The 288,358-nt window shown below is 45.2% G+C and overlaps 1 protein-coding gene across 2 annotated transcripts; it reads left to right on the top strand.

Moving 5' to 3' along the window:
• Nucleotides 1-56,045: 56,045 nt before the first annotated feature.
• On the top strand, nt 56,046-255,724 carry MASP2 (MBL associated serine protease 2). Of its 2 annotated transcripts, none has more exons than XM_085609864.1 (11): nt 56,046-56,315; nt 103,004-103,226; nt 104,672-104,849; nt 115,935-116,066; nt 163,510-163,706; nt 165,167-165,314; nt 166,932-167,050; nt 197,909-197,987; nt 211,458-211,595; nt 217,651-217,725; nt 254,100-255,724. In XM_085609864.1, exons 1-11 carry the CDS (start codon nt 56,311-56,313, stop codon nt 254,873-254,875), a joined length of 2,070 nt encoding a protein of 689 aa, XP_085465990.1. In that variant the 5' UTR covers nt 56,046-56,310; the 3' UTR covers nt 254,876-255,724. The 2 variants fall into 2 exon arrangements, with proteins under 2 accessions (XP_085465990.1, XP_085465991.1); XM_085609865.1 differs by lacking the exon at nt 56,046-56,315 and adding an exon at nt 56,342-56,409.
• The last annotated feature ends 32,634 nt before the right edge of the window (nt 255,725-288,358 follow it).

Genomic DNA, 288,358 nt, shown 5'->3' with positions numbered 1-288,358 from the left:
TTTTCCGTCATTGGGCAATTCCACTCTATCCGGTATCTCAGCTGCGCTGCTTGTTAGTAAGGCAAGGCATTAGGCACCGTTAAGCCGCCCTCTTGCTTAGATCATTGCAGCAATTGTTTTTGTAATCTGGGCTTTGTCTTTCCCCAGATAAAGCGATCGATCTCTTTTTTGGGGATTGCATATCATTCCAGGTGGGGGAGAGAGGGGGAGTGTCTAGAAAACGAAGAGGGCCCGGGGTAGGATGTTCATTTTAACTGCGGCTATTCTGCCCAGCCACGAGAGAAGTAAGCATTGCCATTGATCTAGGTCCCTATGAATTGTGGCCAAGAGTCTGGAGTAGTTGGCTTGCGCAGTTTTAGTGAGACTCCAAGACAGTGCTAAACCCAGGTAGGGGAGATCAGCCTCCACCCACTGGAAGTCGTACTGGGAACATAGAATTTTCTCTGTGCCTGGGTTTACGGTGAAGTTTAGTATTTGTTATTTCACCGAGTTTACTTTGAAGCCCGAAACGGCTCTGAATGCGCTCAGCTGCGAGAGAATGACTGGAAGCGAGGACAGGGGTTGGGGGATAGAGAATATAATATTGTCCGCGTAGAGACTAATCAAATAATAATCGCCCACAAATGGAATGCTTAAAGCCCTGGGGTCATCTTGCAGCCTCTGTGCAAAGGGCTCCATATATAAGGTGAAGAGGAGCGGGGAGAGCAGGCAACCCTGCCTCGTGCCTCTCCTCACCGTGAATTTGCTGGAGCTCACACCATTGACTCGCACCACCGCACTAGGTAATCCACCTCTCGAATTGCTCCCCCACCTTGAAGCGCCTGATAGTTGCAAACAAATAGGGCCAGTGTACTCGATAGAACGCCTTCTCTGCGTCAGTAGCCAGTAAAAGGGCCTCTTCCTGTGAGCGCTGGACTTTATCAATGAGGTGACACACTTGTTTGTTATTATTCCCACATTGACGTGAGGGAATAAAACCAGCCTGGTCTGGGTCTACGAGGCCGGGCATCAGGGGGTTAAGGTGATGTGCCAGGATGCTAGCAAACAACTTTGCATCAACATTGGGCAAGGAAATAGGGCGGTACGAGCTGCATAGCTTAGGGTCTTTCCTGGGCTTCGGGATCACTTGAAATAGAAGCCTGCAGCATTGTATCTGTTAATGTGCCTGTGTCAGAGAAGGAATGGAAAATGCGAGACAGAAGGGGAGCCAGTTCCTTAGAAAAAGTCTTTAAAAAGATGGCACTGAGCCCATCCGGACATGGTGATTTCATTGGCTTCAGCCTTGCAATCTCCGAGATCACTTTGTCTATTCTAATAGGTTGGTCGAGTCGCTCTGATTCAGGATGTGGGACAGGTGTGATCGTTGCAGACTGTACGTAGACCTGGGGGTCCGACATTATCAAGGAGTCCCCTGTGTACAGGTTAACATAGAACCCCTGGAATTCGGCTGCGATAGCTGAGGCTTCAGACACCTCTGAGCCCGCGCACGTTTGTATAGTCTTGACTGGATTCGCGTGTTGCTTGCTGCGCAGGCAGTGTGCCTGCATCTGCCCCCTTTGTTGGTCCCTATATAGAATTTTTGTTTAAGGTGAAGCATTGAGTATTCGTCCTTGTCTAAGTTGAGGCATTGAAGTTGCACTCTCCTGTTCTAGTTTATGCCAGACTCTGGGAGACCCAGTGCACTTGTGTATGGATTCCAGTTCCAATACTTACTTTTCCAGCTCCTCCCTTTTATCTCTCCAGATCTTGTTGTCATGTGCTACTTTTGCTATGAAAGCTCCTCGGGCTACCAGTTTGAGTGCTTCTCAAACCGAGGAGAGGGAGACCTCGTCTGTGTCGAAATGGGCAGATAGTCAGTAATTGTCTGCCTGATTGATAGAAACCACTTCAGGGGAGTGCAACAGCGTTTCATGTAGGTGCCATGGCAGGGCCTGGGTGGGGGGCACGTGGGCTTTTAAGGTGAGTGTGATAGCAGCATGGTCAGATAGTGAGTGGGGCTCTATGGAAGAAGTTGTTATCCAGCCCCAGGCTGCGGGGGAGGCTAAGAAATGGTCTAGGGGAGCATAGGTTTTATGCGCAGCAGAGTAAAAAGTATACTACCGTTCATCGGGGTGTTGCAAACGCCAAACATTGTGTAACCCACAGTCAGCTAACCAGGCCAGCCCTTCCTGGGAAAAGGCCCCAGTAAGCCCAGTTCTTTGCCCAGAGCGATCCTGTATCGCATCCATTACTATGTTGAGATCTTCTACCACCAAAATTGCCTGTTCAGGTGACTGAAGGACCTTAGCTAATGCGTCAATTATAAAGTCCTCCTGTTGTTTGTTTGGATCGTTGAGTGAGGCTATCATGAAATGACATGTACCTAATTGCACCTGGATGGCCAGCAGACGACCCTTGATCTCAAAACAAGTACCTAAGACCACCCCGTTAAAGTGTTTGGAGAAAAGGATTGCCACTCCCCTCCCTCTTCCCCTTTCCCGATGACCAGGATTGTTGTGGAAATCTCCTGGTGTGCATTCTATGTGTGTCTTGAACGAGCAAATGTGTTTCTTGAAGCAGGCATATATCCCCTTGTGTGTGTTCTAAAATGGAAAATATTGCTGACCTCTTAGTGGGGTTGTTAGGGCCTTTCACATTAAGACTAAGTATTTTTGTCTCCATTATCTAGAATGAGGAGAGGGCTAAGCACATCTAAGCATACAATACCTGAGGCTGATTATAAGGTGCGCAGGTGTAGAGCACTTGAGGAAAGGTCATAATGGTCCAGAGATGTGTCAGCCCACCCAGATGCAGTCAGTCGGAAAGGGAACCCCCAAATTACGCCCCTAAACACCAACAGAAAATAAAAAACTAGAGTTAACATGTAGTCCACAGAGTCCTTCATGACTTGGGAGTCTGAATCCGTGGGGTCTGCCAGGGCGCATTGAGCAAACAAGGAACAGTAGGATTTGGCACACCCGTCCCCACTCCAAGGTTAACCTCCCTTCTATAAATGCACAGTACCTCATATGGGGGAATTGGCATCAGGTTTGTTTTCGCCGGAGAGGGAACGTAGTACCTCTGACCTTTTCTTTAGCCATGGTTGCCGGATCTGGCGCAAACCTTGTCTGGTTCCACAATTGTTCCTGCCCTGGACTTTCTCGTCGGTCAGTGGGCAATGGGAATCTTGGTCAGGAAGCTCGAGATTGAGAATCTTACAGGCCTCCGTCAGGGAGCGCAGTTGGTGGGTTTTACCATTCACTCAAAAATGAGGCAAAATGGGTGGCCCCAGGAGTAGGCGATGCCCTGGGAGGGAAGATGGCTGGTGACCGGGCAAAACTCTTTCTTTTTCTGCAGGGTGGAGGCCTCTAGGTCCTGGAATAATTGGAGTGTGTGGCCTCTGAATTGCGCTTTCTGATCGGATCTGGCAGCCCTGAAGATCGCCTCTGTTTCTGTAAAATTGTGCATACAGACCAATATGTCAGCTGACGGGCGAGGAGGTTCACGGGGGCTGACTCTATGGCATCGGTCTACCTTGGTGCTGCTCAGTGCATTGTCCCCAAGAATGCTGCTGAATAGGGCCTGGACATAGCCCTCGAGGTCCATACCTTCTGCTCCTGTGGGGACCCATGAATGCGTAAGCTATTCCTTCTTGACCTGTTTTCCAGGTCTTCAGTGTGGGTCTGGAGGTCAAGTTGCTGGTCCTGCAGTCGAATGAACTACTGTTGAAGGGCTTCAATTTCTTCATCTCTGGTCAGGGAGCTTTCTTCAAGGGCCACCACTCTCTCGCCCACCTCATCGATGTCGCAACGCACTTCCCTGAGCTCCATCGTGAGGTCCTTTTTAACAGCCTGCAGATCTTCCCACAGGGACGCGAATAGCGCCTCTAAGAATTCATGAGTGACCTAACTCTCCGAGCCACCTCCGCCCCCTATGTGCTTAGGGTCCTATATTGATGGCTTCTCCTGCTGGGCTTCTAACGTGCCTTTAAGCAGGATGTCTTTGACAGATCTGTCTTTCTTCTCTTTTGCTGTGGCCATAGCGCTCCTATTCCAAGCCCAGGGGCGGCCCAGTCAGATCGAAGCCCGAACACATTCAGGGGCAGAAACCGGGGCTCGGTCATAGAAAGTTTTGTCAGAGTGGGCTTATAGTCGCAAATCCTCTGTCATTTCTCAGCGGCCGGGGCCCACAGTGGCGTGCATGGTTTTGTGTTTGCCGTCTCTAGAGCTCTTAGCTTGGGTCGACTCCAGCGACTGAAAATGAAAGGCCACAGGAGAATGAAGGCTGGGGAACACTCAGCCACCCGTCTGTGGAGGACACAAGGTACTGAGCAGATCTCTGGTGGGCCCGAGGAAGCACAAAGTTAGGGCTGATTAGGGAAGCTGCAGCCGGCACCCGAGCGAGGATGGCAGTGTCTTCGTGCTTTCTTCTGGGGGCGGCCCGCTTGAGAAGGAGTGCTTTGGGGGCGATAGGGGACGCGGAGCTTCAGGGCACCGCCTGAATCCCAGCCCGTAATACGGGGGCCCCAGGCCTCAGCCAAATGCAGGAGGCACGGGCCAATGAGTCGCTGTGTGCCTCTTAGTATTGCTCTCAGTAGGCTGTGGCCTGAGTTGTTTGTAGGTGGCAGGCCCTACACTGGATCTGACCCAACAGGCCTCACTTCCTCTCTAGACCTCAGATGGCGGCTCCTGCCTGTCGCCAGACTCTGTGATGGGAGAGGGATCAGTACAATGGTGTCACAGCATACAGCCCCTTACGAATTAATTCAGTGGCCTATGACCCCCCTACCCGGGGCTCCAATAACGCTGCTGGCTGAGATGGGGGGTATGATATGAGGAATGCCGGGAGGAGCGGGCTGTAGCACCAAGGCCCAACACGCGTGTGGTTCACTCACTGCCGGAGGCCCCAGGTCTCCAAGTCAGGCCTCCCCCTGGATGCAGGCCCTCGTGTTTATGGCTGCACCGTAAGAGACCTCCGGAGGTCTGGGCCATAATCGCGGGAGCCTGCACACAAGTACAGATGCTGGCCTCCGCCTATTTCCCCGTCTCCTGTAAGCCTCTGGGCTGGCGCCTCTGCTCCTCTTCTGCTGAAATCCGGATGCGCCACAGCGTGCCCACAATGCAGGCCGATGTTGGCTTCGGACATTCGGGCCCTCCGTGAGACCTCCAACCGGCTCGGTCAGGCCCCCGGATTATCTCTGTTTGCCTCCGATGTTCTGCGATCTCCCCCAGCTGCAACACCAGCCAGGGGAGTGCGTTGAAATGTGCTTTAACTCAGGCAGGGATGAAGCGCCAGCAAAGCACGTCTGCTCACTCCACCATCTTGGCCACGAGCCCCTGTGCCAGTTTTTTTAGCAGTTAGTAAGCCTGTTTTATTGCCAGGTGGGATGGGTTTTACTGTTAGGTTCCTTGATATTACTACACACGTTGCCTGCAGCAAACACTAATGCATCAAATTCCCCATACTTTGCAAAATACCCATTACACTGTGTCCTTTACAAGTTAAAAACTGTCCTGATTTGTGAATATGGGCCACTTTTAAGGTCTCACCTACGCAGCGAATGTGCCGCATGCGCTGTCTGAAGAGACATGCAGTATCTAGATATGGACTGCAAAAAACGCCCATCTTTTTAATTGGTTCCTCTTGCTGTCTTTCAGAAATGCTGGCTTTTCATTGGTAAATACACTTAGTAGTCCCTGCTTTTGTTCCGCTCTAGAGACTGCCCGTGCTCATGAATCCTTTCACTATGGGCCATATGCTTTCCTTCAGTGCACTACTTTGTCTTTTGCTCTGTCTTTGCTGCTTCTCCCAGTTCAGTTACTATCCTGTGCCGTTCTCAGAACAACACCTCCCGCCCCTTGCAGCTTGTTTGTATTCTGAACAGCTGCTCTTCGATCCCTCTCATCTGCTGCAGCTGCCTCTTCCTCCTCTCTAAACCCTCCCCCCGTTAATAACGTGAGGAGGAAGCTGGAATTTATTTTAATCTTTCTTTCTTTCTTTAATCTTTATTTCGGCAATATTACAGCCATAAAAGATACAGGTTAAAACAGCATTACAAGTACAAAGTTTAAAAATAGTTCATTTACATACAAACTTAAATGCAAGAGATGAAAACAAAAAAGAAAAGCAGAGGAGAAGCGGAGTGTACATAGGCTCCTAACTGCTATTCGCAATTAAAAAACATCTTTTGGACTACATGGCAAGCAAGAACTTTGAAAGTGCAAAAACAATATACCCTACACTATCTGATTTAAAAATTCTTAATGCAACTGAGCATTTTTAGAAGCCCAAATTCTTACATACAGGTACTATCCAGTATTTTCGGGCTCTACTATAGGCAGGACAGAAAAATAAAATATGACATTCGTTCTCCGTCCCTGCTTCACAACCTGGGCAATGTGTGTCCCTAGAGGAAGTCCATCTGCTTGTGAAGCTCCTTAATGGGAGTGTGCCATACCTCCATTGTGTATACAACTTTCTAGCTGAGACAGGATAAATGACATTCAGGAAGTCTTCAAAGGCATAAGCAGATTTATTTTCTATAAATGTTCTTACCAGAGTGCCGCTTTGCGAATCATGCAACCATACATTGCTTCTCCGTATCCTGTAGCACTCCGTGAGGGATTTGCCCGAGACTTCCCTACACGCCATATCTGGGTTAAGCCATAAAGTTGGAAGACCCATTGCCATTAATTCCTGTTTAACGAAAATGAGCCATGGTATGTTCGTTAACTTGCTTGAACTCAAAACTTCCTGCAATTCAAGTCTGTACGTTAAGAGTTCAGGTGTTACCCACAACCCTCTCCAGAACCTAAGGGGTTTTATAGATAGCTCCTCCTGAATAGGATATAATCCTAGATCTAACCTTAATGGTAAAAGGGGTGTGCTTTGGGGTAACGCCAACAACTGCCGCAAAAATCTGTTCTCGGCTTTAGAGATATTGGACTTGGAGGCGTGCCCCCAAAGTTCCCCCCCCCCCCATAAAGTGCAGCTGCCCTCACCCTTGTTTTGTATATTTCAAGCACAGGGCTGAGAGGCTTGAATGTTGATGCGTTTGACATTTTAAGAATACCCCCCCCGCTAGTTGGGATAGTTTAAGTTGAGAGCTAGCCTGTTGGGGGCCCCAGCAGAGATTCTCACTTAGTGTGACCCCTAGGTATTGGAAAGTCTGGACCCTCTCCAGTCTAACCAACCCTAGTGTTGGTGCAGGACGGGTGGATGTTGGAGGATTAAAAATCATGTATTTGGTTTTATCTACATTGATTTCCAGTCCACGACGATGACAAAAATCATTAAACCCGTCCAATATTTGTTGTATCCCCATAGGGGACTTGGAAAGCAGGAGGGTGTCATCGGCAAACATTATTGCCGGCACCCTCCTGCCTGCCAATCTTGGTGCATCATTATTGGGCACAGCATCCAAGTGTGAAATCATTCCATTCACATACAAGCAAAACAGGGTTGGCGCCAAAACGCACCCTTGCCTGACCCCCCTGTTGACCGGAAACCTGGGAGACAGTACCCCACCTTTCCCACATCTCACCTGTGCAAAATTATGGGTGTGCAACCTCATTAAGACCCCCAGCAGTACTTGCGGAATTCCCATATCCGATAACACAGCCCAAAGTTTCCCCCTAGGTACAGTATCAAAAGCGGACCGGAGGTCCACAAACCCCATATAGAGGCTGCCACCCTCTATTGTGACCGTCTTCCAATACAGCATGACTAAGAGGAAGACCTGGTCCATGGTGGATGTGTTCCTCCTAAATACAGCCTGTAATGGGCTGAGAATTTCAGACTCATCAATCCACTCCTGCAAATGGTCTAAGATGAGACGTGGAAAAAAAATTTGGGGGACATCAATGAGGCTGATGGACCTATAATTGACTGGGAGCAGAGGCGAACCCTTTTTATAAATTGGTACAATCTCTTCTCCCAGCCAAGTGCCTGGCATCTCCATGCCACCTAAGAGGGAGTTGAATAAGGCACAGACATATGGCGCCCAGATCTTTGGTTGGTCTCTGAACAGGTCACCAGGGAGTTTATCTAGACCGGGTGCTTTACCCACTGCCAGTTTCCCTATAGCACTTAGGACTTCTTCAGGTGTAAATTCCAAGTCGCCACCCATCACCGATGGAGATGCATGCAGAGGCATGGTGTCTAGGTCGGTGGTTGCTGCGTATAAAGTTTTAAAGTGGAGTTCCCACACCCCCGCATCTATGTTTGTTTAAATCGCAGTGCGGGGTTCATCTGACCCTGTATTCACTATAGCCCAAAATCTCCGTGCATCCTTTTTGTCAAGCGAGGAGGCAAGATTCTGCCATCTTTCCCAATCCCACTCTTCCTTAGCGAACTTCATTGTTTCTTTGTACAATGTCCTGAGAGAACGGAGTTTCGGTTTGTCGTTGCCATCTTTTATGGCCCTCATCAAATCCGTTTTTACCCTCCTACAGGATACATTGTACCATGAGGAGGTGGGCACCCTACTCCTGCTGAGAGGAACAATCGGATTAAGGAAACCCGCTAAACAGTCAACCAGTTCCTGGTGGACAGAAAGCAGGTCCCCTTGAGTGGCTTGGGTCATGGGTTGAGCGATGATATCGCTTGCCTTCGTAAGAAAGGGAAGAGTGGCTTTATATAAGTTTTGGAGTAACTCGCTCTTGGCCTGCAATTTTCCCCACTTGACCCGCCGTCTGTTGTTGGTGATAACCAGCCGAGAGTCCATAGTTACCTCGCTGCCATTTTCCAAAATATATGGGGAGTCCAATTTCAAAATCAGGGCGTTATGATCGCTTTCCAACCTATCCCGTACCTCAAAATCTACTACCTTTGACCACAGACGAGTCTCAACCATAACATAATCCAAGCGCGATTCATGAGTTCTTTTATTATAAGTGCACTTGGAGGGAATGTCTGAGGGCAATCGTCCATTTACTGCCCTAATAGATTTATGCAATGTTAGGGTCATGATCTGCAAGGCCAATGGGGACCATGCCTTAGCGAAAGGGGAGTTACAGGGTGGAATTCCCCAATACTCATCCTCTTCCATTAACGCCCCCTCCTTCAACCCTCTTAGGGGCTCATAGTGGCAATTAAAGTCACCTGCTACCATATAATAAATGTCAGGGCTTAGGGAGTCAAGAAAAGTTGACAACTCCCCAATGGTACGTGACTCTTTAGCCAGGGCAGTCGGGCGAGAATATACATTCACCACTGCCAGTTTATATGATGTGGGCCAGGTCATTAGGATACATTGTATGTCATCCGAATTAGTAGGGATGGATTCGGCTTTACAACCTAGATGTAGACCTACCCACGTTGTTAGGCCTCCAGAAGGTCGACCTTTCCCTCCCCATCGGGCTTTGATATTAAAGGTCGCATACCCTGCTCTAGCATGCTCCTCCCTAGCCCATGTCTCCTGGAACAGGGAAATATCAGTACTGTCCACAAAAGAGCCCCAGTCCGGGCAGGCCAACTTACTTTGGAGGCCCACAACATTCCATGACATAATGGTCAAGTACCTAGAGTTGCCAGGGGTATGACATGTGGTAACCTGTGGAGTGGTATTATACCCCAACTGGATTGCCTCATGCCCCCGATGGTTAACATTGTTACTGTTTTCCCGGGGTGGTAAAGGGGTCTGTTCCCGGGGGGTGCTGCCTATTTCGAAGTTGTCACCATTCATACAGGTCCCTTTTGATTGGGGAGAAATCCCAGATGTACCGGATGATAGGTGGCTGTCCCTAACTACCCTAGTGAGCTCGAGATTAACGAGCTCACCAGGAGTTTTGGCCCAGGGGTCCAAGTTATTCGAGGCCAGTCAATCAACCTGATCCAGGCCACTGAACCTGGTATAACATGGAATGTGATATAGGACCGGGGCGGGAGCATCATACCTAAATTTCCCACCACCACCCCCTCGCATATGGCTTACGTGGGACCACCCTTCTTCCTGGTATCTCAAATGACCGTCAGGATAAAAAAACGTAAGGGGACGAACTGCAATTTTTGTTCCTGGACAGGGTAAATTCCAATTATAGATATACTCTGCAGTCCGTGGGTCCCTAAAGTTAACCAGTACACAATCGCCGGTTAAAGATTTGGGTGTTCGTCCCACCCATCCCACCCTTCTGACCATTATGATCTCACTTGTAATGTGAGGGGGAAGTGGCCTGTAAATATTGAGCCACTGTATAATTTTGTTTTTCAGGGAGCTGAAAGTATCTCTATTTGGTGCACTGATTTCAGGTACCCCCGTTAGTACAACTAGGTAGGGGCTTACTTGAGGTGGCAAATCAGCACTGGTGGTAATTCTTGGTTCCTCTCTGATGTCTTCCACCCTCTCTGCCCTTCCGACGTAACTATCGGTTTTTGTATGGGCCATACCTACACTATCAGTAACTGAGTGCTGGTTATCCCTAGGGCTCGCTCCTTGTTGGGTGTATAATGGGTTTAAAGTTTTGACAGTTGCTTCCTGAGGTGTATTCTGATTGTTAGTAATTGGATGTAACTCACGGCAAATAGCAGTGTCAAGTACCCCAGCCCCCCCAATTATGCTCTTGTGATTACCATTGCCCTGGGCCGATATTTTGGTAGAGATACTACTTAAAGTGCCCACAGTTGTTTGTTTGAGCTTGATAAGTTGTGTCTCAATGCTGCTAAGTCTCTCCTCCAAAGGATGGAGGAGGGAGCGCAATAGTGCATCTAATTTCAAAAGGGTAGGCTCTCCATCTGTTGGAGGTACAGATAATGAATCAACCTGTTCCTGACCTGTGCCCTCCACTGGGGTGGTTCGATGGGAGGAAACAGGGGTGGGACACAATCCCCTGGGCCCTCACCCTCGAGCTCCTTGGAGACTTTATTTTTTCTGCATTTGGGTATTTTTACTCCCCTAGTTTTAACTGTCGAAGCGCCTATAGTAGGTAGCTTATTTTTTGGAATCGTCCCTATTTCTTTTCCCTTGGTTTTTTGTAAATTCGGTCTTTCCATAGGCGCCGCCAGTGTTGAATCATCCAAGGTCACAAGAGAATCTTGATAACTCAGGACGCCGCTGGGAGGGGAATCATCCAGAAACTGACTGAGAGGCTGGTTAAATGCATGTGTTGTGACAATGTCGGTTTTGTTGTGCGCACCCCTCTGAGCCTTGGGTGTGCGGGCATTTGCAAAGTGGCCCATCGAAGACCTTTTAGCCATGGCAAGATCCTGTGAAACTCTACGTTCCATCATAACGATGCCCTGGTCAATCACAGAACTAGCTCTCACTATAAAATTATCCAGTGTACCAGTTAGGTTACCACTGGGAAGCAAGTTCCTGGCCTCCTTCGACGCCATGATAAGGCTTGCGTACCTAAAAAAGGAACTTCCAAGCTTAGAGAAAAAATAAAGAGAAAATTAAAAATCTTAAACTCAAGCTATTCAGGCCAACATGCACACTTGGAAGTGAAATATCACAGAGGGGCGTCCAGAATTGAGACACGGAGGGGCTGTATGGGCTCAGGACTAAAGAGAAGGGGCCCGGTCCGTTCTCCTCCGGTCTCAAACGGGCTACAACGGGCCCGCCCTTGGCCCGGGCTTTGCCCGCGCGCGACCCGCGTCGCGGTAGGATCAAATCAGTTATAACCAAGCAACCAAGGGGCGGGAACACAGAGGAAGAGGCAGCAGGTGTGTCCAATGACTGCTGGTCCTCGCAGTCCTCCGGTTAGGCACTCCCTCGAACAACCAAGCAGCTGACTCTGGCAATGTATTTTAATCAAATACTGACTTGTAGTGGGTGTTACAGTAGTTCATGTTTGCTGGGAGATTATTTCAGTTTTTTGTGTCATATCGAAACCATAAGCATTACAGAGGCTTCAGTTTAATTTAAGAGATGCTTTTGTTTCCTGAGACTCGGACCCCAGAATCCAGCTACCAACTTCCAAGACGGATGCTAGAAGTTACTTTCCTGGTAGCTTGCATAAAAATCAGATGGTTTCTGTTGACTGTGCGTTCCTTTGTAATGTAAGGGGCTTAACTTGCCCTAGAATTGTTTCTGTTGGCATTTTCAGTGATGCACAAAATACTAAAGGGCAACTGATGGGGGTGGGGGACTTATAATACCTCTTCCCCCTCGTTAGCCTCTGTGGGTTGAACTAGGATGCAAGTATCGTAGCCTGTATGGCACCGCTCTCCTCTAAGACCGTCTGCAGTTAATCAAGCCTTCACTGTGAAAGTGGCATTGGTTGGTTTTCCTTGTCGCGTGTTGAATTTGAAACAGAAACACGCTACTAAATCCTGCCCTCGGCATCCCTGTATGTGTGGTTTTGGTAGCCTCGTTTGCAAGAAAACAAACTAACTGAATACTCCAGATTTAAAGTATAATATATTTTGTTACATTCTGTTTAGTTAACGTATTTATGCTGCTTAGCATTTTTATTTTTGAGGAAGAGTTAGTATGTGTTTGAAGTTTTAATGATAATATACTTTTCAAAGAGATGTTTATTGCAACATACGTACAAAATGTAACCAGACGCTTTATTACCAATTAAAAAGGGTACTTTAGACAGACAAAATATACGTGGATTGTGATCTAAATATGAAACATTTGAAGCTCATCTGATCATTAATGCATCCTTAAAAAGCATTCGTTGCTCTTTTATAGCAGCTTCCCAATAGTCAGTTTGTAGCAGCAGAGTGCGCGGAGCCAAGAACTTTGAAAGCTTTTTTCCTACTTCAAAGCTATGATGCTTATCTTTGGTATGTATTTAGTTACGCCGGAAAGGGACTGTGAATCTTGTTGCTTTGAGCATTGCACAAAGTGCTCATGTTTACTTTCATACTCTCACTGTCTTCTATTGCCTCTACCCCCTCCCAATCAATCCCAACAAGATCTCACTCATATCCAAACATGCTTAATTTAATCACTCTACAGAGAGCATCTTTTCGCTTCCCACCTAAAAAAACCTGCATGCACTTCTCCTTTCATTCCTTTTTATTTTTTGTATTTTTATACAGCGCAAATAAAGGTATCAAATCGCTTTAACCAATTGGCTTGGCACTTTCAAGTTTCGTCACCAATGTTGGAGCAGCACTCCTTCTTCGTTGAAGGAACTGCTTATAATATGTACACTGCAAAATGTATTGTTCCAAAAATAGAGCAATGAAGCACTCTGTTTATGACTACCTCGAATTCTCCGAATAACCAGTAGGTTTTGTTTGGATCGTTTACTTGTAAAGGACACAGTGGGTCTCGCGCATGACGCATTTTGCTTTAATATCAAATGTAAAGGTGCTTAATTAACAAACAAAAACTAAAAACTAAAACAAATAAATAAAAGTGCTGCATGCCTAAATACTTCTAGCTTATGTGTAGACTTATAGCTTCTTCTCTGGTCTCATCGGTAATTCCTCACTCCAAGTCCTTCAGGCAGTGCTGCAGCTGCATCGTTGGCCCTGTCAGTAATTACTCATTCTAAGTCCTCTAGACATTGCTGCAAGCTGCTTCTCTGGCCCTGTCGGTAATACCTCATTCTACGTCCTCTACACAGTGCTGCTACCTGCTTCGCTGGTCTTGTCTGTAATTCCTCATTCTGAGTCCTGCAGCCAGTGCTGTAGCTGCTTCTCTGGTCCCAGTGGTAATTCCTCATTCTAAGTCCTCTAGGCAGTCCTGCAGCTGTGTCTCTGTTCATTCATCTACCACACTCCAAACCAAAACACATGGGTTAAAAGACAATGTCCTTTACAACACCAATAGCTCTAACTCAAAAAAATGTGAGACCTATTGCATTGCAAATGCTTGTTTACCTATCTGTTTCGCTCATAAGGGCCACTTTTATTTTGCTTAGGTTCTGTGGTGACAGCTTTCATTTGTGAGATCAGCCGAGACTCTGCAGTCAGAGGTCTGTATGTGTGGTCTTCTTTGTAGACAGTATTAGGTACTGTAGTATTGTATTGTAGCCTTTCTATAGTGCTTTCCTACCGAAGCCTCAGTGTGCTTTTCGCACCAAACGCATGTATTTAAATTTCTGAGGTTGGTTTGATGGAATAGGGTTTTTGGGTGAAGTGGTATCTGTTAGTGTTGAGTTTTGTTGTTGTGTGTGTGTGTCATGGCTCAAACCTGCAGAGGCTCTTCGGTCACCTGTACTGCTGCTGCATTGTTACAGCTCGTTTCTGCGGTCACCTTACCTGCTCTTGAGTCACAGCATCGCCCCTCTGCTCACGGCTGACCGTGGTCATAGCTTTGTACTTGTGGCAACAGGCTCTGAGAGAGCCACCACCTTACCCCTTTTCGCGCCCACGCTAGAACCGTAGTTTTGCCAAAAGTGGTGGAAGCATTTACAACAAAGAGGCGCCCTATTCTCTTCGTCTGCTTTCGAAATTAACAACAAATACACATTTCAAAGAGAAAATTGAAAACCTGCGCACCTCATCGGTGTCCCATTATTGCGACGGACAGGACATCTATTATGATTAGGGGACGCCCCAGCTGTCGAGGTTCTGACTGGCCCAGGCCGGGCGGGGAGGACACCGCGGCGCGTGGAAACCCCTAATGGTCAATGAGAGGCAGCACGTCTCCTAATTGGGAGAGTGATGACCCAGCGAGTCCGGGGACTGCAGCCAGACAGGCTCTCGGCTTCAACCCATCAGCGCCAATTTACTGCTGATCACGAGGCGGCCTCGCGCGCTGACGGGCAGGTGAGGGTGATTAAACCACAGCAGGTGCGGAGGTTTACAATGACTACCGCGTCCCCGGAAGCCCGACCGGCACGAGATCAGGCGTTGCTGCTCTTCACAAGGGCGCCTCGCGAGCCAGCGGGCGGGTTAGGAAGATTAAACTGGCTTCAGCATGTCTGCGCATCCTCTCCAAGATGCGCACGGGCGCAGGAATCGCGCATTAGCATCTCCAGAACACCATAAGCAGGGCTCTAAGTTGGAGTTAAAATCCGGGGAGGGGGTGTCGCTCAAAGGGCCGTGGCTGTTGTAATTAAGGGCGTGGCTTAAAACACATATGCTACAAATCTGTGCATAGCATAGTGTCCCGCCCGACTGGTATTTTGCTACTTCTGTCATTGCATCCAGAATCCAGATATATAATACAAAAAGTAACATTACGCCTATAACATGCCAGGACTATTGGCTTTGTCAGTGGTTATTAGTTGCATAAGATAAATAAGCAACAACTATGGCTTCCTTGTATATAATATTGAAAATACTTCTGTTCTGAAATAATGAGACTTTGAAAGAACTAAAGCAGGTCTCTTTGAAGTTATAGCAAAAGCTTTGAGCAGTGGTACTGCTGCAGAGTTAAGATGTTTTTTTCACCCTTAGGGTGAGGACAAAAATGGAGAGCTTGACAGGGACCCGTCTCAGCACCTGCTTTTTAGAACTGACGGTACTGAGCACTGGCATGACCCGGCACACTTAAAGCCCTGACCACAAGTATAACCTGTATAAAGCCTATATTCTTTTATTTACTGATATACCACCACATAGCTGCAGGTGTCTCTATCATGTTTGGCACCCGCAGCCAGGTCTGGCTCGACACCTCCAAATACGGATTCCGCTGCAAGCAAAGCACCGAAACTGCCCTCCTAGCCACCACAGACGACATCTGCACTCTCCTCGACCATGTTCACACGGCGGCTCTCATCCTACTAGGCCTCTCAGCAGCCTTAGACACGGTCTCCCACCGCACACTTACCGCCAGACTCCACGACGCCGGCATACAAGGAACCACCCTAAACTTGATCTGCTCCTTCCTCATCGGCCGAAACCAGAGAATCAGACTACAGCCCTTCCTCTCCGAACCCACGGAGATCTGCTGCGGAGTACCCCAAGGATCCTCGCTCAGCCCCACTCTCTTCAATATCTACATGGCCCCCCTAGCCACCATCATCAGTAAACACAGACTCAGCATAGTATCCTACACTGACGACACCCAGCTCATCCTCTCCCTCACCAAGGAACCCGACATTATCAGACACAGCTTCCAGGAAGGAATGAAAGACTCACATCCTGGATGAGCAGCAGCTGCCTGAAGCCCAACTCAGAGAAAACGGAAGTCCTTGTCCTCAGATCCACCCCCTTGCATGGGACAATACCTGGTGGCTCACCGCCCTCAGCATCCCTCCCACACCTATGGACCATGCCCGCACCCTCAGCATCATACTCGACTCCTCCCTCACCATGAACCGACAAATCAACGCTGTTTCATCCACGTGCTTCAATACCCTCCGCATCCTCCGCATGACATTCAAATGGATCCCCCCTCAATCCAGAAAGGCTGTCACTCACGCACTCATAACCGGCAGATTGGACTACGGGAACGTCCTCTATGCCGGGATCAACAAATCTCTACTCCACAAACTCCAGACCATACAGAACAATGCAGTCAGACTCGTCCTCTGCATCCCACAACAAGACCACATCACACAACACATGCGTGACCTCCAATGGCTCCCCGTTGAAAAGAGAGTGACCTTCAAGCTGCTCACTCACACCTACAAATCCCTCCACAACACTGGATCCCAATACCTCAACAAAACAATCTCCTTCTACGCACCCAAGAGAAACCTATGCTCTGCCGACCTTGCCCTGGCTGAAATCCCACGCATCCGCAGAGCCACAACAGGAGGGAGAGCCTTATCCTACATCGCGGCCAAGACCTGGAACGAACACCCTTTCAGCATCAGACGATTCCCCACTCTGCAAGCATTCAGGAAGAGCCTCAAGACCTGGCTCTTTGGATGAAACGGAGCTGCACAAACCCCCTCCTCAGTGCCTTGACACCTTCACGGGTGAGTAGCACACTTCACAAATCCCTGATTGAATCATTCGTTAACAAAGTATTGCATTCTGGTCCTACTTTCGCTGTGAGAATAAAGCGCACAAGAAAGCGAAGGACTGCTCGCGTTAATCTCAGCCACTGGTGATTGCTCACTACTCCATTCCAGTCCATCTTTTTTCAGTCACTGAGCCACTCTTACCTAGCAAAATGCAACTTATTCTGGGTTATTTTCAGGCCCACTGGAATTATGCGATTGTGCAGACGTGGTGCTTTTCGCATGATTATGGATCTGCCATTTGCCACCTAATCCATCATCTGCTGCTTAATCTGCAGATATGAGCAAAAATGGTTTAAAAGTTATAAAACACGCAGCGACACATCTGGTCGCACTGCGTAAGGCCCTTTGCAAATGTAAACTGGTCACCTTTCTGTAGCTTATTGCAATGTTTGGGTATTAAACTGGTACTAATTATGTGGAACCTATACCCAAATAGTGTAAACAAGTGTAAAAATGACAAAATAATGGAGTAATTCTGTCAGAAAATGTGCCGCATTATGCTGAATAATTTGGCCTTTCTTGCCGCATAATTTAGTTAATCCTGCTGCATAATTTCAGTGCCCTGGATATGTTCTCATAACAGAACTGTCAGGCTAGGTATCCTCTCCACAGGACTATAAGAAACCCCATACTGTTTTCGCATACCCACCGCATTTAGGGTGAGAAGAAACACAAGCAGCCGCAGTTGGTTTTTGTCAAACAAATGGCCCTCACATCATGGGAGTTTTTTTCCAGGGTTCTGGGGTTGTTATTCTTTGTTCTTTTCAGTATCACCAGGTTTTTCCTGGAAGTCCAGAAGATGATAAAAAAAGCATAAATCAGACCATCTGCCCTAAATACTGCAGAGGGCAGACTGTCTGATGTACTTACATCGACTGCCTCATGTCTATCTTGCCATTGGTGTAATCTTACCACAAGCAGAGTCAGGACCCTTGAATCATAGAATTTCTGCCATCACTACCTTTATTATTACACATATTAATGACTGTCATGTCATTTTCTTGGTACAAACACTCAGGGCCAGATGTACGACGGTTTTTGCATGCGCAAACGGGTTTGCGAACCCGTTTGCGTGTGGAAAAACAGCATGGGGTATGTACAAACTCTATTTTGCGAGTTGCAATTTTTTGCGACTCGTAAAATAGGGTTTTACGACTTGCTATTAGGAAGGGGCGTTCCCTTCCTAATAGCGAGTCACAAAACCCAGCAGGCCACCATACCTGGGAGGGCCTGCAATTCCCAATGGGGTCACAAATTGCGAGAGGCTTATTAATTTTCATGAGTCTCTCTATTTGCGACTCCATTGGTAATCGTTAACAGTGTGTTACACACTGTTGTACATCCTAAATAGCGCCTCGCAAATTGCGAGTCGCAAAAGACTCGCAATTTGCAAGGCGCTATTTTGGCCGTCCTACATTTGGTCCTAAAAGTCTTACCAAATTTCAGTACATTCAGAATGCAGCTACTAGGGCAATTTTTGATTTGCGCAAATTTGAACATGTTTTAGCAAACCTTTGTTCTGTTGTTTGGCTTACCGTAAAGAAGGGGATTACTGTTAAAGACCTCTGCTTGGTCCACAGAGTTATAAATCTTGGTCTTCTTGGCTTCTTACCCCTAAACTTCATCATCTACAGGCTCATTCACTCACTTTGCTCCACCTCCCAAAGAGGCCTAACTGTCCCTAGGTTTAACTACACTTCTTACTCAGGTAAGACTTTTACAGTGATAGGTACTTCTCTGCCCTTTAATCTACCCCAGGGGCTCACAGATGACAAGAATTGAAGATTTATGAAGTTGCTGAAAATCTGATTCTTTGACCCCGCCATCAACAGTCTGATTACAAATGGACTTTTCCTGGTGAAACTGATAGAAAGAGCAGCATTCACCCAGATGTCACAATTAATTGAAGATAACTCCATTCTTTTTGACATCCAAACAGGATTTCACCTAGTAAGATGCACAGAATCTGCCCTCACCGCCATCTGAGATAGCCTTAAAAACATAGTAGACTGGAACAGGATTGTTGCACTACTCCTCTTGGGCCTCTTAGCTGCCTTTGACACAGTTGACCATGACACCCTAATACAAAGACTCTACAAAGCAGGCATAGAGGAGACTGCTCTCGAGTGGATCACATCCTACCTTCAAAACTGAACAAATGTCATCCATTCTTCCCCTTTCTCAGCCAAACTGTACTACACAAAAGCAAGGGTCCCTCAAGGCTCTAGCATCCTACCCATGCGTTTTTTCAAACATCTACATGAAGTAATTACCGGCATTGATCAATGAATTTCAGCTCACATTGTATAACTATACGGATGACATGCAAATACTCCTTAAACTGAAAAGCCCCAGCAACATTGGAAACTCACATATATTCAGTTGCCTCAGAGCCATTGATTAGTGGATGACATGGAGCCTTCAAATTGAATGCTTCCAAAACATAAATACTCACATGGAAAAATTATAACCCAATTGTCGCCTAGCCTGACGATCTGGAACAACCTCCATAAGTATATAAGGAATTAAGAAACCTTGGACTTACCATGGACTTCAAGCTATCAATAAATGCCTAAGCAGACTAACTAGCAAGATCAAGCTTTATTATTATAAAAACTCTGCGATGCATCTTCCCCCACCTGGAATTTCCACACAAGGTCCAGGCTACCATCTCTCTTGTACTGTCTAAACTTGATTAAGCCAATGGCCTCTAATACAGATCATCTTTATCAAAACTATGGAAAGACTACAATGGATTCAGAACTCTGCTGCCAGACTACTGCTACGTGGAAAGCCACAAGCCCACATCTCCCGTTTTGTGGGCCCTACATTGGTTACCGGTTGTCAGAAGATACACATTCAAGCTGCTTTGTATCACCCACAAAGTAATTTATGGAACAGGCCTGCTTTTCATCATGAATAAAATCACCAAATACATTCAAGAAAGGAACCTCTGCTCCAGATTGGCACCTCGCCTAAAAATCCCACCATAGAAATAAAAAAACATAGGTGGCACATCCTTCTCCGTTCAAGCAACCAAACTATGTAAAGCATTACCCCCAAACATAAGAGCCACATGTAACTATCTTATCTTCAGAAGACTACTTAAGAGTTGTCTTTTCCCTACATAACCACCATCCTCAAACACAAATGTACAGCATACCCCTGTGTATATAAGCATTTAATTTGATTATATATATGTATCTGGATAGGTGTATTTCTTTGTATAAATATGCATAATAATTATGTTTATGTATATATACATATTCTTTAGTCTGCTTAACAAATGTACATTTACTTATGGTTACATTTTTCAATCCTTAGCATGTATATAGGTCACTGCGTAGTTTTCATATAAGATATTTGATTAGATGCTTATGGTTCTCAGTTTATCTATCTATCACAATATGTACATTTTATCATAACTGTTTACTAACAATTGCTTCACTATTGAATTATTGAAAAGAAAAAAAACCACAAATTAGCTTAAAGTACAGCAACACTTGAAAGTCTGAGTTTATTAAATACATCTTAACTCTTGATATATTACCTTCCTTATACATGTATACCTTCGATGTAGTTAAATATCTAAATATTTATTACTTTACTCCTACTGTACAAAAAAAAAACCTTTGTGTCTCTCTAATGCGCTAACCCATGTTTCAGCCTATACCTTTCTCAATATATCCTCTACCTCCACTCTTGGACTCATCCCAAACCTTATTCTACTACTATGATCGCCAATTAGCCCTTTCTAGACTCTTCCTTCCTCTAGTCCTCCTTGCACCACCCCACACCTCATTTTAATACAAACAACCCTTTTTAACCTCTTTAGTGCCCATGACGAGATAGTCTCGTCATGGAGCACGGTCGCGCTGTGCCCATGACGAGACTATCTCGTCATGAACCCCACCCACTAATGTAACGCCCGGCACAGGAGGGGGAAAGGGCGTGGCACAGAAGGGGTTAAATTCTTCCCTCATGTATCCCTCCTTAAACTCATCTGAGACCTCTTTTTACTACTATGATCTCCCCAATCCATTTGTAGAGACTCGTCCCTCCTCCATCTCTCCTTTACTCATCCCAAACCTCCTCCTACTACTATGATCTCCTAATAAACACTTTCAAGACCCTTCCCACTTCTATCCCTCCGTTATCCGTTTCAAACAAACCAACAGACTCACATGTCCACCACTCAAATTAATTCATATATCTCTATACTAATTCACCACTAATCCTTTTTGGGTTCCAGAGTAGCGTGCTACTTGCTGAAAAGCACTACGACGCCTCGCCAGGGGTAGTAAGCACTATATAAATACATTTACAATCATAATCTGGCCTAGTTCTTAGTCTTTCTATCATGCTGTTGGTTCCACCGGCCCACTTGTGGCCTTTATGCCTCCTGCACACTTGATGAATATGGTAGCAGAATCCCCTTCCCAAACGTCTGTCCTGTGCCTGGAAACATTCCTCGTTTTTGACTCTGCAGTAGGGTTATGTTTTTTGTGCACTTCTCTCACCCCCATTATGGTAGATGTTGCCTCAGGGTGTTTCTCTTTCATGAAAATACACCTCATTGCATTGGCTATCTTGGGTGTGACTTTGCATAAAAGGCAATTCCACACCCTAGGTCTCTGCCATTTCTTGAGTTTCTTGGAGGGAAAGATCTTCGTGCTCATCCTGCTTGTACTCAGCCTGAACGTGCTTTAATGTTGGTTCCATACTTACCTTTGGCAGCTCCAGTTGCTGATGGGCTTTCTCTTCTTTACAGATCATCAACAGAGCTCCTCCTTACAGAAGATCATTGCCACCACTCCTACTCGCTGTAGCTCACAGACTAGGACCAGGTCCAGATTCCAGAACTAGAAAAGGCAAAGAACAACAGGCAACTCTTGCATTTGTGCCTTTCTTGCATTCTTCTGGAACCCAAGGTAGTGCACTCAGATGGGAAGGAGCTCCAGGAGCCCTTCTATTCCAATGAGTGTCTATGAAGTCTTGCAAAGAAAAGGAAGGGGTCAAGACTAAACCAAACCCCCAAAAAACAGTTCTCAAAAGCAAGAATGGATTTGGGTCAACGGTGCATTTTGAAGATGTTTTTAAGTGGAGAACTTAAGAAATGTTTGAATAATTGGAGATCTGGTTAATGAGAGACAAGTTAATGTTAGAAACCTCAGTACTGTTCAACAGTGTTCTTCTACAGATAAACCCAGAGATTCCAGTGCAGAAGCCCGCTAATCTCCTTATTCACAATAAAAAGATTAAAAAAAACAATGACTATCTCATTATGTTTACTTACATTGAGTTAATCTTTTTCCAATAATACTTTGTTACCATCCATGTCCATAAGGCTCTTAAATCAAATCAGTAGGCTCCCCGATAACAAAGGTATTCAACTGCATCATATAAGGTATTTAGAAATGTTTGATTAGTAAAAGTGCAGCAAACTTTCCAGAGTCAAGTTAATCAAGGAATTAATGATTGTTTTTTTTTTTTCTTTGAAACTCTACCGTATTATCTCTCGAAATCAGTGAAGAAATAGTAAGCAAAGCAGTCCCAGAGAGACCAGGTCTGTAGCAATTGAAGATACGTCATCAGTGATCTGTCTTTTTCTCTTAGTCCCCACCCCTTTTTTTCTGGTTGACTGTTTGAACCTCTGTACAAGTTCTAGAGTGTCCATGGGTGAGCCGAGGCAAGGGAAGATGTGCGTTGCGCCCGCCAAGACCAGAAAGCATGAAGGTTAGAGCATGTGTGTTTGTCCTCACAGAAAAACTGGCACAGATTTCCATCTGGCTTGAGCGATGGACTCCGCAACACTTTCCGACTTGCCTAAGATGCTAGTAACCCTGCAGACGGATAACCAAGCACAGATTTCATAGTGGTACATGGGTGGACAGTGATCCTATCTCAAAAGATAGAAAGACTTATTGCAAGGTTATCATCAGTAGTGTCACCTGAACCAGGTCACCCAACGCAATTTTGTCAGACTGCTACCCCTAAATCTTGATCCTTACCACCTCACATTGAGGCTAGACCAACAATGATTCTGCAATCAGGGCCATGCTATGCACCCCCAGTCTTTTATATGGCCTAGAGTAGACTATGAACTTTCATACCTTCACCAGTACAGTTAGTAGAAACACACTTGGCGGTTCCAACACTCTGAATGTTACTGAGCCTGCTCCCCTGCCCCCAGCTCCTCCTGAAATGTTCAGTGGCAATCTTAATAAATACGAAGGGCCTGACTTAGATCTTGGAGAACAGGTTACTCCTTCACAACGGTGACGGATATCATTTGTGCTGAAATATAAATCTATAGGATATAATGGGATTTCTATTTCGGTGGACGGGATATCCATCAACTTTGTGACAGAGTAACCCGTCCGCCATGATCTAAATTAGGCCTTTAGTTTTCATGAATGAATGTAAATATCGTGTCATCATACAGCTATTCTTGGAGAATAGTCTAAAGTAGTATTTTTTATGTCAAACTTGGGAGGAATTGCTGTAGTTGGGTTTATTCCGTTAGTGGAAATTGGATGACCCTATATTACATCACTTTCCAGCTTTCTATGAAGAAGTGAGGAAATTGTTTGCATAACACTCTTTCATCTAGTCATTACTAAATTTACGGCTAGGAACTCAGGGCCTAATTTAGTGTTTGTAGGAAGGGCTACTCTATCTCAAACGTGGCGGATATATATCCTGTCTGCTTCATTACAAGTGTATTATATCCTTTGGCATGTGTAATAAAGTGCACAGGATATCTGCAAGTTTGTGGTGGACTAACCCATTAGGCTAACTCTAAATCAGGCCCATAGTTTCTTCTATAAAGTTAATGACATAGTGGAATAGCCTGAAGACATAAGAGTGTACCTGTTCTACCGTGAGCTATGTGACGAGTCGAAAGACCTGTCAGCCCAAATAGTAGATCCACCAAAGCAATATTCTGGTTTGATCGATATGGTTATCAAGTTAGATCATTAAATTAATGAAAGATAAGGTGAAAAAGGCAAAGAAGACTAAAGTAATTGTTATCAAGGAAAAGAGAGGGGATCAGGCGAAACCTTCGGAGTCCAGCAGTGAACCAATGCAAATCAGAGGCATTTAGGGGCCTTTATCGAAATATGAAAAAGAAAAGAGATTAAAACAGAAGGTATGTTTGGACTGCGATAAAACAGGGCATTTTGTGACTGTGTGATCTGTAAAGCCAATAACTAAGTCTCCTAACAAACCTCTAATCCAAGGACAAGCTGAGGAAGAAGCAGCAAACCCACAGGCTTGAAGACGAAGAAGATCACACCTTCAAGCATCGTCGAATTCAATTCAGTCATTGTAGAAATCATTCTCCTTCCTCACTGATTTATCCTGCCAAGCCTTAAAATGACAGTCATAAAAGATTTGAGGACATTTGGTTGCCCTTCAACATGAATGTTGCATGTACAAAGAGCAGAACAAGAGATCTCTTTATCTCCACCCATTCCTGTTTAAAAAGTAGCTATGGTTTTAAATGTAATCTTCTAGGATTTCCAAATTTAATTAGAATCTCTGTATACCCAGTCTAAAAAAAAATCTAAAAAGCTTCTTGTCACAGAGCACTTTGTGAAAATACCATTTCCCCAGTACTGCCCAGTCTCCACTCTAGGAGTTCTCAGACTCCTCTTAACAGCAGGAGTTTTCAATACGTTTTTTTCTTTAAATTTGTCAATTGGAATCTCAGAAAGAAACAACATCAACAAGGTAAAGTCCACATGAAGGGGATGGGGAGGGACTGTTCACATACGTTACACATCAAATCGTATTTTCTCTTATGGGAGAAGAGGGCGAAGGTGCACCATGCAGGATGGGTCAGCCTAATTAAACAGTAATGCAGAGGTCAGGGTCATACAGCACATAGATCCGGCGGATAAATATAGGGGGGCAATCAATCGTTCAGGCAGGGCCCATCATTGGACGGAGGGGTAGTCTGTGTGGACGATGAAGGGTGCTACAGTGGATAAAGCTCTAGTCATGTCTCTCTGTCCCATATGGATCACCAGGGGCCCCCATATGTCTTACGGACGGGGTTGTATCAGCATGGGCTCCCAGTAGTTGGAGAGCTGCTCCTGGCAGTCTGTAGCATCTCGTAGCAAGTCCATCTCTTCAGGCCGTCTGCCTCAAAGCATGGCGACCTGTCTTTTAGCCAGAAGCAGGTGCATTGCATGAGGCGTCGCACTCTGGGGGGGGGGGGGCATCTTTGTGTAGTCCCAAAGACCTACCAGTGGGGTCTGCGGTGACGAATGACCAATAATGTGGGCAAGTTCCCTGTAAATGTTAGTCCAATCGCCAGCCTTTGGGCAGTTCCATGCAAGATGGAGGAGCATAGCCTGAGGGGCAGCGCACCTCAAGCAGCGCGCCTCCTCAGCCAGGCCCATGCGGTGCAGTCTCACAGGTGTGCGATATAACCGATGTATGAACTTAAATTGGATAAGCCGGATTCTGTAATTGGGCGACAGGGCAGCGGATTTACCATAGCACTATGTCCATTGCACCTCAGAAGTGGGAGAAGTTGCGCCAAGTTCCCATGCCGTGCGGGCTGCAGGGGTGCACACCGGCGCCTTCTCCTGCATTGTGAGATGCATCAACTCCAGTTGCGGCCTGACCGCCCACCTCTGCCGGCCCACTTCCCCCAGGGCTGGGTAGGCCTGACGATCCAACACATCAAGAAGAGGGGCGGGAGACCCTCTCTTATCTGACCAAGCAAGAATGGGAGGACATGCTAGCTGTCTACTCGCTAGATCGCCAATATTCGGCACTCCCCGCCAAGGTACCCCAGGTTAGCACAGCTGGTCTCTGTCATGCCCCTAGGGAAGGGACCAAGAAGGTGTCCAAGGGGGACACAAGCACAAAAGAAGAAGCTGGCAGTGCATGTGCCTCCCTCCTAAATATCATGCAATTGTCTGTGGAATCGCTCCAATACCAGTCCGATAAGATGGGCATCCAGCTGTTCCTATTGAATACCCCGGCACTGTTTATTGCGGGTACCAATGAGAAATTGGGGGATCTCAACTGTTTAATAAAGAGAGCCCAATCTGAGGTGCGACTCAGCTGCGGCTGCAGCCATATTGTGGACAAACTATCCACTTCCCCCTTAATGCTAAACACTGTGCTCAAGGACCTGAGGAATGTATCAACAGCCTCCACATGTATGCCCCCCACAGGCATGAATACGGAATCTGGACCAGAGCGAAGAAGGCACGTCAACTCAAATAACCTAGGACTGCTCCAAAATCATCAGCTTAAGAGTTCAGGTGCCCAAAAAAGCAATGGGCCCATAGAAACCTCTAAAGAATCACTGTGAGAAGTTGGCCTGGTATATGCTGTCCACTAGTTATAGTGGCCACCTTGCACCAGTCCAAACAACCCTTATTGATGATTAGGTTAAAGACAACCTTTATTGAAAGCTATCCTAGTGGTAGCTATGGAGAGCAGCCTCCAGGCTAAGTCTCAAAGGAATGTAGAGCAGCTTGGTTTACCAGATTATAACCTCCTGAATGATCAAATGAAAGAAGAACCACACTGGGGGCCCGATTCACAAAACTAACTTAGGACAAAATCCTAAACTTACTACCATTTTGGTATTCACAGAAGGCACTTACTCATTTCGGTATTCACAGAAGTTAGGAGTCCTAACTTTGAAACTCCTAAATGCCTTCTGTGAATACCAAAAGTCTTAAAGTTAGGATTTTTCTCAGTTTAGGAGTAGTAAAGTTAGGAGTCCTAACTTTACTACTCCTAAACTGAGAAAAACCCTAACTTTAAGACTCGGTATTCACAGAAGGCATTTAGGAGTCCTAAAGTTAGGAGTCCTAACTTTACTACTCCTAAAATGAGAAAAATCTTAACTTTAAGACTTTCGGTATTCACAGAAGGCATTTAGGAGTCCTAAAGTTAGGACTCCTAACTTCTGTGAATACCGGAATGTGGAAATGCATTCTGTGAATACCAAAATGAGTAAGTGCCTTCTGTGAATACCAAAATGGTAGTAAGTTTAGGATTCTGTCTTAAGTTAGTTCTGTGAATCGGGCCCAAGGTATATATAAAATATATGTATTTATTTCTAAACACTCTCTACTAACCTCTTTATGAGATTAGAGAACATGATACACAATATTAAAGCACTAGAACAACAGTAAATAGCACAATATACAAGGGGCCCCAGGGGGAGACCAAACCATATATTAAGAAAGTGGTATAAGAATCACAACTTGACTAGACACAGTGTCTAGAGCACGTAGAATCGCTGGGACCCCAAGGAACCACCCAAGGTAGTGACACAGGGGACCCACGGGGGACGCATGCAGTGTGAGAACATAGCAGCGAGCTCCGTACAATCCTATGGGAAAGTCACAGTTGGAATTTTAAAGATTAAGGACACTCAGGAGAGGACTTTGAGCAAAAACTTTCAAATGTAGAAGGTTCTAAGGCCAACACCCATGTGAGCACTGGAGTACTTGTGTTACCTAACCCAGGGAAGCCGGGTGCAAAGGTGTTAAACGGTGTCGGGAATCTTTGTCGTTTTCTATGGCGAGATGCTTCAAAGTGCTGCTGCCGTGAAGAGGACGGTAGACCCATGCTCACCAATGTTGGGTGTTTCAGGTGCGAAGAGGTAAAGCTTGACTCCACTGCCACGGGCACCAAGAGATGCCAACAATGACCAAAGTCCGCGTGTGAACTGTCCCATGAAGGATGTCGAGTGCTGGGGGGTAGGTGTCCAGATTGGAGATCAACAAGCCTTGGCAACGGCACCCCACGCGGTGAGAGTAAGAAGGCTTCGGTGTGGACTAGCAAGGTTCTGTGGACACCCCAAGCAATGGAGAGTCAGGGCACATCTGGAGCAACCAGGTAAGCCCACTGAAAGTTAAAGTACCCTTCTCAGGGACCCACAAGTCGATGGACAAGGAATCGCGAAGGGACTTCGAGAGGAATCACTAAATACCAACCCACGGAACACTAGTGGAGTGTAGCCCAGTAATCTTCAGTGGAATCACTGCTCGGGGTCTGGACTACAAGGAACCCAAAGCACAGCCTCAGGGATCGCCAAAAAGCATATGCTACTGAAAATGTGCATGGTGTCCAGGGGTTCGGGTTGCACGGTCCCCATGAGGGCTTTGGATCTCAGGTTTGTTGAGAGCATGGATCAGCCTCGGGGAAGCTTGGAAACCCACCTCCTGTGTTGCAAAATCTTCAGAGTCCTTCAGGAGCTGCGTAGTTGCAAACCAGACAAATGCGCCTTTGGTGTCTGCCTTGCAGGGGAGTAACTCCTTTACTCCAAGGGAGATTCTTCAATCATCCAACTTTGTTTCGATAGTTAAAGTTCTGTGATTCTGTAGCAGAGTTTGGTCCAGGTAAATCTAAAGTCCTGTAGCCAGGGGTTCCTACTTTATACCCAAGGAAGGGGTGGGACAAACTCTGGGGACCCATCTATGGGAGGGTCAGGACAGAGGGGTGGCTACACCCATGTCCTTTGTCCAGTTTCACGCCAGAGCAGGGGCTGATAGCCCCTGCAACCGATTTGAGCTGGACTATGCACAGGGACACCAAATGTGCCCCCAGTGCAGACATCAAAGCACTCTCAGAGTGCACCCACCCAGCCCCAATACACTAAAGCCTGTCTGGGAGGTGGTCACACCTCCCTGTGACAGGAAACCTATTATCCAGCTGTCCCCTGCCGGAGTTTCGTCCAGCAGCAGGAGGGCAGACTTGTGTCTGTGGCTGGCAGCATCCATTTTGTGATGCCAGGGCTTGCAAAGTTGGTACCGGGTGTACCGGTGCTGTCATATTTCTCCCTCAAGTAGGGTGGAATCATACCTCCCACACCAGTTACTGGTGTGGAGGTATGATTCCAAGGTGTTTGACACCAAACACAACATGTTTCCATGCAGCCGTTTTAAAGTTAGCATTTACCTCGAGGTTATAATGCACTTAAGAGTATATGGTATGGCTGCATCACGATCGACCATGGAATAGAGGTTCCGAAGGCTGCAGAGGGGCTCTGCTCATGCAGGTGCACCCTTTCACATAAAACCCAGCACCCTGCCTTCAGGATTCATAAGGCCTGCCATAGGGGTGACTGATAGGTTTATATGTGCAGTGATATGGATAGATATAGTGAACCTGTATCTAAGTAAGGGGTGCATATACCACCGTACCCAGGCTGCTGTAGCAGACTTGTTGTGTCATTTTGAATGGTCTCCCAGGGGTGGCATAATAAATGCTACAGCCCCTGAGAGGCCTCTGGGGTACCTATGCCCTGGGTATATAGTATACCATATACTAGGGACTTATAAGGGTACCCCAGAATCCAATCTGAAGTGTACCTAAAGTACATGCAATAAATTTAGAGAGAAAGCAGCTAGTCTGGGGTCCTGGATAACAGGATCCCAGCCAGACTAAGTCGAAAACAGTGAAACATCAGCAAAAAGTGGGGGTAACTATAAGAAGCAGATCCTACTCTCCTACAATCTCCTGTTGCGGTTCAAGCTGGAACACCCCAAAGCTCAATGCTTAGCAATGCTGTCAGCAGAAAAGGAAAGGCCGAAACCAGAAATCCTTCCCAAATTAGGCAGCCTTTTTCCCAATTTTCTGCCAACTATCAGCCAAAACAGATACCACGCCCCATGATTTAAGCAATCAAAAAAGCGATTTGCAATAATCTGATAACCAAACCAGCCCAGGAGGCCCATTTTCCCCATAATACGTCAGACGGTCATTCAGCCACGAAAACAGGGCCACGTCATCACACAAAATCTTCTTTTTACAGAAATAGACGTTATTCAGGTCAAGGTCCATAACACCCCAGGGTCCCCCAACATACCTACCTTCCGAGCTCGGCCTCGCCCAGCCTTAGTAAGGGAGGAGTACCAAACAGGATCAGTGTCAGTAGTCACTAGTGGCCCTGAGACAGCTAAGGATACAAGTAATGGGTCTGGACAAGAACATGCAGTCAATAGAGATCAGCCAAGCAAGAGTGCAAGGCACACTGCTCAGAACTGGGCCTCACCCAATATCGCAGGGCACAGCCGGAACACTCAGCCCATGCACAACTGTACATTCCGCACTCTCCCAAGCAGCCATTGACAGGGCTACTACAATCAATATAAAGGCTGAGAACCTAAGACATAGAGCCCCAAGAGAGTGGGAGCAACTCCAACTCAAGGAGGAAACCCATCTCAACTGCCAACGCATAACTGCGCAGCCCTACAGAGAGCTACCTCAGTCAACACAATCCCCCAGTATCATGCAGCCTGCCATAAACTCCATACTGTTCAAGCCTGAGTACACCTCCTAAAATGGAACCATGACATCGTGTACAGGGGGAATATCGGGTTATTACGGGCTACCCCAAACCTTGTGGATCAAAACTCAACTGATTTACTCTCAATAGAGTTCATCCGTCCTGCAAATCCCTTGATCCCTGAGGCCACCAGAGCTACGTGGAAAATGACTACAATCGCCCAGAAAGTACTAACTGAGCACCGCACCTTTAAAGCCTGGGGAATAAACATTGCCCCTCATCAAAATCCAGGATATCCATCGCCTCTGCCAGCTCCCAGTCCGAGATCTGTAGCAACCAACCCTCCCAGGCGCATCAACTCAGTGTTCAGAGGGGCCTTGGGGCAATCATCTCAACGGAGGGCAACCTCGATGGTAAACCAACAAGTCAGCCCCTGGGCAGCATCTGCCCCTCGAAGCAGGCACCTAGACCTTGGGACGATCACTAGAACTATAGCCACCCTTCCGTACAACCACTGACAATAGATGCACACAGAATCAAGCAGGCACTAGGGATAAGAAATCCGTACTTCGCCTCTGAACATGGAACGTTAATGGGCTGGCAACAAAAATCTCGGACCAGGAATTCCTGCAGTGTCTCAATTTGTTTTACATAATTCTTCTGCAGGAAACATGGCTCACAGACCCATTCCATCTACAAGGTTTCATGTGCTTTGCAACACCGTCCGTAAAGGGTGGGAAATTTGGACACTTCTCAGTTGGACTGGCAACATATGTATCCATGTCCTGCATAATGTCAGCAGTGACGGTCGGCCCTGCCTCATTGGCCACTACAGCAGTCAAGCTCACCCTTTTTCTTTTAGGAACACAAGATGAGGCAGTGATAGTCAATGCATACATCCACCCAAAACATAAAGCAAAAGACTTGGAACACCTATTCAGCCAAGTTACATAAGCAAGACAGAAACCTCACCATGTATCCTCTCAGCGGACTTGAACCAGTACCTCCCAGGCATGTCGGGGGGGGGGGGGGTATGAAGTGCACTTCCAATCCCTACTCTGTAACATACAAACTCAATGTGGCTCCTCCAGGAATAATAATAATAAAAACAGATGCCTCATAGAGGATCTAGAACATCGGAATTTCAGGGCTCTAAATGGAAGATTCCCTGGAGACTCTCCACCTGTGGCTACCCACTACTCTCCTTCAACATGCTCAATATTAGATTACATGTTTGTCAGTCTCTGGCTGTTTCCCTGCATGCTCGGGTTCAGAATGGGGGACAAGAGGTACAGTGACCACAGACCACAAGAAACCCTCCTACCAGCAACTGCGCCTCCTTGTATCCACCCAGAAGCGGCCTTGGACTCCATTTACACAACAAACTACAAGAGAATCAAATTTGTGCAAATATTGAGTCCCTGTCAGTAACAGCAATCAAACTCCTAAATTCACAATCAATAGCAATAAAGAGCTATATAACCAACTGGGAATGCTTTACCGCTACATTATCAGAACTTCAAGCCTCGTCACACAAAAAGAAACTCTGCCAGGACCCCAGACAGGGAAGTAGGATCACAAAAATGCTAAGGGATCAAATAAAGGACTACAAAAAATCAACAAACGGCACCTTAAGATCTTTGTGACACCATCCAGGGAATCCAAGTCTCCGTATTCTCCTGCGACAACAAAGAACCTCGCTCAAAAAGTTGAAACGGTAAGCTGACAAAGATCATGAAGAGGAGACCTGGGCAAAGCTCCTCCATGACATAAATCATAATGACAGTGATCGCGTTTGGAAGACGGTGAACACAATAATGCGCCTGCAGCACAGTGGAATTGCTTCCCATATCTCAGAGGAAACCTGGGCAAGCTTTCTAAGCGAGCACTTTAACCATCAATCTGTGGGAGAACGAATAACTCAGACAACCAGGCTGACAACAGGGGAATGCACCACAGGAGCAGTATCAAAGGAGGTGATCACACCAAAAAAACTGGATACAGATTACGCTCCTGTCCAGCACCTCAAGGACACTCTTAATAAGGCAACAGATCGCAAAAGGGAGAAGGGAAGGGGCCTTCGGCCCGAATGACATTCCACTGGCACTGTTCAGAGGGCAGTGGAATGGGCAAGCGCCCTGCAACCCCTATTTCTGGAAGTCAGATCACTTGGTAGAAGTCCAGAATCATGGAAAGGCTCTATGAATACACCGATCCTCAAAAGTGGAGATAAGGCCTTACCGGGAAATTACCATCTGGTGGCACTGATCAACAATGAGGCAAAATATTTTGCGGGCACCGTGCTAGAGGAACTTACAGCTTGGGCAAACCCAAATGAGATAATACCCTTAAACCAGATGGGATATCGCAAAATGTCAGGCACAACAACAAACATCCTGGCAATTTCTCCATTCATTGATGCAGCAAAGACCGTGAACCTTCCATTGCACCTCTGCTTTATTGATTTCAGCACTGCTTTCAACAATGCTGACAGGGCAAGACTGTGGGGGGAAGCTGGCCTGATGGGGTATTCCACAAGCTCTTCTAAACATGTTGACACTTCTCCATACAGACACTTGGGTGCAGGTGAAATTGGGAGCGGGGACTCATCTCTCCAAACAAGTACTAACAACCAAAGGCCTGATGCAGGGTTGCATGCTCGTGCAGACCCTGTTTAATCTATTCTTGGAAACTTGCCGCAAGAACTTAACACCTGTAACTCCCATGCGCCCAGGTTGGGAGGCAAAACAATACCAGTCTCCTGTATGCTAACGATGTAGTCCTACTTAGTCACACCCAAATTGGCCTGCAACATCTCCTCAACAAAATGCAGAACATATGCTACAGAGAATAACCTAAAAATCAACTTCAGGAAAACAAGGACAATGACTATCAACAACAAGAGGAAAAGGCGGTGGCTCTGGCTCTTGGACGGCACACAAATAGAACCAGCAGTGGACTACAAGTATCTAGGTGTCAGCATAGACAAAGAAGGAAAGAAGAAATTAGAAGGAAAGTGCTGGCATTAGCAATAACTTTGAAAAACCTCACATCAAAAATGACTGGGCCCACACTAGACCCTCTCCTGAAGAGAGCAGAGGCCAAAATTTTCCCTACAATAACCTACGGCAGCGAATCAATGTGCGGCAGAGACACCAAACTATTGGACAGCATCTTCGTTAAAGCGTACAAAATCATGTTCAGTCTCCCAAACTATACCTCACCAGCTCAAATAAGGCTGGAGTTCGGCCTAATAAAACAATCCTTGGCCAGGCATGGCATCTACATCATCTGCTGGAACAAGATCAGATCCTCCACACCCAAACACCTTAAACCAACTCTTATGTCAAGAACTCCAACAGAGGGACATATCTCCTGCTAGAAGCTATCTTCAGGAATTTTTGGCAACCACCGGGCTCTCTGATCTCTGGAACACACAGACCCACCATTCAACCTTTAAGAAATTGGTTTGGAAATCTCTAAAACACCTCTCAGTGCTGGACGACAAAGCTGCCTTCTCAGTCAAAGCTCACGCCTCGATGACTCTGAATAATTATACAGCGCTTGCACCCCAAAAATACTTCAATCAGGGCTACCCCGAATCAGTAAAACCAAAATTCTTGAGGCATCGTCTGGGTCTACTCCTGAGCGCCCAGAACCTTTCACCCTGGTTGAGGGCGCCAATCCAAACTTTTTTCACCTACTCTGCACCTGCAAGGAGCTGCAGCAGGAAAGGAGACAGTTGCTAAAGGCCCCCTATAATCAGAGGGGAATTCGATCCCAGAGGCATGCGGCGCTGGCCTGCTTTGGTTCAGGGGACCCACAACTGAACTGCAGACTGGTAAGATTTCTTATGCTAGCTAAACAAAAATGCCACTAGCCTACAACTGGTGATGAAGCCAGGTCACTGGTTGAAGACACACTTGGAATCTATTGCTGGAACATTAGAAATTGAACCTACTCAAGCAATTGATCTAAGGCCCAATAGCAGCCACACATACTTGAGAACTTAGCATCCACTACCCAATAAATAAGAAGATGCCACAACCGTCATTTCAACCATATACATTTTCAGCCTTTGTAACCTCTGATACTTTTAAAGTGCTGGCTCTTATTCCGCTGGGTTCATTAATAATGTAACAAACCTAACTCACTAAACTTACATACTGGGCAAATGACACTTCAGGGGGTGGCAGCCACAATCATCTTACCCCGCCTCGACTAACATCAACAAGGCATAGTTGGGAAGGTACCCTGAGTTTAGCACTTTAAATACTCATGAAGCACTTTTTGCAGTGTGTACCTTGCAACCAACCTGGCTCTAGCCCCATCGTGAAGTCTCTGGCTATTAACTTTTCTTTTCAATTATATTTAAGCAGCTATTAAATGTTTTTAACGATGATTTCTGCAAGGTGCTACTACTAGATACACACGTGTAGCACTGTATTTTATTGTGTGTTCTTAGGGTTTTATAGGATGTTTTATTGTATTGCAATGGTTTTCAGTAACTATGCAAATGAAAATAAACTTAAACTTAAACAGTCCATAGGTGAGAGGCAGCCACCAGAGTTAAATGCGCTTCTTGTGGGGATCATATGTCCATATGATGTCTATTGGTGTAGGCATGTTCTAGACTGGTTTTCCACTAATCATTGAGCCCGCAAATATTCCAAGTTAAGCACTGTATGGCGGTCATCCCATGTTTAGGGAAAACATATGGATTGCGGCAGGTGTAAGCGGGTTGTTGAGCATGCACCTGGAATCACAGAGATGTGTGGAATGTGAGGTAAAGGCAGGGAAAAACAAACAGTCCAACAAATCGACCCCCCCACCCACTTCAACTCCCGCAATGGTTGAGAGTCCCTACCCCTCCCCCACCCAAAAACATATCCTAACAATAGCATAGCACGGTGGGAATCATCCTGTGAGGTGGCAGGGAGCCAGGAGAACTGCCAAGTCGAAGTGCAACTGGATGGTCGAAGACAAAGTAAAGGACCCCAGCAGGGGTCAATGTGGGCTCATCAAAGGAAAATTCAGGGACTTGGTCAATGTGGGTTGTGTTGTGAGAGCTGAGTGTCAGACATAACAGATCGGTAAACTCAGTGTTGTGGTATTTGGCGGTATAGTGGGCAGATACTGGAGCACAGCCTGGTGATCATCTTCTTCCAGGCATTATCGCTGAGTTGGTCTTCTTCATTTGATGTGGGTCCCGCTCAAGCGGCAGTCTTGGAGCTCCACAGCTGGCGGGTAAATATCATCCTTGCTTTAGAGTCAATAAAATAATGTGGTCTTCCATCGTGCTGGATCCGTAGCTTTGCCGGGTGCAAGAAGGTGTAGGTGATCTCTGCTTTTTGGAGCAAACACTTAACAATTAAGAATTCCCAGCGGGCAGCCTATACCGCAATAGAGTAAAGTCTGGGTAAAAGGAAATGTCATTAACTTGATAATGGATAGTGCAGCATTCTCTTGCAAGTCGTAGGACCGTGTTGCGGTCTCCATAATTGAGGAGTCGAGTGACTATAGTTCGTGCAGGCGAACCGGGGGGAGGATATAGGCCCAGTTGCAGTGAGGTCACTCCACAGGAAGATCAGAGGGAGTGTCTTCAAACAGTGATCGCAGCATGCGCTCAACAGAGTCTTCCATTTTATCGATGGCCATAGATTCGGGTACTCCGATGATGCTGAAGTTAATGTGCCTGAAGCGCGCTTTTAAGTCTTTGTTTTTCAGCTTGATATCCTCCAAAGTCTTATCCATGTGAAGAAGATGTTCTCATAAGGCAGCTTGCGTGTCCTCCACATCAGCAGTGCGACTCTCTAGGTGACCCAAGCAGCCGTCATGTTTATCCACACTTTCCTGCATGTGGTCTGTGCGGCTAGTTAGGAGATCAATTTTGGTGTAGATAGTGTGGAGGCTGTTCTTAACGTCAACCAACATTTCCTTTATGTCCAGGTCTTATACGTTGGCGTTCTGGGCCGGCTCGGGTCTGCACCCTTGGTGTGGTCTGCATGGCTGAGACTGTTGGGCCTCCAATTTCCCCATGTTGTTTTGATGGAAGAGGGAATAGCCTGCTGGGTCCCTTCACACCTCTCACCCCACACACTTGGGATCTGGGGTGCACGAGCAGATGCAGTCACAAGGGCCCACTCAGAGGGTAGTCAGTAATTGGGGCAGAGAGAGCCCCCAGAGCATTGTACAGGTTTCCCGCAGGCAAACGCAGCTTTCAAGTCTGATATGCTGGAGGCGGGGGGAAGCTCCACAGATGTCCAATGCTCTTGAGGTACGCTTCACCTCAAGCACCACAGGATTAAGTTGGGGTGAGGTTTCAACAAGGCACCACACAGGGACCCCAACACTAAACAGGACTTGAGTAGGGCCCCGGCGTCCACTGAGCTAGGCGCAGTGTAATCATGCCTCACTCACCATCACCGGCAGCTCCCGACTGCCACCACTCACTTAGCTCCCATCAGATGGTTGTAGTTTGGCCTCCATCTGGAGTCAGAGCCACAGGACTGCTTCAGGGCCCCATCTCCTCATGCCCCCTAGGTCCAGTGGGCTGCAGAGGCCGGAGGGCAGCCACAGTGATGATCACGGGCCCCCAAGCGGTCCTCAAGCACTGGGCGGGCCTTGGCACACCAGGTGCGGGTGGTTCTCTGAGGACAAACTAGCCAGATGCAGCGAGCGCAGGCCGTTGTCGGTGCCACTGGCGGTTTCTTCTGCTGCTACCTTCCTTGTCCTGGCGGAGAGTCACAGGAGATGCCCCTGTCGGGCTCCGGGGCTGCAAGGTCCCGCCAAAGCCCTCACACATCTTTCCTTAGTGCCAGGGGAGCTGGCAGCCCTGTGAGCCAAGCATTCCGCGAGCCATGTCACCCGGGGAATCAGGCCATGGAGCAGCCTCTGAGTGGCCTCTGAGTACGGTGCAAGCCTCAGTGGGCCAAAAAGCGATCTGGTGCCCCCAGGCCACCAAACCATCAAAATAATGGCTCCAATCATGGCACCGCTGGTTAGGGCGTAGCCACAAGCCTGTTTAGTGGTGATTAATGCCACCATGGATTGTTGGCGGATAAATTATTCGGCCAGCAGAGTCTCGCTATGCGGCAGCCATCTTGCTACTGTGCTCTCTAGCGGCCCAGAATTTTTAATACTTGATAGGCTGTTTTCACCTCTTGTAACCTCATACAGAGCAAGACATGGAAGGATCAAGCTTCTTAAGAAATCTTGCCAGAAAATAAAGGGGTCCAGTGCCGAAAAGAGAAAGATATTTTTGGGGAAGACATGCTACATATGCATGCCACCTTCCCAGCTTTAGTTATTGTATTCCTTGTGATGCCATATGGATGCAAAAGTTGGACATTGAAGAAACAGGAAGAGCATTCATGCCTTTGAATTGTGGTGTTGGAGGAGATTTATAATCATACCACGAACAGTTCTGAAAAGAAAAGGAATTATCCTTGATCAAATTAAGCCAGAACATCCCCTCAAAGCATCGATGACCAGACTGATGCTTGTATGTTTTGGGCATATACTGCAAAGACCTAGTTCTCTGGCTAAGACTGTGAAACTTGGAAAAGTCAGGAGAAAAAGAGGAAGACGGTGGCTAGTAGCAACACCGATGGGCTCAACCATGACGAACGCTCTATTGGGATCTCTGAAAACCCAAATGAACAACCGACATTCTGGAAACACTCTGTTAATATGGTCTCTTGGGTAGGAGAGGACCTTTTCATCACAAAGTAAGTGCTGCACCCAGTCTCTCTTGCATGCAGCCCAAAAAAATGGGAATTAGTTCATAGTCTTGATTGATGCTCCAACTCAGAAACTTATATCATTGCCTTCATGGTCTCATGACTTTCATAAAAACAACCTTTAGTCAATTTTTCTTCAGGGCTACATAATGTTTATTAAAAAAAACAATGCTTTTTGTTCCTCCTCACCAAACTTCTTCAGGGCTTAATAAAACCAAAGTGTATGCTACAATGAATACAAAATAAAAACGTGTTCATTCTGATATGAACTTACTTGTTCCAATAGAATAGCAAAGAAATGAGCGCCATCACTGTATTTTACGGTCTACCATAAATTATTATCAGAAACACACTACCTACAAATTGAGATGATACTACTTATCTGTAATGTGAAAATAATGGAGGAAATAATTTATAATCTGCATTAAAGTTTATTGGAGAACTGAATTTTACATCTAATTAAAGCTCATATTACAAATCTATCCAGAGGGTCGCCTGCAAAAAACATTATTGGACTTGGCTTTGGCAAAGATTTGGACTAACCCATTTGCTTACATATGTCAGTGAACTCACTAGGCCCTCCATGTTAATGTATTAATTTTATCAAGTGCGATAATCAAGAGAAAGGAGATGCCTACCTAAATAGAACACTTTTTCCTCTGCTAACAACAGCAATGTAAACATTGTGACTGTAACCGGGGAACAGATTTGATCGCCTGTAAAAAAAAAATCTTTTCCTGCTCGCTGCCTGTTAGACCTGACACCATTGAGTGGAAGCAGTGCTTAATTTGAGCTGGTGGTTTCCAATGCTCGGCACCGGCACTTAATTGTCAACACTGGTGCTTGTGACAGTCTGCCACAAAGTGGCGCTGTCTGGCTGATTTAGAGATAACCACAACAACAGTTAATTATTAATTTCATTTACATTAAAAATTACTATTAACTGCCGACCCAAGACATTCTTATAGCTTTAGGAGCTTGGAATAGTCTGAGTTGTCACACTTGTAGGAGTGTGATAGTTAGTAGTTGTGCTGTTACTATAATTGACAGCATGGCAGCGGCAATATGTGGTGCAAGCTGCGGTGATCTCCTGACGAGAGCCCTGGCACTTATACAAATTAGCCACTGAATTGTGTCCCCCAAACATTTTGCCTTCACCTTGCCTGTTTAGCTAAATTTGTTTTTGTTGATTTTAGGACTCTGTGCCCTCTACCACTGCTAATCAGTGCTAAGGTGCCTGTGCTCTCTCCTTTAAACATGATAAAATTGGCTTACGCCCAACTCACACATTTAATATTCTTATAAGTCCTTACTAAAGTGGTACTACATGTACTCTCAGCCTGTAAATTAAATCAAACTAGGGGGCCTGCAGCATTCATTGTGCACCCACAAAAGAAGCCTTATAAAACAGGTCTCAGGCCTGCCACTGCTTTTTGGAGTGCAGTTTTAAGCAGCCATTTTGACCTGGTAAAATAAACCTTCTGCCAGCCTTAGACATTCCTTTTTAATAACATTAACTCACATATAAAGTAGACCGTAAAGGCTCATAGGGCAGGGTGCACTGTGTTTAGAAAGCAGAACATGTGGGTTTAAGTTTTACATGTCCTGGTAGGGAAAACCTCCTAAAGTCGTTTTTCACTATTGCAAGGCCTATCTCTCCCATTGGATAACATTGGGTTGCATTATTACATTTAATAAGTGTTAGGTTTTAATGGGGAGAGCGTAGGAATGTCATGTTTACACTCATATGAATTATCGTTTAAACCCTTCTTAATGATAAAGTCAGATTTTAAATCACAATTGTGTAAATGCCACAATTACAGAGTTGCCATTTTCTTGTAACCATTTGGTGCATGCAGCTTGCATCCATGGTCACAGCAGCTGGACATTGTGCATTCCTCCCAGATACTACGAAAAGGAGGATTAGGTGTTGGCAGGATAGGATGGACGGAGCTAACCATGTCCCAATTACATTTCATAGGGGCTACCTCCACACACACACACACACACACACACACACACACACACACACACACACACACACACACACACACACACACACACACACACACACACACACACGCGCACACACGCACACACACACACATGCACACACGACACACACACACACAAAAAATGATAACAGCTTATCCCAGACCACTTGGGGCCTGGGCAGGGAAAGGAAGGAAGGAAAGTTCCAAAACCAGATGAGGGTGTTGTCATAGAGTGAAGGCACCAGGTATAAATATTGGACCTCTTGAACCACTCATCAGATCACGTTTGGACTTGTGGAAGACTCAGAAGAAGGAATGCCTGCTCCCCAGTTCCTAGAAGGGCTGCCCTGCTGCCTGAGGAAGGAAGCCTTGACCTACTCCTTGAACTCAGGACTACCAGAGATACTTCAAGGTCTAGCTGACTGGCCTCCTGTTCTGAGCTACAGGGACACAACAAGCTCCAGATGCCTCCCTGCTACTGCTCACCTGACCTTCTGCAACTGGACTTGTCTGGACCTGCAACTGAACCGGCCTGAGCCCTGCTGGCCTCTGCTAGAGCGAGTCCCTGATCCCCAAGAGCTGCCCTCCACCCCAGGTCCTGGAACCTTGGTTGGCATCAGAGTGCACTTCTCTGCCAAAAAATGGACAAATCCTTAAGTTTTGGGCTGTTCGTGACCACGAATGGGCCTGTTTGGACCAAGACTCTGCCACCTGTGACGACTAAAAACACAAAGCTCAGATGAACCTGACTCTTCGCACTACAGCAATTGCCTGCGATGAACGATGACGTGAGATCTGCACTTTACGCTTCAGCAACCGTAGACCACAGTGACTGCCATACTTATCTAAAATTTGTAAATTGCATATCTCCGGTTCTACTGATTTGAGTTTTGTTGTTCTGGTGTAATTTAATCTATTAAAAGTACTCTATTTTCCTGAATTGGTGTGGGATTTTTCTTGTGTGGGGTTTTCACTTTATTACTGTTTGTGTGCTGCATAAATTCTGTTAGAATTAAAAATGTTATTGTCCTCTTGCTCATCATTAGGGCTCCCGGTTTTATAGTATTTATTTTTTTGGCATCTCCGTCTGTATTTATCCATATTTATTTTTTGCAAATTGTATCTGTATTTATGCCTGGCAGACAGTATTTAGAATTACTCAAAAAGCAACCTAATTTCCGTTTATATCCACATTTAAAAATAAAAACAGACAAGAAAATAAATGTTTTCTGTCTGAAATTAATCTGTAAAAATCAGTAAAAACGGAAAACAGGGAGCCTTACTCATCATTTATTCTATGTTAAGGTAGCATTCATGGCACCATTTTATTAGTACCCGCCACTATTTTCATGATCGAAGCTAAGCTCCTGCCTAGTGTTGCTTGCCTCAGCAGAAAACTGTCTCCATGCCCCTTTGCCCGTGTTTCTCCAAGGCCGATTTCAGCTGCACTAATGAATGTATTCTCTATTGTTGCATACCTTAGCTTTTAGATAGACTCGATCCCACCTTCACTCTAATGGTGAGCATGAGTGAGGTGGCCTTGGAGTGAAGATAATATGTACCCAGTCCCAGGACTGTAGCTCATCCTTCTGTGCCCCTTTTGTTTGCCAGTGCCTGGACTGGAATTTTCCAGTTTGGGCGTGTTCTCAGAAGATTTGGAAATGTATAATACCTTATGTCATGTTGGGGGGAGTCAGTCCCTCGGAAGCAGTGGTCGAAGTGGGCGGGATCGGCAGGGCACGGCGTGCCCCTACTTCTTTAATTCTATAGATTCCGTTCCCCTACCTTTTTATTTTGAACATGCATCCCTGGACCTCAGAAATATCCAAGGCTTGCAGAAAGGGCTCGGCATTAGTGGCTGTTCGGGGACGGGCAGGGAGCAGAGAACGAAAAGGTCTCTGTCTCTTGCTTCCTGCCCAGAGGAGACAAGAAAGGTGTCCGCTTCTGCTCTGCCGTTGGCAGCTGCCCCCCCCCCCCTTTCTTACTCTTATTCCCTCTCTGTCTGTCTAACTCCTCCACACTTACCGAAAACCGTGAATCAAGAAATGGTTCTCACCCTCTCTTTCTTCCTGTCTTTCATTTGTTCCCCTGTGAAATGGATGCAAAAAACAAAAACACTTTTGCTGGAAATGACCTTTTGACATTTTTCTATTCCAAAGTGCAGCCACGGAAATAAAAGGTTCAACATATGAAAAATCAATAACTAAAGAAAGCAAGATAGTGTTCTTAAAGTGGCCAGATCGGTTATATTCCAACCCCAAAAACATTTGCGTCACTTTACCGAGTTTGCCAGTGAAGCGCTGTTTTCCCCCGGTGGAGAAGTGCGCCAAACCTGGAGGTACTGCAATACCTGGTTGATGAGTAGATTGGAAAACAAAGGGGCTCATTTATGAGCCCCAGCGTCACTTTTGCGCCACTGATGCGTCAATTTTTGTGACGCACCAGTGGCGTAAAACATGCGCCATGTCGCGCCATATTTACGAAGTGACGCATCTAGGTAGATGAGTCACTTCGTAAACCACTGCGCTACATTATACCTGCGCCAGGTGTAATGTATGCAGGGTGGGCGTACCCCCGCAAGAAAGGGTCGTAGGAGTGGCGCAGTGAAATCTATGAGATTTCGCTGTGCCACTACTAGGACGCCAATACGTCAAAACCTTAAGCCTGCCTCATGGCAGGCGTAAGGGTGACGCCGGCCCTTTCACATGGGGCTTGCCCCATGTGAAAGGAACATTGCTGCAGTTGCGTCAGGCTTCCGACACAACTCCAACAATGCACCACTTTTTGCGCCGACAGATACGTCAGTTATACTGACGCATCTGTCCTTCCTTGCGACATGATGCGTCATATTATAAATATGACGCATCATTGGTGTCGCAAGGAGGGCGCACTGAGAAGTGACGCATCGCTGCTTTCACGCAGTGATGCGTCACTTCTCATAAATGAGGCCCAAAATGTGTACTGCGGCTTTGTGTTCATGAATGTGGTCTTTTTAAACCATACCGCTTACGTTTTGTAAGCATATAAGCAGTGGACATTGAAATGGGCCCTTTCTGGGCCCTGTAGTTTTCAGGCAGAAGCACTCCCTGATTTCTGAATAGTGAGTGTAAAAGCGTTAAGTTCACCATGTTGTTCCTGCTTACATTTCAAACGCTTTATTTAATCTCGCATTCCCTGTGAGTGTTTGCTTTTTCCAGGATGTTGTTACTTTTTCCTTTAGGCAGCATATTGCTCTTGCCGAGTGCGTAATTTGAATTGAGTCGCATCCAGTTGTTTATAGCAGGTCAAATTGGATTGTAGTTGAAGGCAGTGTGAATTTCCCTCAGTGGGGCCGTATGGTGTTCAGTGAGGGAGCGGATGTAGCACTGGGGGCAGAGCTGCCGAATTTAGAACTGGGGAACCAGGCTCAGCCTTCATGACCAGTCCCCCAGACCACTCTCCTAAGGGAGCACATTCCCATGCTAGACCTTAGAAGGCCCCACAAAACCGTTAAAGCCCTGGTGTCTTAGCACCAGCAGGTGGACCCTAGCAGTGGCAAGTGTGGGTTCACCTTGAAGGCTTGCCCACCACAATCCATACTGAAGTTCACCTCCAGTCTTTCGGGCAGGCCTACGAAGTAGCAGACCCTAGATCAACAATGACTCTGTCCCTGAGGTCACAGGACCCCTGAGAAGAGCTGGCTCTAGGGTGGTGCGACAGATGTGACCGCAACGGGTGCTGACTTTGAGTGGGGGCCTTATATATTATGGTTTTAAAAGCACTTGCTGCCTCCTTCCTGGCCTACAGTAATTTTCGGCAATAATAAAAATGTCATGATAACTCCGGTGAAAAAACTTCTTCCTAGAGCGAGATCTGAGTTTTGTCTAGTGGAAGTTTTGACTCATGGAAAGATAGCGCAGAGGGTTAATGTGCCTGCTGCAAAGAAAATGTACCATGCCCATCACCAAGTGCACATATTGTAAATAGGTCAATGGGTTACTGCTTTTGTCAGTAAGATCCTTTTGCTACTTGCAGTTTATAAGTTAAAATCCTAACAAAGAACAGTGAGCTATTAACTTTCATCTTAGAGCTGCATACAAACTGCAAGGTATAAACTAGAGCTTTATGTTTTTTTTCCCCTAAGCCTTTAATTATCCTAATTTTGCAAAAAGTGTTCATTTGGATAGAAATCAATAATGATTATTAAAGTGAACCCCCAATCATGGTATTAAGTTTTAAATTCTGAGTTTGTGTTTCTCTCAATCACTACTAAACTATACTTTTTTGGGTTTTGGCTTGTAATTTCCGTTCATAGAGCCTGCTTAGCTGAAAACTCTGCTGCTATTCTTTTTTAATTGTGGTGCTGTGTCCTTTTATCTTCTACTCGGTTTTTAAAATTGCCCATTTGGAATTTTGCTACTATCTTTTTGTCGTGTTGTGTTTCTTTTATTTCAATAAGAAAATGGAGCTCACTCACCCGCATGCTTTTTTGCATCTGACAAACTAAGTCTATTTATTTTTAAAAACTCACTGCTGCCAACGGAGCTCACCTCTCCCCTTGCTTGTCTTCCTGCTTTGCGGCCATTGGCTGTCACGATCACTCGACAGCCAATCGGCGCGCAAGGGGGTGGTGCTAAGGCTGCCACCTGCTATTTTATGCCGGCGCAGCGCGGGAGCGCAGCAGACGTGCGCTGGTGGCGCGCCGATGGCGCGCCAAAGTCACGCCCATCTGCGTCCGTCCAGGACCTGGGACCTGCCATCATGCTCAGGAAATTGACTATACGGTCAGTGAGTTAATAGCATTTCATGCAGTGTCTATTAAACTTAATCTTAATCCCCTTGTATTCTCTTGTGTAAAAGAACTCGGAATCTTGACAGTTAGAACTACTTTCCCCGAAATTGGTAGTGTGCATGCCACTGGTCCATCTTTGACCCAACATAGCTCTGGACATAACACACGTAAGCTCTCTGTTGCATACTTGAACACTCGCTCATTGGTCAAACATCAGACAGATATTTTTTTGTTGCTCAAATTTGAGCAGCCTGATCTCCTCCTGCTCACTAAAACCTGGTTATCCCATGAATCATCTCCTGATATCCTTGCGGCACTGCCCCCCGATTACCACATCATCCAGGCCAACCGCCCCCAGGGGAAAGTGGGCGGAGGAGTAGCAGTTATCATACGCCACAACTATAACTATACAGCATTGACGTCGCTAAATCTACCGTCGGTGGACAATCTGATGATCAAATTCGATTTCTTTTTTTTTTTTTTTTTTTTTTTTTAAAAAACCTTTATTCGTATAAATCAGATACACAGCTATTCAGCCGACATCCCGGAGGTTCGGCAGCTAATCAGTCAACACATGAAGTTCTCCATAGCTCTAATGCAGGATAAAGACAAAGGTTTCATTTTTGAAAACTACCTACAATAAACACAACAAGCAAGGCAGTATACACCACAAATTCGTGCCAGTTCCCAGCGGGGGCGCGGCCCCATTTCCAACATCAAATCAAAGCCACCGATCGGGAGGATGAGGGAGAAGCAGAGGCGCTAACATTCTAACGGAGGTGCATCAGAAAGACCCAAGTCGGAAGTGAGGCTAGGGGGAAAGTTGCTCCTCTGGAGGTTCAATGGCAGGAGGCAGACATATGCCTCCCCTATATTGGTTCCAACTTCCCCATACCTTATGCCATTTCTTAGGCCTCCCCCGTGCACTATACACCGTTTTCTCCCGAAACATGCTCCAGTCCATGTTGTCCTTCCATGCATCCAGGGTGGGCGGGCTATGAGAGCCCCACAGTCGTGCTATATCTCGCTTAGCCACCATATTGCCTAGGGTCGCCCATTGAGTCTGCGCTGCGTCATAATCTGTAGGACCCCACACATTCAAAAGACAGCGCCGCGCCTCTGGGTGCAGTACAATACCCGTGACCTCCTGCATCACAACGTGAATCCGCTTCCAAAAGTCCGCAATCACACCACACTCCCATATGATATGTAGAAAGGTGCCCACCATCCCGCAGCTCCTCTTACATAGCCCATCCTCGGAAAAACCCATATGGACCAGCCGGGGTCCAGTGACATAAACTCTGTGCAGTATCTTAAGCTGGACCAGCCGTAGTCTGGCGGGGATCGCGACCTCCTTAGGAGAGGAGACGGCGTATTGCCAATCCTCATCGTCCAGCTCAAGGCCGTCCCTAGTCCACTGATCCCGCACCCCCAGGAGGAGGTCGGTCCGGACGTTCACAAGCTTTTTGTAGATTAGGGAGATTGTGCTCTCCGGCATATGGCCGTCCAGGATCCGGTCCTCCAAGGGAGAGGACTCAGGCACCTTTTCCCCCTCAACGAGTACCGACCGCAGCGCATGGCGCACCTGCGCATATCAAATTCGATTTTGAACCAGATGCTGCTCCCTTGGTATGTGTTCTGCTCTACAGGCCTCCCTTTAGGGTGCCTCTCTTTACCCATTCTTTAGGTGAACAGATAGCTCACCTGGTGACCAACTATGGGAAGGTTTTGCTGATTGGGGACTTCAATTACTGGGCCAATGATATTCTTGGTGGCCCCCATTCGGCTGAACTGACCGAGTTACTTCTAGGTTTAAATCTTACTCAACAGGTATCCACGGCCACACACACTAAGGGACATATCCTTGACCAGGTTTGTACCACTAATATCACCATGTCGTCTGTTTCAGTTTTACCTTGCACATGGTCTGACCATCACATGCTTACATTCAAGATAATTTTGCAAATAAAATCCCCAGTCGTACTGGTTGCCTCCGCCGGAGTTGGAATAAGATCTTTTAATTGACCAGGCGGATATACAGTTAACAAGTTGGTTGCTAGCCGCTAGCAACAAGTTTGCTCCTCTTAGGACCATCCTTGTCCCTCGCCGCCACGAGGCTCAGAAATGGTTTTCAATTGAACTGAAACAACAAAAATTAGCTCTAAGACAACTGGAAAGGAAATGGCGAAGTAACTACAAACCTGAAGATAAAGTGTCTTATCTGAACTCTCTGAAAATCTATAAGAAATTCGTGTCTACTGCTAAAGTGGCGCATTTCTCATCCAAAATCCTATCGGCAACTAATCGTTCGAAGGAGATCTTTTATATTGTCAACGAGTTATCCAATCCCGATAGAATACTTCGCAAATCATCCCCATCACAAGCATTTTGTAATGCTTTGAACTTCTTTTTTATTGATAAAATTAACAAAATTAAGTCCAGTATTCCAGTTTGCCAAAATTTGGATTTTAGTTCTCATTCCATTTTAAATCATAGTTCTTTCACACACGTTCCTCCTATAAGTGAGCATATTTTTATTAACCTTCTTTCAAAAGTCAAATCGGGCTCTCCTAATCATTGTTGCCCTCCCAATATCTTGAAGGAAATCTTCACCATTCTCCCTAGTCCTGCTCTTAACCTCTTAAATGAGTCTTTGTCTCAAGGAACTGTACCCGCTACCTTTAAAGAGGCAATTGTTGTCCCCCTTTTAAGAAAGGTGTGATCAGCTCCATCTATCCTGACTAACTACCGCCCTATCTCCCTTCTTCCCTATCTAGCTAAGATTCTGGAAACCCATGTTACAGGGTGTCTGTTGGACCTGCGCCCTAGAGGTAACTTGGCTCTAGTAGAAAGGCTTTATTCGGAAACACACTTTGTGCTTGCACCACACCCAATTCACACCTTGCGCTCACCACTTCAAAAAGGAGATAAAAGAGACACTACACCGATCGATGTTAGAAGTTACCAGAAGTCTTTATCTCTTCTTCGCAAACTCGGTTTTCTCAATTTCACACTTCAAAAAGAACATTTCATTACATTTCAGGATAAACGTCTCCCTTCATTTCGGGATAAAACATGTTATTACAATTCAGGATTAACTTTTCATCACATTACAGAATAAACACTTCGTTACATCTCGGGATGAACATTTCGCTACATGTCAGAATAACATTTCCTTGCATTTACTTGGACAGTAACAGACCTTGGATGTTAACTCTAGCCCAGCAGATATCTAAACACCCTATGTGGTTTCCACCCGGCGCCTTGACTCTGGAGGGAATCCTCACATACTGCGCTCTGAAGAACACTCCCGATTCCACAATTCAGGGTAACCCTTAGTCTAATTAGGGTTCTCCTGACAGCTGGTTTCTCTAGGCACTATGTTTCCTGGTCCTTAGACTGTTATTAACAATCCGCTCTTTACATATAAAAATTAGCAGGACAACGGAAGTACTGTTGGCGGTCACTTAGCTACTTCCAGACAGTTTCCTGGTAGAACACTTGAACACTGGGGCTCATCCATCCCCATTACGCTGCACATCTAGGCGCTCTCTGGTGCTGGAGCTCAACCCGCTACCTCCAACACCAGGCGTGTACCTGCTATTTAATTATCCCTGGTCACATGCACAGTTGTGCCACGATGCCGGTAGATACAACGGCTCTAATGGGTTCCCCCTCCCCACGCTGCGTTACCCAGCTTACTGTTTACCAGTGGTGTCCTCCTCCTGGATAGTTCACGTTGCGGGGAGACGCTTTCCCTCACACGAGGAACGGAGCTTGTGGGGTAGCCAAACAAGGGAGTCCTCACACGGGGGGAAAATAGCTCCCACCCTCTGGGCCACCTCACCGAGGCTAAACCTTTGCCACACTGCAGACTCGACTAGCAGGCACCGTCGTAGGCAGTCTCTCTGCTTCCGCTGCCGTTTCCCGGAACAGCGCGTCCTGCGTGGGCCTGGCCTCCGCCTTCGTCTGGCAACAAGGGGGCGGCGCTCAGGCCCCTCTCAGGTGACTAGGACAGCGGCTTCACTGCCTCACGTCCCACACTTCCTTACTCTCGATCTCCTCAATCCAACGGACGCGTCGCCCTCTCGCCCGCCACACACCTGGGCCAATCCCTCCTCTCAGGCCTCTCGGCAACAGCGGACTCCTCTTAAGGACACAAGGTACCCTCTCGACCTCGGGGAGGGTGGCAGCCAGGGTTCCAATACGGGTCTCGTGGAGGGGGGGGCTGAAGTAAAGGGAGGCGGCTTTCACACTGGAACAGTTGCGGAGGCCAACTAGACTCTTAGGGCTTGGGCACGAACACCTCTCCTCTTTATCAGAGATGGTGGCAACCACCAGGCCAGTCCGGGAATCCCAGGCAACTGCGAAATTGAGAGTAGATAGCCCAGGCAATGGCTCTCTCCCAGGTCTAGTAGGTCAGGGGTTCAAATTACCTGGAGACCCCCCAAGGTACGAGGATATCACAAGTCACTGGCTGCGCTCAGGGACCGGTCAGAAGGTTGAGGGTGATGTCACAGAAGAGGGGAGTCGTGCAGACCCTGAGACCTGTCCCTTCCCTGTCCAGCGCAGCCACCTCCCCACTCAAGTGCCTTACTCCTGACTAAACTGCAGCTCAACTTAATCCTAAAATGGCCGCCGTCCTGTCACCTCTATTTGTCACCTGGGGCCTGACTGGCCAGAAGGGCCCAGAAGGTTCCGGAACCTCTCATGGCAGTCATGGCCCAGGTGCTGAGGTGACAGTTGGAACCACCATTTTGTGAATTTAACCTCCCTCATCCTGTGTCTCCAGTGAAGCGCCTTGCGCCCCTCCCTCAGGTAGTGAGGATGAGGCGCCCAGAGCCTCTACATCAACACCCAAAAAGTTGCCAGGGGACAGAAAAAAATGAGAAGGGAAAGGGAAAAAAAGAATGATATGAGGAGGGAACTGCCAAAGGGCTGACAGGTCTAACAGTGTCTTACTGAATTTTTGGAGGAATCCGAATTTTTGGATTCCCATCAAGCTGGCTTTCGTCCTGCGCATTCCACCGAGGCAGTTATTCTCACAGTTCTAGACACCCTACGGGGCAAGGTTGTTAGTGGCTCCTCGCAGGCTCTCGTCCTGCTTGATCTCTCCGCTGCTTTTGACACGGTCGACCATTCTCTTTTGGTCAACCGCGTGAGGGATGCAGGAATTGAGGGCCCTGCCCTTAGCTAGATTAGTTCTTTTTGGAAAATCGCTCCCAGGCAGTTTGCACAGCCCAATTTACCGCTCCTAGAGTCAAAATCTCCTGTGGAGTCCCTCAGGGCTCATCTCTTTCTCCCCTGCTGTTCAATCTCTATATTCTCCCTCTTGTCCGAGCTCTGAAGGAGCGTAAAGTCTGCACTTTCAACTATGCAGATGATTTTCAGCTTCTTTTTTCCACCAGTAACTCCTCAGAGTCGGTTCATGCTTTTCAATCGACCATGCTGTTCATCAGTCAATGGATGAACAAGAACCACTTAAAACTCAATCCGGACAAGACGGAGCTGGTTTTAACAGGTGGCATTCTTAAAAATCCATGGGGACCCCATTTTTGGCCTACAGAGTTGGGCCAGCCCCCTGTTCCTTCTAGCTCGGCAAAAAGCTTGGGGGTGATCATCAGTCAGTATCTTACTCTGAAGCCTCAAATTAGCTCAGTGATCTCTGTTTGTTTTTTCAACTCCGTAGAATAAAAAAGATTTGCAGATACCTTACTCATGATGCCTGGATTCAGGTGATCCTCGCTTTGGTCATGTCCGATGTGGATTATGCCAACTCATTATATTTTGGCACTCCCCTTTATCTTTCCAGACGTTTACAGATTGTTCAAAATCAGGCCGCTCGTCTGATTGTCCATCACCCTAGGCATCATCATATCTCTCCCTTTTTGAAGCAATTACATTGGCTTCCGGTTGTTCAGCGCTGCGCATTTAAGACAGGATGTCTTATCTTTATATCACTCTATGGAAAGAGCCCTAAATTTGTTGATAACATGATTAACAAATATGCTCCTACACGAAATCTTCGCTCAGCTCATAAAAATGAATTACTCATTCTAGATTAAAGCGCACTGGTGGTGCCAGGTTTTCTACCATGGCCCCTATATTCTGGAATTCTCTTCCCCTCGATATTCGCTCCTGTACCAATCTTCTTGGTTTCAGGAGTCTTTTAAAGACTTGGCTCTTCCAACAGGCTTTCTAAACTCTTTTTTATGATCTGGATTTCAACCAAAACAGCACCATGAAACCTCCCTGGTGTACGCGCGCTCTATAAATTCATTTTAACATAACATAACATACTGCCCACTAATATGGTTGTCATGTGACTCCTACACCTTGTAGTCCTTTGTCTTACGTAACATTTCCTATACAGTGATTTACACATGTAAAATTGATTGTCTCTGTGTGTATTGCTGACGACAGAAAATCCATGGCTCGGAAACAAATGGCTTGTGCTCCCACTTTTTTTTTTTTTTTTTTTTTTTTTTTATTTTTTATTTTTTTCCTCATATGACCTCCATAGCAGTAGCAACCTCTCGACCTGATCCGCCTCAGTTACTAATAGCTTGGTGGATTACAGTCTCAGCCGGTATTTACTTTTTCGGGGGTCACCCGAAATACTCAACCTGAGCTGACCCAGAGGTTTAATCATTGGAATCATTGAAATCAAACGAGATCCTTAATAACTCCTATCTAAGCAGAGAATACGGTGTCTAACAGATTCCAGAATAACCCAATATCCGATCTTTCTCTGTGTGTATTTACTCTCTGGTCTAAAGCTCGAAAGTATTTAACAGCGTTCCACCAAGCATTCCATAAAGGAGGAGTCTCCTGGCGCCACAACTTACATATCTCTCTCCTAGCCAAGAGTATCAAGTAAAATAATAACTTCTGTTGTGCCCCCTTTAGGGAATATAGGCCCTCAACTTTGGGTGCTATCCCGAATAGTATTAAAGTTGGACTTACCTCCACATCCGGACCCAGCACCCTGGTGATGGTCTTACCCACTCTTCCCCAAAATTCATGGAGCCTGGGGCAGGAAGCAAATATGTGGATGTCATCCGTATTCACAGTGCCACATCTAGGACATCTTGCTTCTCCACCGCCTTTTATTCTTGAGATCTTAAGAGGGGACCAGTATAACCTGTGGGTTGTAAAAAAGTGGTTCTTCCTGAGTGCAGCAGATTTTACTAGTGGGTAAAGAGTGTCTATAGATACTTGCCATATTTCATCCAACTCCTCGCTCGGCAAGTAATTATCCCAGACGTGATTTGGCTTCTTCATTTTAACATCTGCTGCAGAGAGGAAATAATTGTACCATAGAGCCACTTCTTTTTTCCTCGGTGTGGGGATTTGTAAGTCATTTTCTATTGAGTGTTCAACCGGAGAGGGCCAACTTTGTGCCTTACTCCACGAGGAGATCTGATAAAATTTCAACCTTGAAAGGGCACCTCCGGTGGTGGCATTCCAGTATTCCCAGGGGTGACATTCATCAGCCTGCATAATGTCTTTCCAATGCGTGACTCCCGCGTCGATCAAAGGACGAGCTAGGACATCTAATAGACAAACAGGAGTACCAGGGGAATCCCACACCGGGGCCCAGTCACTATAGTAAGAAAGTCCAAAACATCCTCGACAAGACGACCAGAGCTTGGCCGCCGCACGCAGAGTCTTCAGACGTACTTTCTTAAAGAATTTGAAGGACCCAAATTTGTACATAAATCCAGTTTCCACTATACCTACTAGCATAGCTTTAAACATACTCCCGATCAATGTGTCATCTGGCGTTTGCAAGAGCATCCTACAGTTTTTTAGTTGGTAAGCCCATGTGTATAATTGTAAATCCGGCAATCCCATACCTCCTCTTTGAAGTTTTCGTCTAAGTTTTTTCCAAGAGAGGCGAATTCCCTTACTTGCCCAATTGAAGGAAGAGATCTTACCCTGAATTTTGAGCAGGTCTGCCCTTGCAACTTCCAGCGGTATGTTATTAAATAAGTAGGTATATTTAGGGAGAATGCACATTTTAACAAGATTGACTCTACCAAAGTGGGAGAGAGGAATACTCTGCCATCTCTTTAATAAGACATCCACCTCTTTAGAAACCCTGTCTAGGTTCACTTTTGGAATATTATCAGGATTTTGAGTAATTATGACTCCGAGATATCTGAGCTGTTTTGCAAAGATGTTCCTGTGATCGGGGATATTCGAAGCCATAATCTCGGTTTTTTTCAGCATTAATCTCATATCCTGAGAGATTCCCAAAAAGCTGGGCCTCGACCAGAAGCTCTGAGTAAGTGACCTCAACATTTGAAGAAAATAAGACCAGGTCGTCTGCATAAAGAGCTACCTTCCTTTCGAACCCGTTTGATACAAAAGGGGCTATCTTTATATTCTGCCGAAGACTTTGTGCAAAGGGTTTAATATATAAATCAAAAAGAATAGGAGATAGTGGGCAGCCCTGCCTAGTTCCTCGACCAATTCTGACCGTGGAAGATAAACTGCCATTCACCAAAATCTGAGCAGTAGATGACTTGTATATATTTTTAAGAACTACTCTGAACCCTGGATCAAACCCAAAAACCTTCAGAGCTCTATCTAGAAAGACCCAGCTCACACGGTCGAAGGCTTAAATCTGGAGGAGAGTCGGCCAAAAGTTGGGATCAGTTGGACACTACAGATAGCCTAGGGAATGACTCTTCCTATTACTTTATGGAGGCAGAAAAATCGCTCACAGGGCAACAATGTGATCAGCCTAGGAGACTAAAAGGGCAGTTAAGGGGAACCATACATAAGGGGTCTCTGTTAGGTATAGACACTACTGATTTGTCTCTAGAAGGGCCTACCATTGTGCCCGCACAAGGTAGAAGGTACAAACTGAGAGCTAGAACCCTTCTGGGGAAAGAGCTCCCTTTACACCCTTCTGCGCAGTTTACTCAGTTCGCACAGACCCCCCAGATTGCAGAGCCCGTAGTAAATCTCTATAAAAAACTAAATAAATCAGGGAAAATAACCCCAGTGAAAAGCAGGAAAAGGGACAAAAATCAATCCCTCCCAAAGATAACACCCTCACTGAGGTCTTATTTTTTTCGGTAAAATCCCAGATAAATAGTGACCTAGACAAACAGGCTATGCCACAGGGTGATAAATTGTCGACCTCAAGACCTGCTGTCCCGCTCTCAATAGATTTTCCATACTAGGTAAAAAGACTTCCAATACCTGCGGGATGGAGGGGGGAGAGAGGCCGCAGGGGAGCAATCAAATCGAGGGGGGAGAGACGAGGGGTGCCTTTCTAGATGGAGGGATGCCCAACCCTGAGGATGTAGAGCAGGGTGCAGAGCAGAGCCCCGCTACGATTCAAGGAATGTTAAAACACCTTTCGGCAGAGATTAGCGCCCGCTTTTCTACCTCAGAGCTTAACCAGAGGAAGATACAAGAGACCTGCTCTAACTTAGAGGAAAATTTGACAGCTCTAACAAACCGGATGGAAATGTTGGAAAAAAAAGTGGAAGAAATGGACCTGGTGGTTAAGGATACCTCTCAGGAAGTGGTGAGGCTCAGGGAGAGGGAGCGGGACCTCTCCGATAGGTTGGAAAGATTGGAAAATACTTCGAGAAGAAACAATATAAGGATTTTGGATCTGAAAGAAGGCCTGGAAGGTGATAATCTCAAAGCCTACGTAATAGACATTCTGATGAAAGCATTCCCACAGATTGCTTCAGTACCAGTCTGGGAAACTGAAATTCAGCGGGTTCACAGAGAGCCTTTTAAGTTGAACCCAGCACGAAAGAAACCAAGAAAGATCCTAGTCTTTATTCAGTCCTATCTTCTGAAAGAGCAACTTCTAGGGGCTGCCCTTAAACTTAAAACCATACAAGCTGGAGATGCCTCTTTCAGGATTCGGTCCGATATATCAAAGGTAACAGAGGACAGAAGATGGGAATTAGGGAAGCGGATGGAGGCTCTTAGAGAGCAGGGCGCACAGGTGCAGTTGAGGTTCCCTGCTTTCTTGAAAGTCCTCTGGGCTAACAAAATGTATAATTTTAGGTTTCCAGAGGAAGTGGATGGCTTTTTGACGCAAACTAAAAATACTTGCAGCTCCTAGGCGCGGATATAGGCTTAAGAAAACTTGGCTTTGATGGTATAGATTTTTTTTTTTTTCTTTATTTCTTTAGGACGGGAGAACTCCGACTCATAAGGCAACAGATGTTGCCAATGTGCTCCCACTTTTAAGCATATTTGTGACATTCTGTGATTAGAAACGTATCCCACTTTGTGAATTTATTTAAATGTCAATAACTCATATTAATCGTTAAATAATCATGTGTATCCATTGGTTGTATTACATAACATAATAAGCTGTAACTGGTCAGTGAAATGCCAAACAAATACTAAAGATTGGGATGTTTTGTCAATCCTGGCCACACCTCTGACTCCACCCACTGATCCAATCCTCAGGTTATTCCCACCCTCTGATTCTCCGCCCACAGTTCCCCTACTTTTTTTCCCCTACTTCGACCACTGCTCGGAAGTCATCTCAGAAACTGGTCAGACTGGTCTCCGCTGCAGCGCAATACTAATAAATAACTTGGTTTGCAGTCTCTACTGTCTAATCGACTCTTCATTATCTGGAAGGCCGAGAGGTGGTCGTGAGTGACCCGGGTGGCCCTAATCGGGTCACTTCCTTCAATACTCTACAAATTTCCTCCAAGTTTACCCTGATTGCTTTTGTTCCAAGCTACCAGAGTTGAACACGGGCTAATTAAGAGACTTTTGTGGTTCACCCTGACAGGGATTGTGGTTGTTGCTTGAGAAGGGTCTTTACCCACCTCAACCAAAAACCCAATTTCCTACACTATCATTGTACTGTATTGGGCACATGAAAGAGATGACATTATCCCTTACTTAAATTTATGCAAGTGCAAAAGTCTGAGAAGCCCAATTGCAGTCTATACTATCTCTCCATTACAGTGCATTGTCCTTTACGGTACACAAGGTTTTACATGTAGAGACTCTGCTAAAGTAATACAGAAAAAAACAGGTAGGGGAGAAGCGACCCTAAAGTCAATAAAAATCATACAATCAGTCAGTCAGTCAGTCAACTAAAACTTAACCGCACTAGACACTGGACAAGGGTTATTATGGAATTTACCCTGTAGGTAGGATATTGTACACAATTTCTGATAAGTTGCATAAATTATACCTCATTTTCACTCATTATTTAAGTTTCTATTTTGTAGGATTTTATTGCTATCGGTTTTTTTTCTCTGCTGATTAAAAAGGCGGCTTGAATTATACAGCTGAAATGTCTGTGTTCCTGCCTTTTCCCCTTTGCTCGTCAGCTCGCCAGTAAGCAGGCGTTTCATAAGTCAACACCCACGGATGCCATAAAGAAGTGAAAGCGCATATTTTGAGTTGTAGCCTAATATTTGTGGGTGGGTGAGTTTAACCCCTCCCCTGAGATGTTCTGACCACGCCCACACACTGTTGCTGGCCTAGCACTGCCTGGCCAGGACACCACTCGGTGTGTCAGATTTTACAAATTCCCAGGTATTCCATCTCCCCCCACGCCCCCCCACCAGCCATATCAGCGGGTGGAGGGGTGGCTGGGATGTGTTCGTCATTTCCCAATATACCGGCCCTGCCTTCTGAGCTCAGGGCAGGGGGCCAAGCTCCAGGCTCTGGATAAATCAACAGAGCAAAGGTGAAAGCACAGCAAAGAGACGGGAGCAGCATGGGGTGAGTGGGGGTACAGCCGGGGTGGTGGGAAAACGTGTGGCTGGGGGGCAAGAGCAAAGGTGTAAACAGAGCAAAGAGACGGGAGCAGCATGGGGTGAGTTGGGGTACAACCGGGGTGGTGGACAAAGGTATGGCTGGGGTGACACAAGGGCACGCCGGGGTTAAACCAAGATCACATTGGAGAAGTGTGGGGCACTGGAGGCATACAGGTTAAAATTTGAAGCGCTTCATACAATTTCACGTGATTATTTTATAAGCGCTTTGAAGAGGCCTCCGGATTGTCTATTAAAACAGTCAATGCCATCACGCATAGAAACGTGAAACAAGATTTTTGTATTTTACTTTTTGTAAACCACTTTTTTATATTTAAAAAAACCGTATTAAAAAAACCCGGATAATTTATTGTAAAAGCTACTCAGTGACAGCGTGTTTAAACAAATTCTGTGGCGATGGTGCGTTTACTATGCCTTGAGAATGCTTTTTATGGAGTTATTAGTTTGGTGTGAATATGTTTGTTTCTACTGATGGTCTTTACCTTGCGTCAAAAAAACATAAAGTGCCAAGAATGCCCTCATAGAGACAGTGGAATGCTGTCCCTGCCCTGGGTGTATCACGGCAGATGGCGCTGGCAGCACACTGGGGCAGATTTACAAGCCCCTTGCGACACTTTTACACAGCTGTTGCGTCACTTTTGTGACATCGGCAGCGTAAACAATGCGCCACTATGCGCAATATTTACAACGTGACGCATCTAGTGAGATGTGTCACGTTGTAAAGCCCTGCGCTACATTATACCTGCATCAGGTATAATGTATGCAGGGTGGGCGTTCCGTCGCACGGAAGCCCCGTAAAAGTGACACAGTGAAATCTACAAGATTTCACTGAATCACTTTTATGTCCCAGCTGTGTCAAATCCTTATGCCTGCTTGAAGCAGGCATAAGGAGTGACGCAGCATATAAGATATAGGGCACCCCTGAGCAGTGCTGGAGTTGCGTTGCGCTTGCGACACAACTCCAGAACTGCATCTCCCTTATGGCAACAGATGCATCACGCATCTGTCTATCCTTGCACCACGGTGCGCCGCATTGTAAATGCGGCGCATCCATGGTGGCGCAAGGGTTTTTTTGAGTCACGAAAAATAACTGGTGCATCCCTGCTAATATGCAGGGATGCACCATTTATTGTAAATCTGCCCCTCTGTGTTTAGTGATTTATAGTTTGACTAGAATTTTTTTCCCTGTGAGAGTGTGATCTATGAACCCTTTCTGAGTAAACTTCTGCCGATATGTGAATCCCGAAATCTTCTGCTGACATCCCATGTGAATGTTGAGTGTGTGTGTACAGTGAGCGTGTGATATTAGTATAACAGTAGGACTCCATGGGGCAGATTTACAAGCCCCTTGCGCCACTTTTGCGTCACTTTCCCCATGTTAGAAATGGCACAAAAGTGGTGCAAGGGCCTTGTAAATAAGCCCCTATGTGTGGGTGTGTTTGAGTCTCAGTACGGAATACATCTTGGATGCCCCTTGTTTGGTATTGCACCAAATGGAGGATGAAGACAGCTTTCCCAGACATTGGTAGTGTTTACCTGCGTCCCTGTGGCTGTAAGGTGGAGATCCAGACACTAAAGTGAGGAAGACCGAGATGGGAATACTTTCAGAAATTCCATGATGACTTTGTTAGAAAGATCCTGTTGATTAGTGCTTCCTGAGCAATACCATTTGGGTGATGGTAGGGGTGAGGGGTGGGACTGCAGTTTCTGTTGTTCAAGGTGAGGAAGTTTCTAAAGTAGGAATCTCTGTCCCTGATTACTTATTCAGGAAGGCTGATGACAGCCCATCGCAGAGCGCTCATTGTACCCATGTTTTTGGTACTCTTTGCTTGGAGCCTGCTCTGATGCCACCTGATTTGAGAAGCATCACTTTACACGAGGGCACAATGACATTTGAAAGGGAACCAACCCGAACTGCCCAAACTGCAGGGGCAGCTCCTCCGTTATGGCAGAGAAGCGTCGCCCCACTGCTGAAACCAGCAGACACATGTAAAATAAAATGATAAAGCAGTTATAAAATTGCTTTATTATTATTTTATTTTACTCCCGCAGCCGAGTCTAGAGGGCGGGGCCATCAGGAGCAGGAGAAGTGGTGGGCTCAGAGCACTGCCAGTGCGCATTTCAGTTTGACCGGCTGTCCACGGCCGGCCAAACTCACATGCACACATGGATATCTCCAGGCTATTGCTAGGAGATATCAGCAGGGCTCAGGAGCACGGGCTCACAGTCCCTGCCGGAGCATGGAGCAAGTCTGCTCCACCCAGTCCCTATGTGTTGCAAAGTCATCCTGTGCCCTGGGTACCCCCCAACTTTTTGCTGGCTGGTACTGGTGGTAACTCACTCTGACTGACCCTGGGCTCTGCCTAACCAGGCCCAGGGCCAGTGCCAAGCTGAAAGGAACACATTAGAATACAGTTAAAACACCTAACATACACTAGGGTACACTAAGGTACGGTGGGGTACCCCTGTAATTGGCATGACCTACCCCATAGGCCCCTAGTATATAATAGGGCAGGGGATTGAAACTACCTAGAAGTCCCCAGTACCCTGGGGCAGGCAGTTTAGAGGCCAGCAGCCTTTTTCTGCACTTGCATGTGTGCACTGCTGAAGCCTGAGGTCAGTTTAAAAGCAGCACTGGGCGCCAGGACTGCTTTTAAAAAGTAAATTGTGCCCAAACTCGACTTTGGTGGTAGGGGCACTTACAAATGGATAACCTACAATGTTTTGGCATATTAGGGACCCTTAGGTATCCCAGGGGTGGGGGGGGGGAGGTCAGGTATTTATAAGGTGCTCCCTTATAAAATTAGTTTTTATATGCCTGGGTTAAGTGAACTTTCACAGGTCACTCCGCACATTGTGTTAAAGTGCTGCTCAAATTCGACTTTGATGCTAGGAGCCCTGTGGAAGGAGGATCTGCAATATGTCTGCAGATTCAGAACCCCTAAAGTTTCCCCTAGTTTCACAGGGTGTGGGGGTCCTGTAGAAATTAGGGAAATACTTATAAAGTATGTTTTTATAAGCCCTGGTGCTAGAAAACTGGCCCACATCATTTTCCCCATTGCAAATCCCATGCCCTATAGGTTAACATTGCAGGAAGTTCTTATATAATAACTCCTGATAGAAAGGAGATAGATTTACCGTTCAAAGATTTCTCAGAATAGTGTTGCTAAATCCAACAATATCATATTGTTGAATTTCCCCTAAAGTCTACATACAAGAAGTTATAAGACTTTCTCGTTTGTAAGTCCAAATTCAGCTTTCCAGTGGTCTGCCCTGATTGGTCAGAGTTAAGTGGATTAGCCGGGCTGCCTTGAAGAGGTGATAAAGAGACCCTGGGGTTAACTAGCTCTGCTGGGAGGGCAGTGTGCTGTTCCATAGGAATGCCAGGCCAGGGGGAGGAGTCGTAACCATGGTCTTCAAAGGCAGAGGGATGGCCACAATGTCAGTTTTCACTTTACACTTTTGACCCTCACCAGACCTAGGATTAGGGAAGGTATGTGCAGAGGGTAGGGGGAGAGTCTATGGAAATAAGCCATCCTAGAGGGTGTGTTAAGCCAGCTCTTACCTGCTTGCTGGAAAATCAGACATTATGGATTTGGAAGATTTGATGCACTCTGGGAAAAAAATAATGCCACACTCTACAGGATGTGGTCATAACTATGAGGAGTTACCCTGCTCCCATTAGTCAGGAGTGACCGGCTGCTTCACCCAGAGAATTTTGAAAAAGTATCTGAGAGGGGCAGAGCCCTCCAGATCTGCTGCTTGAAACTGAAGAGAATCAAAAGGGTCTGTCTGCGCTGGAGATTTTGAAGTGCATTTCCAAAGGCCAGGACTCTGAGTTTGCGCCTTTTTGCACCATTGGAAACTACAGCCCTGTGGATCAAACCTGCTTCAAATGGACTAAAGAGTGAACTCCATGCAAGCTACAGGTTAACAGAGCTCACCTGGACATTCCCACAAAGAATTCCCAGCCTGGAGTACCAGTGGATTTGTAAGGGTTTTGTTCAAGTGGATTGCGGAATTGAAGATTCACACTTTCAAGGACCCTCTTGGAGATTCCAGAACCTTGGACTGTGTGTTGGATACTTTGGGACTCGCAAGCAGAACTTCAGGAAGGATTTCGAACTGAATCCCGCCTGCTGGAGAAGGCGGCACAGCACGGTGGTGAGATTCTCCAGAACAATTTCTAAAGGGTTCCCTGTCAGAGAAAACAAAATGACTAAAAGGGACTCTGTTGGTTTCTAATCACTAGAAAGTGACTAATCCTTAAAAAGTCATATCTATGGTTCCCTACAGTGGATTGTTTTTTGTTTTGGTGTCATTAAAAAGATAGAAATATTACCTATTTTTATAAATTGGTGTTGGATTTTTATTTTGTGTTGTGTCTTATTTACTGAAATGGTGTTTTTAAATGCTTCACATACCTGTCTTTGAAGTTAAGCCTGTCTGCTCGCAGCTAAGCTACCAAGGGTTGAGCATAGGAATAATTTTCTAAGACCTATGCTGAGTCCTACCATGTGTTAGTGGCCTTATTGCTAGTGGTAGACCTACATTTGCCCCTACCAATAATCCACTTTCCAACATTTGGTGCTCAGCGGTGTGGATGAGGACTTGCATTTAAAGCGTACACCTTTCAATAAAGTGAATTAAGATTGTAAAAATCCTCTAAATTGCCTTAGAACAAAACGTTTGAGTTTGATTTTTGGAATTTGGACTAAACTGTTTTTACTCCATTATTCAGATTTTTCCAAATTGTTCTAAGTCTGTTGTGCCTAGTTATTGTGACCCAAAACTAGGGAACCATGGAGCTGGACCTGGCTAAACTGTCCCAGTTCGCAGTGGGTGATCTTTGGGTACAGTGTAGGCTTAGGGGGCTGCCTGCTTCCAACAAGATTAAGAAGACAGCGTTGCTCCACATTCACTCCACAAAACAACATGGTTCCTGTGGAGATTCTCACATTTGAAAAAGCTGTGTTGAAAGAACTAGATTCACCCCACAGGGAGGCCCCTTACCATAATCTGACTGGGCACGAAACCCTGCTCTTGAAAAACCTCTCTGAGGATTCCACTATTACTGTCAAGCAGGCGGACAAGGGCGGGGCGATCGTAATCCAGTCCACAACAGATTACGAGATTGAATGCAGACGTCAACTCACAAATGAGAGATATTATACTCCCATAGCGTCTGACCCGACTCCCCGTCTTAAGACCACCATCTGCACCATGGTCTATGAAGCAGAAGCCAATGGCTGGATTACCCACAAAGAGGCAGAGTTCCTGATAACTCGGGAACCGAGGATCCCCTTTTTCTATACCCTCCCGAAAATCCATAAGGGCACGACTCCGGTCCCAGGACGACCGATTGTATCCGGCATTGGTTCGCTCCTCGAACCTCTGTCCAAATTTTGTGATCACTTTTTGCAACCCCTGGTACGTGACATACCCTCATTCATCAAGGACACCACTGATGTCCTCAAAATCATTGATGACTTTCCAGACACCAGTGCCATTAACTATCTTTTGACCTTGGATGTGGAGGCCCTCTACACCAACATCCCTCAGAGGGCCTCGTTGGCAGTCATTGAGTCAACACTACGGGCACTAGACTGGTCGTCACCCACACCAGTCACCTTTATCATTGAGTGTGCTGCCTTGGCTCTCACTGAAAACTTATTTGAATTTAACAAACAACTGTACCATCAGAGCCAAGGTACATCTATGGGTAGTACCTTCGCTCCCAGTGTAGCGTGCCTCTATATGGCTGATTTCGAGAAGAACGTGATCTCTTGTACATCTAACCCTTTCCATGACAACATCTCCCTTTGGAAACGATTTATAGACGATATACTCGTCTTTTGGCATGGCACACATACTGAGTGTATGAATTTCATACAGTGGATTAATGAGCAGAACGAGTTCCTGAAGTTCTCTCATACTATATCAGAACATTCGGTACCATTCCTGGACCTGAACATCACTCTTTTTGAAGGCACCCTCACTACAACATTGTACAAAAAACCCACTGACCGCAATAGTCTTCTGCGTTACGATAGCCACCACCCTAAAACATTGAGGGACAACCTGCCCTTTGGGCAATTCCTACGCATTAGACGTAATTGCACTCAGTTAACAGACTACAACTCAGAAGCTAAGTTACTATCATCCAACCTGAGGGCCAGGGGTTACCCACCTAGGTGTATCGGAAACTCTATGAAAAGGGCCAGGAATAACCCACGGGAGGCACTACTGGTAACACACACCAAACCCGAAACCGATATTTTGACCTGTGTCACGTCATTTACATCTGATTCAAGTAGGATCAGAAAGATCATTTTGAACAACTGGGGTATTCTAGACAAGGGGAATCTTAACATACCCAAACCCAGATTTGCCTACAGACGCACACAAAACATCAAAGACCTACTTGTCCACACTAGACCTAGACTGCGCACCCTTGGTCCACAAAGGACGATATGGGAGCTACCACCAGTTAAGGGCCATTTTCCATGCGGTTCGTGTGTAGTGTGTAAACTGACTAACACCTACAAGGACATAACTTTTAAGAACAACTTCCACTGGACACTAAACAGACACACGAATTGCAACACTAAGAACTGCATATATATGATTAGGTGTCCGTGTGAGTTGGTATACATAGGCATGACAACGCGCATGGTGAAGACCAGGATAATGGAACACAAGAGTAACATACGATGTCAGAGAGTGACCACCAAACTCTACACCCATTTTAAAACGATGCAACACCAGACAGACTCCATCAACTGGGTGGTCCTAGAGTCACACCCTCAGATGTCTCAAAATGCATTGTTTAAACTTGAGCAAAGATGGGTCCTTAGAATATCTTCACATCTAACTGGTCTGAACGACGACATCCCATGGTCCACACTCATTGGGTAAGCATGCTCCTGGGTAGGACCTGTGACCCTTCCTGAACACACTACGTGTGCCTGTTACTCCCACGACCACCTAGGCCAACCCTGTTAACTTTCATGCGGACCTTACCACCTTAGCAGTGACATTAACTGAGAATACACCTTTAATAGATCATAAACCTTTTTCACTGCATCAAAATAGATACACAATATTGGTATCTTATTTTTTCGTTTTCGTTTTATGTGCCTCCCCCTGTGTGGTTTTTTATGTGTCTGTCCCCTTTGCGGATAGTTGCCGCCGTGTTTTTAGACCCCTATTCACGGGTTACACCCCCGTATATATTTTTTGTAGGACATTGATACTTCATCATGGCCCCCCCGACCACCACCACTACCCCGATTTTTTATATTTTGTCCTCGGTATTGAGTCTGGTCACTCACCCTTTACCTTGCTTTAATCCATATCGCTATGGCAACCTATTCTGTGAGTACATCTAGCCACGAAGAATCACTTCCTGACTCATACCTGATATCGATAGTTATTCACTCTACCTGTTCCAATATGGCCGCCTCTCAATCCCCAACCAATGGGATTGATACAACCGCTATGGCAACCTATTGCGTGAGTACACCTACCCACGAAGAATTACTTCCTGACTCACACCGGATATCGTTAGTTTTTCACTCAACCTGTTCCAATATGGCCGCACCTCAATCTATTCCCCGACCAATGGGATTGAGACATCCGTGGTCATGTGACGTAATTGGCGTCTCCCGATATCCTTATCTGGCGAAGACCGGCACTAGACGGAACCCATCCCAGGTCCGGCGGTAGGGGTAGGTCTTTCATCCCACGCGTCGCACGACGCAGGTGAGTGCATCGGGTTCCACTGCGCCGTTTTCCATAAGGTGAGTTTGGATACTTTTAGGGGGCTTCTTGGCGCCTCCTTGACTTCAATGGCACCTCGAGCGAGAACGTCCTGCTCTGACCCATCCGCTACCAGGGGCTATGGCGATCGCCCCCTATTTTGCTCTTGAGCCTTCCGTAACAACCCAGTTACTGACTTCACTGACCATTCCTGGGCGGCGGCACACCTTGGCCCCTGAGCATGAGGGTTATCACGGCTGCACACCTAATCGCTCATGTTAGTACCTTTTGAAATTCAAGGCTGTCATCACCCTCCAACACTCTACTCACCACTTGGATTGCCGGGACGATCATGCCACTGTAGATTTTGTCCATACTTGGTGTTCATATTCGCTCTTCCCGTTTTTTTACCGCAGGACCCACGTTGGGAGTCCTTTTACCCGCCGGAGACTGCTGCAAGATTGCCTTGCTTACGCAAGAGGTGAGTTCTCCACCTCCTCTCTGTCCCCGCACCTAGTCCTGTCTCTTGATTTGTCCCGTCCTTGGAGACCTTCCAGTACCCGCCCTGGGAGCTTCTCCCTATGAGACTCTCGATGATTTCAGCTCATTATGTTATGTGTGTATTGTTTATCCTTACAGTATTTTGTCATGTGTTTTCTGTCTCCAATCTTTCCATAGGTTACTTCTGAGCACCTCTCGGGTATGTAACACACACATACCTTGTTGTAGATAGTTTATGTTTTTTTGATCCTGACGAATTGCCGTGACCACTTACTGGCTTTATAGGCAAGAAACATGTTGATTCTTTTGAGAGTAGGGCATACACAACTAGCATCATAACCACTAGTAGCTATCCCCACCTCACGTTTTCCATTTCTTTTAATTAGGCTGTTTACCACTCTATTAAATACATTTTTTGTGGAATAACAGTACCTATTTTATCCTTACACCACATCTACACATTCTAGGGCCCCTTACCCCCACAGCACCCTTCGGCAGGAACAGAAGATCCCCGCCAAAGAGCCCCATTATTGGGAGCCCGTCAGGAATTGCAGCGCCGACCTGATGAGGGGCAGGCTCAAATGATGAAGCATGACACCTAGCTTGCTGGGTGTGTGAGGGCCCTAGTTCCAACTAAAGGGTTTCCCCCTATCCATGACATACGACATTTTTTGCTGAAATCACAACTTTCTCTTCACTGACCTGAGGAACTTTGTACCCTTTTTGTCTCATCAGTCGTTTGGGTATGTACACTGGACCTCGTTAAACTTACCCACCTATCCCTCCCTTTGTTGACATTTATAAGGTGCTCCCTTATAAAATTAGTTTTTATATGCCTGCTAAATCCAACAATATCATATTGTTGAATTTCCCCTAAAGTCTACATACAAGAAGTTATAAGACTTTCTCGTTTGTAAGTCCAAATTCAGCTTTCCAGTGGTCTGCCCTGATTGGTCAGAGTTAAGTGGATTAGCCGGGCTGCCTTGAAGAGGTGATAAAGAGACCCTGGGGTTAACTAGCTCTGCTGGGAGGGCAGTGTGCTGTTCCATAGGAATGCCAGGCCAGGGGGAGGAGTCGTAACCATGGTCTTCAAAGGCAGAGGGATGGCCACAATGTCAGTTTTCACTTTACACTTTTGACCCTCACCAGACCTAGGATTAGGGAAGGTATGTGCAGAGGGTAGGGGGAGAGTCTATGGAAATAAGCCATCCTAGAGGGTGTGTTAAGCCAGCTCTTACCTGCTTGCTGGAAAATCAGACATTATGGATTTGGAAGATTTGATGCACTCTGGGAAAAAAATAATGCCACACTCTACAGGATGTGGTCATAACTATGAGGAGTTACCCTGCTCCCATTAGTCAGGAGTGACCGGCTGCTTCACCCAGAGAATTTTGAAAAAGTATCTGAGAGGGGCAGAGCCCTCCAGATCTGCTGCTTGAAACTGAAGAGAATCAGAAGGGTCTGTCTGCGCTGGAGATTTTGAAGTGCATTTCCAAAGGCCAGGACTCTGAGTTTGCGCCTTTTTGCACCATTGGAAACTACAGCCCTGTGGATCAAACCTGCTTCAAATGGACTAAAGAGTGAACTCCATGCAAGCTACAGGTTAACAGAGCTCACCTGGACATTCCCACAAAGAATTCCCAGCCTGGAGTACCAGTGGATTTGTAAGGGATTTGTTCAAGTGGATTGCGGAATTGAAGATTCACACTTTCAAGGACCCTCTTGGAGATTCCAGAACCTTGGACTGTGTGTTGGATACTTTGGGACTCGCAAGCAGAACTTCAGGAAGGATTTCGAACTGAATCCCGCCTGCTGGAGAAGGCGGCACAGCACGGTGGTGAGATTCTCCAGAACAATTTCTAAAGGGTTCCCTGTCAGAGAAAACGAAATGACTAAAAGGGACTCTGTTGGTTTCTAATCACTAGAAAGTGACTAATCCTTAAAAAGTCATATCTATGGTTCCCTACAGTGGATTGTTTTTTGTTTTGGTGTCATTAAAAAGATAGAAATATTACCTATTTTTATAAATTGGTGTTGGATTTTTATTTTGTGTTGTGTCTTATTTACTGAAATGGTGTTTTTAAATGCTTCACATACCTGTCTTTGAAGTTAAGCCTGTCTGCTCGCAGCTAAGCTACCAAGGGTTGAGCATAGGAATAATTTTCTAAGACCTATGCTGAGTCCTACCATGTGTTAGTGGCCTTATTGCTAGTGGCAGACCTACATTTGCCCCTACCAATAATCCACTTTCCAACATTTGGTGCTCAGCGGTGTGGATGAGGACTTGCATTTAAAGCGTACACCTTTCAATAAAGTGAATTAAGATTGTAAAAATCCTCTAAATTGCCTTAGAACAAAACGTTTGAGTTTGATTTTTGGAATTTGGACTAAACTGTTTTTACTCCATTATTCAGATTTTTCCAAATTGTTCTAAGTCTGTTGTGCCTAGTTATTGTGACCCAAAACTAGGGAACCATGGAGCTGGACCTGGCTAAACTGTCCCAGTTCGCAGTGGGTGATCTTTGGGTACAGTGTAGGCTTAGGGGGCTGCCTGCTTCCAACAAGATTAAGAAGACAGCGTTGCTTAAGTCCCTAATGGCCTGGGCTGGGGTAGCTGAAGAGACTCAAGGGGGGATGGAGGGTGAGCCCTCCAACCTCACCCCAGAGGGAGGTGAGGATGATGCCTCTTCCATTGTTTCTAGTGTTAGCCATAATATTCCATGTGGTGGGAGGGGGGAAGAGTCCCTTACTCAGGAAGCACCACTGTCCCTTGCCGAGAGACAGCTTAAGGCTCAATTAGCTTTGAAAGCTTTGGAGCAGACGAAACTGGAATTGGCTGAGAAGAGATGGGAGAGGGAGGAGGCGTTCAAAAGACATGGTGGCAGTGAAAATGATGAAGATTTTGAAATGTCCAGGGGTGGTGCATTTGATCCTAAACTTTCCAAGGGTAAAGTGCCCAAGTACACTGAGGGGGATGACATTGACAAGTGGCTAGCAGCTTTTGAGAGGGCCTTTAAAATGAGTAGGTATTGGGGTGCTCTCCTGTGGCAGTTGGTTCCAGTAGCTGGGAGGGATAGGCTCCTGACCCTGAAGGGAGAGGATACAGAATCATACCAGCAGATGAAGGTATGCTTAGTCAAGAGATTTGGTCTGACTCCAGAGCAGTACAGGGTGAAGTTTAGAGGCACCCAGAAACTGAGTTCAAAGTCTTGGGAAGACTTTGTTACATTTCAGTGAAGGCACTAGAAGGCTGGATTGTTGGTAACACAGTTGACTCATATGAGGGGATTGTATAGTTTGTTTTTGAAATAGCATATTTTGACTCATTGTGCAGAAGAGAAGTTACACCAGTATCTAGTGGACTCTAAGCTGACAGACCCCAGAGAGCTGGGAGAAGCAGCTGATGAGTGGGTAAGAACCCGGGTTTCCATTCAGCACCAGGGGGGTGACCAGAAGAAAGAGGACAGGTCCTTCCCCAGGGGAAAGCCCAGGGAAAGGAAGGTCAAAACCAGGAGTCCTCCAAAGGCCCACAAAAACCTGCACAAGGAGGGGGGGGGGGGCGAGCCAACCCAAATTCAAAGGGATGGGGTATCAGGGAAAGAATGGTTGGTTCTTTGATCCCTCAAAGGTGGGTATGTGCTTTGACTGTAACCAGCCAGGGCACAAACAGGGAGATGCTGTCTGCGCCAAGAAGCTCCCCCCCTAAGGGGCCATCCACAGGGATTGCCAGTGTAAGTGAAGGGGTGGAGAGTGCTGTCCCCAAGATGGGTAGTCAGGTGGCGGAAGCAACCGTAGTGTCCCTGGGTGGGTTGAATATTGCAACCCTTGCTGCCTTACCTCCAAACATGGACAAGTACAGGCAGAGGCCTAAAGTGAATGGGACTCAGGTTGAGGTGACAGGTTGAGGCGATCAGAGATACAGGGGCTAGTGTAACTATGGTCCTGGATGAGCTGGTGCCTCCAGGGAGGTTGCTACCTGGTGAGTTTCACCAGGTGACTTATGCAGACAGCACTACCAGACTCCCTCCTATGGCTGTGGTGGATTTGCAATGGGGAGGTGTGACAGGCCCTATGAAGGTAGCTGTGTCAAAGGTGCTCCCAGTCAAGTGTTTACTGGGCAATAATCTTAAAGCCTCTGTGTGGTCGGAGGTGGAGAGAGGACTCCATACGAAAATATTGGAGCTCCCTGAGTGGGTATATGCTGTGACTACGTCACAGACTAGCCAGAAGGGAGGAGCTTGACACTTGGACCCTGGAACAAAGGGCCAAGCATCCAAGGACAAGGGCACTGGGTCTGGTGAGCCAGCCCAGGGAACTCCAGAGATGCAGGAATAATCTAACCCTGATGGGGAGGATCTGGCCTTTGAGGGAGGGACTCCATCCCTGCCAGAGCTGTCAGATTTGGCAGAACTGACAGGAGCAGGTGGACCCTCCAGAGAGGAGTTCAGTAAGGGACAGCATGACTGTCCCACCCTTGAGGGCTTGAGGCGGATTGCTTCTAAGCAAGAGGAGGGGGATGACAATGGGTTTCACAAACTCTACTGGGAAGATGGACTGCTTTATACTGAGGCCAGAAACCTAAGGAGGGGGCCACCAGAAGGTTGGTGGTGCCCCAGAAGTACAAAGAGTTCATCCTGACTTTGGGTCATGATATCCCCTTGGCAGGACATTTGGGACAGACAAAGACATAGAACAGATTGGTGAACCATTTCTACTGGCCCCATATGTCTGAAAAGGTAAAGGACTTGTGTAGCTCCTGTGCCACCTGTCAGGCCAGTGGAAAGGCAGGGGGCAAGTCAAAGGCTCCCTTAATACCACTGCCAGTGGTTGGGGTTCCTTTTGAAAGGGTGGGGATGGACATTGTTGGTCCCCTGGACCCACCTACTGCATCAGGGAATATGTCTATCTTAGTGGTAGTTGACCATGCCACTAGATACCCTGAAGCCATAACCCTTAGAACAATCGGTGCTCCTGCAGTGGCTAGAGCACTACTTGGTGTGTTCACCGGAGTGGGTTTTCCAAAAGAGGTGGTGTCAGATAGGGGCACGAACTTCCTGTCCAGTTATCTGACTGCTATGTGGGATTAGTGTGGTGTCAACTACAAGTTCACCACCCCCCATCACCCACAAGCAAATGGTCTTGTTGAGAGATTCAACAAAACGCTGAAGGGCATGATAAATGGGTTGTCAGAGACACTCAGGAGGAGATGGGATGTTTTCCTGCCATGCTTACTGATTGCCTACAGGTAGGTGCCACAGAAAAGGGTTGGTTTCAGTCTCTTTGAGTTGTTGTTTGGACACCCTGTGAGGGGGCCATTGAGCCTGTTGAGAGAGTCTTTAGAGAAGCCTCTTAAAGAAGCTAAGAACAATGTGCTTGACTATGTGCTAGGCCTGAGACCTAGAATGGTAGAGTACATGTACAAGGCAAACAGGAAACTGGAGGCCAGCCAGGAGCTCATGAAGCACTGGTATGATCAAAATGCTACTATGCTACACTAGTACTAGGGTACTCTCCAGGACAATTGGTGTGGGTGTTGGAGCCTGTGGCTCCCAGGGCCCTCCATGACAAGTGGAGTGGGCCCTATCCAATCTTAGAAAAGAAGGGTGAGGTCACCTATTTGGTTGACCTTGGCACCCCCAGGAACCCTCATAGCATCCTGCGTGTGAATAGATTGACAGGGAAGACATGACCATGTTACTGATCACTGATGAGGGTGTGGAGGAGGAAACAGCCTGTGCCCGACCTCCTCTCCGCTAATGTGCAAGATAGGTCAGTGGAGGGAGTTGTGCTCTCTCCCAAGTTGACAGACCAGCAGCACAGAGACTATAAGCAAGTGCTGGAGCAGTTTGCTGGCCTGTTGTCTTTGACCCCGGCATTACTGAGTGGTGTGTGCACCACATTGACACTGGTGACAGCCTACCTGTCAAAAATAAACTGTACAGGTTGTCTGACCATGTCAGAGCCAGCATTAAAGCTGAGGTTGCTAAGATGCTGGAACTGGGGGTAATTGAACCGTGTGAGAGTCCATGGGCCAGTTCAATGGTACTGGTACTTAAACATAATCCTCAGGGGTGACCCAAGGAGTTAAGGTTCTGTGTGGACTACAGAGGATTGAATGCAGTCACAAAGACTGACACTCACCCTATACCTAGAGCGGATGAGCTCATTGTTGGGTTAGGGGCTGCTAAGTACCTGAGTACATTTGATTTGACTTCAGGTTACTGGCAGATTGCCCTCACTGATGGAGCAGTCAGCATTCTCCACCCCAGAGAGACATTATCAGTTCAAGGTAATGCCCTTTGGATTAAAGAATGCACCTGCCACCTTCCAAAGGTTGGTGAACAGGGTCTTGTCTGGGTTGGAACAGTTCAGTGCAGATTACCTGGATGATATAGCTGTATACAGTTCTACCTGGGGGGATCACTTAAGCCACCTAAGGGAAGTGCTTCAGGCCATACAGCAAGCAGGCCTGATTATTAAGGCAAGCAAGTGCCAAATAGGGCAGAGTTCTGTGGTGTACCTGGGCCACCTGGTAGGTGGGGGCCATGTACAGCTTCTCCAAGCTAAAATCCAAACTATGTTCGATTGGACAGCTCCTGTTACCCAGACTCAGGTCAGGGCATTCCTTGAATGACAGGGTACTATAGAAGGTTTTTTCAAAATTATGGGACCATTATGGGGCCCCTAACAGAACTCACTTCTAAAAAGAGGCCCAAAAAGGTGATTTGGACCCCAGAGTGTCAGAAGGCTTTTGACACTCTGAAAGCTGCTATGTGTTCAGCACCAGTGTTACTGGCCCCTGACTACACAAAAGTAGTTCAGACAGATGCTTCAGATCAAGGGATTGGGCAGTGTTGTCACAGCTAAATGAAGGGGCCTTGATCAGCCAGTTGCCTTTATTAGTAGGAGGCTTTTTCCCAGAGAGCAGAGATGAAGTGCCATTGAGAGAGAAGCTTTTGCTGTGGTGTGGTCACAGAAAAAGTTGAGACCATATTTGTTTGGGACTCACTTTCGTGTTCAAACTGTCCACAGACCTCTCAGATGGCTCATGCAGATGAGAGGGGAGAATCTTAAGCTGTTAAGGTGGTCCATTTCCCTACAGGGGATGAACTTTACAGTGGAACCCAGACCTGGGGTTGCCCATGCCAATGCAGATGGACTTTCCAGGTTTTTCCACTTAGCTGATGAGGACTACCAGGGTGTAGGTTAGTAACCCATCACCTTTCGTTTGGGCGGGGGGCTATGTTGCAAAGTCATCCTGTGCCCTGGGCACCCCCCAGCTTTTTGCTGGCTGGTACTGGTGGTAACTGACTCTGACTGACCCTGGGCTCTGCCTAACCAGGCCCAAGGCCAGTGCCAAGCTGAAAGGAACACATTAGAATACAGTTAAAACACCTAACATACACTAGGGTACACTATGGTACGGTGTGGTACCCCTGTAATTGGCATGACCTACCCCATAAGCCCCTAGTATATAAAAGGGCAGGGGATTGAAACTACCTAGATGTCCCCAGTACCCTGGGGCAGGGCAGTTTAGAGGCCAGCAGCCTTTCTCCGTACTTGCATGTGTGCACTGCTGAAGCCTGAGGTCAGTTTAAAAGCAGCACTGGGTGCCAGGACTGCTTTTAAAAAATAAATTGTGCCCAAACTCGACGTTGGTGGTAGAGGCACTTAAAAATGGATGACATACAATGTTTTGGCATATTAGGGACCCCCAGGGTCTCTCCTAGGTATCCCAGGGGTGGGGGGGGGGGGGGGGGGGGGGGTGTCAGGTATTTATAAGGTGCACCCTTATAAAATTAGTTTTTATATGCCTAGTTTAAGTGAACCTTCACAGTTCACTCCTCACATTGTGTTAAAGTGCTGCTGAAATTCGACTTTGATGCTAGGAGCCCTATGGAAGGAGGATCTGTAATATTTCTGCGAATCCAGAACCCCTAAAGTCTCCCCTAGTTGCACAGGGGGTGGGGGTCCTGTAGAAATTAGGGAAATACTTATAAAATATGTTTTTAAAATCCCTCGTGCTAGAAAACTGGCCCAAGTTATTTTCCCCATTGCAAATCCCATGCCCTATAGGTTAACATTGCAGGACGTTATTAAATAATAACTCCTGATAGGAAGGAGATAGAGCTACCGTTCAAAGACTTCTCAGTATAGTATTGCTAAATCCAACAATACCATATTGTTGAATTTCTCCTAAAATGTACATACAAGAAGTTATAAGACTTTCTCGTTTGTAAGTCCAAATTCAGCCTTCCAGTGGTCAGCCCTGATTGGTCAGAGTTAAGTGGATTAGCCATTTGCCGTGAAGAGGTGATAAAGAGCCCCTGGGGTTAACTAGCTCTCCTGGGAGGGCAGTGTGCTGTTCCATAGGAATGCCAGGCCATGGGGAGGAGCTGTAAACCATGGTCTTCAAAGGCAGAGGGATGGCCACAGTGTCAGTTTCGACTTTACACTTTTGACCCTCACCAGACCTAGGATTAGGGAAGGTATGTGCAGATGGTAGGGGAAGAGTCTATGGAAATAAGCCATCCTAGGGGTGTGTTTAGTCAGCTCTTACCTCCTTGCTGGAAAATCAGCCATTAAGGATTTGGAAGATTTGATGCACTCTGGGAGAAAATAATGTGACACTCTTCGGGATGTGGTCATAACTATGAGGAGTTACCCTGCTACCATTGGTCAGGAGTGACCTACTGCTTCACCCAGAGAATTTTGAATAAGTATCTGAGAGGGGCAGAGCCCTCCAGATCTGCTGCTTGAAACTGAAGAGAATCAGAAGGGTCTGTCTGTGCTGGAGATTTTAAAGTGTTTTGCACCATTGGAAACTACAGCCCTGTGGATCAAACTTGCTTCAAAAGGACTAAAGAGTGGACTCCCTGCAAGCTACAGGTTAACGGAGCTCACCTGGACATACCCACAAAGAATTCCCAGCCTGGAGTACCAGTGGATTTGTAAGGGTTTTGTTCAAGTGGATTGCGGAATTGAAGTTTCACACTTTCAAGTACCCTCTTGGAGATTCCAGAACCTTGGACTGTGTGTTGGATACTTTGGGACCCGCAAGCAGAACTTCAGGAAGGAGTTCTAACTGGACCCCACCTGCTGGAGAAGGCGTCACAACACAGTGGTGATATTCTCCAGAACAATTTCTAAAGGTGTCCCTTTCAGAGAAAACAAAATGACTAAAAGGGACACTGTTGGTTTGTAAGCACTAGAAAGGGACTAATCTTTAAAAATTCATATCACTGCTTCCCTAAAGTGGATTCTTTTCGTTTTGGTGTCATTTAAAAGAGAATAATATTACCTATTGTTATAAATTGGTGTTGGATTTTTATCTTGTGTTGTGTCCTAATTATTTATTGAAATGGTGTTTTTAAATGCTTTACATACCTGCCTTTGAAGTTAAGCCTGTCTGCTCGCAGCCAAGCTACCAAGGGTTGAGCATAGGAATAATTTTCTAAGACCTATGCTGATTCCTAGCATGTGTTAGTGGCCTTATTGCCAGTGGCAGACCTACATTTGCCCCTACCAATAATCCACTTTCCAACATCATGCTGGGTAATATCAGCATGAGAGTAGTGTCTGGATCGATGCAGGGGAATCTGGGAGCCTGTGTGAGAATCGGAGCTGAAGAGGCGACGAGGTGGCGAATGTCAGGCTGCAGGTAAGGTTTGTTTAAATGTTTATTCCGCCCCGACGCTGCCCCACTGATTTTCCCTGCCTGCGGCCGCAGCTGCCAAATTGGGTCTGAAGCATTGGACAGTGGATCTATATCCCATTTCTAGAAATTGTGTTTAATGTTGGGATCAACCACTCCACTTTGTTCTAGTTCCAAGCACTTCATGTGACCAAAGAAGGGCATGCTCCACAGAGTATTAAAAAAACAGCTGTGTGACCAGAGCTGGTGTCTGCCTCATAGCCAGTTTCCAAGAGATGAAGGGACAGCTCTAGAAGACTGTTCTTTTTGCTGGTGGAGCTGAGGTCCTGCCTAGTGCCGGAGGCTTGCCTGCCTGCTGAGAGAGGGAAGGAGAGACTATTAATAAGAAGAAGCCCAGTGTACTGCTCACATGAGGAACACCCATAGAAAGCAGATTACCTGAAAGAAGAGAGCCAGGAGTAACCCAGCGAGGAGCAACCCATGCTGTGAATAGGTCTGCTCGTATCTATCCACAGTTTCTGCTGAGAACTGCCTACAAAAGACTTCACAACTTTAATAACCATTTGTCTGCCTGGTAGCCATTGCGGGCTGCCATGAAGGAAGACACTGTATAACCGTTGAGTGTGAGCCACATCTGCCTTGAGACAGGACCTGCCTGTATTTAGCCAGATAAGGGGTGAAATTGCCAAAGATTCTGTGGCCGCTGCAACAGCCGCTGCAGAACCAACATGCAAGTAATGTGGACTTTAAATAATTGTATCTCTTGATTGGCTGTTGAGTTATTAGCTTCCAACACTATTTTCCAGAGAAATTTGTGACAGCTTACCCTCACTACTTAAGACTCAAGTGCAGAAAGAGTTATATGTGGCCCAGTTTGCAGAGCCATAACAGGGGAGACACCAGTGGCAAACACCCCCCTACCTCCATAATTTGGGCCCTAGTGCCTCTGTATGCCCTATGGCCCCAAACAGGATCTGACAAGGGGTCAAAATGCCAGTGTATGAGATGGCATATAAAGTTAGCGCACAGGAGCGGTCGCATTGGTGGGGGCACAACCTTGTTTGGCATTGGATTTAGGATTATAAGGACAGATGTACTAAGCATTACAACAGTTGCAAATGGTCTAATTCGGCATGTGTGACAATTAAGATGTTTTTTCTTATGTACTAATAGCATTTTATGAGATGGAAAACTCTTCAGTCTCCTAAAATGGGATTCCCAATGGATAACAATTCGGTATCTGGTGCGGGCGCCAGCAGGCATCCCTCCCAAATACTGAATTGGCACCCTATGCATCAGTTACCAACCCCTAGAAGGAGATGGTAAAATTTTCGCAAAAGAGAAGGGACCCTTCCCCATTGTGACTGTAAAAAAAAAGGTTTATTGAAGAGTAGGCATTGATACAGGGGACCACTGCCAGTCCTTAAACAAACATAGAACAGTAAATGTTTGTTTTTAAACACAGTCTAGTTTCCTTTTATGAACAAGCATTGGCAATGTCAATAGGTCTTGCCTTTGGGACTCAGTAGCCTTGTCAGTGTGTTTTTGCCATGCTATGCAGCATACCCGAGGCTCTACAGTGTGGCTAAATAAAAAGAAGCCTATTGTGTCAAACTCTGATCGGCAAAAAAAAAATGTGTGTGAAAGGGTTTTTGTGGGGGTTAGGGGAAGTAACAAGGGCAGGAGGTTTAGTAGCATGAGGGGCAAAGCAAGTGGAGTGGTGAAGGAGTGTAGGATGCGGGGGTGGAAGCAACACAGGGCTATGGAACCAACATGGAGGGTGAGGGAAGGGGGAAGCAACATGGAGGGTGTGTAGGGGGACAAACAGGCGAGGAGAAGAGCAATGTGTAGCGTGGGTGGAGGGAAAGGAAAGCACATGGATGAGAGAGAGAGCAATATGGAGCTGGGAAGATGAGAAGCAGACAGGCAAGAAAGTAATGTGGATGTGGCAGCAAAGGATGGTGAGCGCATCATGGAGGAAACGGGGAAAGCACATGAGCGAGAGAGAACAGTTAATAGAGAGGGGAATAGAAGCACACGAGGGAGACAGCTGGAAAAAACAGGCATTCTCATAGAGTGATTAAAAAAAGAAAAAAAACTAGTGTCTGAAAATGCCAGCAGTGGAAGGGCACAGTAATGCCTATATGCTCCAGGGGAGGGATAAACGCAACAAGAGTAAGGAAATTCCATGCATGCTAATGAACAAAAAACAAGCAAATGAGAGTGACAATGAAGTCAACCAATTGTAAATAATCGGCAGACTCCTAAGCTGACTTTAAACTAACAATACACCTTGCAACAGACAGCCCCTTTACTGTGTAGTAGGCAAGACAAGAAAATAGCTGCATTAAAAAAAGTTTTCTTTATTATAGACATTCACAAACATTGGTTGACCACTGCAGGCTAAAATCCCTGTGATGGCCTCCAATTGTAGTGATTAGCAATTTGAGATTCATTTCATTAACATTCATGAGGTAGGTCAAATTCTGACCCACTATGATTCATAATTGTAAGTACTGACCTGTTAGTACATATGTAGGTTCTTAAAATTATTTAGTGGTCTCAAATTGTGAACAGTATTTTGCAACTAGTAAAGAGTACATCTGATGCTTAGTTCCCTCTCTAAAAATATTGGGAATATTCCTTTCACTCAAGTCCACCATTGAATTTTGTATGCCCGGTTTTAGAGCAAAATATAACATCAGAAGCATGGAGATACACCCAGGCTGGGGGGAATCACTGCACTTGAAGGTCATCATGGTATACCATGGGTATGAGTAAAGTCTAGCTACATGCAGAGTGGAGTTGGTGGCTGTTGGGTCGGAAATGTCCCCTGCATAGTAAAGGATGTATGCCACTGCCCTGAGTGCCCCAGCTGCAACGATAGCTGGATGCTTGGTACTGAATGTTGGTCAAGGGTGAACATGGATCATGGTATGTACCATGACCTAGGCCTGTCTCAGAGTAGTGCAGTCTGTTTAGACTGGGAGGTGTGCACCAAATACTACCCTCTGAAAGGTATTTGGCTAATGCTCTTTCCAAGATTTTTCTGAAACGTTATTAGTGTTTGAAAGAAAAAAAAACCATAAAAAGCAGTTACATGTAGAAAATAAAATTGGCATCATCATGATTCAAACAAATGCAATGTGGTAATTCAGTTACATATCTGGGGAAGTTTCCAAGGTAAAGCATTTTACACATGATTTATGTGATTGTAGGTCAGCTTATTTGTGGTTCAGAACCCACCAAGAAAGGGGGATTTAGTTATTCGCATCAATACAGGTTTTGAGTCTTATCGAATTCCCATTAGAATCAGTTGCAAAACCATTAGAAGTTTGTTTGCTGAGGTACATTTGTAGTGGGGCCCAGATATCTTTTGGCTTGCACCTTGTGAGAAATCGGGATTCTGGTTGATGAAGGTAAAACCCTACCCAAGCAGCAACCACAATTCTTGTCAGCGTGAAATATAAGCAAACCCCAAATTAACCTGCGTTTAATCCTCTGGCAGCTTGGCACGAAAGCAGTAAGGCTTAACTTGGACAAAAAGATCAATTGATTGACGTAATGCTGAACAATGTTAGGCATTCCCCTCCAGTACAGAGATCTGGGCCTAAATCCATAGTTGTTTTGATCAACATGTCATTCCAGTTTGAAATCATAAGAAAAACAATTCAGTCTTGACCCTGCTCCCCAATGGGACAGTCAAGCCCGAACTGCCAGGCCAGGTCCTCCCTGGACCAGAAACAAGCATCCTGGGACCAGTTTTGGTGTATCACCCTTTATCAGCCAGGCTAGCTTGACTCCAGTAGCATAGCGAGCACGGGACTCAAGTATGGGCATACCCTTTCCACTTGTTGTGACAAATGCAAAAATAATAATGGATGGACCGAATGATAAACAATGTCAAACATTCACCCCAGTGCAGGGATCTGGACCTAAATCCATCATTTCCTTGTCCACCACACCATTCCAGTTTGGACCTAGACATATGCAACTCAGTCTTGACTCTGCTCTCTATGGGAACAGTCCAGCCCGAACTGCCAGGCCAGGTGCTCTCTGGACCAGAAAAAGAACAATTGATCCTCCATGGATTTAGAACAAAATCTCTGTACTGGGGGCGAATGTTTGACTTTGTTCAGCATTTTGTCTCTAAATTGTTTTTTTTTTGCATTTGTTACCCCAAGTGGGGCGGCTATGCCGAGATGTGGGTCCCGTGCTCACCATGCCACTGGAGTCAAGCTAGCCTGGCTGATGAGGGATAATACCCCAAAACCGGTCCCAGGATGCTTGTTTGAAGGTCCAGGGAAGACCTGGCCTGACTGTTTGGGCTGAACTGTTCCCATGTTTTAGAGGGTCAAGACTGATTTGCATATGGATGGGTCCAAATTGGAACGGTGTGGAGAGCAAAAAAACAATGGATTTAGGCCCAGATCTCTGCACTGGTGGGAATGTTTGATATTGTTCAGCATTCTATCCATCAATTGTTCTTTAGGCTGAACTTAGAGGCAATGTGTAAAGTATTTATGCAGCACACAAACAGTAATAAAGTAAAAATACAACGCAAGAAAAATCCCAAACCAGTTTGGAAAAACAGAGTCAATTGTAATAAATTATTTGACACCAAAAAGGCAAAATCCAATCAGCAGAACCGGAGATATGTAATTTGAAATGTTTTGAAGAAATAAAGAGCTAAGAAGCAAAAAGTGCCAACCGTGGTTATCTGCTCGAGGTGCACTGGGTCCAAGTCAAAAAATCAGGGTGACAGCGATGGAGCGCGGACCGGATATGGGACTGAGTTTAGTCTGCTAACAAAGTAGCTTGCGGCCTTGGCAAAGTCCTTGTGTCAAGATGTGCGGGCCAACATTGAGGAGTCTCACAAGGAGCTGTGATGCGAGGTCTGACGTTGAAATGCATCATACAGCAGCGGAATTGATGAAGCTGTCGACTGGCTCTGTGCTGGTCAGCGCTAAGGACAAGATATGCTGCGCTGGGCTGAGGCTGGCGTCCAGCTGCATTATCATCAAAGAAGCTGCCTGGACTTGCGGAGCCTTGAGCTTTGATGTGTCAGCTCTGAGGACAAGAAACGTTCCACTGGGCCATTCGTGAGCTGTGTCAAGATGCAAGTTATTACGTCTGGCTTTAAACAAGGAGCCACCTAACTGACCCTTGGATATTTCCTGGTGTTCTGGGACCACACAAGCAGGCTGGATTTAGCCAGCCAACTGACCCTTGGAGATGTCCTGGAATTCTGGGTCCACACAGGGAGGTTGGATTCAGCAGGGCAGCTCACAGCAGCAGAAGAGTCCTGTTGCAGCTACAGCAGGCCTTGGGCAGCAAAGTAGACTTTGAGCAGCAGGGCAAACTTTACAGCTCGGCAGTCCTTCCTGGCTACAGGCCTGGGAGTGGTCTGAAGAGTTGTGTCTGAGGGCCCACTATATATACCTGGTGCCCACTTTGAAGTGGGAGATGCTACTAGAGTCCTTCCCATACAGAGGTGGATGACATTTCCTGCCTCCCTGCTGTTGCCCCAGCTTGTCTGGGGGCACAAAACACTCATGTGAAACCCATCAAAATAATAACAATATATTACGAAACCTATAATGACCAAAATCCCACTTAATCCTACCATTGTTGCCATTGTAAACGAGTTCTCATCTAACATAAAATCTGACTGAAATATATGTGTTACCATAGAAAATAATTTTTGGGAACGTGGATACCCCAAGGAGGTAATTGAAAGCGCAGTATGTTGGGCGCTGGATATATCCAGACCTGATCTTTTAAAGATCAAAGAAAAGAGCACTAAAAAAAGAGAGGTTTTTGTGTCTACATTTTCAACGTAGTGACCAGCCATTAAAAAAGTGATTCCTAATCGTTGGGAGCTCCTTCAGTCAGAACCAGATTTGAAGAACCTATTTCAAGATCCCCCAATCTTTGCGTAAAAGATGTCTTGCAACTTAAAGGAGATTCTGAAAAATAGTCATTCCGAGCCCAAAAAACAACACAAGGGTATGCAGAAATGTTACAACTGCTCACATTGCAATGATGTTCTAGCAGGCACACATATTTCTCACCCATGGACAGGACAGCCAATTCTTTCATACCATACAGCTAACTGCAATGAGCAGAGTGTAATTTACGCACTTAAATGCCCTTGTGGTTTGTACTACGTGGGCAAAACAGTGAGAACATTATGTACCAGAATTACAGAACACAAGAGTAGGATTAGAACCCACACTAAAAGTTCCTCTTTAGCATGTCACTGGGTGGAGAAGCACCACACAATTGCTCAATTGAGGTTTACCATACTAGAAGTGGTTAGAAGTAGGTGTGACAGAGATATGTCCAAGTTTTAATCTAATTTGAAAGTTTTTGGATTCGATTTTTGGACACCATTATGCCCAAAGGGTTAAATGACAAGCTGGAATTGGCATGTTTTCTGTAATTTATTACAATAGCCGCGATAGAGATATGCTCTAGTTTTTAATCCTATATGAGAAGTTCCTTGGATCCCGTTCTCAAATACCATGTTACCCTAGCGGTTCAATGATATGTCGGAATGGGCATTTATTCAACAGGATATTTATACCTCTAACATATCTGCAATGTCACCCATCCTTGTGTTTTCTATGGTAACACCTATATTTCAGTCAGATTTTATGTTAGATGAGAACTCATTTACAATGGCAACAATGGTAGGATCAAGTGGGATTTTGGTCATTATAGGTTTGGTGAAATATATACACTTTGAAATGTTATTATTTTTATGTTATCCACACATTATATATTTTTTTTAAAACACAGGATCAAGTCACATGGTTTTAATCACGTATGCTTTTTAATATATGTTTTCTTCATGCTGTTTCGATGTTTATCTCAATATTATTGGAGTTGATTAATGTTGATATTGGACATTATATTTCATCTTACTACACATTGCTGTGAAGAATAACTATAAGTTTAATATTGAGCATGTTCAGGTCAATGAACATCACTACAAGGCATTGATCAGTCGGGATTGATACAGTGACATTATAAGAAGCTAGCAATCAGATCTTGACAGGATGAATAATTTCAATTAAGCGATACAGTTTAATCCATATTGTGAGTTTTCGCGTATGTCAGTTTTTCATATTTTGGCAATTTAAACATGATTATGTCATTGATTTAATTTCTATGATGTTGATTTTTAAAGATGTGTTCATATGTCAAGCTAATTGCTCACATAATAACAATATTGACGATTTCGAAGTATGCATAGTAGACACACACGGGCATGAGCATGGCAGACATTTTGTCAATCCTCTTAAATCAAGACAATCTTCTAGTCCTTTTTCCATTACTCTCTTTCTAACTGGTGATGGGAGACATCACGCGTCGTTAGCGAAGCGTCAGTTTAAAATATGGTGGATTGCTTTTCACGGGGCTAGCACTCTGACGAGCGGGACAACATTGACAGAGTACTTCAAGGATTCACGACTAGTGAGTTGAAATTACTGGGCTAGAGTTTGGGTTGGCCCATTCTCTGTAATGGATTAGGCAACAGGGACATATTCTTTGTTTTATAGTTTACAGCGGGATTCTCTTTACAAGGAAGATTTTTACCGGCATCGTTTTGCAACAAAAGAGCGAGCGCAAATTCATTTTTAAAAGTAAGTGGCTAACGGGCTGGTATATGGCTTTTTACACTCAAACACGAGAATTATGATTTCAGTTGGGTTGTTTTTTAATTTTGTTGTAGCTTACGATACACTCGGGACGCTCTGGATTCCATTTACTGATTTCCTAAGAACAGCTGCGTATGTAATTTTTGGAACTTCGGTGAGTTTACACGCAGTCAGTTGTTGACAGTCAACATACAGCACATCATCGTTGCTTATGATTCTTCATTTTACTTTTGGTACTACTTAGGCAACAGAAGTCGGGAATTTGAACCTTTGCATACATCAGCTTGTTGACCTTTTCACAGTTCGTGGGTACATCGTGTCATGGTTTCAAACCAGAGTGACTCTATAATTTCAAAGTAGTTGACGCATAAAAGAGTGGGCGTAGAGGTATGATTTATTTACAGTATTGCATGATGTTTTCACCATCTATCAGCATGGGTATTGCACCATTTCAGTTATGAGCACTTTTGTCACATAAGATTTTGTTTGCTGTTGTGATCATTAGGTGAGATGTACTGCAGGTTTATGTTGAGGGGCACATGGTCAGGAGCATGCGGAACATTCTCCATTGAGCACATCTAAGATCTATTCCTTTTTCATCAATCTCTTTGAACAACTTGTCTCTCCTTCATCTCATGTGTCATGAACAGATATTGCATTTCTTGGTTGTTTAACACATACCTCATGTTGAAACAGGCCGCTGTTATTACATATGTTTTTGTCTTTTCGTGAGATTATACGTATTGATTCGCTTATGGATTCCCCTGAGGAAGGGTACACTCAGCACCCAAAATGCATTGGGATTGAGTGATGTATGCCCATTATTCGTGATCTTCCTCTGTATGGAATTTTGTCACAAAAGAGAGAAAATTCAAGTGAATTAATCAAGATTCATGAAGCAATGAATTGATGAAACTTTGAACTATCGGATAATTTTTTTCACATGTATCATGTAAATGATGTTAGATAATGTGTAATTGGATTAAATACAACTAAAACAGAGGTTAATTTTGTTGTGACGCTTTACGAAGCGCAAGAGTTGTGCACACTCTGTCTAAGATTCTCAGTCCTTGTAGTTTCTTTGATTTAATACTGGCGGAGGGGTAGTACCGTCTCAGAGAGTGCACACCAAAAATCTTTTTCATTATTTGTTTCTTTAGTTTACTTGTTAATTGCTAAAAACACGAGTGCAACAACAGCTGGTTTCTGTTCCCAACTTTCTAAAAGTGGCATTTTCAGAATTGCGACTTCTAATTCTTTAGAGACCAAACTCAAGTTTCCTACCTGCTCCAAATTCATGGTTATCACTTATTAAATGTAATAAGGTAGCCCAGTGTTATCCTATGGGAGAGGCAGGCCATGCAGTAGTGAAAAACAAATGTAAGAGTGTTTCACAGTCAAGACATGTCCAGCATGTTAAATAAACTGCACCCTGCCCTATTGGCTGTTTATTTCGTATCATTAGGGTGACTTACATGGACATTTTAGACCTAGCAAAAGGTTTATTTTGCCAAGTCCAAGTGTCAGTTTACAACTGCACCCAGAGGCTGCAATGGCAGCCCTGAGATGTGTGTAAAGGGTTACTTAAGTGGGTGACACAGCAAGTGCTGCAGGCTCACTAGTAGCAGTTAATTTGCAGGTCCTGGGTACATGCAGTGTCCCATTCTTAGGGATGTACAAGTAAATTAAATGTGTAAATTGGGTGTAAGCCAATGTTACCATGTTTAAAGGAGAGAGCACAAACACTTTAGCACTAGTTAGCAGTGGTATGGTACGCAGAGTCCTAAGGCCAACAAAAACGTATTCAGCAAAAACAGGAGGAGTAAGGCAAAAGGTTTGGGGGAAGACCACCCTAAGGTATGACAGGTCTAATAGACCTCCTAAGCATTAACATAGTAACATTTTCTGTCATAGTATTGCAATATATTAAATCTTATATCCACCCGTAGTTGATAAAAGGGACTCCATTCCATTGCGTTGCAGCTTTCTTCTTTTTTAATAGTAATATTAGTGCTGTAAATTTGCCGTTGGTGCAGGTATATTCTTAACACAATCCAGAAAAGCTAGGAGTGCATCCAGATCTAGAGTGACATGTATAATTTTCCCGGAGTTCAGTGAATACAGCACACCAATACCTATTCAGGGCAGGATAGTTCTATGATGAATGTAAAAAGTCAGCTATTTCTTCTCCACATCTCGAGCAACAAGTACCTTCCCTGAGGCCCAACTTGTTTAGATTTTCCAGGCTATGATAGAATCTTTGTACATACTTGTACTTTATCAATCTATTTCTACTATTTAATGATTGGTGGCTAAGGGGTTCTTTATTGCATTGCTGAATTGTGCCCTGCCGGTGGGACCACGATCCTTTATTAGGGGGTCCCTATCTCTTTACACTTACTATTTAATTAGACCTTGTTTGTGGCTACATGGCAGTATAGCCATTACTCATCAGTCATTTTGCAAACAATATCTGTTTGCCATCGCAAGTTGGATTTCGGGAGGGATCCTGGGGCAGATCTTCATTTCAAATCATGCAAACATTACATTTCATGTGTGGGACTAGTGGAGTTAATTAGGTTTGTTAGTGGTGTAAATGATGTAGGTTCTGTGTAAAAGTCTGCAAGCAAGTAGCGGTGGGCATGTCGGATCCTATAATAAAGCAATATATCTAATGGTTTTAGAATTTGGCCCTGATCTTGGATTTGTTCGAGTGATTTGAATTCCTTTCCAGAAAATAAACTGTCAATCTTTGGGACCTGTAGTCTCTTTAATTGAGCATCTGTCCCTCATTCTAGACATATTGGCAGCCATGAAGAGCTGCTGATCTGAAGTTCAGAGCCAACAGTAGGCTTCAGTATCCAGTGCCAAGAGTAGGTAGTCGTCCCTACCGGGTCTATACAGCTACATTTTCTTTCGGAGTAGCTGAACAATTTCTCTACCAGAGTAGAACGGTGTGCCGCATCCTTCTCCAGCCCTGAATACAGGAGGCTGAGTGAAATTATGAATCCAATGGTAAGCAAACCAGGACTATTCCACATGATAGTCTAGCTCAAAGTCAGGGGCTGACAGGCCCCTCTGAATATAGGAAAGAATCAGCATGGTCAATCCAATTCTCAGCTGTTTACCTGCCCATGCCAGTTTTATCATAAGCTTCTGTAAATGTTGGAAGAATTCTCGGGTTAGGGCTCCTGGGATATTCAGAAAAAAGTTCATCTGTTTTGGGAGTATCACCACTTTCATATTAGAGATTCGGCATGCTAAAGACAGTGGCAATTTTATCAATCCGTCCAAACGTCTATTTTCTCAAATATTTTGTGCAGGTTTGTGCCATAGCTACTGCTGAATAGAATCATGGGGTCTCTATGAACTTTAACTCCCAAGTATCAGACCGGATTGGTTGTCCATTTTATGGAGAGGTCTTACTGGCAGGCGTGTGTAGCCACGGTTAGTGGAAAGAGTACAGTCTTATCCCAGTTGATTTTTAGGCCAGATAGGTTCCCAAATTGTAGGAATTGTAGAACAGGACAAAGGTTAATGGCAGGCATGGACGTCAGTTAGACGTTGCCAGGGGTCGCAGCTGTGAGCCCTGGCTTGCCCCTTGCTACCTCTGGCACTGCCTTTGCAACCACTGGCCTCAGAGGTGGCAAAACAATTTCCGTGAACACAGTGGCAGCTCGTCCTTATGGACGTCAGTTGGGGCTGCACTCTCTTGTCATTCTGGCAATTATTCTATTATACTAATAGTGGATAATATATATATATATATATATATATATAAAATATTTTTTACTATTAGTGTTATAAAAATAGAGTTCAATTAGCTGACATATGACCCTCCCTGGCAGCTGAGGTAAGTAAAATATGCTTTTAAATGTATGTTGTGTGCATGCTTGCGGGTGATCGTGTATGTATGTGGGAGTGTGTGTGTGTACACATGAATGTGTGTGAGAGTGAAAGTGAAGGTCAAAGGGCGTGTGATGTCACTTCTGCTACCCCTGGCATTTTGGTAAATTGACGTGCATAATGGCAGGGTCCCTGATTTAAAGTTAATGGTCATCAGCATAGGTGATACTATCAGTCGGTATCCTGAGAATCTAAGGACCAGATGTACATAGGGTTGGCATTGCGATTCTCAAATAGTGAATTTCTGAGATTCGCTGTTTGGTAATCACAAACACCCATGTACTAATGTGTCTTTGACACATTTTGCGATTCTCAGTGGGTCGCAAATAGACCTACCTCATTAATATTCATGAGGTAAGTCTCAGTTTGCGACCTAATGGGAATAGCTCAAATCACAGGATGATGGCCTGCTAGGGTCCACAGACCACCATGTCTGTGATTGGTTTTCAATAAAGCAATACTTTTTTAAATACCACCCGTTTTCTTGAAAGGAAAACGGGATGCGTTTTAAAACTGAAAATGAAAAATGTTCTTTTCATTTTTCAAGAGTATGCAGTGGTACACGGGACCACTGCCTGCTCTTAAAACATGTTTTCACCAACATTCACAAGGGGAAAAGGGTTCCTGGGGGACCCCTTCCCATTTGTGAAGGAATTACAGCCAACTCGGAGTTGGTGGTAAAATGCAAATGTTTTGCAACTGCATTTCAGTTGCAAAACATTCACACATACTACTGTGAGTCGGTATTAGGAAGGGATGCCCTAAACACGCCCTGTCCTAATACCGAATCACAAACCCTATTTGCGATTCGGTAATAGGTTGCTGAATCGCAAATAGGACTTGGTACATGTAAAAAAGCCTTTTTTGTTCGCAAACGGCCAGATTCTGTGAATTGGGACGTTTGCGACTGAAAATTAGCTTTGGACATCTGTCCCTTAGTCCTTTGTCTGTATTCCATTCTCTAATTGCACAAGCCAGCAGTTCAGCCACTAGTACAGTCAGCAGAGGGGCAGTGTGCCACTGAATACTCTGGGGGCGAGGGGGAGAAAAAAATAAAATTCCACTTACCTGCTAGCCGCCGCCTCTTCTTCGTCCTTCTTCTGTCCACAACACATGGAAACAGTAAGCACACAAGCTCCCAGACTCCCCAAGCCAATCACAATGCTGCTGTCACCAGCATGATGTTGTGATTGGTCTGAGTGGCCTGGTTCGCCATTCAGACAGGGACTGGGAGCCTGGGACAGTTCCCCACTCGGCTGTACAATACAGCCAGGTGGAAAAATGCTAAGTGCGCATGACGGTTTGGCCAACCCAAGATAGCCAGTCAAATCGGTCGTCATGCGCACTTATGGTGCATCAACCACTCCTCCACGTGACAAAGCCCAGCCCCGCCCAGTACTAAAAAACAAACTGGTGCGGTACGTAAAAACAAAATGATAATAACATTGCAGTATTATCGTTTTATTTTTCCCTTTTTGCAAGTGGAGCTACGCTTCTCCGGGTTTGCGGAGGAGCCGCCGTTGCAGGGGGCAGCAGACAATCTTGCTTGGTCCCCCTGTTGACAGCAATGCGTTCAGTGCTTTGGTTATTAACACCGATACGGGCTGTGGGCTCTGTGTACAAAAGTTTAACCAGACTCAAGAACACCCTGCCCACTCCGAGCCTCTCCAGAGCAGTACATTTGAAATCCCATTCAACTGAGTTAAAAGCCTTCTTGGCCTCAAGAAAAACTGCTGTAGCACAAGTGTCAGGATCAATTCGGGAAACTTTTCCAAAGAACGCCCTCAGACTAATGGCTGTAGTTAAGGTATGAAGCCTGACGAGTTAGGTAGGATGAGTCTGGTTACAAGGGGGGTAAGGCGAGTAGCGAAGATTTTGGCTAAGATTTTTGTGTCTGTGTTCAATAATTAAAGGGGTCTGTTTCGAGAAGCATAAGTCTGGTAGCTTGTCTGGCTCGAAGAGAGTAATTAATCATGCCTTGTGCATTATGGGAGTAAGGCGTCCTTTCTCTACCACAGTCTCAAAAATAGTCAAGATATGTGGAGCCAGCTGTTCTACAAACTCTTTATAAAAATTAGCCGTCGGGCCATCAGAGCCCAAAGCATGGCCACTCGTCATGCCTTTTATAAGAGCTCTAATTTCATCCAGAATTAGCAGACTGGAGATGCTCCCTATGTTTGGCTTCCAACCATGCCATAGTCATTTCATTGATGTATTCAGTAACCTCAGACAGCTTAGATTTAGCTTGTGAGGTATAAAGTTCAGTACAATACTGTTTAAATTCCCCAGCTGTTAAGGATGAATCATAAAGTGGTGTGATTGCGGATGGCTGTACACAGGTAATTATGTTGTCGGACCACTTAGGTTTAATAATTGTACTAATGTTCTCCCCAGCCGTTCTCCTTCTCCGTAAATCACTGCAGCAGAATATGTGCCGATGTGATGGACTTAACGATCTGCAAATTCTTGGAATTCATGGTGCTTGGCTTATATTGTGTACAATATGATTAAGTCATGTGCTTATGCACGCGTTTTTGTTTTTTTAGGGAACCTATTTATTTTCTAATTTCATCAGGCTAGTGCGTAGAGACCACAATACTCCAGCATATTTGGCTATACCAATGTCCCTAACATATGCCTTAAAGGACTCCCAGTTTCTTAATTCTCAACAGTGCCCAGGTTAAGATCAAAATATTCCTTTATGGCTGAGGCTAATTGATCTAAATACTATGGGGCAGATTTACAAGAAAGTGACGCATCTGTAAAGATGCGTCACTTTCCCTGTGCCACCCTGAGAAACCCTTGCGCCACCATGGATGTGCCGTATTTACAATACGGTGCACCATTGCGCAAGGATTGACAAATGCGTCAGAAATTCTGATGCATCTGTTAGGGAAAAAGTCACACATTGCTAGAATCGTGTCGCAAGCCTGACGCAACTCCAGCAATGCATTTTGAGGCCTATTCCCACAACACTGCATCACTCCTTGTGCCTGCTTCAAGCAGGCATAAGGTTTTGATGCAGTGGCGTCCTAAAAGTGACGCTGTGAAATCTTGTAGATTTCACTGCGTCATCTTTTATGAGGCTTTCCTGTGTGGGAACGCCCACCCTGCATACATTATACCTGATGCAGGTACAATGTGACGCAGGGTTTAACAACATGACGCATCTCTCTAGATGTGTCACATTGTAAATTGGCCGCGTTTTTTACGACGCCGCTGCGTCACAAACGTGACGCAACAGCGGCTCAAAAGTTTCACAAGGGGCTTGTAAATCTGCCCCTATTTCTCCAGTCAAAGCACCTAAGGTGTCTATCTAGTATGCTCAACTTTGTCAAAATGCGAGAATGGTAGAAGTATGTGCGAGGCAGGTGAGTGCATTACTGTCCATGAGGCTACATCTCTGGACATCAGGTTACAATCTATGAAGGTGCATGTTTTGTACTGCAGAGTACGTACATACTTTAAGAGTTGGATTTCTGTGTCTCCAAATATTGAATACCTAGTCCTAGACATTATATGACCTTCAAAGACTCCCGTTTTTCAAACAAGTGCTGTTTCTAAAGCACGCCAAACATTATGTGCACTCATAAACGTTGTTACTGGCCCTGATGACACCCATTGGCCTCATTTCGCTGATTACCAGCCCTTGTAATTTCTTCGTCATAATGTCCGTGCTGAAAACGGGCGGCTCAGTACTCCATTGCACAATGGCGGCATTCGCTTTTCCACCGCTGTACGCTAACATTTCTTATTGACGGGCAAAGTCACGTGTTCACAATTTAAACAAGTTCCATTTTACCCTACATTCTGCCGCAAATTGCGTGAATGCCTGTAAGTGCTGGTTGTAATTACCGGTACTCCTCCTGTAGTCCTAATCTGACACTTGTCAGCAGGCACACCATTCTTGCTTTACTTGCGGCGGTTGGACAGTAATTCAATAACATGAACAAATGCAATACCATGGATGCCACTCTTCCTGCCGAACTTCCATAAGGATGGGGGCTCTTAAATGTGCAAGTGGCAACATGTATAAATCCACACAGCGGATCCTTCACACCGGAACCAACCAAGAGCACAACTGCGGGTTTGTGGATATTCGTATTTAATTGCAACGGCATGATGTGTTTCGGCTTGAAATGCCTTTATCAAATGCTCGTGACCAAGTCAGATTCCTCGATGTCGATGTTTAAAAAGCTCTTGCCTCCTTTCTATTGGAGGATGCATTTAAGCCAGCGAGAAAAGAATCCCATTTTTAGGTCTCGCGCCTAGCGTTGTAGTGCGCAGCACAGCTCGTGCAGTGCGAGACCTCTTGGAGGGGGTTCGGAAACTGACCTAGGAATCGCACACGCTTATGCGTGTGTTTTTCCTTTTGGGCCACGCTATTGGCCTTTGCGTGCGTCTTTTTTACAAAGACAGCACGCAATTGGCCAAAGGTGGGCGCATTGCTCCGCCCATGGCCTATTGGTGCCGTTTACCCACACTGCCAACATGTGGTTTCAATTATCATGGCCAGACACGGGGCGCGATAATTGAAACCACATGTCTCGCTGTGGCGCGCGCGTACCACTCGTTATTTTCTTGGAGTGGGCAAGGGTTGAAGGTGAGTTCGATCAAGGAAGAGGGGGACCTCTAAAAATAATAATATTGCGAGCTGCCATAATGCATTAAGTTACAATAATTCTTCTGAACTAGCTCACCATCACCATTGCAAGCGTCTAAGCGCTATTATTGTCCTGCGGACTCGACACGGCTATCGTTGGACCCAGAAAGTTAAGCTCGTTGTACTGGGATAAGAATTTGTATCCCGTGAGAGTTTAAGCCTCTAAGCTGTGTTAAGTCGCTTCAAAGTTTTGTGTAACTTTTTTATGTACCTCAGACAGTTTTCACTGCTGTTGTGTATCTGCTGCCAGTTTGTTGTGACTGAGGTGTTTTCTGTGTGGTGAAGTTTGCACTGATGCTGTTGCCCATGCTTTATAGACGCCTCAGCGCATAGTGAGGGTTGAGTAGTGCTATATAAATGGAACGAGGAAATTTGCATTGCAGCTGTACATGCTGTACCCCTTCTGTGTCCGAGAAGGAAGATTGCACTGCTGCCGGCCTTGCTGTACATGGTGTGTGCTATGGAAGCGTGAACTGCTGCTGTGTGCATTTTCTGCATATGGACATCATGCACTGCTGCTGGCTATGCTTCTGCAGCTATGTATACGATGGGAGCTAGTTCTGCTGTTGGCTGTGCTTCTGCAGTTCTCTGTGTGATTAAAGCTTGCACTGCTGCTGGCTGTGCTTTAGCTTTTCTGTGCATGAGAGAACCTTGTTTTAAATATATTGGATGGATGTTTCTGAATTCCTTTTCTCGTATTAGGTTTATAAACCTTTCATCGTCTTGTTTGGAAACATCGCAATTGCAATGTGAAGCAAGATTTGTACCGAACCATATGTCAGGTTTTTACCATACCTGAATGTAATATTACTGTGTAGGAGGGAAGCTTGTTCTGCTGCTGCCTGTGCTGGACTGGTCAGCGTGCGAGAAGCTTGCATTGCTGCGGACTATATATATGCGAGTGGTTTGCACTGCTGCTGCGCCATCTGTACATCATCTCGCTGTGCAAGGTTCTTACACTGCGCCTGTTTGTGGGTGAGGCGAAGCTTACATGGCTTTTGCTTGTATTTTATCTGTGAGTGAGTGAGGGAAGCCAGTGCTGCGCGCGTCACTGTCTTTACTCTGCTTCTTCAGTGTGACCAATGTGCACTCACCCTTCTGCTTCCTGTGCTGCGCATGTTGTGTGTATTTGGGGAGTCTACAGTGCTACCGCCGGTCCTCTACCCCCATCTTTCAATGACTGTGATGGACGCTTTCACTCCTGGTGTCTGTGCCCTACACCTCTTCTACGCATGGGCGAAGTTAACACTTTTGCTGCACGTGTTATGCCTCGTCTGTTTGCTGTGCTCTCCCTCTGCGAGTGGTGGGATTTCGCAATCCTGATGCCTGTGCTGTATGTATTGTGTGTGTGAGGGGAAGCTTGCAATGTGGCTGTGTGTGCCGTAAGTATCTCTGTGCGAGGTAAACCTGCCCTGCTGCTGCTGCTGCCTGTTTTCTAGCTGTTCTGTGTGAGAAATGCTTGCACTGTCACTTTCTGTGCCGCGCCTCAAGTGCGTACTTTGAAAAGAATAAGTGTCAGTGCCCCAAAATTTCTTCTGGCACATGTGATTCACCTCTGAGTGCATATGGTGCACCACTGTGTGGGAGGGCTGCTCACTTCCGGTGCTGTACCTCTGCGTATGAGGGTTCACTGCTGGTGCATATGCTGTACCTCTGTGTGATGACTGCTCACTGCTGGTGCATATGCTGTACCTCTGTGTGAGGACTGCTCACTGCTGGTGCATATGCTGCACCTCTGTGTGAGGACTGCTTACTGCTGGTGCTTGTGCTGCACCGGTGTGTGAGGACTACTCACTTCTGGTGCCTGTGTTGCACCTGTGTATGACAGTTGTTCACTTCAGATGCCTGTGCTGCACCTCTGTGTCATTGTGTGTGAGGACTGGTCTCTTCCGGTGCCGGTGCTAGCCCGGTGTGTGAGGACTACTCTCTTCCGGTGCCTGTGCTGCACCTGTGTATGAGAGTTGTTTACTTCTGGTGCCTTTGCTGCACCTATCTGTGTGTGAGGGCTGCTCACTTCTGGTGCCTGTGCAGTACCCCTCCTATGTATGAAAAACGTTTGAACTGTGACTGCGCGTGCTGTAACCCATGTGCTGCAACGGCTCAATAGGATCTGCCATGGCGGGGGGGCTCAGAATGTCTGCTGTCTGGCTAACCTCAGGGGTACCAACTGCCGAGGCCCAGCCCCCGCTCCAGTCCCCGTCACAAGAAGCAAAGTGCTATGGCCGGGGCCTTCCTTCTGCTATAACGCACTCTCCATTCCTGGACTGCTATCGTTGTCCTCTCTCCTCACAACCTTTTAAGCAGACAGGGCTTGCTCCCACCCTAGCCAGGATCCAAATTCTCAGTTTGGATTTGGCGCTTTGGATTATAACACCAATAATAAATGTTTTATATAGCGCTTCAAATAAAGCCTCTTTTGTTTCTAAGCACTTAACACTGCAAATAAATTGTGTTGCTATAAGACATTCCAGTAGTTCCCCATTTACTGACCTCGGTAGGGTGGAACCCCGACTTGCCTTAATTTGAACTAAATAAATGTCACCTTCTAGTTTTCAGCCCGCTGAGCCACCAAATGCTCTGTAACCCTGTGATTGGGCCAAGGGATTATTAATTGTTTGAATACAGTATTAATACCCATTTTTCACCAAACAAGGTGAATTTGACAACATTGTGTTCTAGGAGGACTGAGCATAAGAGTCCTCATTGACGGGGGGTCGCGCCTCGTGCCTGGTCTTCGCAACGCTCAGCATTATTATGTCCAAGACACCATCAGGTAAGAAATGACCATGACACCGGAAGTACTCTGTTCAACATCCTGGCTGCACCAGGCATCTTTTATTCAGTGACTAACTCCACCCCCAATCATTACGTGCATAACACCTGTGTTTAAATAACGAGGGCGGTCCACCACCACCACCCCTCCGGGTTACGGCGATGGCCGTGACCACATCACACTCCTCCACAACCTGCAAATAAAACACACAATAATAAAACAAAACAAGCATTTGCAATGCAATAGGTCTCGCATTTGCGAGATTTTGAGCTATTGCCATTGTAAATGACAATGCCTTTTATTTATGTTTTAAAAACCTGCAATAATAAAGATATTGTCATTTACAATACCAATAGGTCAAAGTTTTGAAAATGCGAGACCTATTGCATTGTAAATGCTTGTTCAAACAAGTGCTGTATCTGTGTGTACACACAAACACACGCACTTACTCACTCACTCACTCACTCACTCCTAGTACCATTAAAGAGTGTGGTGTGTACAGAGAGAAGGACTACCAGTGATTTTTTTGTTTATATCTATTTATTACTTTTTGTATTATTACAATCTGAGCTATGTCAGAAACTCAGGATACAGTAGTGATGCCAGTTAACAAGTATACATTATATCTTGACAAAAACAACATTAACAGGACAGGTTGTATTGCTAGCTATTTAGAGTAGGAACTGAAAGCGTCACGCTTAGCGCCTGTAGAGTCAGTTGGCAGCAAACAGACAGTAGGCATATATATGATTCCTGAGAAAGCCCTGCAATACAGTTGCATAATTACAGCATATGAGGGCATGCACTGTTCTCAATAAGCAATAATACGCAATGTCAGGAATCAACAGTTAAGGATCTCAACCAGAAACAATGGAAGCGCATGAAAAAGAAGAACCTTAGTAGTAATTGTCATTCTAGCCCTAATTCTGTGACTCACCCCACCAACAAACAACACCGCCCATTTAATTGCTAGTTGGATTGCTTGTGTCTGTCACCATAGATCATGTTGGTGGTCCCGGAACCAGCCTGAGGCACGTGCCCACTGCAGTAGGTCTGGCAGTGGAAGTGACAACAGGGGGCAGCGCATCCCGCATCTCACCTCCTGTTTCGCCATCGAAAGGCAGCTGGGCACTGATGGGGGAGCATCAGGTATGTTATTGTGCAGGTCAGCAATGACAGCATCCCAGCTATTGGCTATTGAGTGTTTACGAAGCCCCATGGCATCCTCTCTATGTAGGGCAACGCTCTCTGCCTGCAGTCAGTTGGTGAGCGGCAGCATCCAGGCCGTGAGGTGTGGGGGATAGGGCGATTTCCATCTGCGTATGATCAGCCTTTTGGCTGCTATTAGGCCCAGATATATGAAGCGGGACGTGACTTTGTGCTGGACGATACAGTCCAATTAGCTTGCGAGTCCCCGCCAATAGCACTGTAAGTGTGGGCAAGCCCAGAGCATATGTATGATATCCACGTTTACTAATCCGCATCGGGGGCATGCGGCATTGGTGCAGTGAAAGTATCTATTGATGTTGGCAGGAGTGAGGTAGGCCCTGTTCCCAGTATGTGGCTGAATCAGACAAAAACTGGTATTACGAGGAATATGAGTGGGACCTTCCAACAGAGTGGACCATTCCTTATCCACAAGGACTACCCGTGATTATGTATAATGCACATGTGCTTCAAAACTCATGAGAAGATGAGAGGTCAAAGTCAACATCAGCCGAGGAAGCCTATAACTCAGCACAAAGGAGGGTCATTGGCACAATTAATCAATGTTTTGGCATGCTCAAATCCAGGGTTAGATGGTAAATCCTTTCTGGTGGTAGACACTTTTGCAGCCTAAAGATTGTATATGACATGATTGTAGTATCTGTATACCTTCAAACTAAATTCAAGTAATACAGACTAAACAGAACACTGAACTCCAGGCTTGCACCACTTATTATCATACCACCTTACAAGAAGAATTCCGTAGGAGGCACTGCTTTCTCAGTACAGGCCGCCAAGCTGTAGAACTCACTACCAGCCAACATTAGAAGCACCCAGGGACATGTACTGTTCTGCAGACAGAATGTATTTTTCATAGATAGCTGCATCGCCCACACTCTGGCAGCAGAGCCCAGAAAACCGTCACACCCTTAAGGCAATCCTCAGCTTGTTACCTGCGCATTGCAAACAACTCAACCAGCAAACTGCTTTTGATATGAAGGCAAGCTAAGAAAGCCTGAACTATGGTTTACTGTGGCATTATATAGTTATGTTCTTGCAAATACAACAGTTATGGCCCACAATAATACAAAAACCATAATACGTAGTGGTCAAAATTATAATCAATATCTTTACAATTTACATAACACAGATCTGCTATGAGGTTTGTCCATCATCAGACCTGTACAGCTAAAAAAACAGCCGTGACCAAATGGACAGGCATGGAATAACTGAAGAGACCTGTCACGCATTGCTGGACAATTTGGAAGACTTTAATATTGTTCACCTCTGCGGGTCCCAAAAACTATGCAATCTGACCATTTCTTTATATCTCACAAAAACACTCAGATATTGGATGATAATAATAAATGCCCATCCTGACAGATCTCTCCACTTCTTTCTTCCTCCAAACATGCCAGCTCAGGACCCCAACTATACACAAAATCTCAGATTGGACAACCCAGGAACGTTACCAGCTCAGCAGACTAGATCATATGAAATACCATAAAGGGACCCGCAGAGCTGTTTAAAGCTACCAGCATACTGAAAACAAAAAAACTGCTTGTCTGTGTCTCACACTGCTATGCTTTGCATCTCATAACACAATAACCGCACCTCAGTGGTTGTCACACACGATATAGAAACACTTCCCATACAGGATCAAAACAAAAACAACATCCTTCCAGCCACACACTCTACACATGGTGTAGTGTCTAACCCAGGTAGGCATGTGCTTCATCACCCCAAATAGAGGTAATAAGCGCTATATAAATGCTGCAATACAACACAATACAATGTAATACAATACAATGTATTCTTTACAGCCAGTTCCAAAGGCAGGAATGACAGTACGCGATCATGCACCCAAGGGGCTAATTGCATGGAATCTGCATTGTCAAATTCACTGTTGTGTTGCTCTACATGATTGCATCTTGTTGATTTGTGATAGGGCTGTTGTAGGAGAGTAGGGTCTGCTTCCTATGGTAACCCCCACTTTTTGCTTTTTGCTTTACTGGTTTACGACTTAGATGTGGCTGTGGGCCTGCTAATCAGACCCACAGCCCAGCTGTTCTCTCTCTAAATTCATACTATATGCTTTAGGTGCCTAACCCAATTGGTAAGGATCACCTTATTGGACCCTGTACAGTGTACCTTAGGTACCCAAGGCATAGGTGTACCCTAGGCCTACCAGGGGCTGCAGCATGTATTATGCCACCCCTGGCTGGCCTTCCATCGTGACACAACTGGCTGATCACTGAGCTGGGGCAAGGTTGTGTAAGCACCCCTTGTTTAGGTGTAGTATCCCTATACCTACCTTATATATAGACACATGGGTAACCTGTTAGCCACTCCTATAGCAGGCCTTAACAATCCTGGAGGCAGAGTGCTTGGTAACATGTGAGATGGTGCTCTAGCATGAGCTGAGCCTGTCTGCAGCTTTCGGAACCATGTCCTTATAGCTGTTCTATGATATCGCCTACCATATACTCTTAAAGTGCCTTATAATCCTCGCGGTTATGGTAACTATTGTTTGGCTTTATCAAAACATGTCGTGTAAGGTGTCTAACACTTTGGAATACTACCCCCACACCATTTCTGGCGGTGAGGATAGTATTCCCCCCTTCTAGAGGGGGAAGACATGTTGAAATCCTACTACCCGGTTAAAGTTAACCAGAACCCCAGCGTCACAAAATGGACGCTGCTGCCACAGATACAAGTCTGAACTCCTGCTGCTGGGAGTCCTTCTAGCGAGGGAGGCTTGGACAATAGGTTTCCTGCCTTGGGAGGTGCTAGCACCACACCAGACAAGACTTAGTGTATTGGGGCAGGGAGGGATGAAAGAAACGAGACACTGCCTGGGGCACACAAGGTGTCCCATGCATAGCCCGGTTCAAACCGGTGCTGGGGCACTCCAGCCCCAGTCCTGGCACGAATCTGGACAAAGGGAAGGGGGTGTAACCACCCCCCTCCCTGGTCCCACCCATAGGAGGGACCTAGCAGGTAACCCAGCTCCCCAGATTAGTATAAGAGTGGGGGCTGAGTCCCTAGGACTTTGGATTATCCTGAATTGAAACAAGACACGAAACTCTGGACCTTCGACATTCGACGACAAGAAGAAGACTGAAGAATCTCCCTTGTGGCCAAGGAGTGGCCACCCTGTGCAAACAGGCACCATCAAGCAACCTGCAGTTTGCTTTGCCCAACGTTCTACAAGGAACCGACTGCAGAGCCCGACCAGCGTCTTGACTTCCAGACTTCTCTGACCCTGATCCACATCCACAGCCGAGCTGAGATCCGTGGAGGTGACGAGAGACGTGGGACCGGGTACCTGGGAAAATTGGCTAGTAGCTTCCAGCACAGCTTCTGAGGCATCCTCGAAGTTGTACTCTGGGGATTGAGAAGCCCCAACCCCGAGCACCATCTGCACTGAAGATTAGCCCTCCACAGTCCACGAGTTCTGCGTGGGGCCCTTCTGCATTTTCCTGCTTGACGCATCTGTCCGGTTGTTGGCCCGTTGGCTAGTAGCCTCTGTGACGACGAACCTTTGACTTTCCACTGCTGGTTTGGTTTCCCCACACTGGCCCTCGCTTCCCTGTGAAAGAGAAGCACCCCAGACCTTCCTGGTCTGCACCTGAAGCGAATTTCCCTTTCCGTGTGGGTTGCCTTTGCCAAGGCTTGTTGACTCCAATCGGGACGTCAACTCCGCCATCAGCAAGATCCTTTGTGGGACAGCTCGTATCCTGGTTCTGGTTGTCCTCGACACCTCCTGGTCCACGCAGCTGCAGAGACAAGCTTCATGACATCACCTGTGTTCTGCACGACATCGCCTGGTTCCTTCCTGGTTCCACACAGTCACTGGCTAGTGACCCAGACTTTGTCCCCTCTGCTTGCAGGTGTTCCTCCTTCAAGATCCACCCTTGGATCCACCGGACATCTTCCTTCTGGCCGCCTGCCAACATCTGTTCTTCAGGCATCCATAGGATCCAGCGACGACACCCGACACATCTTCACACCTATGCACCCGTCTCCTGTGGGTGAGGTAACGCGAGTACTCCGGTGCTCCAGTGGATATTGACTATCCAAGTGTCTAAGTTTTGAGTTGCTTCCTCCTAGCTCCTTCGGAAGTGTCCTTATTCTCCCTATTTCTATCTGTTACATTCCCATTGACTTTAATGTAACCCGCATGTGTGTTTCCACACTGCACACGCTTCCCGTGGGTCTCCCACTTCCTAACTTTTGGTAGGGTAGTGTAGCCCCAGCGATTCCCTAGGCCCTAGGCCTACTCCCTGTTCGTGACGTGGTACTTATACCACTTTCTTAGTATATGGTTTGCGTGGCCCCTGGGCCTAACTGTATTTTCCTGTGTAACTTAACGTATGCTACTTAAGAAATTGTTTGTACTTAGACCTCTGACCTCATAAAGAGTGCTGAGGGTATATGCTAGAATAAATACATTCTAACTTTATATATACTTGGCGTGGTGTCCTTTCATTTGGTATTCAAGGGGCTATAATGGTATAACAGCTTGCTTCACATGCCATACAGAGTTTAGCCTAAGACTGCTCTTGTCCATGCTACCACTAGGATAGCTGGTCTATAAGGTTGACTTTACAACCAATCACCATAAGGGTTGTTTGGACTGATACAAGGTGTACACTAGAACTAGTGACATCATATATCAGGCCAACTTCTCACAGCTGTTAATTATTCATAGCACAAAAGTGTCTTCATGCACAGAGAGGAATGTTGCTGCTTGGTACCATACACTGACATGTGCAGGAATTGCATTTGTGTCAGACATAAGGGTTCTTCACAAGCGCAACCAGATAGTCTGCACCTTGACATCTCTTCCAGGCTATACAATAGCATTTTGCACCATCATGTGACGTGTTACTTACTGTTAACATGATGGAAATGCTGATATATATTTAGTATCTGTTTGATTGTTTTAGTCATCACTGCATGACAGGTAGTTTTTTCAACTTTGCGCACCATAGTGTTGCTGATTTCTAGATTTAAAATGTGCCCTTTTTTGTAAAGCATACAATATCACTAAGTCAATCCAACCTACCTAACCTGGGGTTGTCGAATACATCTACCACATGCTGTTACAGTATCTCCTGCCTCTGCTAGGGAGTGTTTCTTCAACCTATCATGTCTGCCAGAAACTGTTAGACCACTGTTAGGAAAAGTCCAGTGTATCCACCTTTTCTGCTTAGGGCTGCTCAGTTAATTGATTACTTTTGTTGGTTCCTCCACATAGACACATCACCTGTTTTTGCGCTGTGTGCTCCACTTCAACAGAGATCTAGAAACTGAGCTAGGGACTGTTCCAAAGATTCATCTCCTCTGCTTATTGATCACCGCTACTGGGGAAGGTACATGCATCAACACCTCTGCTAGGGGGTGTAACCTGTACCCCTCAACTGGCTAGGACAGTTATTTGGACCACGTCCTGTATTGGGAGAAGATTATCTATTATCATCTCTGTTGGAGGTTTCTTCCATGCAGTATCCAAGCTCTGTTTAAAGTTGCTCCCTAGTTCATTCACATTTTAAAGGTTTTACTCTTTACTCTTGAACTCTAGAGCTACTGACTGATATTTCCAGGACACCTTCACCATTCTTCTACATGGAATTTAGATTTAGGTCTTTCCGGATCCATCTATAATGCAGCCCCTGAACAACTTCATTCATCCGTCTCTTGTGTTTCATGTGCACTGGAGATATGCTCATCACATCAAGAAACAGCACTCTGGGGGAGATCTCAAGAAAACAAGAGTGCAGCATCTTCTCAGTTTGCCTTTTCTTGTCACCTTGAGGTTTTCAGATATCATCACAGAGACACGTATTTACTGTGTGGTGATGTAAGTACTTTATCAACTTGGTCATGTACATATGTTATTACAACCCATACACATGATGATGAGCTTCATCTTTTAGCCCCTCTTTAGTCCATTTACACAGTTTTCTCGCCCGATTGTCCACTCCTTCAGGAGGATTAGCAGATTTTGGTGTCTTCTGCCAACAGATTGCCTCTTTGTCTCCCCCAGGCAATTTCTATCAAGAAACAGGGTAGCAGTGTTGAATTAAGAGCTAAAAGCAGACCTGTAAAATGTTTTAGTATCAGGCCAACAATGTGGAGAGTGAGTACAACCTGCAATCTTAACCATCTCTGGGAATTAATTCTGAGTGGTGAAGGAGGGCTTAAGGAGCTTTGTGTGAGGGCATTGTTTGTTTTCATTTGTTCTTCAATTGAGGTCAAACTGTTTATTTTTGTTATTATTTTCCAAAGCAAATTCATGAAATATTGCAAAATTTCATGGTCTAGAACCAGAATATTATTTATTCACAACAGAAAATGAATTATATGCTTAAACAAAATAGCGTGTTGCTTCTACAAGCCTGCTTTTTAATGCGTTGATGGGCTAAGGATGACCCCTCTCATACATCACTTAAAGTCTGCTTGAAGTCTCTCTGTCCTGCAGCTCAACTGAGAACTTCCTGTGTACTAATAGCAGGTGCAGCCCGACATGGTTGCACTACTGAATATCGACCACTAGAATATTGGGGTCAAATATATCGAGGACAGAATATCAAGGTGCACATTTTTGAAAAGTAAGTGCAAATAGAGAAGTATAAGTTTTCTCTTCTTAACTCCACATCTACATACCTTGAAGATATATACATCGGCAAGGTACATCTGGAGTTAGGTATGGATAATCTAGACTTACTTACCTGTACATTTAATTTATTATTATTTTGTCCTCAATATTGTATCCTATTGATATTCTGGTGTCGATATTCAGGATGTTCACCCCCGATAGTAAATAAAGTGAGTTGTAATATTGATTGTCATGAGACTTTCTGTTTGCAGACCCTTTGACCAAAGAACTATCTTGGCATTGGTGAAAGCAGCTTAAGTACAACACATTTCTTTTCATGATCCACATCAAAAGGATCACCTCAGCCTGTAGGTACAACAGTTAACAAACTGCTAATACCCCACCAAAACATTGTTCCATCCATGCTTCTCACCGACAATGCACAAGACCCTTCCACAGCCAATTTCAAGTTCACTGCTTAACTCCCACATAGCGAAAAGATCTTTTTTTAATTCCTTTCTAAGAAATAGTGAATCACTCATTGATGAGGACTGCCCACTTTCTAGTCCATAAGGCCTATAATAAAGAACATTGGGGCATATCAGCAACAACCAGCGATAATTATCGCCAAGCGCACCTAGCGTAGGATAATTATCGCCGGCTAACGTGGATTTTTATTGCTGAGATAGCGTGCCATTAGCAACGCTTATCTCAAAAGCGATAAAAATCCTAGCGCTAACTGCCTAACGTGAGATTATCGCTGGAAACCCAGTGATAATCTAACGAAATGTGGCGTTAGCTTGTTGATAGGGCCTCACAAACTTAGCCATGATATCCACCTTCCATAGGATATCATGGCTAAGTCAGTCCTGAAGCAGGCGTAAGGAAAGTAGCGATAACAGGGGTTTTCGCTACTTTTCTTGCCGCTATGCTTCATAGCGTGGGGCTTGATGATAGGAGAAATGTCGCTTAGCAACATTTCTCCTGTCATGTTAGGTCAGGAACGCCCACTTTGCATCTCATTAGAGATGCAAAGCTGGGCGTTAAGATTTCCTGCACTAAAGCAAGGTTTCACGTGTTAGCGTGACCTTGCTAATTAGGTGATAAAATTATCGCCGCTTTTCGGCCGAAAACGGCCACAAAAGCGGCGATAATTTTCTATCGCCGCCTTGTAGATATGCCCCTATTTCCTTTTTTTTCTGGGCAATGTGAAGAGTGGATAGCTAACCCGAGGAACTCTCCTAGTGCACCGTATCTATTTTCTGCATCTTTGCTCTTGGACGTGCTCACAATCAGCCCCTCAGTTCCCTCTCTCTATATATTATGTCACACTGGTGTTTTGTGGTTACCACTGAATCATGCTTTCAATGCCCTCTATTTGTGCTAGTTTCTGGTGGAAACTCCATGCAAACTTTATATCTTGGCTCCCTTTCCCACGCTGTCTGCCCTTGATCATGCCTTTGTCCCCTCTATGTTACAGTGTCCTCTCTTCCTTCTTTCTGGTGTAGGCTCTGCTGTGTTTCTTTCATCGTGTCATGTTTCATGTTCCCTTTCTGCCTCAGGACCATATCTGTCTCCTGCCCTTCAATTCATGACTTCATTTCCTCAACTACAGCTGCAGAACCAACAGTGCCTCATATTGACCAGCGAACACTGCCTCCCATTCCTTTCTCTATGCCATATCTCCACCACTGCTTTCTCTTTGTGACTGCATTATGTGCGGCTTTCTCTCCATCTCTAAATTAGACTCCCCGGTGTCTCTTGCCATCATATCTTGTTTCAAATCCCCCTCACTGTCCTAGCTCTGCCTCCCGTATCTTCAGCAATAGATAATGTCTCTTATTGTGCTTCCTCTTGGCTTTACATTAATGTCTCCTTTTTTCTCCCTCTATGCACTAGGCCGCAGCTGAGACTGCTCGCGGCTATCATATGTTCTGCAGGAGCCTTGGTTGCTCCGAATGTGATGTTCGGTAGGATTGCCTCACCAGGCTTCCCCGACACCTATCCTAACCATGTGCAGAGGAACTGGACCCTCACTGTGCCTCAAGGTTACATCATCCAGCTCTACTTCACACACTTCGACCTGGAGCTATCCTACTTGTGTGAATATGATTACGTCAAGGTGAGTTGAGTGGTACCTAGAACATGGAAAGCTGCAGAACATGAAGGGAGGCAGGTGGAGAAGATAAAATTGAAGGGTGAAGGACACACGGGAGGTTGAGGTTTCTGGAGACAAGGGGATGGAAAGGTACTAATACTAAGAGATGACAGACTGGAAACTGCTGATGAAAGGATAGAATGAGTCCCCTTAAATCAGGCTGTTTTCCTGATACCTATATGTGGCTGGTGGAGCAGAGGAATAACTAGATTACACATTTTAAAGTTCAACAGCACAAAAGGCACTCACAGTGGTAACTTACGAATGTGAAAGAAGAAGTTGGTTTCCAGCTTCTCCTCGGCGGTTCCTTTTTGTTTCAACTCTCAATGGCCACCATTAACTGTTTCCACAGGGTCTTTTGCATTTGTCTAGTCTCCAGGTGTCCATTGGCTTGGTGCAGTCCTACTGTGCTGGTTCTTCTGTACTTGTTTCGGGATCCTAGCTCCATGGTGTGTGATACTCCTTCCCTTCCTGCTCATGGAACTCCCGTCACCTTTCCTGAATCTGACAGTTTATTCTTCCTATCAGCCTCTTTCCTCAGTTATGGTTGATTCTTCTCCTTGGAGTACAGGGATCCACCGAGCCTCACACTTGTCTCCTTTCTCTTTTGAGTCACTTCCCTCTAAAGACGCAGGTCCTCTAAAATCTGCAAGAGGCCCCCCAGCTGTTACTGTTTGCTCCACAAGTGCTTCCAGACAGTTTGTCAGCTCTTACTGCTAGTTCCTCCTGCAAGCTCTCAAACTCCCACTGGCAGCTTCTGAGCACCACTGTGAAACTCTTTTTTGTTAACTCTTCTCCCACATTGAGCTTCTCAGCTCTTCTTGCTCCCCTTTCTGCTCCAGAGACTTGAACTCTATAATATAGTCATTTCCCTCCAATAAGCTTCTTTCTTGCAATCCACTGCTGTGCTACATCCGGTTTCTCCTTTGTACTCTGTTATTGCTTCCCATGGCTCCCTGACGACTTCCAGCTTTTTTCTATGTGCTGCTTTTCAGCATAATGAAGTGAGTAACTTGCTGATTGTTGTAAGCTTTGGGGATGGAAAGGCCTCCTGCTAAACTCTGGATCAAGTGTTGTTATTTTCTTTTTTCCGGAGTGCTCTACAGTTTGAGAGCAATGTAAAATGGACAGTCACATTGCAATTGGAAGCTTCTGGACCTTGGCAAGATGGAGTTGTAGGCCCCTGGAACTTGTGGTGAGGCAGGCCGCAGCTATCTCAACATCAGGGAACGAGAGGATGCTGGCATCTGGAAAGAAAGGATGAATGGCGACTGATGATTTGAGAATCGGTGATGGAGGCTACTTGGTGCAGGGATAGGGGACATGTCTTTGGCAAATGTGACTGTGCCCAAGTCAGTGTTTAGACTGTGTGCCAGTCTAGCTCATCATTTGTATCTTCTGCTTTATAGATCATTTCCAGTGGAAAAGAGGTGGCGTGGCTTTGCGGCAGTGAGAGTACAGACACAGAGGAAGCTCCTGGCAACAAGCGGTATTACTCCATTGACAACTCGATGGCCATCACCTTCCGATCTGATTATTCCAATGAGAAGAGAGTCACTGGGTTTGAAGCCTTCTACGCAGCGCAAGGTATGAGCGGCATGGCCTTCCCTTGAGTAGATCAACATCAAGCAGAGCAGCCACCACCACGGCAGCGATGTTCCTTTGGCGTATTAGTGGCTTTTGACGACACAAATTCCCTTTGAACATTAAGGGTTGCTTATTTTTATTATTTTTTATTTTTTCAAGTCATAGTTAGTCACAAATGAGGTTTGCATTCTGACAGAATGTTTAGCTATTAAAAAAAGCAATCTTCTGTAAGTCGTTTTGCCTACTCTACAGGTCAGCACCTTCTAACTGTGTGCTAAGAGGAAGAGCAAATAAACGGCGAAGTATGAGAAAGGGCCAGGCAGAGTCTACATGGTCCCAGTTTTGTGACTAACAAGGGCCAGTTCTTCCGAAAACCATATATCCACACACGTCTATTGTTATTTCTCCACTATATGAGAATTGTTCCAAGCACTGAAGCAAGTTTGCAGCTGATCATGGCTGCAAGAGTCAGAATAGAAACGATGGGACTGAGAACCTCCCTACGTGTTATATGATGTCAAAAGTTAGGCTATTCCACTGTGTGATTGCATTGTTGGCAAACGGTTTACCACTGCTCTAGCTCCCTTGAAATGTGTCATTCGGATGAAGACTACTCATACTGTCATAGTTCCTGTGACAGAACATATGGTAAAGGGCTAACCTAAGCTATAGGAGGGGCGACGGTGGTTAGAGATAGTACCTTCACAGAGTGCACCTTCACGTTTGACATTGAAAGGCTATGAATACAGGAAATGTGTGGTACCAGCTGGAAGAATCCTATATAAAGAGTGTGGAATCGGGTTGCACTGCACACCTGTCATCTCGAGTGTAATTTAGACCAAAAGAGTAAAGCCGTGCTTGGTCTAGGTCACTGCAATATGAACGGCATCGGAAGCACAACCAGAAATTCAACAGTTTGTGAATGGATGGGTCCAGAAAAAGGGCTGCTAGAGTATTGTGCTGTCACTTATTTTCTGCATAGGTGAACTTTACAGCTTGTTCACTTAACATCCATCTGACACTTGTTTCACCCTTTTGATATTCCAATTTTTCCAAGGCTTATTTTTGGAAAGGGCGAAAAGATGTCAAAAGAATGTCGTGAACAGTGCACTGCTTAGTTTGTACGCAGCATTTAGTAGTCTAATTTTCAATCCTTAACAGTAAGCGATGTTACATACCTATCCCTCACAGTGCTTAAGGATGATGCAAACCACTTCTTATAGAGTAGTAGTCCCAAGGACAGGTGCTCTGGTATGCAATGAGACTTGTTTGGTAACAGGGCCGGACTGGGAACAAAACCGGCACTGGCAAAGTGCTCGGCCGCCCCGCCCCCTTCCGTGGGGAGTTGGGGGTGCCGCCGATTTTCGGCAGGTTTTGTTACAGGGCCGATTTTGCAGCTATTCTGCAAAAACGGCGCTGTAACAAAAACGGCCCCCAGGGGCCCAAAACCGGCCCCCAACCGTGCGGCGCACTGGGGGATTGCCTGGTGCCCGCTACGGCCAGTCCGGCCCTGTTCGGTAACCGCTTTGCATGCAGAGCGATTTTTTCAATAACAACAGTCAACCTCTGTTCCCATGACAGTTTATTTGAGAGCAAGGTCAGGTTTTGTGGTCAGTGAATATAAGATACATTTAGCTGTAGTAAGTATATACATCTGCTGCTAGCCTACTGTTGCGTAGAAAAAGAGGAATGAAAGATTAATTCCAGTGTTGTAAACTTAGGAATGTGGAGAACATAAATATCTGAGCAAAGGCGCTGAGATTTAAAATCTTGGTTCGTGATCACATTCGTGCTCGCAGCTAAGGGACAGGAGCACCGTTTTGTGACTACACTTGACTTCTAAATGTTACTAAAGGTGTTATTGTGAATCAGTAAGTTTCACAACCAGATCCCCATTGACTGGTTAAGCACAGAATGTAAACTTTAGCCAATGGAGCTCATGCAGTGGTTGGTCATAAGCATCAAATAAACGTGGCGGGGCACACGGTCTTTGAGTAACACCACCTATAACTATTAACCCCTTCCCTGCTCATGACGGAACCACTCCGTCATGAGCCACGGTTGCGCTGTGCTCATGACGGAGTGGTTCCGTCATGCTGCGGCTGTTGGCCGCCGCTCCGCCCACGCGGCGCTAATTCCCCGCCTGTGCGGGCGATTAGCGCAGTGGGCGGAGACGTGACGGAACCACTCCGTCATGAGCACAGCTCAACCGTGGCTCGTGACGGAGCGGTTCCGTCACGAGCACAGCGCCACCGCGCTGCCCCCAAACCCCCCCCCAGCGCCGCGGCGGAATTCCTGCCGCGGCGAAGGGGTTAATGGGGTCAGAAATTACCAAACAGACAGAAGACAAGATTCCTCAACTCTTTGGGCACCACCACCTTGATGAGACGAAAAAGGATGATTGCAGAGCATCCATAATTAAAACTTTTGCGCCGCCGGAACATCACTTTTTCGACGTTCTGGTGGCGCAATGTACCACAGCATATTTACAAGGCCAGGTAAAGCCACTTTATGTTGCTGTTTATGGCCTTTCAACTATGTGCCCCTTTCACTGCTTGAAAGGGGCGTTCCATGGGTGTTGCTGTGGGTGTTCCCAGGCAACACCCATGAAATTTGAAGCATTCCCAGATTTACGAGAAATTGTAAACTGGGAATACATCAGAATCTTGGAGGTGACTATATCTAATAAATCAGTCACAGGGTGCTCAAGGCCTAGCAAGATCTTCAGAAGTTCCTTGTGTAGGCGTTTGCTGATGAGATTTAAGACACGTGGATAAGTGTTGTTTTTTTATTTTTATTATCCGGATATGTTATAGCTTCCAATGCATTTTAGGTGTAAGTTCAGTCTCCGAGATGTCCTGGTTGGCCCAGGACTTTTTGTAGGAATTCAAGTCGGTGTTTTTCATACCTTCGATTTTTCTTTAGTTCTGAAAGTAGGGAAAGAAAGCAACGGTATCTTGTGGGTCGCCTTTCGAAGGGATGTGTGAACAATCTTCCCAACAAGAAGGAAGCAAATTTGAGAGGACCTATGGGTTGCAGAAGGACAGAGGAATAGTATTTATATCCCCCTAGATAAAAGAATCATAAAGCGCTTTCATCATGTGGTGCTTACTTCTCACTGCCTTTTGACAGATTATTGAACAGGAGGGTCAAAACATCTCAACCATGATGTTAAATGTAATGAAAAAAACAAATAACCTATAAATCATCATCATCATCATCAAATCTTTATTTCGGTCACTAAGGGCCATAAAAGATACAGAGAAAAAAATGCAGTATCAATTTAACAGTAAAACAAGACAATAGTAAAATCATGAACCGGTCTTAAAACATTTTAAAAATATGTTATTATCTAGACATAAAACGGTTACGAATAAACCATGCTGCAGTTAGAAATTTGGCTACTGCACATACGGTGGAGGCAGACAGATCAGATTTTAAAACTCTAAATGCAGAACGGTGTTCCCTAAAGCCTAGGTTCCTAAGAAGTGGGACAAGCCAATATTTACGTGGAGTGTTATATGCAGGGCAGAAAAAAATCATATGTAAATCATCTTCTCGCTTGAGAGGGCATACTTGGCAATTTGGAGTGGTCACCGTTTTAAGCCAATGCTCCGTATGAGCCCTCAAAGGGAGTGTTCCATAGCGCCACTGCAGATACAATTTCCGTGTTAGTGGTGGACTAACATCATCAAGAACCAGTTCCAGATGGTAAAGATCCTTGATAGCAAGGAAGTGACTGGACAGCGAATCTTGGCAGGGGGATTCGATTGCTGCCTGTAGCTTATACTCGCGGTATGCCTCCGCCAGCGATCTACGAGAGATCCTGGGACAAGCACTCCGCGGGTCGTGCCACAGCTCCGGTTTCCCCATCCTTTCAAAAGTGTTCTTGATGTACTTAAACCAGGATATTTGCAGCACCTTTGGGAGGCGCAAGATTTCTTCTAAATCTGCTCTATAGCTAGATAGCTCTACAGAACTCCATATTCTACGCCAGTAGGTCAGGGGCTTGAGTCCCAGCTCTTCAGTGATTGGTCTTAGGCCGAGGTCCAGTCTCAGCGGGAGCAGCGGGGTGCTTGATGGTAAAGCGGTCAATTGCCTGATAAAGTTGTTCTCGGTTATCTGCAACTTCTGACACGCAGCATGTCCCCATATCTCACCCCCGTAGGTTACTGCACCTCTAGCCTGGGTTTTATAAATATGAAGAGGTGGGCCAAGTGGCTTGTAGGAGGACCTAGATAACATCCTAGATATGCCACCTGTAAGTTGGGCGAGTTTCAAGTTTGCTCTCATAATGTGAGTGTCCCAGGTCAAAGATTGGTTCAGGGTGACACCTAGGTATTCAAATGTGGAAACCCGGTCTAGTCTTTCATGTCCTATCGTAGGGTTTGGGCGGGTTGAAGAGGATGGGTTAAAGGTCATGAACTTGGTTTTAGTCGCGTTCACTTCCAAACCACGAAGCTCACAAAAATTCATAAATCCGTCCAAAATTCTCTGAAGGCCCATCGGGGATTTTGAAAGCAGGAGGGTATCATCCGCAAACATAATTGCGGGTACCCTCCTGCCATTCAACACTGGGGCATCAATATTGCCTATCCCTGTTAGGAAGTCTATGACACCGTTCACGAAGAGGCAGAACAGGGTCGGTGCCAACACACAACCCTGTCTTACCCCTCTGTCCACAGGAAAACCCTCTGTAAGAGCACCTCCCCTGCCACACCTCACTATGGCATAATTGCCCCGATGAAGCCTCGTCAGCATAGATAGGATCTCGCCCGGTACATCTAGATCTTTAAGTACTGCCCATAGTTTGGCGCGGGGCACCAAGTCGAATGCTGCTCGCAGGTCGACAAAGACCGTATACAGCGTTCCTCTGCCCATAGTCACAGTTTTCCAATATAAATTGTTGAATCGGAAAATCTGGTCTATTGTAGAGACACCCTCTCTGAACCCAGCTTGATATGGGCTCAGTATGTCCTTCTCTGCAATCCATACTTGAAAACGGTTCAGTTGCAGTCTCCCAAACAGCTGTTGTGGGACATCTATTAAGCTTATTGGTCTATAATTGGAAGGGAGCAGAGGAGATCCCTTTTTGAATATTGGGACGATCTCTGCTCCCAACCAAGTTTTTGGAACCTCCATACCACCCACAATGGAGTTAAATAGGCACAGCAAGTATGGAGCCCAGACGGCTGGCTCATCTTTAAATAGATCACCAGGCAGGCCATCTAGGCCAGGTGCCTTGCCAGGAGCTAGACTATCTATCACCTCGTGTACTTCCTTTAGAGTGAAGGGATGCCCTTTAATTTCGTCAATTTTTTTAAAGTTGGTTAACTTCGATGAACCAGGTGTACTATATAGAGATTTGAAGTGGTTTTGCCATGCAGTGGCTGAGATATTTGGTTCAATAGCATCAGGTTGTGTTTCCGTCCCTGTGTTTACAAGGCACCAAAATAAGCGGGAGTCTGCACGTGCTAATGTGGTTTTGAGTTTCTCCCACTTGTTGTGCTCCCATTCCTTTTGAGCATGGCCAATCATACATTTATAGGCTGAACGCCTAGCCCTAATAACCTCGATCGCTAAGCCCTCTTTAATTGCCGCCAGGAGGTTCGATTTGGCCTTCCGGCATGCACAATTGTACCAGGTGGGACCGGGTGGACGTTTGGTAGGTCCTTGCGGTGTTGTAAAGAGGATGTCAGACAGAACCAGAATTAAGTCTGTATGGAGTGTTCCCCACTCCGTCCGGTTGTCAGGGCAATCATCTAGATCAGTTAATTCCAGAGCTTTTGTCAGTATGGGAATTACCCGGGCATAAAGACTGGGAAGATTTTCTGGGTTTGAAAGTAGTCTTTCCCATCTCACTCTCCGTCTATTATTAGCTAGTGTTAGACCCGTCTGAAGGGACGAGGTCTGAACCCTCATGGCCTCACTAACGGGAAGGATATATTCTGCTTCTAGGGCGTGATGGTCACTATCCACACCTGGCAAGACCCTAAAGTCTTTGATAGAAGGCCAGGCTGCCAGGGGAACGAGAATATAGTCCAATTTTGATTCCCTCCCACCCCGGCTATATGTGTATTTTGGTGGGATATCTGATTTTTTCCGGCCATTGCAGGCCCGCAAACCAAATTTTAAGGTTAGTGTTGTAATTTGGACCGCAAGAGGTGTCCATGCTCTAGGGCCGGGAGCCTCCAGTGGGGGTATAGACCAAAGCGCATCCTCCTCGTCAGCCAGTCCGTCTAGTGGGCCATAGAGGGGCTCATAATGACAATTAAGATCACCCCCAATTAAGTAGGGAGTATCAACGGGAATTTCGCTTAGGACTGAGGCGAGATCATCTATAGTAGGTGATTCGAGCCCATTAGTTACTGGTCGAGAATAGACATTTACCAACATAAGTCTATTAAAGTTTGGCCATTCCAGTAATACCAGAAGAATATCTTCCGTGGAAAGTGGATGTAAAACAGCGCTGCATCCCAAGTCTACTGCTAACCATGTTGCTAGTCCGCCCGAGGGACGTCCTTTCCCTCCCCATTTCGCCTGCATGGAAAATGACACGTATCCTGGATACGTCACCTCGTCACAGGCCCAGGTTTCCTGGAACATACAAATGTCTTTACTCCTGACAAATGTGTTCCATTCTGGGGAATGCAGCTTGTTAGCGAGGCCCGCCACATTCCATGAGAGCACTTTTAGAACAGGGGAGTTAATACTACCAGTGAATTCTTCTACAACTGGGGTACAGCACAGCTCGTGCATTGGGGATATACTCGTAGCAGGAATAGGGGGTACGGGAAGCACCGCCTCAGATGGCGGGATATCGAGATGTACAGGGTAATTAGCTGTCAAGTTCTTGATCTCAATCTTCGCGGAGTTAGATTCCTTTATTAGGGAAAGTGGGACGCATTCCTCTTTACTGCTTGTCCAGGGCAGTCAGTCCTCCCAAGCTAAACTCCCAAATCTATTCTGCGTGGGGAAATAATCAAGGTGTGATAGATCATACATATAGTGAGTACCCCTTTTCTCCTGGCTCGCCTGCAGCCAAGATCCCAATCACCCTCACCCTGCACTTGTAGTACGGATGGATAGAAGAAAGATAGTGGTAGGGCTTGGATTGTAGTTCCCCTGTCACAATGGGGCCAGTTGGTTATGTGGGAGACTGTCCTAGGGTCCCTGAAATTGACCAAGACACAATCTCCCTGGATGGATTTCTTTGCACCGCCCAGCCAGGGAGCTCTTCTTACCATCAGAACCTGGCTGCATATACCATCGGGAAGGGGTCTGTTGATTGTGAGCCAATTGATAACCTTATTTTTGAGCGATTCAACTGACTCTTGCGTTGATTCTTTTAAGGCAGGGACACCTGCTAGAATTACTGTGAATGGGCTAGCCTCAGGTGGTAAATTAATAATCGTTTGCTTCCCAATATTGCTGTTGATCGAGCCCTTGATGCCGGGCGCAGACGGGTTCTCTTTTGAACTTCTATTTAGTGTCTGGTCTGTGACTTGTAATTTAGATTGGGGAGGGGAAATGTGGGGTTTTGAGGAAATAGTAGGGGGATTCAAGTTTATAGCTGGAAGGGATATTTTATTCGTCACACCACTCAAGTTAATATCTGGTGCTGTGGCATCTTTTGCACAAGGAGATGTTGTGTGTGCCAACTCCTTTGCAATGCAATTTAGGGTGGTTTCAATTTTCCCCAGGCGTGCTTCCAGTGGTTTAAGCAACAGCCTCATCATTTTGTGAATATCAGATAATGTGATATCCTCCTCCCCAGAAGTTGGTCCTGTATTATCAGATTTCTGAGATGATACCTTCGGTGGCAAGAACCCTTTAAATTGTAGTGGGGTTCGACGTTTGTTGGTTGTCTCAGGTTTCTGGCTCTGTGGTGCAGATAGTAATTTGGTGTTTTTACATTTTTTCCCCCGGGGCGTCTGGGGCTTCTTACTATTTTTGGGGATAGCTCCTTCTCTCACTCCTGCCCTGTTAAGATCTAACGACTTAGCCCCTGCACTGTTTTCCTCCCTACCATGTACAATAGTGTTGGGGCTGGGATTAGGATGAGGGGGCTTAGGTGAGGGAAGGGATAATATGCTAAAATCTACCTGGGATGGAATGGAACAATCAATATTAGAGGCGCCTACTGTAGTGGGACAAGATAATTTGGCTGTTTCAGACATTTCAATTGAGCCCTCTCCCCCCGCCATTGGTTGACTGCCCTCAAGTCTCTGGGCCGGAGACCTTGCGGAGGCTAGGGGGCCCAACGATGATCTCCTTACCCATTCAATCTCTTGGGAGATGCGTCGTTCGAGTGAAGTAATGTCCTCAATTAATAAAGAACCTGCTTTGGCGAAATAGCTGTCCAGAGTACATTGGGGCTTCCCAGCGGCCATCAGAGTCTTACTCCGAGTCTCCCTCAAGGCCATTTTCTCAGGGCTGCCTTAAAACAGGGATCAGGGGGCACGAGAGGGCAAAGTGGCAGGGGGGCTGACCGAGACCGATCTCGACCGTCCTGGAACGGCCTCAAACGGCCCGCTCTTTGCCCGGTCTTCGCCCCGGTCTGCGTCCCTGGCGCGTTCCGCTGGCGCGTATGGGCGTGGTCCCCAAACAATAGGAGGGGTCCAAAAGGGGGGCGTGGCCGGGAAGAGTAACCAGGTGTGCCGGCTAAGTTAGTCCCCAAGCACCCTGGGACTCGCAGTCCCGGATTCAGCAGCCTCCGTAGCGGGCCCTCCACATTCAGCGCGGCGTCCCCTCAGGCTGGGCAGGACAGCAGGACAGAAACCAGCTTCACCAGTTCTTGGTGGGTAAAAGGTGTAGCGAGCGGCTCCCGCGAAGCGGGGGCCGCGAGAGGTGATAACAGCGATGGGGGCGTGGCCGGGAAGAGTAACCAGGTGTGCCGGCTAAGTTAGTCCCCAAGCACCCTGGGACTCGCAGTCCCGGATTCAGCAGCCTCCGTAGCGGGCCCTCCACATTCAGCGCGGCGTCCCCTCAGGCTGGGCAGGACAGCAGGACAGAAACCAGCTTCACCAGTTCTCGGTGGGTAAAAGGTGTAGCGAGCGGCTCCCGCGAAGCGGGGGCCGCGAGAGGTGATAACAGCGATGGGGGCGTGGCCGGGAAGAGTAACCAGGTGTGCCGGCTAAGTTAGTCCCCAAGCACCCTGGGACTCGCAGTCCCGGATTCAGCAGCCTCCGTAGCGGGCCCTCCACATTCAGCGCGGCGTCCCCTCAGGCTGGGCAGGACAGAAACCAGCTTCACCAGTTCTCGGTGGGTAAAAGGTGTAGCGAGCGGCTCCCGCGAAGCGGGGGCGGCGAGAGGTGATAACAGCGATGGGGGCGTGGCCGGGAAGAGTAACCAGGTGTGCCGGCTAAGTTAGTCCCCAAGCACCCTGGGACTCGCAGTCCCGGATTCAGCAGCCTCCGTAGCGGGCCCTCCACATTCAGCGCGGCGTCCCCTCAGGCTGGGCAGGACAGCAGGACAGAAACCAGCTTCACCAGTTCTCGGTGGGTAAAAGGTGTAGCGAGCGGCTCCCGCGAAGCGGGGGCCGCGAGAGGTGATAACAGCGATGGGGGCGTGGCCGGGAAGAGTAACCAGGTGTGCCGGCTAAGTTAGTCCCCAAGCACCCTGGGACTCGCAGTCCCGGATTCAGCAGCCTCCGTAGCGGGCCCTCCACATTCAGCGCGGCGTCCCCTCAGGCTGGGCAGGACAGCAGGACAGAAACCAGCTTCACCAGTTCTCGGTGGGTAAAAGGTGTAGCGAGCGGCACTATCAATAGGTTTCACTAGAAGTCTTCTGCTACCAGCTGTATTTGGCAGTAGTCACTCAATGTTTACCCTTTTATGATAGTAGTACCCAGAATATGAAATTGTAGAGTAAGAAGGTACTCACTATGGCTGTAGATTCGAGTGTCACTGTGAACACTGTGCTGCAGTGTGAGGTCCCTGAGAATACTGATTTTGTTTGATTCTGGGAAATAAAACAAAACCACTTTGGAAGTAGCTGGTTTTGACTTGGGTGGTTGAAATATAATTGTGAACGAGACTGTGACTGACAGGCTAGGGATATGTTTCGTGCCAAGACCTGAAATGTGGGGTTGGCAATTAATTTTCTGGTAGGACTTCTAGATTTTAAACAAATAGCTTTCCCGCACAACTGTGGGAATTTTGATTTCAAGGTGACGGAATTTGGAGGCAATGCAAGTGATTCACTGAGCAAAGACTGTCATGTGGCTGTAACAGTGATGGTGGCTATGTGAAGGTGGGACATAATCTGGCATTGATGAGGGCCATTCCCAAGTATGGGCCTATGTTTGCTGATGACATGAAGACTGTTAGTGATGTGCAGCAAGATAGCGAGCCTCTGTAGGACCATTACAAGGGTAGAGTCGCTTTTTGACCCTTTTCTCCTGCTATAGGATTTACTTGTAGTGTAGGCCTGGTCTGTTCAATCATGATGAGGCACCATGGCATCTGCCGCACTAAGTGGTGCCAAAGGTAAGAGCTGTGGCTCTGCATAAAGTTTTTGAAGTTGTTCTCCACAACATCTTCTGACAGGCCTGGGTCCATGGCACGAGACAGTATGGTCCCAACGTTGAGGAGAGTAAAAAGATTGCTCTTGTTCAATCCACTGCATGAGGGGGTATGAGCCCAGCAGGAGTTTCTCGAAAAGGCATCAAGGTGGTGTATCCAATCCCTACTCTCCTAATCTGAGTAACAAATTCAAGGGGGGTATAGTGACCTGGTTGGGATTATTTACAACTGAAAATAATAGGAGCCAGGATAGGAGCATGAGTTTTCTTCTCCTGTCATCTTTCCTTCTGTCCTTCCGGTCGGCCTTACTTCCTTCTCTCTGACCCTTTAATCTTATTTCCTTTCCTTCCTAGTTTCATTTCTCCTCTCTCTCCTCTCTCCCCCATCTTCCTTTTCATTTTTCCTTTTGAGTTCCCTTCTCACCTTTTCCATCCTCTTTAATTCCGTCCTCTTTCTTGCACTACGTTCCTTATTGCTCTCCCTTTCCCCTTCTTCTTGCCTAGTACCACTTTCCTCTACTTCTAGCTCAGGACATTGATATCAGTTTTTAATCCTTCAGATGTTAACGAGTGTGACCATCAGTTGAACGATGAGCCCATCTGTGATCACCGCTGTCACAATCACCTGGGGGGCTTCTACTGCAGCTGCAGGCCAGGCTTCTCACTCCACAGCAATAAGAGGACGTGCACAGGTGAGTGACCGTAGGGCAGACACTACAAGATGAACGCTTTGTCACAGTCACCCAAGGGCACACACGTAAACCACCAACGCTGAACAAGGTCCTCTTACACAGGACTAAAAACAAAAAATCCACTTTAGAACCTAACACAGTAAACAAGATAAATCCAGCCCGATCTACAACAAGCACTCAACAAGGCCTGTTAGTAGCACTCAATAAGACTCCCAGGATCACTCAACACAGCAGACCAGAAGCAACCAACAAGACACCCCATCAGCACTCAACAGGGCTCGCCAAGAAAACTGAACTCTTTCTCACCACACTCTCTAAACAACCCTTAATAAATGCAGAGTACAATAGGTCACCCCATGCTATGTACTCTCACTCATGTGCCCTCCTCAACCCCACAAATAACACTGCGTGAGCCAGACAGTACGGGCTGGGGCTCCGTATTCAACACTGGAAGAGGAGGCATCAGACAACCCTAAACAGACAGGACATTGTAGACAATCACAGCTGAGCATGTACATCTATTTAGATTCTAAGGTGAACAATGGCTTGGGAGAGATGGGGAAGATATTACCAGCTGGGATAGGGGTGTTACGAGCTCGGAATGGTAGGAGTTTATTACTAATGGGGGAAATAGTGGGGATTGCCAGTGAGGAACGTTGGTACAACATCACTGGACATTCGAGTAGGTATTCAAGTGGGGGATGTGGGGGTATTAAAAGCTAGAGGGCAAGGATGTGAAGAAAAACATTATGCTAAAAAAGAGATTGCTGTTTTTAAAATACAGAACACAAAGCCTATTTCTAGAGCAGCAGCATGTTCTAGCTCGTGCCTGGACTATTGTATTGTCAGCCTCTCTATTCAAGTCCATGTGCTGGTTGTGGTGACTTGCACCCACTCTCTGTGCAGAGTTGTTTAATATCTCTATGTGCCTGAAGGGTTGTGATAAGAGCCTCAGGTGCCGGGTTTCATATTTAAGAAAATGAAATAGTGCTGTAAGATAGTCTTTCTGGATATGGCTCAGACCAATTAAAGAAAATCTCACACACTTGAAAAATCAGTTAAGACGGGATGAACGATGACATACTGGGTCTCAGAGCTACAAAAACAGAATACAAAAGACCAGGGCCTTCCAGAATGGCCTACACTCCAGGATCTTCATGTTCTAAATCTTTTCCGTTCATCCCAAGATCTTCCAAGCCGAGAGTTGATAAAGCCTTGGATTAAACCCTTTTCCTACAACTGTAATTTTATACACAATATTGATTCCGAATTCTCAACTTCTAACTTCACATTGAAATGCGTCTGCATTAGGAGACATTCTCTCTAAATCTGATATCGGCTTCATCACATAGAATGCTAGTCACCCTCAAATCAGGCTGTTGCAACACCCGTGTAGCAGCATGTAGCATCCCACACATCAAGAAGTTTCAAGTCTCTTAAAACATCACAGCAGGGCATTTCTCAAACTTCTGCCATGAAACCGCGAGGTCTGGTAGTTCACTGAACTAATGTATCACTTCGGAGATCTGTGTTCGACCACATGGTAGCAGGTTTGATTCCCATTGGTTCCACTCTTTCCGAGGATGATAAAAATGAGTTCCATTGAGTTGAGTAGCAGTAAACACCTGTTATGCAGTGCCAAGATGCCCATGGTCAGACATGTGCTTTACAAGCAAACGTTGTGGTTAGATCATATAAACACCTCAATCAAAGAGAGATTCCCACTCTAATCCAGAAAGTCCAGCATTAGTTGTTCTCCAGTTTCTTTGCTGGCCTGACTGCTCCCTATTCAACTCTCAGACTTCTTTGCTCTGCCAACAAAACTGTGATCCACGGTCCTACTTTCAAGGCTTATTCCATAAATGGACATAGATTTGCAGGATAGGACACCCGTTCTGCAACTCTTTCCCAAATACTTCTGGACATCCATGAATTGTTTGTATCTTTAAGTAAGCAACTAAAATCATGGCCAGCAAAAGGACCCGGAGAGTGGAAGCAATGCTTCTGCTTGATATTGATTGCCTTTAAGGATTGCAATGTCAGGTACTTCTTCAAAGTAGTCTCTGGTGCTTAACATGCAATTCTGACGGACCAGCCATAGAGGTCAGACACTGTTAAAACAAGGTCACCAAGAACATTCCACCCATGGAAAACATTTAATAGAGATTGTGACATCAGGGTTTTGGAGTCGGAGTAGATGGGATCTGTAGAAAAGAGGCTAAGACACACATGCACAATCCGCTGGCCTCAATTTCCTATGATCAGGTTTGCCATTCTGTTTATCCCTACAAGTAGTGCAAACCATGCAAGCTAAGAATATGAGCGAGCAGGACAAAAGAGAACCGAGGAGCACATAAAATAGTATAAACAAAACCAAACTGCAGCAATTACATGCGTTCTATGAAGCTATATTACCAGAATATCGCTGCCTAAATACTGTCTGAAAAAATTCTCTTTTTCTAAATATCATTTAAAAGACCTCTCCCGTTGGAGTTAGTAATGAAAGATATACACTCAATGGAATTATATTTTCTAAAGGATACTGAGGTCATGATATCTAGGTTAGACAATATGTATGACCTACATCCATGAGAGGGGGAAGCAGTGAAAAAGGGCAGACGCATCTCTATTTATAATAATTAAGTCACTGGACGGAGATTAGCAACATTTGAGTGAGTCAAGGGATGGAGAGGTCCTTAAATCAATGGGTTGAAAAGGGCAGCAGATGCAAGCTTAACCCCAGTTTATACCCTTTGGTTTGCACACCATTCACTGGCGTGAATAGATTTACTAAATGGGCACCTGAATATGAATGGGGTGAAAAAATTGTAATTGCTCTGATCACTTATCCTAGTTCTGGGTAGTCTTTCACAGGTTTCTCACCAACAAGTTATCTTCTGCTGCAACCAGCGGCACAAATGCTGAAGTTTGTTCTCACTCTAATTGAGTTCCCTTTGAGGGGTGACTGCTACCAAAGGATAGAACAGTCCCGGAAATTTGCCACATGATCACTTTTGACAACAACAGGCGAGAAACATGTAGACCAATTAAACAAAACCCATTAAGCTATCTAGGACTATTACACCCTTTGGTAGCGATCACCATTTTAACTAGGCAAGTGAACTCATTCATTAAAATGTATTGTTTCTGAGCATCACAACCTATATTAACACACTTGTTTGGCTCTTACATTTATCTTACCAATCCACACTAACAGCCTACACACCCTCACTTCATCAAACTGATGTTCTATAAAAAAAGATCTCAGGCATAGTGCCCCCTTGCGTGTGCCCGTCGGGCATTGCAGCACCGGCCGGGCGAGGAGCCAGCACAATGATGACACATGACACCCATCTGAGTGTGTGAGGGCCCTTGCTCCTATTGAAGCGTATCCCCCTTCTGAAAAACCTTCCCTGACACTCCATTCCCTCCACTTCCACAAGGAACTGCATATGCCTATTTCATCTCTAGATGTTATAAGAAATTCATATGCTGGACCTAAAACACTCCTGGTCCCCCTCTCTTTTGTTATAGTCACCAGCTGTGAGTGACTGGCCCAGAGGCATACATAAACAGGGCGATCTACCAAAAAACTGGAACATCTCGCCCCTAGGCACCCACACTCACTGGTGTTCCCTCTCCTCTTCTTTTCCAGTGCAAGTTTAACACATCAGTCCGCTATGATGAAAAGGAGTCAGTTGGACTAGGAAGATTTTCAACCTCCTCGCCCTGTAGGCCGAGCTATGTATCAGGCCTCAAGCCTGCTCGAAGTTGTGCCGTGTGACTCACTCTAGTGCCTGACTTGGGCCAGATCTGCTTCTTGCTGCTACACTGCATGAACAATGATTCTGTCAACAATAAAGACCTTTGTAAACCAACTTTATTAGTTGTTCTCATAGAAATAAAAACAATTGATTAAATTAAACTGTATAGAGCAAAATAAAAATGTAAAAAGTCCAATTTGATCTTAGGGTCTGTTGACCTACTGAATCAAATACATAAGACGGGAGACCAGATGCTGGAGGAATAAACCGAATACCAATCACTGAATCCAGTGTTAGGTTATAAACGTACATTTGCAGGGGTGATTGCAAGCTGGTTTACCCTGGATAGCTATCAATTCTTTTATTTCACGTTTCTTGGTTCAATACATTTTGGTGTATTTCCCTCATGAGAGATATTACTATATATTATATACATATAAAAATATGATACACATGAACTGATAAAATATCTACATAGTCATCGACAAATGAAATGATCAGAAACTATTTTCTCGTGGATTAAAGAAGTTTATTGTTCTTTATATATTTCAAAATTAGAATGGTCCTCAGACAGTCTGATTGGACCGATGATACGTTTATGATTTTCTGGCCGAAGAATCCAGTCCAGCCACCACAAGATATTTTTTTCTGTGGGGGCTTTTTTTTATTTAAAAAGTAGTAGACCAGTCTATGTGGGGACAATGCGGTGCATGGGAATGTCGACCTGGTCCCGAAAACTGTGACGTATGGGCCTAAGAGGCAATATATCTAATCTGGTACAATTAAATCCTTTTTTTTAAATTATCTCGGGAGTATGGCAAGATCACCAGCTGGCACAGCACAAAGCATGACATGTTTGGTGAAACACAGCAGAGAGCTGTCATGGTCAAAGGCAAGGATACAGGCACTTGGAGGGGTAGCTGGATTCCAGGAGCATAAGTGAACTATTGCTGCCTCGTGATGCAGTGCTCTTAAAGGTCTTTCCCAAATGTCATCTCTTTTCTAAATTGGAGTTGGTTTGGGGTTGTCCTCCAGATGGACAGATGCAGTGATTGTGTTCCAGATACTGAGTGCATACATTGAGAAGGCCTGGCATTGGAACAGTCTGCAATGTCTAGCTGCCTTTTGAGGACAGAGAAACTCTTGGAGCTAACTTCCCGAGTTTCAAACAGGACCGTCCATGCCTAAGGGAATCTCGATCTACGCGGCTTGTTGTACCTCAGCAGCGAACAGAAGCAATTCATCATAAGATGCACTCGGGTGAAGCTGCTAGGGCACTTGATAGGAGCGAGCAAAAAGGACCCGAGCTGGGTCATTTTTTCCACTTTGGAGTGATTATAGTTTGATTTGTTCATGATGGAATCAATAGTACTCTCTTGAAAGTGCATTAACTTCAGGCAGAGGTCAGGCGCCAGGGTTCTCTTCCGTGCCAGGCGCTGCAGCGATGGCATCTGTCTCCTTTGAACAGAGTGTAAATGTAGGCGAGATTAAAAGCAGTCATAGTCTGAACAGAGGAAACTTGTGTGAGTGAGGAGAGCACATAAATAGTGCAAACCAGCTCACCTCTGTGCATTGTGAAGGTTGGGGAGAAAACATGAGGCCTCACATAAGTGGAAAGAAGGGCAGTGGAGGGATTTTTCGCCTGGTTGCTAAAAGTGGAGTGTGTTGATGCATCAGTAAGGAGGGTGAAAGAGGTTTGGGTTCTTTAAAGTTGCCGTGTTTTGAGTTGCACTCTCTCCAAGCGCCATTCCGAGGCAATGGCGGGAGAACTTCTGGTGAAAATGCATGCCACGTGGGGTGGCGTGTAATGGCGTCAGCTGGGCATTTGTTCTTATTTTTCAGAAGCAAACTACCCGAAGCAGTATAGTTTCTCTATGAAGTAGAGACATTTGTTCTTATTTTTCTTCTCGGGTCTGGTGGGAATTGGCAATAAAAAAACAGCATCAAAACCAGTGAGGACCTTCTGACACTCATACTCATGTGGCTCTTTGATGGATGGGTTACTGCTGGGCACCGGCCTCTAATGGTGGACGCATCTGATACTCTGCCATCAGAATCCTAGAGGGTCCACCATGTCTAAATGAGGCAAGCGCACCTTTCACACACGTGCCACCCTTAGGTGGCTCGGTCGTTGGTCATAGGCCTCCAACAGGAGGACCTGCTGATACTCTGCCATCAGAAAACTAGCGGGTCTGACACGTCTACATGATGCGAGGGCACCGTTCACACTCCCACAGGCCTCTGGTGAATTGATGGCTGGTCATGGGCCACCAACAGTGGAACCAGCAGATACTATGCCATCAGAAAGGTCTTGCATGTCTAAATGATGCGAGGGCACTGTTCACACTCACGCAGGCCTCTGGTGGATTGATGGCAGGTCATAGGCCTCCAACGGTGGAAGCAGCAGATACTATGCTGCCAGAAAGGTCCCGCACGTCTAAATGATGCGAGGGCACTGTTCACACTCACGCAGGCCTCTGGTGGATTGATGGCTGGTTATAGTCCTTCAACTGTGGAACCAGATAATACTATACCATCAGAAACCTAGCAGGTCCTCTACATCTATATGAGACGAGGAACCTGTTCACACACTTGCTGCCGTTGGTGGATAGACGGCTCCTCATAGGCCTCCAACAGTGGAACCAGATGATGCTCTGTATAAGAAACCTGGCAAGTCCCTCACTTCTAAATGAGGCGAGGGAATTGTGGGTTTGGAGGAGTGGAAACTCCACCGATTTAATTCAGTTCTCCTTCTCTGTTCTGCCAAACCCTAAGTGACCAAAATGCAACCCTCTAATGGTTGCGCAGTGTGCTACCTCGCCTAGGGATGTACACACGTTATCCATTGGTGAAGTTTTGGGCCTACATAAAAGATCACGCTTTGAAGGTCACATGGCCCTTTACGGTGAGACAGCATAGCTTGCGCACAACTGATGAGATGGATTCCAATTGCTCTCTCATAGATCCCAGGCACAGCTGCTGCACTTTGAGCGGCCTGTAGATGTAATGGCTGAGATTTGTCAAACCCAAGTTAGAGGGAACATAGCCCAACAAGAATCAACAGTGACACAACTGGTGGGCATCTTTTACAAGGATTAAGGGAAAGAGTCTTTGTAGAAGTCCTGGTTGATAGTAGAAGATGTTCCTGTGCATAGATGTGCTGCGAGGGTCCGATGGTATGCAGGACTTGTCTGAGGATGTACAGATGTCAGGCTGATAGACTTCAGAATTTGTGTGTTGCTGAATGAATATGCGTGCGTGTGTCTGGCAGTGTGCATGCACCTTGAGAGTAGAAGGCGAGCCGCTGTAGGTGTGCACAGTTTAGGTGAAGGCATGTCTGCAGTCTCACGGCTCTATTGTGGGCTTCCGACTGTAGTAACGGATTTCTGTAACAATCGGGCCAGGAGAGCTTTGTCTTCCAGCCACAGTCGCTTCCATTTAGGGCTTGCAGAAGGCACAGGCGCATCAGGTGCTGCATGAGGCAGCATGATTTTGGGAGTAGTAAATTCTGTACCAAGCTACAAGAGGTCTGTGTGCTTTGCTTCAGTCAACTTTTATAGCTTGCCTGTTCAGCCTACTTCTGTGGCGCCCCAGTGGCTCTGAGGAGGAGGTTGCCTCAGTATTTCCTGGCCTACCCTTTCTGTTTAATTCTGTTATGTTGTATGTATTTGTAAAGCGCACTGTCACCCGTGAGTGTATCCTGGCGCTGAGAAGGTGTGTGCGCCTTACCCTGCCAAGGGGAGGTTAGTTAATTGAAAAGTCAGGTCTTCAGCTTCTTGTAGAATTCAAGAAAAGAGGCAGAGGCTCTGATGTGGAGTGGGAGGCCGTTGCAAGCTTACGAGCGATGTAAGAAAACACCCATCCTCCTGATCTGGTCTACAGATCTACATGTAAGGAAGCAGCATGGGTGTAATTTAGGGGTATCAGCTGCGACCCCTGGATTGCCCCTTGCCACCGCAGGCACTGCTTTTGCGACCCCTGGCCTCAAAGGTGGCAACATCAGTGCCTGGAACACGGGGGCAGCTCTTCCTAATGGACGCTGGTTGGAGTGCCACTTGCCTGGTTTCTGTCAATGTTTAAACTATGTAAATAGAGGATAATATTATTCACTGTTAGTGTAATAAAGAATGGAGTACATTAGCTGGAATATGACCCTATCTGAAAGCTAAGGTAAGTAAAAAATGCTGTTAAATGCATGCTGTACGCATTCTTGCGGGTGAGAGTGTGCTTATGTGTGTGAGAGTGCGTGAATGTGTTAGAATGTGTAAGCATGTGTGTGTGTGAGTCAAAGTAAAGGTCAAAAGACGTGCCAAATTGATGTCCATGGGAGGTGGGCGACGGCTTTCGGGCACGTCTGTTGGGCACAATATTGCACTACTTTGACCTTCCATGACATAGAGCAGGGAGCAGTCTGTAGTGAGTTTATCTGCCACAAATAGACAGGAATAACGAAATCGGATGAGAATTTACCAAGTGCGGTAGAGGTGGGGGTGGGGGAGGAAGTGATAAATTAATGCCAGTAATGACCTCTGATATCACTGATGATTTGACCTTCTTGTATAAATCGTGAGCATACCTTATGGCAGGGCTACTCAATGAATGCTACAGTTGAGGAGAAAATTATGTGGCAAGGTGGGCTAAATTATGTGACAAGAAACGGCAAAATATGTGGTGTGATGCGGCCTATTGCGAAGCAGTGTTAGTTCACAATTTCTCAATTTTACTCATATTAACACTGTTAAAGCAAAGATTTCAACTAATTAATATTAGATTAACACCTAAACACAGCACTCCCCAACTGAAAGATGATACGTCACTGCGTGATAAAAAGGCCTGCCACTGCACAGAAACACGTGTGGTAGCATTTCAGAAACTTTAGATTTGTCTGAGCTAATAACACATTTTGCTCAAATCTGCAAATCATGAAGATTATGAATTATTAGGCAAGTGCAGCAAATCCATAGTTATGCGGAAAGCTCCATGGCTGTAGAATCACGTGGTTCCAGTGGCCGTGCTCTAGGGAAGGGGCTCTAATGAGTGTAACTCTTGTGAAAGCGTTTAGATTGTTGTTTTGTGTTGGGCCACCATGTTTCATATATTCTGAACTTCAAATATAAACAGAATTTTTCTGATGAACAAATGGACTTTTTATGTAGAGAGGAAAAATGAATCTGGGTTCTATGGGAAATAGTGAAGTATTGGCAAAGTATGCCATGTACTCGTGGAGGGGAACCAGAGTGGAATGAATGAATGAATAAATGAATGATTGGGCATGCTTTTAAGGCAGGTCTACCTGAAGGTTTCTTGGTACTAGGACTGCACTGTCTCACAGTAATCTGTAGTGTCTTGTGAAAGGCATTATACCTCCCAACAGACGAGAGTGGGAGATTTAGGTGATTTGACAACTGAGGGGCCAAAATGGAGAAAGTCTTCTCTCCTGAGTGAGCTCTCCAGTGGTGAAGAACTGCAAAGACAAGTGGAGCTCCTGCGTGTAAGGAGCAAGCAAGAACGTTAGAGGAGATCTTTGGGCCTCTGGACATCATGAGAGCAGGATGAAGACCCCATCCGCTCTGTCTATAAGGCAGGGTCCCACGGACAGTCCTGATCAGATCAGAAATATGGTTTTGCTGGCACTGAGATTCAGCAGATTGTTGCTTATCCAGACCTCCAAAGCAAGACCAGAGGCGATGCTGGAGTCCCAAGCCTAGGATTAACTGTGTATCATCTGCATATGAGACCAAATCCAGGCTGAAAGATCTAATAATACCCGAGAAGGAAGTCATAAACGCTTTGAACTACAAGGGAGACAGCAAAAATCCCTGGGGACTCGGCAGGCCACTATGACATGAAGTAGAAGGGCTAAAGGATCAAGGATTACCTCCAACCTCTTAGGACTGATGAAAACCAGGACACAGGAACGCTCCAAAGGCAATCCGCCGCCAGACGGTAGATTAGCTATATTTGTCCGCCATATTAATGGCTGCAGAAAAACATAATAAAGCGCACCAACAGGAAGAACTACATCAATACCCATTCACATCATGCAAGACCAATACCAAAGCATTTTTAATGTTTCCATCTGGTTCAAAACCCACCTGCGCAAAGTCAAACAGGTGGTATGCCTCAAGATGGTCCTCAAGAGAGCAGCCGAAATAGGTTTCACCCATCTTGGCAACGGTTGTAAGGCAGTGCTTAATTTGAGCCTGTGTCTTTAGGCGGGACCCACCAACACTCATTTTTGGGGACTGACACTTATTTTTCCTCAAAAGGCTTTGATCCAGAGCAAGAGAAAGAAAAACACAAAAAGGGGAAAGAAGGAGGAAGACAAAGACAGGAAAACAGTAGCAAAGGTATTAGGCAGGAACTTGTAGGAGTAAGAGAAAGGGGCCGCGAGGGTCTAGTGGTGGATTCAAGATGCATGAGGTGGAGGGAAAAATATCCAGCCTTGGTCTTCAGAGCAACGATCTTCAAAAGCGCCGCCTTGGGCTTCTGAGAAAAACGTTCTGCCCTGGTACTAATTCTTTTACAAATTAAGCACTGGAAAAAGGCCTATAACTGGAATCAGATTTGTGATCCAACCTTAGATTTTAGTAACTGCTTCATGACTATTTTTCCAGCCACTATGTCTAAAGTGAGAGAGGACAGAAGGGAGAGTGCAGGCATATAATGCACCAATGGTGCAGGGCTTTTTTGTTTTTTTAATAAACAGGTTCCGGAATTCTCAGGAAAAAAAATTAACCCTTAGTTCCATGAGGTGTGCACCCTCAGAAGACCTAACAAAAACGGAATCAGTGTAGCTCACAAATAAGTCTGGAATCCGTCAACAAAATCTGGCAAGCTGCCAAACACCATGGGGCCAATTTAGAAAAGCAAGTATGTACGGTAGTACTACTGTAGTACGACTTCAAATACTCATTTATGTAATTCACAACGGTATGGGTGGAGATGTCTGCCTGCGCCATCTTTCATGTGCGGAACTCTTTACAATGAGACCGAAAATCTCCACACACGTAATCCTAGGTTGGAGGGATAAATGTTGGAGGGGCATGCGGGAGTGGCTATAGTGGGAGGTGGAGAGGGAAAATTAGGGATTGGCACAGGGAGAGACATGCAAATGCAACAACATACGTACAGATGGTTAAGTCAGTTACAGTTTAGTTAAGTCACACCCACATCTATTCCAGTGGCACTACAGCATAAACAGGCTCAAATCTATTGCAGCCAAGCCTTGGAAAAAAGATCACACCGCACTGGCCACGCACAGGTTCTGCATAGGACCCAATCCATAATTTTTTTTTTTTAAAGTAGGAAAAGTAAGGGCAAGCTCTCCGCCTCTTTCTCAGCTTTCTTTTCCTTCTTTTTCATATCCACCAACATACCCAGGATTATGCCTGGAAAGGTACGCATGCACAAGTTTCCAGGTGTATTCCTGGGAAAGTCAGGTGACTCTTCTGGTAAGATACTTTTCTTTGTTCATGGGAAGAATATTTTTTCCCCTGGAGAAAGCTCTACACCTTTCCATGTCCCCTCCCCAAATCTTGGGAAGATCCAGTCCTTGTCCCACCCTTGAAGAGGAGTTACCCCAGCCCTGTGCTGGAGTAAATGTTGTATCATCCCGCTACAAAGGAAGTGGAAGGTAGGGGATTTTGGGAATGAACACAAACCCACATTTATGGTTGCTCCAAAGCTTTCACGGCAAACCACGCTTTAGAATGCCCACTTCTTACCCCACAAGTGGGGTTTCTGGCTGCAGAAATGTCCGCAGTTGTGGTGGAGATCTCCACCTCCCCCTAAATGTGTTTATACACGCAAGGAATATCTTTATAAATTCCTAGCGGGTGCAAAAAAAGGTACATTTGGTTGTAAATGTATGCTCGGGAAAGTCCCCATAGAAATCAGTGGAGGCAGAGAATAACACTACCAGCACAAAGCCCAACAACTAAAAAAAAAAAAATTAATAAACAAAAATAATTAAATGACTTTAAACATTGGAGACCCCCATACAAATGACTTTTATAAATGTTAAATGTAAATATAAATAAAAAATAATGTTAAAATATAGGTCTGTAAATTGTTAATGTATGATAAGGAACACGACTCATATCACAACTCACGCTACACTACACACACTAAAAGACACATCATTACACATTGCATGTCCCAAAGAAACAGACCCACATATGTCTGGCTGATATCTGGCTTCTCAATATCTCATTGCACAAGGGGCTGAGGGCAGAACTCAGCGTGTGGGCTATGTATAGGCTCCCTATAGTAATGCTTATCAGGCGTGCATTATTTTTCTCTGGTGATGCCTGTTTCTCGCTTCTTTACAGTTTGAAGTAGTGTAGGCAGTGCTCTCTGTCTACATTATGTATGTCCCGCAGCGTCCAGTGAACACCGTAAGAGCGCCTGGACGGGGTTGCCTTCACCGGGGTGAGCGCATCTGTACAGGGCTGCGAGCAGCAGGGGACTCCATTGCCCAGGAGTCCCTGCGAGCCCCATTGCCTACACCTGGGCTGCTCTCCCTGCACGACACGCCCCCCTCACCTACCTAATTTCCAAACTTAAGCAGCCACTCATCCGCAGCGCGGGAGCGCGCGGGAGCGCGCGGGAGCGCGCGGGAGCGCCCGGGGCTAAGCCCGGGCAAAGGGCGGGCCGTCTAAGGCCGTCCAAGGACGTACAGGGACGGGCCGGGCCCTTTCTCTTACTCTCGGGATTCGAGGACTCAAAGTATGTTTTAGTTATCAATGTGATAAGATGTTGAATGTAGTTATAATGTGTAATTGAAGTTTTAAACTTTTATCTAATTTATATTTTAAATTGTACACATTATTCCTTATTTTTAGTCTTATGATGTCCTCATCACTAAGAAAGGGTAGGCGGGTTACAGTAAAGTCAAGTAGTGTTAAAGCCACTGGAACCTTAGATGATTTTATCACCCGTGCCACGGGGATATTAGATAAGGAAATTGCTCTTACTGAAAAGCGTTTGTCTCTGGACTTAGTTACGGGGAAGCGTTCATCTTTGGGTCGGTTTGCATCTGTGGTCACTCCTGAAAAGAGCATAATAAACGACTTGGAAGCCAGCCCAGACTTAGCCGTTACTTCAGAAAATCAAGAAATATCTATGGGCGATGTAGTGAACGGTCCAATAGAAGATTGTTCTGTATTGAGCAATATTGAGGATGGGATCCAACACCCTAATTTGACCCTGTCGGGCCCCATTTCCCTACAATCCAAAGCTTCGGCCTCTGTTCCAGAAGTCACAAAAACTAGTAAACGTAAAAGAGGGGGAGGTCACTTGAAGGGAAGGGTCATACGTATGGGAGACCCTGGTGATCTGACTCATTGCTGCCAAAACAACAACAACAAAGCTTTGTTAACACATATTGAGAAGCTGGTAAAAAATCTCTTGTTACCCCTTATTGAGAGAACACAAATAGTTAACCTAAAATTGGACCAATTAGAGCACTTAATATCAGTTAACACACATTCGCTGGAAATTTTGGCTAACAACAGCAAATTTCCACAGGCCCAGGGGAATTGTATTGAAATAAAGAAGGGGGCTCATAAAACCTCTATTCAAAAACCAAGTAATCCGCCCCAGCCTATTGCATCTGTTGATTCCCAGCGAACCCCTGTACGATCAGTCCCAACTAGACCTGCACTGGTGGCTGATGGGGACTCTCAGTCAATACCGATTATGGCTATAGCAGCAGCACCGAGCTCAATTACATCTAAGCCAGTAGCCTCATCTCAAGTTAAACAAACTCCACTGAGCGGCCCATTAGTTCTGGATGAAATGGCACCTCCAAGTAAACCAATATGTGTGAATATACCCCCCGAATCTGCACCTTTTATGGCCATCCTGACAGGTGTCCCGGTGGTCGCACCAAATAAACATGAATCAAATCAGGACCTATCAAATAAAGTCATATTCTGGCTCAACAACAATAGACCACTCCCCCCAGCCTCTAGTACAAAAATATTAAACGTACGAAGGGTCCCTTGGGTTGGCCCAAGCAAGAAGGATTTAGAGGGGGATTGTATCCTAATTAATTTTAGGGACAGGTGGGTCAAGGACTTAATCTGTAACAAAGCAAGGTTTGCTAGAATGGGGGATATTCAATGTATAGGTCTTGAATATTTTTATCCCAACTTGCATCATCTTCCCCCTAACCCTCGCTTTCCTGGGTCGAGAGTGCAGGGTAATAATTACTCTGGATGGACTCAGATTAATACTATATCTCGACCCCCTCAAAATCATCCTGGTTTGTGGTTCCAGGGTGATGGATCTTTCATGGGGCCAACAAGTTTCAAAAATTTTGGGCAAACCCCCTATGACCAATCAAGAAGGAGATTCCAGGGGGAGGAATACCTAGGGTGGATGCCAAATAACAATATTCCATTAAGAAACCGATTTGACCCACTGGTGGGAATGGAGGGTTTAGATTGACCATTAGACAAGAAAAAGGAAAGCATTTTATCTACCACAGATTTGGTCATGGGGGAAAACGGGGGGATAAGGCAGGAGGATAACCAGGTGGTGGACGCTTTCGACCACAATGCTCAACCTAATATGCGTTCGGATAGTCAAACTGTTAGCAACTTAGCCTGTGAGCTAAACCCACCAATTACTGGGCCTGACCTGGAAACTCCAATAAAGTTTGTGGACAATAGCCTAGGGGAACCTGGGCTGTGTCTAATCTCATGGAATATTGCAGGTCTTGCGGGTAGAATGGAGGATGAAGCTTGGCTGGAGCATGTGGGTGGTCAGGATATCCTGTGCTTTCAGGAGACATGGAGCAGAGTGGGTGGGGAAATTGATGGTTTTCAATCTTTTAATGTTTTGGCGGTCCCATCACTAGCTGGGAGGGCAAGGGGTGGGTTAATGACAGCTCTATCCATCAAACTAAAGAACCTGATAACCTCAAAAATAGTGGATACTCCTTGGTACCAGTTGCTCTTGTTGGAAAATTTGTTCCCAGAGCCCGTGTTGTTAATTAATTGGTACCATAATGTCTTTGATAGAAATGATGTATCTACAATCCAGAGTTTGGAGGAAGCAATATGTAAGGCTCGTAGTGATCGAGCTTTATTAGTAGTTATTTGGGTTGGTGATTTTAATTGTACACTGTGCAAATTTGGTGGCTGCAATGTCTGTGGTATCAATGATCTAAATGAACAGCCCTTGATGCATTTTAAACACACGCCCCAGGGGGACGCTTTAAATAATATCATTATTCTAAATGACTTATGTATGGTAGAGCCCTGGGCTGCCCCAAATATATCGCCAATACCAACCTTTCAGGGAACAAGAGGTGCAATGAGTACTATTGATTTTGTATTTGTGTCTAGTAACTTTCTTCATTATGTTAATAGGCTTGAGGTAATCGCAAGTGCCGTAAGCGATCATAATCCTTTAATGCTATCCTTGAGTGCCCCTGCTAGTAGAAAACATTTGGTTTGGGAGCAACCCATAACATATAATAAAAATCAGGGAGTTACCATGAAGTGGGGGAAAATAAATGCTGAAGGCCTTGAGGTAGAGATTCTGAATGTTTGTAAAACTGAGATCGAATCATGCCTGTCTCTGACGTCTGATCCAGACAAGGTCATTGGGAGTTTTGAAAAATTATGTGGGCACGTGGCTGAGCACCTTAGAAAACCAGTGGGGAAAAAGAATTTAAGGTGTTTTAAATGGTTTGACTCCGCATGCTCTGCCTCACATAAATCCTTAAAAGCTGCCCTTACACAAAAACCAAGAAATAAGGAACTGATAAGATCGACCAGAAGGGCTTATAAAGAGGCCATCACAAAGAGGAAGCAGGAATTGAAAAATCGAGCCTGGGACGATCTAGAGAAGGCCTCTGAGCTAAAAGATAGTAGGCTCTTCTGGGAAGTAGTAAATCGTCCCTTGTTTAAAAATGACACCAAAGAAAGTATACTGACGCAGATTACTGGTGAATCTTGGGAAGTTCACTTTGGTAAAATCTTTAATCCCAAAGCATTATTACTTTCGGATTTGTTGGATGATGTAGGGGATTTGGTGGTACCATCTTCAGCTTTGCTTCTTAGCTCTTCACTTACACTGGAAGAGGTTGAAGTAGCTTTGAGGAAGGGCATATCATTAAAAGCCCCGGGCCCTGATGCCGTCCCTTTAGACTTTTTTAAACATAATATTGAAGCTTGGGCACCTTTATTACTGAATGTTTTTAGGGCTGTTGTTCTTGGTCGCATCCCTGTATCGTGGAAGGTGGCAGTGGTGGTGCCGATTTTCAAGAAGGGCGATAGGTGTGATCCCCGATGCTATCGCCCTATATCCTTGATCGATGCATCATGTAAACTATTGGGGAGGGTTATTTTGGCCAGATTAGAAACATGGGCTGACTCTGTTGGTCTAATTGTGAACTCCCAGTATGGATTCAGAAGTGGGAAGGGGACAGTTGAGCAGTGCCTGAATTTGGCGCTAATTATTGGCAAGTACATGAAGGCAAGGAGTTCTGCAATTTACCTTGCCTTCATGGACCTGTCAAGCGCCTTTGACACTGTTTGTAGAAGCAGGCTGTGGCAGATGATGGACGATATGGGCTTCGAAGAACCCCTGGTGACACTTCTCCGCAGACTACACGCAGCAACGTCCGTGGCTATAAGATTTGGACCTGGGGGGGAAACAACTAAACCTATTCCCTCAACTGAGGGGGTGCGTCAAGGTTGCATTTTGGCGCCTTTCTTGTTCCTAGTATACACAAATGGACTAGAAAAGTACTTGTTGGACCACTGTTGTGATTTTCCTAAGGTAAACGGTAGGAGTATTCCTATACTCTCATATGCAGACGATACTGTTTTAATGACCCTCACTGGAAACAGTTTGCAGTTGTGCCTAGATGCCTTTAACACCTTCATGCTGGATCTTGACCTGAAGGTAAATTTTGGAAAATCTTTTGCAATGGTCTGTGGTCCTAAAGGAACAAAACCTAGAAAATTTGTGGTGAATCACTCTACTATTGAAAGGGTGGAGAATTTTAATTACCTTGGAAATCTTTTCAATAGCAAACTAAGTTGGGCTCCTTTAATGAAGGCTCGAGCCCAGAGTGCTACCCGCTCCATAGAAGGTCTTTTTCGCTTCTGTGGTAAGTTGGGTCAAAAACCTGTTGCGCACCTTAAAACTCTTTATATATCTAAATGTTTATCTGTGGCTACCTACGGGGCAGGAGTATGGGGGACCGAAAACCCCTCAGTGGTACAAGTGATGGAAAATAAATTCCTAAAACGGGTATTACTGATTCCATCGGGTTCATCGAATAGCTTCTGTCATAATGAAATGGGAATGACCAAAGTGACTGACATCATTCGTCTGTCACCCCTATTATTATGGGGCAAAATATGGTTATCTGACGATTTGCAGCTCTCGAGAGAAATTCTCTCAGACTGCTTGAGCCTGGATAATGCAAACAAGATCCCCTGGTTGTCATACGTCAGGGACATGTTGAATAAGATTGGTTTGGGTCATGTTTATGAAAATCCTGCAAACATCCAGGGAAACATAAAAACCCAAATTAAGTCAAATTACTGGAAGTTTTTAGGCTCACGGTGTCTGGGAGGCCCTATTGGCTATGTACCTAAGTTACAGCATCAATTTTATTTAACTTTTACAACTAATGTCCAATGGCGGTTTTATCTCACGAGGTTTAGGCTAAATACCCTCCATTTTCTTTTCGCCTTTCCTAAACAAGGGGGTTGGTGTGAGCAGCTACCCCCTTGTCCCTGTAATGACAGAGTTAGCCAAAGTACTATACATGTTGTCCTGTTTTGCTCCTTATATCAAGATCCTAGGATTAGATTTATTAAACCTGTCCTGAAGGGGCGGCAACCATGCACTTATAAAGAAGGCTATGATTATTTGCTGTCATTATCTTCTGTTGATACTTGCTGTGCCATGTTAAATTTTATAAGAGTTTCACTTCAGATTAGGAAACGCTATGGATAAATTAGCTGTAGAACTGTGCTTTGCCATTGGATTTGTATTTATGCTGTATGATGGATTTTTTTGAATTGTAATTTTTATTTTATGGATGGATCACCTTATTTGTGTATTATGTTTTTTAACTTTGTGCTTTTATGATTCATTGTATGAATCGAATAAAGATTTTTGAACCGAACCGTATAACTACACTAGGAAGATTTACGCCTAAAACATGCTCATAAAATGCCTAGTTGTAGGAACTTTGCTGTGTATTTTGATTTTGAGTTGTTGCACTCCTACAGATGTGCATAAATCTCCAGTTGTGTTACTAAATAGCATCTAGATAGAGTTTACACCCACGCATAGGTATAAATTTACATGTGCAGAAATCCCCGCCGTTAGTTTTACCTTTCTGAATTGAGCCCCATAGGTTCAGCTCAAGGAAAGCTTTCTTCTCTGAACACATTCTGCATCTTTCCTCAAAATCCTATGAGCAATTGTTATCTGTACTCAACCACTATAAGTCTGTTACAACCTGAACAATGCAATGAAACCTTCGACACATGAGATACCAATGCACAACACTTCTAGGTAAGTGTTAGGATGTGTGCTGTTCTTTTCCCAGGTCCTCAGGCCCAGATAGGTACCTCTGCACACCTCACTCCCAGAGACCGTGTGTTTCTATCTTCATTCTCTCATGAAGTTGAGGAAAACAGAAAAGAAATCAGAGCCTTAAGTTGTGCAAATGATCCCCAACTGTGGAGAAGTGTGGCTCACTGGTTAGAGGCGGCAGACCCGTAAGCAGAGGACGGCCCGGGACCAGGGTTCAATTCCCGACGCGGCAGGGTCGTGGACCAGGGTCAGCGGACTCGATAATTCTCGCTTCGGTGCCTACTCTAGTCAGGGACCACACTCGGCAACTCTGGGCATTAGCTTGCCTCATCTTCACAACGGCCCCCCCAGACCGCCGGGGATGCTTGGTCGCACCTTGGAGATACCCATTAGGGACCATCTCTCAGGGTGAGCCAGGACGGGTTCCCCAGCGGTCGAAGCGCAGAGATACTCCTCCGGGAGTCGATTCTAGCGCTATATAAACCCACAATTAAATTAAATTAAATTAACTCTGTCGGCTGTGATGGCCAAAGCCGAGATGTTCTGGAAAGTGTTGCCTGATCTCTAAAGCCCAATTGCCCCTTTCAGCTGGGGTGGACTCCTTGACTATGCATGGGCGGGGAGGTGTGCACTCCGAACGCCAGCGTACCGGCGGAACACAACACTGAGGGTAAAATATCAAAGACACCTAAGGAAGTCTAGATGTTCTATACCTAACTCCACATATATATATTGGTGATACCATGGCATGAGAATATCGAGGTCAGAATATCGGGGGACAAATAATCTAAAGGTAAGTGCATATAGGGGGATATGTATGTCTTCAAGGTACATAGATGTGGAGTTAGGACTATTGAATCTATACTCCTCTATATGCACTTACCTTTCCATATTTTGTCCCCCGATATTCTGACCTTGATATTCTCGCAGCATGATATTCTGGGGATCAATATTCAGTAGTACAGTCATTACAGCATTGGAGGTCTGAAATTAAAAATAGTCCAGGTTTGATTTTGTATCCCAACATGGACGACATGCTAACTATACCTTCCAGCATAAAACTGAAAGTGACCCTTGTAAATACCCTTTGGAACGATTGGGACACGTTTCAACAACTCAGCATAGACCCTGCTCATGAGTTTACAAATATTGGCATGAATAGATTACTGGAGCGCTGAAAGAGGCAGGCATATTCTGCATAAGGATGACCCTGTTTCCAATGTCAAATATAGATTTATTTTCTGTGCAAATACATTGCTCTAGGTGGGGGAGGATTCAACACCTATAGCAATTGCACAATAAGTTCAACATAGTTATTCCAATAGCACATCCTTAATGTGGGTGGATTTTACGTTGGAACCAGATAGTACTAAAATGCATTAAACCTGCTGCAGCACACTCGTCTTCAGAATTTAACAATCAGAATAAATATCCCACATAAAACTGCCTCCATTAACAGCAAGACAGAACACAATGGCAAGATAAAATGTGATTGCTACATCAATTTGATGGATTATGGTACGGTGCGGGTCAATTATAAAATCGATTTTATTCTCGCCCAAGTGTGTGTGTCTATAATATATCCCAGCAGCCAATTAACTTCACAGCAGGGCTCATTGGTAATTCCCTCCGTGATTCCAGCCCGTGGTTTTCCGCGCGAGAGAGACGCTGCAACATGTAAAGTGTGTATGTTGAATCCTCTTCTTTCACTGGGCGGCCATCGCCTGGGCTCCACAGGCAAAGTGTCCATGGAGTTCACACTCCGTCTGCATAGACTTTGGCATGTCAGGGTCCTTCCTTAGAGTCTGCATGTCTGGTAAGTGCAGTGAGTAGCCCGACGGGGCAAATGTCATTATTAGTGGGTGAATGGGCACTCTGCCTGCAGGCATACCCCGTTCCTTTAGGTGACGCTGCTTACAGTCGAGTAGGGGTGGGACAATTGTTACTTTCTCCCTGCAGCAGGAGGGCTGGTTGACGGGGGGCTGCACACGCAGGTCCTCACTCACAGGTGTGTGATTGGCCAGGTGAGTGGATGGGCGTGCCTGAAGTGTGCTTGGGCAGAAAGTTCTGGAAGGATGAGCGAGGTGGCCAACGTTGGTCTGAAGAGAGATCACTGAGAGGAGGGGGGGGGGGGAGCCTCCTAATGCGACTCTGCCACACACCTATGTGGATGCCCCCTACTGAAGGTGGTGCCTGTCAGGGTCCATTAGGGACGGGGATAGGGATAACTTGAGAGTAGGACTTTTGGGCATAGGGTCAACCTGAGCGGTTGCAGGGTATTCCTATGTGTTTTCCAGGTCTCTCAATCACTGAGAGACTAAGCAGCCGTGGACCTGATACAGTCCTCTCGGCTCTGAGAAAAGTGGGCAATTATGCTTGGTCACCACACAGGAGTATTAAACCTATGGCTGAGCCGGAGAAATGAGCAATGCAATAGTGTGGGAGGCGAGTGCCCGGCAGGACAGCTTAGGAACATAAGTGTTCACTGCTTAGATATGCTGTGATCTGCAGGTCATGGGTGAAATCCCTTCAAAGCCAATACAGCCTTCTATCTTTCTGAGGTTGGTACATTCAGTATGATTGAATCAGGTGTCAGGAATACCTGATATTTGAGCATAAACGTAGAATCAGCAGAAGTGCAGAATGGGCTACTTCATTGGACACAAGTTCAGTGTATGTCTTGGCTATTTGCGGGCCCTTCTCCTGGAGGCCTCACAGGTGACACTTTGGTTTAGGATGCCATTTTAGGAATCCTTATAGCCCAATCCTGTGTCTTTTCCCTGTGGAAAGGAGTCTGAGCATCACCCCTCACCGCAGACCCACAGGCCTCACACTGCCCACCCACAGCAATGACCTTCATTTCTCTATGTAGTGAATGAGCTCCTGGTGCAGGGAAGCAACATTAACCAGGAATGGATAGGATGGAGAGCCCAGTGTGAATACAAGTACAGAATCAACGTGGCATCCTGATGGCATTACTTTATGCCCTCAATACAACCCTCTGGAATGTAGGTGTCCTTGTGGCCCCACTACAGTATCTCCTGAGTATGAACAGGTGTTAACCGTATCCCGCTACTCTCTCCCCTATGTATAAACATCAGGGATCCATTCCTTGAGTGTAAACCTACGAGGTGAAGTGTGACCCTGATGTGTTCAAATAGGGGATCAATCCCCTGCATGTAAACACATGAATCGAGGTGTCAATTTAATCCGACTGCTCTCTCCCCTGAATATAACATAGGGGTTCCATGGACTCCGTGCAAACAAACGAATCAAGGTGCTATCTTAATCTTACTACTCTACAGTGAATACAAACATAGGGGATCCGTGCCCTCAGTGCAAACAAACGAATCAAGGTGCTATCTTAATCTTACTACTCTACAGTGAATACAAACATAGGGGATCCGTGACTTGAGTGTAAACATAAGAATCGAGGATTCATCTCATCTGACTGCTCTCTCCCCAGAGTATAAAAATAAGGGATCCACGCCCTGAGCGTGAACAAACGAATCGACGGGCTATCTTAATCTGACTACTCTACATGAATACATACATAGGAGATCCATGCCCTAAATATAAACATAAGAATCGAGGTGTCATCTCGATCGCACTACTCTGTCCATTGTGCATCAACATGGAGAATCCAGGTCTGCGCCAGCCTGTTCGATCTTCTCTCTCGCTTCCGCATAAACCTAGGGTAACCATCCCACTTTTGCCCCTGAGTAAAAACATAGGGAATCCAAGTGTGTGTGTGTGTCACCCTTATCCAATTACTTTCTCCTGTGAGTACATTGGACATTGAAGCGTCATTTGGATCCCCATGCTCTATCCCTTGTGTGTATAAACTTAGGGGATCCAGGTGTTATCCTGACTCATCTACTCTTCAGAATGATCATAGCCAATCCAGTAGTTTTCCTGTTCCCACTACTTTATCCTCTGAGTATAAGCACAGATGATCCACTCGCTGAATGTAAACATATGGAATCCAGGTGTCATCCAGATCCCACTGCTCTATTCCCTGAGCGTAAACATAGCTCTATACGTCCTGATATTTTACGTCTGTGGACGGAACATGTTTTTGTCACATGGAAAAATGTATTCCTTGTGAATAAATGCAATAGCACATCTGTGCTGCCCCATAACTGTGGGCTTTCCACTGTTTCGCAGATCCACACTTGTACAATTATAGCTTCCAGATACTTGGCCATGAGGGGGGTTTGGATTCTTCTGTTTGCTTGTTTGTTTCGCAGGCTGCTTTTATGTTTAGGGTGCGAATTTAGAGCATTGAGATCCCCTCCAGTTCGAGATAAATGGGACATGCACCTGGATAGATTGGTCTGGATATTGGGTCATTCGCCCCCAATGCGTTGTAAGGGGTGCATAGTAAGGACAGTGACTTAACTGGACATATACTTGTGCTGCAATGTTTGCAACTACATGCTTAGCTCAGACATGGGCACAAGAATGAAACAACATTGGAGCGGCATGTAAGTCAAGGGGACGATGCCATTCTATACCTTTTCTATTATGTTGCAAGAAAAAACAATTAAAAAAAATTAGACAAAAACAGGATGCACAGATACAAAGCTGAAAAAGGTATAGCTTCCACTGACGAACTGTAGTCAGATTTGCAAATCCCCAAAAATGACTTAAGTAATATAAGCTGTAAATGCACTTATTTTATCGATCTTGGAAGCATTAAAGGTTGTCCAGGTTTTGAATCTCCATGTTTCCCACAACATCGTTGCTGCAGTGGACACACTAGTCTCTTGGACTGGTTAACTTCTGAATGATTTCTGGGTTGGACTCAGCTCGAGCAACGGGTCTCAGGCACCATGCATTTGGCTGGCCATGTACTAGACCCTGTTTTTACAAATATACCCTCTCATGTGGTTCAACCTCCTTTTCCGATGGATTGGTCTGATCACTATCTAGTTCCCATGGTGATTCACGATATTCCGCCAGTGCGCAATTTAGTAAACACCTTGGGCCTCAAGTAGGAAGCCAAATACCGGTCGGTAACGGCCGAAATTCGGTAAATATCCCGTTACCGACCGGTATTTAGGCATTTGCGATGTAGGGGGCTGATTTCTGGATTCGGTATTTACCGAATCGGAAATTAAGAAATCGGTAAAATACCGATTCGGTAAATACCGAATCCTGAAATCAGATGTAGGGAGCACTCTAAAGAGTGAAAATTAGTATTAGAAATTCGTTATTTACCACCAAATACAGGTTGGTGATAAATAACGAATACCTTGCAAAAAGTAATATTTTGCAGATTTAAGAGTGCCATGTGGCAGACATACATGCCCTTAGGGCATGTATGTGCGCCACATGTGCACACATGCAAGATTCAGGGGTGCAACAGGGTGTCAATGTGACACCCTGCCACCCTTGAATATGCTCCCCCTATTACCGAATCGGTATTTACCGAATCGGTAATGAGGCATACCTTTCCATTGATTCCTATGGGCCTCCAGGCCCATAGGAATCAATGGGAAGGTATGCCTCATTACCGAATCGGTAAATACCGATTCATAATTACCGAATTTTTCCGATTCGGTAAAATTTACCGAATGATTACCTACATCACATTTACCGATTCATAAATACCGAATCGGTAAAATTCGGTATTTATGAATCGGTAAATGTGTTGCTCTCTACATATGGCCCCTTGTCTTTTAAGCGCCTCTGGCATAAATTGAATTAGGAGCATTTTCAAGGCCATCTCGCTGCCACTTCCCCGGTTGTTCCGGCTGACCCTAACGAGGCCCATTTGATTTTTTCCAATTGGATCACTCAGCCTTTGGACGGCCTCATTCCTGTTAAGCTGTCCATGAAGCGGCATACTAAATCTAACTCTTGGTATAACGCTAAACTAGCTGTCTTACGTAAGACTTGTAAGACGCTGGAGAGAACTTGTCGACGGGACTTTGATCCTACATCCAAGGATCTCTACCGCGCTGCCGTTAAGCGATACCACAGGGCCCTCCATGTTGAGCGTGCCGCATTCTACGCCGAGCAAATTAGCAAGAGTTCCAATCCGGCTAAGAGTATTTTTTCTATGGTCACGGAGCTTAAAACACAGAAGCACGCTGCAGGTTCGGTGATTACCTCCAACTTGCAATGTGATGAACTGGCAAATTTCTTTGTCAAGAAGGTTGAGGATATTTATAAAAGCTTTCCTATGGTTCCTATAGGCCCCCTTGAGACACCCTGCGACCCCATTGATGGTATCCTTGAGGTTTTTTCCCCCATCACTCAAGAGGCTTTACTGACACTTTGTTCCAAGGTGAAGTCGGGCTCTCCTGCTGACCCTTTGAAGCCTGAACAATTCCAAACAATCCTACCTACTGTGTAGCCATTCTCAAGTTATTGCGATGACGCGATTCACTTATAATGCGGTTAAGAGTATATGGTATGGCTACACTACAAACAACCCAGTAACGATTTTACGAAGGTTGCAGAGAGGCCCTACTCAGGTAGGGGTCCCCCCTCACACATACCTCAGCACCCAGCCCTGTAGGATTGCCAGGGCCTGCCATAGGGGTGACCTATGAGAGTATATGTGTTGTAATGGTGTGGGATTTAGGGTACCTACATCCCTGTAAGGGGTGTTAGCACCACCTTACCCAGACTACAGTAGTGGTCTGGTGGTGTCAGTTTGTATGGCTGTCCCTGGGTGGCACAATAAGTGCTGCAGCCCTGGTAGGCCTACTGAGGGACCCATGCCCTGGGTACCTAGGGTACCATCTACAAGGGACTGGCAGGGCACCCTCAGCATCCAATTGGTTGGTACCTAGGGTACTCACATTGTTTAACAGAGGAAGCAGATAGGCTGGGGTCCTGGATAGCAGGGCCACAGCCTGGCTAAAGTCATAAAAACAGTCTAAACATCAGCAAAAAGTTGGGGGCAACTATGCACCATGGCTTCCTTGGTTGTTTAGCTTTATTAGCTGGGGATTTGTCAGATGCAGATTTTTGGGGGCCTGTTGAAGACTGCTGGTCTTTTCCCTTTTCCCCACCCTTCTCAGAGTTCTTGGCATCTTCCTTTTTAGTTGCACCCCCCAAGGGCTGGACCTTTTGCTTGATCCTGGTTCTGACCCATTTGTCTGCCTTCTTCCCCAATTCTTGGGGAGAGGTCAGATCAGAGTCCACCAGGTGCTGATGTAAGAGCTGGTTCTGACAATTATTAAGAATCTGCTCCCTCATTATGAGATTATACAATCCTTGATAATCATTTACCTTGCTGCCAGTTAACCAACCTTCCAGTGCCTTGGTTGCACAATCAACAAAATCTACCCAGTCTTGATTCTGTGCTTTTTGGGTATCTCTGAACTTAAGTCTGTACTGGTCAGTGGTTAAGCCAAACCCATCTATTAAAGCATCTCTCAAGATATAGTAATCATCAGCATCCTCTTCTCTTACAGAGAGGAGCTTGTCTCTGCCTTTGTCTGCAAAGGAGAGCCACAGGATTGCTGCCCACTGCTCTACTGGGACCCTCTGTACTTTACAGGCCCTCTCAAGAGCAGAGATCCATTTGTGGATATCATCCCCTGTCTTATAGGGGGGCACAATCTTGTGGAGGTTCCTATTGTCAGGGACTTTCTCTCTAACTCTAGGGGTTTCATTACTGCCACCAGGGGTCTCTAGACCCCACTTTCTTGAAGCTTTCTGAAGCTCCAGGGATTCCCTGTCCAATGCTAACTGTTCTCTCTTAAGCTGTAGCTTAGCCTGCTCAAATTTGATCAGTCTGCATTTCCTCTCATGGGAGGATTCTCTTCTCTGAGAAGAGGCAGAGGTCCCTTTGGATCTCCCAGAATGGTTGGATCCCACTGAGGGGGATCTGTTCCTTCTTGGATCCACCACTCTCCCTTTAGGGATGGAGAGAGTGCCTCTTGGGCCATCACCTCCATGATGTGAGTGGTTTGTTTCTTCCAGGTCAGGACTTTCATCCTCTTCCTGGTCCTCATCAGAGTCCTCTACTGGAGGGTCCTCTTCTGATGGATGCCCACCCAACCTGTCTACCCCACCAGACCCTAAAGTCTGCATAAAGTCTGCTATGAGCAGGATTTCCCTGAGAAGTTGGGTATTGGCACCTTTGTTTGTCTTGAGTTTCCTAAGGGTGCACATCTCCCTGAGCTCAGCAAAGGAGAGATGATCATACTTGTCTATTGGGACCCTTTGGGGTCCTTCCAGAGCCTTATGGGCACCTGAACCTTCAGACATTTTCTAGTGTAGTGATAGTGGTGTATCTACCTACACTAAGTGTGGCCTACTGAACCCTCTCTTGAGTTGTAGTCAAGGTGTGCTAAACCCTCTACACACAACTCTAAGTTCAGTAGAACTTATTGTATTCTAGCTTGAATTTATATGTACCTTTGGTACCAAGTGGCTTTCACTTTAGAAATTCAATTTGTTATCTGGTAAAACAATTGCAAGCTTGAATCCAACCGCTGCACACCAATGTGAGAAGTTGGCCTGGCATTTGCTGTTCCTAGTTATAGGGACACCTTGCACCAGTCCAATTCGACTCTTATTGATGATAGGTTTAAGACAACCTTTAAAGAAAGCTATCCTAGTGGTAGCTGTGGAGAGCAGCCTTCAGGCTAAGTCTTGAAGGAGTGTTAAGCTTATTGTTCTACCATAATAACCTCTTGAATAACCAAATGAAAGAGTAGCCCACACAGGTATATATATAAAATATATGTATTTATTCTAGTCAGAATCCCACAGTCACTTTATGTGACTAGTGGCAAAGTTACACTTCAAACAAGCATTTATAAACACAATAAATAGCACAGAAATTACTGGGCCCCAGGGGGGGACCAAACCATATACTAAAATAGTGGTATGAGAACCACGACAATTCTACAGACAATGCCTAGGGCATTCAGGATCGCTTGCCCCTTCAGAATCCACCCACTGTTAAGAGGAAGGGGACCCACGGGAGACGCGTGCAGCACAAGAAGTTGCTATCGGGATCGCAATGTTAGTCTATGGAGAATGTCGCGGTTGAATATTTAAGGATAAAAGACACTTCTAGCAGGAGTACAAAGTTAAGGCTTGAGACTTAAGGCTTTGGAGAGCCCACCACCACGGGAGTACCGAAGTACCACTGTTACCTGCCCCAGGGAAGCCGGGTGCATAGGTCGATTCTGGTGTCGGGTCGCGGGCTGATTTTCAATGGAAAAGTAATCCAAACTGCTGCTAGCCACAAGCGTCGATGATGTCGTGAAGATCTAAGATGTAGAAAATGTAGAGAATAACCTGAAAGCAGAGGGGACAGAGCCTGGGTCACGGCACAGTGACCAGGGAGCTCACAGGAAGGAGCTCGTGGATGTCGGGTGCTTCAGGTAGAGATAGGTGCAGCTTGGCTCTGCAGTCACGGGCTCCGGGAGGCTTCAAGGAAGGCCAGCTTCTGGAGGGTGACTGTCCCACGTTGGATGAGGGTCGCTGAGGTGTTAGTGTCCCGATTGGATCCACTAAGCCTTGGCAACCGCAACCCACGCAAGATGAACAAAGCAGCTGCTGGTGCAGACCCACGAGATCTGAGGGTGCTCTCCTTTGGAGAGAGCGTAGAGCAGGCCTGGAGCAACCAGGGGAACTCTTGTATTCAAAGATAGACCTCTGCTAGGGCCCACAAGTTGAGAGACAAGGGACCGCAGGAGGCGGCAATTTGGAGTGCGTAAAAGGGCACCCACGGGCCACCGGAGGGGGCTAGGGCGCTGGTCTTTGGCACAATTGCTGCAAAGTGGTTGGCTCGTAAACGGGCCAAAGCACAACTTCCCCACTGGTCAGGGTCACGTGCTATGCAAGTGGAGGCCGGGGTCTCGGGGTATTGGAGATCTCGGCACCCACGCGGTCCACGGTGCCCAAACTCGTTGAGCACACTCACTGGCCTCTGGGATGCACTGGAAACCCACCTCAAGGTTTCTGGAGGACGTCAAAGTTCGTGAGAGCAGCAAAGTTCCAACCGGGTCACTTGCAGTGTTTCAGGTGCCTGCCAAGCAGGGGGATAACTCCTTTATCCCAAGGGAGATCTCTTCATTCAGCTGGGCAGCAGCTCGTCGAAGGTTGGTTCTGTGAAGTTCCAAAGTAATCTGAGGCTCTGGGGCCACGATATTCACATATATCCCCAAGATTAGGGGAGTGTCCAGAGTAGTGTCCACCAATGGCTGGTGAGGCGGGAAAGGGTGGCTACACCCTCTCCCCTTTGTGTGTTTCCCGCCTGGGCAAGGGGCAGGATGCCCCTGAACCGGTTCCAAGCGGTGTATGCAGAATTAGGTCTCTGCAGCTGCCTACGTGCAACTCTGAAAGGACATTTGGTGCACCCACCCTGTTCCAATCCACATTATCCTGTCTGGGGAGATGCTAGCACCTCCCTGCCACAGGAGCCCTATTGTCCAGCTGGCGAGGCTGGGGTTTTCCCCAGCAACAGCCAGCCAGGGTCGTGTAGGTGGCGGGCAGTAGCCATTTTGTGTAACTTGTGCACTTTTAAATTGGTGTCTAAATTCTACCGCTTTTCCCATATCGCCCTTCTAGCAAGGGGGAATTGTACCCTCATGCCCATGGCTGGACTGGGGGTATGATTCCTACATGTTTGACACCAAACACGATATGGTTCTGTGTAGCCATTCTCAAGTTATTGCGATGACGCGATTCACTTATAATGCGGTTAAGAGTATATGGTATGGCTACACTACAAACAACCCAGTAACGATTTTACGAAGGTTGCAGAGAGGCCCTACTCAGGTAGGGGTCCCCCCTCACACATACCTCAGCACTCAGCCCTGTAGGATTGCCAGGGCCTGCCATAGGGGTGACCTATGAGAGTATATGTGTTGTAATGGTGTGGGATGTAGGGTACCTACATCCCTGTAAGGGGTGTTAGCACCACCTTACCCAGACTACAGTAGTGGTCTGGTGGTGTCAGTTTGTATGGCTGTCCCAGGGTGGCACAATAAGTGCTGCAGCCCTGGTAGGCCTACTGAGGGACCCATGCCCTGGGTACCTAGGGTACCATCTACAAGGGACTGGCAGGGCACCCTCAGCATCCAATTGGTTGGTACCTAGGGTACTCACATTGTTTAACAGAGGAAGCAGATAGGCTGGGGTCCTGGATAGCAGGGCCACAGCCTGGCTAAAGTCATAAAAACAGTCTAAACATCAGCAAAAAGTTGGGGGCAACTATGCAGTCGATGCCACTCTCCTACACCATCATACACCCTCTGGAACTGGTGATTAATGGGTCCTTGAGCGCAGCAGTTGTGCCCAGGGCTTGGAAGCAGGCCAGGGTAATACCGCTGCTCAAGAAACCTTCATTAGACCCCCAAAAACCTGAAAGTTTTCGACCCATTTCCCTGTTACTTTGGACTGTGAAGATCACAGAGGCCTACATCAATTCTCTTCTCACAGAATATCTTACTGTAAATCATAGGCTCGACCCCTCTCAAAACGGGTTCCGGCCCGGCCACAAGCACCGAGTCAGCACTTCTGGCTGTGACTGCACATCTGTGGAAGGCTTTAGACGCGGGCAGATGTCGGCACTGATCCTTTTGGATCTCAGTGCCGCGTTTGACATGGTGTCTCATGTCATTTTGCTGAATCGTCTGTCAGAGGCTGGAGTCACTGGCCCAGCACTTAAGTGGCTGTCTACCTTCCTCGCTGACAGGACGTTTCAGGTGGTTGCCCCCCCTTTTGCTTCTGGTACTTTTCCTATAGGCCAAGGGGTCCCACAAGGCTCGTCCCTGAGCCCTCTGCTCTTCAATCTTTATGTTCAACTTCTGGCGGGTGTAGCAAGGAGCAGAGGGCTGACCATTGTCTCTTATGCCGACGATACTCAGTTGGTGGTGGCTCTCTCGAGTGACCCTGAGCAGGAAGCCAGGAAACTTCAGGGCGACCTCTCGGCGGTTGCCGAGTGGATGACCGCCAACTGTCTCCAACTGAATACGAACAAGTCAGAAGTGCTGTTGGTGGGAGGGAACCATGATTGTTGGAGCGAGCTGTGGTGGCCCAAGAGTTTAGGTACGGCTCCCGTCCCTAAGCCTGTAGTGAAGAACCTGGGGGTCTGGATGGACACCTCACTCAATTTTCAGATTCAGACAAAAAAGGTGGCGGGAACATGTTTTGGTTTGTTGTGTGGGCTCAAACCCATCCTGGCCTTCTTCGATGCTATGACTAGGCAGATCATTATTCAGGCCTTGATCTTGTCTAGGCTCGATTATGCTTGCTTGTTGTATCTGGGAGCTAATAAATCTGAAATACAGAGGCTACAGAGAGTCCAGAACGCGGCCGCAAGATCTCTTTTGGGCCTGCGCAGAACCTGCGCAGTGACTAGTGCCATCCGTCGCCTTCACTGGCTGCCAGTGGCCAGGCGAATTGAGTTTAAGGCATTGTGTATAGCCTATAAAATTTTGAAACTGGCATCCCCACAAATTCTGACTGATCTTCTTTTACCTTACACTCCTACACGATCACTTCGATCCATGGGACAATGTCTGGTAGTGATCCCCCGGGTGAGAAGAGTCCGCGCTGGCGGGCGCTCTTTTCGTAATAGAGCAGCCATTCTGTGAAACTCTTTGCCAGCCCACGTTCGTGGGCTTACTAATTATCTTCACTTTAGGAAAGCCATCAAAACATTTCTGTTTCCTCCCTTGTAGGCCTCCTGTGCTTCTGTGTGTGCTATTTTCTTGCTGCTTAGTGCCGGGACGCCTCTTAACTGGGGCAGCTGTTGCGCTTTATAAAATGTTTAACATAACATAACATAACATGAAAGCAGCAGCCAGATGAGTAATGCTTCTTTTCTGCTGCAAGTTACATTGGTGTTTTCCCAAACTTTTTTTTACTCACCCTAACATTGTTTAGTAATTAAAATATGTGTTTGTGGGGTTGTTTTAGAAGAGGCCCTTCTGGGGTTCTTTCTACCTCCTGCGGTCCCACTCCCCGCATCTGTTGTTCCCATTACCGTCCAGCAATATGTGCTTGACCTATTTCAAGCCGTTATTACTCTGGGATCATGAATATGCTGAAACTACCTTTAACAATTAATAAGGAGGAGATGTGAATTAGTCTTCCGTGGCCTCCGTGTTCTTTCAGCTTCACCTACAAAGCAAGTGCAATCTGGAAAAAGTACAAGACCTGATCCCAGAGAGGAGAAAAGAAGACCATCCCCTCACAGAAACCCTCCGATTCCAAATAAAAGGCTGTCCTTAAATCCTATAATATTGAGTTTTTAGACCTCATTCCTTGCCTCTCTAAGATGCTTAACCTACTATTTTCACTGGTGAGTTTAACAATTGAACCAACACTTCCACTTTCCTCAAAGAGATCTATGGGGAAAGATTCTCTTGTCAAAGATGCGAGCCAAATTGCTGGTCACACTCCTGACCTGTCTCATATTTCTGATCTTCCTGTTTTGACACCAACAATCCACCTCCTCATCTCGTTACACAATTTCATTACAGCTTTGTTTTCATTCTTCCCAAAGAACACAACCCTTGCTATTACCTCCTATATACAAACTAATTTATCTTAAAGCAAATCTCTCCCCTTGGACTTAACAAGGCAGTAACCAACATACATGAAGAAATCATCTGAACAAAGAAAATCCTCATATATAAATACCCTGACAGTAGTTGCTGACTCTCCAACAATGTTCTCCTTCAGAAATGTCTGCAAAAGAAACAGAGGGGCTCAAAAGCAACAGGAGATAACCATGCTCTCTGGTTTAAGCAGAAAATCTACATCTCAAACATTAATGAAGCACAACTATCTTGTATCTTTTCTATGTAGGTGCTTCATTGAACAAATCCATAGACTCCTATGGTGATGTTACCAAGCTCGGTCACTTTTTACAGGCACCACCACGGGTTGCAGTATTCGAATCCAAGCCTACCTACCTTTCAAAATTTAGAGACCTAGTGCTTGTAACATTATATTTCCTTTTCCCCTTGCACATAAAACATGAAACACACTTGGGTTAAAGAAAAAATCCAGTTGCGGCGTGCCTACATGCAGACACGTTTGAACAATGAGAAATTTTTCTTATTCGACAAAGAGGATCTCTTCTACACAGGACCTACTACAACATGATCCGTCATCAGAATTGCGGTGGCATTAATGTGCAGCAAACCTTTGTTCTTATTCTCGGCTCTTTCTTATTCTAGACCCTAGGTTAAACTAACATTGAACCTTGAGCCTTGACTTGTACTTTAATTCACACAAACCGCCATAAAGGGATGTCTTTCACACTAATTCAATACACTACACTAGTTATCAATAACGTCACTTTACACTATAGCCCAAAGATGCATATCTGTAATTGCACTTCTGATGTCACGGTATTCGTATCTTTCTCCTTTTCAGGATATTTGCTGTAGTTGCTGAATTATGTACTTTTGTATTTTTGTACTGTACCTTACTTATTTTACTTTCTTTTTTACTTCCTTTATCTTACTTTACTTTATTGCACAACAAAGGCGAACCTATGGTGGCTCCTGTAGCCCTACAATTAAGATTTCATAGCATGCAACTTGTAACACGATCTACAATGTATAAATTGTCATTTTGCCACCTGGAAGTGTATTACGTCTTTACTGTATGTTTCATATATGTGTATTGCTTTCTAGAAACAACCAAAGAAAACTTTTGAAATCAAAAAAACTAACATTGAACAAAGTCACTTTGGATTGAAAAAGCCACCATGCCACCATTGCACTTTATAGATAAAAATTCTGGAATATGTGCTATTTTTTCAGACACAGCATGTCGTAGACAGCTTTCAGTTGACACAATGGACTTAGTGAGAATGCGAGTGACCCGTTAAAACTGTGACAAGAGGAAACAGTCGTTTGCAAAGGGATCGCAGTTATAAGTAGTGTGATCTTTATGGCGCACTGAAAATTACTGGGTGTGATAAATATTGCGCACTCCCTTAAATTCCCTCATGTCAAACCTGCTGGAATTTAACAGTGGAAGAAAATTTACTGGGACATGCAGATTTTGATGCCATAAGCATTAAAATCCCCATGATGTTTTCCAGAGTCAGAATAACAGGTAATGATCACATCTAATAAATTATGAACAGAGACGTTTTAAGGCATGGGTAAAGTGGGCTCTGGCCTAGGGCCCCAGCCTTTTAGGGGGGCCCCTGATAGAGCTAGCTCTGTTCTGCAGAGAGTCTTGCCCTAATGACTTTAAATAATTCTTAAACATATTGTTTTAAATATCGTTTTCCCTGAATCTAATTTTAATGTGGGTGAAGTGCCTCTATTACAGACATTTTGCAGATAAATATTTTTTTATGATTCATGCAACATCCATAAAAAAGTTCTTTTAGATCAAAGCAGGACCTCACATATGAGAAACGGGAGGGTGTCACAGAGAATATTTGCAGTAATATAAGTGAGCTGCTGATGTGTTACAAAATTGAAAACACATGTGGTCCCTGAATATTAGATGTAAACACATTTTGAATTTGGACAAGTGTTCCTGTACACTGTCAGTGACCTGGCCAAAGAGGGCACGAAAGAGCTGAAACTTGATTATAAATTGAATGCTGTTCTGAAAAGGGCCCCCCAAAATTCGTTTGGCCCTGGGTCCCCAAAATCCTTAAAGATGTCCTTGATTATGAACACCTTTTTTTTCAAACACACTTTATTAGTTTTTCTGTTGCATCCGGTACAAAGGGTCACAATTGAGCGACACTTACATTATTTCCCATTTTGTTTGATTTTTTTTGCAAAATCATTTTTATTTGCATTTCTTACTTTCACATCGTATATACATGGCAATTACGTCAGAAAGAAACATCTTGTGAAGCATACATTATAACAATGGATAAAACTGAATTGCAGCGTAAGATACATATTTTATTTCATAATTACTGACTACGTGGGGAAGTATACAAGTGCGAATCATGGGGCAGATTTATGTTCCCTGGCGCATCCCTGCAAATCAGCATGGATGCGCCAGGGAAGATGCGTCACACAAGTTTGCCCTTGCGCCACCGCAGATGCGCCGCATTTACAATGCGGCGTATCGTGGCTCAAGGACAAGCAGATATGTGACGCCTCTGCCGGCGTAAGGTTGGCGCAGTGCTGAAGTTGCGTCGCAAGCGCGACGCAACTCCAGCACTGTTCCAGCCTACCCTATCATGGTGCGTCAAGCCTTACGCCTGCTTCAAGCAGGCGCAGGGTTTTGACGCATCAGCGTTGGGAAAGTGACTCAGTGAAATCTTATAGATTTCACTGAGTCACTTTTCAGGGGCGTTCCTGCGACGGAACGCCCCCCCTGAGTAGCAACGCCCACATGAAACCTGGCGCAGGTTTCATGTGGCACAGGGCTTTACATCGTGACGCATCTCCATAGATGCGTCACGATGTAAATGGGGCGCAACATGGCGCAGGGTTTACGCCGCCGCTGCGTAACAAAAGTGCCGCAACGGCGGCGTAAAAGGGGCGCAAGTCCCTCATAAATCTGCTCCCATGTGTCTACGGATGATCGACTATCGCATGCACTGTGTGTTCAGCGCCAGCCAGCGGGGCTAGCACCGTGGTTAACATCTTGCTGTGGTTGTGGTAACAATCTAAACTCTTCAACCGGGGTGACATAACCGGGGTACACTGCACCTATGGCTATATCGTTCAATAGGGACATACAGACTGATGCGTAATTGCTCGATGATGGATTGTGTGAATGTTGGAGGGAGAGGGCGGGGGTGCCAAACCAAGGGTAAGAAACATGGTGCGTGGCTGCCGCCGTCCACCCCACGCATGCTGTGTACCTACTCCGTGGGGGCCCCAGGTCGGATCGCCCCAAGTTGAGTGCCTGCCGTGGGGGATCGGGCAGATTGTGACAAGGGCATCGGGATTGCTTCTTGCTTGAAAGAATACAGTAGGATGGCCCATTGCATGGAGATGGGATGTTTGCGTAAACTCTTGACTTCTTTCGATCGAAGTGTCTCCTTTTCCGCAGTGCCCCATTTATTAACCGCTCCCACCCAGGCCGCTAGCGGTGGTCCCTCAGGTGCCCATAAGTGCATTGCTATACAGCATTTCGCCAAAAGGAGCGCCAGGGACGCAAATCGTGTCTCCTCTTTTTGGTGCTTACGGCTTTTGGAAATGCCCTTCCTATCTTGTTTGATGGTGTACAATTTCTTGTCTACAGTGTACCATAAACATTTATTTAGTCTGTGCAAGTTGCAGTTGGTATACATTTACATAGGATTACGCAAGTGATACGGATATTTAAAATATAAGCAAACTCCTAACTAGTGCAAACTAACTAAACTGATTATGAACACCTTGATGTTGGGCTTTACGAGGTGTGATAATTCTTTCATCTAAAAAGGGGCACTCATAACAAGGCCTATAAATTCAATGGTCTCTGTCATTAAGAGTTCAGGCCAACTTGTTGACTCATATGACACCTACACTAAGTGTGGCCTACTGAACCCTCTCTTGAGTTGTAGTCAAGGTGTGCTATACCCTCTACACACAACTCTAAGTTCAGTAGAACTTATTGTATTCTAGCTTGAATTTATATGTACCTTTGGTACCAAGTGGCTTTCACTTTAGAAATTCAATTTGTTATCTGGTAAAACAATTGCAAGCTTGAATCCAACCGCTGCACACCAATGTGAGAAGTTGGCCTGGCATATGCTGTTCCTAGTTATAGGGACACCTTGCACCAGTCCAATTCGACTCTTATTGATGATAGGTTTAAGACAACCTTTAAAGAAAGCTATCCTAGTGGTAGCTGTGGAGAGCAGCCTTCAGGCTAAGTCTTGAAGGAGTGTTAAGCTTATTGTTCTACCATAATAACCTCTTGAATAACCAAATGAAAGAGTAGCCCACACAGGTATATATATAAAATATATGTATTTATTCTAGTCAGAATCCCACAGTCACTTTATGTGACTAGTGGCAAAGTTACACTTCAAACAAGCATTTATAAACACAATAAATAGCACAGAAATTACTGGGCCCCAGGGGGGGACCAAACCATATACTAAAATAGTGGTATAAGAACCACGACAATTCTACAGACAATGCCTAGGGCATTCAGGATCGCTTGCCCCTTCAGAATCCACCCACTGTTAAGAGGAAGGGGACCCACGGGAGACGCGTGCAGCACAAGAAGTTGCTATCGGGATCGCAATGTTAGTCTATGGAGAATGTCGCGGTTGAATATTTAAGGATAAAAGACACTTCTAGCAGGAGTACAAAGTTAAGGCTTGAGACTTAAGGCTTTGGAGAGCCCACCACCACGGGAGTACCGAAGTACCACTGTTACCTGCCCCAGGGAAGCCGGGTGCATAGGTCGATTCTGGTGTCGGGTCGCGGGCTGATTTTCAATGGAAAAGTAATCCAAACTGCTGCTAGCCACAAGCGTCGATGATGTCGTGAAGATCTAAGATGTAGAAAATGTAGAGAATAACCTGAAAGCAGAGGGGACAGAGTCTGGGTCACGGCACAGTGACCAGGGAGCTCACAGGAAGGAGCTCGTGGATGTCGGGTGCTTCAGGTAGAGATAGGTGCAGCTTGGCTCTGCAGTCACGGGCTCCGGGAGGCTTCAAGGAAGGCCAGCTTCTGGAGGGTGACTGTCCCACGTTGGATGAGGGTCGCTGAGGTGTTAGTGTCCCGATTGGATCCACTAAGCCTTGGCAACCGCAAACCCACGCAAGATGAACAAAGCAGCTGCTGGTGCAGACCCACGAGATCTGAGGGTGCTCTCCTTTGGAGAGAGCGTAGAGCAGGCCTGGAGCAACCAGGGGAACTCTTGTATTCAAAGATAGACCTCTGCTAGGGCCCACAAGTCGAGAGACAAGGGACCACGGGAGGCAGCAATTTGGAGTGCGTAAAAGGGCACCCACGGGCCACCGGAGGGGGCTAGGGCGCTGGTCTTTGGCACAATTGCTGCAAAGTGGTTGGCTCGTAAACGGGCCAAAGCACAACTTCCCCACTGGTCAGGGTCGCGTGCTATGCAAGTGGAGGCCGGGGTCTCGGGGTATTGGAGATCTCGGCACCCACGCGGTCCACGGTGCCCAAACTCGTTGAGCACACTCACTGGCCTCTGGGATGCACTGGAAACCCACCTCAAGGTTTCTGGAGGACGTCAAAGTTCGTGAGAGCAGCAAAGTTCCAACCGGGTCACTTGCAGTGTTTCAGGTGCCTGCCAAGCAGGGGGATAACTCCTTTATCCCAAGGGAGATCTCTTCATTCAGCTGGGCAGCAGCTCGTCGAAGGTTGGTTCTGTGAAGTTCCAAAGTAATCTGAGGCTCTGGGGCCACGATATTCACATATATCCCCAAGATTAGGGGAGTGTCCAGAGTAGTGTCCACCAATGGCTGGTGAGGCGGGAAAGGGTGGCTACACCCTCTCCCCTTTGTGTGTTTCCCGCCTGGGCAAGGGGCAGGATGCCCCTGAACCGGTTCCAAGCGGTGTATGCAGAATTAGGTCTCTGCAGCTGCCTACGTGCAACTCTGAAAGGACATTTGGTGCACCCACCCTGTTCCAATCCACATTATCCTGTCTGGGGAGATGCTAGCACCTCCCTGCCACAGGAGCCCTATTGTCCAGCTGGCGAGGCTGGGGTTTTCCCCAGCAACAGCCAGCCAGGGTCGTGTAGGTGGCGGGCAGTAGCCATTTTGTGTAACTTGTGCACTTTTAAATTGGTGTCTAAATTCTACCGCTTTTCCCATATCGCCCTTCTAGCAAGGGGGAATCGTACCCTCATGCCCATGGCTGGACTGGGGGTATGATTCCTACATGTTTGACACCAAACACGATATGGTTCTGTGTAGCCATTCTCAAGTTATTGCGATGACGCGATTCACTTATAATGCGGTTAAGAGTATATGGTATGGCTACACTACAAACAACCCAGTAACGATTTTACGAAGGTTGCAGAGAGGCCCTACTCAGGTAGGGGTCCCCCCTCACACATACCTCAGCACCCAGCCCTGTAGGATTGCCAGGGCCTGCCATAGGGGTGACCTATGAGAGTATATGTGTTGTAATGGTGTGGGATGTAGGGTACCTACATCCCTGTAAGGGGTGTTAGCACCACCTTACCCAGACTACAGTAGTGGTCTGGTGGTGTCAGTTTGTATGGCTGTCCCAGGGTGGCACAATAAGTGCTGCAGCCCTGGTAGGCCTACTGAGGGACCCATGCCCTGGGTACCTAGGGTACCATCTACAAGGGACTGGCAGGGCACCCTCAGCATCCAATTGGTTGGTACCTAGGGTACTCACATCGTTTAACAGAGGAGGCAGATAGGCTGGGGTCCTGGATAGCAGGGCCACAGCCTGGCTAAAGTCATAAAAACAGTCTAAACATCAGCAAAAAGTTGGGGGCAACTATGCAGTCGATGCCACTCTCCTACACCATCATACACCCTCTGGAACTGGTGATTAATGGGTCCTTGAGCGCAGCAGTTGTGCCCAGGGCTTGGAAGCAGGCCAGGGTAATACCGCTGCTCAAGAAACCTTCATTAGACCCCCAAAAACCTGAAAGTTTTCGACCCATTTCCCTGTTACTTTGGACTGTGAAGATCACAGAGGCCTACATCAATTCTCTTCTCACAGAATATCTTACTGTAAATCATAGGCTCGACCCCTCTCAAAACGGGTTCCGGCCCGGCCACAAGCACCGAGTCAGCACTTCTGGCTGTGACTGCACATCTGTGGAAGGCTTTAGACGCGGGCAGATGTCGGCACTGATCCTTTTGGATCTCAGTGCCGCGTTTGACATGGTGTCTCATGTCATTTTGCTGAATCGTCTGTCAGAGGCTGGAGTCACTGGCCCAGCACTTAAGTGGCTGTCTACCTTCCTCGCTGACAGGACGTTTCAGGTGGTTGCCCCCCCTTTTGCTTCTGGTACTTTTCCTATAGGCCAAGGGGTCCCACAAGGCTCGTCCCTGAGCCCTCTGCTCTTCAATCTTTATGTTCAACTTCTGGCGGGTGTAGCAAGGAGCAGAGGGCTGACCATTGTCTCTTATGCCGACGATACTCAGTTGGTGGTGGCTCTCTCGAGTGACCCTGAGCAGGAAGCCAGGAAACTTCAGGGCGACCTCTCGGCTGTTGCCGAGTGGATGACCGCCAACTGTCTCCAACTGAATACGAACAAGTCAGAAGTGCTGTTGGTGGGAGGGAACCATGATTGTTGGAGCGAGCTGTGGTGGCCCAAGAGTTTAGGTACGGCTCCCGTCCCTAAGCCTGTAGTGAAGAACCTGGGGGTCTGGATGGACACCTCACTCAATTTTCAGATTCAGACAAAAAAGGTGGCGGGAACATGTTTTGGTTTGTTGCGTGGGCTCAAACCCATCCTGGCCTTCTTCGATGCTATGACTAGGCAGATCATTATTCAGGCCTTGATCTTGTCTAGGCTCGATTATGCTTGCTTGTTGTATCTGGGAGCTAATAAATCTGAAATACAGAGGCTACAGAGAGTCCAGAACGCGGCCGCAAGATCTCTTTTGGGCCTGCGCAGAACCTGCGCAGTGACTAGTGCCATCCGTCGCCTTCACTGGCTGCCAGTGGCCAGGCGAATTGAGTTTAAGGCATTGTGTATAGCCTATAAAATTTTGAAACTGGCATCCCCACAAATTCTGACTGATCTTCTTTTACCTTACACTCCTACACGATCACTTCGATCCATGGGACAATGTCTGGTAGTGATCCCCCGGGTGAGAAGAGTCCGCGCTGGCGGGCGCTCTTTTCGTAATAGAGCAGCCATTCTGTGAAACTCTTTGCCAGCCCACGTTCGTGGGCTTACTAATTATCTTCACTTTAGGAAAGCCATCAAAACATTTCTGTTTCCTCCCTTGTAGGCCTCCTGTGCTTCTGTGTGTGCTATTTTCTTGCTGCTTAGTGCCGGGACGCCTCTTAACTGGGGCAGCTGTTGCGCTTTATAAAATGTTTAACATAACATAACATAACATGAAAGCAGCAGCCAGATGAGTAATGCTTCTTTTCTGCTGCAAGTTACATTGGTGTTTTCCCAAACTTTTTTTTACTCACCCTAACATTGTTTAGTAATTAAAATATGTGTTTGTGGGGTTGTTTTAGAAGAGGCCCTTCTGGGGTTCTTTCTACCTCCTGCGGTCCCACTCCCCGCATCTGTTGTTCCCATTACCGTCCAGCAATATGTGCTTGACCTATTTCAAGCCGTTATTACTCTGGGATCATGAATATGCTGAAACTACCTTTAACAATTAATAAGGAGGAGATGTGAATTAGTCTTCCGTGGCCTCCGTGTTCTTTCAGCTTCACCTACAAAGCAAGTGCAATCTGGAAAAAGTACAAGACCTGATCCCAGAGAGGAGAAAAGAAGACCATCCCCTCACAGAAACCCACCGATTCCAAATAAAAGGCTGTCCTTAAATCCTATAATATTGAGTTTTTAGACCTCATTCCTTGCCTCTCTAAGATGCTTAACCTACTATTTTCACTGGTGAGTTTAACAATTGAACCAACACTTCCACTTTCCTCAAAGAGATCTATGGGGAAAGATTCTCTTGTCAAAGATGCGAGCCAAATTGCTGGTCACACTCCTGACCTGTCTCATATTTCTGATCTCCCTGTTTTGACACCAACAATCCACCTCCTCATCTCGTTACACAATTTCATTACAGCTTTGTTTTCATTCTTCCCAAAGAACACAACCCTTGCTATTACCTCCTATATACAAACTAATTTATCTTAAAGCAAATCTCTCCCCTTGGACTTAACAAGGCAGTAACCAACATACATGAAGAAATCATCTGAACAAAGAAAATCCTCATATATAAATACCCTGACAGTAGTTGCTGACTCTCCAACAATGTTCTCCTTCAGAAATGTCTGCAAAAGAAACAGAGGGGCTCAAAAGCAACAGGAGATAACCATGCTCTCTGGTTTAAGCAGAAAATCTACATCTCAAACATTAATGAAGCACAACTATCTTGTATCTTTTCTATGTAGGTGCTTCATTGAACAAATCCATAGACTCCTATGGTGATGTTACCAAGCTCGGTCACTTTTTACAGGCACCACCACGGGTTGCAGTATTCGAATCCAAGCCTACCTACCTTTCAAAATTTAGAGACCTAGTGCTTGTAACATTATATTTCCTTTTCCCCTTGCACATAAAACATGAAACACACTTGGGTTAAAGAAAAAATCCAGTTGCGGCGTGCCTACATGCAGACACGTTTGAACAATGAGAAATTTTTCTTATTCGACAAAGAGGATCTCTTCTACACAGGACCTACTACAACATGATCCGTCATCAGAATTGCCGTGGCATTAATGTGCAGCAAACCTTTGTTCTTATTCTCGGCTCTTTCTTATTCTAGACCCTAGGTTAAACTAACATTGAACCTTGAGCCTTGACTTGTACTTTAATTCACACAAACCGCCATAAAGGGATGTCTTTCACACTAATTCAATACACTACACTAGTTATCAATAACGTCACTTTACACTATAGCCCAAAGATGCATATCTGTAATTGCACTTCTGATGTCACGGTATTCGTATCTTTCTCCTTTTCAGGATATTTGCTGTAGTTGCTGAATTATGTACTTTTGTATTTTTGTACTGTACCTTACTTATTTTACTTTCTTTTTTACTTCCTTTATCTTACTTTACTTTATTGCACAACAAAGGCGAACCTATGGTGGCTCCTGTAGCCCTACAATTAAGATTTCATAGCATGCAACTTGTAACACGATCTACAATGTATAAATTGTCATTTTGCCACCTGGAAGTGTATTACGTCTTTACTGTATGTTTCATATATGTGTATTGCTTTCTAGAAACAACCAAAGAAAACTTTTGAAATCAAAAAAACTAACATTGAACAAAGTCACTTTGGATTGAAAAAGCCACCATGCCACCATTGCACTTTATAGATAAAAATTCTGGAATATGTGCTATTTTTTCAGACACAGCATGTCGTAGACAGCTTTCAGTTGACACAATGGACTTAGTGAGATTGCGAGTGACCCGTTAAAACTGTGACAAGAGGAAACAGTCGTTTGCAAAGGGATCGCAGTTATAAGTAGTGTGATCTTTATGGCGCACTGAAAATTACTGGGTGTGATAAATATTGCGCACTCCCTTAAATTCCCTCACGTCAAACCTGCTGGAATTTAACAGTGGAAGAAAATTTACTGGGACATGCAGATTTTGATGCCATAAGCATTAAAATCCCCATGATGTTTTCCAGAGTCAGAATAACAGGTAATGATCACATCTAATAAATTATGAACAGAGACGTTTTAAGGCATGGGTAAAGTGGGCTCTGGCCTAGGGCCCCAGCCTTTTAGGGGGGCCCCTGATAGAGCTAGCTCTGTTCTGCAGAGAGTCTTGCCCTAATGACTTTAAATAATTCTTAAACATATTGTTTTAAATATCGTTTTCCCTGAATCTAATTTTAATGTGGGTGAAGTGCCTCTATTACAGACATTTTGCAGATAAATATTTTTTTTTGATTCATGCAACATCCATAAAAAAGTTCTTTTAGATCAAAGCAGGACCTCACATATGAGAAACGGGAGGGTGTCACAGAGAATATTTGCAGTAATATAAGTGAGCTGCTGATGTGTTACAAAATTGAAAACACATGTGGTCCCTGAATATTAGATGTAAACACATTTTGAATTTGGACAAGTGTTCCTGTACACTGTCAGTGACCTGGCCAAAGAGGGCACGAAAGAGCTGAAACTTGATTATAAATTGAATGCTGTTCTGAAAAGGGCCCCCCAAAATTCGTTTGGCCCTGGGTCCCCAAAATCCTTAAAGATGTCCTTGATTATGAACACCTTTTTTTTCAAACACACTTTATTAGTTTTTCTGTTGCATCCGGTACAAAGGGTCACAATTGAGCGACACTTACATTATTTCCCATTTTGTTTGATTTTTTTTGCAAAATCATTTTTATTTGCATTTCTTACTTTCACATCGTATATACATGGCAATTACGTCAGAAAGAAACATCTTGTGAAGCATACATTATAACAATGGATAAAACTGAATTGCAGCGTAAGATACATATTTTATTTCATAATTACTGACTACGTGGGGAAGTATACACGTGCGAATCATGGGGCAGATTTATGTTCCCTGGCGCATCCCTGCAAATCAGCATGGATGCGCCAGGGAAGATGCGTCACACAAGTTTGCCCTTGCGCCACCGCAGATGCGCCGCATTTACAATGCGGCGTATCGTGGCTCAAGGACAAGCAGATATGTGACGCCTCTGCCGGCGTAAGGTTGGCGCAGTGCTGAAGTTGCGTCGCAAGCGCGACGCAACTCCAGCACTGTTCCAGCCTACCCTATCATGGTGCGTCAAGCCTTACGCCTGCTTCAAGCAGGCGCAGGGTTTTGACGCATCAGCGTTGGGAAAGTGACTCAGTGAAATCTTATAGATTTCACTGAGTCACTTTTCAGGGGCGTTCCTGCGACGGAACGCCCCCCCTGAGTAGCAACGCCCACATGAAACCTGGCGCAGGTTTCATGTGGCACAGGGCTTTACATCGTGACGCATCTCCATAGATGCGTCACGATGTAAATGGGGCGCAACATGGCGCAGGGTTTACGCCGCCGCTGCGTAACAAAAGTGCCGCAACGGCGGCGTAAAAGGGGCGCAAGTCCCTCATAAATCTGCTCCCATGTGTCTACGGATGATCGACTATCGCATGCACTGTGTGTTCAGCGCCAGCCAGCGGGGCTAGCACCGTGGTTAACATCTTGCTGTGGTTGTGGTAACAATCTAAACTCTTCAACCGGGGTGACATAACCGGGGTACACTGCACCTATGGCTATATCGTTCAATAGGGACATACAGACTGATGCGTAATTGCTCGATGATGGATTGTGTGAATGTTGGAGGGAGAGGGCGGGGGTGCCAAACCAAGGGTAGGAAACATGGTGCGTGGCTGCCGCCGTCCACCCCACGCATGCTGTGTACCTACTCCGTGGGGGCCCCAGGTCGGATCGCCCCAAGTTGAGGGCCTGCCGTGGGGGATCGGGCAGATTGTGACAAGGGCATCGGGATTGCTTCTTGCTTGAAAGAATACAGTAGGATGGCCCATTGCATGGAGATGGGATGTTTGCGTAAACTCTTGACTTCTTTCGATCGAAGTGTCTCCTTTTCCGCAGTGCCCCATTTATTAACCGCTCCCACCCAGGCCGCTAGCGGTGGTCCCTCAGGTGCCCATAAGTGCATTGCTATACAGCATTTCGCCAAAAGGAGCGCCAGGGACGCAAATCGTGTCTCCTCTTTTTGGTGCTTACGGCTTTTGGAAATGCCCTTCCTATCTTGTTTGATGGTGTACAATTTCTTGTCTACAGTGTACCATAAACATTTATTTAGTCTGTGCAAGTTGCAGTTGGTATACATTTACATAGGATTACGCAAGTGATACGGATATTTAAAATATAAGCAAACTCCTAACTAGTGCAAACTAACTAAACTGATTATGAACACCTTGATGTTGGGCTTTACGAGGTGTGATAATTCTTTCATCTAAAAAGGGGCACTCATAACAAGGCCTATAAATTCAATGGTCTCTGTCATTAAGAGTTCAGGCCAACTTGTTGACTCATATGATGTGCCCTACTTATATTATTGGACTTTTTTGCAACTTTTGATACATTAGATCGTAAAGCACTTCTGCAATGCCTTCTCTGCCTTTCCTGGTCCTGTAGAGTCTTCCAAGAATCTATCTTATTACTGGATCTCACACCATCAGCCTGCAATCCATTAGTGATGTACTCCAAACCTCACCCTGACCGATCACATCAATGTAGACAAGAAATAGCTTTGAGAAGCTAAGAGATGCCTCCTGAATGTATGGGAGCCCACTGACTTAAACAACACACGGATGACCTGGGTTACATTGGGGCTGACGATAGCGAAACGTAACATAGCCCAGCAATGGGGGGCGTTGTGGGCTCCAGCGGTGAGTGCCTGGAAGAAAGACATGGACTGGTGCATGTTCCGGGAAAAATATGTTTATGTAGCCTGGGGATGTCCTAAGAAGTGGCTCCGCATTTGGAACGAGTGGAATGAATATAGAGGGACTATATGCACTCCACCACTGTTACCAGCTCAAGAGGAACCATTATAGTAAATGCGCGAATCACCTGTAACCAACTGATCAGGCTTTGTACCAATATGTGTATCATGTTCAACCAAGACATCTGACCGCATTATATTCTTGCCTTGTAACTCTGATTCCTACTGTTAATAAAAAAGAATTATAAAAAAAAAAAATAGCTTTGAATGTGACTGTCGGGTAATGGCTGTAACCAACTCTCACTGCTTTCCGAGACCCAAAACTCAATTCACAGCTCGTTGGGCACAACATCAGTCATGTCTGAGTGCCCTGAAGGAAGAGTTCCTCACAGCTTGCTTCCAAAGGTCATTTAAAAGCGAACAACAATTGCATCAATCCCACTGTCCTCTACAAGACGCACCTACGAAACTCTGTCTGCACTGAGCACTCTGCCCCTACTCTTGCATTCTTCTTACACTCTGCACCGAACCCTCTTGTCCCCACTAAGATCCTTATTTACCCTCACTAAAGCCATGTGATCCTTCAATCAGCCCTCCAGCTGTCGTTGCTGAGCTTATCCATGATTGAGAGCCACACTGCTCTCTTCACTGGGGGCTAGAATTACTAAGGGTTTGTGTTGCCCTTGTGTGCCGCAAGGCAACGCAAACCCGTAACTAAGAGTTACTATGGCACGCAAAGCCACCTTGCATGTCTCAGCCCTGTTTGTAAATCCAAGGTAACGCAAGGCAGCACATTTGATTGCGTTGCATTACCTTGAGGCAGGGAGGCATTCCATGGGTGGAGTGTGGGCGTTTCCAAGCATTTACCCATGGATTTTGGCGCATTCCCATATTTACAGAGATTTAACCCTCGGAATGCATCACAATGGAGAGAAATAAATTTCTTCTTCATACATCCTTTTTCCAGGTGTGATGCATTCCGCATCACACATAGAAAAAGGAAAATTACTTTAAGGTTTGTTTTTATGAAGGAAGGTGTTCCTTCCTGCACAAATCAAAACTGTTCATAATGCAGATACCCTTGCACCCTGCATTGGTGCTAGGCAGCACACAGTACGCCAGTGCATGGAGACAGCAGAAATGAGCCATATCTTTGTGAATATGGCACATTCTGATGTCTCCTTTTCACGCAACGCTGCGCAGTGCAGTGCAGCACAGCAGGTTTCCTTGATGTGCTGCATTGCTTGAAATTTTAGTAAATCTGCCAATAAGCATGTCTGCCACATCACGGAGCTTCAGCCCAACATCAATAATCACAAGAGGCCATATTTACAGAGAAAATTGGAAATGCATTCTGGTAGACTTACTCCTACATTTGGATGACATTTCTAAAGTTCTTGAACTCAAATTCACAAATAAGCCCAGGAGCACACCTGACAAGTGGCAATATCTAGGCCTGGGTGCAAAATTTCACTCACTTGCAGTTTGTGGACTTTTTCCAACTCCACGCTCTGCATATAGTTCGGAGTTCAGAAAAACTTGGAGCAGAGTTTTTCCTCTTGGGCGAGTAAAATCTAATGCTAGACCACCTCCCAGCGAGATTTCTCAAGGCGGGAGGTCACGGCAGGTCGCTACCGCTCGTGTTGAGAAACCTACCGCTCACGTAGAGAAAGGTGCTGCTCGAATAGAACATCTACTCAAGCAGTAGGAAGTAGCTGCTGTGCGTGGTGCCGTTTGTGTTGATTTTACAGCATGGGACTAACACCAGGCACAAAACATCGGGGCAAGCGGTGTAACGCAGTCTCTTGCGGAAGTGGTTGTTTTTTTATGAAAAACTAATAAAAGTTTAAATGTTTGAGAAGTAGCTGCCCACCAAACTTTTTTTTGTACCTTGAAGGAAACCACCATGATGGTGTTTCGTTTCAAGGTGCAGAGGTTTCCCTGGGCCTGTGGTCATCTCTAAATTTGACTGACGTTCTCTGCCTTCCCGACGGACACTAGTCTAAATCCAGCCCTAAGTCCAGTCGCATAATTTAAAAGGTGGCTCACTTAGAAGTCTAAAATGTGATCTGTGGTTATTTGTCTTTCAGCTAACTGCAAAGATAAGCTGTTTACTGAAAGGAGCGGGGTGATCACAAGCCCTGACTACCCCAGGAGTTACGCCAAACTCTCCAGCTGCACCTACAAAATCCAGGTGGAGGAAGGCTTTATCATCAGCCTGCAATTCGTGGAGACCTTCGACGTGGAGTCCCACCCCGATGTGGCCTGCCCATACGACAGACTCAAGGTAAGTATCAACAGCTCCCTAGGTGTGGCAAGAACAGCATGGACGTTCAAGCAAGGACAACTTCAATCCTAACAATAAAAAAAAACACGGATTGCTGGTCAGGTTTTAAAATTACTCAAGCCATTTTTTAAAAATTTAAACTGTTAATGTAAAAGTGAAAATTAGTTGTTATAACCTTTGTAAAATATGTGTAGTTACGAATTGCTTAAGAGTTGAAAGTATTAATTAAAACGTTAATAATGAAGGGTTATGAACAAGTAGGAAATGTTAACTAAAATATTACATAAAGTTAGAGGGAATGTTGGTGGAAAAGTTAAGATTTTTAAGTGCTTTAAAAATGTCGACGGTGTAGGCAAATAAGGCATTTATTCGGGAGTTTTACTACGATGGCATTTTTGAGTAAAGGCTTTATATGTGATAAGAGTTTTAAAAATAGTGAGGAGTGCATTTTGAAATTCTGAATAAAGGACAAGGTGAAATCTGTCCTCATTGGTTCATATAGAGACCCAGACCTCTCCCTCTTACATGCTTGCTGACAATACTCCGGGATTGAAGCCCTGAGGGGGCCTGCTTTGCAAAATCGTTACTTGATGGACAACAATTACCAATGCCTTAACATCAAAGCATTGTTGATGATGTTCAAGAGTTAATCCTTGATTTGACCGACCCACTTGTCCTTGATTGGCCCATGCACAGTTGAGCAAAGACAATTTCTTGTTGGCTATTCTTCCTCGTAAGATAAAAGGTCACCAAGGCCGATGAGGGAAATGGGAGTGATGGTGAACGTGTCTGTGGAGTTGGACCAGGTGGTTTGGGGGAAATGCTATATTAAGGCGTTATGCAGACTGAAGATGAGAAGATTGTGATCTTGCACTAGCGAGGTGGGTTGCAGTCCAGGGGTAGGGTGGGTCGTTATTGAAATGAAGCATTTATTGATAGAGGCAAACTTGGGGATGGCAGTGGGCTATTTCGGGGGGGGGGTGGGGGCTTGTATTTGAAAGTGGCATGGTCATCATGTTATAAAATGACAGTTGCTAAAGGTGGCTTTTCGTGCACCCCATACCAGTGTCTTGATGTCTGTGGAGAGTGAAGCTCTCCACACTACTGTGATCCTGAATATGTGCTCAGCCTGATCCTTCCATCTTGTGTAGCCTGGTCATTCTCCTACCTTTGATATGCAGTATGGTCCCTTCCTTTGGCCACTTGACATTACTGACTCTTCTGTACCGGCCCCACCGGCGTTTCAGAGGACTTGGCCTGATGGAACCTAACCATATTTTCCAAAATAATCATCATGATCGCATTAATTTACCTCAGGATCTTAAGAAACTCTACAAAATTCATGAGAAAATTGAAGTTAAATTGAAGTTGATGTTCAATTGACATTTTCACGAGAATTTGCCAAGTCACAAACTGTGCCCGCAACTGCAACAGATAAATCTCTTTTTCTCACATTTCAGATTAAAACTAGCAAGAAAGAATATGGCCCTTTCTGTGGGAATATTTTACCTCCGAAAATTGAGACTGGAAGCAACAAAGTGGACATAGCCTTCGACACTGACTTGTCCGGAACTCACACGGGCTGGAAGATCCAATACACTACAGTAGGTAGGACACGGGAACATCTGCGGCAGAGGTCTGTGGGGGCCATTCACAAGTGGGCAGTAGGTGAATGAGGGCTGCTCAGAACTCGGGGTAAGCAGGATGTTTGGGCAACTAAGAGGCCAGGGAGGGGTCTGTCTGAAACTACGTGGTAGTGTTGGACAGGGCACAGATGTGCACTACGGCTATCCCTAGTAACGAGGTGTACAGTATGTCATGGACAGGGAGCACTCGTCCAATATGCATATGGAGAGGGAGTAAATGTGTGGTGCACTTTTGAAATGCAGCAGGTGTACAGTCGGCTATGCACAGGTGCATTCCAGGTGTGCAGTACAGTTAGCAATAGGCATCAGGTGTCTCGTATTGCTAAGGATTATGGACAGGGATAAGGTATTCAGTACTGCAATGTATAGAGACCAGGTGTCCACTATTATGTGTGATAAGGAACAAGTGTGTTGTGAGTCTTTGGACTTGGATCAGGTTCACCGTACACTTAAGAAGATAAAGTAGGTGTTCAGTAGGGAGATGGACAAGGAACATATGTACAACACGGTGAGGGCCGACTGAGGGTGAGCTGTGCGGGTATAATCAGGGAGCAGTTCAGATCCGTACAAGAGAAAGGCATGCAGAAGAGTTATGAACAAGGACCACATGTGCACGAAAGTCATGGACATGAAGCAGGCACAGAACATTTATGGACAAGGAGTTCGTACAGGGACTCTTATGGAGAACAAATATTTGGAACAGTTATGGACAGGGAGTAGCCATGCAGTACAGTTTTGGACAGGAATCAGGTGTTCAGCACACATATCGACAGGGATTGGGTGTGTGTGTGGTACAGTTATCGAAAGCGAGCAGGTTTCTGGACAGGGAGCTGATGTGAAGAACAGTTATGGACAATGTCTTGTGGGTGAGAAATGTATAACAAATGATAGAATGCTAAACTGCATGTTTTTAATTTCAGAATAATTTCCTCCGCTACACCACTTCCGCAGCCCTCTTGCACCCGGTTTGGTGCCTTCACATACTGTCCCAAAGGCTACTTTAAATCCTTATGTTGCGTTTTGGCAGCAGACACTGGAGAACCTAGAGATCATGTCTCTACTCTACCTCTATGTCCATCTAGCATTCACCAAACTCTCCATCTCGCACGCTTGCACAGGTCGGCTATGACTCATCTGTAGGTTTGTCCAGCATTCACGAGCTCTCCAGCTCTCACTCTTGCGCAGGGTGCCCATCACTCACTCGTAGGTCTATCTCCTGCACTCACTAGCTCTCCAACTCTCACGCTTGTGCAAGGTGCCCACCACTCACCTGTAGATCTATCTCCTGCATTTACTAGCTCTCCATTTCTCATGCTTGTGCAGGCCATCACTCACCTGTAGGTCTGTCTCCAGTATTCACCAGCTGTCCATCTATCATGCTTGTTCAAGATGGCCATGACTCACCTGTAGGTTTGTCCAGCATTCACCAGCTCTCCATCTCTCCCGCTTGTGCAAGGTAGCCATGACTCACCTGTAGGTCTGTCTCCAGCATTCACCAGCTCTCCATCTCTTACGCTTGTGCAAGGTGGCCATGACTCACCTACATACACCAGGCTCTCCATCTCTCATATTTGCACAGGTCGACCATGTCCTGATCCAGTGGTGCCAACCAGAGGACGTATAAACCCAGTTCAGCAAAAATTTGTGGTGAAGGACAAATTCACCCTCTCCTGCCAAACAGGATACATGCTAATGCAGGTAAGACATGAATATGTGATTGTAGAGGTAAGCAGAGGCAATACAATGATTATTGTGTGCTAGGAAAAGTGACATTTAAGCACCATCACTCCATAAGGATATTAACATTTATTGCTTGGAGGGTTCATCTGATATCGTCTAACTTTACCTTCCCATACAGACCATCACATCACCTCCTAATATATAAATATTTTATTATTTACTACAGTTTTATATAGCGCAAACATGACCCAAAAGGGTATCAGAGCACTCTACATATATGCAGGTGAGCGAACCGGTAAATCAGACCATAATAAACTGTACAAAAATCACAATAAAAGTACAGGAGGCCGTGGGAAGTAGGCGGGGATGGAGAGCTACCAGGAGTCCATCCAAACATTATAAACAAAGAAAAAGGTGAGGGAGAGAGGTAAGGCCGGTCATAATAAACAAAGATTTCAATCACAACGATAGTACCAAATGAGGCTGTGCCCAGGCAGGTTGAAGAAATCCCTCTAGTACACTAGAGAGATAAACAGAGTAGGCATAGCGTCAGGAAATAGATTTCCAGTGCGTCCAGAGTGACTTATCGGTGTGGGAGAGTCAAGGTAATGGAAGGTAGCGCAAGAATGTGTTCATCAATAGCATTTTTACTTGATTTTTGAACGATGCAGATGACTGGTTAATTCAGGTTTTCGATGGCAGGGAATGATAAATTCTTGGCACAATACCAGAGTAGGCACGATTGTATGTTTTTTTTGTTCTTTCATTTCTGTGGTTTCAGCAGTAACAATGAGGCGCTTCTAGAGGTTCTAGAGCCACTGACAACTCCAATTTTTGTGCAATGTATTTCGGGGAGTTGGCGTGAATGGCTTTGTGTGTTAAGCAGGCAATTTGTAGATGGATTCTTGCCTCGTAGAGGAGCCAGTTTAGAGATTTCAAATCGGGTGTGATGTGGGTATTGCGTTAGATCCCATAATGAGCCTTGCAGCTGCGTTAAGTGAGGCTCTAAAGGGTGCCAACTTAGTTCTGGGTAGGCCACTCAGAGTTGCATTTCCATAGTCCAGTCTGGAAATCACTAGGGCTTGGACGACTGTTTTGAAGTCATCCGCAGGAAAGAAGGGTTTGATTTTCCTTAGGATGCTCAGTTGAAAATGAGCTCCTTTGGTGGCTGAGCTGATGTGATCCTACATGTTCCGGTTCTTCCCAGAGATTTTGCGGAATCGATGACATGTGGAACGCAATTGAGGGCTGTTAAATGTTTCAACCAGACATCGATGCCTAGAGATTGTTTGGGGGTGAAATTAAAAGGAATTCGGTTTTGAGAGTGTTTAGTTTGAGATAGTAGCAGGTCAGCCAATTTTGAGTTTTTCGTAAGGTTGTGTTAAGGGATCTAATATCCTCCAAGGAGAATTTCAGGTAAAGTTGGGTGTAGTCGGCTTACATGTGATAATTGATTGTTTGCAGCTTTCAGGATTTCGGTTAACGGTTCTATGAACAGGTTAAAGAGAGTGGGTGGAGAGAGGAACACTGTGGAACCCCTAATGAGACCTGTGTGGAGTTCGACAGGGAGTGGTTTAGCTTTGTTCTTTGGTCTCTATTGCGGAGGACAGAGGCGAACCAGCCTAGGACGGGACCGAAGAGCCCCATCCTGTTTACAAGTAAATTCAGGCGGCTGACCATATCAAATGCTGAGGAGAGGTTGAGAAGGATTAGCAGACAGGATTAATTTGGATCAAGCATTTGTAAAGTGTCAACAACTATGGGCATGAGGGCCGAATCAGTGCTGTGTCTGTGACGAAATCCAGATTGATATTGCTCCAGGAGTTGGAATTTCTCAATGTGATTGCATAGCTGGATATGGACACATTTCTCAATGAGCTTAGAAAGAATGGGAAAGTTGGAGATAGGGTGGAAGTTATTTGAATCCTTGTGGTCTGCAGTCTGTTTTTTAGGGAGTAACTTGTCCTGACTTGAGGCATTCTGATATGGTGTCTTGACGTAGCGAAGCTTTTACTATTATAACCCAGAAAAAAGGTGGAAAGCTCTTCACAGATAGGCTGCAGATTAGACCCAAGGAGAGGGCTGGGTTGTCGGTTGGATTGCGATTTGATGTTTTCAAACAGTTTTTGGTCAGTTTCTGGCATCATCTAGCTGTTTCCTAAAGAAGTCTGCTTTGGAGCTACGTATGCGTTAGTTGTAAATGCTTCGGAGAGATCTCAGGTGTTTGAGGCGATTTAGAGAGGGGGAGAGTCTCCATGACCTTTTGAGCCAATCATAGATTGGCATTTTGGCTATGGTTTGGAGCCTTTGGTGGACATTCTTTTCAGTTGGAGGGGTACCATAGCATCAAGAATGGTTGTCATTGAGTTATTGTATTGATCAGTAAGGACCTGGACATCTGACACGTCCTCGGGGGGGGGGGGGGGGAGGATACAACTGCTGATAGATTACAGGTCATTCAGGTTAATGTTACAAGTGCCCCTTATCCAATATCTTTTTTTTTATTTGAATCTTTTTTGCAGGCAGCAATTCTATGATGAGGAAAGCGGTGGTCCGTCCAGTCACATGGAACGATAGATTCAAGCTTAGTGTAGTTGGCCTCAGGGATGACTAGATCCAAGGTCGCTCTAAGGTTGTAGGTAGGGCTGTCGCAGATTTGCTTGAGATCAGCAAGGAAAGTTTTAAGGCTGATCACCGCTTGGTCATTTGGGTCGTTCCAGTGGAGGTTGAAGTCACCAAGAAAGATCTGGGGGCAGTGTAGATCGGAGTTAGTTGTGATGATTTCCATATAATGTTCCTCAAAGAATGGGATGTTATCTCCTGGAGGGTGATAAAAAGCATGTAGTTTGCAACTAGGTCTATCTTTAGTCCAAATTTCGATGCCTAGATATTCGCACAATTTGAGAGAGACAATTGGTGCTTGCTGCACCACAAGAGTGTTGCGGTGAATACAAGCTATACCACCATCAAGTCTGGTTGGTCTGTCTAATCTAATGATGTTGTAGCAAGGCGGTACTAGCATGTCAAGAGTAGGGGGTGGAGGAGTCATTTAACCAAGTTTCTGTCAGGAGGTGAGGTCACAATTGTGAGAAAAGATGAGGTCAGCAATATCCACTGTGTGTTTGGATGCCGATCTGCAATTGAGTAGCATTCATTTCAGGTGAGGGGTATTGGCAACGGAGGGGGTCTGGGTGATGGGAATGTGCTTGAGGTTGTAAACTGGTCTTGGATTGGGCCTGGGTTCTCTGTGTGGAATCATCTGAATTATTTGGAATTGGCCCAGGTTGTCGGGGGTCTTGTAGTGTATAGGATTGTATGAGAGCAGGAGAGAGTGGATATCAATGCCCGATAGTGAGGGGCCGGCAGGCGGCATTAGTTTAGGACAGTGTTTCCCAAACTGTGGTCCGCGGACCCCCAGGGGTCCGTGACACATTCCCAGGGGGTCCACAAGCAACAGTTTTAAAAGCACTTCAAAGATCCTTGAATAATCTGTAGTTTTCGGGCAACTATAAAAGTGTCAAGATAACTTCCAGTGATTAATGTACCTGCTGGAGAGAGATGCGTGTTTTGATCAGTAGCAGGTTTGACTCATCTAAGGTAGCGCAGAGGATTAATTTGCCTGCTGCAAAGAATGTGTATCATGCATTTAAAAGAAAACAAAACAGTAATTTATGTGCATAGCTCAGTGGGTTACTGCTTTTGTCACAGAGATTCTTTTGTTATTGTGCAGTTTATGAATTACAATCATAATCTAGCACCTTAAGCTATGACCTGCCATCAAACAGCTGCATGCAAACTGCATGGTACAAGTTAGTATGCTAGCTTTTTTCCCAGTGTTTCATAATCCTCATTTTGCCAAAAAGGTTTGTTTGGGTAGAATTAAACTGTTATAACTAAAGTCAAAGCTAACCCCTATGTTACATTCTGTGTCAAGATGTTTTGCTTCTCCAGACCTAGCACTCTTAAAAAATGCTCACCAGTATGGATGACATGTGAATCCTACACCTTGAAGTCCCCTTTGCCTTATATAACATAACATTTTCTATACACCGATTTACACACATATGATTCATTGTCTCTGCATGTGTGTGATGTAAAATGCTCTGACACCCTACACTTGTATGAGAGATGCTATAAAGCAAATGAAATACATGTGACAGAGGGGCTATTGAGAGTAGAGAGGCACTGTTGGAGAGTGATAGTGAGGGATTCATAAAAGAGCCCCAAAAAGATTGTTGTATTGGTGCATAGTAAGGTCATCATTTACTATGCTTTAAAAGCAAATTCAATTCAATATATAATGACAAATGTGTTGCAGAATGCACCATTTGTCCCCAAGTTTCCTTGGTGGGAGAGCCCCCCAAAGTGTGCTTTGCAGTGGCTAGACTCACTCACTGCACTTAGTACTGGGACTGGTCTGACAACATTTGCCAGGGTGGCATTGGGTTTCCAGTCTGGCCCTGGCAGGAGCCTCATACTGTGAAATAGAACAAAATATTGAAAAGTTAGTTGCCGAGATGCAGCACTAACCATCCCATTAAAAGGTTTCGATTTTGCTCATTCTTTCTACATAAAATACTAAAATCTTTAGTGATTCGAGTATTTGTTTGGTGTGCAAAAGTGTGTGTTTACTTTTTTCAAACTACTGTTTTAATGTTTGAAATTTAAATTATACAAATTGTATGGGGGTCCTTGGATTCCAATAGTGACTCAATAGGGGTCCTCAGGAGTCAAAAGTTTGGGAACCACTGGTTTAGGGAATAGTTCTCCAGGTAAACTGGGGCGATGGTTCAGTGGCTAATACTCCATTGGAAGTGGTGTATCAAATCTGTCTCGCCTGCTTATTGTTGGTGTGTGAAAGTGAATGTCCATTCTTAACTGGCAATTTAGAGGGATGGCAAGAATTCATTAGCTTGGTAGTAATGTAAATAATGCTTTGTATGTCTGCCTTAAGGGAGGGGGGAATGGAGATGGAACTCTGATTGAGGTGTGGGGGTGTGAGGCTCAAGAACTCGTTGACGGGATTTGGTAAGGAGAGAGGGGCCATGTTATGGGACACATAAGGGGGTTCAGAGTTTGAGAGAGTCCTGGGTTGATCATAGATGAGTGCCCCAGGTGTGTAGGTGGTGCTAGCAGGTGAATATTCAGCAGTCAGGGGCCAAGATGAGTTGGTGGTATTGGTGATCAGGCCAAGTGTTAAAAAGGTGGCTGTTCTAGATGTGTGAAGGTGGCTTGGATTATTCTGAAAGTGGGTGACTGGGGAAGATAGATTCATGCAACCATTCAAGGCAGTTAATCATTATATTATGGGTACTCCAACTGAGTGGAACTCTAAAGTTCCAGAAGAGAGGGGACCGAAAGCGTATATAGGTAGGAAGAGATGAACAGTATATCAGATTGGACTAGCCTATGAAAATGTATGGGAGGAATACGAATGGGAGGGGGCAAGGTGAGAGGGGTGAGCCATGTACTTAAGTGAAGGACTGAGAGGAGATTAGAGAGAGGATAGGAAAATCAGAGCTTGTATGTGAGATTGAGCAGGAACATTGTCAAACACCATTCTGACATGGCTGCCACCTAGTAACCAGTTGGGAGGTATAGAGGGTACTAGTCCTTCTTTAGTATCCATGACAGAGAGCAAGCAGTGTCCTCTGTCCGTATCAAGATTCTTGGAGGTGCCATCATTTTGATTGTGCCTGGCTCATCCGATAGAGGATGGGAATGAACCAAGATGGAGGGCCCAAACAGACCCCCACAAACAAATCAGATATGTAAGGTAATCAGGGAGGAACTGCCACACACAACATGGAGGGAAAAGCTTCCAAAGACAGAGAACGTTCAATCAAAGCAGAGGCAATGAACGAGCCCCCGGACAGACATCGGGCTCGAGACTCCATTGCCCAGTAAAGTGACCAGAGCTCGGAGAGAGCAGTCCTGGGTGTGGCCATAACTCGACTTTAGCAGGAACACCAGATCATCAAGCGCGAGTCCAGCCTGAAGCTGCATACCTCTTAGGGGTTAGGGTAGAGGCAACTGTCTGTGGCGATGCGCTGAGGGGTCGTTACAGGTGAGGATGCGGTAGAGACAAGCAGCTTGTCTGTGTAGTGGTCGGTAAAACCTCGCGGGGAGGGGCGGTCCCCCCCGATAGGCCCCGAGAGTTCCAGTACAGGTCTGACCACCGGATCTGAAGTAAGCTGCCCTGCAGCTGGGATCGTTAGCAAGCAAATCCTCGCAATTGCCATAGATCTTACTTTACCACTTTCAACACCTCTCATAGCAACACCTTCCTCAAAACATTCCTCAGTAATAACTTAGCAAATAACTCCCACAGAACCATCTTCAAATATCTTTCAGTAAGATGTCCAAATGCCATTTGAAGTCACAAACGCTATGCTACTCTATAGTTCTCATCCCACTTCACTCACCATGATAGCAGCTTAAGATTTAATCTTTGCTTGAGACACGCAGTCCTTGTAAATATGGGGTCGCAAAATGCGCCGCCAGTGCCTCACAAAAAGTGACACACCGGCGGGGCAAGGGGCTTGTAAATAAGCCCCTTTGTTTGGGCCAGAAGGCTTTGTACTGGCATGCAGCCACTAGGAAAAATAAATTAGTTGGATCTTTCATGTCGCCTGAAGTTGTGGGTAGAATAAGCTGAGACAGATCATTGTTTCTGTATCGTCCGCATACAGGCTATGGCAAAATCATATGAAGAACTTATGCCACCTACGGCATCGTCTACTAAAGTTGCTTTTGGTTGCAAAGCCTGTGAATTATGCTTTGTTATGGGACAACACATTCCACTATGTACAAAACCCCTTTTTTGTTTCACTGTGAACAAAACAGCTTTTATGAGCCAGAAAAGTCTGTCCAACTCTGTGAGAAATTGGAAGTTGAAGTTGAAGTTGTTGGTTAAGGGGAAGTGTGAGCCCTTCTCTAGCAACAGCCACAATCTTTGTCAGGGGGAACCACAAAAAAATTCATTAAATTGTCCTGTGCTTAACTCTGTGGTAGCTTTGGACAAAAGCAGTCAGGTGTAACTTAGAGGCAATGTCTAAAGTATTTATGCAGCACTTCAATAGCTATAAAGTGAAGGCTCAACAGAAGAAAAATCCTGCACCAGATTAAAAAAATAAAGTAAAATGTAATACATTATTTGAAACCAAAACGACAAAAATACAATCAGTAGAACAGGAGGTATGAATTTAAAAACAATTTACGTGAAAAATAGTGCCTTAAAGATCAAAGCACCAACTGTGGACATCAAGTCGCACAAGACTGGGGCAATGCCGAAAGTTATGGCTGACCTCAATGGAGCGTGGTTCGGATACACAAAGTGGATTGGGCCTGGTCTCCACTTACGTTCAGACTTAGAAGGAATTCCAAAGAAAAATGCCTGAGAAGGTAAACTTCAGCGGAGCAAGGCAGCCGGCGGAGTCTAAGGAAGAAGTTGTCATCGTTAGGGAGCTGCTGGATGAAGTTGCAGTGAAGATTTCTGTGGTGTGACTTAGGGTCTAATTATGAGTTTGGCGATCCTGGACCGCCAAACCCACGGGGGCAGTGCAGGCACAGCTGCACTGGTGGTCCGACCTCCCTACAACGAGTTTGGTGGTCAGACCGCCATAGGACTACTGCTAACGCCGGGGATCCATGATCCTTTGGCAGTCTTGCAGTGGTCGGAGACTGCAATATGCCGGCTGTGGCACCACCAAGCATATTACGAGTTTTTTCACCGCCACAGTTTTCATGACGGTAAGCCCACTATGAAAAGTGTGGCAGTGAGGAAACTAATGAGGCCAGGGCCAAAGGATGCATGCAGGGGGGCACATGGTGTGCCCCTCCCTGTCTGCATGCACACCCAGTTCCTGCACGGCATGGACACAGTCCATGATGTGCAAGAATGTGCTTTGGTGCTCCCATTGCAGTGCTTTTCTAAAGCTCAGATATTAGCCTTTGAAAGACACAGATGTGGGACACCAAAGCACTGCCCACCAGACCACGAATGAACTCGTAATCTAGCGGGCGGTGTGCGTATGAGTTTGGGGATGTGGCAGCGGGCGCTGGCATGGCGGCTCGCTGCCACACCACCAAACTGGTAATCAGGCCCTCCCCTTAGTCTCTTTTTTGAAAGTCAAAAATCTCCAGCGGACGAAGCTGCAGGCTGTATGCAAAGAGGGCGTCAGGAGGCTGGACACCCTTCCAGAGAAGTGCCTCTGAATAGTTTTGCAACAGCAGACAAAAATTTAGTGGGAAATACAGCAAAGTCAGGCTGACTTGGGCAGATTGGCAAGCAGGTGGGTCTAGGTCTTCTCTTAGTTCTCAGGGAACTTCTTGACAGAAATAGTTTTAAGTCCCAATTTTTGGATTTGGGCTATCAGCACTCCTTTAGCACCACTATCAAGGGTCCAGGACTGGATGGACACCAATAGGAGGGTCAAGACTCACTTAGGCTGGGTCCGGGTGCAGGTTCAATATGGTTGGAGCCTTTCCTGTCCTTGAGGCTCTGATCAGGAGGCCAGCCAACTAGTCTTTGGAGTCACTCTGGTAATCCTCGGTTCAAGCAGGTCTCAAGCAGAAGGGCGGTCCTCTGAGGGCAATGGGGAGACTTTAGGCCGTGGGGCAGTCCTCTTGGAGCAGCAGGGCAGTCCTCTGAAGCACAGAGCAGGCCACAGGTAGCAGGGCAGCCCTCTGAGAGTCCTCCGCAGATCTAGAAGTTGACTGAAGAGTGTGTTTGAGGGTCCTTGTTTTATAGCAGGAGCCAGCTTTGAAGTGGAAGAAGCTTCTGGTGTTTTCCCCAGAGATGGATTTAGAATTTCCTTCCTCTGTACCCTCGTCTCAGGATATCTAGCGGCAAAAAAGACTAGCATGATGTTCTCTGTGTGTGGGCAGGGCAGCTTCTTTGAAGTGCAAGTGGGGCTCTGCACAGCTCTGCCCCTCCCATCCGGTCAGAATGGCCCATCCTGCCAACACCCAGTCACCCTATTGTGTGGCTGTCTGGCAGGAATACACAAAGCCAGGATTGAGGAAGCAGGCTACAGACACCAAGGGGCAGATTTACAAGCCCCTTGCGCCACTTTTGCGTCACTTTTAACATGGGAAAAGTGACGCAAAAGTGGCGCAAGGGGCTTGTAAATCAGCCCCTAAATGTCTAGGACAAGGAAATGCAAACTTTCTAAAACTGTCATTTTTTGAACTGTGACTTAAAATCTGACTTGATCATTAAAATGGTTTTTAAATCACAATTCTCTAGACAACAAACATTACATTTCTACCTGGTCCCAAACAAAAGTTATCACTTATTCATTGTAATAAGATACCTCAATGTTATCCTATGAGAGAGGTAGGCCTCATAACAGTGAAAAACAAATTTCTGGATTTTACACTACCAGGACATGTAAAACGTAACAGTACATGTCCACCTTTTTAAATACAGTGCATCCTGCCTCATGGGCTGCTTAGGGCCTACCCTAGGGGTGACATATGTATTAAACAGGGTGCTTTAAGCGTGGTGCAAAAGGTTCATTTTGCCAAGTAGAATTGCCAGTTTAAAACTGCGCATGGGTTGCTATGGCTGGCTGGAGACATTTTTTGAATGGCTACTTAAGTGGGTGGCACAGTAAGTGCGGCAGGGCCACTACTGCCCCTGGGTCTACTCCTTTACTAGGGACATATAAGTAAATCAAATATACCAATCATGTTAAGCCAATTTTATCATGTTTTAAGGAGTGATTACAAGCACTTTAGCACTGATTAGCAGTGGTTAAGTGCACAGAGTCCTATGGATATCTCCAGTTTATGGCCTTTGTTGTGATCACAAATCATGAAAGATTTCCACCTCTCAATTTTGGGAAGTAACTGGTTTACAAAAAAGAAGATGCACCTGGAAGATGGCTTTCTCTTTGGGAATTGTGTGGCACCGCCCCCTCTGATGTGTTCCAAGACAGGAAGCATTTGATTTTAAAAGAAGCACCTATATCTTTAATGGAAGTGTCCTGCTCTTACTTAAATGTTTCCCATTTGGGTCTGCTGCCCCTTGCAGGCCACCATCTCTGCATTTCCAGCCATTCACATGGGGTCCAAAAAGGAATGCTGCCGAATGAACATTCATTTGGCAGGTCATTTTGCCACCTCTTGAAAATGCTAAAATTGCGATTCAAGCTAATATTACAGAGGTCGCATCTCAAATTACTTCCCTGTTTACAAACCAATCAGTGTGCGGTTTGCAGATGCGTGGTATATTAATGAGGATGGTACGTCTGGCCCTGGTGAGGAAGTATAGAAGGAGACGATGACTGACTGAGCCGTGGGATCACCAAGAGAAAGCAGAGGTGGTGGGGAGTGGGAATCACACCAGGAAACAAAGAAAGAGTTTTGAAATCATCTGATTCTGTGTCATTCCTGAGATTTTCGGGGGGGGGGGGGGCAATTGTATCAAGTAGTGTAGGGTGGCTGACATTGCTAAATTCTGCTGGAAGGTTGAGCAGAAGTAAATCGTAGCTAGGTGCTCATAATATGCCTTTGGGCAGTGTTGTTAGGTTGTGAGTTTGGATGCTCTCTTCACCTGTCATTACCCGCTATTTTTATCCTTTATGGACAAATTTGACATTTTGGAAGAGAGTGGTGCCTCCTCCCTAGTAACCCTCAAGGACGTCACAATTGTCCCCTTCCCCTTGTCTGGTGTAAATGTACTGTTTGTCATGTGTTTGAATGTGTAGTGAAACACCTGTCTGCATTTGCTGCTTTGTAGTTTTGGAGACCTTTAATATGTGTTGCTGCCCTAATTTTAGTAATGAAGCTTGGCATGATGGAGGAAGGAGAAAGTATGTCACATTCATTCTATCTAAATTAGAAATCGCGTGCAAGCACTCTGTCTCTTGAGGATGATATACTTGTCATAACAGTGATGCGAAGAAAGTCAAAGAGCTTGCCAGCCCTTTGTCATTCTCTAGCTTGCAAACCTCTTGAGGCCACGTGAATGCAACAGCCTCATGGGGTCGCTTACGGATTGGTGGGTGGTCCTGCACTCTGCCAGGTTATAGCTTCTGCTCTCCTGGTAGAGGATTGCCCGTCATATATCAATTTTGACCGCTTCACTCACATCAATATAGGCTCAGAAATTGTGTCTTGTCTGCAGGGCTTAAGTTTAAAATTAAAGTAGCTCACCGACAGAGGCAATTAAAAAAAACGCTTAGGCTTTTATTTAAGGAACACACATTGGACATTGCCAACTCTCTTAATGTGCATCATGTAGCTCCCTGGTGTCACAGGTGAGATAGGAAGCTCATAAAAATAATTCCTTTTGTGCCATAGAAGTATTTATAAGAGTGACAGTCAAGTCTGAGACTTCCTTTGCAGACACCCAAAGACAGAACAACACATTTCAGTCATTCCCTTCAGTTTTACAGTGAACTAAAATAACAAGCATACGATTTGCAAGTCAGAAGTGGCGTCAAAGCCTTTCCTTCCTGCAGTGCTGTCCACTCCATAATGGTCAGGAGGCAGGACCTGTGCTTTGATTTCTCCTGCTGACGATCAGACAGTTTGACTGCTAGCCAAGACTCATTGAACTTGGGACTTAGACACTAACCTTGTCTAGTCAGGGATGGTGTACTGAAACGCCCTCGCTTACCTTATGCACTGAAACTGAAACACCCTTATTTACTTTGCCTCAACTCGGCTACTCTGATTTACATTGCACACACGTATGGGTAAAAATAGATTTAAACTGGAAGATCTTAACTCATGATTTGGGAAGTAGGGACATTCAACACCTTTCAATAGCAGGCCATATGATGGACAGTGGGATCGAGTTATTTAACATTTATGATAGAGGGACCCTGGGAGATAAAATGTCTTGCACTTTTATGCTCTTAGAACAAGCATTAGGTAATTGCCCCATAACCTCTAAAATCCTTGTGGGTGGGGACTTCAATTGTACATTTGAACCCCTAAGTAGGGATGATGTCTTGGGCACAGAGGAGGAGGACTCTAGTTGGTCTATTCCCGCTTTGTTATTACCTCCTATCAAAAAATGGTTAGCTAAGGCATTGCAGATCAATGCTCTTACTGTTGATTTTAAACTAAGAGCATTGAATGGCAGATCACCCTCTGATCGGGATGGAGCCATGACGTTTAACAGACTTAGTGGCCCGTCCCGAATTGACTATATCTTACTGGATGTCACTATGTGGCGGGACCTAGTAGACATGGAGGTGGTCCCTACGCAGGACAGTGATCACAACCCCTTATGCTTGAAGTTAGGGTGGAGTAACTTAAAAAGAGGCCCGAAGCTAGCCCCATCGAGGTTAACAAATGAGGTGGTCCCATACAACGGCAATCGAAGGCTGAAATGGGACAAGATTATTGCCCACCCAGATAAATTGGCAAAGATCAAGGTGCACATTGAAGAACTGACTAGTGAGCTGGCGGGATTAGCCCCAGGAATAGGGGTTGCCCAGGAGTCGCTTTTTCCTCAGATATATAAAAACGCCATTGAGGAAGTTGGCAAACACTTTTTAATTCAGAGCTCAAAAACAAAACCCCCTAAATCTGGTAATCCCTGGTACTCTGCAAAGTGCCGGGCTAAAAGACGGGAACTAACTGCTGCCCTGCGTAAAAAGAATCAACTCTTAGTCAGAGTAGCTAGGAAGGAGTACGCGAAAGAACAAGTGCGGGCTAAAAAAGAGTGGGAGGAACAGCACTGGCAGGATCTTAAAAGTGCATCCAAAAGGAAAAACGCCTCGCTGTTCTGAGAATTGATTAACAAGGCCAGACAGTATAACAGGCCTCTATTAGTTAATCATATTACCAGCCAACAATGGCATTCCCATTTCTCAACCATATATGGCGGTTTGGATGCAGCTAATTCTATCTCTTCTGATCTAGCCAGACGGGCCCCTCCTTTTTCGACGCTGGAGGAGCCATTTTTGACTTCTGAAGTAGTACTGGCTATAAGACATCTAACCCCGAAGAAGGCTGCTGGTCAAGACGGTATCCCGGGGGATCTTCTCTTGGAAGAACCCACAGCCTGGGCTGCACTCATTGCATTAATAATGAACCTAATCTCTAAGGGTCACCCTATCCCAGACTCGTGGAAGGGTGCGGAGGTGATTACTGTTTATAAAAAGGGTGCTAGAGATGACCCTGCTAACTACAGACTGATCAGTCTGATTGACGTGATCCAGAAAGTGGTTGGCAGGGTCATCATCTTGCAGGTTGGTGCATGGATGGAGGAGGAGCAGGTTCTCTCCCATTTCCAGGCCGGTTTTCGGAAAAAAGTGGGCACGATGGACCAGGTCTTCCGCTTTTTTGCGATCTATTGGAAGTCGGTGACAATTAATCACGGTAGTCTTTACCTGGCTTTCATAGATCTCAGGATGGCGTTTGACCTGGTCCCCCGAGCAAGTTTGTGGGATATTCTGGAGAAGATGGGCTTCCCAGGTCCATTGTTGGATTTCATTGTGAAACTCCACGAGGGAAACTATGAGAGGATCAGATGGGGCACCCAGGGACAACTGACTGAGAGGGTGCCCGTGAGGAGGGGAGTTCGCCAGGGATGTGTTATGGCGCCGACCCTATTCTCCCTATTTATGAATGGTGTGGTGGACTACCTGAGGGAAGAACCGGCGGATGCGCCATCCCTGGCAGGGGAAAAAACTCCAACCCTACTCTTCGCGGACGATACCATTCTGATCTCGAAAACTCCAGCAGGCCTCCAAAAGCTTCTGCACCGCTTTAGCGAGTTTTGTAATGACAGGGGACTCACAATTAACACCTCTAAAACTAAGCTTATGTCCCTTTCACCTTCCAAAAGATTTAAGAACAACCTCATGCTAAATGACGAGTCTTTGGAGATGGTGGATTCTTTTGACTATCTGGGTGTTAGGGTGAACAGTCGGATGAGCTGGAATGACCATCTGGCCAAAATGTTATTAAACTTCAAAAGAGTTGCAGGGGCGGTCTTGCGAGAGCATAGGGCGTCTACGAGTAAACCCGTGGCACCTACTCTCGCAATTTATGAAGGCCAAGTACTACCAACTGCCCTATATGGCTCTGAACTCTGGGGGTTCGAGAACATCCCGGAGCTAATCACTTTAGAAAATAAGTTCTTGAGGGATTTGGTTGCCTTACCAGTTTCCACCCCATTAATCCCATTACGTTTAGATATGGGCAGGCGCCCTCTCAAAGAAATAGTGCGCCTTCGCCCTTTACTCTTCTGGGTTCGATTGAGAAGGACTGAAGAGCTCAAAAACTATGCAGCTGCCTTAGATGAACTTATCTTGCTTGATAGAGGTAATAGGATTAAGTGGCTGTGTAATCTGAGGCAGCTGGTTGGACACATAGGCTTGAGTGACCCCTGGAAGAGTCAATCCCCGCCACCTAAGCTAGTTATTAAGAAGTTGTATTGGGATTGGGTCCAGCGGGAGGCCTTAAGCAGAGGTGCAGGGGGTTCTCTCACTGAGCGATTCTTAGAGTTTAAATGGTTCAGGTTATTCGAACCACTTCTTGATTTTATTGAGAAACCCTTGGACAGATCACTGTACTTAAAAGTTAGGTTTGGGATTCTCCCTGTAAATGATTTTACTTTTGGGTGGAATAATCAAAGTGGTTTATCCAAGGCTTGTCCATGTTGTGCAGCCCCTGTGGAGTCTGTGGCGTACCTCATGTTTGCTTGCCCAGCCTATAGGGTGGCTAGGAGGATATGGTTAAAACCTCTATGTAAGGGATTGGGCCTTAGATGCCATGTAATGGCCCTGCGGGTCCTTTGTACCGATACGTCCTCTTCCTCGATGGTGTGTGGCGTAGCCAAATTTATTGGAAGTGCTTGGAAGATACGTATGAGGAGACTCAAGCCCCAACTTACCGTATAGGACAGAGGGCCCTCAAGAAGGAAGTTCTTATGGTTATGTTTGTTGTTATAGGTATATAGAACAGTTGGGGAAGTGTGTAGTTTATGATGTATATTGTATATTAAGTCTGATGAGTTTTAACTGCATTTCCTTGCATTGTGATATTTTTATATGTCATGATTATTGTTTACTTTTATGATGAAAAATTTTTTATCGAATAAAGTTATACTACTACTACTACATTGCATTAGCCAGAACCTGTGCACCAAAACATACATACCAAAACATACTCATATTTTGTCCTCAGCCGGCTTTGTGCTCTGAAACACCCTTTACCTTGTGCCAGTCTTGCATTGCACACTCACTAGAGGGACACAATTCTTCCTCCAGCAGGGGGACCAATCCTACGTTGCTGTCCCCTCTGCTGTCACCCTGTGGGTGATGTGGCCAGCTGCATATGCCAGCCAAGACCCTTGCAGTGAAGCATTCCTACTTGCCTGGTGCATTGCAACACCCCAGATCCTTGCAGTGAAGCATTCCTACTTGCCCGGTGTATTGAAACACCCAAGATCCTTGCAGTGAGCATTCCTACTTGCCTGGTGCATTGAAACACCCAAGATTCTTGCAGTGAAGCATTCCTACTTGCCCGGTGCATTGAAACACCCAAGATCCTTGCAGTGAAGCATTCCTACTGGCCCGGTGCATTGAAACACCCAAGATCCTTGCAGTGAGTATTCCTACTTGCCCAGTACATTGAAACACCCAAGATCCTTGCAGTGAAGCATTCCACCATGCCCAGTGCATTGAAACACCCAAGATCCTTGCAGTGAAGCATTCCTACTTGCCTGGTGGATTGAAACACCCAAGATCCTTGCACTGAAGCATTCCTACTTGCCCCGTGCATTGAAATACCCAAGATCCTTGCAGTGAAGCATTCCTATTTGCCCCGTGCATTGAAACTCCCAAGATCCTTGCAGTGAGCATTCCTACTTGCCCAGTGGATTGAAACACCCAAGATCCTACACCCAAGGTCCTTGCAGTGAGCATTCCTACTGGCCCGGTGCATTGAAACACCCAAGATCCTTGCAGTGAAGCATTCCACCATGCCCAGTGCATTGAATCACCCAAGATCCTTGCAGTGAAGCATTCCTACTTGCCTGGTGGATTGAAACACCCAAGATCCTTGCACTGAAGCATTCCTACTTGCCCGGTGGATTGAAACACCCAAGATCCATGCAGTGAAGCAGTACTACTTGCCCGGTGGATTGAAACACCCAAGATCCTTGTAGTGAAGCATTCCTACTGGCCTAATGCATTGGAACACCCAAGATCCTTGCTGTGAAGCATTCCTACTTGCCCGGTCGATTGAAACCTCCCCAAGATCTTACACCCAAGATTCTTGCAGTTAGCATTCCTACTGGCCCGGTGCATTGAAACACCCAAGATCCTTGCAGTGACCATTCCTACTTGCCCGGTGCATTGAAACACCCAAGATCCTTGCAGTGAAGCATTCCTACTTGCCCGGTCGATTGAAACACCCAAGATCTTACACCCAAGATCCTTGCAGTGACCATTCCTACTTGCCCGGTGCATTGAAACACCCAAGATCCTTGCAGAGACCATTCCTACTTGCCCGGTGCATTGAAACACCCTCAACTCTCTAGAGCCATCCGTTGAAGGTAATGAATTACCTTTAGCCCTTTGATTCTGCAATGCCTGCTGAGCTTAACATTTCCCTTTAACATCAAGCTTCCCTTCCATTCTGACTATTGGAAAAATCTGTATCTGTAAATAGATTTTCTACATGAGCATGCACAGTCTTTATCGTTACAATACCACAGGTTTGTACATCGAAGTCGACCCTGCCCCACATGTTCTTGTGCACAACGTGCTTTCTTACACTAAGGGCCCAAGTACCAGTGCCCCCAGTAACATCGATGGGGTCGGTACAGGGAGTTTCTGGTCTCATCTGCATAACCAGATGTGACGTTTCACCCTTCAACTTTGACTGCTCAAAGCAACCGAACTCTCCATGTAAGATGCTGTATAAAGTTTGTAGGAAACAATGCGCAAACGCTGATTCATGCATGTTATTACCCAAACTCTCATAATAGGGAGTATTTCTGCCCCCTGGAGGTACTGATACTCCTAATATTGGTAACTCCATGGGAGAAAAAAATTGGCCTATTTGTGGCCTACTCGAAATCCCAGCCTTTATATTTCCATGAGTGTGCAAGAAATACCCCCACACCTGCTAAATAAATTAGAGGTAGCCATTTAAGACAATAATATGTCTCATTCGAACCTACCTACATCTGTTCTCAATGCTTTGCCTCCCAAGGAGCACTTTTTCCCAATTATACCTCTATGCTGCTATCTAATAAGCTTGCGGAGTCAATGTCTCTGCTCCTCTTTGAATTTCCAGCTAAGCCCATCAGTCCTGTATTCAGTGCTGACGATTTTGCCCCTGATTTCACTTTAAAAAATCAGAGATAATCAGGTTTTCATCCAGGCTACTCCATTGAGTCTGCTCCTCGATTTGTCTCCAGTTACCTTCGGTGGGCACACCACAACAAACTCTCTTCTACTCTAGTCGTTTTTAGCCCTTTCAGAAGCCTTTTGATGTGGTGAATCATCATACTGTTCTAAAGTCTTTCTTCCCTGTGTATTAGTGTTGCTATACAAGACTGGTTTCAGTTTCATCTGATTGCTCATCTTCTGTATCTTGGACGGACTCTTTGTCTGCTCCTCATCGTTTTCACTTTGGTGCTTTCCAAGGATCTGCCTTTATGGTCCTCTTCGCTTCTCCTGCTCTGTACTTTCCCGCCATCCATTGATATATCCTATTGAGGGTTGGAGTGCCTTTTTACGATGACAACTCAAAAACTGTATTTTCTTTTCTCCCCTTTTCTACTTGTCCTCAAGTTCATATTTGTGGTTGCCTCCCTGCAGTTGAGACTGTTGCAGGTAAGATGCAGCCTTTGTGCGTGGCCTACACCGTGGTACGCCCCTGCTAGGATATCTGACACAAACAACACTAACACGTTTTCCCGTCACTCCGGCCAGTCAGCATGATTTTCGTTGATGCCCAATTCGGAGGGTTAGGACAAGGTTACCACCTTCTTGAACCATAAGATGTTTCTGGCTACTACGTCTCAATCTTTACTAGCCGTCACCATAGTTCAGTCGCTTTTGACGACGCTCCAGATCCCAGGCTCATACAGTGTTCTGAACTTCCACCCAGGTTTGCAGACAGAATCGCTGGGTAGAAGCGGTCTTGTCTTTGCCCGTCAACTGGCTAGGATGTTGCGCTGTTCACAGTGTGTGTTGGGTCTTGCAGATGTTATGAGGTGGGGGCATCCACCCTGGGCAGGTGGGGATAAAGTCTCTCTGAGGTCCGTTGAACATCTAGGTCCACGGGGCTTGTTTTGTGCAGTGAGGAGTGCTCCTATATTCTCTATGAAATTACTGCAGGTGGCATTTGAGGTCATTCTGTTCGGTCATGGTGATGCAAATTCTTTGATTCAGCGTGCGCATGAACCTCTCGACCTCGCGGTTAGTTTGTGGCTAACACCTTGTCAAGGACGGGAGCCACATGGATGAATGATGTGGAGTCGATTAGTTCTACAACGGGATATTTCGAGTACGCATCTACCAGGACGAGGGAGGTTCTTCTGTCGGGGAAACTCCCAAAATACAGGTTTAGTTTGGACTGTGGTTCTATGCATGGCTCTTCAGTAATCACCGGTGCCGGCCTTTCTTGTGGACTAATTAACTGGCATGCTGGGCACTTCGTACAAAGGCATCGCCTATTTCTTCTAGCCCAGGAAACCACACTTTCTCTCGTATTCATGACTTTTTTTTGTCATCTAATTTTCTTAAACTTAACCCTAAAAAGATTGGAATCCTTTTTTTGTCTCCTTCCTTATTTACTCCTCCAACAATTTCCTTCCCTCTTATACAACTGACGTTCTCCACTTCTGCATGCACGTTTAACTTTGTATTGAAGCTGTCACTTACTTTCCCTTCTTAAATATAATGTTTCTAAAATCTCTTGTCCCAGTCTATATAACATACCAAAAATCGGATTTCTTCAGCCTTTCTACTCTTTGAAACTGCTTCTTCAACCTTTGGTTCTTTCTTGTCTATTTCTTCATTCCTTTATGTTGGCCTTCCTAACTATAACAGTGCTTCACTTCAGAATTTTCAAAACACTTATACTCGTTTTCTCTTCTCTCTTCCATATCATATACCCCTAGCCCTTTATCTCAGTTAGATTTGCCTTTAATCTAACAATTTCTGTTTAATTGTTTCTGGGTTCACTCTTTACCCCTTCATCTCTCTATACGTTCCTTATTGTGCCCCGCTCTGGTCACCTTCTTTGACTGTTTTGCCTATTCCATAACCTCCACAGCTACCTGCCTCTTTGGTTAATTTGTTCTTCTCTTGGTATCCACTAAGCAACCTAATTCAAAGTTTTTTTTACAACTTTATTTATGAATTTATCATGGAACAAAAGCCATACAAAACAGCAGCAGTATATGGTCCATGATAATCAGTACAAATTGCATTCATAAAATATAAATCACATGTGAACAGCCATGAGAACAGGAACCCCATGCCATGAGGTGTCATCAGTTCCACCTTGTTGACTCTCCAAGGCATCCTCTCCCCCACCCGTCCATTTAGCCAGCAATACAGACCAGTCATACAAATTGTCAGGCACTTTCTCATCTGTTCTAACCATTTTAGGGTGAGTCTCTTCTTCACTCGGCCATTCCTGGGCACCTCTCTTCCAGTTTGTCAACTTAGGGGGCTGTGGGTGGATCCTATGGATAGCAATGCTGCCCTGAGCTAACACCAGTCCTAGAGAAGCAAATTTGTATCGCATCCTAGTAATCCGGAGATTCGAAATACGATTCACAAGGCAGTACTGTGTTTTTTGCTCAGCCAGAAGCCGCACAGTGAGTTGTAACTTGTCAACCACCCCTTGCTAATATTCAGACAAGCAGTTGCAACTCCCAGTCATGTGCAGAAAATCTGCACCCCAAGATATCTGTAGTGATCCAATGTGCATTGCTGATCAATATAAGGCAACCTGTTCGGGTCAATCCCAACCAGAGTGCCCAGCACAAACACCCCCGTCTTGTCTCTCTTCACCTACAAATCTGCAGTGTCCTTAAACTTGTCCAATACCCTCAACAACATGGGTAAGTTTGCCCTATAGCAGCCAGTATCTATGCACCCATGGCATCCGGGATTGCCATGTTGGGCTCGTTTTTCCCCCGAAGGCATGTTTGCCTTGTGCGTACCGCATATACTAACCAATTCTGGTCACTGTGTAGCTTTTGATTTACCCATGGTCACAGTTTGCCCTACAGGTAAGTAGGAAAAATGGGGGAGAGCTTCCACAAGCACTGAAGGATCTCCCTGTGACCCTCAATCACTGCTCCCAGTCAGGACACAGCCCTTCGTCTGGTCTCCCCAGGCGACCACGCTCTGTGCTCCGTAAGTAAGGCCACCCCTTCTTTCTCACAGCATTTCAAGAGCGCATCCTGCCAACCTAGCTCTATTAGCTGCTTGTTCCCCCCACCATCACCGCACTAGTCACAGCTTTTCAGCCATGAATGTATAGACCAAGCACTATGTGGCAGCTCACTCCTGTCATTCACCACCACTTCCAGGCCTCTATGGCCTGAGTCCCATTTGCCAAAGATCTATGCCGCAGCAGGGCCTGGGCTTGGCCATCAATGTGGGACTCACAGCTTTGTGGTTTCTGTGGGTGTATTGGACCTCCGGGTGCCCAGGACAGCGGTCCCCTCGCCAGTGTCTCGGGTCCGCAAGACTCCTGAGAAGCAGGAGCTAGATGCCCACCGTCATCATTGGGCCGATCAATGTCCGCTGCTCCACGCCTTGGGCTCTCAGTCACTATCTGGTGCAAGCTCTCTCCGGTCAGTTGGGGTAGCGCATGTCTGCTCAGTGACCGGCTGGCCATGTTGTGAATCAGGCTGTGCCCGGCCTTTGCTCTGCTGCTTTACTTGGCCGGAGTCGCACAAGATTTCACACCTGCCATCTTGGGAAGACCGCCCATCACTAGCGCAAGCCCCGGAGTGCTCGCCTGCAGCCCTGAGCAGCAATGACGCGGTGGGCAGGTGGGGTGCGCTGTCATTGGTGTAATCATCTGTATAATCTAGGGGTTAGTCGGTGTCTTTCGATGCCTCCTTGTAACCGGGATATTGCAGGATTATGGCCCAGGCATGCATGTTGTCAGCCATTTTTTACTACCACGCCCACCACCATCTAAGCACCCTTGATTATATAATAATAAGCTGTGTTTATCATACTTTTGATGATTTTTGCAATCCAGATCCATTACCTTGTCAAGCGCTTTGGATAAAAGATCTATAATAAATACAATAAATACGATAAAATATATAAAAAATAAATCTCAATATCACTGAACTAAGGATAATGGAAAACATTTCTTATTCGACCGCACCACCGAACTCCACTGGACAGACCACCGCTGCATCCCCTTCACCTTCCAGACACCCACCACACACCACCGCACCCAGCAGATGCCTCGCCGCTGCTGGGGCAAGATCACAGAGGACCAGCTAACCACTGCCCTCGCCCAGAGCTCACCCGCATACCCGACCGACCCCGACGCCGCAGCCCACAGCCTCAGACCATGGATCAACGACTGCGCCAACACCCTCACCCCGCTCAAGAAGCCCCCCAACACCCACACCAGCAGGAGAGCCAGCTGGTTCACCGAAGAACTCCAGGCCTCCAAGCATACCTGCCGAAAACTAGGAAAAAACTGGACCCGCGAAAAAACACCGGAAAGCTACACAGCCCACAGAAACGCCACCCGCCGACACCACCAACTCATCAGATCCGCCAAAAGGACCGCCTTCAGAGACCGCATAGACAACAACGCACACAACAGCAAAGAGCTCTTCAGCTTCGTGAAGGAACTCTCCAACCCCAGCTCCAACACCAACGACATCCCAGCGTCACAAGACATGTGCGACACGCTGGCCACCTTCTTCCATCGCATGATTGAAGACATCCATGACAGCTTCGATGCCATCACCACCCCAGCAACCACCAACACCCCCGCTTACACGACCATCACCCGCACCAACCGCCTGCTCGCCTGGACCAACATCAACAACGACGACACCATCAATATCATGAACACTGTCCACTCCGGATCCCCGGAAGACCCCCGCCCACACCACATCTTCAACAAAGCCAGCAGCACCATCGCACCCCACCTCCGAAAAACCATCAACATCTCCTTCGAGACAGCGACCTTCCCGGAGAGCTGGAAGCACGCAGAGATCAACGCCTTACTGAAGAAACCCAAGGCGGACCCCAAGAACTTCCGACCCATCTCCCTGCTCCCGTTCCAGATGAAGGTCATCGAAAAGGCCCTCAACAAACAACTGACCAGCTTTCTCGAAGAGAACAACATCCTGGACCCATCCCAGTCCAGGTTCCGCAGCAACCATAGCACCGAAACTGCTCTCATCACCGCCACCAATGACATCAGGATCCTGCTTGACAACGGAGAAACCCCGGCCCTCATCCTCCTGGACCTGTCAGCCGCTTTCGACACAGTCTGCCAGCGCACACTAAGAGCACGCCTCCACAACGTCGGAATCCAAGAGAAGGCCCTGGACTGGACCACCTCCTTCCTCTCTGGGAGAACCCAGAGCATCCGCCTCCCCCCCTTCCGCTCCGAAGCCACCAAGATCATCTGCGGCGTACCCCAAGGCTCAACCCTCAGCCCAACGTTGTCCAACGTCTACATGGCACCGCTCGCCCACGTCTCCCGACGGCACGACCTAAACATCATCTCCTATGCCGACGACACCCAGCTGACCCTCTCGCTCACCAAGGACCCCCACACCGCCAAAACCAACCTCCACGAAGGAATGAAGGCCGTCGCCGACTGGATGAGGAACATCCGACTGAAGCTGTACTCAGATAAGACGGAGGTCCTCATCCTCGGCTCCACCCCCTCAGCCTGGGACGACACATGGTGGCCGTCGGCACTAGGAGCACCCCCTCCACCCACAGACCATGCACAAAACCTAGGAGTCATCCTCGACTCCACACTCACCATGATGAAGCAGGTCAACGCCGTCTCCTCCTCCTGCTTCAACACCCTCCGCATGCTTCGCAGGATCTTCAAGTGGATCCCCACCGAAACTAGGACGGTCACCCAGGCCCTCGTCAGCAGTAGACTGGACTACAGCAACGCACTCTAAGTAGGAGCCCCAGCCAAACTCCTGAAACAGCTCCAATGCATCCAGAACGCCTCCGCACGCCTGATCCTCGACATCCCCCGCCGCAACCACATCACACCCCACCTGAGACCAGCACTGGCTCCCCATCAACAAGAGGATAACCTTCAAGCTCCTCACCCACGCACACAAGGCACTCCACGACACTGGACCAGCGTACCTCAACTGCTGACTCAGCCTCTACACCCCCGCCCGCCAGCTCCGCTCCACAGACCGCACCCTCCCCACCGTCCCCCGCATCCGAAGAGTGACCACCGGTGGCAGATCATTCTCCCACCTCGCTGCCAAGGCGTGGAACACCCTCCCCATCCACCTACGGCAGACCGAAGACCTCCTAACCTTCAGGAGACTCCTCAAGACCTGGCTCTTCGAACAGTAGCAGCGTCTCCCCCCCCCCCCTAGCGCCTTGAGACCCTCACGGGTATGTAGTGCGCTTTACAAATGCTATGATTGATTGATTATTATAGAACACATCATCCACAACTCACAGACACACACACACACACACACATTAAATGAGATGCTTACTGATTTCACCCACCTATATAGCCTAAAGATATGAGGCTGCTAACTTGAATGTAAGAAGTGAGATTGTAAAATAAAGTCGTGATGGCATTGGGAAGGAGGCGAACCGTCCAAACATGAACAACGATGGTGCTAAAAGTACTTGGTGCATTATATTCCAACAATAAAAAGTGCACTTACTCTTTGGTCAAGTACGAGATTAAAATCCTGAACAGTTTCTGCCATTGGAACCCCCCCCCCCCCCCCAACAGGCTGCACGTTTATTACCACCCACTTATCACACCTCTCCCTTCACACTTCGTTCTGTTGTGCCTTCACCGGTCACAATAAACAAAATAATATATTCTACTTTGTTCAGAACAGTGGGCGCCAGGGGGAGTTTACATCTTGCGAGGTAAAAACAGTATATTTGTAGAATGGCAAAATGCTGATCATAAAATGTATTTGTATTGACTTTTTCTTCGTTTCAGAGGGTATTGTGCTAGAAATGCTATACACAGAAGGAAAAGGCGCTGTATTGATGATGCTAACAGCAGACATGTTGAATATTTTAAGGGCGTGGATAGAACAAAACGTTAACATTCTGATGGGGTCAAAAAGACACTTAAGATGATAAAAGGTGCAAATACATATCAGCGGAAATAACATAATTTGATGGTATCAAATTATTTTGGCACTGATTAACCTTAATGATAAATAACAGCAAAAACGTCGGCGAATGCTTTTACATCCTCTTTGGACATTGTATTATCCTCAGCACTCTGTTTTGGAAAAGTAAGCACAGGCCCTAACAGAAGCAAGTGCTATAATGGGCGGAAATGCTCATCACACTCATTTTTAGGTCTCGCCTGACCCAGCGCATGCGCTGGTCTGGCGAGACTTATTGAGAGGGCTCCAAAAAATGCTACCAGGCCAGCCTAGAGCTACAGTGCATGTACGCGGGCACGCGCACCGCGCATGAACACGATTACTTTCACTTTCCCTGCCGCTTTGATGTTTGATCGCGATCACTATCACTTTCACGGCCGCAATGCTTCTTTGCATAGCCAATAGGTCTCGCTTTTGGGACCTTATAAGTATTTAGTTATGCAACTGTTGCATGGCTAAACACTTATAAGGTCCCAAAGGCGAGACCTATTGGCTATGCCAATGCTTGTTATAACTTGTTGACCAGTCTAAATTTCAGCATAAGCTTATCGGTCCAGAGGGTATTGTGATGCCGAATCTGTGTTAGGTATTGAGGGCCCAATTCACAAAGGTAAAGTTAGACGAAAGTCTAACTTTACGACTTTCGCTATTCACGAAGGGCATTTACTACTCGTAAATACCCTTTGAGAATACCGAAAGTCGAACTTTACGACTTTTAGTATTTACAAAGGGCATTTATAAGTAGTAAATGCCCTTTGTGAATACCGAAAGCCGTAAAGTTAGACTTTAGTCTAACTTTACCTTTGTAAATAGGGCCCTGAGTATGTTAAACATCTTGTATAGGGTCCTAGACCTAGCACTCAAATGTGATTTTTTTTCCTGTCTATTCCTTTATACTACTCCAATACCCCACCTACAATTCCAAATACAACAGTGTCATCCCACTCCAAACGCCTCTTGATTTGGGTCATTCTCATCCCTGGATCCTATCCACTGGAACTTCTACATTTCATCGTGGCAGTTTCAATACCTACGCATGGGATTATAACTGCCACGAACAATCACTCCCTCCTGCTACACGAGCAAAACTGTTGGACTTTGGAGGAGTCTGATTTACTATTCCAACTCCAACCTGAGCAACAGTAGGGAAATGTTAGAGTTTAGAGGGGTCAGATTTAATATTCCCACGCCAACCTAAACAACGCAAGGGAACGTTCTGGACTTTGGAGGGGTCATATTTGCTATTCTGAATCCAACCTGAACAGCAGCAGGGAAATGTCAGACTTGAGACGGCTCAGATTTATTATTACCACGCCAACCTAAGCAACAGCAGGGAATGTGTTGGAATTTGTAAGGGGTCAAGTATATTATTCCCACTCCAACCTAGGCAACAGTAGGGAAAGTTTTGGATTTGGCAGAGTCAGACTTACTATTGCCACTCAACCTGAGCAAAAGTAGGGAAAGTGTTGGAAAATGTATAAAAATTATTTAAAAATATTAAAAAATGGAATTACATCATAAAAAACTTATATTAGAAATTATTAATTAAAATGCTCAAAAACTAGAGACAACAAGTACAAAGCAATACAAAACATGAAATTTAAAAATACCACATTCTAAATTATAAATATATACAAATACATTGCAAATTATAATTAAATGAACCAAAACATATAGACTAAATATAAAATATTAAAACACATAATATACAAAATTAATAATGGGCCCGATTCACAGAACTAACTTAAGACAAAATCCTAAACTTACTACCATTTTGGTATTCACAGAAGGCACTTACTCATTTTGGTATTCACAGAAGGCACTTACTCATTTCTGTATTCACAGAAGTTAGGAGTCCTAAATTTAGGACTCCTAAATGCCTTCTGTGAATACTGAAAGTCTTAAAGTTAGGATTTTTCTCAGTTTAGGAGTCCTAAAGTTAGGAGTCCTAACTTTACTACTCCTAAACTGAGAAAAATCTTAACTTTAAGACTTTCGGTATTCACAGAAGGCATTTAGGAGTCCTAAAGTTAGGAGTCCTAACTTTACTACTCCTAAACTGAGAAAAATCTTAACTTTAAGACTTTCGGTATTCACAGAAGACATTTAGGAGTTCTAAAGTTAGGACTCCTAACTTCTGTGAATACCGAAATGAGTAAGTGCCTTCTGTGAATACCAAAATGGTAGTAAGATTAGGATTTTGTCTTAAATTAGTTCTGTGAATCGGGCCCAATATATTTAACTAATTAACCAATAATTAACAAAACAAATCTTCCATCCTAAAAACCCAACAACACAAAAACTCACCAAAAATTAAAACAGTTATTGAAATCTAAAAAAACAAACACAACATAATTACAAATATTAAATAAAAATATTTTTGAAATAAATGATTGCATTTTGTTTTGCAAACAACAAAATATAAAGGTACTTAAACAATTAATTTAAAAAAGACTCATTAATAAAACAATATAAATAATTACAAGTATTTACCCCCTACTATCCAATCAACCTCCAAAAACCAACTAAAAATAATACTAAAAATAAGTAAATCACAGTGTATAAGAAACATTACAACAAAAATAATGAATATTTTAAAAGACAAAAATAGAATACATTAAAATGAACTTAATCACTTAATTCAAACAATTAAATAATTTACATAATTAATAATCTAACTATTCATTTAAAATGTAAAATAAAATATTAAGTAATTATTTTATCAGGTAAATAATTTAAATAATGAATAATCCAATTAACCAATGAAAGTTTGAACAAATACAAATAATGAACAAGAAAATATTAATAATCTATGACCCACAAACTAATAAAGCATTACAAAAAAATAAAAAAATCGAATTATATACAACAGTATTAAATAAAACAATATATAAAACTTTAAAAAGCTGTTCCTACTTGCGATAGTCTGTCCTACACTATTCTTTTCATCACAATATGTTTTAGACAATATTTGTGTGCAACAATATTTTTGCACAGATATTAACATCATATACCACTGCTCTGGTCAGAAGAGGATATTCCAGTGCAAAAAACACTCCTTCTGCAAACCTCTATAGTCACCCACCCAACATGTTCCTTAAAACAACCCACCTAAACCCTTAGAACTGCCCAGGTTCACAACCACCTTCCAAACCTCCAAATCTCTCCACCCAATATGCTCATCTTCAACCTTATTACACATTTAGGGGCCTATTAGGATGGCGGGCGGACTTTCGTCAGCCCGCCACCCTAGCGGTGCTGGCACCGCCCGCCAGTGGTGCGGCGGTCCCGCACCGGCAATTAGGATGCCACCGCCACCGTGGTGGTGGCATCCTCAATTCCCAGCATTATTGCAGGCGGTGCTCACAGCACCGCCCACCACAATGCTGGGAATGCACGTTGTGCATGGTCATGCACAAGGTGACAGGCACCATGCGGTGCCTGCCACCTTGTCCGTGACAATGTAGGGGGGTATCATAGGTACCCCCCATGTGCATTCCCCACCCCCCCAATACCCTGGAGGCACGCAAAGGGCCCCCCAAAAAAAAATCCGCATGGCTTTCCATGGCGGGGTCTCCGCCATGGAAAGCCCTGCACCGCTGCCCATGCTAATATGGACGGCGGTGTCTTGCAGACACCGCCACCATATCCAGCCCCTTTTCCGCCTGGTCGACTGGTCGACCAGCGGAAAACTGGCAGACGATCTTTCCATCCGCCGGGGTCCCCCCCGACATACTAATATGGTGGAGGTAAATTGGTGGTGGGGGGTATGATGTAGGGCGGATTGCCACCGCTATGCGGGCGGTGGCGATCCACCCTACATCATAATAGACCCCTTAGTTGTTACCCAAATTGTGACTAAGGGCCTGATTTAGATTTTAGCGGATCAGTTACTCTGTCAAAACGGTAAAGGGTATCCAATCCGCCGAAATATAAATCCCATAATATCCTATGGGATTTATATTTCAGCGGACAGGATATACGTCACCATTGTGATGGAGTAACTCGTCCGCATAAATCTAAATCAGGCCCTCAGTTATTACTGCTAAACCATGTGATTCAGGTTACCCTTGAATCTTATATAGATACTAGTAGTCACATTTTGAATTTCTTAATTATTATTAGTTTTTTGAAATTACTGTATATATTTCATCACTGTTTGAGAACGTTGGGGCTCATTACCATGGCGGGCAGACATGAGTCTGCCAGCCATCGCTGCGGTGGTTGGGACAGCCCGCCAGTAATGCGGCAGTCCCACCACACATAGTACGATGTGCCCGTCAGTATGGTGGGCGCATCCCGGGCCCTTAACATTGCACACGATGCTGCTGGCTGAAGCACCGTGCGTAATGTTAAAATGGCATGCCCTGCATTTCCATGCACTGCTTGGCAGGCACCACGCGGTGCCTGCCACACAGTGCAGTGAAATGCAGGGGGGTACCCTGGGTATCCCCCCAGTGCAGCAACACCTTCCCCCATAACAAAGGGGGCCCGCAACCGTCCCCCAAACCCTATCCCCACCAGCCGTTCCATGGCGGCATCGCCGCCATGGAAAGGCCTTTTCTCCACAACATCCTAATTTGGTGGACGGTGCCTGCTAGGCACAGTCACCATTTTAGGCACGAATCACCGTCTGCCAGGAAATCGGTACGATTGCCTTTAGCGGTGTAGTGGCGGACGCACTTTGCATCTGCCGCGGTACCCACCGCCATCCTAATTGGGCGGTGGGTAAATCGCTTAGTGATGGCGGAAGGACCGCCACCGCCGGCCCGGCGGTGGGGGGCCTTCCGCCATACTAATCGGCACCATTGTTATTTGTAATTTCCTGTTTACTAAATTATTTTAAAAAAGGTTAGAAGCAAGCATGCATATTAAGTGTGGAGCCATTACTCTCTCCACCACATCCTCCTTAGACTCAATCCCACTTCCATTTCTGCTCCACCTCTCCTCCTTTGTCACCATAGACGATGCATGAATTTGAAGTGCCTATATAAGACCAAGACAAAAACCAGGCCCACTCCCTCTTCTGCCTCCAACCCACTTCACTCCATACCCTCCATTCCTCTTCAAATGATCCCTGGATCTAAAGCTTCCATATAAAATAGGAAGGAAAACCAACCTCCCAGCCCTTCTGCCTGTCCCACTGCCTACCCGCTCCCCACTGCTGTCCTCTCTTATCCCAAGTATACAAAAGTTTACTAATCACATATACATAGTGTAAAGATATGAGACATAACTATATAGGGGCTCATTACGATGTCGGGCGGAAAGCCTCTGCCCGACACTGTCTTGGATTCGGGACCGACCGAATGGGAGCTGGTGTTACGCCCGAGAACCAGCCATAGCACAGGCTCCTATGGGGAAATGGGGTGTGTGTGTGTAAAACCCTGCACCCATGGTGCCTGCCACACAGTGCAGTACCTTAGGATCCCCCTCAGGCACCAACCGTATGCTGTGGGGGCCAGGTAGCCCTGCCAGGGTCCCCAAAGTCACTTTCTGACAGCCTTTCAGTGTCGGACAGGCTGATGCTGAAAGGCAGTTGGAAAGCGACATTGTAATCCCAACGGCGGAAATGAGGGGGTTACGGTGCGGTTATGACCGACAGAAATACTCCTTGAGTCGGTGGGAACCGATTCGGAATGACCGGCCGGTTTACGTTCCGACCGCGAACATTGTAATCGGGCAGTCGGACTGTAAACCAACCGAGTCGGTTGGAAGGGCTCCAACGCGGTCGCAAAGATTCCGACTATCAGGCGGTGGCTTTCCGCCCAACATCGTAATGAGCCTTCTAGTCTGCTCTACTACATTGCTTATACCTCAGCACATCCTGGATTTTGAACTGCAGTGTTAGCAATAAAGTACTGTGCTATTTAAATATGTACACTTGAAAGTAAACTAAAACCAAAAACTTGTAACAATACTCATCAATGAAGTTCCAGGCTCATATAATAAGAACAAATCCTTTTCATATGTATGTGCACAAACAAAAGCTTTCCATATCCCTCAGATTAAATTAAAGGTGCCACTGGTTTTATAGGGGATTTAAAAATATTTATGATATCACACATGACTCTAATCCTACCAAAACATGAGGATGGGTTTGTGCCTTTAGACATACTGCCAAATGACGTACAAGCACAACTGAAGATAGTGATTGGCCAACCAGGCCACCAATTCAGAAAAGCACTGAATAGACCCCTAGGACGCCATTTTTGGGCCTTTTAAATTCAATCACTGATTTATAGTCTTTTATGTCAAATATCATGAGATCAAAAAAGGACCATCTATTTCTGAACACTCTAGTAGTTGATGACCAATAAATGTTGATGAATAATACGTGGGAGGTATTTATTATCCTTGTGATGTTTTCCTTGTTGATGTGATTATTTTATTTATGAATAGTAGGTCAAATTAGATATCTATAGCTATATATCTTTTTATAGATATAATCTCTATATATTTATATAGATATATTCATGCTGAAAAAGTAAGAAATAAAAAATACTTTAGCTTTGATTTATATTTCGCTTATACAGGGGGACAATATCCTGACGTCATTCACAGCGGAGTGCCAAAAGGACGGTTCTTGGAATAAGCCCATGCCACAATGCAACAGTAAGTTTGAAAGCATGAGCAGGAACATTTTCCCTAACAGACCCTAATAGGATAGGTGAGACAGACTCATTGCTAAATGAATAGACGTCTAAGGATAAGTTACTTACCTGGAACATCCCCATTCATCAAAGGCACCCTTCCAGAATTTGTATGCTTACAATATTTTCTAGTCTTCAAAATTGTATCGCAACAGCAGAAAAGTATTCAAACTAACTGGCTGTTATGATGATCTGATGTTGGAAAAATCACATGTAGTGGCTATTTTCTTCCTTTTACAGTAACTCTAACTTCTATAAAATAAGTCAATATTCCTCTGTAACAAATTCCATTACAATTGGTAAGATTAGGAGTGGACAGGGATGTAAAACGGAATCCTGTTCTCCCAGGATGTGGAGAAAAAGAGATAAGTGGACCATGTAAATGCCAAGCCATGATCAAATGAGGTTCATCTTTAGGAAGCAGGCCTCTTCAGCACCCTCCCTGAGAGTGGTGTTGGTGCCCTTGATTATCCCCCATAACAGTGGGTTTCTGCGTACACCCACGTGTACACCACACAGACTTAAAGCATCAAAGTGCTGGCCTGTATTAACCATTCTGATGCTTGATCCGTAATGCATTAATCGTGCAATGTGTTAAAACGCCTCGTTTTTCAATCCTATGTCAGCACTACTGAGTATGTAGACAGCTTGGAAGATTGAGAACTAACATGTCATTATTATTACTTTCCCTGCTTGCCTCCATTACAGCAAGGATTGCATAAAATGGACTTTCAACAAATATTCAAAGACTGACATTCACATGCTAAATTATCCTGTCCTTGATTAGTTTGGACTAGTTCTGTGTCTCTCTTATGGATTGGAAAGAAAGCATGGAAATACTTCTATTACTGGGATACACAGACATTAAAGGAAGCCTAGACTTCATGCAAATGTGGCCTCTGCCAATCACAGCTGCCCCAGCAAATTGAATGCAACCTTCCACCTTGGGTATAGTGCTGGGTGTAAACATCCATACTATATGTAAAGAGGACCTTAATGTTTAAGGAGGGAGTTCCTAGGGACAGTGCCATCTTAAGTACCCTGGGCAAGATATATATTGAGACATCATGTTTGGAACATCTTTAAATAGATTGCCAATTTTCAGGTACGTTAAGTCCTTGTGATTATTCAAACAAACTATAAGAAATGGTTGCATGTAAAAACAGCCAATAGCTAAAGCTGCCCGGCATCCGCCAGTGAAATCTTGCTAAAAGAAAGCTTGCAATGGAATTGATGAAGCAATTTCATTTTCAACTGCAGTTTAGATTATATTTTACTTTGTCACAAGTTGCAAGAGTGACTTGGTGGATTCTCAGTGGAGTTATTTCACCATGAAAAAATCTGGTAATTGGCTACAGAAACAACAAATAGAATTCGTGAAGTGTGAAAAATGCAAAGGATGCAGAATTGGCAGAAATATGAAAGAGCTCCAAGATCTAAGAAGCAAAACATTTACCATCCATGAAAGAAAAACTTGTGATTCAGTATATGTAGTATATATGATTGAGTGCTTCTGTGGAAAGAGATATATCGGGAGCATGACTTGTTCACTGAAGAAATGAATTCTAAAACATATAAGAGCTGTAAAAAATAAGGATATGAACTATGCGATTGCTAAACACATGGCAACACATGATGGTAAAAACTTGTTAAACATGAACTACTTTGGAATTACCACAGTCCTGGGAGCTGAGAGAGGAGGTAATAGAACTCTAAAACTGAGACGTTTGGAGTCAGGACTCATTATTAGATTCAAAATAAAGAGCTCTCTGGGCCTGAATAGGGATGAAGAAATGTACATTCATTTGTAGACTCCTTTCTTAGAAAAACTGAGGCTGATTCGATGAGGTAGAATTTATTGCTCAAATATGGTAAATACAGGGAGACAGACATATTAGGCCAGTCAGTGGTAAACACAAGATTATAAACCAGCTCACTCAATGACAATCAAAAATATGAAATTGTAAGGTAAACTGGGTTGGGATGCCCCATATCATATATTAAGTTTCTAGCATTTATGGTAAGGAGTAATAAAATAGATAGGTGGGGACGTCACACATAAGACACTTAGCCAGAGATAAAAAGAGTGAAAGTCCCTACCATAAAGGGTTTAGGGATATACATAAAGACTATACCATAGAGTAATAGAACATCACACATCAAGGGAGTAGCATATATGACAGGAAATACAACAAATTAAGGTAGTTGATGGGGCCAACAATGTATGGGCATTTAGCGAGATATTCGATGTAGACATTAAAGACAGATGTCCCCACTGAGAATAATTATCTAGATGTGTGATAAGAGTCCAGTAATGCCCTCACTGTATGGACAACAAATATAGAATAAAAATACAAAATGAAATGAGATATGGTATGTACTCCAATGTCCTCATTCGGCAGAGGTAACACTAAGTTATGCCATCTTGACTGACAACAGAAAAATAGTGTGAGTCACACATAAAGGAGCAACAACCAACAGTAAATATGTAGAAACACACTCACTGGTGACTAAACAATCTCAGTATGCAAAATCAAGTAATTAACAATGAATACCATAATCAGAGTTTAACTAAGAAGTACCATGCATAACACTTGACAGAAGCTGATATGAGGAACTGCAGAATGTTTAGTTATTAAATTGTTTGTGTGAAAACTACTATTCCCACTATGCCCCTCAATGGATACTGTGGGAGAGAGGTATTAAAGGTAGAAAGTAATGATGGACATATTTATACACCGTGAGCAAGACCAGTTTGGTTGAAACACATTGGTGAGAGTCCAATGGCATGAGTTGTGATAACTCAATAAACTGAATTGGAATAATTACCTTGAGAGTGCGGCATTATTCTCTTTTGTTGGATGATTGACTTTGGGGGAAGTTCACCCCAGACGCCTGCACCAGCTATGCAAAGTGCACAATGACTGATTTGGTGGATCATTTCTAAATTGTATATTATTTTGTTTTGTAATACCAGTAATATATGTTTTAATTAATGTGAAAATAAAATGTATTAAAAATATTAATATAACAAAATACATGTAAAACATCTAAATTATTAATTTGCATATCTTAAAAATTATAAAATTAATATTTAATTTAAAATATATTTTTTATACATCTCCCCACCCTTATTCCCTAAAAACCTAAATTCCCCCTACTGAAAAAAGTATTAAACAATTATGTAGCAAGGTTAATACAACTAAAAATACAACAATTTCATAACTAAAAAAATATCTTACTAAAAATGCAAATAAAAAATAAACATATACAAACATATCACAATACATTACATACTAATTAACACTTACAAAATATATTACATATAACAATATTTTCCACATTGATATTTTTTACAACAATATTCAAAACAACACTAAAAGCATTTTTTTTTAACCTTCGATGTTCCTGTCGCAAATATTTTTCATTTCTCAATATTCTTGACATGATATTTCCGTCTCACAATAATTTCTTCTGCTATTCTGTCCAAACACCTCTTTCTCTGGAGGTCTTTAAACTTGTTATACACTGCCGTGCCTCCTTAGTCTGTGTTGAACTTTGAACGGTGTTGTCTAGATTCACTCTCATGGTCAAACACATGGTCAAACACATCAAAGCCCATTTTGAAAGGACAAATTTAAGATCAAATACAACAAAACAAACCAGAATAAAATCCCAAAGTAAATATGTAATTATAAAGACAGCTACAAATGGAATACACAGGAAAACAATGAAATATATCAAATGTGCCCCTCACACCCTAGTAATCATTTTTGTTTTAAATCTAGAAACAGAGAGGTTAGTCCAGTAGTGGCATTACTGTTATCCCTATCTAGGTCAGAATATTTTTGGATGGAAATAGAAAGCACTTGCTGGATTATTTTAGGGTGTCCTTTCTGGAACAGAAGACAGTGAGTGTAAATAACTTTCCCCTTCCATTGCTGGAGTTCCTGTCCCCAGGCAACCTTTCAGCCAGTTCGAAATCATACATTGCATGGCTCCTCTGTTAAGGTGCCAATGATTAATGGAATAACTGACCAGAATGGATTGTAACTGGATGGCCTAATCCAGTTTGTCTTATTTCAGAACCGTAGATGAGCGTCAGGTGAGAAAAAATGGTGTTCATCTGACAGCGTTGCTAATACTGAGATCGTATATTACCTGCAGTCAGCATAACGTCAATGTATCCCTTTGAATTGTTAGGGAATGGGCGTGTCAGAGGACACCATGTGGACTTCACGGAGATGCTTCTCAGAGACAAAATGTCGCATTAGTGGTCTGTGTAGATTGCATGCTTCCAATCAATCAGTAGACATATAGTTGATGGGTGGTAAGGACATATCTCTTGAATGGTTCATTAGCCTGTTCTCTGCTTGGTAGGTGGTATTTGAGTTTCCTTGGAAGGAGGTCTATCATCCTCTAATGAATTCCTACATTTCCCTATGGGAGCATGCATTACGAACATAAACCGGCTGTAATACATGCTCCCATAGGAAAATGGGAGGTGCTGTTCATCCCTGCACATCGTGGCAGGCACCTCAAGGTGCCTGCCATGAGATGTAGGGACCAACAGGGGCGGCCACCAATCAGAGGCTGCACATACAAGGGAGCCCTGCTGGGGTCCCCCAAACACGCTTTCCAACATAGTTTCCATGTCAAACAGGCCGGGATGGAAACCATGCTAAAAACTGTGCATCGTAATCCTATGGGCGGAAAGGCCTGTCCTTTTGGGATTACGAGTCGGTTTCGACTGGGCAACGGGCTCTTTGAGCCTGACGGAATCCAGCCAGAATGACCGGCCAGTTTCAATTCAGGCCAGCTGATACATAATCAGCTGGTCGGAATTGAAACAGATGATGGGGGTCAGAAAGCCTCCGAACCAAAGGTCGGGGGCTTTCTGACCTCTATCGTAATCAGCCCCCATGTTTTTAATGCTCAATTTAGCCCTTTTCCATAGACTGTAACTTTGTGCCCGATATGGGAAATGAACCACAAAGAAACTACGTCATTTGCCTGAGGTCTCGAGTTTGGGCCAAACAGGTAGATCGGAGCTAAACTTTAGGTCAATGGATTACACAGTCCACAGCATTTCCTTACATCACCTGACTGTCATTTGAGCAGAGATATGAAACCTGTGAGATGCAAGAAGTGCTCTGGCCCCAGCCTGGATTGTCATCAAGGGTTCAAAGGTGTATTCATGATTCTAGATGGCACCTTCATGGCACTACTGCAGATCTCAAAGTCCAGGGTGTAGTTTGGCATTGCCTTCACTTTCTATCAAAGAAATACAATCTTTATCCTTTGTGTTAGACCTGGCATCTTCGGGCGTGGTTCCCCCCTTCTTTTTGCTCGGAGTTGACTGTGTGCAGAATTTCATTTTTTCTGAATTTCAGACTCTGAGCGCTTTACCACTGTGACCAATGGTAAAATGAAAGTGCTGAGTGTCTAGAACCTGATGATAATTGTTTTCTCCATGATTGGCGTATTTAATTTACTAGCAAGTGCCTAGCACAGTGCACCATGGGTGTCCAAGTCCTGTAACTCAAAAGTTACTACTGGGCCTGCAGCACTGATTGTAACAACCACAGGAGTAGCCTCGCAAATCTGTCTCACACCTGCCACTGCAGCGCCTGTGTGTACAGTTTTAAACTGCCATTTTGACCTGGCAAAAGACACCCACTTGCCAGGCCCAAACCTTCCCTTTTATTACACGTAAGGCAGCACATAGGTAGGCCCTCGGTACCCCCATGAGCAGGGTGCCATGTATTTAAGAGTTAGAACATGAACTTGTGAGTTTTACCTGTCCTGTTAGAGAAAGACTGCTAAATTCAGTTTTCACTACAACAAGATCTATCATCCCCATAGGTTAGCACTGGAGCTGCCTGGTAACATCATACCAGTGTATCTTCCAATCGGGAGTAAATCAAAAATTGGAGTTTGGAGTCTATGGACTCCTAATTTAAAAACACATCTTTTAGTAAAGGTGGTTTTTAGATTGCAGGTCTGAAAATGTTCTTTTTTAGAAAGTGAGCATTTTCTTACTTTCTGTTGCCTCTGCCTGTCCCTAGAATACACTTCTGGGTTGGAGGACAGTTGGGCTTTGTGAATTGACTCTAGACAGTCGCACACAAACAGAGCTGAGAGGAACCTTGCATGTCCTGATCGCCCATCAACAGGCTGATGAGTCTCCCTGAGCTAGAGTGGTGGGCGGAGCTACACTTGCCCCTGAATCGGGATGTGCCTAGCACCACACAAGTCTCCACTCTCTGTAGTGTGTCTGGAGCCAGGGCCAAGAAGGGCAGGGTCTGGTGCACTACAAAGACCTTTATTGAAGTCTCCCTACTTCAAAGGCCAAAATGGGTATAAGTACTGCACCTCTGACACCATACACTTGAAACACTTCTGGACTGAAGACTATCTGCCAGGAAGAACAGCTGTTGGGTGGCCAGGAGGCACTGCCATTTTGCTGTTTGTCTTTGCCTTGTTGGCCTGCTGCCTGCTGCTTCTTGCTTAAAAGTGAGAGTACTGGGCTTTGCTCCCTGCACCCGGCTTTCTAAAATGTCACCAAGGGCTTAAGTTGAGCTTGCCTCCTGTTGGAAGTCCCAGGGCCATCAAAGACTTTACCTGTAGCACCTGGGCTCATCTGCTGAGAGCCCTACTTGCCAAGTGGTGCCAACTCCAGTTCCTGGGCCCTTGGAAGCGAGTTTCAATGCTACAAGACGAAACAGATACCGAGCGACTACAGAACCGGTGCCTGTCTGCAACTTTGATGTTGTGCTGCTGCCTGCACCGCTGGAATCAAGCTAGACTGGCTGATGAGGGGTGAAACTCCAAAACCTATCACAGGATGCTTGTTTCCAGTCCAAGGAGGACCTGGCCTGGCAGTTCGGGCTGGACTGTTCCAATAGGGATCAGAGTCAAGACTGATTTGCATATGGCTGGGTTCAATGGCATGGGGAGCAATAAACGATGGATTTAGGCCCAGATCTCTGTACTGGGGTGAATGTATGACATTGTTCTGCATTCTGTCCATCAACTGTTCTTTTTGCAGCTGCCTGCACCATAGTCATGGTCCGCGCTCGACGCAACAACTGCGACTACCAAAGCAGGCTCCGGCAATGCCGCAACGTCTCCAAAGAACTGCCACTGTGGGGGTCCAGAGAACCGCACCACCAGTGTCTGTGATATACATCTCTGACTCCGGGGCCACAGCTGCGGCCCAGTGGTTCGACCTAGACGCTGCAAAACCAAGGCCTTGCAGCTCGACTGCCGGCTTGGTCATCGATACCACACAGCAGTATGGTATCGCACCTGCAAACGACGCATCACCTTCCCTGTCCTCGCATCATACCCGGGCCGTAGTTGCTCAACCACCCTGCACCGCCTCCAGGAATCAATGCCTCACTTGCTACAGTGACACCTCACCTCCTTTGCATAACGCACCATCCCTAAGCACCAACGACCTTGCCCAGTAGTAAGGAATCAAAGCATAACCCAGTTTTACTACGCCTCATCTCCCCTGTGCCTCACATCATCATTGATTTTTGACGCAGCCAAGGTACTGTACTGGGGTCTGCGTGACTCCTATATCTGGCGGGCATTCACTCACGGTCGTACTGAACTTGTGGATCTGTCCCGGTCAAGCACAACCCAAAAAGCCCAGTCAGAGCTTTTGTTTTCTAAGAACTATAACTTTATTTAATATTGAAAAAATCATAACTTGATTTTTGTATGTTGGATTTTTTAAATTTTGGTCTTGTTTTACTCAGATATAAATTGGCTATTTATGTAAGCTAGTGTGAAGAACGCTTGTGGTGTTTTCACTGTGCTACTGTGTGTTTGTGTGCAAATACTTTACACATTGCCTCTAGGGATAAGCCTGTCTGTTCTTGCCAAGCTCCCAAATGGGTGAGCATGGTTTATTCTTAGTGTGTAACTTACTTACCCTGACGTTTCTAGCACTCGGAGAGGAGTCATTGTCTCCAAATTAAAGAATGGGGAATTGTCTGTAGCCCCATTATCCCACTTGAGTGACCTTCAGCAGGAGAGGACAGGGCCATTAACACAAAGAATCATTGTTGCCAATTGAGTTAATTCCAGTAAATTTTGCTGAAGAACTGGTGGAGGAAATAGACTGAGATCTGTGCAGAGGTTTTTCCCACTGTGTGCTCTCTGGGTAAAGACAAGTTCCAAAGTGCCAAAGGCCTACTATCAAGAGTGTGGCCTACAGTCCATATATATATAGAGATAGTAGAGACATGGAGGAACACCAGCTGACTCTGTGGTTGGCAGATCTGCAGCACTGTTTTCAGTGAATAGTACCAAGGAGTCAATAGTCCAAAGCATCTAGTAGAAGTGGCCTCCTGTGATGAAAGGAAAAGACTATGATGCAGAGAGGCTGCAAGAGGAGGGTCATCCGTGCTGATGGAACACCATCCACTTCCTCGAATTTGGTGTGTCACATTTTTAGGTCACCTAGACAGATTATAAATAACAGTACAAGTGGACCTGGAAACATGCCAGGTTCTGCCAGTATACTAGCTGAACTGGAGGGTCTATGAACATCTTTGGATTCTCCTTTCTTATAAAGGGCGATCTGTGAACCTAACAGGTAGACGGTTACAGTGATAAACACAGCATATGTAAGCAATACAAGTTTCAGTCTCTAAGTACAAATAGTCAGCAGTGCCTGAGGCCAGGCCGTGCACTGTTCACACTCAAGAGCAACCTTTGAAGGCTGAGAAAATTATACCTCAGTATTAATGCTAGACTTAGCTTCCACATGAGTACACCTGAGGAATATTGTTTGTAATTCTGAATTCACGGGTCACTGAAATGGCCAGAAGACATTTCTTGATATAAAAATGCTTCTACGTATGCCATGACTGAACAATATACAAACTTGGAAAACAATTCCAATATCAGAATGGACCACGATTTAGGGTCGATAAATGGATGAAATATAACAGTGGAATAAGTCACAAAATGTTCATATTGCTGCAAATATATATTGGCAGTACCATATGCCTGTTGAAAACAGAATCAAAGAACACTCTAGGAATATATATCAAGAAGACTCCAGGACAACACTCAGTGAACATTATCATGATCATAATAGAGCTTTACCTTTTTGCAATTGAGCAAATAGCAATATCTTCCCGAGTAGCAGCCTTGAATTAAAACTACCTAAGAGGGAAAGTTGATGGAATTTACACATGGACTCAGTATGCCAGGGACTCAACAAAGATTCTGAAATGCAGAATTGCCTATATTAACTAGCTCTGCAAATTATGTGCCAAAAACAAACATGTCTTCTCTTTCCTCCCAACTCCCCTCCTTACACTTTAAAAATCAGTTTTATTTCCCATGACATTTCCCATGACCTTCATCTCTTGTAAACAGATAGGCTGAAGTACAGACTTTGCCTTCTCTTTTCATATTCCACCCCTTCCTAATTCTAATGATCGATTTCTTGTCAATAACTAAGACTTGTTCTGTAAAGACACTGACGTCTCTGTGTTATTCACTACATAACCATAGTTTACTGGTCGGAGCCGTTTCTAACGCATCGTAATCAGTTGGATGGATTCCTTTCCGACTGACCTATTTTGATGGTGTCGGTCAGTAAGGAATCCGACCGGTCATTCCGACTGCCATCCAACGGGCTCGGAGAGCCCATCCGCCAGTTGGAATGACTTCACTAATCCCAAGGGCGGCTCCTTCTGCCTGAGGGATTACAATGTCCGATGCTGACAGCCTTTCTGTACCGGCCTGTCAGACACAGAAAGGCTGTTGGAAGTTGACTTTGGGGGCCCCCAGCAGGGCCCCCATCGGTGCACGGCCTCTATTTGGTGGCCGAGGGAGCACCTATGGTGCCCCCTGTTGATCCCTGCACCTGTGGCAGGCACTTTGAGATTTGATGAGGAATTTGACTGGTACATACACTATTCTACAGATATCTTCAGTTATGACATGCTCTAAAGCCGAATATGCTCACTCATAGAGACATACCTGAGTTTCGCCCTCTAGAAGCTAATTTAACAATGTGCTCCGTTCCCCTAACTGGAAAAGTATCATGTAAGTATAGAACATTAATCAATAAATCCCCTAACACAATGTATAAGCTACAAGAGAAATGCGTTGAAGATATTGGCTCACTGGAGGATGAGGAATGAATGTTTGCCCTATTGGCTTTGAGAGAGACGATAATCACTATTATACTATGCCTTATTATACAGCTTAAATATTTGCACAGAATTTACCTGACTCCTTCAAGTCTAGAAGGATCCAGGGCATGAGTGCCTATGATGTGGAGAGGAGGTAGATGAGTATTTTCATGATACATGGTTATGCCCGACTCTGAGACCCTTTAGGTAGGAAATATTTCAGATATTTAACTCCATACTTTTGAGACCGCTGCCTTTTACCCTCAGGACACATTTCTGACTATATTTGAATATGAGGTCTATATGAATACTGAAAAGGCACTCCTAAGACTAAGATTTACACTGGGGAAACGAGATATAGCACAAAATTGGAGGAAAAAGACTCTTAAAGTGGATATTGGAGACGAGGCATGGATAGATGCTGACTGCTGGAGGAGCCAATTTGAGAGGCCCATGTTTGTCCCCGTAAATACGGTACAATCTGGGGCGGCTGACAATTGTTTTTTGATGAACATATGGACAGTGACAGCTAAGATTATTAGTGTTTGAGTTCATATTAGAGGGGATCCGTATATAAAGATAGGTGTATATTGAATACATAGGCTGACTCCATACAATATCTGAAAATAACACAATAGTTCTGTGGATGTTTTCTGATTTTCTGATCATCGGATTCATTATGACTGTGTTCTCATGGCTTTGAAATGTGTTTTTCTTTTCTGATTGCACATGTATTGTAATATATTCTCAGCCTTGAAAAAGCTCCAGGCCTGCAAGCCTCAAAGGATGAAAAACATGTTGGCTGTTCCTGTAAAAAATACAAAATCTTTTCATCTACAAAAAACAAATCCTTCATAAAGAAAAGAACAACAATATAAAAAGTTCAGTTATGGTGTTGGGTTACTGAAAAATCCTTTTTTGCTACAGTTTTGAATATTTAAAGATGGGACAGTGGGCCTTACCCAATGCTCTCGGAGTATATAAGGCACCATGAATAATGTATTTTTGTCAGTTTAAGCTAATTAAGTATAGAAGCTATGAGCTTGGGTCTCTGTATACCCTTTCTTTAAGACTTGGATTCCTGTCTGACCAATCCATAGTCCATCTGCAGCAGCAAGGAAGGGGAGTGTTAGATTTGGGGGTCTCTAGTTGGCAGAGGTAGGTACCTTTGCGTCTAGTCAGGGTAAGGGGGTACACTCCTAAAATAACCCCTGCTCACTTTCATGTAGCTATAGGAATTATGGACTTCAGAAGGCATGTCTAACAGTGTGTCCTGCCCCTCGCTAAGGAACTGCCCCCACAACCCCGCTCCCCAATCCTTCTCAGGGACCCGGTGGGAAGACATGGCTACCTCATAGGCCTTGAACCACTGCCCAATATCATCATTTTTATTAAACTCTTTCACCACATCCTCAGGAATATACACTCTAGCTTCCACAGGCATTGATGGTGTGCTGCCACCAGAGGGAGTAATCTCTAAGCTCCTGGCTTTCAATTCCGACTCCCTCAAATTTTTATCATGATCCAACTGCATTCTCTTTTCTTCTAGGGTCAATTTCCTATTCTCTAACATCAGTTTGAGCTTGTCCAGCTCCATTCCATGCATCCTACATCTCTCCCTGTCCTCCAACTCCTCTGGGGACAGGCCTTTGGCAGAAACACTGTTACATACTGGGGAATTGCTCTCCTCCCCCCTGGACCAAATGGCCCACCCAGCTGCTCCTCTGCATTCTCAACCCCTTCCTCATTCTCAGGGGTACTCCTTGCTGTGACCCAGGCCCTCAGCGCCTTTTGGAACTTATCCTTCTTGGAGAGCCCGGTCACTGCAACCTTACATTTCTTGCAGAAGTGCTTCAGCTGCCTCACATTGTATCATTCCAGTTTCTCCTCTTCCCAATCAAACAGATGCTATGGATGCTGCTTTCTCCATGGTGGTTAAACTTTGCAGTTCGTTGCAAAAAATAGAAAATCCCAGAAATAACAATCTACCAAAAGTATGTGGTCGCGTTTTGGTTTGCACTCACTAGTAGTGTTCACCAATCACTGTATATGAGTCACAATGCAAGTCCAGAATCCTCACCGCTGACCACCAATGTTAGATTTGGGGGTCTCTAGTTGGCAGAGGTAGGTACCTTTGACAAATAGGGACCCTTGCGTTTAGTCAAGGTAAGGGGGTACACTCCTAAAATAACCCCTGCTCACACTCTTGGTAGCTTGGCACGAGCAGACAGGCTTATCTCAGAGGCAGGCTTGGATGGTTAGGCAAGAAAATACCTACTTTCTAAAAGTGGTATTTTCAAACACAGAATGTTAAAAACAACTTCACTAAAAGATGTATTTTATCATTCTGAGTTCAGGCATACTAAACTCGAATTTCTACCTGGTTCCCTGAGTCAGTAAGGATTATAAGATGTAATACTCAAACTGCCCATTCTGGCCTATGGGGAACAGGTAGCCTTGCAATAGTGAAAAACGAAAATGGCTGTAATTCACTATTAGGACATGCCACACACACCAGAGCATGTCCTACCTTATACTTACAATGCACCCTGCCCTTGGGCCTACCATAGGGGTGACTAATATGAAGAAAAGGGAAGGGTTGGGGACTGGCCAGTGAGTGCACTTGCCCAGTCAGCATGGCAGTACCAGACTGCACACAGGCTCTGCAATGGCAGACCTGAGACACACTTTTACAGGCTGCTTCTGTGGGTGGCACAACCAGTGCTACAAGCCCACTAGCAGCATTTGGATTACTAGCCCTGGGCACTCCTGGTGCACTGTACTAGGGTCTGACAAGTAAACCAAATCAGCCAATCATGGAATCACGAATCCATACATCAATTTAGAATAGGGAGCACTTGCACTGTGCACTGGCACTGGATAGCAGTGGCACAGTGCCCAAAGCATCTAACACCTTCAAAAATACCTGAGGCAACATCAAAAAATGGAAGGTAGACCCACTGCAAGTTGCCAGTTCTAAAATGGAGCCAGGGTCAAGAAGACGGTGGACAATTGGGTAGAAAGCGCAACATCTGAATTGTAAAGCTAAACGTAGATTCAATACGGTCTTCACGGGAGACCGGGTCAATTAATTTTGAGGAGAGGAAAGGCCAGTTAACAACTGTAAATGGCACACAAAAAAGAGACCTAATTAGAAGACGCACACAGTCAAGGAAAACCAACCTACACCATCCATTCTCAGGTACACTGACCACAGAAACCACTGTAATATGTTGTACTGAACATCTGATGTTTCCTGCTTTTAGTTATCGACTGTGGCCAGCCAGAAGACATAGAGAATGGAAAGGTGGCCTACGTGACAAAAGCTGGTGTCACTCAGTATAATGCAGAAATTCAGTATACTTGCAACGGAACTTACTACAGCATGAGAAAGAACAATAATGGTAAGGCAACATCTCAGCGTGTCTGATAATTTGTGGTAAGGATTTGAGAAGATCTTGAAAAACATGAGCCAACTCTAATTTTCCTATTGGTATTTCTTTTAAGAATTGTACATTTTCTGTAAGGGTGCTGCATGAGACTTATTGGGGAGGCAATAATAATTTTAGGGTATATTTTAATGCAAAATTAGTAGAATACACTAGTTTTTCATTAGTAGACCTGTCTTGTGCTCCTTAATAATTGTAAGCATAGAGTCTTGGCTCATTGAGTTAGGTATGAACATGTTTAATTGTTGTTTTGCTGAATACAAACCTGCCTCGTTTAACAGTTAGTAGAGAAAGAAGCTCACATTGTCCAGAATAGGCCTAGGCCTCTGTGCCAACCTTAGATTAGTGAGCGCCAGGGCCAAAGTTGATTGTAGGTGTGAGGTGTGGGACTGCTGCTACCATTATTGAAGGTGGGGAGGTATCTAGGTCAGGCCTGCCCTTTTTCTCTCCCCGATTACTGCTCAGGGAGATGGTTGACAGCCAGGTGCAGAAACCTCACACTTCATTGTACCCATGTCAGCACCAGTATTATCTGCTGTGAGAAACATCACTTTACACAGAGGCTGTGTCTGGAGAGCAGCCTGAAAATGCAATGTGAGAAGGTACCAACTGAAACCAACTCGGAAGCATGAGACAGATGGATCCACATCCCCTCTCTAGAAAATGAGTAGTTAAGTAGGTTCCAGACCACCCCACTATCTTCCAGCTCCACGTTGACCAATGAAGGGAGTGCTTCAAAGAATGTTTAAAGGATTGCTATATAACTAAGGCTGGGTTTGTCTAACAGCCAGTCACACAGAGGTGATGGGATATCACCTGAAGTCTGCACTTTCTGTTGGAGGAACAGTGGGTTTGCCTAGTGCTTAGAAGCCTGCCTGTTGGCAGAGGGAATGAGTCTACCTGGCCTGGCAGGAGGAGATACGGTCTTGAAAGAGAAACCCAGAGTGTTCCTAGCGAAGGGGATCCCCAGAGAAAGCAGACTGCTTGAGGGTGTGACCATGGAGGGCAAACTATGTTGCAAATGGGTCCCTGGGACTCCCTCCGTGATTTCATTGAAATGCACCTGAAAGATTGCCCAAAATGAACCATCTGTGTGTCCATTGATGATCGATGTGGTTCCCAATTTAGCACTGCTGCTGTTGACAGCACGAGAAGCCACAATGCTGCTGAGGCAGAGCAGAGCGACTTACATGGGCTGTAACTGCCCGACGCACACATTGACCCAAAAGAGGTCCAGTGACTCCAAAGAGGCTTGCAACTTCCTTGACGTGGTTTGTCTCCAGTGACTCCAAAGAGGCTTGCAACTTCCTTGACGTGGTTTGTCTCCAGTGACTCCAAAGAGGCTTGCAACTTCCTTGACGTGGTTTGTCTCCAGTGACTCCAAAGAGGCTTGCAACTTCCTTGACATGTGGTTTGTCTCCAGTGACTCCAAAGAGGCTTGCAACTTCCTTGACATGTGGTTTGTCTCCAGTGACTCCAAAGAGGCTTGCAACTTCCTTGACATGTGGTTTGTCTCCAGTGACTCCAAAGAGGCTTGCAACTTCCTTGACGTGGTTTGTCTCCAGTGACTCCAAAGAGGCTTGCAACTTCCTTGACGTGGTTTGTCTCCAGTGACTCCAAAGAGGCTTGCAACTTCCTTGACGTGGTTTGTCTCCAGTGACTCCAAAGAGGCTTGCAACTTCCTTGACATGTGGTTTGTCTCCAGTGACTCCAAAGAGGCTTGCAACTTCCTTGACATGTGGTTTGTCTCCAGTGACTCCAAAGAGGCTTGCAACTTCCTTGACGTGGTTTGTCTCCAGTGACTCCAAAGAGGCTTGCAACTTCCTTGACGTGGTTTGTCTCCAGTGACTCCAAAGAGGCTTGCAACTTCCTTGACATGTGGTTTGTCTCCAGTGACTCCAAAGAGGCTTGCAACTTCCTTGACGTGGTTTGTCTCCAGTGACTCCAAAGAGGCTTGCAACTTCCTTGACGTGGTTTGTCTCCAGTGACTCCAAAGAGGCTTGCAACTTCCTTGACATGTGGTTTGTCTCTAGTGACTCCAAAGAGGCTTGCAACTTCCTTGACATGTGGTTTGTCTCCAGTGACTCCAAAGAGGCTTGCAACTTCCTTGACATGTGGTTTGTCTCCAGTGACTCCAAAGAGGCTTGCAACTTCCTTGACGTGGTTTGTCTCCAGTGACTCCAAAGAGGCTTGCAACTTCCTTGACGTGGTTTGTCTCCAGTGACTCCAAAGAGGCTTGCAACTTCCTTGACATGTGGTTTGTCTCCAGTGACTCCAAAGAGGCTTGCAACTTCCTTGACGTGTGGTTTGTCTCCAGTGACTCCAAAGAGGCTTGCAACTTCCTTGACGTGTGGTTTGTCTCCAGTGACTCCAAAGAGTGTTGCAACTACCTTGACGTGGGATTCATATGCACAGCCCCCGAAGGGGTTTGCAACGGCCTTGCTGATGAATCCCGGAGGAGGGCAGCAAGTACTGAAGGCGCCAAGACCTCTAAGCTAGTGCCTGCTAAGCTGCATTTCCTTTTCCCATGGGGAGGCTGCGCATCTCGAGGACGCGGGTAGCGGTCATCCTCTCTGGCAGAGTTTAATATATTCACCTTGGGAGGCCGCACTGCAAACATTTGTATGAGTCACACACGCAGTAATAGCTTACCTTGATCTCAGTGGAAGCCAGTGTACAAACGTGGGTCTTTGCAGCTTAAAAGAACACTCTTTAAGAATGTGTAAATGATAATAGCGACCTGCCCAAATTCTGCACGGGAGAATCCAATCTCAGCCTATACAAACTCAGAGCAGCGATACAATGTGCAATCTATGTGAAAAGCTGGCATACTCCCTCCTACCTCTTAGCAACAAAAGAATATTTAATTTTAGTCATCATAGTTTTTATTTCAGTAAAGAAATATGCAGCCCAGAGAACGTTCTTTTAAAGTTTGATTTTCAAACTGGCAATACTAGGTGTAGAGAAAGAGTTTCAATACGGATACAGCAGACCACATTTGGAAAAACTCGTGGTGCTTTGTAATATTAACCAACTTTTTCTCCTGGAAATATTCAATACCGAAGATTTTAAAATACTTGTGCCCAATGTACAAAGATACTGATGCGCACCAACCTTTTGAGATAGGTCTCTGATTTTGAAACGCAGCTTATGTACTAATAAGTCGCACTGCACAATCTCCGGTCTCAGTGGGTCGCAGAGCATGTTGCTATTAGCAACCCCCGGTGATTAGCTATAAACACCGGGATGGGGACCTGCAATGAAGCGCGGACCACCTTCCCTGGGTTTGTGCGGCCGAATGAGAAGCGGCCAGTGTTCCACAAGAGAGCCAGTACTGCTTTTCTTTTTTTTAAAGATTCATTTTTCGGAAAAGATGGGGGTGAGCATGCTCTTGTCCAAAGCTGCTAAAAATTCACAAAGTTACAAAGGGGAAGATGTTGCAATGTGAGGCTCCCTTCTTTGAGAATCGCCTACCTTTTCCTTCAAGGTGTTTGTAACCGCAATTGCAATTTCACTCCCTCCCCCTAGTTGCCATTAGGAATGGATTTAGTACATTGAAAAATCCCCTTTGCGGTCCCAAACACTGCGATATTGCAAACTTCGGGGTTTGGAACTACAAAAGGACTTTGTACACCTGGCACCCAAGGTATTACATAAAGTGAGCACACAACCTGTTAATTTAAGGCATGGTCCTTGCTACAGTTTTTGGGCTTAGTTGTATCTTAAATAGTTGAAGAAGTGGAGTAGAGGCCTTTTACCACCTTATTCAGTGGTAAATGGTTATGTGTGTCTGGAACTTTAAAGGAAAGTACTGCTTTTGCCAGATGTCTTTGACATCTCCAGACCCGCCAATTCACACGCCATGTGACACATGCTTTAGCACCTTATCACACAGAGACCTGGTGAAGAGGTACTATCACACAGTGAGCTGGAATCCTTCTCATAGAATAGGTTTCAAGCTCAGGTGAGAATGCTTTGCAAGGCGAGGCTCCATTCAAAACCTTCCCAGGACATGGGCGGTGGCTCCAGATGGGAGACATTGTTTACATCGAATGCGCTACAATGCATTCCGCTACAATGCATTCCATTACAATGCAGTTGTTACAACGACTGTGTTGCTACAACGCAAACCATGACATCGCAAGTCATTACAACGACTTGCTGTAGGGGGCAGAAGGTGTTGGATCTACAACCCAACACCTTCCCTGTTGTTGCACAAACTGGAGTAGGAATAGTAAATCATACTATTCCTAAGCCCAGCGCACCCCCTACAGCAAGTCGTTGTAATGAGTTTGATGTAATGGTTTGCGTTGTAATGGAATGCATTGTAGCGCATTCGATGTAAACACATATATTCCTCCAGATAAGTAATACTTAATGTAAGGGACAGGAGGGTTGTGTTTAGGCAGAGCAGGATGTCCAAAGCCCCATTTACTGAGCCCCCACCCCCCTTGCCAAGGTCCTGCCTCCTTCTCTGTACAATCGTACTGTGAATATTAAAGTTGGAAGGTCTGCGTTTCTGAGAGTAGAACAGAACGCAATAACATAACACAAAATGGAGCACAGAAAACAACCACAGTGAACCACAATATGCAATTTAATTATTCAACACAAACACATAGCAGCACAAAAACAACACATCACCAGCACAGTAAAATAAAACACAGCAAATATGCACAAATATACTTGTTATGCATGGCTCTGGTAGAGAGCCTCTAGTGTGAATAACTGGATTCTAAATCTAGTAATTCACTGGTATGAAGTAACAATAGCTGTTAACCAGCTGCGGCCTGTGCAGGTAAGAGCGGTGGGGCAGTGGGGCCGGGTGGGGGGGGGGAGGTGGGGGGGGGTATTTTTGACAAACGGCGACAAGGGAAAATTAATTATTTATAGAATTTCCCCTCATCATCGTCTGTCAATATCCCCACCCCCACCTGGCCATATCGCCCCACCGCTCTTGCCTGTATGGGCTGCAGCTGCTGTAAACAAAGCTGTTACCCACTGTTGCTACATCATGAAGGAATTCTAGGTTGCTCTTGTTGTGCTCTCTGAGAGCCCGTCAGAACCGAAAAGCAAGGAGCACAGGTTCTTGAGCAGAGGGAAGGGACAGCACGGAGAGTGGTGGGCCTGGGTGGCAGGAGGCTAGGCATTGCTTATTTTGTATTTGGTACAGGGAGTAGAGGCAATGTTATGTATAGCTTCCTCATTACTCCTTTGTCTTTGTGCAGCAGGAGTTCAAAGCATGGGCAGATGATTTTGGTGGGCAATGCTAACATAATTATAGCTGGTAAAAAGTGAATAATGTGGATGTTTTTAACCTCAAGGTTCAGTGTCTATTTGATGTCACTCAGAACTCCGTGGTGTAAAACATCCTCGTAACACACTGGTACCCATCTATATAATTCTTGTTAGCACACACTACCACCTCACAATTCTGCGTTCATAATACGTTGGATGATGTTTGCACCAAGCAGTTCTTTACTCAACACCCAGAACATGTAATAGCGCCAACCAAAAATCTTTTATGATCTGGCACTGGAAGCTTACTGAGTCTGCTCACACATGCAGGGAGCTCCAAATAATCATTTATAAAGGTTCAGGAGTTAATTAAACTCAAATTTATAGATTCAAAATTGGTTTATAATGACTTGTTTTATGCACTTAAGCCATTTCTAAGCGCTGTACATAACAAATGTAACTGTTATCCAATGTGGGATACTTATTAGTTCCATCACATCTAGAAACATTGTATTACTTTTGGTGACCTTGCCACCCCAGCATGTCTGTCTACTAGTCCTCTAATGTATACTATGATACTTCAATGACTTGAACACCCTCTGCATGCCACCATGACCTTCTGGTTTACCAGGGCATACACCACGGTCCCCTTCTTCAACCTACAGCTCGTCTAATGTCACCTGTCCCTAAATGCATGGTGTCTCAACCTTCTGTGTGTGAGTCATCCCATCCATATGTTAATCATTCATGTTTCTGCCTTACCTATTTCCAGGCATTTACCGTTGTGGAACAGCAGGTGTATGGGAGAGCACCACAGGAGAAAGGACGCTCCCCGTCTGTGACCCTGGTAATGTATCCATTTGAAGATATATATATATATATATATATATCTATATATATATAGATATATATATATATATATACACACACACACACAATTCGTTCATTCAATGTGGGGTGAATAAAACATAGACACTAACAATGCTCTGATGTTAAAGACCATGTTTGCATTGTGGTTTTGAACACTACTGACATCTTTTTGATTCCAGAAGAGCTAGGAAGCAGTTTTCATCTTCCATAGGGTTCAAAAGTATTTTCAGGAGAATACCTTGTTTGTTATTATGATGACTTCTAAAGTCTTATTTCTCTCACGAAGTAGAAGAGTCCAACATAGCCAAACCTGCATTTTAGCTAGTGTCCTTGACAGCATATTATAACACAATAATGGCCTGTTGTCCTTGTGTTGGGAGTGTCTAGGGGGAAATAACAGAAGCAATCCAGATGATTCTGTTTATAAAAAAGGAGGATTTTGTGTCTCCTGCTAAAGATAGCAAATCCAAGAATTGGATGAGGTGGGCTCACTCATGTAATATGACATGCTCCATCATAGGCCTCCTCGTCCCACCCTGGTAAGGTGATACTACCAGGGCGGACTCGACCTCAGGTTGGGCTATCCAGAGGGAGTTCTTACATAATTTTTTTTCTGGATAGCATTGGTCCAGTTGCTAACTAAAAGTACTTCAGGGTATACCACAAAAGTATTCCTTTATTTTGTGGTATCCTAGGTGTGATTACAAAATACTGTTGGGTAATGGCGGGATATAGGTGTGGATACTATGATTATTGTATACTTCTGGGTTCAACCAACATGTTTCTGCCCTTTTCTAAAAGCCTAAAAGGTCTTGGGCTTTCATTGGAGTTAATACCTACCTCCCTAGCCCTAACAGGAAGTAAAGGTAAGAAGTTTGTTAATAAAAGCAGAAAGGACCTACCTACATCTGTATTTGATACCTAGTTACTGGTGGCATTTTGCCTCATGGTCTGTTAAGGAGGGGACCTCCTATAGTCACATATTCGTCAAGGAGAAATGCCCGCATGGATCCTATCCATCCCCTACCAACAGCTGTCTGGCAGCATATTCTCTTTAGCAAATTAGGTTAACTGCAGGTTTAAAACTTATTTTAAAAAACAATAAGGGTGCAAAATACATAGGAGTCTATTTTAGGGTTTGATGGGAGCGGGGCCTTTTCCAAGAGCTCCGTGGCAAGTCAGGGGTTCCTTGGCTCAGATTCTGTCAATCTGAGCAATTTCCTACTGATGTCCATTGACTTAACCATGCTGTTGGACCCCAAACTGAGCACCAAGTTCACCCCATTGACATTTCACCCTCTGAGTAGCAAAGTCAAGTAGCCGAGGGCTTACTCAAGTAAGTGGTTGAGAGACTCATTGTGTAACTGTCATCAGGTGACAAATAATTCCTCACTATCCAGCCAGTACTTTGTTTGTAATTTTACAAAAAGAAAAGTACTTTAATACTCTTACACAGAATAAATCACTGTACATAGTATAACAGAAGGTGATTATTCGGGTACAAATGGGAGCAGTACCTTGATATGCTCTATGTCAATTTTGTATTGTAAGATGTGTTTACCCTTGGCCCTGTGCATGGGGGTATCAAAGTGCCTTAATGAGGTAGGGCCTGTTGCTTTGGTCACTCATGGTCACAATTGGATAATAATTGGTGCCACGGGCTAGTGCATGTTTTCCCTCACTTTGAGGAGCAATGTCACAGTACTGTTCTGGTGGTGAAAGTCCTGTGGCGCACTGCTGTCAGTGGAGGCCACACCCCTTTAGTGGTATGCATCCGGCACAGACCAACAAGTGGAGATGCTGCGAAAATGACCTCAGCCGACAGAGTCTGTGCTTCACATGAGCACACTACCCACGACCTCAGGTGAGTCACAGCAGCAATAGTGCCGTAGGAGGTGCATGGGTGATTGCAGAGCTCACAGTCATAGGGACCTTGCTGTTTAGGTCTTCCTCTTGTCCATTCTCAAACCCCTCTCACAAACAAGCAGGTGTTCCTGATGGGCCCTAAGACATCCTTGGACTCCTTTCAGCACTATGAGTCTTCTTAAAAATTCAGTGCTTCTGTACTATTGACACAAGACCGCTAATGGGAATTGTTGGACTTGGCCCTTCTGGCAGGTTCACCCCTAAACTTTTTGTGATTATCTTAGCTTTTTCCCTATGGAGTGTTAGTGGTTTTAGACCCCTAGGCACTTTAACACTGTGTCCCAGTGTAAAGTGCGTGAGCTCTGTGTCCCATTGAATGAGACTGACCTGCCCTCCCATAGGAATGCATGGGGAATGTGTGTGTCCATGGTAGTTCCTGGTGCGTGGGGAGTGCAGGGTCGAGTTTGGTATGTGCGAACTCGTGAGATTGAATGCTGCGCGATGATGTGTGCGGCGTTACTGTGTCTAGTGTGGAAGTGCCACTTCTAGACGCTGGCCTAAATGTGAAGTGACTGTCTGGCTTGTGATTGGCTGGTGTGCCTGGCTCCAGGGGTCAGGATGGGTCTGCCCCAGTGGTGAGTGGAGAGATCTGCATGTTGATGAGTGGGAGGAGTACACCTGGGACCTGAATAGGGCTGGGCTTTCCCCCACACAATGCTGGCTCTGCCCCCTGTGGTGCGACTGATTACCCTGGCCTGTTCTGTGAATAGGGAGAGGGGCTGAGCAAAACAAAGTGCTCCAGAACCAGTTGCATCTGGTTCGCCCCTTCCCTGCACCTTGAGACAAAGGAAACCTGTGTATAAAAAGGGGCTGTGACCCCATGTAAAGTGTTCTCTCTGGTTCCTAATTTGAGGGCGGCCTGCTGCTGCTGGGCGCCAGGAGGAACGGCCACTGGGGACTGCCTCCCTGCTGGAGGGCCCTGTGAGATGGCCCCTGGGCCCAGCCTTTACCCCCCCTTCATCCTAAAAAAAGGACTTTCCCTGGACCTTGCCTTTATTGGAAAGAGCGCTCTCCCTCTATTGCTGGGGAGAGCTTTTCATGTTTTCCTGGAACTGTGTACTGCAGCGCCTGGGGAGCGCTATATCTTTATTTGCGGAAGATCGCTCTATTTTTTTTGTGCAAAGAGGAGAGGGTTACCGGCAACCCGCTGCCGCAGAAGCGACTTTTGAGGGAATCCCGAGCGTAGGGATCCCTCCCCCCCCAGCGCTGCTGATCGAGCGGGAGCCCACCCCGCATTGCAGTGCACGTTGGCGGGTGCCCACCCCGCATTTGTGTTTATCTTAAAACGGGAGCCTACTCCGTATTGACCTCACCGCCGCCAACCAGGAAGCCAGGCAACCCACGCCGAGACGTGGGCGGGGCTTGGCCCGGCGAGAAGGAAGTTCCGGCCATCGGGCCGGGAAACGGAAGAAGCCAGCCGAGTACAGTGGAGCTCCCCTGTGGGAAGGAGAGCCCTGCGCTGCCCAACGAGACAAGCAGGAGGCAGATGGGAGCCCACCCCGCGCTCCTGTGACCGCCGACCAGGTGAGGAAGGGGCCCGGGGGTGGGAGAGAGCCGAGGCACGTTTCCAGTGCCTGACCCCCACTCACGGGGACCCAGAGAAAGCTGTTGGTGCGCTCCCAGTAAGAAAGGGGGGGGCTGAATGCACTACAGTGGTGGTGCCGCTCGGGGCACCTCTTCGGTGCCGGTGACATTTTCTAAGCTGCGCCGCAGAAGCGGGCAGCTGCAACGTGTTGGGGCAGTTCTTTGTTGAAGTCCCGGAGTGGGACTCGGGGGGCATTCCTTCGTGAGGCACAGTGGTGCCAGGTCCCATTCCAGCTGTACCACGAGAGAAAGCGGGACACTAACTGGGGGGGCATTTACTTCGGAGGACCGTGGCACCGTGAATGCCCATACCCACCTTGGTTTCCACAGCTGCCCAGCAATTAGTGGGCAGCTGCCTCTTTTAGGCTTGAGTGGTTGGCGCACCTTTGCTTGGCTGGTTTTGTTAGTCAGCCCAGACATTCTGGACAAAGGGCGTTTGAGCCCCTGAAAGGCCAAGTTGGCCTGGGGACAGTTTTCCGGTATTGTGCCCTCATCTAGGGTACATGGTTATTTTTACATGTGTACTTGTGCGCCATGTGTATTGCCTTTATGCTTATTTCTATTTCTAAAGGTGTCTATGCGTAGGAGATTGTTTCCCTAGTATAGGTTATGCTAGTGAGTTCAGGGTCCCCTGCGTGATATATGCCTAAGGTGTTTAGGATTGCGTAGGGTGTACTTACCTTTTACCAGTGGTTACTGGTTGTGCGCTACATTTATTATTTGTTCTACATTTCTACATTTACAATCTGGTGATTTGTGCTGATTCTGACAGTGGTCCTTGTGGCCCTGTCTTGTGTAAATAGTCCCCTGTAAATTCCGCCCAGTGCCAGTTGGCACAGTGTAAATTGTGTGAAAATTATCTAATGTGTTTATTATAATAGAAAGGCTATTTGTATATATATCCTTGTGTGGAGTTTCTTTTGTGGTGGGCCTTGGGTGTTGTTGCTGGGTGCGCGCGCAAACGCTTTACACATTGCCTCCGGGATAAGCCTGACTGCTTGTGCCAAGCTACCAAGGGGGTGAGCAGGGGTTATCTTTGGCATGTAACTCCCCAGCCCTGACTTAGAGTGGTGGTTTCTGCCTGGCTTTGGCACAAGCCCTAGCCAACCAGAAATCCCATTTCTAACAGGAATTCTCTATGGTATTAATTTCAGGACGCCCTCAGCCAGTGTCGATGCCACCTCTACAAGGAGACACATCCAGGCCTCGTGACCTCACTTGCATCCAGCACTTAGCCAGACATTGAAGAGGTATAGGAAAGATTACCCAAAGGTCATTCAGATGCCCCCCTGCATCCAACAGTCCAAACAATGTGGCGGTAGGGGGACAATTATCTGAAAGGTACTCTGCCCTCTACTACCTTCCAGTATTTAGGCAGACTCAGCACCAAATGAATCAATGTAGAGATGAATGACGAGCAGCTGCTAGGCTCTGTGCCACCCTCACTTCCCAACCCCCCCAGTAGCTTGCCTACAGAAAGGAGATACTAGGCGAGAAAGTTCTGTTCCAAAGAGGAAGATACAAAATAGAGGTTTTGGCACAGAAAGAGCATAGATGTTTCTCTGGCCCGCGATCCAATGGCTCAAGTATTCCTTCTAAAAATCAGAGTGTTGAAGCTTACAGAAGGCATAAGGACCAGCTGACCTTCATACTTCTCCCAATTAAGGTCTCTTTGTGCCCAAAGTTCTGTAGCGATTCAAATAAGGTGGCCAAACCAGAATTCATCCTGAGTCTGACTCGTTTTTAGTTCAAATCCTCCTAGATATATTGTGGCTCGTCAACAACATACAGTGACTTGGAGTCTGCCCATTGCTTATCACTCATTTGCTTCCTTCTTTTTTTTTATGGAGGCGAAATACATTTTAGAATAAAAAATAAAAAAATCAAGCAGACTAACCAGTCTTTTTCCATCATTAAAGACATAAATAATAAAAGCTTCATCTGAAAAATCATTTATCGCTAAAAATTAATTAACCAGCGATTGTCCATACATGATAATTGATTTGTTACCCCACAGGGTTATCCCTCCATTTAAATTCCACCAAAGCCTACTATACCCAACAAGAAAGAAAAAAAACGGCTGTGAGGAAAGCTATACTATTGCCCTGAAGTTATTAAAAGGGTTCGCACCTTGATATTAAATACTTATCCACCATAACGATCCTGAACATAAGACCATACTGCCACTGCAACAAAAATTGGGTATATTTTACACCCATCATCACTATGCTGCACATAAACTCTTAGTAGCATTAGCTGAGGCGTGATGTAGACCTGAGTGTTTAGAATCATGCTCAAAAACTTTCATATTTTATTCCTGATCTGTACTAGTTTTACACAAGTATAAAACATGTGTACTATATCAGCCTTGCTGTCACCACATCACAGACAATTTTAATCTATTATTTTTCCCCAGCTGCACAGCTTCTGAGGGGTATAATATAGGTTGTACAATGTCTTTAAAATTTCAACTTCTTAACCTAGCACACAACAGTATCTTTTGCCCAATGTTCAGAGATTGCCTGAAAAATATGGTATCGGAAGCAGTATCTAGTCTTCTACCCCATTTCTCTTGTTAAATATTTAAATCATTTAGGTAAAGATCAATAAGCAGCTTGTATATTGTTTTAGTGCCACCCCAGGGGTTTAAAGGACTGGTCAACCACTTTCTGCTCTACTGACGTTCTATCCGCATCCAATTTATGGAAGAAGTCTCTTATTTGCAAGTATTTTAAAAAGCTTTGCTTGGGCAATCCGTACTTCAACTGCAAATCCGCCAAACAGCAGATATGACCCTCAGAAAAGATGTACCCTACTTTCAATATGCCCGCCTTCTCCCAAGCCAGACAGCATTTGCATTAGTGAACGCTAAAGCTGAGTGCAAGAATGATACCAGACTATGCCCAGTTTACCACTCAGGCTTATCCAAATTTTATAAACAGTCGCAATTGTTTTAAACCTAACTTTTATTATAATAACAAGGTTCCAAACTTCTTAGGAGGCACCCTCTAGCTTCCTTGCCCATGGCAAATTTGTAGATACTCGGTATGCTCTCTGGCACACAATAAATACCACGAGAACTAGTGATCAACAACTCCAAATATTTAGGCATTGTTGCCCAATAATAGTCGTTAAAGTGAGGAATGGCTTAGCCACCCCTTTCCAGAGGCAAGACTAGGTATTTCATGACACTTCTTGCCCTTTTATACTCTGAGATAAAGTTACTATAGAGGCCATCCAGCATCTTAAACCAATCATACCCTATCCCCAGCAGAAATTGCTCTAAATAGGTAAAGAACATTTAGGAGCACCTACATTTTAATGAGATTACATCACCCGATTATTGTTAGATGGAGTATATTTGTGTGTGCCTGGTCTTAATCTAGTACAGAATAGGATCATAGTTAGATGAAAAAACATTATCCACCCTGGAGGTTATGTTAACTCCCAGATAGACTACACTATCAGTCTTCCAACAATCATTAAAGTGAGTATCATCATTACAACAATTTGGGTCTTACCGTTATTTAAGAAAAACCCTGAAATCTGTCCAAAACTAGCAGCTCCGCTTCCACCTCTCAGATGGCTCCATGATGGTCTGTGGTGACAATGGCCACATTGTCCATATATGCCATCATCTTAGTCGCAAAACCATTGATCACCACGGGGATTATAGCTGACTTATTAATAAATTACAGAATTTGTTTTATTATATAGTGCAAATAAAATAGGAGATCACCGCCTTGTCCGCTTGCTAATCTTAATACTGTCAGTCTCCATTCCGACCAATTGTATTTTAGCCGTCATATTGGGATTCATGATCAGTATAGCTGCCCGATAACGAGGCCTCACTCCTAACCTCTCAAGTACCTCCCAAACATCTGCCCGGGTGACCTGTTCAAATGCTTTTTCTGTGTCAAGCAGGATCATTGCCATACTGGTCCTCCTGGTTTCTGTTAGATGAAAAAACATTATCCACCCTGGATCTTATGTTAACTCTCACATAAACCACACTATCAGTCTGCCGAAAATCATTAAATCAAGTATCATTATTACATACAATTTGGGTCTTTCCCTTAAACAAGAAATACTCTAAAATACGTCCAAAATAAGCACCTCCCAGAATGCTCCATCAGGGTCTGCATATGCCAGCATTTTGGACACAAAGCCATTCATCACCACAGCTGAAATATTAATAGGTTTTACCAAAAATTATATTGAGCAAATAAAAGATGAAAGCATGGGCACCCCTGCCTTGCCCCTCTGTTAATTTTAATACTGTCAATCTCCATACCCAACAATTGTATTATAGCAATCAGATTGCGATACGTGACCCGTAGAGCTGCTTGATAACCAGGTCCCACTCTTGCCCTCTCAAGTACCTCCCAAAGCTGGGCCCAGGTGACCTGGTCAAATGCTTTTTCCAAGTCAACATGATAATTGCCATACTGGTCCTGGTAGTTTTTGTTATATCAAATAGCATTATTCCCAGTCTAATATGATCTGTCATGCTACAACTTGGGACATACCCATGTTGTCATCGAGAGACTAAATTGACAATGATCCTGCTTAGCCAGACTGCTAACACCTTTGAATAAATCTTAGCATCTCTGTTGATGAGCAAAATTGGCCTAGAAGATCCAGGATTCATACGTGGTTCCCTCTTTTTTAAGAACACCACAATGTTAGTAATTGCTCATGACTCAGGAACGGACTATTCCCCCTGGGCCTCCAAAAAAGTGGCAACCATAACAGATAAAAGGACTGAGAACACAGTATGATAAACAGTCCTCACAGCTTTCCTGCGTGCCAGAGAGCCCAGTGCCTCTTTCAACTCCTCTAGAGTAAGCAGAGACTCAAGTTCCACCCTACCTTCTTCTCCTAAATCCACAGTACCTGCTTGATCCAAATATTGCTTAGTAGCATCCGATGAGGGGGCCAAGTCCTACTGATGAAGGGTATAAGAACTCGACGATTACCCAAATGATACCCTCTAGGCTATTAACTACCTGACCTTGATCATCATGAATGGAAATAATGCAGCTCTATACCTCTTTATTTTCAAAGTCTGTTTATTGATTATATAACAATACAACAATGATCAGATAAGCTGAGGACCCATGTCCCCTATAAAAAGAATCACCAAGCCGGGCCGTTATCCACATTACATAGTATGATATTGTGACAAAAGCATAAACAATAGAATCAATCCCATCCCATACTTCACTGAATTGGTCTCATAGAGCTTTCGTAAGGTAGAAAGGGGCAGATTGTAGTATCCCCCCTATCCCAAGTTATCTTGGGAGCGTGCACATTCCAGCAAGGAGCTAAAACACTGTAAATAGGCTATACCTCTTTATGTCTTACTTTGAGGGCCAGTTGCTTCCCTTAACTGTTGCTACATTCATAGCTCTCTTCATTATGTAGTTGGTACTTCTCCACAGCCCTTTTAGCAGGCATGCGGTTGGTGCTCACTTTGCAAGTTGTTATTTCCTGGAGAATCTCTCCGCTTGCCCCTCCATATTCAGGTTTCAGGTTTTAAGGTCTTTATTTCGATAATAAAATCATAAAAGACAGCAAAATCAGCACATACAGTTTGGACCATACTTTACAATCACAATAGACTGTCCAGTTTACAAGTATTTTTTACACACAATAAAATCAGTACATTAAAGCCCTTGTTAAGCATCCCATTAATACAAAGACAACCCGTCTAAATATTTTTAAAAGTATAAAAACAGTAAGTAAAACAGTCTTAATACACTATACAATATCCATCATTAGATAAAATGTTTTAAATGCAATTCAGAGGAGGAATCCTTTCTACCTGTTTTTTATCTCTAATGATCCAAACCCAGCCAAGAAATTTCGCTGTGCTCACCACAAACAACTCTGAGGTATTGGTCTTTAATACCCGGATGGCCTCCGCAGACCTACTGCAGGTAAGGCGTTGGAACAGAGGTTTCATCCATTTTCTACGTGGGTCTTGATACATGGGACAGGCAAATAAAAGATGACCCTCAGTCTCCTTATGGCCTGGACACCATTGACAAAATTCGGTTACTCCAGAAGCCCAATTTTTAGTGAATGAATTCAAAGGCAGAGATCCCACCCGAAACTGATGATAGAGTTTCTTGTCGAGAGGCCTGGTAATAATATCCCAGTAATTCTCGCGAGAAAGATCCAGCTTATTAGCCAGGAACCTTCCTGTTAGACTGGTAGAGCTAGAAGCAGTCACTAGGGTTTGTCGAACTGAGGCCCAATACAGTGCTTTAAATTCTTGTTTGGTGGGAAACACATTGGTTCCTGGAGACACCCACAGCTGTTCCATTCCCATTTCAACCAGAATGGTTTTTACCGTGCGTAGCCATGGAATTCTCCCGGAGCCCTCAATGGAGCTAACTTCAGCTAGTTCGTTAGCAAATAGGGCAAGGTCGGGAGAAGTCCAAATCCGCCTCCAAAGGGCTACCAATCTGAACCTTGCCATCTCATTTATTGGGTTACATCCTAAGTCCAAACAAAGGGGTATAGATGGAGTGGATTGCGGTAGCCCCACTAAACTCCGCAAGAACTTACACTGTGCTTTAAACAGGCTAGAAAGATCCATATACGCCCAGAGATCCGCACCATATAAAATAGCAGCATTAATCTTTGTGTCATAAATTTTTAGCGCTGGGTGCACACGTTTGGTGATGGATCTCTTTTGCTCCCTAAGAAGGCAGCCAGTTAAGCGGGCCAGTTTTAGCTGCTGTTCGACCACCTGCTCCTTCCATCGCAAGCGAAAGTCTAGGGTCACCCCTAGGTAGGTCATATGCTCAACTTGTTCCAAATTAGCCCCACCCATGCTTACCGAACTCCGCACCGAGAGATTCTTAGTAAAAACCATAAACTTAGTTTTGCCCACGTTTACCTTCAGATCGTTGATGACACAGAACTCCTCAAAGCGGTTCAGGGCCCGCTGTAAACCACTTCTGGTCTTAGAGAGGAGCAGGGTGTCATCAGCGAAGATAAGCATGGGGAACCTCTTCCCGGCCAGGGAAGGAGCATCAGTGGGGAAAGCCTTAAAAAAATGTACTACCTGGTCAATAAATAGCAGGAAGAGTGTGGGCGCCAAGACACACCCCTGACGAACCCCGCGTGTTACCGGCAAGCTGTTCGTCACTTGTCCTTGGCCTCCCCACCGAACCCTTGCAAAGTTGTCCTCATGCAGTTTAACAATTAAATCAAGTAGTTCCATGGGCAAGCCTAAGTCTCTCAAGACACGCCACAGTTTAGCCCTCGGCACCATGTCAAAAGCCGCTTTCAGATCGATAAACGCGGTGAAGATTGTTCCCCCGCCCAACAGCACCACCTTCCAGTAAATTAGACAAAATCTAAACACCTGGTCGATGGTGCTGGTACCAGATCTGAAACCTGCTTGCATGGGAGACAAGATGCCCTCAGAAACCATCCAACCCTGAACTCTACCTAAGACCATCCGTGCAATGACCTTTTGAAGAGAATCAATAAGGCTAATCGGGCGATAATTGCCCGGATTAGACCGATCTCCTTTTTTGTGAATTGGAAGGATCTCAGCCCCCTTCCATGACTTGGGGATTCTAGCTCCTTTAGCAATTACGTTGGCTAACCTGGTAATATACGGTACCCAAAGTTCATGGTTGGCTTTAAACAGGTCAGCAGGGATTAGGTCCATCCCCGGTGCTTTCCCCCGCTGAGTCAGACCCAAGGCTAATTCAGTTTCATGTTCTGTGAAGATCAGGACCCCACCTTGATCAGACAATGTATACACATTACTTAACATTGTGGAGGATTCCGAGTTCTCAGACCTAAATTGGGCAGCATAAAAATCCACCCAGGTTTCGGGGGAAACATGATTTGTAGGCGTTTGCGAATCTGGGTCTCTGCCCCACTTTACAAGTTCCCAGAATTTAGTCTGGTTATTGGATGTAGATGCATCCAAAAGGTCGGACCAGTGCCTATCTTCCCACTCTCTTTTAGCATCCCACTGGGTTTTTTTATACTGTACCCTTGCTAGCTTGACATCGCTCATAACCCGAGACTTGACCGCTTTAACTAGTTGGCTATAGGCCTCCCTGCATTTCCCATTATACCACTTCTGACGGGAAGCAAGTTTTTTTAACGGGCCTTCTGAACATGGAATGGATAAAAGAGATTTAAGCTGCTCAAAACAACCTTCGTGAGACTCGATAACATAATCAAGGCCGACCCCCTCAAACACAATGGGCATGGGTTCGTTCATCGTATTGGTGACCAAATTTTTAATACTTTCAAGGAGAGTGACGTCGCCCACTAACCTAGACCATTTCAGCCTTCTTCGGTCATTGGTCAAGGTGACATCTCCTGTCCTAAGAGTATCTGGATTCCTCAATCTATTTATACCCGGAAACCTTAGTCTAAGTGACAACGGATTGTGGTTGCTTTCTGGGCGGGATACCACTTCCATGTCTATCATGTATTGCCAGAATTCCAACTTTAGCAAAATATAATCTATGCGGCTTTTCCTTAAACCATTATCATAAGTATCACAGGCGCATTGATCTGATGTGGAGCGACCATTAACTGCCCTTAAGCCCCTATTCAAACATAAAGCCATCCAGTTCAAAGCAGCCTCGGTCCCTTTAGCAATTTTATCAATTGATAAGTCCGGAATGTTCCAGACAGCATCCTCTGCAGACCCCCAACTGTCCCCAACTGCCTGAAGCGGCTCAAAGGTGCAGTTCAAATCATCCGCTAAAACAAGAAAATTATCGCTTCCCAGCCCATCGAGGTACCTGTCCACTACATCAACGATACCAGGGCAGCGGCCTCCAGGTAGGCCTCGTGCACATATGTTAATTATAATCAGGTCCCGATGGACAGCCTTACTCAATTTAATACCCAAAAGGTCTTGATGTTCTACAAGTATTTCAGACAGATGGAATCCCAAGGCCTGCTTCACCCAAATCAGTAGCCCCCCTGAAGCACGCCCTTTGATACCACTAATTGCAGGTTTGAAAAAATTAATAAACCCAACCCTGTGGATTGGGACCGTTGCCCAAGTTTCTTGGAGTAATATGATGTCAAAAGTATCTATGAATTCCAACCACTCCTCAGAGTGTAGCCGACCCTTGATCCCAGCCACATTCCAGGAGGCTACCTTTAGTGTATCGTGTGGAGTTGTTACGTTACTTTTGGAAAATTGAACCATTGGCACAGTAGTAGCTGGGTTCTCCACTGCCTTCGCAAGTTCTGCCCTTGTCTCCAAACTGGGAATCATACGTACACTATCCACCCCCACGATTGCCTCTAAATTATGCTCAACGGACGCTTCAACCGTCCCCCCTGTAAAATTTAACATTAAACCCCCCTCTTCAGCATTCCCAGGAAAAGATTCCACCCTTTCGGGCCTAGTTACCACATTCCTACAACACTCAGCAGTACTGTTCACCCTAGTTGGAGGATGCAGTCAATCGATGGCCTCTAGATCAGAAAGGGGGCCATAGCGATTGAAAAGTAGAGGGTGTTGGGGGCGGTAAGGTGTTCTGACAGTTGGACGCCTCCTATCTAGTAATCTCATAGGTGGGGGACCTGGTGGGAATTTAAAATGTCTTTCGGGATAGAAGTAAGCAAGGCCCAGAGTTTGTACATCCCCCAGTCTTGCAAACCTTGCTTCCCTTCGAATGGACTCTACCACCCAAGGGTCCTTAAAGGATACCAAAATACAATCACCCTCCAAATCTTTGGTCCCATGACCCACCCAATCTACTCTCCTCACTAATAGAATTTCAGTTGAAGTTGATGGCGGGAGGGGGCGATTTTTGTTAAGCCAGAATACTACTTTATTGCGTAGGTCCCTGTCAGTCTCTTTAATACCCTCCTTTACAGGTGCTGCCCCAATTAACACAATGGTATATTGATTTGCTTCGGGGGGTAAATCAGTACGAAGGTGAGCATTCTTAGTAATGTTCCCCCCAGTATGGGTAGTGGGATTACGAGTAATGGCTGGCTTTCCTAAAGAAGGCTGGAATGAGGTGCTAGGGGCGACGTTTGCACTGTCGTCCGACCAGCCTGCTTGCGCTCGTTGCACAATTAACATGGAGGTGGCCTTACTGGATTCCTGCGCCGAGGTGCCTACACCTGCAGCGCTAGCTTTATCCCCAGAACCCCCCAGTGCTGTAGACTTGGTTGCTACAACCCCCGTTACTTTACCAGAGCTATCATTGTTTATACACTTAATTGTATTTGCCTGAGAAGTGGAAGCCCCCGCTACTATGGAGGGGACGGATAACTTCTGAAGTAAGCGCATATTCATGTTCGCTACAGACTCCAAAGCATCAATTTTAATGGTCATCAACCTGGTTCGCTCCAGAACGGGAAGCAAGAGTTTTTTAATCATGGCCTCCATTTTTACCAACAGGATTTCATCGCTATTAAGACAGGTAGGGCATGAATCTGATGAACCAAGGGGAGTTAGAGTGGGGCATAATACGTTGGGAAGTACCGGGGGGGAGTTGCGGAGCAGTGGGCAGCTGCGAACCAGCTGCACAAGTACTATTAGAAACATTTAACTTAAGCAGCTTCTGAACTCTTCCCCCCTGATGGCTCTGAATCTTTTTCCTTTTACGGGCTGTTTGTCTCAAAGGATCAACCACTTCCGGTAGATTCGACTCAGAATTATTAACTGTGTCCACACTATCTGAGCCCCTATCTTTGGCCCCGCTATTCTGAGTATCATCCGAGCTCGAATCAGTATTGTCTATAGAATGTAGAGAACCCACCCCTTCTCCTTCAACATGCATTAATGCCTCCGTCGTTACTGAGTGTGAGCGATTAGACAAGACTTGGGCCACAGGGCTAGAAATTGTAGCAAGGGCACCTAAAGAGGAACGCTTACCACTGACTAAATCTAGGGAAAGCCTTTTCTCGGCCATTGCTATTTCTTTTTCTAATAACCCAGTCGCTCGAGTTATGAAAGCATCAAGCGGTCCAGAAACTATCCCCTTAGAAGCTTGCAGTTGAACTGTACGATCTTTACCGGACCTTAGAGTCATATTAAAGTATATTAAGGTATATTGAGGCAAGCAATACCTAGAACAAACCACAATCTGTATTAATAGGTGGATGCCCTCTGCGATAGGAACCACAATAAGATAGGATGGAAAACCAATAATTGTAGACCAGCCCAACCTCGTCCAATCACGGACGGCCACAGACTTGTCCCGGGCTGCTCCCGTGTACTCAACGTGTGACTACTGATCCTGATATGGGAGGGAGGTGCTCGGGAGGCGGGGCAAGCAGGGAGAGCGCCCAGGTGCAGATGATATCAGCGCAGGGACTCCTGGGAAATCGAGTCCCTGTCCCAGAGAGAAGTTATAGTGAGTACTAACCAACACTATCAACCCACATTAGCAGTCTAAAGCACAAATAACAATGCACCTTGATAAGCCCCCTACTAGAAGTTTGAATACCTGTGTCTGGGGCACGAAATGCCAAACGGTGGGTGACCCTCAAGCCCCCTCCCTCGACTTGTCTCTACGATCCTCTTGAATATACAAAGCTGCAACTGACAATCATGTATCGGAAACCAAGAAAATCGGCCCAGCCCGGCCTCCCGCGGCCCCGGACGGCCACAGACGGCCCGCCCTTTGCCCGGGCTTAGCCCGGCGCCGCCCGCGCGCGTCCCGCGACGCGGGGGGAGCTACGAGTTTTTGAGCGCCTCCGGGCGCGTTGTCTGCGTCAGCGGGCGCAAAGGTTCCTGGGGGCTGTAGTCTCCCCTGCTCTCGTCCGCGGTGGGCAGTGGCGGCGGCGGGGGAGACACACAGCGGATGAAGGCGAGGGGCTGTGGCAGCAATGGGAGATCGTTGGCCAGCAAGATTTCTCCCCTCAGGTAGGCAAACTGCTCCGCAGGAAAGTGACCCGCTCCCCCGAGGGAGCTACGAGTTTTTGAGCGCCTCCGGGCGCGTTGTCTGCGTCAGCGGGCGCAAAGGTTCCTGGGGGCTGTAGTCTCCCCTGCTCTCGTCCGCGGTGGGCAGTGGCGGCGGCGGGGGAGACACACAGCGGATGAAGGCGAGGGGCTGTGGCAGCAATGGGAGATCGTTGGCCAGCAAGATTTCTCCCCTCAGGTAGGCAAACTGCTCCGCAGGAAAGTGACCCCCTCCATATTCATCCTCTAATGGAGCACCTCTAACTTGGATAATAAATCATGTTGTTCCTTGATCTTATTAGTTTTGCCTCTCTAATTATTAAGACTCAAGTTGAGTGTTTTACCTCTGATCCCAGCTTTCAGCGTAACCCATACCACACCTGTTGGAACATTGCTTCCATTTCAGTAAAATAAATCCACCAACCACACATTCATATGTCTGTATAATCATTATTCAGAAGTAATGCCATATCAAATGACCATGAGCATTGAGGTCTAGTCCCTACATGATTGCCTAATTCCAAAATCATAGGATTATGTTCAGAAAAGACTCTTGGATACTATGACACACCTGACTGACTCAAAAGGGAGGATGAAACCAGAAAATAGTTCAAACATAAATACCTCTTACGGAGAAAAAAGTAAAAAGTAAACCCTGGATCCGGACTATTTAGTGCAGTCCAGACATCTACGAGCCCATGCAATTCCAGAAGATGTTTTTATGACTCAATACACCTTCATCTTCCTCCCACAATACCCCTGTGTGGATGACTGTACCGTGTCCATATGGCAATTAAGATTTCCTCAGAGTACCATAGGTGTCGGCTAAAATTCCAATTCTATTGCCAAATATTCTTTAACTGACGCCTCATCAAGGTTGGAGCCATAAGCTGAGCAGATAGTGAATTTAAATCCCACTTTTTGACATTCCAATAAAACCCATCTGTTCAACTTATTTGAAACACACCTGTTGCTGACACAGAAACCCTGCATTAGCTTATATCGCAACCACCATCACAGTGCTCCCTGTGTAGTGTGACCAAACATGCACAATCCTAGGGTCTTCAGAAGGTGTTTCTTAGCGGCAAGATATATGTGTGTTTCCTGAAGGCCGAAAATGTCTTCCCTTGGTATCATCAGACATTCAGCAACAGTGACCCGTAGAGATCTGTTATTCAGACCTTGCACACTTGCTGACACAATACACAGCGCATCCATATGCTATTCTAGGTGAGGAACAAACAAGAGAGTCCACCTGTAAATGTATAGAATGACATAATATAATCAATCAATCAAACATTTGTAAAGCGCACTACTCACCCGTGAGGGTCTCAAGGCGCTGGGGGGTGGGGGGGGGTGGTGCTGCTACTGCTCGAACAGCCAGGTCTTGAGAAGTCTCATGAAGGTCAGCAGGTCCTGGGTCTGCCGCAGGTGGATGGGGAAGGTGTTCCATGTCTTGGCGGCGAGGTGGGAGAATGATCTGCCGCCGGCGGTCGTTCTGCTGATGCGTGGGACGGTGGCGAGGGTGAGGTCAGTGGAGCGAAGCTGGTGGTTTGGGGTGTAGAAGGTGAGTCGTTCGTTGAGGTTTGCTGGTCCGGTGTTGTGGAGTGCCTTGTGAGCGTGAGTGAGGATACAATCATAAGGGCTTTTTCTATGCCACACAATATAGCCCAGTATACGACTTCAAAAGCAAATTTTAAATAAACCGCAGCCTCTCCATTTTCCCATCCCACAACTCCCCCAATCCTCCACCCCGCAGTCTACCCACGCAGGGCTTTAAGTGCGCCGGGTCCTACCGGTCTATGGCGGTTCTAAAAAGCAGGTGCTCAGGCGGGTCTCTGTCGGGCTCTCCATTTTTGCCCTCACCCTCAGGATGAATTTATTTTTTAATTCTGCACTAGTACCACCTTACACTGCCTTTGATGCAACTTCAAAGAGACTCGATATATTTTTTCAGTGTCATCATTTCAGAACTGAAGCATTTTGTATTCTATAGAAGGAGGCCATAGCTGCCTGCTTATTTATATTATGCAACTAGCAACCATTGGCAAAGCCAATTTTTCTGGCTTGTTGTAGGTGTAATGTTACTTGTTGTATTATATATCTGGATACAATGACAGAAGCTACAAAATACCAGACGGGCGGCACACTATACTCAGCACCGATTTTTAGCTTACATGTTCTTAAACCACGCCCTTAATTACATCGGCTATGCTCCTTTGAGAAACCCACCCAGTTTTTTCATCCCACTTAAAGCCCTATACCCATGCCCCTACCTTTTTGTGACGCAATCCGATTCTCCATGGACGGTCTTGGTGATGGAGCATTTGCTTGCTTCTTATTCATGATCCATCTTGTCCTTGTTCCTGCCACGGACCATTGCCTCTTTACATCTCTTTTGATTTGTTGCCTTTGCCGCTTTCACCGCCTGCTTTGCAAAAACGTTTTTTAGGTTGAGCCTAGCACAGCGCGCATGCGATGCTCTAGGAGATGACCTTTTAGAATCGGTCTGCACTTTTCTAACACTCTTACGTGTGGCAGCATCCACCTTGCGGGAACGAGCAGCGGCGCACAGGGGCCATCTGTTTCTAATTAGCGTGGCCGCGCACGCTCGTTTACGTTTCTCTAATCTCCCTCCCCTGCCTGTCTCACCCTCGACCTCCCTCTCAGGCGCCCTGTTTCCAAATGGTCATTAGTTTGATTCGATTTGCATCAAATAAACTGTGCACTATATAAAAACGTTTTACATCTCAATTTGTATTTATGCTTTTATTTATTTTTTGTTATCCTTTTGTCGAAGGCTCTTGTGTCACGCACCTCAATCTGCATCCGTAAGAGTTGCTCCTCGGGTCTCCCCTGTGCTTAGCCCTAATGATCAACATCGAAGGTGCATCCACAGGAGTCCGTCGCCTCCTCCGAGGCGCTGCAGCTTCTTAGACATCTCCTAACTACGTTCACCTCTGGGCCCAACTGCGCCCTCTGTCTGCAGTTTCATATGGGTCTTTCATTCAGCACGCAACGCGTTGAGTGAGCATCACGCAAGTCCTCTTGGAGCAGAATAAGGGAAGCACTCTCTCGTCCCCCCCCCCCCACACAAGTTTGTTTCTATTATGCTTTTTTTCATTCTCTCCTTCCTCTTTTTCCCTTCTTCACCCTTTCATTCACACTTCTCTCCCCTTTTCCCTTCTTCTGTTCATCTTCCTCCTTTACTCCCTCCATCCACCCCTTATATTACGGTCCTCCTTCCTTCTTTCCTTCGTGGTTTCCTTTCTTCATCACATCCTTTCTTTCTTTCCTCCTCACTCTCATCTCTCTCCCTTGGCATACTTTCTTCCACTCCTCCTTTCCCCATTCCTTCTCTTTCTTCCCACTCCCTTTCTCCTCTCCCCTTCTTTCTTCCTCATCAGTCTTTTTTCTTCTTTCCTCACTTTTTTCCTTCCTCATTTATCAGTTCTCCCTTCAAACTTGGCACCCTCCCCTTCTTCATTCACTCCCCCTCTCTGTCTTCATATATTTATTTCCGGCTTACTTGCATTACACGACCGCAGTGATGCATCTGCGAATTGAAGTCAACCCCATTTCGTGGCGACCTAAAAAATCTTTCTCTGGAGCGGCACGGAAATGACGCCCGCCCGCCCTAGGCGGGACGAAAGAAAATGCGTTCACGCTTCTGCCGTCTCATCCTCATGTTATGCAGATTGCCTCCTTTCTCCAGCAGCTGAGAGAGAAACAATGTATTGCGGCCTGTGGGCAAGTATGGACAGAGCCCACGAGGCATATAGGCTCCGCCATCCTTCTCGCCACCACAGACAGGCTGCAGGCACTCGCCGCTCGCAGGAACAAGAGCAAACTGTGGGTTCCTAATGATATGTTCACACTATGGCGACTACTAAATGGAGCCTGTTCCCGGCCCTGCACCCTGTGTGCACTAATGAGGCCGCCATTCCCAGGCTGGGAGGTAATTAACAAAGCAGAATTTCCAACCTTGCCATCCTTCCTTGGTGAAGTCCTTTGGGGTCGGTGAGGCAAGGGTCCAAGTGGCAGACAAGCCCTACACCAGCTCAGCAGCCCGGCTGCCGCATACATTGAAATGTGAGACTACTGCCAGAGAAAATATCGTCTGACACAAATTTGCTTTTGTAAATATTGTTTAATTGTCCCAGGGTGTGGATTTATTTTATAATTAAGTCTAATGGGGCAGTATTTTTGTAAACGAAATTTAGGACCCAATTTTGCTTCAGGTGATATATTGGTTACTAAATTCTGTTACTATACAAGAATGCGATTGCTGCTGGTCACATACCATAATAAAATGTCGGAATAATTCAATCAATCAATGATCTTTATTCGGGTATAAAAATATCCATAAAAGAACATAACATAAACAATCATTCAAGTTTCTGCCATTGTGATCAAATTTGAAAATGTGTAGCTCTTGCATTTAAGTGTCTAGCTTTCTTTCATGTATAATGAGTAGGGGTGGGAAACACTATTCCAAGGGTTTGAAGTGGAGGAACCCACTCATTTGAACACTCAGCAGGCAGAATCACATTCAAGTTCAATCTGCACTGCAATTCCATGCTACTGAGTTTGTCCACCTAGCCACCTCTGCACGGTACTCTTTGCCTCAAGCCTCCTACGCTTTACGAGACTACATAGCTGGTCTGAAATGTATAGGTTTTCCTATGTATCCTAAGTCAAACTCACAATTGTACGAACCCATAATTTCTGGTTGGTTTTAGGTAGGATGATCAGTTTGAGAAACACAAGGTTATTTCGACGGTTCTGATTTGCCATATTTCGACCACTGAAAGGCGATCTCTTTCATCGGACCAGACAAGTGGGGCAGTCAGAGTTTCCTTAGTCACTTTGCAATCCAGAAAAACAAGTGGTATATTCAGTGCAGAGGGGCTCCAGGCACTCTGTAGTGGTCCTCTTGCATTTTTTTTATAACAAACTTTATTGAGCACCACAAAGTGAGTTCAAATCGTCATGACAAGTACAACATGGCATTTTCTGTTTTTCTAATTGTACACACATTTCCTTCATGTAGATTTAAAGAAAACTGCTAGCTTATGCCAGACTAGGAGAGGGTAGTCTCATATCTAATACAAATGGGTGCATATACACAATATAAAATACCACGCAGTTCAATGATCAATATATACCTAAACAACCCCATTAACACACAACCCCCCACCCACCACCCTCCCGGCCTGTCGATTCCTAAATATCGTTCAACCTAGTATGCTTGTGTAGACTACTTGCTGCAAAGTACAACTGGAGTGCAGCGGAAGTGAGTAGGACCCTTAACATCTCTTTAAACCGTAGACTGCACAACACTGGATACATTATGGGGTAGGAGTGATATGTGGAGGGTGAAGATCTAGGTCTTTAAAACCTTCCAGCAGGAGATCCCATTCCATAGAAATGGGATGTTTACGCAGCCCGCGGGCCTCATTGCGTCTAATTGCCGCACTTTCAGCACCGCACCATCGTACCACCTCTTCCTGCCATGCAAACAAAGTAGGGCATTGCCATCTCATGGTGATCGCTCGGATAGCCAATATGAGGGCAAGGTCAAAGAAACACAGTGGAACTTTCAAAGCACTTGTGCGTTTGCGGAGGCCTAGCAAACACTCCAGCATGTTGTCCTTGAGTTGTAAATGTGTAATCTCCCCATGTGCAGTTCGGACCCCCCCCCCCCCCGTAATCGCAAAGGTGGGGGCAGGCCCATACCATGTGAGTAAAGCCTGCTTCCTCGTATCTGTAGCGTGGGCAGTGATGCTGGGCGTCTGGGAACATGCGATTAATTCTTTTCGGGTTTAAATAGGATCTGTGGAACACCATGCATTGTATGAATTTCAGTCTGGCATTGCGGGATACGCGCTTGGGGTGTTCTAGAATACTCGCCCATGCTTTATCAGTCAGTGCAGCTTCAGTTGTATAAGACCATTTTGTTTTAAGGTCAGTGAGTAGAATGGAGCCTTGCGCCCGAATGCCAACGTACAACCATTTAATAAGATGGCTGCCCTCCCCATATAATAGAGAGAACGTGTTGCGGAGGTTCAGTGCGCTGAGGTGCCCATGTCGTCCTAACGTAGTGAGAGACTGCTGCATGAGTTAAGTAAAGCCGGTCTGGTACCCCAGTGGCTCGTACAAAGGCGTCATGATCCAGGAGGGTTCCATCGCCAAACAGTGACCCAACCTCCTCTACGCTAGCATCTGCCCAGACATTCAGCCGGGTCTTCGTGAGCCTGCCACCAGCGGTTGGTATTCCCAAGAGTGGGATGTTACCAGCATATGGAATTGCAGCTGGAGTGTACAGTAGGGCCTTTTTCCAGCAGTGGAGTGCTGTTTTAAGTAGTGGAGGCCCAACGGGTGATCTTTACTTTCGGTAGGAGCAAGGTGTGTAGGACTCCACGCTCCAAGTCCCGGGTCTCCTACCCTATTTCCTGCAGGTCCCTGCCTGATGACCAATAAGACAACCATTGGAGCTGGCAAGCATAGTAATAGGCTCTAAAGTCAGGTACCCCCAATCCGTCCTTATCAGGTTCTAATTGCAGTTTCTTGAGGGTCATCCTCTGTCGACCCGTCCCCAAATAAGCTCTAGCATTATTGTATTGAGAGTGCGAAAGGTAGACTGAGGGACCAGGAGAGGTAAATTCACAAAGAAATACAGGAGACGGGGTAGCACCACCATCTTGGAAATGGCAACCATCCCCATCACCAACAGTGGCAAGGATGTCCAATAGGATACACTGGAGCGTATTCCAGTAATTGCCTTTGACAGATTACTATCAAGTTGGTCTGCCTGTGTTCTGTATATACGGATTCCTAAGTACTTAAATGTATGATGTGCTATCTGCAATTTATAATTTCTGAAGTGGAGCATGTTTGGGCGAGGTCCGTCGTGTAGGTAGAAAGCGTTCAATTTCCCTTCATTATTGGCCAGACCCGAGATACGTTTGAAGGTGGAAAACAGTGTAGGGAGGGGCTCCGCCCTGGCAGAGAGGTCACGTAGGTAAATGATTATATCATTGCATATATGAAGATTAAGTCTGAGGTGCCGTCTATTGGTGTCCCCAGCTGCCCAGCGGTCTGCCTCAATGCTATTGCTAACAGCTCCAGGGCAAGGACAAACAACAGGGGAGAAAGGGGATATCCCTGTCGTGTGCCTCTGTGTATAGTATATTCACGTGAGATATGAATTCCGGTACGAGCTCTTGCAGTGGGGCCAGTATACAGCAGACGTACCCATCGAAGATATTCTGGCGGGAGCCCGAAGTGTCGCAGAGCTCCGAACATGTAACCCCATGTAATGGAGTCGAAGGCTTGGCGTAGGTCCAACGCTATACAGCCAGCATTGCCATACTCCACTGGGGTAGCCAGCATGAAATGATATAAGCGTCTAATGTTTAGGGAGGTACTGAGCACGGGCAGAAACCTGCATTGGTCTTTGTGAATTAGGGTAGTGAGGTGGGGTAGGAGTCGGTTAGCTAGGACCTTACTTAGGATCTTATATTCGGTCGCTAATAGAGACAGGGGTCGGTATCTAGATACGTTAGTGCCGTCTCGTCCCAGTTTGGGGAGTGAAATGACTAAGGCTTGCATGGTGGAATGGGGTAGGTGACCGGACTCCAAGGCTGTCTTATATAGTTCTTCTAACTTTGGAACGAGAACGTCTGAGTACGTTTCAAAGATATCTATGGGCAGGCCATCGAGGCCCGGGCCTTGTTGCGCTTCAGACCCTTGATAGCAGCCCATATCTCGTGTCTAGTAATGGGGCCCGAAAGCTCCTTTTATGTGTCTGCTTTAAGACATGGGTATGTGAAGCCGTTGAAAAAGTCCTCCACTAAAATGTCGTCAATGTGTGTAGGTTCGCTATACAGAGTACTGAAATAATTACAAAAGGCGTCGTTGATCTCTAGTGGAGTGTGGACTATGCCCTCATTAGGTACATTAATCTGGGTTATAATGGAGGGTGCTGGGCTGTCCCACAATATTCAGGCCAACAGTGAGCCAGACTTATCAGCCTCGGTATGCTTCAATTGTGTAAAAGCCCTATAGTCAATAACCGGGAGTGTGTCAAGGATCTCAGCATGCTGGATACATGCATCCCGTAAAGGTGCCTGCTTGCTTGGATCCCTTGCTGCATCGTGTTCTAACTCGGTCATTATGTTTTCTATACGAATAAGGTTTCTATGGATCTCCTGCCGAGTCCCCACTGTCGACCCAATTGCTGAGCCCCTCACAACCACCTTAAGTGCGTCCCATTCAATAAGATTGGAGGAAGATGTGTTCCAGTTCTCAGAAAAATCATTTGTGATCGTTGTAGATAGCATGGTACGAAAGGGGGCATCCTACAGTAGTTGGGGCCACAGCTTCCAAGTGGGGACCGGGGTAGATACTCTGCCCCATGTAAGTGTGATCTCCAAAGGGCAGTGGTTAGAAAAGGTCTTGGCCAGGTATGTGGAGTGTTGTATTTTGGTGGCAATGTGAGGGTAACATAGAAACCTATCTATCCTAGTATGAAGGTTGTGTACGGGAGAATGGAAGGAGTATTCCCTATGTGTGGGATGTAGCATTTGACAAACATCTTTCAGTCCCAACCATTCGTCCAGGTTTTCAGGGCATCAGCTTGTTTGTGGGCGCCAGCGCCATGCAGCGAGGAGGGGACCTATCTAAGTCCACATCCAGGACAGTATTACAGTCCCCTCCTAATATCCAGGGATATGCGTCCCATCCTGCCAGGTCTGTGCCTAGTTGATATTAAAAAACTTATCTTAATCACAGTTCGGGGCATAAATGCTGCCCAAAACCACTGGTAGGACATCAAGGGTTCCCTTCAGTAAAATGTACCTGCGCTGTTCGTCCGTGCGTCTGTCCATTTCTGTAAATGGGACCCCATGACAAATCCATATGGCCGCCCCTCACGCAAAAAGCTGAATAGTTAGTTGAGAAAATGTGTCCCCTCCATTTCTTTCGAACCTTCAAGGCCTCCGAATCAGTAAGGTGCGATTCTTGAATAAAAACTATCTGCGCTTTACGCCTAAGGAGGTGGGCATGGACTCTATGTCGTTTATGTACAGCGCCAAGTCTCCGCAAGTTCCAGGTCACCAAATTATATGAGCCTAAAGTGGTAGAGTGAATAGGCATAGGCAATAGTGTACGCAGTGCTCCCCATAACTCAAACAAATAACGAAAACATACAAATAGCATAGAACAGTGCGTTCGCTTCGAGGGGGATCGCCGCCACCACTCAGAATGCTACTCGTGCAGTTACAGAGGTTCTGGTGGCTCAACGGGACCCGGTGGGTTGTACATATGGGTATTTTGTCTAACATAACAGGTCGCCATAGGCCCACATACCGTAGAGGCACATGGTATTGATAAAACCATCAAATCTGAACAGAGAGACACTGTCCGGCAGTCCAGGACCTAAGTGCTAATATTGCAACAAATGATGTAACTAGCATTCTATTACAAGTGCAGCGTAAGTCGTATTAAGTAGAGAATAGGAAAGGATACATGTAGGCTCATTAGTCCCGCCATAGTGCATATATGATCCTGTTGCAGCAGTGAACAAAGTGAGGTGATCAGGCAAGCCTTGTTATTCATCCACCAGGTCATCAACAGTCTGAAGTGTCACTGAGGGAAACAGGGTGATACTATGTTCGGAGTCCAATTGAATGGTGCTTTCCTCTGACGAGTCGAACACAATCTTAAGGTTGTCGTCGTGGAAAGAATTAGCTATTGCTAGAGCCTCTGTCCTGGTGGACATCATCTGTTCGTGGGTAGGGCCAGTGGCCGCGGAGTTGTGCAAGCCCTTGGCGGCCGGACGAGGGCCGCGGCCCTGAGTTCCTGTGTGATTGTGACGTACAGAGCCTGACGACCCTCCCTGGCTCAAGTCAAAGTTCATCACTTCCAACCATTCCTCCGCATCATTCGGGCTGTCAAAAAAGTATGTTTTCCAGTCATGTATAATTTTTAACCGAGCTGGGAACAGTAATGCATATTTGAGCTGGGCTGCCCGTAGTTTTTCCTTCACTGCTTGGAAGGAAGAGCGTTGGCGTTGCACCATTACATTATAGTCAGGGTAGAGTGAGATTCAGTGGTTTTCGAATTGGATCTGCGTTCGTTCTCTTGCTTTCTGCAATAGGACATCTCGATCTCTATAGTTCAGTATTTTAACGATCAAGGGTCACGGAGGTGCCCCAACTCGAGGCGCCCCAGTAAGAATTCGGTGGGCCCTTTCCACACAAAAGTATGATGACAAGCCCTCCTGGGCCACGTGTTCTCGAAACCAGGCTTCCATGAAGTCAGCAGCTTTGGGGCCTTCGCTTTGCTCTGGAAGCCCTATGACATGTATATTATTCCGGCGGTTCCTGCCCTCCGCATCCTCGATCCTGTCCTGTAGTACGTGGACCTGCTGTTGTAGGTCTGTTATTTGTTTAGTGTGTTCCGTGATTTGAGGTTCCATGCTGGCCAGGGCCGTCTCATGCACGTGGACCGTTACAGCAAGTTTCCGTTGGTCCGCCCGGAGGAGTGTAAAGCCAGTGGGAAGCGTTCCAATCTGCTGTTCTATAGCTTTACGGGAATCTCTGACTTCCTGAAGGATCATATCCAGTTTATCAGGGGGGACCCTGATACACCCTGAAGAGGAGGAGCCGGAAGAGGGGGGTCTATCGGTAGTGGCTGGTACTTCTGTCAAGCTCCCTGTAACAGGATTGTTGTCGAGAGTCTTCCCCTTTAGTCTCCCCATGGCACCCACACTGGATGTGCACTGTGAGAACAATGCGGTAGGCAGAGGGGCCTCACGCAGAGTGTCCCGAGCACAATAAGAGCGTCCCAAGGAATAACTGCGGCAGTGGATGTGGGACCTATCCACAAAGGGGGCCGAGGGCACCAACAATCAGGCCGGTGTAAGTCGATTTCCAACATGGGTGTCGCTGTCCCGGCACTGTACACCACAGTGCGCCCCAGGCAGAATGAACCCAGGTGAGTCGCGGCTCGGCCGCTACCCCCGCACACACTCCACCATAGCACTCAGTCCCATATTCCAGATAGAGGCTCTCCACAGCAGAGTCCCCGCAGTACCAATTGCAGATCCGGTGGCGGGCACGGTCAGGGGGAGGGGTGGGTCAATCAATCACACCTCGCCTCCCATCACAGCCACAACTGCGGAGGTAGTCAGGCAGGTCATCAACCATTGCGTGTTTCTCACACTCACCAGGGGCCCAAAAAGCGCACTCCTGTAGGTCGTTCAGCATATCCTGTGGGCCACCGCCGCGCCACTCCGCACAATTACTCCAGCATGGCGGCTTGAGTCCATCTGCACACGAATCCGGCCAGGTACAGGGCGCATTTAGTAGATCACAAGCCCATCACATCCCCGCGTCGCATACTTCAGACATGCGAGGGGAGGATGCACAGCAAGCCCAGCATGTGGCACGATTCAGCGGCACTCACCGGGGGCCTAGGGTCTGCTTCATCAGATGTCTCCCGAGCCGTCCTTAGTCCTTCACAGTAGCCCCCGGTGAGGCACAACTACTTCCATATCCACTCCGAGAGAGGCTGGCCGTCGGACCCAACCACAGCTGCAAGGGGTCTGCACCGCCGGAGGCAGACAGGGGCCATGCGGCTTCAGCCCCGTTGGTCTCGGGGGCGAGCAGGTCGTGGCGGTCGCCGTGTATTGCGTGTATGGAAGTCCGGCTGGAGCACCACTCCAGCTTCAGGGTTCAGGCAGCCAGCGTCTTGGGAACTGCTCTACGATGGTGCCCCAGTTCGGCTCTGGCACCGCCACCCGGCCAGGAGAGGGGCAAGATGGAGCAGGAGGCAAGGGCAGTGTGCACCGCACAGTGCGGCACATAGCAGCGGCAGAGAAGGGCGTTCTCAAGGCACAGCATGTGTTGCGGGGGGCCCACGTTAGTAGGACATTTGGGCACCGCCGCGCAACACCGCTCCATATCTTCGGGTCCAACACACCCCAGCACCCGGCCGGACACCGCCACCAAGCACGGTGCGGGTCACGGGGCCAGACCCGCCACAGCCAGCAGGAGCCGTGGTGCAGCAGCGTCGATAGCGTTGAGGCAGGTAGGCCACAGAGTCAGTAGTTTCAGGCAGAAGCAGCTCACCAGCAGAGCCACAGCTCCGATCAAATCAAAATCAGCAGGCTCGCGTCGCAGGCACTCGATGACTGCAGGGCTGCGACGGAACCGCCGGTAGCAGGTCTGTGTCCGGCGATGTTACAGGATTAATCCCCCCCAGGCTCGAAGCCTCACCAAACCGTGTCCGCAATCTTAGGCGGTTAGCCATAGTGGTCCTCTTGCATAACTCTGTCCACTATTTGTCTGCCATTTTCTGCCAAAGGTGTGGATACTAGAAATGGAAGAAATGTGAGCCAAGTCTGTAATCTACAGATAGGGAAATATGGGCTCCACCATTCTCCTATGGAAAATGCGGACACCAATTAGAATCTTTGACTACTTCCTTCATTATTCAGTGCTAACCTCTATTTGTAATTCTTTTGGTGGATCTTGTCTCCCAGACTGGTCTCCAACCAACAACCTTTTATATAATGGTCTTTATTCCATGCCACTTCCTTTCCTGTAGCGCTCAAAGGAAGTGGTGCCAGCTGTAGAGGGTGTGTAGGACTACAGATCTCATTCATGTCCAATATGCTGTTCTTGCACCGTTTGAAATGGACAAGATCCACAGTAGGACCCTAACAAGCATTGGCATAGCCAATAGGTCTCGCTTTTGGGACCTTTTAAGTATTTAGTTATGCAGCACAATATCCTTGGTGCAACATCAACCGTTGAATGGCTAAACACTTATAAGGTCCCAAAGGCGAGACCTTTTGGCTATGCCAATGCTGGTTTTCTTTTGTATCAAGCCCTTCATGAGTGTGTGAGTTTTCAAGATGTTTCCTTTGTATACTACTTTCCCCCTGTACTGCGTGTTGCTCTGTTGCACGTCTGCTTCTGCCCTCCCGCTCCATATTGTACTCACCCATGTGCTTTGCACTGTTGCTTCTCCCACCGGCACCCTTGTGTTGCTTCCCTCCACCCGGACCCTTCTTCAGTTCTCTCTCGTCTGTTGCTGCTTCTCCTCTCCAGCACACTCCATGTTGCTTCCACCGACCCTTATATTGCTTCTAGCCGCATCTCACCCTCACTGTGTCACTTTCACATCTCCACCCTCCACTGTGTTGCTTCTGCATGCCCCACCCCTATGCTTTTGGGCATTTTATTTTGACTTTAGTTACCAATCCAATTCGGATGGGTAATTTGCAAAAAGACAAGGGCTTGTATCATTTGTAGGTGTGCACAAGCATGCTGCGCACACCTACAAAATGATGCAGCACCCACGTCAAAGGCCTTAGCTTAATATTTAGCTTTGCTGCACAGCATTGGGGATGATATGCAACATGGCTACAAGCAATTGGCAAATCTACTAGGTTTCAGGGGCGAGATCTATTGGCTGACAATGCTTGTTAAACTTCTAAACATGACCGAGAAATTATCAGCTAGTGTATGCACAGATAAGCACACTGTGCTGAGACCACCAGAGGTTCAAATGAGCATATTTGATCAAATATATTACCAGGTGGGTCAGTCTAAACCAAGGCCGACAGTCAAAAGTTCTTCAGACAAACTTGTTTCCCACTCTTATGAAGGAAAAGCTTAAATTTTTTTTAATATCCAATTTTATTGGCATTTTGTAAAAACAAGGTAACTGTAGTAACATTTGTATTAATGTGACATGCTTAACATTTCATTGCATATCCATATATTATCTCTCCATCTGTAGGCTTAAAAAGATAAATAGAAAAGGGCCCGCCCTTAGTGCTAGGAGTAACCAGTCGAATGGGCCTGTCCATTTGACCCCTACTCGCTCACATATGTTCGGGCACCCTCTTACCTCATAAACCGCTTTTTCTTGGACTGCACACCAATCAACTCCCCTCCGCCATTTCGAAATAGAAGGAGACCGAGTCTTTGCAATGTCTTTTAGCAATCAACATGGCGGTTCCTAGAAACAACTTGTCAGCTTGGGAGCTGTCCATTACCTCCATCACCCCCAGAAGAAGAGCAAGTGGACTAAGGGGAACCTCCCACCCCAATATGCCACTTAATTCAGTATTTAGATATGACCGCGCAGGACCAGACCATATGGAAGAAGTTGGCTGGTTCATCTTCACAGTGTGGACATTGCGGGGCTGAGAGAAGTCCAGCTTTGTGCAGTTGTGCCGGTGTAAGATATGCGCAGTGAAGATAGTATATCTATATAAGGCGAAGTGTGGCAGATATAGTGAGAGTTCTGGGGGCCATAAGAGCGTCCCTCCAATCTTCGTCCTCTAGAGGGCCCACCCATCTTTCCCATCTGGTTCTAAGAGGGTCTAGCATGGATGGAGTATTGTTTATCAGGGATCGGTATATTTGGGATATCCCGCTCTTCCCTAGGTCTCCCATGAGAATTTTGGCCTCTAATGGGCTGAATTTGGGAAATATCTCTTGGTTAGGGATGTGAGTGGCAAGGGTGTGACGTAATTGGAGATATTTAAAGAATTGTGTAGAGCGTAAGGAGTATGTGCGTTGTAAGTCCTGAAAGAAGGACAAATGTTCTCCCTTTCTGACGTCTCCTAGGTAGGTGATGCCTATTAGGTCCCACCTTTGAAAGCCCGTTCGAGTCCCCACCCCCCGCAGCCAGGTGCAGTGCCGTAGTGTAGTTTGTAGTGGGAGTCTGTTGTCCCAGTGGATGTGGTTCAATGCAGATTGCCATGCTAGGAAAGCCATACGAGTGACTACTGGTAGGGCCTGAGGGATTGGGGCTCCGTACAGCATTGGTTGGGCCTGAGAGAATCCAAGACGTCCCAGTTCAAGACGATATGCTGGATCTGACCATCCCCTATTAAATCAATCATGGATTATCAGGAGGCGTTTGAAGAGATAGTATGAAAAGGGATTTGTCATGCCCATTCTTCCCTCGTACGTTGTTCGTTGGCAAGTCGTGAGAGCTGGACACTCTCCTGAGCCCCCCCAAAGGAAGTTGGTAATCACCCCATCCAGATTGCGAAACCAACTGCAAGGGAGATGGATCGGGATATTTTGGAGGACATATGTGAGGCGGGGGAGGACCATCATTTCGAAGAAGGAAACTCTCCCGAGTGGGTTAAGAAGGAGTTTTTGCCATCGACGTAAGTCATCTTTAGTGCGTCTGAGAAGTGGACCGACGTTTAGGGACCAGGGCAACTCCGGGAGATGCGCCACCCTGATACCAAGGTATTTAAAGGATAATCTTCGTATGGGCATGGTTGTCTGCCAGTCGAAGCAGTCCCTGGAGGCATGAAGGGGCACCACCGTGGATTTGAGCGGGTTAAGGCGTAATACAGACGCTCACCCGAATGAGTGAAGGATCTGCAAACATCTCGGCCCGGTTCGGGCCGGATCAGCGAGAAAAGCTTACATTTAAATTAATTTATTTGAATGGATTATACAATAGTGTGCATGAAAGAAATCAAACCTATATAACCAATATAAGCCAAAACGCTTATGGAATTGATTAACCATGTAAAACAGCATTGAATAATTGAAAAACCCAATAAAAATCATCTGAAATATAAAGTCAAAACGAGACCACTAATGTCTATTGTATTGTAGATCTTTAAATCTAAAAAAAATATTAAACGCCCTAATGAGACTTTGGCATGATAAAAAATGGAAGGGTATAACCATTTCAAGTGCAGCACCAAATCCATAAGAATGCTGCAGATATACCTTACATCAGGGGCTCTTAACCTTTCGTCTTCTGTGGATCTTCACTGAATCCTTACTGGAATCCAGTGAACCTTAGTGAGTCATTATTGGAAGCGGGGACACCCAGCCAAAGCAATCCCTATGATTTGAACCTCAAAACAACACACAAAAATACAGAAACAAGTACACATCATACACACATAGATATATTTTATTTAATTCACAATCAAATATAAAAAAATCTAAATTATAATTTAGTTGGAAGGGTGGAGCTTTTCTAAATTATTTTGTTATGTCTTACAGATGAAGAGATATGTACAACTCCAGCATGCCACTGTATTTTTCCGCTCCTAATGCATACTTTCTTTTTGTTGGAGCTTCAGTAGAGGCCACTTTTGTCTGAACCATATTCTGTTTGCTGTACTTGCATTGTTCCAACGAATCACAATAGAGATAGCTACTTAATTTTTAGCCTTTAATTTCAAATTTCTTCACATTAATAGAACATTTTAAAATGTTCTGTTTTCAATTTTGCCTTTAAGTGTATATACTTTATTATTGTTAATATTATTTCGATTTTTTAAAGAGTTGTGGACCCCCAGAGTAGGTATCATCTACCTCCAGGGGTGGTGGACCGGACACACAGGTTAGGAACAGGAGTGGGTGGAACTTGAGGAGTTTCACTCTGCGGAATTCCACAGAGTTACATAAAAAGTCGGCAAGATTCCTCTAAATGTCGCGAGCGGGCAGAATTCAGCATGTCGCGCTGCATGCACTGATTTTTCATGCAGGGGGCTTGTTCTGCTCGAACGGCATTATGCGGCACTTGAGAGGGTGCTGCTTCTTTCTGCCACTCGAGTAGATTTTCTACTCGAGCAGCAACTATCTCAACGCAAACAGTAGCGACCTGCTGCGACCACCTGCATTGAGAAATCTTGCAGAAAGGCGTTCTAGTGCCTGAAAATCGCACCACAAAATGCAGCTTCTCATGTGCGCTCGCCAACTTAACGTTGACGAGCCACACGCAAAAAAAAAAATCAGTGATATGATCAGTGATGTCACTGATCTTGTCATGAATGATGCAATATGCGAGGTCATAAGCAGAGCATTGCAGGGGCATATGTTATAGTTAGCCCAGGTAACTATAACTGCTGAATTATACTGGCTTTGTATGAGTGAAATCTGATCCTAACTATAACGCCAAGAATTTCTAACATTTTTTAAATTCTATTTCCTAACTATAATCACTCTGTAAGCTTTGGTTTTGTTATGTGAATTTCTACGGTTTTTTTAATGTTATTTTCTAACTGTAACCTGTAACCTTTGAAAATGAGTGTGTAAATGAGTGCATTTGTTTCTCAGTGTGTGAGTGTCTCTATGGGTGTATGAGTGTCTGAGTGGGTCTATGAGTGCCTGCATAAGTGTCTTACTGGGTGCATGAGTGCCTGAGTGGGTTCAAGAGTGTCTGAATGGGTTTGTGAGTGCCTCCATGAGTGTATGGGTCAGTCTGTGAGTTTGTGCATGAGTGGCTCAGCGGGTCTGTGAGTGGGTGTATTAGACTCTCAGTGGGTCTGTGAGCAAGTGTGGAAGTCTCCGAGTGGGTCTGTAAGTTGGTGCATGAGTCTCTAAATGGGTGTGTGAGTAGGTGCATAAGTCTCTGAGTGGGTCTCTGAGTGGGGCTATAAGTGGGTGCATGATTGTCTCAGTGGGTCTTTGAGTAGGTGCATGAGGGCCTCATTGGTGAGTGCCTCATCTGTGAGTGGCATCCATGCAATTGCCCAGAAAACACACTTGGGAGGGGGGCGTGTGGCCAATTTTAGCCATGGGGACCCCATCCCCCAGGGCCAAACATCATTGAAAAGGGGAGCGGGGATGGGGGGGGGGGGAAGGTGGGGAAAAAATCGACAAATGACAGGAGAGGTAAAATTAAATAAATAAAAAAAATTAAAACACTTACCGTGCGCTCGCCACATCAGCGATGCGGCGAGCACAAGATAAGTGGTTTTATTTATCTTATTATTTAATTTTCCCAACGCTCTTACCGGTGCCGGCCGCGCCTGACTACATTCAGATTGAAATTCTTTATATTTACGAAGAAGCTCCATGTTTTATATGGCTCTTGATACTGTGACTATTGTTCATATATGTAACATTTAATGGTATTCAGTTCATTGACCTCAGGAGCATGAAAGACCCAGTAGACCTTGCCAGGATTTAGATTTGCGATTTACACTGTATACAAATGCCAGTGACGACTCCTTAATTCATAGAGTTGTTCTACCAGCTAAGTGTAATACATCTATGCTAATTGACTGCTGCTAATTATTAATTTGTCATATAATTAGAAACTTGAAGTCACCGAACTCTTCCTCGCCATTAGTATATTTAAAGAAAATATATATTATCCTGAATTTTCGCTAACTAAATATCAAATGAGAAGCTTCTGTGCGTTTCATTTTGTGTAGCACCTAAAGGTGTGCTAGGTTTGAGACACTGGTTCACCAAACCCATGTACATACCCGGTTTGTCTACATTTTAATAGACCCACTACAGTTCTAGTAACCAGCAGTGAGGACCTATTAGTATTTGATATGATATGGTTTTTCAAGATCCAACCTTGGAAGATATGTTTATTAGTAGTAAAATTCCATACGTGTTTGTGGCAGAGAAACAGGTGCCTACATTGTCCCAGCATTGCACAAAAGACTGCCTTGCAGTGACATGGGGCCAGATACCATGAATGCAGCCGAGTTAAGAGTAGAAATCAGTCATCTAGATTTACATTACAGGTCCACACTGACGGGAGATGCAGCTCTAACGACAGGGTTTTGCAGCAATATATGAATATTTCCCAGTTTTAAAATTATTAGCACTCTTAAAAAAAAAAAAAAAAAATGAATGTTACCTTGTATTCTGTTACCTGGCATGGTACTTCCAGTTCTCCCACTGTCTTCGGTAAGGTACACTAATTTATACTGCCCTTTTCCCCATTGTGCCCTCTCACCTTCTGAAACATCTGTTAAAATGACCTTTACGTTCCACAGTCCTGCACTACAGGCATGTTCTCATGGCCAAGGATGCCGTATCCGTGCCCAATATTCCTCCTGGCCTCCCTCCCACCTCCTCAAGTAAACTACTCATGCATGTGGAATCGTCTCTTACTCTGCTGAATTTGCCACCTTCTCCCAGGAACAACCATCACTCCTGATATAATCTTTGTGCAGATCCTATCTGAATATCTGTGAAAGATATAGCCTCTGTTGTAGGCCTCTGAATACAGGTATGTGTTAATCTGGTAGAAGGGAAGGTAGTGTAGCAGACTATTGTTGTGAGAAACAAGGTCACCCTATTTGAGCTAATAATAAAAAAACTACAACAAATGGACAATATAAGACATTAGAACATTTTAATTTTGGTAGCTCCACTGGAGACTATACAGTGGCTCAGGGTTGCTAGTGGCTAGTGTAAGCCTTCCGTCCAACATTCGATTGTTTATCTTTTTGTCTCTCTTTTTATTTTCGAACATTCTACAATTAGTAGGTGGAATGTTCTAATAGCCTTCTAGCCTTGGGTTAAACTCCTTGTTAAAATACCCTGTTCCTCTTTATAGGCCCTAACCTGCAGCTGAGGCCTATAACTCAGGTTTAGGGCCCTTACAAACCAGTATAGCCCTCCGTAGCTAGCTATAAGGCTATAATATTTCTGTAGACAATGTTTTGAAATATAAGCAGCAGGAAACTGGTAATAGGCATCTGTGGGGGATATTTAAACGTCTATATATTGCGCAGAAGGCACTATGTCGGCATATATTCCATGATGGATTGGGGGGGGGGGTTACTTAAATGCCTCGTTCGGTACTGTAGGGGACTGCTCAGAGGCAGCAAAAAATAAAGGGTGGTAACGTTTGAATAATAAGATGAACCACTGGTTATTTCGCTTGGCCCATTCAATATCACTACATTTTTGTCATCTAGTCCCATTCAATATCATTTCATTTTTGTCATCTATGCCAATAAAGAAACTGACCAAGTAAATGCAAATTACCCTTAGTTGCTCCTAATCGGAAGGTCTAAACCAACTCCCCTCTGAAAAGGAACATAAGAAGCCCCAGGAATGTTTCGATTTATTGAGCCTCATCAATGACGTGCAACAGAAGACCCTTTGGAACAAGTTACAATGCATATAGGGACATACCCCCTTCACACACAGACCTATATAATCTGCTAGAGGCACCTAAAGCCACATACATCCGTTGTGAGAGGGCCGTTATCAGATATTCAATTATTAGTCAGAATTCGAGGGATTACAGCTCTTATAATAAAGTTTCTAAGAGGCATATAGAGATTATATGTCTTTCTTGGTGCCTGCTTTCTTGGTGCCTGCTTGAATCTTCCATTATAGATGTTTTTCTTGTTGTCTGCTTGAAACTACTTGAAACTTTCCCAGTAGGTGTCTTTCTTGGTGCCTGCTTTAAACTTCAGCTACACATGCCGAGTGTCTGCAATCCTTGTCGATATGAAAAAGAAGGGCTAACATGGTTGCAGCACACTGCTTGTTTTTAGGGTGTTTTCAATTTTTTTGTGCTGATTAAATTAATTAAGAATGACTTCATTAGTAAAAATTATTTTAAAAAGAATGCTTTTATTGCTATTCAAAGTATACCATGAAGTTTAAGTTAGCCTTGATACAATATAATTATTGTGTCCAAGTTACATGGGAACCTGTATCAAGTGTGATGATCTAGGATTGTTGTATTGTCTATAATATTGGCACTGGTAATGTTCTATGCCTGTGGTTGGACATGTTTCACTTTATTTAAAGCCACAAGAGGCACCTCTTAGAGTTTTGTTTTATTTAATTTTTACCTACATTCCTGTACTGACAAATGTTAAATGTAGTCTGAAGGGACACCAGTGCTGTGGTTCCAATGAGAGGCAAAGCATGTTCAATGTTGTCAGCACAGATGTGAAACTTTGTGAATTGGCACAAAGCAGTGGTCGATGACGCCTCCAACTAACTTCCTTCTTCAGTTTGAGCCAATCTCATCCTTTAAAATATTATTTAGCACTTAGACATGTAAGTCTGACAGACTCTGCCTTTCTGCTTGTGCTGTTATGTGAACAGAACAAGGACTTCATTTTCTATTTCTTTCCCTAGAATGTGGACAGAAAACCACCAAGGCAACAAAGCGCATATATGGCGGTCAGGATGCGAGTCTTGGGGACTTTCCCTGGCAAGTTCTGATTTTATTCAAAGACGGTGGGGTGTCAGGCGGGGCACTTCTGCGTGATGGTTGGGTCCTAACAGCAGCTCATGTTGTAAGTGACATTTCAGACATTTCAGACATGACACTCAAGATGGGCCTTTTGAGGTTATTCTCCAAGGATTATGTGGAAGCGCAGCCTGAAAAAGTATTTATCCATGAAGGTTTTCTGAATGATAACTTCAATTATAATAATGACATTGCCCTCATCAAACTGAAGACAAAGATACCAATCAGGTCAAATGTGCTTCCCATTTGCCTACCGGATAAAGACGACCGTTTCCAGGTGAAGACCGGTGACAGTGGTGCCGTAGCTGGCTGGGGATTTACAGAAAAAGGTGTTTTGGCGAGAAAGCTGAAGTTTGTGGAGGTAGACGTCATGGATCACAACACATGTAAGACTTCTTATGCAAGCAAGAAAGCTTCGAATGGGAAATCATACATAGTAACGGATAATATGATATGTGCTGGGTCAGAGGGTGGTGGAAAGGATTCATGCCAAGGAGACAGTGGTGGGCCACTAGTTTTTCTGGACGTTCCATCCAAAAAATGGTACGTGGGAGGTGTTGTTTCTTGGGGTTTAGAGTGTGGTGTTGCTGAACAGTATGGCATTTATACCAAAATCATCAATTACATTTCCTGGATACAGAACATAATTGAAAAAAATTGACGGGTGCCCAAACATATACCTGAGTAACTGTATTGATGTAGCTTCACACACCGCATACTAGCAAGAGATGTTGGTAAGTGCATTCTCATCATACGTTTTCTACTTCTATTGGATACCTTTATCAAATTCCGCCTGCAATTTTACACCAACCAACACATGCTTTATAAACAATTCCAGTAAGGATGCAAAGAAAACATGCAATTATTATGCCCTCTGTTACTAAATAATAAATGCTGTCAAAAGCTATTGTTGCAAATAGCTTCAAGTGTAAGGTCTTATGTAGGAACAGACTATTACTGTTGAGTACTGAGCTTGTCCCACCTCTCAGATTAAAACACTGTCTATTGTCTGATATTTCTTAGTTCAAATTGCTTTCTCACTGACCAGTGTGTAATAGCTACACTCTCTGCTGTAGCAGAAGCATACTCCATTGTGAAGTATCAGACTTCTTTCCTGGACTCCATAGTACACTCAACTGTGTAATCTTGTGATGACCTAAGCAAGTATGTGAATTCCTCTTTAAGAGAGGATTTACATCCAAAACAGTGGATTCTGGCAGTGGATTCATGTATCCAAACTCTAATTCCTTACATCTCTCAGCAGTCAGAAGCTCACTATTCATGAGAAATGTTGCAAAATCTCTTCAATCCAAGAACCTAGTATATTACAAGTAATGTAGCCTCAAACGTCAAAGAGAGACCTTTCACTCACCTATTGTGGAATTCATATTTTCATAGCAAATACAGAAGACTGAACCATGTCAATTCTGTTGTGACCTTGCTTTGATTTTTGTGAAACCTGAGAGGGAACTGGGCGCCAGTGATAATTAAATAAACCCATTTGCACGTGCTTACTGGCTTATCTGTGGCGATATGCTGACTTCTGAAGAACATGACTTAATCGTCAAAATCTCAGCATCTATTGATATTACCTTGCAAATTCAGATTGTAATTCTCATATGTGTCAGAATTCAAGGGACTAAGTCAACCTACATGTTCCATTGTTCCCAGACATCGTTACTCTAAAAAAAAAAAAAAATGCCAGAACTGGAGAAAAGCATGGAACAGAAGGAATTTCAAAATGGCTGCTCTGACAATATGTCGAGAGTCATGCAAGTTGTTTTCTTATTATACTAATCTCAAGATTCCAATGTCAAGTGCACGCTCTCCTCAAGGTACGCACTTCACTGAAGTAAAATTCTGGAGGGCACCTGCTTTCTGGATGTCCGTCGTATATAGACAGTTTGGTTAGTGCCGCCGAAGTTACATCAGGTGTAGCTTTATTTCGTTGTTTTGGGTCCACTTTCTCTGCGATGAGAGTTTGGGGCGGAGTTGTCCAGCAAAGGAGAGAATCTCTGTTCCATCACAGAACCTGAACATTTGAAGAAGAGCAATGCTCGCTCTTCTCCAGACTTCCAACTGAGTCGGCGCAGTAATTCAAAAAGGTAGTGATCCGACACTGTGTTGCAAGAAACATCAGTCTGCGGATTGAAGGAAAGATAGTATCCCAATGTGGAGGCTCTACGAAAGGATCTCCATACTGTCACAAGCCAGCACATAGGAGAGAGAGCTGAGTCCGCTGTTCTCTAGCTTCCAAATTCAATCGGTGCAGCAGTTGAAGAGGCTCTTGAAAAGCAATTTCGGTTGGAGCTGCATTCTCAGAAGAGGAATGAGTTCAGCTAAGTAGCGTTTTCATTGTTACAGGAAAAAACAGAGAATAGAGTTTTAATAGCAACCACAGAGCCTTATTCTGTCACAGAATAGTAGTTTGATAAAACAGAGTAACAATATTTAAGAGTGAAGAACTTACCTGAACATTCCTTCTACAGAATCATCCGTCATCTAGGAAAAAATAACAAAAAGAACAATTAGTATCAAATACTAATATACAAACAAAATTAAATTAACATGATTCCTTCACAGAAGAGAAGCAACGGCCTTAATTCTCCGGGGTATGTTATAGGCCTGATGTTAGGAGAATTATAATGCATGAGTTATAGAAGTTGTTGAGCTAAGATAACATCTGATAGATTGTTTATCGGATTAGTTTCCTATAGGCTTCATCCAGTTGAATGTAGCACATATACATACTAAGCCAGAAGAGGTAACAACTGAGTGGAAGCAGAAACCAGAAGACTTCAGGCGATCTCATCTGGTCTATCCCCATACCCTTTCCCGCTCAGGGCATTGCTGTTACCCAGAGGAAATTTGGTTGCAGTAAGGGTTCTGGGAAGTGCATTGGGACCAGTAGTCTTTCTGCTCCTGTGCAAGCCTAGAGGTAAGACATATCCTGACAGAGTGAAGGGTCCACATTCTGAAGCTTGCACCTGAGCAGAATGGCTGAAGGAATACATTTGCAAAATCTGGGCGAAGTGCTAAAGGTAATTCCAAAGGAATTAGTGGCAGGGAGTTGAATAAAAACCTACAAAATAATTAATAGCTTCTAGAAGAGAAACCTCAGACATGGCCTCAAGGGTGAGTGGAATAGCTTCAGGAACTAGTTTACAATTTCCTGTCCCTAAGGAGGACACTCATTTTCCCCAGTTATACCATTAGCTTCAGCAGAACATTTTAGTGGAGACCCTCAGAAGGCCAAGATTTTCTTGACAATGTTTCTTACACTTCATGTGTTGTTCTTCGATTTTAGATGCACACTTTTGTGTGGCGTTCATTTGATCGTATCTTAGTGGAGATGCAGCATCATGGTCAATGCCATTACTCACAAGGGATGATACAATTTATACAACTTTGAAGAATTAAAAAAAGAGTTTCTCAGAATTTTTGTTTGACAAAAGGTATCACAAGTTACCGATAATGAGCTGTTAGAATTGAAGAAAGGGAACAGAGACTTGGTCACTTCTCTAGCTCAATTTAATAAGCTGGTGGTGGAAACACATTGGCCAGAGAGCAAAACAGCAGCTGTCTTCTATTGAGGGTTAAAGGGCGTTCAAGAATACCTTAGCACAAATTCACAATAGGCCCACAGAGAATTCCGCACTAGTGAATTTAGTAAAAGAAAGAAACAAGAGGAGAAAGTAGAAAAGAGTTCTGATCCAGCATGTCAAGATTTGAGAGGGTAAAAAATAGAACATCCAAAGATCACAGGTAATCAGCAGGAGAGAATTAAGAGCTTGCATAGACTATCGAGCGAATAACAGGGTCACAATAAAGAACCATTACCCCATGCCTCTCATTTCAGTTTTACTGGACCTAGTAAAAGGAGCTCAAATTTACACCAAGCTCAACTTAAGGAGGGCAATGAATGGAAAGCCAACTTCAGGACTAAATATGGCCTTTTTGAGTACCAAGTTATACCATATGCTCTTTGTAATGTTCCAGCTGCCTTTCAGAATTTTATCAATAACGTCCTGAGTGAATTTATCGACCAGTGTGCCCTATTTTACATTGATGAGATTCTTATTTACTCTGCCACCTAAGAACAACATTGAGAACAAGTGCGGAAGGTTCTGCAGAAACTATGGGAGAATAAGCTGTATGTAAAGTTGGAAAAATGAACTTTCATTGTTAAATCTGTGTATTTTTTGGGGTTTGTGCTTTCTCTGACAGGAATCATGATTGATGAACAAAAGATAAAGGCAGTTTTCAAATGGAAGTCTTCAACATGCGTTAAAGCAGTAAAAAGCCTCATCGGCTTTGCAAAATTTTGATCAAAGATTCATTTAAAGAGATCGGTCCACTTATATGTCTGCTTAAGAAAGGGGTCTCATTTAAATGGACAGAAGAAGCAGAGAGAGCTTTTGAGTCCTTGAAGAAAGATTTGACCTCAGCATGAATCCTCATTCATGCTGATCCTTCCAAACCTTTCTACCTAGAGACAGATGCATTAGACCTGGACATTGGAGGTGTGCTGTCCCAGAGATTTAAGAAAACCAGACAACTTCATCCAGTTGCCTGTCAGTCTCGGAAGCTAACCTCTGCAGAAGTTAATTACACGATCACTGAGAGAGTTTTGTGCTATTAAAGATATGTTTAAAGAATGGAGACACTATTATATGGGAGCCAAACACACAGTCCCAGTGTTCATCGATCATCGAAATCTGTTAAAATCTGCAAAAACCCGACCCCACGGTAGCTTCGATGGTCTTTGTATTTCACGGACTATGATTTTGTTATCACATATAGGTCTAGAAACAAGAGTGGGAAAGCAGACGCTCCGTGTAGAATAGGTACAGAAACCCAGAAGAACCTGTTAGAGGCTCAAACAATTATACACAAATCAAAGATTAGAAGAGCTTTGTCCTATGAACCATGGAAAAGCAAGTGAGTAAAACGATGAGTTAAGAAAAAAAAAAATCAGAGCATGGGTTGAACAAGGTCCTAGAAATCCACGATACACTACCATGCTATGGAGGAGCTCTTTTACTGCCCACTCTAGAATTGCCAGAAAAGGCCTTATATGAATACCACAATAGCCTAATAGCTGGCCATAAGCAAATTCACAAGACTGAAGACTTGGTCAATAGGAGATTTTGGTGGCCATAAATGACCAAAGACATTCATACTTATGTTCGAACATATGAGATTTGTGCTTGGGGAAAATTCAGAGAGGCAGGCACCCAAGAGTTTGTTACAGCCAATGCCACCCCCACCCCCTTATCCTTGGCATACTGTAACCTTTGACCTGATAGTAGATTTACCTTTTAGTCAGGTTTATGATACCATCCTGGTGTTCTTAGATGCTCTCACTAAGAATACTCATTTTGTTGCCCTAAAAGGAGTTCTCTGTGCTAAACAACTTACCATCCACTTCAGTAAGCACACTGTACTAGTCCATGGTATTTCAAAGGAAATCATTTCTGACCGAGAGTCTCAGTTCTTGTCCTATTTTTGGAAGGATTTTGTGGGTGGTTTAGGAATGAAGGCCAGATATTCTACCAGTTACCACCCAGATGGTCAGTCTGAAAGAACTAACCAAGAACTAGAATAATATTTGAGGTTGCTCTTAGTGGATCAGGAGGGAGATTGGCTGGAATATTTGTGGGAAGCAGAATTAGCAAACAATAATGGGAAAAATGTATCCACAGGTTAGTCTCCGTTCTATCTAAATTATGATAGACACCCACACTCTTTAGTGGATTTTAGAGACATTACAGTCTCAGCAGTGAAGGGTATAGTGCAGCAATTGACATTAGTTCATCAATCCACAACTAAAAGCCTGACACAAGCTAAAAGGTGTTGTAAGACTTATGCAGACCTAGGGAAGATGGAAGTCAATGTTTGAGCTGGGGACAGGACAATTCCTCCAATATGGGAAGATTAATCAAGTCGCAAGAGAGATCTGGACTTCGACCCCAGAAGAACCTGTGGAAACCAGGGTGCTACAGGTTATGCTATATATGGCGCAGGAGAAACGTTTAATTACGCACTTAGATAGGGCATTGCGAGAGGATTTGACAATTGCCCCCCTGCCGGTGCAAGCTAGATGGGAGGAGACACTTGGGGAGCCCCTGTCTGAAAAGGACTGGATTAAAGTACACGAAGGGGTCAAAGCTATAAATCCGAATGTTAGGTTTAAACTAGTCCAGTATAACGTTGTACACCAGGCATACCTCCCCAAGAACACTTCCGACATGATCTGATAGATGCCCCAGATGTGGAGCTGCTGACTTGGATTTTATCCATATGGTATGGTATGGACATGCGCGATGCTGTCTCAGTATTGGACTTCGATATTGGAGATAATAAAGGAGGCGACGTGATGGTCCATGCCCAAAGGTATACGGGAGGTGTTACTGGGTCTCCTTCCTGCTCCAAAGAAAAATAAACTGAGAAGGAAATTTGTAATGCTTGAGTTGGCATTAGCAAAACAACGAATTGCTATATCATGGATCGGTACTACTCCCCCGAAGATTGAGTCTTGGTTGAAAGATATGGGCGAATTGGCAGCGGCGGAGGCGGTAAGAATGAAGAGAGTGAGACATGATGGGAAATTGAAATGCGAGCATGGGCGGCCATGCTAGCAGATATAAAGGACTTACAAACACAGGCGATCACATCCCCTATACGCAATCCCTCACAAGACGGACAATGACGCACTGTAACTAATTACACATTAAGGAGTTAAAATAGAGAACACCAAGAACTAAACGGGTATATGACGTAAAAAGGGAAAGTGACGGTGAAGAGTTTCGTTTATTATGAGGATGGGAGGGATAGGGGCAATTGGGGAATTGTATAGCTATCCTTTGATTCAGGAAACTAGTTGGCGTATTGGAACAAATATGAACCTGATGTAACAATGTTTAAAAATGTAAGCAGACTGTACAAGATGTTGTACTGAATATATGCAGATGTTTGATGTAAGTAAATTGAACAATGCAAGTTCCTAAAATGCCAATATAGAAATACATTTAATTTTTTTTTAAAAAGACTTATGCAGACAAGAAAAGAAGGAAAGGCCCCCATTTGCAGGGTGGAGACAGGGTCTGGCTTAATTAAAAAGAATCTCAGACTAAAAGGAAATCAACATTTTTAGCCTCAATTTATTGGCACATACTCAATTGAGGAAATTGTAAATCCAGTAACATTTCGTTTAGAGCTACCCAAAAGAATAAAGGTGCAGCCAATGTTTCATGTTTCATTGCTGAAGAAAGCCCCTCAAGACTTAAGAATGATACTTTCACTCAAGCCTCTGCAACTTGAAACTGGAGTGGAATTTGAAGTGAAAAGAATTTTAAATACAAAAAGGCTCAAGAAACAAATAGATTATCTTGGAAATAGCACATCAATGTGCATGCACCTATACTTGTGGCGCTTTTCATCTGAAGGGTCTAACAAAACCTCGACCGGAAAGACTTCCCTTGCGAGGGAGTAATGTTGGTAATGTCCGTATTTAAGGGACTTGGGGCCATATGTAGAAAGCAAAATTGCGATTGCAAACGCCGAAATTCGCCGAATTTAGGCGTTTGCAATCGCAATTTTGCTAAGTGGTATGTAGGAAGGCAAATCTGCGTGCAAAATAAGGAATCGCTAAATTTGCGATTCCTTATTTTGCAATTGCATTTAAGGGATCGCAAATTTTGCGATTCCTTAAATGCAATGTAAGAAGCACCAAAAAAAGTGCAATTTGGCCTTAAGGAATCGCAAATTACCACCAACTACAGGTTGGTGGTAATTTGCGATTTCTTTAAAAAATGCATATTTTTGCATTTTTCAAAGTGGCATGTGGTGCACACACATGTTCTTAGGGCATGTATGTGTGCCACATGTGCACCCATGCTCATTTCAGGGGTGCAACAGGGTGTCCTTTTGACACCCTGGCACACTTGAAATTGCATTCTCAATTTGCGATTCTCTAATTGAGAATCGCAAATTGAGAATGTCTTCCCATTCATTCCTATGGGCCTGTAGGCCCATAGGAATGAATGGGGAGGTATTCCTTAATTGCGAATTGCAATTTGCAATTCGCAATTAAGGAATATGTAGGATTCACAAAATTATTTGCTAATCCTACCTACATTCCGTTTTGCAATTCTCTAATTGCGATTCCCTAAAAATTGCAATTAGAGAATCGCAAAACACGTTCTACCTACATATGGCCCTAAGTGTGCTATTGTTCACAGAGGTCATTTCTTAGGAGAAAAAGAACAAATGCCTGAATTGCAGAAAAAACATGGAACAGAAGGAATTTCAAGATGGCTGCCCAGACAATATGTCAAGAGTCAGGCTAGTTGTTTCCTTATTAACCTAAGCTCAAGATTGCAATGTGAAGCGCATGGTCTCCTGAAACTATGCAAGCCTAGAAGTAAAGACCTATCATGACAACATGAGAATTTCGACTAATTACACAACCTATTTTAAAGAGCCATGGTTGAATTAGATACCAAATGCCTGGTACCACTTAAAAGCCAGAAATCTTTCCAACACATTCATTAGTGCAGACAACGCATGGGTGGCTGTGCAATAACCTAACTTCCCCATATATAATCCCCCGCTCCAACATTCTGCAAAACATTATTCAAAGTTTCTGCAGAACATTTGAGAAGGGCAATTCCAACTAACTAAAAGTACTTTTTGCTTTCAGCTTTGCCAGAATCCCACATAGGTCTGAATGCAGCACTGCAACCTCTACACACATTTCATAATTTGGCTATACAAGGGATAAAACTTGTATGATAACAAATACTCTACTCACATTACACAAGTTGGATGTACAAGGGATGAAGCCTGACTAATCTGGAACAACTAGGCAAAATAAGCTAATAAAACAATAACCACTTTAACACCACTTTTACAAGGGATTTAATATCAAGACAACCAACAACATATAAGACAAGCATGCATACCTGGCCTTTCTCCAGTTTTAACCACAGTTTATTCAGAGCATCATGTATGGAGATTGGCAGTACCCCATTCTTCATTATGTCTTCAATGGCATAGCTTCTGGGTCGATGTTTGGGGTGTTACACCTTCCTAAAAAAATTATTCTGGAGTAAATAGTTGGGTACAGGGGCTTTTGTTCTGGTATGATGAAGTGTCAACTGGGATTTTTTTACATGCCCACACTGACAAAAACATACACTCTCTCTCTCGTTGCTGTTTTGAAGGCCTTAAAAAATGTTGATAACTTTGAAAAAGTTTGTGTGTTAAGTGCCCCTAACAATCCACCCTCCTCTCTTTTTCCACTGCCCCTTAAGCTCCACTCATGTCCTGATTCTCTTATAATGTGTTTTAACAAGCTATCCCAGCGTGACTGTTGGGAAATCTGAAGCTCACACCCCCCAATCGTATTCACCAAGCTACATCCCTGTATAATGCCCATGTGTTAAGCTAGCAACTGTGGAGCCTGATAACGGTATTACTTACTTTATGAGAAGCACCTAATTGCTAGTAGTCTCTTTTCAGTTTAAGGCACACTAAATGATTCAATTGTAGGATGATTATATAAGGGGATTCCATTATAGGGTGATTACTAAATTATTTGAGCACACCTCCACCACCTTCCATAAAGGGTCACCCTCAATGACCTTAAAAAATGTTGTGTATTATTTTGGAAAATGTTAAACACTACGGGAAACAAAAACAAACCCACTAGCAGATCTTGAGGGTATCACCACCTTGAAACATAGGAACAACTGATATTCAGCATTCCTTTTCAATATATCTCAATAAATGCATATTGCATTACAACATTACAAACGTTTGAAGTGAGGACGTAAGCAGGTGGGGTGTGGGCCATTTTGAAAGTCTAAAACTGTGCTTTTGGATTTTTTTACAATAATTCCAGCATGGTAAATTAAAACTATATTATGAGCAAGGGAGCCTAAAACATCTAAGAGACTTTGGGGAGTAGGTGTACACATTGATCAAGGAATTTTGATAAAATATGTACATTTTGACCTTTGAGTTGCTAATACAAATGAATGTAACATTTGAAACACTGCAATGATTGTAGGTTATACCTTTTAAAAGCACATTTTGTAGAGTATATGTGCAAAATATTGATTTTCAGATACACCTGTGAAATGGACAAGGCAGCTTCAGTTTTCCCTCTAATACCATAGTGCTTTGGCGACTGCTTTAAGCCCCCGTCTCGTGAAGTAAACAGGCACAATTCAAAGACCACTGGTGTTCGTCAAGCCATATAATTCAGATAACAAATGATGAAGTTCATATTTAGCAATTGGTAATAGTTCAATTAAATAAAGAGAAAAACTATTTCGTCAAACAATTTGTTGGAAAAACAATTTATTGGAATAAATCATACTGTAATATAGATCAAAATCAAAGGTAACCCTTTACCTAGGATAGGAGGAGTACCAAGATTAATCTTAAAAATGGCTACACCCAATGTTTAATCTTTAGCTTTAAATAGGAAGAAGCCCTTCATTCCCATCTCGCTCCCTCTTACATTCTAAACCACCCATAATCACTGAAAAGCCCCCAATCGAAGGCAGAAATTGGTGAAAAATAGGAACCTAGCATACTAAATTAAGGAAAACTTTGTACTGATTTTTAACAACTAAATAAAAATGACAAACTCATTGTTCAGGGCTGGGTACCTGCCTATAATCCAGATCTGGGTCTTCTGCTGTCCAAGGTGAGGGCAACTGTTTCCGGTCATGATGTCATCACGCACTGGAACATGTGGTATGCAAGTGCCCTTGAGAAGCTGCCACAGTCTCAGGAGGTAAAAACAAAGGCATAAAAACCGCCCGAATGCTGAAGTCACCAAAGGGTTAAAAAAAAAAAAAAAAAAATACTCAGGGATCCAGGCAAGGAAGTTCCAACAGGGAAGAGTCAGGATCAGTATATAGAGGGAGGAAGGTAACAAGCGAAGGAACACAGCTTTGTTGTGACTCATTCTCCCACCAGACTGAGGCATTAAATAGTAAAACATAAAAAAGAGGACATGGCATCAGGCACCACATGACAGAAGACATAATAGTTTGTGAAAATCAGGAAGAAACTAAGACAGCCTTGATGGAAAGGGAAAAGAAAAGAGAACTAAAACCTGAAGTGGACCAGCTGCTGAGTTGCCTTGGAAATCAGTTAGAAATCCACAGACAGGTGAATGTCATTTTGAAGTTAAAGAAAGAACGAGAAACAGCCAGGTGACAGACGCTTCTAGCCTGCAGCCATGGGCTTCGTATGGGTCTTCTGAGCCCCAAGACTGCAGGATCCTGCAAAGTATATCAGTTCTTGGACTTTCAGGTGGCTGAGAAGCTACGGCAGCAACACTCATTTGCATGAAAAAACAGTCAGTTCACTCTAAATCTACACCTAGGTTTGTTTAAAAGACCTTTGCCCCTAATATCTACAACGGGTCTAACATAAGTATAATTAAGTCAACAAATTTATCAGTGCTGGCACATAAGTTTTTACCTACAAAATATGGATGCATGTCATTACATCGCATACCAATACCACGCGTGCCATTACAACGTGGGTATTACTACGCGATGTCAATGACAACGACATGCCATTACTTCGCGAAACTTTACCACGACTATGCTTTTACCATGCATGCCATTACAACGAAAAGGCATGCGTGGTAAAGCTATACTCGTGGTTAAAGTTTACAAGGTAAGTGACTCTACCCTACCCCTGCACCACCCTCCCCTGACCCCCAGTCCTCTCCCTACAATAACACTACACTACCCTGCACGACCCCCCGACACTACCCTAAAACATTACACAAACACTACAACACTACCCTAAACCCTAAAACACTACAACACTACCCTAAACCCTAAAACACTACAACACTACCCTAAACCCTAAAACACTACACAAACACGACAACACTACCCTAAACCCTAAAACACTACACTACACAAACACTACCCTAAAACACTACAACACTACACAAACACTACAACACTACACAAACACTACAACACTACCCTAAAACACTACAACAGTACCCTAAACCACTACCCACACTACTCCCACCCTACACTACCTCTAACCCTAAAACACTACCCCTAGCACGACCCACTACACTACCCAAACACTACTACACTACCCTAAACCCTAAAACGCTATGACACTACAACACTACCCTAAACCACTACCCACACTACTCCCACCCCAAGCACAATCACCCTTACCTCGCTTTACTTGTGGTTCCTCTCCAGCATCGACGTCTCTGCTCCCGGTTCCTGCTTCACACCGAGGGGCAGTGCACGTCGTTGTGAGGAAACGGAAGAGCCTCTGTTTCCTCACAACAAGGTTGATCGGCATTACATCGCATGCGTTGTAACAGCGCATGCGATGTAAAAACACGCGTAAGTAATGGTTACGCGTTGTTACATCGTATGCGTTGTTACGTTTGCGATGTAATGGCTTTGCGGGGAAACAGCCGCGTTGTAATGGCTGTTTCCCACAAAAAATCTCGTATTGATTGGATACCAAAATATCTAAAAGTAGCACACACAGAGAAACATCATTCAAAATCCACTCCTCAACAACTAAATGTAAGATGAGAAAGATTTTATTGTGTCATCAAATAATCAAAAATGGACTATCCGAATTCTAAAGCGGAAAGGAGGAGGAATCCAAGTGAGACATTTTTGTCTAAATATTCATGATATATTCTGACAAATACCGACGTGCTTTCTTTGTAAAAAAGAGAATTTGTTATTGGATATTCTCTTTGCTTGGTGAGAATTTCCAGATATTACATTTTATGGACTGTTCAAGGGGGATGCTAGTGACACCTTTATACAAAGGCTAATACAGCTTCTAATTCTGAAGACAACAATTAATAAAATATCCAGGGGAATGTTCTTTCCCCTTTTTTATTATGATCCATATTAAGCTCTTCAGTGAAGAGCGTGGAACTCGGGAGCAGTAGCTCACAATTAACAACTAATGAGTGATGCATCAGACTCAATTCAAGACAAATTAGGAACTGAATTATACTTGAAGAAGAATACAATGGACCTTAAATACTCCCCTTACACTTGGGCAAGTCAGTTTCACAACTTCTCTCAAAAAGGCCCTTAGACCTTAAAAGCTGGCATGAGTGTAGCAATGACACTTCGGACTTTCCCTCAGATGAACTGGCCTATTTCCATTACAGCATACGCAGAGCAAAACTGAGAGAAATTACCTAGCTCTTACGTTTCCTCAGATGCTAGTCATCAGTTATTATTTTTGACAACGGTCCGGTTTCTTATTCGGTGGAAGGAATATAAGACCCTCTTCAAGTTGCAGGAAAGCCTTATTTTGCACACAGCTTTAAAAGATGTGAGAGAGTCGTTGTGACTTACAATTGCAAATCTCCTTAAAAAGATATGACAGAAGAAAGACAATTGCTGGGTGTGGCAATCCAATGTAGTCTACCTTGGACAGCAGCTGGGTAATGGGAAGATTTGTTTGTTGCATGGCAATATTCTACCAATGTTAGAGTGGGAAGTGCCTACCACACAAATGCAAGTAAGAGCCTTTTTAGGTCTCACTGGTTCCTACAGGAATTTGTAGTAACAATGGGACCACAGTGGCCCGTTTGACAGCTTTGTCATCCAAGAAACAGCCCAAGAAGAGGATTTGGAATGCGGAGTGTCAAAAAGCCTTGAGGAACTGAAGAGAGCACAATGCAATGCACCTGTACCGAAGGCCCCTGACTATAGTCAAGCCTTCATTGTACAGACAGATGTCTCAGACAAGGAAGTTGGAGCCGGACTAGCTCAACTTGATGGCAAGGGAAGAGTTTATTCTTCGACTTTTATTAATACTAGGTTAGTATCCAGGGAGCAGAACTTTCAATAATTCTGCCTGTATCTCCTCATGTAGATTAGAGATTAAACACAAACATTCCTTCACAGATGTTACTGTTTATCTATATCTAAGAGAAATGTATGATATCCTTGATGACAAAAATAGACTATGGCTCAAGGAAGCATGAATTAAATTACTATGACATATTTCACCCAACCAAAGATGTGACTAAGATATCTTTTCTTGCAGATGGCATTGTTGATAAGGTTTCAGATCTTGATTTACTCCTTCAGTTTAGCCATCAGATTGCTGATGATATGCAGATGAGGGTCAAATTTCTGATCCTGCGTTCTTGCAATATGCCTCACAAAATCATGAGATAAACAGACCTTCAATCTGAAACGTTTACTTGGGTTATTCCGTGGAAGCGCACAATATTTTATAAAGCAATTCACTAGTTTCTGCCGGTGTATTATTGCCTTTGACAGGTATGAAGTGAGACATCTTTATGAAAAAGTCCACCACCACCATATTAGTAGTGGATTCATTGTCAGCGGGTAGTTCAACTATGAAATCGACTAACACAGTATGCTACAAATGTGTTGGATGTGGAAGCGGGTGGACATTACCTATTTACTTATCATTCTTTGGCCTACTACAGATGTCACATAGTACAACAGTAGATACATAGGGCCTCATGTAGGAAGCCAAATACCGGTCGGTAACGGCCGAAATTCGGTAAATATCCCGTTACCGACCGGTATTTAGGCATTTGCTATGTAGGGGGCTGATTTCTGGATTCGGTATTTACCGATTCGGAAATTAAGAAATCGGTAAAATACCGATTCGGTAAATACCGAATCCAGAAATCAGATGTAGGGAGCACTCTAAAGAGTGAAAATTAGTATTAGAAATTCGTTATTTACCACCAAATACAGGTTGGTGATAAATAACGAATACCTTGCAAAAAGCAATATTTTGCGGATTTAAGAGAGCCATGTGGCAGACATACATGCCCTTAGGGCATGTATGTGCGCCACATGTGCACACATGCAAGATTCAGGGGTGCAACAGGGTGTCAATGTGACACCCTGCCACCCTTGAATATGCTCCCCCCATTACCGAATCGGTATTTACCGAATCGGTAATGAGGCATACCTTCCCATTGATTCCTATGGGCCTCCAGGCCAATAGGAATCAATGGGAAGGTATGCCTCATTACTGAATCGGTAAATACCGATTCATAATTACCGAATTTTTCCGATTCGGTAAACTTTACCGAATCATTACCTACATCACATTTACCGATTCATAAATACCGAATCGGTAAAATTCGGTATTTATGAATCGGTAAATGTGAGGCTACCTACATATGGGCAATAATGTTTTACTTCCTTTCTTAACCCTTCCCACTAGAAATATCTTTTAATTAATTCTTCAGTCTTAGTGATACCAAAACGACCAGCACAATATGAATGATGAGCTACACAAAGAACTTGTTGGTGTAATTCAACAGTAGGCACATATAAGTTCCCTTTGCACCCTAATAAACCATTTTTGGATTTTCTGTGTTCATCTTTTTCTACCTATTGAGCATTGAATCCAGAAGTTAGTTTTTCCTTTATTCTATAATGCTTTGATCTTAGGAATTTACTCCAATAATTTTTTAACATGGAATTATAGGCCCAGAAGTCTCCCCCTCCTGAGAACAGAGAGAGAAAGGGGAATTGGGAAAGACACACACCACTGTGGAGCACCCTCTCTTAGTCATGGTATAGATTTCTGTAGTGCGTTTGATTCCTGAAAAGAGTAATCTAACAACATTTACTGTATAGCGTCCTAAAATGAACTATTGAACTATTTAACATACTATGTATGATATACCTTTTAGAGTTGAGTAACACTATGCAGCTAAATAAAATATGACATTTTTGTCTAAAATGTACTTCTGCTGCATAATAGTATATGCATGCAGGACTTAAATCCTCAACTACTTTGAATAATATTGAGTGCAGTATACAGTACATTCAGAAAAACAAATCAATTACGTGGTTCAAATTCTTTAGAAGGAATGGAAGATTGTCAATTCACAGAGGAAACCATACCTTAGTTCAATAAAATTACCCCTGAAACAATGCCACCTTTGAAGAACTGTCCAAGCCCATACAAACACATATTTTGGCACTCTAGCAACAATCAGTTCCACTGAAGAAAGCTGATATAACAAGGAGCATTTCCCAGAGAGGTTTGTAGCACAAGGCAGTCTTCAAACTAAGCGAGACACAAGCAGATGACAAAATGGCTATAAGGAAGCAAGGTTCGTCAGGGTAAGTGCTTTAATTTACTAATAAATTGAAAGATTTATTTATTTATTTTATTTTATTTATTTATAGCATTTGTAGAGCGCTACTGTAACCCTACGGGCATCCTGGCGCTGTGTACATATTGCTGAAAATACTATGCAACAGAGGAGGGGGGAGTATAAAGTTCTGGTGAAATTAGGATTTGGGGAAAAGCCATGTTTTCACCTTTTTACGGAAAGCCATCAGTTCGTCTGTTTTCCTGATGTCGATAGGCAATTTGTTCCACAGATGGGCTGCGGCTAAGCTGAAAGCTCTGCCGCCATAAGTGGCTTTCCTGATTCTGGGCATGCTTATCAGGTTGGAAGATGAGGAACGGAGGGACCGTGTGGGTATATACCATTTGAATTTCTTTTGAAGTGGTCGGGGGCCCATTCCGTGTACTGCCCTAAAGACAATGCAGAGGGATTTAAAGCAGATCCTTTGATGTACAGGTAGCCAGTGAAGATCGGCTAGAGCGAGGGTGGTAGAGGATCTTCGCTCTCGGGAGAGTGCCAGCTTCGCTGCTGCCGCCTGGATGCTTTGCAGTCTGGAGATCAAATAGGCCGGGGATTCCAGAAGCAGAGCATTACAGTAGTCCAGGCGGCTGAGAATGGTGCTCCTAACTATGGTGGTTCTGACCTGCGCTGGTAAGAGGGGTAGCAGCTTTCGCAGTCCTCTCATCAAGGCGAAGCAGCTACTCATCTGCTTGTTGACATTGGTCTCTAAGCTCAGACGGTCGTTAAAGCTGACTCCGAGATTCTTCACTGATTTCACTGGGGCTAATGACTCCCCCAAGTCCATGGGCCAAAAATCGGTGGGTAGACTTCTGGTAATTCTGCCAACTGCGCAGTGCATTATTTCCGTTTTATCACTATTAAATTGTAGTGAGTTCTGGTTTAGCCAGAGTGTCATTTCTGCCATACAGGTATGGAAAGCCGTGAGTGGGTTGGCCTGGGCACCATCAAGGGAGATCATCAGCTGCGTGTCATCCGCATAGTTGATCACGCTAATACCATGGGCCTTGATAATGCCCAACAGGGGTTGCATATATATATTAAAAAGTATCGGGCTGATTGCGGACCCTTGTGGGACGCCATGTGGGACTTTGATAAATTCCGACTGATATGGGGGGATGGCTACTGCCTGCCATCTGTCTTTTAAATAGGAGTGAAACCAATCAAGCGCCACTCCCCCGATTCCAATGTTTTTTAGTCTTGTCAGCAGGATGTCGTGGCTCACCGTATCGAAAGCGGCGGACAGGTCCAGCAGAATCAGGATTGCTGATTCCCCCCTGTCCGCCCTCATTCGCAGGTCATCCAGAACTGTCAGCAGAGCTGACTCGGTTCCATGAGCTGGTCTGAAACGATGACTAATGTTCTACTTCAGGTTTTTGTTCGTTTGGGGTGTGGTTATCATTATCTGGACGCCATATTGGTTTGAGAAAGATAGACCAGACACTCACCTTTTCAGCTTTCATTATAGTTATATAGAACATTATGTCAATCTGCTTTCAGTATTAAATACATGAAATCAATATTCAAAATAAAAATCTTCTGAATGACTAAAGGTAAGGATCCACAAATGTACCTAATGCCTATGTCCATCTACCTTGATTGGCACCTGTGATGAATCCTCTCCTACTCTACTTACAAACAATGAATACTGTGTTGATGATCCTGATGTGTTTTGTCAATTGTAATTCCGAACAGGCCTTTTTATCTGTATCAATGGAGTGGAGGCCTTCGGGCCCACTCGGGCAAAGCGATCGTCCCAAGCATAGGAATCCTTTAGGTGAGATCAGCCTTGTGTCTTTCTGATCACTGTTCAGTGTGGCTGTTGATAGCAAGGTACAGAATGCTCTCACCTCGTGGTGCCACTGTTGTGGGTACTCCAGGCTAGAGACTATACCATGCTGTGAGGAGTTTCAAAACTATTGTTTGCTAAAACTATTTTTTTTTTGTGTTTTTTTTTTTAATTAAATAGTTTTAGCAAACACTGCCGGTTGCAGCAACCCGGACTCTGACACTCTGCTCTGTGGGGGCCGGGGAGTTCCAGTGATTGTCAAAGTGGAGATGCAGGGGCCTAAGAGGTGAAATACAACAAAGCTTTATTAACATGTGAATGGTCTTTTAAAGACCTGTGAAGTACTCGGGTGCGGTTGTGTGCGCGCGCTAGGAAGCTGTCTCAGTGCGGCTGTGTGTGCGTGCTGGGAAGCTGTCTCAGCCGGGCTGAGGGCTGACACACACAAGGGGTGAGATGACAGAGGGTGACAGAAGGAAGGAGAGGGAGATAGAGGCAGAGAGGGAGGCAGAGACAGAGGGAGAGAGACAGAGGGAGAGAGACGGAGGGTGACAGTGGGAAGGAGGGGGAGAGAGACAGAGGGTGACAGAGGGAAGGAGGGGGAGAGAGACAGAGGGTGACAGAGGGTAAGAGGGGGAGAGAGACAGAGGGTGACAGAGGGGGAGAGAGACAGAGGGGGAGAGAGACAGAGGGTGACCGAGGGGGAGAGAGACAGAGGGTGACAGAGGGAAGGAGGGTGAGAGAGACAGAGGGTGACAGAGAGAAGGAGGGGGAGAGAGACATAGGGTGACAGAGGGAAGGAGAGGGAGAGAGACAGAGGGTGACAGAGGGAAGGAGGGGGAGAGAGACAGAGGGTGACAGAGGGAAGGAGGGGGAGAGAGACAGAGGGTGACAGAGAGAAGGAGGGTGAGAGAGACAGAGGGTGACAGAGGGAAGGAGGGGGAGAGAGGGAGAGAGACAGGGAGAGATGGAGGGAGACAGAGGGAGGGAGGGAGATGGACAGAGAGAGAGAGAGACGGACGGAGGGAGAGAGACGGACGGAGGGAGAGAGATGGAGGGAGAGAGACGGACGGAGAGGGAGGGAGGGAGGGAGAGAGGGAGAGGGAGGGAGGGAGGGAGAGAGACGGACGGAGGGAGGGAGAGAGACGGACGGAGGGAGAGAGACGGACGGAGGGAGAGAGACGGACAGAGGGAGAGAGACGGACAGAGGGAGAGAGACGGACAGAGGGAGAGAGACGGACAGAGGGAGAGAGAGAGGGAGAGAGACGGACAGAGGGAGAGAGGGAGAGAGAGAGAGAGAGAGAGAGAGAGAGAGAGAGAGAGAGAGAGAGACGGAGAGGGAGAGAGAGAGAGCGAGAGAGACATGTGGGAGAGAGAGAGCGAGAGAGAGAGAGAGAGAGACATGTGGGAGAGGGAGAGGGAGAGAGACATGTGGGGGAAGGGAGGGAGAGAGGGAGAGGAAGAGAGGGAGAGGGGGAGAGGGGGAGAGAGGGAGAGAGAGAGAGAGGGAGAGAGAGAGAGAGGGAGAGAGGGAGAGAGGGAGTCTCGGTGGACGAAGACGTCTGCTGCAGGGACCTGTGTTCAACCTCATGGTCACCATTCTTTTTGCTTTCTTTAGACCCGCCCCTCCCCCTCTGACCCCGCCCCCACTGGTGCGGCCCTCGGCCACAAACCACACTGTAAATTTGGCCCCCCGAGAGAAAGTTTGTGAGTACCCATGGTGTACAGTATAGTGGAGTGGCATGTCACAGCGGCGTGTCATACAGTGTTGTATAGTGGAGTAGATTGGCGTAAAGTGGAGGGTCACAGAGTAGTAGAGTGGTGTAAAGGGGAGTGGCGTAGAATGGAGTGGCATGGAGTGGAGTGGCTTAGAATGGAGTAGAGGGGAGTAGTGTCTCAGAGTACAGTGGAGTAAAGTAGCATGTAGTGGCATAGGGGGAGTAAGGGGGAGTTACGTAGAGAGTTGTAGAGTGTCGTACAGTGTCATAGACTGGTATAGAGTGGAGTACAGTACAGAGTTTCGTAGAGTGGTCTACAGTAGAGTGGAGTGCCGTAGAGTGGAGTGATGTATCATATACAGTACAGTGGAGTAGCAGAGTTGAGTGTGGTACAGTTGAATATCGTACAGTGGAATGTCGTACAGTGGAGTGTCGTCAACTGGAGTCTCAGGGAGTGAAGTGTCATGGAGTTGACTGCGGTCTAGTACAGTGTCGTAGAGTGGCATAGAGTGGAGTTCCGTGGGTATAGTGTCATAGAGTGGAGTGTTGTGGAGAGGAAGGTTTTACAGCAGAGTGGAGCAGAGTGGAGCAGAGTGTCGTACAGTGTAGTGTTATACAGTGGAGTATCAGAGTAGCGTGCAGTACAATGGAGCCTTCTAGAGTAAAGTGATATGTAGTAGAATGCAGTAGAGTGTCATACAGTGGAGTGGTGTGTCATTGAGTGCAGTGTCATCGAGCACAGTGTCAGAGTGGCATAGAGTGGAGAAGAGTGGAGAAGCACAAAGTTGAGTAGGGCGGAGTAGAGCGGAGTGTCAGAGTAGAGTGGATGAGAGTATTGTAGAGTGGAGTGCTCTATCATACATCATGGGGTATTGTTGAGAGGAGTGAGGTGGCCTGTTGTAGAGTGTTATTCAGTGTAGTAGAGTGGTGTATGGTAGAGGGGCATAGAGTGTCGGAGAGAGGAGTGGCATTGAGTATAATGTCAGAGTGTAGTAGAGTGGACTGGAATAGCGTGTCTTACAGTCTAGTGGCACAGAGTGGGGCAGAGTGCAGTGAAGTAGCGGTGTAGGGTGGAGTAGTGTGTCATAGGGTAGAGTGAAGTGAGGTGGAGTGGCATAACAGGGAGTTAGATAGAGTGTCATAGAGTAGAGTCGTGCAATGGCATAGAGTGGAGTAGAGTATTGTACAGTGGAGTGTAAGGGCATAGATTTGCGTAGAGTGTAATAGAGTGTCGTAGAGTGGAGCAGCCTAAAGGAAAGTGTCATACAGTGGGGTAAAGTGCCGTTCAGTGGAATAGAGTTGAGTGAAGTGGTGTAGAGTGTAGTAAATTGCCATAGAGTGGATTGGTGCGTCATACAGTAGAGTGGCGTGCGGTGCTGCAGAGTGGAGTGGCATAGCATAGGGTGAAGTAAAGTGTCATAGAATGGAGTGGTGTGTTGTATAGTGGAGTAGTGTGGCGTGTTGTACAGTGTCCGAAAGAGTCAGAGTGGAGTTGAGAGCCATAGAGTGGAGTAGAGTATTGTAGAGTGGAGTGGCATAGAATAGAGGAGAGTTTGATAGACTGTGGTATAGTGGAGAGGGATACAATGTTGTAGAGTCAAGTTGCTTACAGTGGCATAAAGTAGTGGCATAAAGTGGAGTAGAGTGGAGTACTGTGTCATAGATTAGAGTGGAGTAAATTGGGGAAGAGTGGCTTAAACTGAGTTGAGTAGAGTTTTGTAGTGTGGCAGAGAATGGCATGGAGTAAAGTGGCATGATGTAGAGTACAGTGGAGTGACATCGGAAGGACTGGTATAGAGTAGAGAGGAGTGACAGATTGAAATAAAATAGAGTGGAGTGGTATGGAGTCGACTGGTGTAGAATGGATTGGCATAGAATGGAATGGCGTATAGAGTGGCATAGAGTGGATTGATAAAGAGCGGAATAACGTAGAGTGGAATGGCATAGAGTATTAAACTATAGATTGTTATTGCCTACATTGTCGTGACGTAGAGTGTCATGACGTAGAGTGTTCTGATGTACAGTGTGGTGGCTTTCAGTCTCAGCATAGAGTGGAGTGGCGTTGAGTCAAGTGGGGTATAGTAGAGTGTCGTAGAGTGACAGAGTGGCATAGAGTGGAGTACAGTGCCAGAGAGTGGAGGAGCGTAGAGTGTCATATAGTTGTGTATAGTGGGGTGGTGTAGAGTTCAGTGGGGTGCAATAGAGGGGACAACATGTCAGAGTTGAGTGGCATAAATTGGAATGGGTCCTCGAGTGGAGAGAAAGGTCTTTCAAAGTGAAGAGTAGTGTGCTATGCATCTTAGAGTGGAGGGGCGTAGAGTGAAGTGGAATATTGTAAAATGAAGTGGCGTAGAGTGCAGTGGTGTGTTGTAGAGTGCAATAGTGTAAAGTGGAGTGGTGTATTTTACAGTAGAGTGGAGTGGTGTGTCGTAGAGTGGAGTGGCATGTAGTAGAGTGGAGTGGCAGGCCATCAAGTGGAGTGGCATGGAGTGTCATATAGTGTTGTGTAGTTCCTACTAATCCGTAGGACCTGCACGTTTGTTGGACAACAAACTTTGGGTGAGGTGCCTAGACTGCTTCCGAGCACCCCAGCAGGATATGTTGACCTAAAGACCAGTTAGCTCACATTGCCACCATAAGCCCCCGTAAACTTATCAGGGAGCGAATGGTTTCTGGCAACCACTGAACATGACAACACTGACCGCTCGGGGATCGTGGAAACCGATCAGAACCTTTTGCTCAGTCACTCATGCTTACTTATAAATATACAGAGAATAGAGTGGGACGATTTCAATATATTTATTGAACCAATGTTATTGTATGGAATACATGAGCTGCGATAATCAATAGACAGAAGCAGATTAAAGTAATTACAAGCACCAAAAGAGCGAATAGTAGATATAGTTCTACCATTGTGCTAAAACAGTGTATATATGCAGGTCTATAAACAAGGCAGTCATCAGGTGTACTCCTACTATGCAACCCTACACTGAGTGTACCTAGAGTGTGTGTAGGTGTGAAGCCAAGAATCCCCCTAAGGGACGATGCAACCCCATTACCTGGCAGAAGAGAATGTAGGACCCAGTCTTGGTCAAGAACTGGACACCCCTCACGGAGATGTCAGACTGCTGCGTGGTGAGGTCTCAGCATGCAGAAACCCTCGGTGTCAACTGAAGTGCTTCCTCTGCTAATCTTTTGGGATGCTCATTATTTATAATAGAAGGCATCTTTGTGATATGCGTATAGATTAGTGATGTTATGTAGATAGCCCTGTCGCCTTATGGATGAAGATAGAACGACATTTGTACATAATGCATCAAGAGGCCTTGTACATGGTGTTTGAGGCATCATGATAATGGTATGCGAAGCTAGCTGTGTAAATAAAATAGTTTCAGTGAAACTAATCCAACATTGTCACGCACGCAAATATGTGCAAAAGGTCACAGCAGAAATGTTCCTGTGCAAAATTAGGACTATGTAAGAAAAATGTGTACCTCCGTTACTTGGGCCTAATCCGGGCACATAACACAGACTCGTAAAAGCAAGCTTCCCTTTAAAATATTCAGAAAAGCCTTTAAAAGTCATTATACCATTTGAAATCCCAGGCACTCAGAAAGCCATGGTGCCTGGAGAAATGAAGCGAAAACTGTTTATTCGTTTTGTTGAAAAACAGGCCAAATACTTCCCATCACACGGAAAAAGCCAATAGTTTATGTGTTCCGAGTGATAGTCGCCACATTGCTATCGCAGGCAACCGCAGACGACGTTGCCAGGAGCACACCTCATATCCGGTTTATAGCACAAAGGTCATGTCATCCAGTTCCTACAGCAGCCACTGAGGGAGGGACTGCAGCATGTGAGCATATCGTATAGCCAGTATCCAGTTCACTAGGAGCCAAAGCATCCCAGGGTGCCTCGAAGAATGCATTTATCAGCAATGGAATATGCTGGTGACAACAATACCCATGGGACTTTTAAGGTGTCCATCAGTAGTTCAATGTCCAATGGCATGACCAATTGTGATCCGAGGCATAGATCTAATATGCATTTGCTACAAAGTAGGTAGCAGAATACGGGTTGTACGCAGTGGAGCCAAACATGCCTGAAATACAAGAACCAGCGCTTATTCAGTTGTCGAAGCGGAGGTGTGCTGACGCAGCGTATCATGTGCTCATGGCCAATGTAGCACAGCCAGTGCTATCTCCATTCCAGGTTGACTGGGACGTCCCCTGCAGAGCAGACAAATTAAAATCAGGAATAGCAGGACAAGCAGGAGACCTCCAACAACGCTTCCCAACACGGAGTCCATAAAAGATGGTAGGACTCCAAAAATCGTCTGAAAGATGCTAAGTAGTCCAGAGTCAACACATTTTTAAAAAAAGTGCACTATTCCCTTCGTATAAGATATATTAAAGATATGGTGTACCAGTTACCCAAAATGCAGCGGGAAGTTAGTGTGGAGTAGCGTCTGTATCTCGGACGAAGACCTTGCAACCTGGAGATCAAGCGTCTCTCTGGCTGATGTTAAGGCCACATCTTTTTGAAAAAGCATGGCTTTCAGTTTGCTTAGAGATTCATAGTGTATGTTAGAAACATTTATCGAAGGCCATAGCGTTGCCTCCTTATCTGTGCGGGCAGGTGGAAACAGTACTTGTGTGCAACAAGTGACTATGGAATTAACTGTTACCAGATAAGCGATGCCTGGCTCCATTCCACAGTAACCTTGATCATTCAGCATCAAATAGGTCCCATTCGAGAGTAGCTTGAAAACAGGATGAATCATGGCAGCTGGAGAATCCTTCGGCTAACAGGACAAGTTTGAAACTGAAGCATTGCATGCCCCATGAAGTGAAATGTCCTTGCACACTAAGAATCCGCTTAAAGCATCCTCACAGTTGGAGCCACTAAGGAAAACGTCTGTGTATCCATTCCTGCATCTAAACCTGAATAGTCATTCCCAGCATTCATGCACATAACCTTCCCCAAGTGCTTCATATCTGCCTACTTGTTGGTACTGTAGACAATATTGGAGTTGGAAAGTCGTGACAGGTAGGGTGATGTAACCATGGATTATCCAGTATGTGGATGGCGTCTCAGCCACGCTGAAAGGTAATTGGTCTAACTTTTCAATGTGCAACATGGTATATTTCGCATCTCTTCATGCCATTACAATCTGTCTTGCCTATAGATCATATACAGACAACAGACTCATACTATTGATGTAATGCCAAGGCACGTGGCCAGAGCTTAATGGTTGCAACATCTAGTATAGGATTACAATGGATCGCAGTTCTGATTGTCCATGTTGTTAAATAGACATATTGTGCTGTTTTATGTCAATTGCAGAAGATACTATGTCGCCCAGTGAATAAATTATGGATGTTAATGTGGTCCTACCGTTGTCAACCACGGCCAAAACCTTTTCTAAATTAACCATGTTGATCTCTCGCAGCCTCTCAGCAGCTTCCTGCTCAGAAATCTTCAACAGCTCATTGTATATGCCATACACAAAGCGCTTTTGATGTGGGTTCTGGGGACCTAACCAGAAATCCCTGAAATCAGAAAGAAAGGACAAGCGTTGCTTCACCTGAGAAAATGTTGAGGTTTTTAGCCAATCAAGGCACAACTTCCCAAACTATATGATGTCACCACCACGAGTGTTCTGATTGTACATATCGCTGATCAGGCCAATTGATTCTAAACCCTTCGGTATTGCTCAGGAATCTAGATTTGCACCCATTTGCGTCACCAGGCCAAACCAACCATCCCTTCCAATTGGGATCTGATAAATTAATAGAAACATATCGTATCTAGTGTATCCCCACTGTATTGTGAATAATGCTGCCAGTTCCCAAAGCGTAAGAATGCAGGAATACGAGGTGTTTAAATCCATCATCTTGGCTATTCAAAGACAGGAAGTTTGTTGCACTGTTTTATTCAGGAAAAATATTTGATGTGGTAGGAGGCATGCTCTGAATAAGGCCTCTGTTCCCTGAACCTGCCAAACTTTTGTCCTACAGACAGATTTTGTGTCTATGGTATCTTTCCAAGAGTCAAAACCCCGTACAGACAGTTGGGAAATAAAGGAAGCAGAGTATATCAGCTTGGCGTTTGTAAGCATATTATTCTTTGCAGGTGTTGGTGTAAGACTATAGTAGTAAGAGGCTGGGTCCTCCTTGTCAAAACCAGAAAATAAGCAAACTTTTGTGCAAATGTTTTTGAACTACTTTTGGTGGTGTTGGACAGTCTTCCTATTGAGTGTAAATAACCAGCACATGGAATACTAGCTTTGTGTAAGAAATTGTGACCATAATGTTAATAGCAGAACATATCACCAAAATTAGATGTACCCTATTACAAGTCATCATTAGAAAATGCAGATGATTGTTCTAAATCTGCAAGCTAATTATGCACAGTTTCAATGCCCCAATCATCAGAGAAAGTACTGGAGGTGATATCATTTAAGGATATTTTAACCACATACGGTATTTGTACAAGTTCAGTAAGATCATACACATCATAGGATCCTCTGCCCCACACTATTCCTTCCAGAACTGGAACGGATGTAATGTTCACCAGGGACAGGGGAAATCGCCTTTGGTTATTAAAGCTTCCATCTGAACTTCCTGATCGGTAGTGAGAGGAGTGCAGCAGCTACCCAGTTGCCAACATGGACTACAATTGAGAATCGGCCACATAGTGTGGTTTGATCAGATCAATGGAGCCAAACCTTTTGTCTCTGCAGTCGGCTGAGGCAGAAGAAGGACAGTTCTGGTACCTTAGACAGCCAGGACAGGTAGGATGTCCCAACATTTTTCTTGTCCACTATCTTTTTCCTGACCAAGTCCTCAATCTTCGGGACCGAGGCAGCTCGTGCTGTTATGACCTTTACTTCTCCAGTATTGGTGCATTTTACTTGGACGTTGCTTTGTGTGCCCCGGAATTCATTGAGTTCCTGTAAAACAGACAAACTTTCATTGATGTCAAATGGTGTTTCCACCACCATTGTGCTGACATTATCACACCAAAGAGGATTTCGTATGGAGTACAAACCCCAGGGATTTTCTTGACATGTTATTGAGTGCCCTCTGGACCCTATTTAGGTGATTGACCCAACTGCGACCGGAGCATAATATCCTTGCTGTCAAGTACTGCTTTAAGTCTTGGTTTTTCCTCTTAACTATCAAATTTTCATCGGGATTATAGGGGGAGGAGTACCGCAAGCCCAGACCCAAATTTCCCCTGGCTTCTTTGTAAGCCAGAGAGCTAAACGCCAGCCCCTGGTTGGAATGTAGTGTCAATAAACAATTTCCCTCTGGGTTACCTCACAAACCAATTTTTATCAATATCCTGATTTCAATCGTTCATCCAAGAACTTAGCTAATATCACCAAGATAAAACCTCAAAAATTGTATAAAATCAGATGTTTGCTTTATTGGTACCACTTCGTATTAGTTCAAAGCAGTACATTCATGCATTCAATTTTATATGACTCACAGATATACAATATCATAAAATACACAGCCCCAATATTCTTATAAACAATAAAAACTATAAATGGTTAAAAACAATTTAAACATTAATAAACCCAACATTTATACGAAACGGGAAACTACATTAGACAATTGATTTTGTCATTCAAAAACACCAATCACAAGTAAATCATCGATTGAACAAAACCCCTTTAAAATAAGGTTCTTTATACTTATTTCAGAATTCCAATCAGTGTATAGATGATCTAGTGTACAGATTGCATCAACGCGTTTTGGTGGATTCTCAACATTCTAGACCACCTTCTTCAGGAAAAAAAATCAATTCTCCCACCAACGTTACACTATGCAAACAATATTCAAAACATAAACCATACATCTGATTAATACGGTCTACTCACAACACAATGCAATACATTATAATACCCCCTTAAGCCTTCTGATGAATGATCCTATCTTGGTGATATTTAAAGTTCTTAACAGATATTCCACTCGTATGCTACTTAGCCAAAAAACATTCATCCTTTCATCCTGTATAAACAAAGTATATAAGTGTGCCCCACCAGTGCACATCATAATTATTATTTTTTTTTAAATCAATTTAATTAGTGACTGAAACATCCACCCTCCTTTGTCCCTGAAGGTCCTGTGCATATACGTCTGGAATAGTACGATAAAACTGAACTTGGAAGATAAAAAAATATTTTTTATGAATGTATAATTCTTCAATTCTTATGGAGGAACGTTTCTATGGTTAATCTGTGTTAGTATTCAAGGTACCTGAAATCTTTTTCTCTCTATTTTCTTGTCGATCTTTCAGTGGGATTTACAGTCTCCACTCTTCAATCCACTTAATGTTGATTTGTAGATATTCCAAACTGATTAGGCCCAACCGGTGCCTAGAGAAAGAGACACAGATCCCTGGCAGCTAAGGCTATCCTAATATTAGGAACAATAAAGTTTTTATTCAATAAATGTGCTCTATCTTGATTTGTTACCTATAATCTATAAATAAACCTTGTGGAGTCTCAAGTGGGAAAGGCAGTCTCTACTCCTTAGGGATATGGGAATTTAAAAGGCCATTAGGATAGGTCCAACATATACCTAGAGAAAGAGGCACAAATCATTGCCAATTGTAGCAAGTGCTCATATGATATTAAGCGCTGCATTATGGTTAAATGACTCATTTTATTGCTATTGTTAGTCTATCTAGGCAGAACAATCTCCAAGGAGTCAAGTTTGACTTCCCTGAGTTACCCAGAGAGGATTTCTCATAATCCATAATCCATGTAAGCTTTATGCATCTGTTGGATGCCTCCAACTAACCGCCTGTACATGAATTTAAACAGGAGCGCATGCATTATGCTCCCCGTGCCTACTTCGGGCCAGCCATTATGTAAAATGCGCGATTCAACATGTTGCTTTTAAGCGCGAGTGACCCATCAGTCCAATGGCAAACCCACGAGATTGCTAATGCTCAAGTACAGAGTATGTTTTCATAGTGTAACTTGGTGCGAGATATCGATTTTTTCCTGAAGGTGGTCAGGAATTTGAAGGATCCACCGAAATGCGTCGATGCAATCTCCACATTAGATCATCTAAACATTGATTGGAATTCTGAAATAAGTATGATCCAAATAAACAACCGCTAGAGGTTTGTCTGAAGTCAATAGAGGTGTTTGTGGAGGATGTGCTATGGGGGAACCCTTCATCTGCTGGCAGATGTCACGTTTAAGGATAAAGTCCTTGGTCGGTTTCCTAAGACTAGATCACCAACAGCGTTGCTTCAGTAATGAAACTGTAGCAGTGACCCCTGTGTGGGCTGAACCCAGACTCTCAAATGCAGCTAGTATTAAAGCTAATCTGAGATCAGAGTTTAGTATGATTCTATCACCCCACTCCTGGAATCTGAACATTCAGAATGTTTAGTGCATCTTACTTGTAGGAGTACTTGAGTGGAAAGCCTTTCGGCAGGTGTGTGCCATTGCGAGCCGCATTGACAGCCACCATGATGTCTCTGTCTAATCTTATACTAGAACAAGTGATTGCAGCAACGGCAGCAGTGCGTTCTGCTGCCTTAGCGGCTTCATCAGCCTTGAAATTCCCTGCAACATGAACGCCAACAAGTTGATGACTCAATGTGTGGATAGCATGAGCCCTTGGCAAGAATTCTTTCAGCTTTGCCACCTGTTCCCAAAGCAACTTGTGCTTGATTGTGCAACCGTTGGAATCTCGAAATCCATTCTGTCCCCAATAGCGAAGATATTCATTATGGGACTGGGCACAGTAATATGAATCATTCACTATAAGTGTGGGGAATCCATGATCCGTACTTTATAGTGCCAGAATTAGGGCTTTGAGTTCTGACAGCTATGTTGTATTGTCTACTAGGGACTGCATGTGTGTTTTTTTCAGGACAGAACTTTCCGGCATGCATGCACCCTTTCACAATTGCGCACGCAGCGGAATATTGGTGTTGTGTCCCTACAGCGGGATGAGCAGATCCATCAGTATAAATGATGTTATTATATTGATCTAGAGGCATTATTTCATTCTGCAGAGGATAGTCTTGTTTGTACTGCAGGAAGGCTTGCGTTTGTAGTGTAGAATCGAATCAATAGTCTACATCTGTTGCAGTGAGAGAGTTAGCCCCTTGAATCCATTGTGGATGTAATGCTTGCTTTAGTAACAGCCTCTATGGTCGGTAATGTGGTAACAACAACTATTCGCTTACCCTGAGCTAATGCTCTCTCTCTCTCACTACAGCAGTCTGTACCGCTGTGAAAATTTTCTCAGTGGGTGCAAAACGCATTTCAGAGTTTGTGTACAAATGTGATTTGTATGCAATGGGTAATGTAACACCTTCATTGAAAGTGATATAGGTGTAGCCGGTGGGTCCAGCGACTACGTGGATCAGCCGGTTGTGTTTACACATGTATGCAAATGTTTGAAAGCTATCATGTCAGCTTGCACGGAACGTAAAATGTTTGTATGTTCCTGTGTCCAATAGTTGATTGAAAAATCAGTTCTAATTAAATCGTTCTGCGTAATACAAAATGTATGTTCTGCCAAAATGTAAGAATCCTAAAATGAATTGTAGTCTTTTCAGAGTCGTCTGAGGTTGGAGCAATGTGCATTTTTCTAAAAAAAATGTGCTGCCAGTCTGTTGCCTTCACTTGACAACTTGTATCCCAGAAACATGATATTGGGATGGGCAATTTTTGATTTTTTGAAAATAAATTTGTAGCCCAAGTGAGCAAATCACAGAATTATACGGTCTACTCTGGCCAAGTGTTACATTAATTCATCATCCGCCAGATAAATATCATCTACATAGGACAATGCCTCCTAATCAAAATTTTGAAGTAAGTCTGTCACTCTGGCTGAAATAAGCCCAGGGCTATTCTTATACCCCTGAGGTAAACTGCAAAATTGACGTTCCGAATCTAGTGTTGAAAACGAAGTAAAATATATGCTTTCAGGTGCTATATTCTAGCAGAAGAATCCATTTGAGATATTTAGTGTTTTGTATCAGTGCAGCACTATGTGCAATTTGTACTGCAAATGTGCGTGTGAAAGTCTGCAATCTAATACTAGCCAATATGAATTGCCTGGTTTCATTACGAGAAACAAGAGATTATTCATGGACGAGGTGCAATTTTCTATTTCACCCTGGTATTCAAGTTCTAGAAATTCCCTAACTTGTTTTTTAGCTTCATGTTTAATTGGGTACTTTCTCTGCGGTTGAGGAGTTCATTTTAATGGGATCTCGTGATGAGGGGACTCCTCATCCCACCCAACATGATTTGGCATAGTGCAGGAACTAGTGCTAATGCCCACTCCTTGGCATATGACTGTTTAATAGATTCTGGAACTAGGTCCGAGAACACAGATAAAAATACAATTTTTCTCCATTGGGCACTCCATTACGGAATCAAGTGGCCAGTCTTTTTCAGACAAAAGAATATCGTAACCATATATCGAGTTCTCCCTAAAGAGAGCCTTGATTTTCCTGAGCATGTTCCCCTCCAACTGGAGGGCTATTTTGTATAAACGAAGGGGGACCCTTACCCTTGTATCAGGTGTTTCCACCATGATATGCTCACTCAGCGCTACTACCACCAGATAATCCATCAGGTTCCAGCAAGCTATCATGAATTCTGCTGCGCTGTCCAGTATTGTCACTGCCCAGTCCCCATTCAAAGTCTGAGTCCTCAGTAGCCTAGGCAGGTCATATTTTAATCACAGAAACCTTTTTTTAATTGAGGTTTAGGAGTCTTTTGTTTGTCCTCTTTCTTAAGGATGTAGTCTGAAGTGCTATGTGCTTTCCTTTTCAGCTTTACACGCTCTTCCAATCTGTGCTCTGACCATCCACCTCTCTCGAAGGTGTATAGGATGAATCCTGAAAGGAACGAGAGGAACGTGTATCAGTATCCTGATACCTGTCAGGTTTTTTAATATTATCACGGTTTCTCAGATTGTATTTCTTTTCAGTGGTTTCCTGGCAGGGCCGGACTGGGAACCGAAACTGGCCCTGGCAAACTGCTCAGCCGGCCCCCTTGGGGGGCTAAGGGGGTGTGACCGAGCTGTTTGCAAGGGCCGGTTTCAGCGATTTTACCGGGGGATGATATTGCAGGCCCCCGGTAACAAAAACGGCCCCCCAGGGTGCCCAAAAGCGGCCCCCACCCTAGCGGCCCACAGGGTAAACGCCCGGTGCCCGCTATGGCCAGTTCGGCCCTGTTTCCTGGTGAGGAGAGCCACCCTGGGACTGTGTCTTGTTTAGTTTATTTTTTTGTGTATTGATCCAGTTCTTCCTAAAAGAATTGGATGCTTGCTTAGAGTTATCTTTTTCAAAATTACTCTTAACCTGTGGTTTCCCAGGTTCACTCCCAAATGATCTCTACCTAGCGTAGCATAGGTATCTTTGATTATCGCTCCTGCTAGGCTAATGCAGCCGAATCCCCTTTTATGTTACTCAACATAATGGTGGATACTGCAGCTAAATTGCCTATCATTTTCATCCCTAAATCCAGGGAAGGTGCTGCCCCATACTCATTCATAAGCTGTTTCTATATATCAGGTAAGATAGCCAAGCCAATAAAGGAGTACAATGAGTTCTGGTGTAAATGGCAGCCAAAACTGTGCCCCAAGTTGCACAATCTTCCACCGGGGAAGTCATCCCTATTGGCAAGCAAATTGTCAATATTCTGTGTTTTTCCTGCAGGCCCGTATGGGGAAAATTGCTTCAAGCTGGCTTGTTTTTGTGCTGTCAAGAACGGAATTTGCTCCCGACTGGTGGGAGTCTTTCCCATTACAGCATTCAGTGTTTGTGGGCTGATACCCATAGTAGTCAATCGAGGTTGTGCAGCCTGAGCAGTCCATGCAGGGTTAACTGGGAGTGTTCGCATTATGAACTGGATGAGATTTCTGTAAATTTCTACTAGATCTGCGTATAATTCTGTTAATTCTGTTGCATAGAAATTAACAATATTAGGATAAGGTGCATAAGCAGCTAGGACCGGCCAAGTTGATCCTTCATTACTGAACCAACAGTCTCACAGTTTCTATGGTGTGTGGGAGGGTGCCTTTAAACCAATTTATGTGTTCTTGGTAAGTTAAAAGACTTTCTCTGTCCACATATGGAAAGTATTCCATGGTGTTTCATCTTCAATGTAAGTGTGAAAAAAATTGTGCGATCATTCGCAGCCAGGAATGTAACCCACGAGTAGAATACCTCTGTTCTGAATGCTTTGTGTGCCTCAACCATGAAGGTAACATCTCCACCCATTGCCGGGAGAACATATTGTAGTAATTTCATAGTTACAGCATGTCTGCAATTTTCTGTAATATTTAGAGTGACTACTTCGACTCCATTATTATCTCAGTTTACGGACATTGTTTTGGAAGAAACAGGAAATTAAGTAAACAAATTTATGGAGATAGGGTAAGCAAAATGTGGGAAAATTTTTATTCTACAAGCTTGAATAACCTACATCCAATACATAGGATGAACCTACCTCAGCTGAGGCGATTTCCCGTCCTACCATGGACGTCTCCGATTTGGATGTGAGTAGGGGTCTCTGAGAACAGCACAGCTGAACTACTCTGATAGTCCGTTAAATAAGAATCCAACCAATGTTGGCGGCACCATGTCGTGTAGTACCCACTAATTCGTAGGACCTGCACATTTTTTGGACAACAAACTCTGGACTAGGTGCCTAGACTGCTTCTGAGCACCTCTGCAGGATATTTTAGCCTAGAGAACCGCTAGCTCACAGTGCCACCATAAGCCCACCTAAACTTATCAGGGAGCGAATGGTTTATGGCAACCTCTAAACAGGACAACTCTTTATCTGAATTCTATATAGCACTGGCTAGACCCTTAGGTATCAGAGCGCTTGACATAAGGAACAGTCAGTTGCAAGTTACACATTTTACGTAGGTTACACAATGAGGATCAGAGTTACAGGCTAACATGTTACATTTGTTAAAAGCAATCAAAACTTAGTAATCAGTGAAAAAGGGCAGAGTTACAGAAAATTCATCATGGGAGGGGTAAGGAAGTGAGAAACAGGGAGATGGGGAGAAACTGTGCCCAATGTCCGGCTGGGTAGGTGACGGCCGAGGTGATGAACCAGGGCCGATCTCCTCAATAGCTGAACCAAGCAGCTCCACCGGGCGTCGGACATAATGCTCGAACTCCGCTGTCAGGATAGTGAACAGGTGTGCTCCGAGAGTGTTAGAGTAGCACGGGTGGGTTGGGGGGTGAGAAACCATGGAACAGGAATACAAGGAACAGAGACAAGAATTGCTAGCGAATAGCATAAAAGGACACCTGATGAAACCACAATAACACAATAGTATGCATTGCTAGTGTGTAATGGAACAGAGAGGGAAAGGAAAACAGGGGAGAGGAATGCTGATAGAGTCAAGTAAGGTAGGAGGGGGA

This window comes from Triturus cristatus, chromosome 1_2 (genome assembly GCF_964204655.1).
Source record: "Triturus cristatus chromosome 1_2, aTriCri1.1, whole genome shotgun sequence".
Taxonomy (NCBI): Eukaryota; Metazoa; Chordata; class Amphibia; order Caudata; family Salamandridae; genus Triturus; species Triturus cristatus.
This window is presented reverse-complemented; position numbering and strand designations above follow the sequence as displayed.

Coding starts and splice junctions, on each gene's coding strand:
- MASP2 (XM_085609864.1), top strand. Junction 104,850..115,934: donor AGCCTTCTACGCAGCGCAAG/GTATGAGCGGCA, acceptor TTAATCCTTCAG/ATGTTAACGAGTGTGACCAT. Junction 211,596..217,650: donor CATGAGAAAGAACAATAATG/GTAAGGCAACAT, acceptor ACCTATTTCCAG/GCATTTACCGTTGTGGAACA.